The sequence below is a fragment of the Panthera leo genome, chromosome B1 (assembly GCF_018350215.1).
Source record: "Panthera leo isolate Ple1 chromosome B1, P.leo_Ple1_pat1.1, whole genome shotgun sequence".
NCBI lineage: Eukaryota > Metazoa > Chordata > Mammalia > Carnivora > Felidae > Panthera > Panthera leo.
In genome coordinates this window covers 52,051,794-52,258,201 of record NC_056682.1, presented here as the reverse complement: position 1 = coordinate 52,258,201, position 206,408 = coordinate 52,051,794, and the positions used below count along the sequence as shown (strand labels likewise).

Genomic DNA, 206,408 nt, shown 5'->3' with positions numbered 1-206,408 from the left:
AAGAGAGATATCATTCCAATGGCAATCTTCCATGATCTGTTAGCTTTACCATACTTGAATAATCATAAAACCTACATTTTTAAAACAGACATATTGTGAAATCACAGGATATCAGACCTATTTATAGTCAAGTGTAGATTTCCAGACAATTTCAATGATCTGGAAGGAACATTTACTGTGGATAATAAGTAGTGCAGTATATTAAGACTGTTTAGGGTTCATCCCAGCCAGGGGTCAGTCAGAGCAGCAAAGCTGCTAGAATCTAGATCTCATATATATACCATCAGGGTGTTTGCACGGCAAACCATGTTGACAGAGAGCAGGGTATCGTCCTCTGCAGTGAAGGGCAGGTCTGTTTGCTGCCTAATGTGAGAAAGATAATGCCTCCCCTGGAGCAATGTTCAGACATGCTTACTGTCCACCATAAAGGACAGGCTCACAGGGAAGCCTGGGTGGCTCAGTTGGTTAAGCATTTAACTTTCACTCAGGTCATGATCTCACGGTTCACGAGTTCAAGCCCCTCATCGGGTTCTCTACCATCAGCACAGAGCCTGCATGGGATCCTCTGTGCCCCTCTCTCTCTGCCCCTCCCCCCACCTCAAAAATAAATAAACATTAAAAAAAAAAAAAAAAAGACAGGCTCACAAAGCTTGAGCTTACTCCCAGTAAAGCCACCCTATGCCTCTACAGGCAGTACCTGGCCCTCATCACATGGCCCTGTGGGAACTGGGCCCTGGGAGATGAGCACAAACCCCAATACTCTGGGTACTGCTGTGGCTGTAATAGGATCCTTGGTCTCTGACCCCGAAGTCTTGTATCTTCTACCAGCAAACATGAGGCTGTGCAGGCTAACTCATAAGCTTGTGAGGAGGGTACAATCTCACGCCCTTCACAGTTGCTGGTACTCCAGCCTCCTAGGGAGGAGGAAAGGGTCTCACTCCCCCTTCTGTCACTGGTCTGTGAGGCTGTCTTTCGTAGCAATTGCTCTGTGCCTACCTCTGGAGGAACAGGCATCCGGAGGAGTCACAGCCAGCCTTCTTGTGCTGACCCAAAGAAGAGTCATTGACAATTGGGCCACAGAGGCCACACCACAAAGCCAAGTGACAGAGGGAACTCCTTTTGGGAAAGCCCCTTTATTAGTCTGCTAAGACTGCCATGACCAAGTACCACAGACTACGTGGCTTGAACAGCAGACACATTTTCTCAGTTCTAAAGACTGCAAGTCCCAGACCAAGGTGCTGGCCAATTTGGTTCATGATGAGAGTGCTCTCTCTGGCTTGCAGATGGCCACCTTCTTGCTCTATCCTCACACGACCTTTCTTCTGTGTGTGTGTGAAGAGAGAGAGTGAGCCAGTGTCTCCTCTTGTAAGGACACCAGCCCTACCGGGTCAGGGCCCCAACCTTGTGATCTCATTTAACCTTCGTTGCCTTCCTAAAGGCCCTATCGCCAAATACAGTCACACTGTGGGTTAAGGCTTTGACATATGAATTTGGTTTTGGAGGGGGGAAGACACAATTTAGTCCATAGCAGCTCCCACATGGCTGTGAGGTAGGTCGGCCACATTCACAGTCTTAAAAACATGATAAAGCATCTTAAACCATCCACCTGGGGGAGGAAGAGCAAAAGGTAATCCTCGGGAAGACAAATGGAGAGAAGGACGTAGCAAGTGCTAGTAGCCCTCTGGCTTCTGAGTTGAGCTTCCTGCAGTTTTCTTCATGTTTTTTGTCTGGTCAAGTCACAGTCTCCTGCTGTGGTGTCTCCCTGTAGAAAGCCATTGCCCACTTTGTGCCTTGGAGGAAGTGTGCTGAAGAGCAGGCCATTGAAATTCTTTCTACATCATAGCTTCGAAAAGAAACCCAGAGGAGCTGACCGATGCCCAGGAAGAGCTCAGAGCACCCAGGGGCTCTGGCCCTGCCCTCACGCTTGCTCTAAACACACCCACTGTCCTCTCTCATCTGCTGTGGTGACTCCTCGACCACCCCAAACTTCTACAGTCCTCCCCTTACTGTTCTCTCTGGCGACTCCCTGCCTCTGCCCAGCCTCTGCCCCCTGCCTGTTCACCCCTGCTCCCCTCCTTCACTTGGCTGATTTCATAAAGATTACCTCGGACAGTAGCTTTATTCATAATTGTCAAAACTTAGAAGCAACCAAGCTGTCCTTCAGCAGGTAAATGGATAAACTGTGGTGTGTCTGCAGGATAGAATAGTATTCTGTGCTAAAAAGAAATGAGCTGTCAATCCATGATAAGACAAGGAGGAACCTTAAATGCATATTACTGAGTGAAAGAAGCCAACTGGAAAAGTCTTATATTGTATGACTCCAACTATATGACTTCTGGAAAAGGCAAAACTGTGGAGACAGTAAAAAGACCAGTGGTTTCCAGGGGTTAGGGGGAAAGGAAGGGTGAGTAGGGGGAGCACAGAGGACCTTTAGGGCAGTGAAACTACTCTGTATGACATTATCAAGGTGGATATGTATCATTACAAATTTGTCGAAATCCATAGAATGTACAACACCAAGAATGAAACTTGATGTAAACTACGGACTTTGAGTGATAAGGGTGTGTCCAGGCAGGTTCATTAGTTATAACAAATGTACCCCTCTGGTGGGGGATATTGATAATGAGGGAAGCTTATGTATGTGTGGGGGCAGGGGGGTACATGGGAAATCTCTGTACCTTTTAATCAATTTTGCCGTGAACGTAAAACTGCTCTAAAAAGTAAAACCCAGTAATAAAATGGAATAAATAACTTTTAAAAGACTCACCTAGATAAAAGACATCATCCTTTCTAGACTCGATGCGCTGGAAAAATTGCAAGAGAAAATCTTTTCTGGCTCAGTGAAACATTTCTTTCTGGTGGAGGTTCTTCCTCCTTAGAAGAAACCTGATAGTTTCCAACTTACTTAGTCCTATAGGTAAGGCCAAAGGAATAGGCAAGAAGCGAATCTCAACATCCCAACCTCAATAGCTGGAATAAGTCACCTTCCTCTGTGGTTCCACAGCACCCTGTGTTTACCTAATGGACAGTAGTTATGCAGTGCTTGCTATGTGCCAAGTTGTGCCAAGAAACTGTACTATAATTCTCATCATATCCCGTGAAGTAACTATTATTACCTCCACTTGGCAGACAAGGAAACTGAGGCGTGACAAACTTGCCAAAGAGCCACCAGTTGGTAGGTGGAGGGGCCAGGAGTCAAATCAAGTCATTTTCCTCCAGTGCCCGGTCCCCCACCACTGCGCCTTATGGTCTCTGCATAGACCTTTTTGCCCTGAGATGCGACTGCCGGCCTCCTTTGCCAGCCCGTGGACCCCATGGAGGCAACACTGCATCTTCCTGTATTTTCAGCCCCTTAAGAACAGCACATATCAGTATTTCAATATGTATTTTTGAAAAAAAAAAAAAAAGCAGGTTGATTTGCACTTGGTAAGACTGGGTGAAAATGGCATAGCCATCCATGTCCCAGGGGGGGGGGGGGGGGGGCGGGGGGGGGGGACAGATGGCACAGTCAGGTTAGACTAATCGAGGAGCGTTTAATGGAGGGACTATTTGCAAAGCTATGGCCCAGGGAAGTACCCAGAGCCTAGTCCCAGCTGGCTTTCTTGCTGTCTATAGAGTTGAAGGGGGCAAGGGCAGGGAAGGGTTACCAGAACCTGGAGACGAACAGGGTGTGCAGAGAGGGCTGCCTGACCAGAGCTGGGATCTTCTGGTTGAAGGACACAGCCAGCCTGCAGTGACCCTGCAAGGGGAGGTGAGGAAAAAATACTGTGATCTTTCCCACCTGGCCTCCAGGAGACTGCTGGGACAAAATATGTCCCCAGTGAGAAGCTAGGGAAGAAGAGAAGTGCTGTTAGTGGCACATGTAAAGGATTGTGGGTTTTCAGGGAAGGCAGTGGCATTTGTGGGTAGGTTTTGAAAAGACGGAGATGTGGGGAGAGGATTCCTCCCTGAGAACACAGCAGGGCAAAGGTGCAGTGAGCCAGGAACACAAGTGTGTCCGTCCCACGATGGCCGCTTGGTTTGGTCAGAGAGCAGAGTCGTTGATGGTGGAGCTACAGGGACGGGCTGTTTACAGCCACAGTGAGGAGGTCCTTGAGTGCCAGGCCAAGGGTGCAGAAATGTTTCTGTAAGATGCTGAGCAGGAGGGCAGTGTGCTTACAACTGTGCTTGAAGAAGACTGTAGCAGGGGCAGCATGACGATGGCCACCAGCTTTGAGCCAAGGGATGGAGAAATAGGCAGCAGGCCACCACAACATCGTGTGCTATGGGCTGAATTGTGATGACCCCCAAACTCCTATGTTGAAGCCCTAACCCCCATACCTCAGAATGGGAATGTATTTGGAAATAGGGTCTTTAATGAGGTAATTAAGTTAAAATGAGGCCATGTGGGTGGGCCCTATCCAATCTGACCAGTGTCCTACCAGAAGAGGATATCAGGGGGCACCTGGGTGACTCAGCTGGTTAAGCGTCTGACTTCAGCTCAGGTCATGATCCCACAGTTCATGAGTTCAAGCCTCACATCGGGCTCTGTGCTCACAGCATGGAGCCTGCTTGGGATTCTCCCTCTCCCTCTCTCTCTGCCCCTCCCCTGCTAGCGTGTGCTCCCTCTCTGTCTCTCAAAATAAATAAACATTAAAGAAAAGAAGAAGAGGAGGACATTAGGACACAGGCACACACAAAGAGAAGACCGTGCGAGGACACAGGGAGAAGACGGCCATCCACAAGCCGAGGAGATTGGCCTCAAAAGGAACCAACGCTATGGACACCTTGATCTTGGACTTCTAGCCTCCAGAACTCCGAAGAAAGAGATTTCTGTTGTTTCAGGTGCCCAGTCTGTGGTACTTCATTACAGCAGCCTCAGGAAACTAACAAAGCCCAGGAAAGAAAATGATAAAGAGACACACTCAGAGAAGGCTGGCCAAGGACCATGTCTCATTGGACAAGAGTACTGAGGTCCAGGATGACCCAAGGCCGTAAGCCCAGTGGCGAGGGGCGTGGTGGAGCCACTGACGGAAGCAGCAAGCAGGCGATGCTCAGTGCCAGGAAAATGAAGTCTGTTTCTGATCGTGAGCTGCAGTTGCTGGCAGGATGTCTAGGCAGAGTTGGCCTTCCCATGGCATTAAAGGCTGATCTGAAGCCCAGAGGCTTGCCAGAGGTGGAGATACAGATGTGGGGAGGGGGATGCACGAGATCACTTTGGGAGGGAGGACACACAGCACGAGGGCCGGGAGACAGGCTCAGAGGGAACCCACAGCAGGCAAGGAGACAAAGGGCTGGTCAGAAACACAGAGGACAGTGTCCCAAAGGCCAGCAACAGGCTGTTGAGACCCAGGGCTCATCCTGCCAGCCCTGGGGGAGGACAAGGGCTCATGGATGACCTTTCAGGAGAGGGTCACTGCAGAGGGGTGGGCAAAAGCCTGACTGCCAAGGGATGAGGTAGCGAGGAGTTTAGGAAAGGAAACCATAAGTTTCATGTACTCCTTTTAGGAGTTTGGAAAAAGGGAGAGAAGTGGTAAATCGGGCCATGGGAATTGTACTGTACTTGTTTTCATTTTATTTTTTTTTATTATGGTTACACAGACGACTATACATGACATAAAATTTACCATTTTAATCGTTTTTAACTGTACAGGTCACTGTCATTAAGCACACTCACACTTATGATGTGTGAACATCATCACCGTCCATCACAGAACTCTTCATCTTCCCAAACTGAAACTCCATCCCCATTAAAAATAAGTGCTCCTTCCCCCACTCTGTCTAACTCCTGGCAACCCCCATCCTACTTTCCGTGTCTAGGAATCTGACCACTCCAGGAACCTCATGGAAGTGGATCATACAGTACTTGTCCTGTCGGGGACTGGCTTCTTGCACTTGGCATAATGCCCTCAAGGTTTGTTTACGTTGTAGTATCTACCAGAACATCCTTTCTTTTTGAGACTGTGGGGCTTTTCTTTCTCATAGTGGCACAGCCCTGAATATGTCACAGAGGGAAAGAAAACAGTAAGGAAAGATGGAAAAGTGGAAGGATGAAAGGCAGGGAGAAAGGCAGGACAGAGTAGACGGAGGGTCTGGTTTAGAGCCAAGCAGGCCTGGGTTCAGATCCTGGCCTTTCCACTGCATGATTTTGAGCAATTCATGTCATCTCCCCAGATCAGCTTCCTTGTGTGCAAAATACAGAGAGTGATGTCCTTTGGTGGGATCACTGTGCGTGTAAAGCGTCCCCGGAAGGGAACCCACACTTGCTGCGTGTTTGCTTTGTGTCCTCTGCAGCTGGATACTCAGAAAGGATGGTCTTATTCAGGAGGACTTTGCCCTCGTTTTCTATGGGAAGGAGCAGAAGGGTAGAGAGGACATGTGACATGCCCCCAAATCCACATGTGATGGGGGGAATGACCCACGTTTTCTTGATTCCCAGCCCCATCCTCTCTCCAAGGCACCAGGGAGTACCACATGGTATAAAGCAGGCTCTTCCTCTTCCCCTGGAGGGGTGAGGCACCATCTATCTGCTAAAAGGGGAAGGGGAAGTGGGTGGGAGTCAACTTGAGAATGAATCTAAGGATTGCCAAACAGCCACGAAGAACCACCTGGCCCCATTACTATGACCAGAGCTAAGTAGACATGGAGCCCAAGAGGTGACAGGTAACTGCCCAAAAAGCTGTATGGGAGAGGCTGGCGAGAAGGGCATCCAGGATATACAGTTCACACAAGGGAACAGGAGGCTTGCAAGACCGCCAGAGACCACGGAAGCCCAGCAGAGGTCCTCGGTTCGCTGGATTGAGTCTAGCTTGGAGGCAACCCAGTATCTGGAGTCAGTAAAGATCTTTTCAGATGCCATTGAATCGTGGACTCTGAGTAGACACCAACAAGGGCTCCATATCCCGCAGGAGGGAAGTCAGGAAGGAAAGGCACAGAGCCCTTTGATGCATGTCTGGTATATTTTCTCCAGACAGTCGCAAGGGACTGGCATGCATGTGTTTTGCAATGTACATATATGATTTTTGGTGCATCAGACATCTGTCTAATGATCTTAAGCACCTGCCAGCCGTAGAGTTTCAGATGCATTTCTCAGATAAGCAGGGTCTGTGTCCTGTGTTGTCCCCCCACCCCACCCTCCAGCCCCGTTGCAAATCGCTGAGTGACAAAAGCAGATTCTTGCTGGGACCACGGAACACTGGCAGTGTTACCCTGAGGCTGCTATCTAAGGAAAACATTCTGCCGAGGCCGTTTGGACAATATGGTTTTATGTGCTCATTTATTTCACACCCATGTTTTAAAATAATTCTTTTTGGCCGAAAATGTATTTTCACCTAAGATAATAGATGGAAGTTGTGAGCCGGTTACATTTCCGTCAAGTGACATTAGCATGTGTGCCACATTTTTTTCCTGAATCCCACCCCCTGTCTCCTTTCTGCTTTTCTGTCTTTTTCTGGTTCGAAGGAGGAAAATCTGGAAAGAAAATATTACCTGCATAATATACCTCTTTCTCACCTTCCTCTCCCCCACCTTGTCACAGAAGGTGAATAAGCTTCCAAGTCCAGTCTTACTTTATTTACCAGTAGTAGAGTCTCCCTCAGACCTGTCCCTACTTCTCCACCCCCACAGTCTTTGTCTCAGTTGAGCCCTTGCCTTCTCCCACCTGGATCCTCACCGAACCTCCTCTCCAAATTGTCCTGTGATCTTCACTTTTACCCTGTAACCCATTGTCCATGCTGCAACCAAAGCAATCTCTCTGAAGCTGCAAACTGGGTCCTGTTTCATCCTTTGGGGACTTCCCATTAGTTTCAGAATACTTCCTTCTTTCTTACCAAGCCATTCGTTTCTCATTCTCTGCCCTTCTCCTCCAACACTCCATGGGGTGTCAAGTCAATCTACTCATGTACCTGGCAGTTCTATCTCCCCAAAGTGCTTTTTCCCTCCTTGCCCACCCGGCAAACTCCTAGTCACTCTTTGGGTAACTGAAGCCCACTTGGAAGTGTCTGAGGCCCACCCAAGTGTAACCGATCACTTCATCTGAGGCTCCTGCATCAAGCATGGCATGTGCACCTGGGAGTTTCCAATGTCGGCCCTGCTTGACTGAGTCCCTGACTACCGGGACTGACCTTCCTTCCTCTCCTTTGCACCTCTAGGGCCTGTCCTGTGCTTAACTCAAAACAGACCCATTAAACATGTATGTCGGATTGAAAGGCTATGTTGAAAAGGTTAGGTCAGCTGATGGCAATGGTAGGTCTAACCCTCTATGATTATTGAAAATGTCACTCTAGTTCAACAAATATTCATGGACTATTTACTATGTGCCAGCAGCTCTTTTGAGTTCATTGCACCCAAATGAACAATGCATCATTCCTTTCATCACTGAGCTCACAGTTGATCAAGTGAAGACCAGCAAAGAATATCACTAATACAAAACGAGAGGCACTAGACTAGGGGTGGGGACAAAATATTATGTAAGACGTTTTCAACCCGTGGCTATATATCCAAACGTGAGGAGTTTTAAAAATACGCATGTTTCCACTTCTAGGAAATATCTAAAATAGTCAGACTCATAGAAGCAAAGAATGTAAAGGTGGTTGCCAAGGACTAGGGAGAGAAGAAAATGAAGAGTTGCTAAAAAACATATATGAAATTTAACTTTGCAAGGTGGATTAGTTCTAGAGGTGTGATGTACATTATGCCTATAGATAACAATACACATAACACAACACACTTAAAAATCTGTTGAAGATGGATTTCATGTTAAGTGTTCTTAGCAAAAGAAAAGAAAAAATTGTGCAGTCCAACAAGGTAGAGAAATCTTATCAAACTGTGTCAGGTAATTTATAAACAAATATATCATTTTTCTGGATTAAAAGAATATGTACATCTTGGCCTGCATTGATGATCTTTTCTGCTTAACAAATTGCTCCAAAACTGTGCAGTGTCAAACAACAATAAACCTTTATTATGTCAAACCGCTCTAGGTGAGGCTAGAATTGGGGAGAAGCTTACTGAGGTGGTAGTGGTATTGGGGTCCCTCCAGTGGTTGTAGTCAAGATGTTGGCCAGGGCTGTCATCATCTGAAGGCTTTGCCAAGGCTGAAGAATTCATCTCCAAGATGGTTCATTCACATGGCTGGCGAGTTGGTGCTGCTCTTGGCAGGGAGCCTCAGTAACTCCCCACATGGACCCTTCCACAAGCAACCCAAGTATCCTCATAATGTAGTGACTTTCCCCCAGAGAGAAAGATCCAGGAGAGAGAGCAAAGTGCAAGCTGAAATGTCATACATGATCTAGATTCAGAAGCCACATTGCATCATTCCAAAACATCCTCCTGATTACACAGGGCAGCTCTGTTCAGCGTGTGAGATGTCCACACAAGATTGCGAATTCCAGGTAGTGAGGATTGTAGAGAGGCATTCTGGGGGCTGGTTTCAACATGACCTTACTACCCCAATGGGTTTAATTCAGTATGCCCACGTAGGACCCTGGGTTCTGTTTGGGGAGGGGAGGGTTATTTGGTTGTTTTTTTATTTTATTTTATTTTTATTATCTTGTTGGCTTTTAAACTTTTTATTGAAACATAACATACATATAATACATAAATCATACACAGATCATGAGTGTTCAGCTGGATAAATCGTCATGAAAGTATACACTCATGTAACCTATACCCAGGTCAAGAAACAGAACATTAATCGCACTCCAGAAGCCCCAGCTGTGTTCTCTTCTAGTCACTAAACCCTAGAGAGCATACTCTCAAGACTTTTAACAACAGTGAATAGTTTTGCTGGTCTTTAAACTTTGCATAAGTGGAATCATACAGTGTGTACTCGTTTATATCTGGCTTCCTTTCACTCAACGTTGTTCTCCATGCTCAGCATGGATACATGTCATGAACATATATTTGTTCATTCTCATTGCTATATAGTAGTCCCTTGAGTAAAATGGCTATTCTACTGCGTTCCAGTGGTTGGCTACTATGAGTAGCACTGCTGTGAACATTCTTGTAAGTGTCTTCTGGTGACCATATGTACATTTTTCTGTGGGGTATACACTGAGGAGTGGAAATTCTGGGTCATAGAGTAAGTGTATGTTTAACTTTATAGAGACTGTGAAACAGTTTCTCAAAGTGGTTATATCAATATACACCTCTATCAATAGTCTATGGGAATTCAAGTTCTCTATCTTCTCCAATAGTTGGTATCTTCTGTCTCTTTCATTTGAACCATTCGGATTGGCATAAGGTGATATCACATGTTGGTCTTAATTTGCATTTCCTTAATGACAAATGCATTTTAACACCTTTTCACAGGTTTATTGGCCATTTGGATGTCCCTCTTTTGAAGTGATTGTTCATGCCTTTTGTCCATTTTTCTATTGAAATATATTCCTTTCTTAAAGATTTGCAGTTTTGTTTAACATATTCTGGATAAGACTTTTTGTTAGACGTATGTATTACAAATGTCCAACCATCCTATATGTCACCTTTGACTCCCTAAATGATCATGTTTGATGACCAAAAAAGCTTAACTTTAATATAATCCAAATTATCCATTTTTCCACTTTATGGTTATTACTATTGGTACCCTATTTAAAGAAAAAAAACCTTTATCTACTCCAAGGTCATGAAAATGTTCTCTCATTTTTCTCCCTAAACTCTGTGTTGCTTCACTTTTCATGCTTAGACATACAATGCATCAGGAATGGTTGTTTGTTTGGTGTGAGGTGAGGATCGTGATGCATTTTTCCCAATATGGAGATCCAATCTATCTAGCACCATCCATTCAAGAGATCAGCCTTCTCCTCTCCTCTTCAATGTCACCTTTGTTGTATTTCAGGTGACTATACACATGTGAGCCTGTTTCTGGATTCACTATTGTGTTCTAGTGGTCTGCTTGTTACCCCTGCATCAGTAACACGTTTTCTTAACTATTACAGATTTTAACAGGTGTTAATACTGGTGGCATAAGTCCTCCCGCTTTTTATAAAACTTTCCCCTACCAAATGAGGAACAAATTGAGATTATCTACTATTATTACTTCCACTCAATGTTGTCCTGGCAGTCCTAAGGCAAGGGGGCAGGGGAACACACAAGAATTGGAAAGGAAGAAAGAAAACTATTGGGGTGCCTAGCTGGCTCAGTCGGTAGAGCATGGGACCCTTGATCTCAGGGTTGTGAGTTTGGGCCCCACTTTGGGTATAGAGATTACTTTTTTAAAAATCTTAAGAAAAAAGAAAGAAAACTGTCATTATTTGCAGACAACATGATTTCATTATAAGTAAATTTAACAAGGCTACTGAAAATAGGATCAATATATAAAAATCAACTCTATTTCTATATGTTAGCAACAAACAATAAAATCAAAATATCTAAATATCACTACCAATGGTACCAAAAACTATCAACAAATAAGCGGGCCTCTACATGAACAACTACAAAAATTTATTGAGAAATTGTAAAAATACCTATATAAATGGAAGGATATACCATGTTGTTGGAAAGATTTAACATTTAATGTAGTTCCAATTAAAAATCGAGCAAGATGTGTGTGTGTGTGTGTGTGTGTGTGTGTAAAAATAAATGCATTTTTAAATTTTTATAAAAATGCAAAAGGCCAAAAATAAACAAGGCAATCTTGATGCAGAAGGGTGTGTGTGTGTGTGTGTGTGTGTGTGTGTGTGTGTGTATTTGAGTCATTCAGGGAGCTCTCTAAACAGTAGATAGAAAACTGGAAGAGCACCCTTCCCCTCCCCCTCCAACAAAGGAAAGAGAAGAGCTGGCACTGGAGAACATTCAATAAAAATGAAAGAGTCGGCATAACATCACGGAAGTTAGAAGGTGCGTAGCATATTCTAGGAGCTTAAATAACTTGAAGTGGTTGGAGTTTAGGTTGAGTACAGTAGAAAGAGAGATGAGGGGGGAAATGTAGATTGACAGCCTAAATGCTAAGGACTCTGAATATCATGAAGAATTCTAATTAAAGTAAGAGCTTTATCTAATTCCATAAATTGCCTACATGGTCTTTTTAGGCAATGGAATAAGATGCTTTGCACATGGTAATTCATACTCCTCATGACAATCCCAAAAGGTAGACACTATTAGTATCCACATTTAACAGATGGAGAATCTAAGGCAAGAGAGGTTACCCAACCCAAAGGCACAGCTCATAGAAAGGGGGATTTAGAATTTGCTCTCAGGACCCTCTTGCACTGCTGGTGGGGATGCAAATGGGGGCAACCACTGAGGAAAACAGTATAGAGGTTTCTCAGAGAGTTAGAAATAGAACTACCCTATGATCCAGCAATTGCACTACTAGGTATTTACCTAAAGAATACAAAAATATTAATTCAAAGGCATCCATGCACTCTGGTGTTTATAGCAGCATTATCTACAATAACCACATTATGGAAACAGCTCAAATGTCCATCGATTGGTGAATGGATAAAGAAGATGTGGTATATATAGACAATGGAATATTACTCAGCCATAAAAAAGAATGAAATCTTGCCATTTCCAACAATGTGGAGGGAGCTAGAGAGTATTATGCTAATCAAAATAAGTCAGTCAGAGAAAGACAAATACCATATGATCTCATTCATATGTGGAATTTAAGAAACAAAACAAAAGAGCAAAGAGAGAAAGAGAGAGACAAATCAAGAAACAGGCTCTCAACTACAGAGAACAACCTGATGGTTACCAGAGGCAGGGTAGGTTGGTGGAGGGGGATGGGTGAAATAGGTGATGGAGATTGAGGAGTGCACCTGTGATGAGCAATGGGCATGTAGGGAAGTGTTGAATCACTATATTGTACACCTGAAACTAATACAACATTATATGTTAACTGGGATTTAAATTAAAACTTTAGAAATAAAAAAGAATTAAAAAAAAGAATTTGTTCCCTATACTTTTGGTTTCCATGTTATACCAGTTCTCACCATTACCACTTCATTAGAAAGTTAACTTTGGCAGCGGTAGGAGGGCTGGCTTGATCCTGTGATAGGAGACATTTCAGACGGAGACAAGCTTGGAAATGATGAGTGGCAAAGTTCTGACATAGAGTGACAGCAGTGGGAAAGGAGATGGGATGGATTTGACCAATATCACTGAACTAAGGGGACAAGTGAATTTGGCAATTCACTCATGTAAGAGTCAGATGGAAGGAGGAGGAAGAAAGGCAAGTCAATGAACAAACCCTGAATAAAGTTCATGCCATTTACCTACATAGGTCTTTGTTGGGGAAAAGCTACAAATATACTTGCACTTAGCATGGCAGACATAGAACCATTTGCCATGGGTTAAGGAAGGCTGGGCTTTTTAAGTTGCAAGAAGGCAGATAATGTGAAATCTAAGTTTATATAGTCCAATTCCCTAGAAGTCCTGAAATTATTTCCAGACCATGGTTCCAGCCTCCCTCTCTGTTTCTCTGTAGCTCAGCCCACTCTTCTTATATTCTTTTTCTCTTGAAAAAAGTTTAAGTTTATTTACTATTGAGAGAGAGAGAGAGAGAGAGAGAGAGAGAGAGTAGGGGAGGAACAGAGAGAGAGGGAGGCACAGAATCCAAAGCAGGCTTCAGGGTCTGAGCTGTCAACACAGAGCCCGATGTGGGGCTCAAACCCGCAAACTGTGAGACCATGACCTGAGCTGAAGTCAGATGCTTAACCAACTGAGCCACCCAGGCGCCCCTATATTCTTTTTCTCTTACTCGTTTTAAATTTTAAAAAGTTCAGGAATTTCTTTTTCTGGCCTCAGCAAGGCTAACCCATGCCCAGTGTCCAGTACCAACAGACTTATCAACAACAGTTCCTTTTCCAAGAGGGATTCGGATGCCAGGTATTAAGATGACACATTTGTTACTCCATTATAGAACATATGGTCTTTCATTATATCATAAATTAGGCTCTAGAAAGGTCCACCCTGAAGTCTGAGGTCCTCAAGTATGAACTGTTCTGTTCATTCGCATGGGTTGACATTAGCATGGGTTGCCAATCACTTTGGGGGCTTATAGAAACTCAGGGTTCTAGGCTTCATGTCTCAAGATTGCTTTTTAGTAGGTTTGGAGTAGGGCCAAGAAATCCCCCTTTCTGGCCCTGTCCCAGATGGTTTGGAGGAAGGTGGTTCTGACCTCACTCTGAGAAGCAATGCTGCAGTGGGTGATGGATGTGCTATTCCACCCCACCCCCCAGGGAAGCAAGTCCTCTCCCCACCTGAGAGTAACTGGCCCCTGATACACACCTGACACACTCACTTCATTCTCCCAACAACCCTTTGTAATAGGTACTATTATTCCCATTTCACAGGTGAGAAAACTAAGGCTCAGAATGATCCACTTGCTCCAGTTTTCACAACTAATACTCAGCCATGAATTGATACACTTATTCATTTACACACCACCATATGGGAGACCTTATTCTAGGTGCCAATAGGTAGCAGAGCAAGGGTGTGAACTCACAACTTTAAGGCCATGTTCCTCACCACAATGACATAATGTCTTCCTAAAACGTTGTTAAGACAGCATCATAGACCATGAGGCTGTATAATAGGCAGAGAAGATGCAGGAAGGAAGAGGTTCCATCACGCCAGGCTGGTGCCCGCATCCCAGAGTGTGCAGGTCGGGCCTGTTGACCTACAGCGGCATCCTGCAGGTGTGGAGGCATGAGGAGGGGTCACTCCCACTAAGAACGGCATAGGCAACACCTGGAGTGGTGGGAATGACTCCAGCCAGAGTTGGGAGTGCTGGGATTGGAGGAGGGAGAGGAGCTAATGTTCAAATCCATCTACCTTCCCAACTCCTCTTTCTCTTCCCTCTTCTCTTCCTCCTTCCCAAAGCCTCTCTGCCTCCCTCCATTTCATCTCTCTTCTTCTTCAGTGCCTCTTCTCTTTCCCACTTCTCTTGGTCTTCTCTGCCTCTTTTGCTAGCTGCCATGGGAGGTCTGGGTTGTTGTGAACATAGCTGCACCCCTCTGAGGCTTCCCCTCCCCTGCGAGGGCTCTGTAGGCCCTTCACGGGGTCAGTCCCACCCCTGGGTCCTAGGACTAGTCATGACAGAATGCAGTATTGCTTGGTCTACCTTCACGTGAACTCCACTTGTGTTTGAGGGACCATGCAGGGGGCTACAAGAGTCTGGGGGGAGATGGGGTCTCTGCCCTCAAGACACTTAGGGACACAAAGCACAGCGGGAGGGGAAAAGACATAGTGGAAAGTAGGAAATTGTAATGAGAGAGGTACAAAGGGATTCCACCCACGTATCTTCTTAATCTGCTGCCTTTCTGCATTCTTACCACCACTGCCTTGGTCCGTTGTTCACCTGGATCCTTATTCACTTGGTTTACTGCAGTGGCCTCCTTTAGATCTTTAGAGTACATCAGTATTACCTGGATGGCTTGCTAAAACTTGGACGGCTGGGCTCCATCGCAGAATATCTGATTCATCAGGTCTGGGAAGTGGTATTTCTAGCAAGTTCTGTGGTGCTCTCAGTGAGTACCACACTTAGAAAATCACTGTTCTCACTGATCTTTGCTCTCACCCTTCAAGTCATTCAATTACAAGTATGAGTTGTTGTTTTTTAAGAGAAATCTGCTGCTATTTCTCTCCTGAAAATCAGTTAGCATTTTTACCTTTGTTTTGGGGGCCAGGGAAGTCCTCACATTTAGCCGATCTGCTCTCTGCTGCCTCTTAGGCTTTGCTCGTGTTGTTCTCTCTCCCTGGGATGCCCTTTCCCCTCTGTCTGGCTAGCTCCCAGGAGTCTTCAAGATGCCCTTTGGCTCCACATCCCTAGAGACACTTCCTGCTCTCCCTGTCACCCATGCACCCTGGGCAACCACTGCCTGCAGGGGTTCATTGATTACCGTGCTGGCATATCTTCCTTGCCTTTCTGTTCTGCCTCCCCCACACTAGGCTTTCAGCCCAGTATAGACAGGGAGGAGCCCAAAACCATGTCTTGAAGTGAGTGCTTCAGGCGTGTGCCTGGATTACCCCTTTCTGTCCCATTTTTTCCTCTAGGCTCCCACACCGCATGTATTCTTGGGTTAATCTGCTTATTCCTGGCTCCAGGTGTTGATAACCTACACAACTGGGTACTCTCCTCCTGAAGTATCAGCCTCGAGCCATTTGTGGTCCCGTCTCACCAAGACACTAGCATCTGAGCCCCAGCCATCGGGTGAGTTCCCCTTCTGGCCTCCTGTTTACTCTCACCTGCCTGGCACTGCAGGCCCCTTCTAGAAGGTGCCGTGGCAGATGTCTTAGAGTGTGCCCTCGTGCTTCTGATGTGGCAACATTTTTGAAAGCAGAGTGTTTGAGCCTAGTGAGGCCTCTCTCTCCATCCAGGTGATCTCAGCCCCGTGGGCCCTTTTGAGAATGAGAATTTCAGAGAAAAAGGGGGGGGGGGGAGGGGCGGTCGGAGAGGTGAGCTGCATATGTAAAAAAAAAAAAAAAAAAAAAAAAAAAGGCAAATATTTTTTCCTTACCATTTTCAGCAGCACAACAGCAGCAGGCACTATTTTAAACTCTCGGATAATTCGATCTTAATTATATGGTATGCAGAGCACTAATAAGTTTACAAAGCTGCCAGCAACACTAAACACACATGTCGTCGAAAATGGTACCCTTTTCCTTGCTTATTGTAGGACCGTGAATTCGGTAATTGTCAGCAATTAAGAGGGAGTGACCAAACGGTGATTCAGAGGAATCCTCCAGAGACACTGACATCAGTGAAAGCAATGAGTCTGGCCTGGTGGGCGAGGGGCATCTGGAGGCTGGGGAGGTGTCCTGGAACCCCAAACTGTGGGATTGATCCATCACAGCCGAATGTGATAGAGAAAAGTATGCCGGGAGTGCCAAAAAATTACTCATTCCTACCACAAATGGAGACCAAGAGGCTCAGCCATGGCTTTGCAAAGAACACTGTGGCAAATGCGAGCTTCTGCTCCCAACTCCTCGCTCCGTGTGGGATAGGTTTGGGCTTGAGATCCAAAAGTCTGTACCCTTCAAACTTGAGTCTGCCACTCACCAGCTGAATGCCATTTTGCAAGTTACGGGGGTGACCCTGGGCTTGTTCCCTGTAAAACAGCTGCCTTGTGGGAGTCATGTCAGAAAAGACACAGCACACGTGCAAACTCAAGCAGACGTGCTGGCATACAATGTATGCAGTTTATATTCATGCCTTTCCTTCCCTGCCTCCTTTCTTCAGAAAGGGATAAAACATTTTTATTAAGGTCATCTATGACTGGTACATTTCCCAGCCTCTACAAGGTATTACATCAAAATTTGGAACAAATAATCGGTAAATAGTGTTTCTTACTAAATCAAGAAACTAAAGCGCAGAGACGCCAAGTAACTTGGCAAAAGCACACAGCAAGTAGATGGTAAACTGGCCTTTAGTCCTAATAGGGAGCCCAAATTCAGTACAACTAAATTCAGTATGATAGAACCAAACTACAGCATGCAATTCTGTTCCTTGATCTTTATTCTGAAGTTGCAATATTTTACAAGAATGTTTATTTCAAAGAGGATGGGGGGGGGGGAGAGAAAACACCCAGAAAAGCTGAAGGAGTGTGAATGCCTGATTACAGACTTCTTTGGATAAAATAGAAACTTTGCCTCTGTGGTATGTGTGTTTAGGCAGATTAAATTCATGTTTGATTACAAACCCCAGGATAGAAGCAAAATAAATATGTTCACGAAGACTAGGAATTCCCAAAGGGAGGAAAAGGGAAAAAAAAATCATCAGTTAATACTCTGATGGGGACTGTCTCTAAGAGAGTCTAGATAGATGTCACCATAGCATCCCTGTGCGCAGAGATCCTCTGTGGGTGGCTCCCCATTTTCCCAGAATATCCACACTTCCAAGCATGGTGCTCATGACCCTCCTGTTCTGTCTGAATCCAACGTATTTTCCAGCCTCATCTCTCCAGACTTCCTGTCCTGCGCCCTTGCCTCAACCACACAGCAGAGGGCTTACTTGTTCTGAACACCTTCTGAGCTCTACTGGCTGAGGGCCCTCATGCAACCCCCCCATACACACCCCTCCCCATCCCATCCTTTACCTGTTAGGAAATACTTATTAATCTTTAATGTCTTTAGTCTTTAAATGAAATGGAGAAATCCCTTCCAAGTCCTTTCCCAGTGCCTCAACAGGAAATGATTGCTTCCTCTGCAGTCCCCAAGTGCTTGGTAGTTTTTGTTTTTTTGTTTTTTTGTCCCATCCATCTGAATCTGCCTCCTTTTTAAAATGACATTTATTTCTGAATGTCTCTGACCTCCTCCCTGAATCTGTAAATACCCTCTTGGTCCCCCACCCACGGTGCCGTGCACATAATAAGTACTCAAAAGATATTAATTGATGAAAACAAGTTAGAAGTCCCAGGACAGAGGCCCCCGTGAATCAGGTGTGGGACAGTCATTCGGTGGGGTTTTATGCACCATTAATAACGTGACATGTGCATTTAAAGGAAATAGAAGCATAGCTATTGACATTTACATGTCTACTACACTGGCATGACCACAGCCACTCACAGTACATTCCATCTGTTTTCGTGCGTCTCCCTGTCCCCTCGCAGCGAGTTAGATGTGGCCATGTGAGTATGTGGCCAGTGGAATGTGACCACAAGCGACTCTACTAAAGCAACGAAAAGCCGGTGCATGACGCTCCAGGCTTTCTTCTGCTGTGCTGGCCAAGACAGCCCTGGGATCCACAAAGTGCAGTCACAACACGGCAGTGCCTCCATCACCCGGGTGACCACATGGAGCGGAGGTATGATTGATATGCTTCCAAGGCGAGAGCTAAACCCTTCATGTGTTAAGCCACTGCGATTCTGGTGAGCGAGACACAAAGCAGGGATGTGACCGTCTGCTTCATAGGCTGTGGTGACAATGAAATGATATTATATTACTTGACCCAGCACTTGGCATAAAGGGGGCACTTGGAAATGCTCGTTCCTATCCCCCCTTCTATTCTGCCATGTAGTGAACCTTCAACTATCCATTAGTGAATCCATGCACTTAGCAGAGTAGACGTGACGGAGGATTCAGAAAAAGCCCAGAACATGCGGTGTTGCACTTGCTCTAAGTGTGGCCCAGATGTGTTGTCATGGGGCAGATTCTAGGAGAAGCAGTGTGAAGGCTCTGGGCCTCCAGCCTGGATGAGGAAATGGGGAGCCTTGGGGCGCCTGTGTGGTTCAGTAGGTTAAGCGACCAACTCTTGGTTTCGGCTCAGGTCAAGATCTCACGGTTCGTAGGATAGAGCCCCGTGTTGGGGATTCTGTCTCTCCCTCTCTCTGCCCCTCCCTCTCTCATGCTCTCTCTCTCTCTCAAAATAAATAAATAAACTTTTAAAAAAACAAATGGGGAGCCTAGGGATGCCCCGGGTTTGGTGCTCGGACTTCTGACTTGTTTGCACTCTCTTATAGAATGGAAGCAATTTATCCTTGCCCGGGTGGGACAGGAGGGTGAGGGAGACGGAATGGTTTCTGGATGTCTGCCACGATGGTGAGGGCAGAGATCTAGAGGGCTGTGTATGAGGATAAAAGGTTGTGGAAAGGGGTGAGGCTCAGGAGGCTGCCAGAGAAAGGGAAGTGTCACGTCTAATCCTATTTGTCCTATGGGAGTTTTCCAAAGCCAGACAAAGGACATCGTATCTAATGCCTGGTCTCACACACAGATGTCTGGGGCAGTCTTTATGTTCTTTTTAAACTCTGCACACACTTGGCTGCACAGATTTTAAGAAGGACAAAGGTTGTTTTAATAGTGTTAATGGGGGGCGATGGGCGAATCATAATCTTATAACCAAAATGGTTCACTCGTTTGTGTCAGCTATTGAAAGGAAAGACTCTTTGGTAGGTAGAGAAGAAAAGGATTTGAAATCGCTTGCCACCCACCTCCTCCACAGGAATGCTGTGTGCATTAATGAGGGAATGTATTAGTGCTGTGAACGCCCTGGAAAGAAGTCGCTTTGCCGATTCCAAATATTATTGTGACTTGCTTAAGGCAGAGCTGAAGGAACGATGGGAGTGGGAGGTTGGCTACTGCATGTGGTGTTTTTCTTTCGGGGCTCCTAAGTTGCTTCAGAGGCAGAACGGTTGCTGAGAAAGCCCCCAAGGAAAATGGAGCACAGATTCTGGATTCTTATTCCCACAAGGCACTTGCCTTTCTGAGAGACCCTGCTCTGTGTCTGGTGCTTTGCTGTGGCTTCACATGGCTTCCACTGCGAACTTTTCAACTTAGTTTTGGATGAACACATAAAGAACTTGCAAATAGCTTAAAGCTTGTTGGAAACACGGAATGAAACAAACACCATAAGAATAATGATGAAATGAGGGGCGCCTGGGTGGCTCAGTCAGTTAAGCGTCCAACTTGGGCTCAGGTCATGATCTCATGGTTCTTGAGTTTGAGCCCCATGTTGGGTTCTGTGCTGACAGCTCAGAGCCTGGAGCCTGCTTCAGATGCTGTGTCTCCCTGTCACTCTGTCCCTAACCTCCCCCCCCAAAAAAAACCCAAATAAACAAACAAACAAAAAAGAATAATGATGAAATCAAGGTAGAGCATAAACATTTTGTATCCTTCTTCCTGCAAAATGGCTTAAGATGCTTCCATGTTAAGGATTTCATTGGTATAGAGCTGTGTGCAGACCATTGCAGTGAAGTTAGTTGGCAGAAAATAATAACGGTAATAACTGTCTGGCATTTAGAAACCAGCTTAGAACCCACAGAGCACATTCCATGCACTGTATCTTCTGTGGTCCTCCAGCACTGAATTCATATAGGCAGGGAAGAGTTACAGTGATTGTCTCCATTTCATAGGTAGGAGCACTGAGGCTCCCCCAGGTGAAAGGTCTGAAAAAAATAGTGGGGCAAGTCTTCTGGTTTCATATCTCTGTTCCACTGGACAAAAAAGAAACATACCAAAATAAAAAGTAAAATACACTAAGAAAAGTAACAAGATGCATACTCAGTGACAAAAAAACAAAAACAAAAACAAAACAAAAAAAACTGGTAACAATGTTAGAAGTAGTAAGGAAGGTTTTACATAAGCTTAAGCAGTGATTTTTTTTTTTTTTTTTTTTTTTTTTTTTTTTTTTTAGTTTCCTTATTTTGAGGGGGAGGGGCACGGACAGGAGAGAGTCAGGGAGAGAGGGAGAGAGAGAATCCCAAGCAGGCTCCACACTATCAGCACAGAGCCCAATGCAGGGGCTCTACCTCATGAACCGTGAGATCGTGACCTGAGCCGAAATCAAGAGTCAGGTGCTTAACTGACTGACTGAGCCACCTAGGCGCCCCAAGCAGTGATTTTTTTTTTTTAATTTTTTTTTTAACGTTTATTTATTTTTGAGACAGGGATTGACAGAGCATGAACAGGGGAGGGTCAGAGAGAGGGAGACACAGAATATGAAGCAGGCTCCAGGCTCTGAGCTATCAGCACAGAGCCCGACGCGGGGCTATAACTCACGGACCGCAAGATCATGACCTGAGCTGAAGTCGGCCGCCCAACCGACTGAGCCACCCAGGCGCCCCCCAAGCAGTGATTTTTAAACAAATTTTGCATTTTTTTTTGTTTTGCTTAAGAAACCCATAGTGTGTCTGGAAGGTGGGGTGGGGCGGATGGGCTAAATAGGTGATGGGCATTAAGGAGGGCACTTGTGATGATCACTGTGTGTTATATGCAAGTGATGATTCACGAAATTCTACTCCTGAAACCAATACTACACTATATGTTAAGGAACTTGAATTTAAATAAAATCTTGTAAAGAAAAAAAAAAAAAGAAACCTGTGAAAGGGAAGGGAAAGCAGCCTTTTTATAGGGGAATAATGGAATATAGAGAGCTGTAGAGGCAGGAGGAAGAATGGTATTTTGCCAATTTGAAGATACAATAAGCCCCGGGGTTGTAGAAAGAGAGGGCTCCTGAATAAGTTAGTGGAAAACGTCAAAGCCCATAATTAGTTTACATTTGACTCAAGAAACAATTGGAAGCCTGTGCTAGTTTCTCAGAAGAGTATGACAGAAGCCAACACTTGCAAGAGATCATTCTTATGGCACACCCAAGCCCTGCAAATGGGGGACACGGCGTGTCATTGGGAGCCATTGCGGAGAAAGGACAGGACTTCGTGACAGAAGGAACTCCAAGGAAGACAGAAAGGAATCATAATTAGTTTTAGAATAGTAGCTGGGGTTGGGGGGGGGGTGGGTGTATTGGCGGCTGAAAATTGGGGTCACCGAAGAACTCACTGAAATGACAAAAACCTCATCCTCCACATCTATCCTGCTCTCATGCCTACCTCTCAAGATTTCAGATAGATTTTCTAGGGGTTGGGTGTGTATTGGGAGAACCTCTCCAGCTGATTCTGACAGGGCATAAAAGGATGAAAAATGACCCCAGTAAAGCTCAAGTCTAACACACGCGTAAAATAGTAAACCAGAACTGTGATACATTGTGTCATGTGGTACGATGGAGATGTATAGAGAAAGCTCTGGAAACTCATGTGAAGGAATAATTCCGTCTACATAGAGGGGAGGGTCACAAAAAGGTACAAAGGAGTTGTTCTCAACCCTGGTTGTACATTTCAAACAACCAATTAAATCAGGGTCTCCGTGAGGGTGGGACCCGGGCATTATTTTTTAAAATCTCCTCAGATGATTCTAGTGCAGCAAGGGTTGAGAATGGCTGTTGGAGATTGAATTTACCCCAGCCTTTGAAGAAAATGTAGACATTTTCCAGGCAGAAAGACAAATGGGACAGACAAGGGCATAGAGACATAGAAGTAGCATGTGTGGAAAATGGGGAAAAGTCGATTATGGCTAGGACTCTGGGACTCAGGAGGAGACACTGGAAAAGTAGGCTGGGGCTACGTTATGAAGATGACGGCAATGGTGAAGAGGAAGAAAAGGACGAGGAGGAAGGAAAGGAGGAGGGGAAGAGGAGGGAGAAGAGGAGAGGGGGCTGGAGGAGGAGCAGGAGCAGGAGGAGAAGGGGAGAGAGAATGACAGCAGCAAGCAGGAGGAGGGAATGAATGAGGAGGGGATCACCCCGAAAGCATTATGACAGGTGTTTTGCAAGAGTGAAAAGGGAGACCTATGTTTTACAACAATTCTGAAGGATGAGGATGGATAAAAAGAGATGTAAGGACGGGGCGCCTGGGTGTCTCAGTTGGTTAAGCATTTGACTCTCGATTTTGGCTCAGGTCATGATCTCACGGTTCATGAGATCGAGCCATCGAGGAGCCTGCTTAGGATTCTCCCTCCCTCCCCCGCTGCCTCTCCCTCACTCTCTCAAAATAAATAAATAAACTTTAACAAAAAAGAGAGAGATGTAAAGATATCCAACCTTTGGCTCGATTTCTTTGGGCCATGGGGCCCATTTTTGCCTATAGTTGTCGTAAAACAAAGGTCAGTGAGTCTTTGAAAGTAACATGCTTGATAGTCACAACGATGATTGTCTTAATTCTCCATGAAACACATATTTTTAAAAATGAGAACTGTCAAGGCCCATTTCCCCTCTGACGTGTGAAGTTGTTTCCCTTCTCCCCACTGAAAATTAGAAGTGATTTCAAGATTGTTTCTGCTTCCATGTTAGGAACTTAAGAGCCCAACTCTTTGTAACAATTTCACCCAATGCATACATATCTTACACATTTAAAGGCAGGCATCGTAAAAGTAGTTTTAGACATTGAGGTCCGTCCTTGCCCCATGGGGCACAGGAGCCCAACCTCAGATCCTTGTATCCTTCATTTTCCTTGTCCTGTCCTTTTCTTTCTCTGTCTCCTTTAAGTGGTCTTAATATTAAACTGAAGTTTATTTTAATGGCTCATAGCTCTTACTGAATAATTTTATTTCTGCTTTGAAGTTAAAAAGTCACCCAGGCACCCTTTAAATTAAGGAGTGCCTGGGTGGCTCAGTCAGTTGAGTGTCCAATTCTTGATTTCAGCTCAGGTCACGATCTCACAGTTCATGGGATCGAGCCCCGCATCGGACTCTGCATTGACCTTGCAGAGCCTGCTTGGGATTTTCTCTCTCCCTCTCTGCCCCTCCCCCACTCTAACTTGTGCGCTGTTTCTCAAAATAAATTAATAAACATTTAAAAATGCTTTAAATTGAGTTTACAGATATTTTTGCATATATGTTGATTTTTACATGTATGTTCTTGGGTTGTACTTTTTTCCTTGTCCTCTCTGAGTCCATAGCCTTAAAACAAAGTACACCAATACAAACACCGTTTCCAGATGACAATAAAAGCTTCATGGTAGGATAGGATCGCTGAGGACCTGAGGTTTACAGATGCCTGATCTTATTCTTAGATTCTTTGGACGGATTTCCTTCTTCAAGGCACCTGTCAAGCATTCACTGAATACCACAGAATACCCACTATAGGCCAGGTCCCTTGTGGGAGAGGGTACAGAGGTGAATAAGTAGTCCTTGATCTCACCTCATCTTCCTAAAAGCTTTAAGATACATGAAGGAGACAAGATTATATTTACCTAATGAAACTGGAGCCCAGAAGGGTTATGGGCATGGATCAGGTCTAAACAAAAGTGGATCCAAGATGATTCTATCCTTGGAGTGGTGCTCAAATTAAATTCCTACATGATATGACATGTTTCAATAGTACCTGCGTTACTTGAGGAGATGGTGGCAACTGCTAATTTACATCACTACAATGGAAAATCTCACATTTCCATTACATACTATTGTTTTGAGATTCTAAAATGTGGACTGAAAAAAAATGAGAAGCCGGTAAAGCAGTTATTTAACATACAGAATGAAATACTTCATCTTTAACTAGTTCCTGTTAGAGAAAGAACAGACTGTCTGAAGAAATCATTTTAATAGTTAACATTTTAAAAATGCTTTAATAAATGGTTTTCCTCAAGCTCCTTTCATAATTACAAACCTTTAAAAAAGTTTTAATTGAGCCTGTGACCATTAAGTTCCAAATGATTCATGCTTCTATTTTTTTTTAATTTTAAGTAAGTGTATCAACAACGGTGATAATGATTATGTATTTTCAAGTAACTGTCCTAAAACTTTGAAGTGCCTTGAAAATATTAAACAGTAAATACTAACATCCTAAACTATAAGGAATCTTTTTGGCTTGACCCAGACTAGTGTTTTACACCTTAAAAAATTATTACCGTATCCTTAAGTGATCACATAATTCTTTATATCTCAGTTGACACTGAGCTTCATTAAAAAAAACGGGGGGCGGGGGGGTTCCTGGGTGGCTCAGGCGGTTGAGCGTCTGACTTTGGCTCAGATCATGATCTCATGGTCTGTGAGTTCGAGCCCTGCATCGGGGTCTGTGCTGACAGCTCAGCTAGGAGCCTGGACCCTGCTTCAGATTCTGTGTCTCCCTCTCTCTAGGCCCCTCCCCCGCTCATGCTCTGTCTCTCTCTCTCTCTCTCTCTCTCTCTCTGTCAAAAATAAATAAACATTTAAAAAAAAAGCAACAGCAAAATTTCTGAGGTATTGAATAGATACATAAATCTACCTTTCCCTTTCTACTCACTCTACTCACTTTTCTTCCTCCATGAAATAAGCCTTCCCTTTTCCATTGGATAGTAGAGATGATTCTGGTAACTTCCTTAAATTCATCTAAGTAGCTAAAGTATACTTCATTAACTTCATATTTTACATTTTCTAAGTTGAAAGTTTACCCACAGTGGTACTAAGCACTCCGTCCCATTTCCTACCCAACTCTGACCACTTCTGTTATCTTCCTTTGCCTGCTGGGTATGCTATAAAGATCATGAACCCCTGCAGCCAATTTACAGATGAACCTGAATTAAAACCCCAGCTTCACCATTTACTGGCTGTTAAGTTGGGGGAAATTACTTAACTTCTCAGCATCTCAGTTTCCTCCTGGGCAAAATGGGGATAATTTCTTATCTTCTGGAGGGTGGTAAAAATTAAATAATAATGTATGTTAAACTCCTGGCCCAATGCCTGGTACAGAGTCAGTTCCTAATTGAAGTGAGTTTTCCTGTCCCTGCTTCTAGGAAGAAAATAAATAGAGACAAGCAAACATCTTTTTTTTTTTATTTTCTTTTTTTTTTTACTCTGGGTACTTGCCTTCCTAGGTCCTCTTTGTTTTAAGCCACAAATCACTTTCACAGGCTCTTCATCTGGAATCAAACATTTTCAAATGTACATGCCATGAGAGTCGGTTCTTATTTATATTCTCTAGAAAAAGAGCACGTATATTACCTGTCGTCTCCTTTGGGAAATGCTAGTTTCACTTCAGAAATCAGAATCCTAGGAGTTTGAAATAAACATTTTTTTTTTTATTATGACATTTATTGTCAAATTGGTTTCCATACAACACCCAGTGCTCATCCCAACAGGTGCCCTCCTCAATACCCATCACCCACCCACCCCTCCCTCCCATAGAAATAAACATTTTAAAAAACTGTCTGAGTTGCAATTTTAGGCACAATTAGAGTATATTTTATTATTTCTTTTTAATATTAAAAACAATATTAAAGAATAAAAATATTAAAGAATAAAATATTAAACAAAATAAAAATATTAAAGAATAAAAAGAATATTAAAAATGGGTGCTCATATTCATTGGATAACTAGCCATGGGTATAAAGGATAAAACTGTTTTTTCTGGACTTTTATAGGAGTTTCTGCCCAGTCTCCCCCTTCTCTTGGGAACCCAGCCTTTCCGCGACCCACCACACAATGTTCTTACCTAACTCACTGTGCCCTCCACCCAACCATGACCCATCAATTGGCTTAGGAGAGGGCACCTAGAAGCAGAGACCATGAGTTCTTTCTCTAGGGTTTTTGGCCCCAAGGCAAAAGAGGTCAATAAGCATTTCTCTGGTGGCACAAACTATGAAGCGTGAAACTTGCAAACAGGGGACACATTTCCTACTACCTAGAGAAACCCAGTGCGACAAGTAGACAGGAGAGATAGAAAGTGAGTCTTGGAAGTGTTAAGTGCCAGCCATGCACCCATTTCTGTGTGGGCTTGGAATTCTCTAGCACTTAGCAGACCCTGGGGGGCTGCTTCTCTTTATTCTCAAGATAAAGCATTTTGAGTGTGGAAGTGGGAGAGGAAAAAAAGAGGAAGGGAAACTTAAGTCCTCTCTCTTTTGAGAAAGTCCTACTGGAGACAGTTTTAAATCAATCTATTCATACTCAAGCATTTGCAGACTAGAGCCTGCAGTCAACTATTCACGGGGTTTCTTCCTCCTTTTTGCCAACGAATTGGCCCCTACCATTGATAATATAATCATTTTGGATGAGGATCAGAAGACAAAAAGCATGTGTTTGTGTGTGTGTGTGTGGGGGGGGTGGAGTTCAGAACATTTGGGGCACGGTATTTCAAAATGAAAACAAAACGATAGCTAATAGTTACTGTGTGCCTAAGATGTGCCATGCACTGTTCTTAGAGTTTACATATACCAACCCATTTAATTCTTACAACAACCAAAGTTAAGGTAGTTGTCCTCCACAGAAGATATTGTGGCACAGAGAGACTCAGTAACTTGTCTAAAGTCACACAGGTAGAGTGCAGGGGTAGAATCAGGATTCAAACCCAGGCAGCCTGGCTCCAGAGTCCTTGCTCTTACTGTCCAGCGCGCCTGTTTTTTTTATGACTGGATGCAGGGTACAATGCTTCATAGCAATGATTTTTGAGCCCCATGGGATCACTGGACTCCACTTGGGGAGGGAAGGTTTTTCCAGACCTGCTGTCATTCTCTGCCCACGGTGGGTCATGGGCTCAAGTATGGTCCAATCACTATTATCTGGGGCTTGTTGGGGCATTAACTTACTCTGTTGTAAGAAAGGCTGCATTTAGGGAGTTATCAAAAGCACAAGGATTTCCTTACATATAGTAAACGTCAATATATAACTGATGAATGAACAAGTGAGCAACAGCTATTTACAAAAACTGTTTAAGTGTATACCAGGAGTCTAAAACTTAATGGGCTTTTTGTGGGTGGTAAGATTACAGATGATTTTCCCTTTGAGTTCTTCAAGTTTTTAACCAAGGATATGTATCTTTTTTTTGGTTTTGTTTTTAAAGTTTATGTATTTATTTTGAGAGAGAGAGTGAGAGAGCACGTGCAAGCAGGGGAGGAGCAGAGAGACAGGAGAAGAGAGCGAATCCCAAGTAGGCTCCATGCTGTCAGTGTGGAGCCCGACTTGGGGCTCAGCCTCATGAATCGTGAGATCATGATCTTAGACAAAATCAAGAGTCGGATGCTTAACCAACTGAGCCATCCGGGCGCCCCATCCCTTTTTTTAAATCAGAAAAAATGGTATGCTTCAAAAGAGAGATACTCAGATGCAATGATTATCATGTGTTGGTTTTTGTTTCATTTTTGTATTTTATACCCCAAAGTCAAGAAATATTTCTTGGGTCCCCAGTGTAAAGTTTCGTGTAGATACTCAACAAATACTTGTCATATTTGTTAATAATATATTTGTTAATAATATATTCTATTTCCATAAGACCCTGTCATTTCTGACTGAAAAAAAAATCATACAATTCTAAAATATCTACTGGAACTCTTAAAACACTGGGATTAGACAAAGTACAGATCCTCATGGATACATACTAAGAATAGTGTAACTAAATAGCACTTTGAGATCCTAATTTTTTCTGCATTTTTTGTTTCTTTCAACTCAAGCAGCTGCTTCATAACCTTAGGGAAGGCAGTAGCAGTCAGGGAGTAGAAAGAGTTCACCAGATCTCCAGGCTTTTGTTTCAAAAAGTCAAATTCATCAAGGACGATAAGGTCTGAGGTAAAGGATATCTTCCCCAAACCAAAAAGAAAAATTTCCCATTTGGATGACAGGAGTAAAACCTGGGGGTATTGCAAGAGCAAAGGCCTCTCTGTCATCACCGTGGGGTGCAGGGCGATAGTGGGGGGCTCTTTCATGGTACAAAACATGCTCGGGGATCCTACCCTACAGACCCATTTTTTTAAGTTTATTTATTCATTTTGAGAGAGAGGGAGAGAGAGTGTGTGAGTATGGCAGGGGCAGAGAGAGAAAGAGAGGGAGAGAATCCCAAGCAGGCTCCACACTGTCAGCACTGAGCCTGAGGCAGGGTTTGAACCTACAAACCATGAGATCATGACCTGAGCCAAAATCAGGAGGCAGATACTTGATCAACTCAGCCACCCAGGCACCCCTGGACCCATTCTTATTCCCCAACCCAGCCTGAAAGCAGCAGAAAGCAATTGGTCTGAGTGGCTCTGGCGTCTCATGGCCAGAGATAAGGCTCTGGCTCTCTGTGTGGAAGACTGGCTGTTGGCAGAAGGAGTTACCCCTGGGTAACTCCTTGGTTGTGATGGGCTGAGTTGTGCTCTCCCGACCCCCGTAAATTCATATGTTGAAACCTAACCCTCAGGACCTCAGTATGTTACTGTATTTGGAGAAGAGGTCTTTGAAGAGGTAATTAAGATAAAATGAGGTCTTTATGGGTGGGCTTTAATCCAATCTCACTGGTGTCGCTCAAAGAAGAAATTAGAACACAGGCACACAAAGAGGGAAATCCTGGGAAGACAAAGGGGGAAGATGGCCATCTGAGAGCCAAGGAGAGAGGTCTTCAGAAGAAACCCACCTTTCTGGTGCCTTAATCTTGGACTTCTAGCCTCCAGAACTGTGAGAAATACATTTTTGTTGTTTAAGCCGCCCAGTCCGGGTCATTTTGTTGTGGAAGCCGGAACAAACCAATACATGGGCGTTGACCCTTAGTGAGACATCAGAAACTTAGTACACCCCGGAGAGGATCACTCCAAGAGGACTGAGGCTGAAAGTTTGCCAATCTTATAAGATTAGGGCTTAGAATAGAAATTCAATTGTTTAATGGAAAATAAAACAATGCTGGGGCACCTGGGTGGCTCAGTCAGTTAATCATCTGACTTCGGCTCAGGCCATGATCTCACAGCTCGTGAGTTCAATCCCTGCATCAGGCTCTGTGCTGAAGCTCAGAGTCTGGAGCCTGCTTCGGATTCTGCATCCTACCCCCCCCCCCCCACCACTCGCACTCTCTCTCTCTCATAAATAAGTAAACATTAAAAAAAAATTTTTAAACAGAAAAGAAAACAATGCCTTATTTCTTTCACATGTAAATTGGAGCTATATGATTCAAAGTTATTACCCATGCTATTTGGTTTCATGTCGATTTTGCTGCACTGCATTTTGAGGGATCTGTTTTTATTTTTACTATTTGTTATACATTCTTTTTTTAATGTATCTCTCTTAGAACTCATTATTTTATGACCCATTGTGAAGTTGCTTAAAATCACCTAGTACATTTCTCACTTCTTTATTCTTTCCAGGAAGCTTGGCTATATTGATTTGACTTTTGTGTTTAGGTGTCCAAAATTCCACTATAAAGAAGAAACTTGGAAGGAGGAATTGGAAACCAACCTCCCCCACCCCTTCCCCCCCCCCCCCCCCCCCCCCCCCCCAATTTGCAGGAAGAACTAACCAGCAATAAACAATGAAAGCAATGGAAAAAGCTTGGACACTTCTGTGATTTTATCAGCAATGGCAAGTGTAATTTAACAGACAAACTAATAATTAACCAGGGAGGAAAGAGGCCAGCCCAGTGATGTGTCTAGGCAGAAAATCATCTTCTAACACACAGATCAAGGAAAGGATTTAGGGATTATTCTTGAAAAAATCATTAGAACTATCAGTCTAGCGCAGAGTTCTGGGAACAAAAGCAAACACTGTGTTAGCAAAGAGAAAGCACAGAAACTGGAGGTGCACCTGTTAGCTTGAAAAGAACTTGTTTGATCTAGTCAGGAATATCATCATGTTAACCGTTGTTATGCAAGAAGGTAATAGAAAAATGATAAAAACCCAAGAATGAAATGTATCCACTTATCCAAGAGGGATGCAAATTCAAATGCCTTCAAGGACCAAGCAGGTAGGTAATTGCGTGAGCTGTCATAGTAAGACTTTTGGGAATGGTGGGAATGGGGTCAGAATGGAGGTGTTTAAACTTCTAGATTCACACACACACACACACACACACACACACGCACGCACGCAATGTGGCAGCCCCACAAGATCTGCCTGCCTAATTCAGCGCTTTGGTTGCCAGGACGGATCCCTGACTTAGAAAGTTTTGTTTTGTGCCTTTCTTCTGATTCCTCCCAACTCTGAGGGTCCCTGGAGGATAGGCATCCTGCCTGGCATCGAGCATAATACCTTGCCCCATGAAGACTGACTGAAATGTTGCAACAAAGAAAGAGCTCCGGGCTGTATGGAGCAGAAAAGGCTGCTGCTGATCGCTGGGCCTAGTACTCAGTGGCGGCTGTGTCTCAGGTCGCATGTCTAAAAGAGCTCTCGAGTGGGCCCAAAAGCCCACTCTGTGCTTGACTCAGCCTCCCAGTACCTAATTTCCATGCGGTGCATAAATTATTTCTGTCTCTGTTCTGCATAATGTTGCGTTTTCTCTCTTCTGCCTGCTCCTCTCCTCCCAGATCTTTGTCTTCTGCTCTTCAGCAACATAAAAAGGACTTTTTCAGCTGGTTTTTCCTTTTCTGTCCTCTCCTCCTGGTTGGTTTTGCATCTTACCTTTTCCTTTGTCTCCTCATACTTGTGCTGCAAAAGATGTGAGACCAAAACAATTTCATTGAATTACGTCCTCAGGGAGTATGACATTCTGCTTAGCAGAGTTTATGTTGAACTGACTATGTTAACTCCTTCAAAGAGCACAAGCCTTTTCTGGTAGGTAACAGAAATAGATTAATAATTAAGAAGCACATTACAGTGAGGATAGCATCATGTATACACCTGAAACTACTATAATATTTCATGTCAACTATACTCAAATTAAAAAAAATTAATAATAATAAAAAAGAAGTACTTTAGGCTAGTCTTGATGGTTATTCATACTTATAAATTGTGCGTTGATGTATACGAAAGAACCAATATAACATATATGTAAATTATAAAGCACAATAAAATGAATACCTGTGAGCCCACCTCTCAAGAACTAGAACATTAAAGGGGCGCCTGGCTGGCTCAGTCAGTGGAACATGTGACTCCTGACCTCAAGATCGTGAGTTTGAGGCCCATGTGGGGTGTAGAGATGACTTAAAAATAAAATCTAAAAACAATCAAACAATACAACACAACACAAAAAAACAAACAAACAAAAAAACTAGAACATTACAAATACTGATGGGGGCATCTGGGTGGCTCAGTTGGTTGAACATCTGACTTTTGCCCAGGTCATGATCTTGTGGTTCAAAAGTTTGAGCCCCGCATCGGGTTCTGTGCTGACAGCTCAGAGCCTGGAGTCTGCTTCAGATTCTGTGTCTCTGTCTCTCTCTGTCCCTCCCCAGCTTGCACTCTGTCTCTCTCTCTCTCTCTCTCTCTCAAAAGTAAATAAAAGCAAAAAAAAAAAAAAAAATACGGTTGAAGCTCTGTATTTTACCTGGTGTTTCTTTGATGGCTTCCAATCCTCCCCTCCCTTAAGATCATTATTATGAGCATCAGTTATGACTATATAACACTATGGATGCCCAAATATATAAAATGAGCCAATGTTTTCTCAAAATACAAAATGAAGCTCTGAGTTGTTTCTTGCTTTGGTCACCTCTTTGTTCCAGATGCCACTGCAGTGGCTCAGGCCTGAGAAACTTCACTAGACTGTGGCAATAGCCCCCTCCTGTATCTCTGTGTCTCCATTTTCATCCAAGTTTGAACCAGCAGCTGTTGGATGAAGGGGCAGGCCAGTAGGGCAACTATGGGTGAGGGAATTCCATCTTTAGGAGGCATGAAAATATTTGAATCAATTAGAAATACAGTGCCAGTTAACTGATTCTCCTTTTTAAAAACAAGACACTAGATAAAATAATGGTTCCTTTTGGCTCTATTTAAAAAAAAAAATTCAGGGACACCTGGGTGGATAAGTCAGTTGAGCGTCGGACTTTGGCTCAGGTCATGATCTTGCTCGTGGGTTCAAGACCCACGTCAGGATCTGTGCTAATGGCTCAGAGCCTGCTTCAGATTCTCTGTCTCCCTTATTCTCTGCCCCTCCCCTGCTCACGCTCTGTCTCTCTCAAAATAAATAAACATTAAAATTTTTAAAAAAATCATTACAAGAACTAAGAGAATGGAAGACAACATATAAATCAAGTTAAAATGTGTGGTAGAGATTCTAAATGCTACATGATTTTAGAGCAAGAAGGTATCATTCTCTGTAGGAGTCGTCAAGGACATTTTTGCTGAAGAAGGTGGGATTCGAAACAGGTATGAAAAGAGGAGAGTGATTTGGGGCCATGGCTAGCATGACACCTTCTTAAAAGCTTAGTGCTTTGAATTTTTCAACTGAATGATGGGCAAAGAGAGGAGAAATGACTTTGTGAATGAATAAAATGCAAGCTCAGAAGCACCAATGCAAGAATGAGCTGGATAGATGTGGACAATGCGGACATTTTCATGGTAAGGGTGTGTTCTGGCCAACAGTGAAATTAATTTTGATTATGTAGGTTAGAAGAAGATAATGGAAGATCTGAAAACTAAGGGGTGTAGTTTGGACTTGGTACAGTAGGCAATAGCAAGACCTTACATGTTCTTACAATAGTATTTGAAGTTTATTAGTCTGATAGTACTAAGCAGACTGGATGGGAAAAGAAGAAAATAAAGTCAGAAACATTAGGTAGGAGGCCTCAACTTGGATAAAAATAGTTCCATATTTTTTACACCTCCTTATGATTTAGAAAGCATCCAATAAACCCACAAAAGAAGTACTCACAACTAACCTTGGAGGAAGCTAGGGGAAATATTAATATTCTTATTCTACATGAAAACTGAGATTCAATCTAGATTTTCCCAAAGTCATAAAGCTGGTAAATGGTGTCACTGGAACTCAGATCTACTTTTTGCTTTTTTAATCTCTAAACCCAGCATTCTGGTCATTAAGAGATAGAGATGAAGGAGAAGATTTCAAATACTGAAAATGAATACTCTATGCAACTTTATAAGGTGAATGAGTCAGTATAATTCACATTATATCGTGGTAAAAATGCTGGCCTGAATATCAGGAAAGTAAATCCTAATCCCTGAGTTCATGTGACCTTAAATAAATGCCTTCTATGCTCAGCTTCCTCTTCCTAATCTGTAACATGGGAGTTGTACACAAAATTCTCTTTATTTCTTTTTTTAACATTTATTCATTGTTGAGAGACAAAGTGCAAGCAGGGGAGGGGCAGGGAGAGAGGGAGACACGGAGTCCCAAGCAGGCTCCAGGTTCTGAGTTGTCAGCACAGAGCCCGATTGTGGGGATTGAACACATGAACTCTGAGATCATGACCTGAACCGAAGTCGGATGCTTAACCCAATGAGCCACCCAGGCATCTCCAGAAAATCTCCTTAAATTCGTTCTGGCTCATCGGGCTCGGAGTTTGTGAATGAATCATCAGTTAGCCATCTGGATGACCAAGTGAGGTAGGTATCACAGCAATTAAGAAAATTGGCAAACAGAGTCAATTTGAGGGCCAGGGATGATGAACTCAGGTTTACATATCAGGAAGGAGTTCGAGGGAGTGGTAGGCAGAATAACAACTCCCTCAATATGGCCATGTCCTAATCCCTGGAATCTGTGAATGTTACTTGACATGGCTGAAGAAATTGAAGATGTAATGAAAATAAGTATGTCGCTGCGTAGATTATTCTGGATTACCTGGGTGGGTCCTTAGAAGGGAAAGAAGAAGGAAGAAGAGTCAGAAAAGATGGGCTCACAAAAGCAGAGGTGAAGCAATTGCTGGCTTTGAAGGTAGAAGAGGAACATGAGCCAAGGAATGTAGGCAGCCTCCAGATCTTGAAGAGGCAGGGGAGACGATTCTCTCCTAGAGCCTCCAGAAGGAACACAGCCCTTCGGATACGCTGACACCCACTGAGACCCATTTTGGACTTCCGACCTCCAGAACTGTAAGATAACAAATTTGTGTTGCTTTAAGCCACTAAGTTTGTGATAATTTGTTACAGCAACAAGAGGAAACAAGTACGGGGGGTGGGGGGGGGGGGGAGTAGGGAAGGACAACTGATATTTACTTAGCACTTTTTAAAAATTTTATTTATTTATTTTAAGAGAGAGGGGGTGGAGGGGCAGAGGGAGAGGGAGAGATAGAATCCCAAGAAGGCTCCCATGTCCCTGGGATCATGACCTGAGCAGAAATCCAGAGTTGATTGCTCAACTGACTAAGCCACCCAGGTGCCCCTTAGCACTTTTTCTAAATTGGGCATTGATATCACAATAGGCTTGTTGTTGGGGAACAGTAGGCTATTTTACACATTAGGAAAATAAATCTGAGACCTGAAATAACTTGCCCAGGGAAGAGCCTGAGCTGGGAATTCAGACTCAGGGCTGCATGACTGCCTGTTGTATCATACAATTTCTGGTATGAAAGGCAAAGCCTGTACAAAGCCTACACAGTTACTTAACCAGATAGTGCTAGAAAATCAGGAAAACGTATGATATGAATCAATGAACCGGGGACTTGGGAACCAGGAAGACTTTCACAAGGATCTGGGAACATGAGGCAGGGAAAGGCCAGCATTAACCACTTATTCAGAAGCAGATAGTTTTTGCACACATTATTTCATTAAACCACCACAAATCACACCATGAAATAGATTTTACTCTCCTTATTTTTGTGGTTGAGGGACTGGGGCTTAAATAAGAAAGTACCTTGCCCCACATCCATAGCTAATTAACGACAAAGCAGTGATTTAAACACAAAGCTTATTTCCTGTGAATACAAAAGTTAAAAATTTTATATATTTTTTGAAAAATAGGAAAATCTGGAGGAGGGCATGAATTAATCATCACTTGAAAATATATGATGCCCATGCCCCCAAACATGCACAGAAGATTGTAAAAGGCTTGAGGTTATGAATGTTTATAAAATTTTTTGTTCTCCAGGATCCTTAGAACAGTCTTGAGTATATTATTGGCACCCAATGTATACTCATTAAATAAAATCAGTTAGTGGGATAGAGGGACTTCTGTATAAGATTAAGTAAGAAGTCTGGAACTCCTATGTCTGGAAGGATGAAGGTTGAGAGCTGGTGGGACCCGAATGTAACAAGGTCTCCTCTTCCCACTTAAAGATTTCCCGGCCCGCCCCCGTGACTTCAACCATCCTAAATTTCCTCTTTTTCTCCTTTCTAATTGCCCATAGTGCATGCCTCAGCCCCAAGCACTTGGGTACTTGATCACTCAGTTTAGCATTTTACTTCATCCTTCTGCCTTGATGGCAAGGGCTGCCACTGCTTTGGGCATTAAGCCTAACTTTCTGGTTTCCATTTCTCCCTCTCTCATCTTTCCTCTCCAGCCTTACCACTTGTCCATGCAAACCCTTGTCTCTGTTTGACCAGATCCCATGCCTGGAGTCAGGGAATCCCTGCCTCACACCAACCACTCCCTGTTATATAGATCCTCCTTCTTCATTGCACCAATGTTTTTGATTAATTCTCCCCTCAGCCACAATGCCTTCTTTAACTCTTCTCTCCCACTTTCCTAATCCTTTTGTTATTATTGCCTGTACTGTATAATTTACACTGCAAATAAAATAAAAATTCCTTAGTGTGGTGCAAATGCTTCTTTCTTCAATCTCACTGTTAATTTTTCCCTCCATTTTTTTTTATTGTGGTAAAATACACATTGCATAAAATGTACCAACTTAACCATTTTTAAGTTCAGTGGTATGAGGTACATTCACATTTTTCTGCAACCATCACCACCATCCAGCTCCAGAGTTCATCTTGCTAAATAGAAACTATCACACAGTCTCCCTTTGGTCCACCCTCCTTGTTGGCCACTAAGTGCTTACACACTGCCCTCAATTGGCCACTCAGTTGGCCACTAAGTGCTTACACACTGCCCTCAATTTCTCCAACAGGCTACAGTGACAATTTCCCCAACAGTACCTTCCCCACTTTTTACAGAAAATGTAGCATGCTTTATTGTTTTGCAGGTCATAGTTCAGGCCCTGAAACAGGCGATTTTCTCCATCCAGAAGGCATTTCTCCAATATTATTCCCACTCCCACCCGATGGTCAACCAAGACTGGTCCATCCTCATTTTTTGCTCTCAACTTAAATGTCACTTTATCATTGGCTTCCTGATTTCTCACGTTTCTGTAGATTACCTACTTAAAAACCAACCAACCAACTAACCAACAGAACACTTCTTGGGTATTTTTTTTTAATGCTTATTTATTTTTGAAAGAGAGAGAGTGTGAGTGGGGGAGGGGCAGAGATAGAGAGAGGGAGACACAGAATCCGAAACAGGCTCCAGGCTCTGAACTGTCAGCACAGAGCCTGATGCCGGGCTTGAACTTGGGAACTGCAAGATCATGACCTGAGCTGAAGTCAGATACTCAATCGACTGAGCCACCCAGGCGCCCCTTGGGTACCTTTTAAAGCTTCTAAAATACTTTCTTGTTTTTATTTTTACAATTATTTACTTGTTCACTGTCACTTCCACTTATTTGTAAGCTTCATGGGGGTCACAGCCATGTCTCTTTTATTCTTAGTGCCTACTAGACTGCTTGGCATATAGTAGGTAGGCACTTAGATGTTTGTTGATAAATGCATATCCTATATCTTACTCTCTAATCTCTAATTGTTCTCTAAATTTTAACATCATTTCATGACGTATTTATAATGCTGTTTTGTTAACTGCTATTTGCAGGTGTCTATTTTCTTTCAATGGGACTGTAGTTTGTAGAAATTATATTTCATATTTCTTTGCAATAAAGGAAGATAGTGGATTTTCAATAAACGCTTGCTGAATTAGGTTAGATTTAATTTAATTTGGTGTCTATCACTTTCTGAAATACTACAGCAGGAAACATGTCTAAAATGTGAAGGAGATCTTGCTGTGGGATTTCATATGACTTGGGGGGCCAGTGGTATCGGCTAATGTCTGAGGTCAGCACCGAGCATAAGAGCCGTGTATGCTCAAAATTTTCTTTGCATTGGAGACATCATAGCAGTTTGCCAAAAGACCAATTCATCAAGCTTTTCCTCTAGCATCAGACCAAGTCTTATATCTTTGGTTGAAGATCAGAGAAAGGACTTACTTGACTTGGATTTGGGGGCCATATTATAGGCCAAATACAAATCTTTAAATTCTAGAATCACACTTGGCCTGGCAAGACAATCATATGAGAAACAAAGGAATGAAGGTCTACTGTGGAAATAGCATACTTTCATTACCCATCTCACACTCTATGCGAAGTCATACACCCCTTCTCTGAAGTGGCCTATATGAGTTGACTTATTATTCCTTGTTCTTCATTTTCTTTCGGTTGAGCATGAATAGTTGATTTCACATGTTAAGTGTATGTATGATGAACTTTTGCTATACTCTGCTCTTTGGGGAGTTAACTCATGGATCTCACTATCCTTAGTTAGACAATAAATGTGTAAGAATAAAAGTATAAGAAAGTTGAAGAAGGGTTTAAGTCATTTCACAGATAATCAAAGTTCTTGAGACAAACACCTTTACCAAATGATTTTCAGTGGTGTTCCTGCACAGAAGAAATACTGACATGCTTACCTCTTCGTTCCTACATATCTCTCCCAACCCACGTATGTGTGCACATTCCTCACCGTGTCCAAAAGACTCCTGTAAACATTTATTGTTTTTCTCCCATCCCACCCCTGTCATCACCCTATAGGTGTTTCTTTGCTATCTTTCTTGAACTACTTTATGCGAATACAAGAAAATAGGAATAAACTTCTGCCTTCCCCCACTTTTTACAGAAAATGTAGCATGCTTTATTCATTTTCACCTTATTCTTTTTGTACAACAACGTGTCCTGTAACTCACTCTATATCATTAAAAATAAAACCATAATATTTCAATATCACTGCATAGTATTTTGTCATGTGGATGTGCTACAATTTGTGTAACTAGTATTCCTTTGGACTGACACTTGGTTTTTTTTCCTCCTCATTTTTCTTCCTGTTATAAACAACAAACAATGCTGCATGTATAACCTTGTCCACGTGTCATTTCTGACATGTGCATATTTATCTGTAGGATAAATTCCTGTAAAAGGAATTGCTGTTGCAGAGAATGACTGCATTCGTAATTTTGATAGATCATGCCATATTCCCTTCCATAGATATTGTACCATTTTGTAACATCAGCATGAATCTATGAGAATGCTCGCTTGAATTGCAATTCTTAGAATCAAATAGAAAAAATGGAGCTTTTAGGGATAATGGGCTCCACGAGCTTACTCCTCTGTACTCAAAGAAGTCCTGCTTCTAGAGACAATAGATACAAGGAATAAAATTGATTAGGATGACATCCATCTACTGGTTTTGAGGCTTTACCCAAGCTCAAATTAGGAAAACCTGGTGAAGAATGTATGAGGAAGTCCCCACATAGTGCTTTTTTTGGGGGCAAATCCCCACGCTGTAATTCAAGTATTCTGTCTCCCTAATATGTATCAGATTATAACAGGCCCTTCTAGTGACTAGAACGTAAGACTGGCTTCATTTCAAGAGGCCAATAGCTGGTGGCCCAGGGCAATGTGAAGGTGAGAGGTTTAGGCTTTGGAATTAGGCCTCCTTTGGACTGGAGGCTGTTTTCCAGCTATTAAAATGGGGATATCCCCATGCCTTTTGGGATGGTTGTAAAATTAAATAGAATGCTGTTTGGAACGGTGGCTAATACATAATGGCACTTAACAATAAATTCCCCTTTTGCCTTTCTGAAAACAGCAGAGATTCAGGAAGAAAAATGTCAAAAGTTTGGGGGCAGTGAAACTGTGCCACAACTTCGGTGTATTAGGTCTGTCTTACTTTACTCATAGAAGACGCTCTAAAAATCGATTTACCATTGTATTGCATGTAATTCCAACATGACTTCCCAGCCTATGTCAAAGTGGAAGTAAAAGGAGCCAAAGTTGGTAACTGACTGAACTACAAATAGCAGAGATTTTTTTTAAAAAATGTTATTTAGAAACAACAAGAACGCAAGTATCCAGCAGGCCTGGGGTGGTTTCTTAGTAGGCTTGTTCAATAGACAGAACCTCTTAGCATAAGTATACCTTAAGGTCAAGTCATCAAGAAAAGGTTAACTGGTGTGCTTGTAAAAAAGCAGACCAGTGGTCAATGAATTTCTTTTTATTCCTTCCTTGTTTACGAAAGGATCAAGGTATCTCTGTAATACATCAATGGTTTTATAAAGATTTATATCATCAGATGCAAAATACCTATTTTGGGGGGGGGCTTTGAAAGGGTAAATTTCAGTTATTTCAAAAATTATTTTAATTCACTTATTTGACTAATATTTATTGAGTACTTACTATGTGTTCAGCACTGTGCTAAGCTCAGGACTTAGTTGGTATACCTAACTGCCCCAAAATTCTGGGTTAAAAAAAAGTATCATTCATAGCACAGTTCTAATTTATGTTAGCCTTTCAGTGAGTTTTCATGATAGCTTTATTATCACTGTAACTGATTTTAATTTTAGAACCTTCTGGGTTGCACACTGTATACCTTCCACAGAAGTCAGAATGATAAAATTGTTGAAACAGCAAATGTAAAGTTGAAATCACTTGACAGCCTGCAGATCTTATGCATCCACTTGAAATTTCAATTGTGATAAACCCTTTTGATTCAGTCTCATTTGTCAGCTTTATACAGTAAGTATAATTTACTTAGCTAATTTCACTAGTAGATTATGTTCTTTCAGGGCATAGAGAAATAAGAATCATAAATATGTCATTGCTGCCTGCTATTGTATCTCATTTCATTGCCTCACAGGCTTAAACAGAGAAAATATACTTAAAGATACAAATTAGTTGTACCCGTTTCCTGGAAGCAGTTAAAAATGCCTTCATTTATTAGAGATACCAAATCTATCTACTGAGTGATAAAATTTAAGTAACTATATGTTGGTACCATACAAACATATAATAGCAATAAAAATAATAGCAGTTATCATTTATTTAGTGCTGACTACCTATCAAGTATCATGTTGAGTTTTGAATGGATTACCATCTTTAATCCACCTAACAACTTTTCAGAGAACATGTCAACATTGTATGATGTTATTATCCCCATCATACAATGTAGGGAACTCAGGTTTAAGGAGGTTAATTATCTTGCTCACAGTATTCATGTTAAAGAATAAAAATTCAACCGAGTAAATGCAAAGATCTAATTGGCTTTATTAAATGATTCATGAATTGGGCAGCATCCCATCTAGCAAGTAGAGAGGAGTCCCAAGGAGTTCTACAGAATGGAAGATTTTCATAGGAAGGAAGGTGGGGCAAGAAAGTTACTAGCAAGAGGAAACAAAGAGTTGTGCCAGACAAGGTCACCTTCCCTTAGCCGCAAGGGCAGGGGTTCTTATTAGGTAAATTACCTCATCTTCCTTTGGGGGATGAAAAGGGCCCGTATGACAAATTACCTCATTGGTGCTGCTCAGAAAATTCCTGACTGGTTAAGACTACATTGAGGAAGGTAGAAACTGCAGTGAGGTATTAAGACCTGGTTTGGTGACTTGGCCAAAGTCATGCCATTTTGGGCCTATGGTTTTCTTTTTGCCATTCACATTATTATTTTAGTGGAACTGGGATTCAAACCTAGGCAGTCCTAATCTACACTTAAGCTGTTTTTCTAAAACGTTATTAATTCAAATTCAGTAAAGAAAGAGGCCATTTATATGAGGAAATGTCCTTACCTGTTGGCTATAAGTTTTGCTAGCACAGGAACAAAGAGGCTTAAATCGTGGTATGAAATCAAAGGATAGAGTTACGAGACTTGTTTCCAAAAGCAGATTTTGGAATTACTTGTCCTCTTTCCCCTCCCCCCCTCCCCAATGGCTGGGGTAAAAATTCTCTAGGAGTACTTTCTGTAAGGTCTTTATAGGATTTACCTTGGCATACTGACGAAAAGTTGTGTCCTAAAATATGGAATCCTTGTTTGCCTTGCCACCCCCAATTAACTAGGTGCTATAGTGTTAAATATCATATACCTCAAAATAATCCTGAAGATTTCATAGGCACCTTTCTTCTACAGAACTTCGGTGCAAATATTACCTAATTTGACCTCAGCATTCCAAAGAAAACTACAGTATTATTAGGTTTTACTCAAGAGAGAAGTAGACAGGGTCAGAAAAATGAGTACAAAATTCAGGGTTTAAAGAAAATTCAGAGTTTAAAACATTTTTTGCCCTCTTTTTTTAATCTCAAAATGTTTCTTTCCCTTGATCAGTAACAATTGTAACCACGTAGCTTGCTTTGTCTGGCTTCAAATGTACTTTCACTAGAAGATCATTGTAATTCAAATCCATTCAGTGCTGCTTCACTTTTGTAATTTGTTAAGATTAAGTAGTGTACCCTCCACATGTTTTAATGATATAGCACATTGATAACATTTTCACTCATTTAAAGCCGTGTTTACTGACAGAATTTTAGCACCAAAAACATTCTAAAAGGCAATCTTCACACATTCAAATAGCTTGAACAAGTAATTGATACACCTTAAACTCTGGCTAGTTCGAATTTTCCAAATTAAGGTCACATAATATAAAAATCACATACTTAAAAAAAGTTGGTAGAAATACATTTCAATGATGAAGAAAATACATTCAAGGTCACTGATGCCAATTCAATCTTCGCTCTAACATTCAAGGTGCAATAGGCTGACTTTTAATTGGACTTTGGATTTTTCTTAAGGGAATGATGGAAACTTTATTACTAAAGATGGTAAAGTTGTCAGTGACAAGAAAATCAGGGGGTCAACAGAGGGAGGTGTCCAAACATGTGAGAATCAGTCAGTTGTGTGTGGGAATCTAAACTGATTTATGCAATTTCTCAAGACCCTCAAAATAAGAAAATAAGAGAATTTTGAAAGAAGGAAAAAAAAAAAACCACCAAAGAGGTGAGACACAGCCATTTTGATGGGGGGGGGGTTGCCTAACTACTCAATGAGGTCATCCTATCTCCCGGAAGTGACACGTAATCACCTGCTTTGCACGAGCTCCGCCCCTTCCCTCAGAGGTCCCGCCCCTTTGCCAGCAGCCGGGAGGGTGTTAGGGGGCGTTTCTCCAGGAGGAAAGCTGTGAGCTGCGACGCTGAGGAAGGGGACCCCAAAACGTCTGGCACTGCCCCCTCCAGGGATCACTTTGGACCGCATCACTCGGCCCAGCGGGATTCAGAAACGCCGAGGGGTCAACCTGATGGGTTTCGGGGTCAACGGAAGAGGGGAAGGGGAGCCCTGGCGGGGAGAACCCCCCGGTCCCCCGCCCAGCAGCTGAGGCACAGGAGGGCGGCCATCTTGGCCGGGAGGGTAGGGCTGGGGAGCTGCGGGCGCCGTGCGATTGGGGGGCTCGCCCGGAAGTGACGCCAACTACCCGGAAGCGGAGGGGGTTCCCTGGCCCACTCCCCCCTCGTTCGTTTGCTCCCCCGCTTCCTCCCCGCCCCCCTTCCTCTCCATTCGTTTCCCCCCCTCCCCGTTCCCTGCCTTCTTCCCCCCCCTACCCGTCCCTCCCCCCCCAACCTCCGGAGCTGGGAAGAGAGTCAAGATGGCGGCGAAATCCGATGGCGGTGGCGTGGGGGTGGGCTTCGCCCAGCTGCACAACCTGGACGAGGCGGTGGGCAGCGGCGGCGAGGAGGACGGGGAGCCCGGGGGAGGCGGCTGCGGCGGCGGCGGCGACGGCAGCGAGCCCGGCGAGAGCAGCTCGCTGCACATCTGCCACTGCTGCAACACCTCCTCGTGCTACTGGGGCTGCCGCTCCGCCTGCCTGCGCTCCCTCCTGGGCAAGAAGCCGCGCCGCAGCGCCGCCGCCGCCGCCGCCGACGGGGGGGACCAGCCGCTGCAGCCGCCCGCGGCCGCCGACCACCACCCCCCGACGCCTGCCGCTCGGCCGCAACCGCCGCAGGTGGAGCGGCCGTGGCTCGACTGCCTGTGGATCGTGCTGGCGCTGCTGGTCTTCTTCGGGGACGTGGGCACCGACCTGTGGCTGGCCCTCGACTACTACCGCAAGGGGGACTACGGCTTCTTCGGGCTGACCCTCTTCTTCGTGCTGGTGCCGTCGCTGCTGGTGCAGAGCCTGAGCTTCCGCTGGTTCGTGCAGGACTACACGGGCGGCGGGCTGGGCGCCGTGGAGGGGCTCAGCAGCCGGGGCCCCCCCATGATGGGGGCCGGCTACGGCCGCGGCGGCCCGGGCTCGGCCACGCCGGGGGCGCAGCGCCTGTGCCGCCTCTCCGTGTGGATCTGGCAGTCGGTCATCCACCTGCTGCAGATGGGGCAGGTGTGGAGGTAAGAGCACTGCGGGGGTGGGGGCGGGGGCCCGGGCAGCCGGCCCTGCGGAGGGCCCCGCGGGCGAGGCCAGAGCCCTCCAGAGCGCGTTCTGCCCTCGAGGTGCCTCGCAGTTGGGCCCCTCGGACGGGTCTGCCCCGGGGTCTTGAAGGAGGGGTTTGCCGCTCACTTCCCCTGGCGTCTGAAAAAGACCGTCGTTTGATCTGGATCCCTGGCCACGCCTTTTGGCCCTGGGAGGCCCCAGTCCCGCTGTTTGTCTATCTTCTTCCCGGGTTCGCACTTACCGGAGACCCTGCCTCATCCTTTCCTTCCCTCACATCTCTGTAGACCTCTTATTCCCGTTGTCCCTTTCCCCTGTTTCCCAAGGTAACCAGCCGCTAGCGCTTTTTATCTGCACCCCAGCTCGCCTCCTGTTTGGGGGGGGGGGGACCTTCCTTCTTCCAAGCTGGTTTTGCATTCGGTTTTGTCCCCTGGTGAGACATCTTCCCCTCTTCCCCGTCTTCTCTCCGCAGTGGCCTGTGTGGGGCCCTGTGCAAAAAACCCCTCTCTGCCTCTCCTTTTAGCACACCTTTATTCCATGCGCCCTCCCCCCTGCAATCCTGTCCCCTGCAAATGACTCTAAACCGCTGCCCTCCTTGAAGGAAAAATGACTTTTCTTTCTTTTTTTTTTTCTTTTTCTTTTTCTTTTTTTTTTTTTTTTTTTTTTTTTTTTTTGCTGGATTAGACCCTTTTTTTGGTGACAGGTAAAATTGTGTCGTATATACTGGGTGTAAGCGTTTGTTTTTAACTCTCACCTCCAGAAAGTCAATTAGCCACCTGGACACCTATTCTGGAGGAACATTGTTTTTGATACCTAGGCCAGTGCTTAGGGGATTTATGTTTACACAAGCCCATGCTTGGCCCTGCGGCCCTTTCCTCTTTTGTAAATTTCCCCTGTGCCTGGTGAATACTTCACAAACCCCTTGCAGATGTTCTTTTTGCTACCCACCTTAACTGGCTTAACTAAGGAAATGATCCCTTTAAAATCTTGGTAAATCTTTGCCCTCCAGCTTAAAAGCTTGAGTGTATTCTGGAAACTGTGAGTTTGTAGGTAAACATTTACAAGAGAAACGAATCTTAACTGAAGCTGAATTACACAGAGCTCTTCGGGTACATTGCTTCTGTGAGAAGACATTTTGCCTAGATTGCCCTGAGTCCTGCACCTAGTAGGAGGTTTTAGGTGCTCTGTATTTCAGTTAACTGAGATGTACTTAGGTTAACTGACATAAAGTTCATTGTCTTTTGAATTGTTTGTCCAGATCTCTCTTTATAGTTTCAAATAAAGACGTTTCAGAAAGCATGGGATTGAGTTAAGTCAAATCATGAAAGTGACTGCAAGAACTTTGTCCTGTAGGGTTTATATGCAGATTCAGGATTGGGGACTTGTGAGTGGTTCTTGATTTTTCTGATACTTCTAGGCTTGTTTACTGGTGCTCCTAGATTGAATTTAGCAACCTTTTTTTCCTAGCTGTACTTGTCTGCAAATAATTGGTTTCCTGCTGATAAGTTTATAAGAAAGGGGTAGTGGGATAAAATAGGGGGGAAAATGATGATTAACTTTTAGCAATTTTGAGTGTAGCATGCGGTCAGGTAAAGTTTTGAAATACGTTTTGCATTTGAAATCTAAATCTAAAAACCTACCTGAACACCCAAATCCATATTGAATCGAAGGTAGTACGTTTGATACTGGGAATACTTTTTTTGATTTCTTGCAGGTTGGTAAGATGCAAAAGAATGAAGGGGGAGAGGGACAAGAAGGATGGGGGAGAGAGATTTTGAAATACTAGTAAAGATAAACTGCATATATTTAATAACTAGGTTTCTGAACAAGCCAAAGTTCCCTGTCGCTCCCTGTCTTTAACTCCTAAAGTGTAGACAATCAGTATCTTGGTGTCAGGTTCAAGTTCCTGAGAGAATGTTTCTAATGTAATCCATGCTAGGTATTTATTAGTAGTGAGCTTTTGGGACATGATGGAATTGGAGTTCAGCTTCACAGATTTCTTAGAACAATTTTTCCCCTAATCTTAATTGCATTTGGATAAAGAAGTCCAGATTTTGGAACAAACTAAAAAGTACATTTTAAGTGTAATTTTAGGCTTTTATACTTGTTTAAAATAGGGTAATGTATTTCTTTCCCAGATCTTCCTTGAAGTTCCAAGATGTGCAGTGGTATAGATATTTCAGAAAGATGCCTGTGATTTTACTATGTTTAAATTTTTTTTCAAGATTAGAATATGTGTCTAAATTTTTCATAAAGCTTTCAAAGTATAAAGTACTAAAAGATACGTTAATTCAGCTAAGTTATTTATTTCAACTTAGCTGTACTTCAAAAGAAATAATTGCTGATGAAGGATTTTCTTTCCTTGCTTTAAAATTTTTCAATAAGCTTGTTTTGTTTGAAATGTCCCAGGAACAGAGTCTCCTCTTTACTACCTGCTAGGCACGTGGCTTGTATGCAAATCATTCACATGAAAAGCATTACAAGAAGGTTTTCATCCTTTTTTTGTTTGAATTTCTGGGCAAACAATTACTTATTGTGTGTATAAACACACATCATCTCAGAGTTTACTGCAGATTTTTGGGGTTACAGTTGTTCCCTTAATTATATTTGCTACTTAAATTTTGCTATTTCATGTGGTCATGTGACGAGGGTAAGGCCTAGGAATTATATCACTGATTTGGGCTACATTTCTAAGAAACATGTTGGTAAAGTTGTACATTGTTAAAGCTGATTCCATTAAACCATGAATACCTGTCTCTTCACATGCTTCTTCTTTTTTTTTTTTTTAATGTAAAATCATTTGACTCATGCTTGGACAGATCTCAGTGCTAATTTAAGAGAATTTAGTTTTCCTTGATAGTAGGGTGATACACTTTAACGTGTGATGCCTTTCCTGTCGAGATGCAAAATACTTGATAGCTCTTTCACCAAATGACTTTACAGAATGTGAGAAAATATTTTTGGGTAGGCCAGAATTGGAGCGTGGAAGAATAGTTGTCTGTGGGATCATTTGGTTTCATGAACCTCCTTTTGCAGAGTTTTGGTGTGTGATTAAGGTCTACTTAATGTATGTGTTACTATCACTAATTACTTAACATGTAACTTAACGGTGTAGCTTTATGTGCTCTATTTTTCAGGTGCTTTTCCCAAGGATGGAAGGTATATGAGTCACTCATAACAAGAATGTGAGTCACGCCGGGCTTCAGTTTAGTGAAAGTGTTATTAGAAAGCGCGATCATTTTCTTAGAGGGTTAGACCTTAGGAACGGTTTGATTTAGTTTGTATATTTGCATCGTTGTAAGTTTTTTCCTTCAGTGTATCAGCCTTCCTTTGCTTTTGTGCTACTTTTAGAGGGTGTTTAGTATTTCGGCAGTTCTCTGCAGTCACAAAGCAACAGTTCTTTGACTGAAATTTCATCTAATGTCATGATATCGCAGCCAATCGTTAATCTCCCTATTTGTTTTTATGGGTGTGTTTACACCTTTCTTTTTCACAAAGTCAAAGAAGAATTTATCTAAAATCTTAATAATTTTTGCCATTTTAAAGTGAGTATCAACTGTCTTTTCTCCTGGGAGATGGTGTGGGGTGGAGGGTTGCCTTCAAGGGAGAAAAAAGAAAAAGGTGTTTGACATATCATAATAGCCCCATCCATCTATGAACAGTTAAAAGCTTTGTGTGTTTTGCAGTTTTTCCTGTTTTAAGACTGGCATAATGTAGGGACACAGCTTAATCAGCAGCAAATGTTGCTAGGCTGGTGAAGATGGTTTTTTTCATTACTGCTTCACCCCCCCCCCCCCCCCCCCCCCCCAATATATAGGGATGCTTGGCATTTTAAGGGCCTTTGTTCTTGTTGAATCTTTTAGAACGTTGGTTTCTAACTCTGGCTGAAACTAGAACCTACTACAGCTTTCAAAAAAAAAAAAGAAAGAAAATGTTTAAGGTCCCAGAGTGGGACCCAAGTAATCTTATTTTTAAAAGCTCTACAGGTGATTACATGGGCAGGCAGAGAAACAGTTGAGAAACAGTTTTAGAATTGTTTCAGCTTATTCATTTGGAGATTGTTGTTGGATTTGTGTTTTTAATAAATGATGGAACAATTGGGAATGGAATGATGTGGTACTATGAAGTTCGGTTCCTGGACCCACTGTAACAAAAAGACTTTGCCTTGGAAACAGTATCTAAAAATGTACCTGGAGCTGTTTCTAGTATATGCCCTTAAGGTACTCTTGTTTTTTGGTTTTTTTTTTTGTTTTGTTTTGAGCCCAGTATGGGTCTTCTAAAAGGATTTCTAAGTTGAAAGTACTCTTGAATAAAGGTAGACCACTTCTTTGCTTTTGTGTGATCCAGGTAGTACTTTTATGATTATGTTGCATGTAAAAGGTATATTACTTTTAACTTTGAAATGAATCTCGGGCAGGCTTAAGGTAAACATAACTGGGCTTACAAGTGGTATTGGACTAAGTGATCTATAATGTTCTTCTTGCTCTAAGATTTAGTGATTTAAGAATGGAAATGTTACCTTGCAAATAAGGAAATTTCATTCGTGTGGGGCCAGAGTACCAGTCACTGTCAAATGAAGATTGTATACACGTGTGTGTGTGTGTGTGTGTGTGTGTGTGTGTGTGTGTGTCGGGGCTTTACATATCTGCTTATTACTAGATGGGAATCTAAATATTTTAAAAATACATTATATTTTATCCATAAATTTAATGGAATTCTGTTTCAAAAGAAAGTGGGATTTTTTTTAGGGGAAACGAGAAAAATTGAGAGAAGTAAATGTTTTTGCACAATCAAAAAAAGTCTTGTTGAAAAAATGCTGAGACTTACCAGAAAACGGATGTGCTGTAAAGTGTCAATAATTAGAACAACGTGTGGCTGGCAGAGGAATTAGGCAAATAGGTAGTGAAACAGAATAAGGAGTGAGGTAAAAAGACAGGTTTATGGGAATTTAGCAGATAGTAAAGCATTTCTAATCCATGAAGGGGAAAAGGGTTATTTAACAAATGATATTGGGGCAAATGACTACCCAGTTGGGAAGAATTGATTTCTACCTTACATAAATAAAGATTCTAAAAGAATTAAAGATATAAACATAAAATAGTACATGTAAAAGAAAATATAGAATAATTTTATAATTTTGCAGTGGGCAAGACCCTTTGATACCATAAAGGAAAAAAGAAAGGTATCACAACATTAAGTAGTCTTATCTAGTTATTCCCTTCCCCCTCCCACCACCTGAAAAATCATAGAAATACATAATTAGTGGAAGTTATATATATAGATAAAGAGCTACTTCCTCAAGGAGAATGACTATGAAGAGAGTTTCCCTGAAAATTATTTCTCATTTTTCAAAGAATAGAAACAGTAAAACTTGACATTTATGGTAACTTTTCAAGGGAAGGTGATGAAAAAAATGGCATGGCGTTGAGTAACATTGCAACTAGTGATGAAGGATAGTATTTCCAGAATGATGGAGAAACAAAGCCTTAAACTCTGTTACAGAAATCTAGCGTTCTAGAAATGTAGTAGGCACATGTCAGAAATCACAGGCAGTTCATTTCTGTCTCTTAACAATACACATACTGTTTTGCAGTATGATTTGATTTTGCAAACTTTATCCAAAAGTCACTTAGGCTTATGTAACTGATAAATTCTGGACTATTGCAAAGATTCTGTGGGATTCAAAAATAATCTGTGTCTGACGTATTGCCATTTTCACCCTGGGCTGGTAGCTTTATGGTGTTACTTCTGCAAGGAAGTTTATGGTTAAAACTTTAGTTTATTCCTTCATAATGTTCTGTTTACCTACTTTCTTCTAGTTAGAATTCTGGATTTCTTGTTTCTTTCTGAACGAGTTAAATTTTTTTAAAATGTCATGAACATACAACCTCTTTTAAAAAGTTCAGTGACTTTTTACATTTGCCTGAAGACAATCCACTACTTATTGTCATTGGAGATTTTTTGTTGTTGTTGTTAAGGGACAGAACATACATAGTGTGGTATACAGGGAACACTGTATATTGGAATTAAGAAGTCTGGTTTATCATTCTACAAGTTACAAAAAAATCTCTGGCTTCAATTTTCTCATATTTATCAAATGAGAAGTTAAAGTTAGTGATCCTTAAGGTCTCTTCAGTTTTAAAAAGTTTATTATGCTGATAGGGATTAACACTCTGAAGTTTTAAAGAAGCAGTTTCATGCTTTAGTTTGAGCAGTTTAAATATTTTAAAATGTATAGGTTTCCCAGGAACTGCCTTGAAATTTTACCATGTGTTATTTTGATATACTAAACACATTCTCATTATTTTCAATAACTTTGCTGCCTGTAGAGGCATTTTTATCTCTCTGTAGTTAATGTTAGAATTCATAGCAGATTAGACTTTCTAAGAAATGTGTTAATGCTGGTTTATTAGCTAACTTTGTGAATTTGCAATTTCAGCTAAAATTCACATCTTTTAAAGTTCATTTTTTGTAGTCTTCAGTTATAAATTTTTTTTACTATTAGATTAAGCTTAAAGCAATGTATGTATCCAAGTTCTAGATTTTGGAGGTTTTCCTGGATTGTTTATTAGATTAATTTCTTTATTGGGGAGGAACCTCAAAGTCACCTACTGCAGTTTATTATTTGCTATGTGTTCTCTGACTTTGAAAAGTTAGTGTTTGTAATTATTGTTTTTTTAATGGTGGCTTCTATGTCAGTTGTGAGCTGTTCTGGGAAATAATTCTAAGTGAATTTTGGTTTTGGTATTCTTAGATTATGGTATAGGTACTTTTCTGGTTCTAGTTGTATTTCCTGATTTTGCTTGGAGGACTTAGTGAATATTGTTACAATGACATTGATAACATTTCTACACAAGATTCACCTTTAGATTTTTCTTTTCTGTATATCTGATATGTATATATCTTGGTATATTACATTGTTTTTATCCATTTTAAAACAAATCACTATATCCCTAAGGTATTTTACGTATTGCTAACAAAGTTTCTCATATATCACTTTTACCTTGAAATGCCAGTTTTTAAAATAACTTTTTTTACTGAAGAATAATTGACATACAATATTTCATTAATTTCAGGTATACAACATAGTAATTTAATAGCTCTGCTGTGTATTACGTATCTGTGTCATATGCATTTTATAACTGGAAGATTGTGCCTCTTAATCCTCCTCACCTGTTTCGTCCATCACCACACCCCACTCCTCTCTGGCAACCATCAAGTTTGTTCTCTGTATCTGAGTCTTTTTTCTGTTTTGTTTTTTAAATTCCACATATAAGTGAAATCACTGACTTATTTCACTTAGCATGGTACCTTATAGGTCCATCCATGTTGTCGCAAATGGCAAGATTTCATTTTTTAAGAAAGTTTATTTGAAGTTAGGTTTTATGTGTTTATTAATTTAATCAATCAATCTCTACACCCAGTGTAGGGCTCAAACTCATGACCCTGAGATCAAGAGTCACATGCTCTTCCAACTGAGCCAGCCAGGCACCCCAAGATTTCATTTTTTAAGGCTGGGTAATATACCACATCTTGTTTTTCCATTCGTCTATTGATGGATACTTAGGTTGCTTCCATATCTTGGCTATTGTAAACATTGCTATAATGAACGTAGGGGTACACATGTCTTTTCAAAGTGGTTTTTGTTTTCTTTGAATACATACCTGGAACTGGAATTGCTGGATTGTATGGTAGTTCTATTTTAAATTTTTTGAGGAACTTCCGTACTGTTTTCCACAGTAGCTGCACCAATTTACAACCTTAACTACTTACAGTGCACGAGATTCCCTTTTCTCCACATCCTCGCCACACTTGTTACTTCTAACAGGTGTAAGGTGATTTCTTGTGGTTTTGATTTGCATTTCCCTGATGATTACTGAAATTGATCATCTTTTCATTGCCTGTTGGCCATCTGTGTGTCTTTGGAAAAATGTCTCTTGTTTTGTCCTGTTTTTTGTTTTGTTTTTAGAGAGAGAGAGGTAGAGGGAGAGAGAGAATCTCTAGCAGGCTCCACATTCAGAGCAGAGCTTAATGGTGGGGTTTGATCTCATGACCTGAGTGAAATCAGGAGTCAGACCTCAACCAACTGAGCCACCAGGCACCCTCCTCTCCCTCCTCTGTCCATTTTTTTAATTGGAGTGTTTATTATTAGTTTTTAAATACTGAATTATGAGTTCTTTATATAGTTCACATGTTAACCCCTTATTGTATATATCATTTGTGACTGTCTTCTCCCATTGCCTTTTCCTTTTGTTGGTCATATCCATTGCTGTGTAAAAGCCTTTCAGTTCGATGTACTCCCATTTGTTTGTACAAAAGCTTTTTAGTTTGTTGTAGTCAAAAGTTTTGAGTGCGGTATTTTGGTCTTTTTTTCTTTTTCAATTGTGAGGATACCATTCCTGCTTTATTTTGGTTATCAATTTGTAGACTATGGACTGTGTACTCATTACCCATTTCTAGGAAGAAATTTGAATATTCAGTTCAGAGAAAGGTAAACAAGAATTCTTTAAAGCACTCTTGGGAGTTAGAGTTGATAATTATTGTTTACCGCGGGGAGATGCTCTCAAGGAATCATAGGTACATGAAATAGAAATCTTTTACTATTATGCCTCCTTTTTAGTCCATCTTAAATATACTGGACACATGAAGAAAGATGGCAACAGTGAGGAAGATACCAAATCCATTGCTTGGGAAGCCTGCCAATAAAATAGAGCTGGCACAGAGTTTAGAACCCAAGCTCTTCCAGATAGTGGACACACCTTACTTTCTGTCTTCAGCTGTGTTTCTTAGAGTGGTCAGAGAACATCTTGTATTTTAGGATAGGCCCCAGGGCTACTTGAATGCAGATTTATGGGCCCACCGCAGGCTTAAGGAATTAGAGTCTCATAGAGTTGGGCCAGGGAATGTGTTTTTCTTAGTCTTCATTATGGACACTTTTAAGCATACAGAGAGAAAGAGTAGTGAACACCTGTTACCATCTACCTGGTTTCAATAATTAACATAGATATCTTTGTCAGTGTATGTTTGTGTATCTAACATACTATAAGGAAGCACCTCTCTGTACTTCAAATACTAAATAATTAGAATAATTCTATATAGCTGTAATACCATTATCCCATCATTATCAATGATTCCATAATTTTACAGAATCATGTAATAACTGCTTATATTCACATTTGCCCATTTGCCCCCAACAATTTCTTCTATAGGTTTTTTCCCCTCCAAACAGGGATTTAATTATAATTCACTCATTGCTTTTGTTTCTGTTACCCTAGAACAGTTTTCTTACATTTTTTCCCCTCGTGACGTTGACTTTTGCAGACTCTAGGCCAGTTCATACATGTTCTATATTTTGGATTGCCTAATTGTTTTTTTCCAAGTATCATCCGACCTCTCTGTTTTCTGGGTCAACTTTAAGGTGCATCTAGGGGCTTGATTTTATTCAGGGTACATATGTTTGCCAAAATACTGCTTCCTACTTCCTTTTTGCATCCTGTCAACAGGCACATGGTATCTGATGTGTTGCACTGTTAGTGATGCTAAGGTTTATCTCTTGGTTAAGATTCTGACTGCCAGATTTTTCTGTATAGAGGTATGTATTTTTTCCCTTTTGCAACCAGTAAATAACTCGTGGGATAATACTTTGGCAAGATGTCTGTGTTGTTTCCTAGCAACCTTTTACCTACTGCCATTAGCAGCCAGTGAGAATCCTTCCTGTTATCAATTATGACATTGTTGGTGGGAGGTGGGATTTGTATTTTAAACAAGCTCCCCAGTAATTCTTACCTTTCTTTAAAGTTTGGGAGCCTTTGCTCTAGAGGAATCAGTACCTGAGAATAAAAAAAAAGAAATTCTGTCCTGAAGAAGTGAGTATGAATCTAGGCCCTGATGAGTTCTCAGTGGGTTGTCAGTAGACAAAGTTTAAACTGCATGTTAGTTTTGGAGGAGCAAAATTAGTGTTCTCATGTGTTTCTCATATGTAATAGCAATAAATCAAGGTAAAGACTAACAGAGGTATGTAGTAACTATTAGTATGTATGACTTACAGGAGAGTGGTATAGAAGAGGCATATAGAAATTACCAAGGAGGAAAGGCAGCTGTATTGAAAATTCTGTTTTTGCAAATATTGTCTCATTTAAATTTTCATAAGTTTTTGTGCTCATTTTATAGAGGAAGAAATGGGTTTAGAGAGGTTAAGTAATCTGATGTCACTGGTAACTAACTGGTGGAGAAAGGTTTTGAAGGCAGATCTCATTGATGGCAAAATTTGTGCAGTTTTCTTTATCAGACTTTTCTTGTAATGATCAGAAGGCTCTTCTCACTAATATCTTTGCTTTACTTTAGGACTTTGCTGTTCTGCTTATTGAAAATGGAGAAATGATATTCTTGAACCACTGGGCCCTCTTGATGTAAAGCTAGGGTCCTTTGAGACCTCTGATTTCTAGTCTAATGTATTAAACTCTGAGGAATATGGTAGGCTTATGACTCTTAGTCAGTTGTAACTGCTGTTGTGATTCAAGCAGCTGAGTGGTACTGCTGAGTGTATATCTTTAGGAAGTTATTTTCTGTACTTCACCCTAGTCTCTTTCTTGGGGTAGGTGGTCCTTCCAACCCCGTGATTTCCACATTACAGAAAGGAGTATGTAGGGTTGACCACACCCTCTTGGCCACTCTTTATCCTTGCAGGTCCCACCTAAAGGCTGCACCCGTATGTTGGTTCTTTGGTGACCTGTTGGAAACACTGAGAGCAGCAGCTTTTAAGATTCCTAAGATTATAAAGCTATTATTTCCAAACTTTGGCTGTGCATTGGAATCATCTGAGGAGTTGGATATTTGGGTACTACCATAACAGATTAGGATCCATTAGATCTGGAAGGGCCTTGGAATCTGTATGTTTTAAAAGCCTGTGTTTTTACAAAGGTCCCCCAGCAGTGCACCGAGATGAGAACCACAGTTGTATAGGTTGATTCCTGCCACTATTTGCAGTGATCGTTCTCGAGAAGCAGTTTCTGTTAGGATCACTTGGAAAGTTTTTATAAATCTGAGCACTGGGCATGCCAGATTTAGAGCGGTGGACCATACAGAGGAAGCTGTGATGATGATTTTAATGGATCACACCAGTGTTAAAGCAATCTCTGATTTGACCTTACCCTTAGTTGGAATGGGTTGGTGAAAGTGTGTATTAATCAAGTAGTAGCAAGATTTGTCATCTATTATGGCATATGGATTACCATATACTAAAGCCTTAGAATATTGTAAAGACATTTAACTTTAAAACTGTATGGTGTATAACTGAATATTCCTTTGATTCAGAAGCTTCTTTGGAAGTTTGAAGTACTTCAGGGTCATTATTAACACAAATTACCACTGTTAGTGTTCTAGAAGTGCCAAGTTAGGTGTTGGGGAGATTGCTATTCAATCCAGAGTGAATTTCACATCTTGAATTTTCAGAAATGTTGTATATGTTGAAGTCAGTACTAAGGTAGGATTCCTAAAAAGAAACCAGTGAGTGAAAGAGGAGAAGTGACCTAAAAGGTATTAAATGGGTGTCTCATTACACACAGGGATGAAGGAAGCAGAGAACAAAAATGATTTCACTACATTTTGCTTGACAGATTCATGAGCAGAGGGTAGATAACTAGGGAAGGGGATCGGAAGGGGTCATGGAGTGTTTTACTCTGTTACTCCATGTTGGTAGGATATCAGTACAGTAGATCAACAAGGAAACCTAGAATCCGCACATACCAAAATAGCGTCCCTCGGGGTTCCATGTGGGAATGTAGTGTGGCAGTGGTGAGGCAGTTCAGGCTCCTTGTAACTGGGAAGTTTGAGGTCAGAAATCCTAGTGGAGGCAATGGCTGGCAGAGATGGGGCACAGAGTATATGGGCGAGCACAGTGTAGACCAGGTTGGATCCTCTGATTTTGGATCGAAATGAGCAAAATTCCCACATCTGTCATTTTGCTTGGTTGTGAGGAATGCAGCTCTGGAGGAGTCACCTAAATAGTATAAGGAGCCTTGTATGTTCAGGATGCTGCCATTTTGCCTTCTTTAAAGCAGTTTTCATGAAAGCTGACTCCGAAGGAAAAGATTATGCTTTCTAAAAAGGAAATCATATTTTCAAAATTCAAGCAATCCCAAATGGTTTGGTTAGACCTAGTGTGTGATGGTGTGCCTTTGGACTAGGAGAACAGAGAAGCTACCTAAAGGATTTATTACTCTGTTTGCAGACTAAATGACAGTTGTAAAAGCGAAGCTGAAGTTAAAAGCAATTATATTGTAGATTTGGAAGAATAGAGAATTAGAATATGTTTGTAGCATTTATGGACTATATGGTTTCCATTGTTTGCTAGGGACTACATAATTTTTAGGTAGGTTTTCAGATGGTAGTTGTCTAGGATTAAATGAGATGGTGTTTGTCAGGCTGCTAAAGGATTTGTAATGGGGACCCATGAGGTTGGATTGTGTCATTTTGCCTGTTTGCTTGACATTTGCAGTTCACGATCTCAATTTGTGATATGCTCATACCTATTCCTGAAAAACCTCTCATTCTGCAAAATCACGCACTAAAACTAAGGCCTGTGGGGGAAAAAAAGGATTAAGGCTAGACTACTTAAAACTATGTAACTTTGTAACCATAGCATTAACAAAAACAATGAGAATCCAGATAAAAATATCACTACGGTAGTGTGGTTGACATTTGCACTCCCTGCCAAGATGATTCTAGGTCTTATTTTATTCTGGGACATGTTTTTCTTTGATATGTAGGTTCCTGTAGCTATTAGCTTCTATTGGAGGCCGTTTTCACCATAATTAAAGCTCTGATGTAAGGTGTAGCCTTCATGTGTGTCCACAGCATCACAAGATAGTGGAGAGCATAACGGACCCTAAAGCCAGTAAAGTGACCACCCCTATTTGTGCCACAGGAAGGTAAGACTTTGGTAAGATTCTCAGTTACCACTTTTCTTAAAATCTTTATTTTGCTTTTCCCTCTAAGTCTTCCTCATTATTTCGGAACAATCTTGTCCAGGATAGCTTCAAAACATTCACATGCTGGGAAGAATCACTCAAGAACCAACACTACTTTCCCATTACACTGTTGTCATTCCCATTTTGCCAGGCAGGTGTGAAGGAATCCATGGGACAGAAGCATGCATTTTGGCAGAACTGACATATTTTTGAATCTCTGACGGTTTCATGATGCAGCTCTTGAAAATACCAGGGTTCTGTTGTTTTGGGAAGTTCTAGTTTGGGAGACACTAGTGTTTCAACGTTAAGTGAAATTGGTACCCTTCTCAAGTTTTGTTTTGTTTTTTTTTTTTTGGCCCTTACATACAATAAGTAAGTGAAGAGGGGCTATTTTAATCCATTTTAAAATGTCTGCTTCTGTCACATAGTCATTGGATGGAATGCGGGGATGTCTCAGTGCCGCATCATTTGAACCACGTATGTGGAGCAGGAATGGTTTTAAATTTTGGTTCATTTGAAATGTGGTTTTAGTGAGTTTTTAAATTAAAATTCATCTGAGCATATAGTAAACAGAAAAAGGAGCAACAGTAGCCAGTTGTCAAGGAAAAGACTGATGGGTAGAATAAACAGACGGCTTTCAGCAATATAAACAATCTGTTTTCAGAGAGTGTTTTTTTTTTTTTTAAAAGGATGATTGGGAGAATTTCCAAAATAAGTAGAAGTTAGTTAAATGTGAAAGGCAGCAGATATACAACATTTATGTTAGTGACTGTTACAGTTTGTTTCCTCAGTAAGTATAATAGCAAAAATTTTGGTGACTTAACACAATAGAAATGTCTTGTCTCCTGTGGGTGGTCCTGGCTGATAGTGGCTTTTACATCCTTTAGGGACTCAACACCCTCAGCATTCAGCCAGTGAAAGGAAAGGGAAAATGGAGAAAGCATAATTGCTTCCTAAAAGCCCTACCTAGAAGTGAGACACATCACTTGTGCTGAAAATCCATTGTGAAGAACCAGCCCTGTGACTGTAACCACATCAGGTGAGGCTGGGAAATGTATTGGTGCCCAGGCGGCAGCTTTGGACCATAGAAGAGGAAGCTTAGATTTTGGTGGACGCGCTGAGAAAGGAAGAATTCTGTGCTTAGACCAGGTATCCTTCAGGTTAACGGAGGGTGTATACATGTGGGTGTGTGATGTAAATTGCTATCGACTAAAGTATCAAAGAGAATTTCCTTTTAGTTTGATTCATGTTTTAATTCAATATTTTAGGATTTGTGAGTCTTGTCAGGCCTCTGTCTCATTGTACCCTTTAAAAAATGTAAAAACTGTCCTTAGCCTGAGGGTCGTATAAAAACAGGCCACCAACCCCTGTTTTAATTGGTCAGGTAAAACAAGTAACTATTTAAATTAGCCTTTAATAAAAATAACTAAGTTCAAACATTTTAAGTGTGATCCATACTAAATATACTAAATTAAAATGTAATGGAATAATACAACTAGAGTTAAATTTTTCAGATGAAATTTAATTGAGGTAAAAATGTCCCTCATAAACTAAATAAAAAGTATTGTAGCCCTATGTCTAACCCTTGTCAGTATTTCAAGTCTTTTTTTTTTTTTAAGTTTATTTATTTTTGACAGAGACAGAGTGCAGGCATGAATGAGCTGGGGAGGGGCAGAGAGAGAGAGGGAGACACAGAATCTGAAGCAGGCTCCAGGCTCCAAGCTGTCGGCACAGAGCCTGACGCGGGTCTTGAACTCACCCACTGTGAGATCATGACCTGGGCCAAAGTCAGACGCTTAACCAACTGAGCCACCCAGGCGCCCCCAGTGTTTCAAGTCTTAAAAAATAGTTCATCTGATTCAGGACAGTTTGGGATCTTGAGACCTGAGCACAGCTGATGTGAAACAAAGCTATGTCCCATACTTGGAGACCTGGTTGGGCGCTATTCCCCTAAGTACCCCTGAAAGTTACTTCTTGTTTTTCATTTGTTAATTGTTAAGGCCATCAAATATATGACCTAAATATATGTATAAAATTCATACTTAAGTTTTGAATTTTATGCTAAACTTTACATTATTAAAATTCTAGATTCTATTTGTATGCTAATAACCACTGGGGATGGATTAAAATTATCTAAAAATTCCTTACAAAGTTGTTGAAGCATCTAAGTATTAATCATGTAAAACTCAAACTAAAATGTTTTCATCAAAACATGTCAGTGTGTTTTAGAAGTTCTTATCGAAATCCATAAAATATTTAAAAAATAGAAACTATTACTCTCATATTGAAGGTTTAACAGTCAGCTGGTTTAAGATGTTTGTTCTGTTAATTCCAAATATTATTTAGGTTACGTTTTCTGGTATTCTAAATTGGCTTTAAATATTAGCTTACTGAAACTTTAAAATAATAAATACATGTGTTATTTAGAGGCTATTTAATAAAGTTCCTCTACATAATATCACCATCAGTTGAGACTCTATGAGGGGTCTAGATGAAGATCCTTGTTTTTTCTACAAAGCCAAGATCTGTGACTTGTATGCCTAATAAGTAATTAATATTTTCTGAGACTATTATACTGTAATGATAAAACTGCAAATTAGGATAAAAATTATACACCAAAACCTTTAACAGAAGCTATATGGTGTTACAGGTCAAATACACGTTATTTGAGATAAAACTTTTGTCCCATTGATCTTATTAATATAATTTAATACTTTTAGTATATTTACTTATATTATCTGGAATTGGCTTAGTCTTTCCCTCCCACTAGTCTATCTGTTGTAGCCATGCACTATTTCCCACACTACAAACAGACCTCACTCCCCAGTATTGTATAAAGCCACAAGGTGACCCTGTCTGAGCTTGATCAAAATAAATACTGGTACATCTATGCGTTCCAATATTACTGCTTCAGATGTTATAATGGTTACGCTGTGTTTAAAAGCTTATTCATAAGCCTTTTCAGGTTTTAATTTATCAGCTCACTTTTGGGTGGACTCTTCCAAAATCATACTTAGTGGCATTATAATAATGTTAACACAGATCTTAGGGAACTCTAAGGCCAAATTAAAGGCCAAATTAAAAATAAGTAAATTAACTTCACATAATACTCTTGATTGACACAGATACAATCTTGAGTAATATTTTTTTAAAAATTGAGCAGATAACGCTTCACAGCCATTAGGATAGCTACAGTAAAACAACAACAGCAGAATAACAAGTATCGGTGAGGGTGTGGAGAAACTGGGACCCTTGTGTGTTGCTGGAAATGTAAAGTGGTGCAGCCATTATGGGAAACAGTATGGTGACTCCTCAAAAAATTAAATGTAGATTTCTATGTGATGCAACAATTCCACTTCTGGTTATAAACCCAAAAGAACTGAAAACAGGGACTTGAGATATTTGTACACCTGTGTTCATAGATGCATTATATATACTAGCCAAAAGGGGGAAACAACCCAATGTCCATGGATGGATGAATGGATAAGCAAAATGTAGCATATACATAGACTATGTATTATTCATCCCAACGAAGGAAGGTCTGACACAGGCTACAACATGGACGAACCATGAGGACGTTATCCTAAGTGACATAAGACAGTTAACGAAAGCAGGTTACTTAGAAGAGTAAACTTCATAGAGACAGAAAGTAGAGTGGCAGTTACCAGGGAGCAGGCAGGGAGGGAAGAATAGAGAAAGTCAGGTACAGTTTCAGTTTGGGAAGATGGAAAGAGTTCTGTGGGTGGATGCTGGTGATGGTTGTACCACACTGTGAATGTATTTCGTGCCACTGCACACTTAAAAATGGTAAGGATGGTAAATTTTATGTTAAGTGTATTTTACCACAGTTAAAAAAAAAATGAACAGGGGCTCCTGGGTGGCTCAGTCGGTTAAGCATCCGACTTCAGCTCAGGTCACGATCTCACGGTCCGTGAGTTCGAGCCCTGCGTCGGGCTCTGGGCTGATGGCTCAGAGCCTGGAGCCTGCTTCCGATTCTGTGTCTCCCTCTCTCTCTGCCCCTCCCCTGTTCATGCTCTGTCTCTCTCTGTCCCAAAAATAAATAAACGTTAAAAAAAAAAAATTAAAACAAAAAAAAATGAACAAACCCTTCAGATATTTTGACTTCTTTCTAGCCTTACAACTTAAAACATAAAAACATGAACAGATGAAATCTTTTTCTCTTCCTCACCCAGGACCGTTGGCCAGTTTAAAAAACAAAATACTGATATTTTGTTTTTTAATACTGATTAATACTGTCCTCATAGTCAACCCATTTAGCTTAAGGCATACCTCTTATTAGGTTGTAGTTAGACTGTCCAGCTGGTGACTGGCTGTTGTGATTCCTAAAAATGCTTAAAAAAATTTTTTTTAATGTTTATTTATTTTTGAGAGAGAGAGAGAGACATACACACACAGAGTGCAAGAGGAAGAGGGGCAGAGAGAGAGGGAGACACGGAGTCCAAAGCAGGCTCCAGGCTCTGAGCTGTCAGCACAGAGCCCAATGCGGGGCTCGAACTCACGAACTGTGAGATCATGACCTGAGTCGAAGTCGGACGCCCACCGACTGAGCCACCCAGGCACCCCAGTTTCTTAAAAATACTTTAAAATTGGTCACTTCCATAACACAGTGTGATCACTGTTGGGTAAAAAGTTAGTCCTGGTGTTATCCTCCACAATGATAACCTATAGTGTCAGATTTGAAAAAGAGAACCCCAACATTATTAAATCTGAAATTACTCTAGTGAAAAAAAGGTAGTATTTTGTATCAAAAGAATGTTCTTCCAAATTCTCCCCTCTATGGCATGACCTGTGGTCACGAGGCCCAGTGCTGCCTAATAAGGACGGCTGAGGGAGCCAGTAGAGTCTGAGCCTTCAGGGCATGCCTTCTGGAGCCTGAGTGATTGGTCTCAAGCTTGCCTCAGGCCAGTTGTTAACTTGGACAAGTTATTTAACCTGTCTGCCTCTGAGTTTCCTCATAGGTAAAATACTGCTTATTTGGAGTAGAAAGATCAGGAACAGCTTTATGGGGGAGGGTATCACTATCTTACATAGTTGTTTGAGAATTAATAGTTAATACACGTAAAGTCTGATACATAGTAAGTGCTCACTAAATAAATGTTTGGGACACCTGGGTGGCTTGGTCAGTTAAGCGTCCGACTTCAGCTCAGGTCATAATCTCGTGGTTTGTGAGTTTGAGCCCTGCATCAGGATCTGTGCTGACAGCTCAGAGCCTGGAGCCTGCTTCAGATTCTGTGTCTCATTCTCTCTTTGCCCCTCCCCCACTTGTGCTCTCTATCTCTCAAAAATAAATGTAAAAAAATAAAAAATAAAAGAATGTTCAATATTAACAGCTTTTTCTACCTGGCCCACAGTATTTAGGATTGTACCTGGCATTGATAAGGTTCTACTTGGCCAAATTTTCCTCCTTTATCTATTATCTAGATCTCTTTCTATGCATACCAAGTACCTTGCTTAGGTATTCAAAGTAAATTCTCCAAATAAAGATATGATAATGTTAAAGGAGTTATAAATATGTGTTTATTAAGTGACTGTTCTTACTGTAAGTGAAACCAAGGAGAAAACTATAGTCACTTTGTAATTCATTTACATTTGATAAATGCTTGTGTAAAAAGTGGGTTGTGTATATTTAAGAATGAAGTTAGGTGGGTATGTCTTTTGAAATAAAAGTCAAAAACATTATCTACTACCCCCAAAATCTAAAACATGAGCTTTTAATTTTGTTATTATTGATTGGTTTTTTTTTTAACGTGAACTTTTTAAAGAAAAAATGTTGGGGTGCCTGGTTGGCTCAGTTGGTGGAGCATGTGACTCTTGATCTTGGGGTTGTAGGTTTGAGCCCCATGTTGGGTATAGAGATGACTTTAAAACAAAAAAAGAAAAACGTTGCTGTAAAATATTGTCATGCATGTATAAACTTTTGATGGAAAAAGAGTTCACCACCCTATAGTTGATGAGGAAAATATTGTGTATAAAGGTTTAACTATGCAACAACCCTTTAAAATCCTTTCAGCAAGGAAGGATGTTAACTAGCCATTTTACAACCTTTCCAAACAACATTATTGACAGAACTTCTCTGGACCTGCTACTACTGGGTCAAAGATCTTCAGTGGCCCCTCTTCATTCGCAGAATATACTCCAAACTTTTAACTAGTATCTTGGAGACCTTTTGGTTGTCATAGCTGGAGAGTGCTGCTGGCATCTAGTGGGTTGAAGCAAGGGACGCTACTAAACATTCTGCAGTGAACAGGACAGTCCTCTGTGACGAAGAATTACTCAGTTTAAAAGATAGAGTGCCTGTGTTGAAAATCCCCCACATGGGTAGTCCTTTGTATTGCTCTGTTCAAATTCTAACGATCTCTTTAATGTTTATTTATTTATTTTGAGAGAGATAAAGGGAGCATGAGTGAGTGCCAGGGAGGGGCAGAGGGAGAGAGAATCCCAAGCAGGCTCTGCACTGTCAGCTCAGAGCCTGACTTGGTCTTGATCCCACCATCGCGACATCATGACTGAACTGGAATCAAGTCAGATGCTCAACTGACTGAGCCACCCAGGCGCCCCTCTAATGATTTTTTATGACCTTTTTAAATGGTTAACTCTTCCATGAAAATGGGTACTGGTCTTTCCATTCAAATCATCATTCTTGACTGTTCACTTTCTCAGGGAAAGTACTTTGGCACTTAATATTTTTATTTTATTTTTTACTTTATTTGTAATTTGTTCTCTCCTTTAAGAGTGGGCTCTGTGTCTGATTGGTATTCATTTCTTGCAAAGAAATTTGTACATAGAAGGGTGCACTGTTTGAAAGAATGAACAAACGCGGCATTAAAGCATTGCATGGTGTTGACACAGGGCAACTAAGCCACCTATCTAACTGAACGATAGATACTCAGTACTTAGAAGATGGGTGTAAATGGGAGTCTCTGAACATATAGTTTGAGTTGGGCTTCAGTGAAGGGGTAGGACTTCAACACCAGAATTTTGAGGGGGAGACACAAGACTGTGATGCAAATATAAGTATACACACACACACACACACACATATGGACACACATGGTATTTTCATTCTAATGCTGCCTTGAAAATAGCCTTCACCAATTTGGGAGGTTTGCTTCTGACAGTTTCTTAGGGTCTGGTTGGCTCAGGTGGTGGTTTTAATCTTTTGCCTTTGAAATGTTACATGAACTAAAACTGTGTAGTGGTTTATTTTAATGTTTTCCGTGTATGGTGGCTAAAGGCTAGGTGCCCAGTAGGAATTAATAAGAATAATCAGTTATTTGCTTTTAAAAAGGAGACATCTGTCAACTTGTAGTCCCAATTGTCAACTGTATCTTGGTTTTCTCCACCTAGATGTCTATTCTTTGGGCTATTGGACTCCTGTAGGCTCAGACAGAACCAAAACCAGTCAGAAAATGGAGAATTAAAGAAGGATGTGTTCATCTGTATTTTAGCAATTGTGTTTTTTTAAGGGCTTTGTCTCAATTTTATTTACAGCCCAAATTACAGTGAAACTAGAAGTTTTCTGTTTGGTCCAAGCTCTTCTCTCATATCTTTTTTTTTTTAACCTTTAAATGTTTCTACTTAAAAATTAAATTTTTTTTCTTTTCCTTTTTTTTTTTTTAGTGATTTCTTCATGGCTGGGAAATTTTGTATCCTTTCTTTTTCTCTCCGAACTTTAATGTGTATGTACACAAAGTTTCTTTTTGGTTGGAATTTAGTTGTACTCTTTGGAAACTGCTTGATGACCACCTGACATCACATGAGACTATTTAATGAAGTAATCCATTTTTAATACATTAATTTTTGGGCCCATTTGTAATTTTCCAAGTTTCATAATATTCTTGAGGTTGCTGCAGGTCAATCCCGGAGCTGATAAACTTTCAAAAGATTATACCAGAGTACACTGATTCGTTGTTGAACATGTGAAATTATTGATTTGACCAGAATCCACGTTTGTGGTCTGTTTTTAGTCATTTTGCCAGTAATAGTGTCGATTAGGTTAACCTCTTTATCCATAGGACGGTTTCCTGCCGCTGCCTGTTGATTGGAAGACCTGGCTCCCACCCAGCCTCTGTGGCCTGGTACCTTGCTGTCTGTTCTATACCCGATTTCTTGCCTCTGTTACAAAACTTAGTACAATGGGATCAGTTCTGTGTAGTTCCCAGTACAGAAGGAACTCAGGCTTCAGGCTTTCTCTGTCAGAGAAGTATCTTGGAATATACGTTAGATCATTGTTATTAGTTTCTTCCTAAAGGCTGCTTTAACAAAGGATCACAAACCGGAGAGCTTGAAACAACAGACATTTATTCTCTGACAGTCCTGGAGACAAGACTGAAACCAAGGTGTCGGAAGGACCGTGGCCCTTCTGAGACCGGCTAAAGGGCTCCTTGTCCATTCCTAGTTACTGGTGATGACAGTTAGACCTTGGCACCCCTTGCCTTGCAGCTGCATAATTTGATTACCTGATTCCATTGTCACATGGCATTCTTCCCTCTGTGTCTGTGTCCAGAGTTTTGTTTCCTTACGAGGACAACAGTCATAATTAGGTTACGGCCCAGCCTACTCTAGTATGACTCCATTTTAACGTATTACCTTTGCAACTACACTGTTTCCAAATAAGGTCATATTCTGAGATACTGGTGGTTGGGATTTGCACATATCTTTTTAAGGGACACAGTTCAGTCTGTAACACTCAAGACTTTAGCGTAGCAGGGTTTAAAATTCTCTTTCACAGCCGATGCGTCGATTTGACTAAAAATGAAGGCAGTTAGGGTATAGGTGGCTCTTCGAATAAGGAAATTATATGCCGTAATGGTTACGAAGTAGGTAAATCTACAGCTTTGCCATGTGACAGGTAGGAGTCTTTGTGGCTGTCCTGTTATGTGCATTGTCACACAACTTGTTCCACCCAACTTCGTATGTAACAAGGGGAACTCCGGTAGGGCTTCGTTACGCATTACCCTGCAGATAATGCCTTTTTCTCAGTTTCTGTATAGCGCCATTTAGGCTTTGGAACAGATGACACAGTTCTTAGTTTGCCCACTGGTGGAACGAGAACTCTACCTCCCTGGTAGGGTTATTCCGAGGTTTGGACGAGAGGATGTTGGCATCGTATCTGGCGCACATGGCGTGTTTGCTCTGTGGGAGTTGCCCTCTCCTCCTCTCCATCTTCTCTTAGCCTTGGCCACGCTGGAAGTGGCTGTCAGCGGAGCAGCTGGAGTTCGTCGCGCTGCCAGCAGTAACATCTTGCTGCCAGTGGTGCCAGACTTTGCCCAGTGTTGAACTGGCTAAAAATAGTAACCAGGAAGACGGCCAGGGGAGGTCTCTCGCTCAGATTTCGAGACTTTATGGCGGTTTTTCTTTGAGAATGGTACTCACACCTTACCAAGATGCACTGATGGCTTGTGGACCTTGGTCCCGTTGGGTGCGGTGCTGTGCGGCACCATGACACCCTGTGTACTTGGGGGTGGACCTCATCTGCCTTCTCACCGAGGTGTTTAAGTAGTCTTGGATTTGGGGATGGCGGGAAGTTTTGTGGGACAGACAGCACCTGAATATTTCAGAGAAGAGGTTGATAAGAAATTGGACTCAAGTTTTAAAAACGTATATGTGTTTATTTAATAAATAAAGGGATAATATAGTAAAATCACCAGTTTACCAGTATATTTGAGACCATTTCCTAACCCTTTAAAGTGTCAATATCATGCTCAAGTTTTCTTTGGGGGGAATTTGTTCTTGATATAGTAAATCTGTCAGATCCTTGCTTATCATCTGTTGCGTTAGGCGATTTTACTCAGCTCACCCTCAGTTTCTGATTCTGTAAATTGGAAATGATAGTACCTGTTTTATTAATCTTAAGACCATTATGAGCATCAGAACAGGATTTATACGTGTTTGTCAGTTAGGTCACTTCTCAGGTTTATTTCAATTATGAGATTTTTCAACTTTTTCAAATCAGGTAGCTGGTAAAAGTGCCTTGAAGATGCTAAGTGTGCAGAGCAGTGAAACCGGCAGTTTGGAAATACCGGCACACAAGTTGGGAACCTTGTAAAATGAGTTTTGCGAGGTTTGTTTTACACTCGTGGAGTAGTACATTATTCAGCCCGTCTCTTGGGAGTCAGAAATTAGTATTAATGTGTCAGACTTTAAATGTAAACAGCACTTGTCTGATTTTTTTGAGAGGGACACAGTTGCATACCTGTATTTTTGTAGCGGCAGTCAAAAAAGATCATGAAAAATGCTGACGGGCACCACTGGTAATGCTGACAGACAGCTGAAGATACAGTGATTATGTTGGGGTGTCATTGGTCTGGTAGGTGAGGAAAACATACTGGACAAAGTGTAAAAATCCTGTATTGCTTTCAAAGTGAAATCATTATCTTCAAGTAGATATCAAAAGTTAAAAAAAAAAAAAAATTTTAAGACCCTACTACAGAGGGACCTGAGGACTAGATCTTGCAAACAAATTCTCTTTCCTTTTTTCCCTTCTGTATTTTTGTAAGATCAGTTGTCACTCATTTAGTTTAGAAAGGAGGAAGGGGTAGGGGTACCTGGGTGGCTCGGTCGGTTAGGCATCCGACTTCAGCTCAAGTCATGATCTTGGGGTTTGTGAGTTTGAGCCCCTCCACCCCCCATCAGGCTTGCTTGCTGTCCATGCAGAGCTCACTTCGGATCCTCTGTTCCCCCTTTTCTCTTGCGCGCTCTCTCTCTCTCTCTCTCTCTCACACACACACACACAAATAAACATTAAAAAAAAAAAAAAAAGAAAGGAGGAAGGGGATCCTAATACTAAAAATTACTTTAGGGGCACCTGGATGGCTCGGTTAAGCATCTGACTTGATTTCGTCTCAGGTCATGGTCTCACAGTTGTGGGATCGTGCCCCCAGTCAAGCTCTTCGCTGAGAATGAAGCCTGCTTGGGATTCTCTCTCTCTTCCTCTCTCTCTGCCCTCCCCTCCTCAATAAATAAATAAACATTAAAAAAAAAAATAAATTACTTTAGAACTTTGGCTAAATGTCCTCAAAACTAGAATGTGGCTTCAGGTGTTTGAGGGGTGAAAAGATCCTTTGGTTGTCCTTTTTTTTCTTTTGCCTCACAGGATGGTGGGAAAGGAGCTAATGGAGAGAACTGCAGGATGTGCTCAGGAGACTAGGTGAGAGCAGGAATTGGAAGAAAGCTAAGGGCAGGGTCTCTTCCCTGTAAGTCAGTGTAACCTCTGAATGGATTAATAAGCAACCAAATGAAGGCACTTTGTGTTCTCAGCTATAGTCACAGCCACTTTGTTCCTTGAATCAAAGGAAGGAACAGAATGTCTAATTATAATAATCTCCTAATAATTACAATATTTTGCATTCATTTTCTTTTAAAAATCTATTTGAGTAACTACTAGCCTTCCGAAGATGTTGGAAAATAGTATTTAGGCAGCAGCTGGCAGCTACCAGTGTTGGAGCCTGCAGTGTATAGCTCGTAGAAGATTTCATTAGTTGGACATACACTTTGATTTCCTTCTTGCGGCACGAGTGCATTCTCTTGAGCAGCTGCTTTGGAAAGGAACATACAATAAACATTTCTACACTTGTTTTAAATATGTGGGTTTTGTTGGAGTGTCACTTGCCATCTGGTAGAGAGAGGAGTGACTTAACTGTTAGAGAGGAAGTGATTGGAATCTCAGCACGTGTTCCTAATGCAGTCTCAGGTTCCCTCTTCGTTTCTCATTCACCGAGACAAAAATTGACAGCTGTAATTATTTTGTTCTGTCAGATCCTTAGAAAGAACCACACTTAGGATAGGATTTGCAGAAATACATTTTGAGCTGTACCTGGCTTGAAATTGTTTTAATTGGAAAGCAAATGTTTTTCGTAAATGTTTATTGACACTTAGCATTTTTAAATGAAAAAGATACTGTAAACAAGTCAGACAGTTAAAAAAAGTGAAAGTCTTCTCCTCATCCCAAATCACCATCACCATGAAGGTGCTGCATTCACCACCACCCCCAATTTTTTTCTGTGTGCTATCAACTACCTAGATACCAGAGTGACTTATGAGAGGAATTTTTTCTAGTAGCGACTTGTGGTTGCATTATAATCACATTGAGTGCTTTGGATAACGGCAATCTCGCGTTGGTTCTCGGGAGGCTGCCGGGGCATTGAGGGACTGATAGGGGTGGGCTGAGTAAAGGAAAACCCTGCTTCATCTGGGAAGTGGCCAAGAAGGGTCATTGTCCTTAATTGGTACTTACATACTCCTAATTGGAAAAATGCCATCACAATGACTAACTTATACTGAGGGTCTCCTAAGTGCAAGGCATTAAGCTCTTTACATGTGTATTACTTACTGAATTCCCACAGTAACCCTGTGAGGTAAGTACTGTTATCCCCATTTTAGAGATGTGGAAACTGAAGCACAGAGAAGTGAGCAACGTGCCCCGTGTCTCAGAGCTTAGTAAGAGATTCACAGTTAACTAGTCTGGCTCCAGACTCCCGTTCTTATTCTGCCATCTCTTGGAAACATACCTGTGTTCGCTGGAAGCTGCTGTATTTTTAAAGCATACCTTTTGGCCCAGGAGTTAAGTGAATGGGAATTATAGATATGTTAATAACTTAAATACCAGAGAAGAAATTTTGTATAATTAAATATGTGTCTTGAAACAATTCCGTTGCCAGACTGCTTGCAGGAATCCTCCTTCTGGTTTTGCTTTGTTAAAGTAAACGTTTCCCCCCGTGAGTCTTCTGTAGTGTTTTATTCTGGGTATTTTTCTTTGGAGCCTACATGTATTCTGGCTTTTGCTCCTGCTGAGTAGGCAAACATATCTAGAGACAGCCATGGAGTAAAGGAAAAGAAAAGCTTTGCAATTTAAAATTGATTTATGTGGAAGCTTTTTCTGTGGTTCCAAAAAAAAAAAAAAAAGTAAAAGAAAAAAAACCCTTCTGTCCTTTCTATCTTGTCATCCCCAGCTACAGTAAATCAAACCCATTTTTGGGGGCAGGGGTAGGCAGGAGTCTGTGGAAAGCACTCAGGACAGGAAGTAAATGCCACTGTGATAATCAAGTGACTTTCATGAGAAGCTCTATTGTTAAGAAAGGGTACCTGTGTGAAAGTAAAATGTACAGGAGAGAACTCCTGGAGGTCACCAGACCCACCTAAAGTATGTGCTGTAGTGAATGGCATTTAAGGGCCACAGCTCTTAATTTCTGGTAATTCGTAGTGAAACAGGCAAAATGTCCCGGACTGATTTTTCCCCTCTCCCCACCGTCTCTTGAATTAGCTGTGTGTATGAGTATGTGCGTGTGTGTGCGTACCGTTAATTTTAGCACTAGCAGAATTCTTTTTTTTTTTAATGTTTATTTTTGAGAGAGAGAGAGAGAGAGAGAGACAGTGTGAGTGGGTGAAGGGCAGAGAGACCAAGAATCTGAAGCAGACTCCAGGCTCTGAGCTGTGTGCACAGAGCCCGACATGGGGCTCGAACTCACAAACTGCTAGATGACAAGCTGAGCTGAAGTCGGCCACCCAGGCGCCCCTAGCAGAATTCTTAATGGCAGTTTTTGTTCTGAGGTTCTCTGTGTACAGTTAATCTCTCCAGTGGCCCATACTCCAGCGAATCCTTTCTTCCTTACGCTCTTCTGTGGGCACAAGGCATGTGATACTTATAATAACATACACTTGAGGAACTCCAGAATAACGTATATATAGAGGACAAAGTATTTTCTCAATTTTTCCTTATAATTTCTAAATTAGTAAGAGTCAAGAATTCAAGGTTCCTAACCTAAATCCTTAAGTTGGAATAGCCATTGTGAAGGGTGAGAGAACAGATAATTATTCTGTTACAGCAGTGGAGGTTAATATGTAATGTTCCTCTGTTAATTTTCAAATCTAAGAATATTTTCCAACATTTCAGAGACTTAAAAAACAAACTAGAGTTTTCAGAATGCGTTGTGTATACAGATGGCATTGTTTTTATCCCACTGAGACTTTGCTTCAGCACTTGAGATATGAGGATCAGAATGTCAAAGAGCAGCATTTATTTTTAGCAGCTAAGATCTAATTGGCAACCATAAAATTTACCCACTTAAAGTGTATAATTCCGTCTTTTTAATATAGTCACAGAATTGTGCAGCCATCACCACTATCTAATTTTAGAACATTTTATCCCTCCAAAAAGAAACGCTGTGCCCATTGTTAATCACTTCTCTTTCTCCCTTTTCCCCAGCCCCTGGGAACCATTAACCTACTGTCTGTAGAGCTCTGGACATTTCATATCGAGAGAATCCTACAATACCTACAGTGTATAGCCTTTTCTGACTGGCTTCTTTTACTTCCACATAATGTTTCAAGGTTCATCTGTGGTGTAGCCTGTATCGGTGGTCCATTCCATTTATGGTTGAATGATATTCCGTTGTATGGATTTACTATATTTTCTGTATCCATTTGTCAGTTGGTGGACATTTGAGTTATCCCCACAATTTGACTGTTACTAATAGTGAAAGTTTTTGTACGGACTGTATTTTTATTTCTGTTGGGCATATACCTAAGAGCGGTCTTGCTGGGTCCAGTGATAATTCTGTGTGTAATATTTTGAGGGACACTGTGGACAGTAGTGTGATAGCATTATATTCATTCTTTGTTTAGCACAAAACATTATCTAAGGCCCAGAGCTTGTTTAAGTCACTCTTGTTTAAGACTGTCATGGGAGCACTGCTGGGGTGGCTCAGTCGGTTGAGCATCCAGCTCTTGATTTTAGCTAGGTCATGATCCCAGGGTCAAGGGATTGAGTCCTGCATTAACTCCACACTGAGCATAGAGTCTGCTTAAGATTGTCTCTGTCTGTGTCTCTCTCTATCCCTCTCCCTCTCTCCCTCTCCCTCTCTCCCTCTCCCCCTCTCCCTCACTCGTGCACTTGCTGAATCTCTCTAATTAAAAGAAAAAAGACTATCCTGGGATACTAGTCACTAACCCAGATCTAACATCAGATCCAACTAGAAATTGCAGACTATTTTCATGCCTATACAGGAGAGATTTTATTATATACCTCTGTCAAATCGTATAGATTCTGTGTCTTGCTCTGCTTTTATATTTAAAAAAAGTTATCGTGGTAAAATATTAACGTCAGATCTACTGTATTAACTATTTAAGATTTTTATCATTGTGGTAAATATGCATAATATAATATAAATTACCATTGTAGTCAGTATTTTTTTTTATTGTGGTAAAATACGTGTAACAAAATTTACCGTTTTAACCCATTTGCCAAGTGTATATAGTTCATTGGCCTTAAATACATTGACAGTGTTGTGTAATCATCACCACCATCCATCTCCAGAACTTTTTCATCATTCCAAACAGTCTCTCTACCTGTTCAGCATTAATTCCCCAATGCTCCCTTTCTCCAGCCCCTGGTTACCTCTTTCCTACTTCCTGTCTTTATGTGTTCGCCTATTCTAGGTGCCTCGTATAAGTGGAATCATAAATTTGTCCTTTTGTGTCTGGCTTCTTTCACTCAGCATATTTTTTAAGGTTCATCTATATTGCAGCATGTATCAGAATTGCATTCCTTTTGAAGACTGAATAATAATCCATTGTACAGACATATACCACATTGTATTTAGCTGTTCATCAGTTGATGGATATTTGGGTTATTTCCACCTTTTAGCTTTCATAAATAATGCTCTTGTGAACACTGGTGTACAGATATCTGAGTTCTTGCTCTCACTTTTTTTGAGTACATACCTAGGTGTAGAATTGGTTGATCATATGGTAATTCTATGTTTAAGTTTTTGAATAACTACCAAACTTGTTTTCCTCAGCAGCTGCATAATTTTACATTCCCACCAGCAATGTGCACATGTTCTGATTTCTCCACATCTTCACCAAAACTTATTTTCCTTTTTTTTTTCCCATTGTAGTCAACGTAGTAGGTATGAAGGTCTCTCACTGTGGTTTTGACTTGCATTTCCCTAATGACTGATTATGTTGAGCATGTCATGTGCTTGTTATTAGCCTTTTATATACCTTCTTTGAGGGAATTGTCTGTTCAAATCCTTTATCCATTTAATTGGCCTGTCCTTTTGTTATTTAGTTGTAGGAGTTTTTTGTATATTTTGATATCCAAATACATGATTTGGAAATATTTTTTCCCATTCTGTAGGTAGTTCTTGCACTTTCTTCATATATTGAACCATCTTTGCATTCCAGGATAAATCCCAATAGGTCATGGTAGATAAAAATTTTTTTTTTAATGCTCTGTTGGATTTGCTTTATTAATACTTTGTTGAAGGTTTTGTGTATATATTCATAGGGCTTTTGGTTTTTAATTTTCTTGTGATGTCTTTTTCTGGCTTTGGTATCTGTTGCAGCCTCATAGAATGAGTTGGGAAGTGTTCCCTTGTCTTCTGTTCTTTGGAAGAGTTTGAAAAGGATTGATGTTAATTCTTTAACAGTGTGGTAGAATTCACCAGTGAAGCCATCTGGTTATGGACTTCTTGGGGAGATTTTTGTTTTTTCTTGAGTCGGTTTATATAATATGTGTGTTTCTAGGAATCTGTCCATTTCATCTAGTTGACTAGTTTGATGTATAGTTCATATAATTCTTCTATAATTCTTTTTACTTCTGCAAGGTCAGTAGTATGTCTCTACTTTCTGATTTAGGTTATTGTGTCTCTTGTATTCTTTGTAAGTCTAGCTACAGGTTTGTCAATTTTGTTCATCTTTTTCAAGAGGCCACTTTGATTTTCATTGATTTTCTTTATTACTTTATTTCATTTATCTCCTCCCTGATAGTCATGGTTATTTTCCTTCTCTGTTTCTTACGATACAAAGTTAGGTCATTGATTTGAGATCATTCATCTTTTTTGTTTTTTGTTTTTTAACTTTATGTATTTGGGGGTGGGGAGAGGGAGTGAGGAAGGGACAGAGGGAGAGGGAGAGAGAGAATCCCAAGCAGGCTCCACACTGTCAGTGCAGAGCCCATTGTGGGGCTTGAACTCACGAATTGCTAGATCATGACCTGAGCTGAAATCAAGAGTCGGATGCTCAACTGACTGAGCCACCCAGGCGCCCCTCATTCGTCTTTTTTAATGCAGGCATCACAGCTATACGTTTCCTTTTGAGCATTGCTTTTGCTGCTTCCCATAAGTTCTGATATGTTTTGTTTTTGTTTTTGTTTTCATTTGTCTCAAGGTATTTTCAGTCTCAGGCCTTGTCAGGCACTTTTTTTCTGTCAATTTTGTTTCTTTGCATGGGCCATACCTTCCATTTTCTTTTCATGCCTTGTGATTTTTTTTTAATTGAAAAATGGACACTTGAATTTGATGTTTATAATATTTTATCTCTAGAAATGAGATTCTCCCCCTTCCTTGGTTTTTTAATTGTTGAAGGCAGTGGTATTTCTGATATGTAGTAATTTTTTGCAAATATTGTTGTAGGAATCGTATTCCTTGTTGCATATCGTCACTGAAGTCTCTATTTCTCGGCTTGTGTTCAGTCAGTGATTTCATAGAGAGTGCCTTGTATGCCAGAAGCTGGAAAACAAATAAACCTCTCCGATTCTTTGCAGGTTGGCTGTGTGCTGATGCCTGTTTTCCTAAGATAGTCAGACTTGGAACTAATTTAGCATTCAGCGTGTGGTGAAAGCTTAGGGTTTTCTCTGAGCACGCGTCCTATCCTGGGCATAGCTGCACCTTTCTAAATTTCCTTAGATACTGGTGCTTTTGACTGCCCTAATTTCCCAAAGAAACTCTCTTCTTGACTTTTCCTCCTAGATCTTGGGTAGTCTATTGTATGTTTCAACTATAATCCTTTACTTCAGGTATCTGCAGATTGTTCCTGCACCTTAGATGTTTTGAGCAGTGCCCACCACTTCTCCAGCCTGGATGAGTTTGAGTTAGGTGAGACAGAAACCGTATCTTGCCCGTCCTTCAGATGATCCCGAGATAGGTTATAACACAGTTGAACAATAATTCACAAGTCAGGTCTGGTCTGCTTTTTCTAGAACCAGGGAGCCCAGGTTCCATTTTGGGAACATAAGCTGCTGCCACACCAGAGATGGGGTAGGGCAAGGACAAATGAAAATGCCACAAATGTTTCCTACCATTTTAAGTTGACTTTTCCTTGATCCAGTATTCAGTTGGTTGCTGTGTTTTCCAGAGTCTGATGAAGTTGGTTCTGACAGTTGGTGTTTGTTTTGCGACGTCATGGTACCGTAAGGGGCTGTGGGTGGGAACATGGAGCCACTTACTCCGCCATGTTGCGGACTTCACCCTCACCCTGTCAGACCTAGGTATCTTCTGGTAGTCCAATTTCAGTGCCCACAGAAAGCATTTTATTCTACTGCATCTACAAATTCTGCAGATAAGAGGTGCTCTTTTTATATATCCCTGGCAATCACCAGTTTCTGTGACACTATTTTCAGGAGTGTTGTTGACTGAGTAGTAGCATTAATATTTTTTCTGAGTAAATATTAGATTAAGTACTAAATACTAAATCCTTTTAAAAGTTTGGTGCCCTAGGATCTTTATCTCTTACGGCCATGTTTTTGGATATCTTTTCTCCCTGTGCAAATGCACTTTTGAAATAACCCGAGGCAAGGGTAAATATGATTTGATTTATATACAATTTTATAGTTATGCATTTACTGGCAAAACTGAGGTACAGCTAAAGTGGTCTTTTATCTATGTGGTGGAGAGTATGCGTTTATAATCAGTTTGCAAATATGGAAAGGTGGCATCATTTGGCAGGACATTAGACAATGACCACTGCATGTGGCTTTTTAAGACCTTACTGCCCTCTTATGTAACATGAGGTGGTATAAGACAGAGTGTATTCAGGAGAAGACAAATTCTATCACTATACACAAACCAGAAATGACCACTTGAATAAGAATTTGAGACCTTTGGTTGTAAGAATGTATGATGGTCCTTCTGGCATTCTTTGGCTGCTTTTGATGTTGATCAATCTTTTTGATACTAGATTGGGATCACTGTTTGTTTTTCAGGACTTTGACCTAGAAGCTAACCTATCACATTCATTCTGAAGACTGAGTTGAGCCCAAAAATAGAAACACAGTTGGTAATAAATTGCTTACATGATGTGAACCTGAGGCTGCCGTGACCCTACACTGCACACCATTTTCCCAGTTGTCTCTTACTGTCTGGGTGTCAACTCAAAAACATAGTTTGGTTAAAATTCTCCATTAAGGCATAGGAGTTAGTAGATCTGTGCTTCTCTACTTAAAATAGTTATTGTCAAGGGAAAGATTGGATGATTTAGTACTGTCCTGTTGTGTCAGGGGATATTTTTGGATTGAAGGTGTATCTTAAGCCTGTTGGTACCTCTCGTTCTTTGCTGTCCTTACATATCATCTCCTTTGAACCTTAGATTATGGAGGTGAGAGGAAGTGGGATTACCTTTGTTTTATGTATCAGTAAACAAAACTTCAGTAACATCGTTTCTTAAGTAAGTGATGGTGTTTTAGGAGCCAGGTCTCAGGTGTCTAAGGCTAATGTTCTTTCTAATTTTTCACATCTGACAAGTGGATTTTGAGAAATAGTTGATTATATGGTGAGAGAAGAACAGTGTCGTTAGAAATTAGTGGATAGAAAAGGGGGATGCTAAGAATCAAAGACCCTCACTATTATGGCATATATGTTTGTGTGTATGTGTGTGTGTTTATTTCTTTATTATAGTTAGGCCATATTCATTGTAGTTTAATGCTTGGTTCTTTTGAAAGGAATGAAATTGGAAATAGGATATCTGTTAAAACAGTGACTTAATACAAGAACCTCTTGAATTTTCATTTCAGTTTTATTTTATTTTATTTTTTTACTTTCCTCCTCTCAGACCTTTCATTTTCCCCATAGGAACCCATAGGGAAGAAGACTTAGAATAACATAAACGTAGGGGCAGTAAAACCAAGGGGAAAAGGCTAACAACAGTTCTGAGCAAGTGCTGGGAAAAGAGCTTGAACACCAGGGGAGGAGAAAAGGGAAAAGTCTAGTGCCTGCAGTAATTGACCTCATTCTAGCATGGCTGCGATGACACACAATTGCAGAGTTTGATACTGTAAAGGATCAGAGAACTGTTGGCTCTGCTTGAGGCACTTTCAAACCTTACTACTCTACCTGAATTGAAGCTGAAGCCTGCAGGTGGATTGGCTACTGGCCATGAACAGGCTGACTCCATAGGAAAGTAAGTAGGAAGCAGTGCTGGCCCGGTCACGTTCATTCTTCCTCGTTCTAGACAGGGGTCTTCGTCATATAGAAAGGGAGAGAACTAGGGTAAAAGTAAGATGAGAGTGACTCTTCCAGAAACTTACCTCCACGTTCCCATTTTGAAACATATGTCTACAACTTACCAGGATGACTGGGTTGAGGAATGGTTGTCTTTTTAATGTCTGTTTATCTTTTTTTTCTTTTTTTTTTTTTTTTTCACATTAATTTTTCAATGAGGTGGGCCAGTGACAACAGAGAAGGTTTAGGACAAAGTAAAATTTAAACCCTTCATTCAGCTCTGTGATCTGGGATACCTTGGATACCTTGACAACCTCTCTTTCTCTCTCTCCCTCCCTTCCTCATCTGTGAAGTGAGGTATCAAGAGTGTACCTACCTTATAGGTACAGTAAGTGAGTTTATGGATCTTAAGTGCTGACACACTGCCTAGCACATAGAAGTGTTCTTGTCAGAAACTGAAAAACTAAGTAACAGACCATGCAGACCACAAAATGGACATGGATTCTATCCCACCTGAATTAGTGCTTTTACCAAATTCAGTATGTATTTTGTTACTCTTCATTTTTTAATTGTTACCCTTAGGTTGTATTAATGAGACTTAATTTTGTCATGGATGTGTATCTCCCGCAGATCAGGATGTGGTCAGTTACATGACCAGGGAAAGACCTAGTACATGCAGACTTAGGTGGGTTTTGCGAGCTTCATGTGAGAACCTGCAAAGTGACCCTGGCAACAAAAGGTGCCAAGTCTCTGGTGTGCGGGTCACATTTTTCCTGCAACAGTAATTATGTATTAGAATTGAGAATGTATGGAAGTAGACTTGGTAATATATTATTCTGGGTGATAAAGGCTGTGCGGTGCTCATACCTTACACAAAACTGTGTTTTTAAAACCTTCTCATGTTTGAAAGATGCCAGTTTTTAGGACTGACCCTCACAGAGTATGGTTTGATGTTTTCTAACAATTTTTTATTATCAAATTTGTTGATTTTTGATCATTTTAAATGGCCCTGATTTTATTAGAAAATAATTTTACGTTTTGACCACTTGTTTTTTTGTATGTCATTGTATTCCCTGTTTTCAGGTACAGGGGAAACAAATTCGATAAAATAAACAGTTTCTCTTTAAGGAAGAGCGGTTTTCTTTTTCCTAAAATGGTATTTTTGGAGGCTCATGGTCCAAACAGATTAGCTGGGCTGAGAATGAGATTAAGTGATGAATCCATAAAAATGTGGGGTCTGAAATGCTTATACTGGGTAGTTCGGCTAAGACTTAGCCATCAGATATGTCTTTACTGTTTATGTGTAATGATTTAAAGAGTTCCTGAACTCATTGTGGCTCCCCAGAGTTTTGTTTTGTTTTTTTTCTGGCTCCCCAGTGTCAGTCAGACAGACCGTCTTAAAACGTTGAGGTTCATTGCCTCACTGGATTAACCACTGGGCCTTTTGTAATAATGTCCTCAAAATTTTTAGAAAATCAAAAGTCACATTTTTATATAAGCCAAAACAACAAAAAAGTGAAGTTCCTCTTTTGTAATTGTGGAGAGTAAAGTATGTTCTGTAACTTCACTGCCACAGTGTCAGTATGAACCATTTTGAAATTCCAGTTTAGCTGCCTTTAATGAAATGTGAAATAAAACCACCTAGTAACTATTATAATTAAAAGTTAGGATTTTTTTTTCTCCTTCTGCAATTGATCAGTTGTGAATCTCAAGTCACAGTTTGGAAAATTAAGGCCATAAAGCTTCAGAGTTGGGGATGTCTGAGGATGGTTCCTGTGGACTAAGAGAAGGTGAAGGAGAAGGAGACTTTTTCTGAGTTTACAATGTGGTAAGCATGTTTATTCCTGTTTGATTTAATACAGTCATGTGCTCTGTCTGCTTCTCCCTCCCTTGCCTTCAGCTTCTTGGATTCCTAACTCTTGGATTCATTTCTCTGTTCATTCTTTTAAAAATTTCTGGAAGCTAGCTCCTTTAACTTCTATTTATAATTAGGTAGTTTCCTGTCTCAGAAAATAAAGAGAGAGTTTCTTTATCTCGGGTATATCACTCAGAATTGTTCTGGGTCACTGTTTTTTTAAATATAAAATATGATGGGGTCAGATTACTTTTCCAGAAATGTCATTCTATGAAGTAGGATAAGATGAGATGGATCCTCCCATAGACCTTCCTCTTGTTTTCGTTATTCCGCACTATTTATTTGCTAGGACTTGGACAGCTCAATCCAATTCTTCTTTACAAAGGCAGATTAACCCTTTATTCTTTTCCTTCTTTGCCAGTTAAGCCAACCAGAATTTGAGTTACAAGTTCCATGATATAGTTTAATAAATATTTTGCTGTTATAAAGATTTAGCATTTAAATGCTAAATTCTGACTGAGAAAGACTTGTGATAGCTTGTCTTAGCAAAGTGATAGCAAAGTGATTGATTAATCAGTAAGATTTATTAAGGGTTTAAAATGCTGCTAACATTGTGAAGAATTGTGGGTATCCCTGAACATGTTTGTATTATAGGAAAATAAAAATATCTGAAAGAAAGAACAAATCAGGTGCTAAATCTTGCTCTCTTGTGTAAGTTACAGACCCAGTATAGAGGATGATGTATGTATTGTGGTAGTTATTGGCAGTTGCTGGGAAAAGAATCGTGGATCCAACCTAATCATGGAACTGGGTATTTTGGTTGCACTTTGGAAGATTTGCAAATTCCACGTGGGCAGAAAGGGTTAATGACGTGCTAGGCGCGTATAGGAGACCTTATGAGCAAAGGCATTGGACGGGAATTAGGCTGGGGGGTGGGTAGGGAGAGAGGAGGGTCTTGGGTAGTTTTGGGATATGGACACTGAGTAGACTCCATAAGAAGTGGAAGCTGTATTAAGGTAGGTAGTGGTAGTGGAGAGAGAACTTTAAATCCCAGGCAGAAGAGTTTAGGTTAGAGTAGGTAGGTATTTAGAAGTCTTTAGACTTCTCTTCTTCTAGCCTTCAGATGTTACTGATTGTTGATTTGATGCTTAGAGCTGCTGCATCTTACAACCCTGTGAGGGTTGTGAATTCCATCCCATATCCTTGATTTCTCAAATTTAATTTCACCTAGATACTCTGCTTGGATCAGGTCCAGTTGGCAGTTGTGATTTGGTTTTGTGTTTTAATGCATCTTTTTACCTTTGCTATATTCTAATCTCATAATATTTTAGAGTCTTACAGTTGGAAGGGTGCTTGGAGGTAATCTGATCCACCTATCAACCAGTACAGGAATTATACGCTTAATGATTGAAATGATTGTTCTGTTTCTGCTGGAATGCATGAACCATCTTTTAATACAACTCTTTCCATTGGTAGGTTTCATTTCTTAAGTTAAAATATGCCTTTTCTAGCATTATCTGGAGCTATACAAAGTCTAATATTTTTTTTTCAGGTATTCCAGCCCTTCAGATATTTGAGGAAACTTATGATGATGTCTTCTTTTAAACTGTCTTTTCTCAGTCTCAATATTTTACTTTCTCTTACTTTATACTTCAAGATTCTCCACCATCACTCTTGTCCATCTTTTGTGTATTCTGGTCTTAATGAAGACCCGGAATTGAACATAATATCCTTCTTTAAAAAAATCAGTTATTGAGGCACCTGGGTGGCTCAGTTGGTTAAGCGGTTGACTTGGCTCAGGTCATGATCTCACAGTTTATGGGTTCAAGCCCCACATCGGGCTCTGGGCTGACAGCTCAGAGCCTGGAGCCTGCTTCAGATTCTCTCTCTCTTTCTCTCTCTCTCTCTCTCTCTCTCTCTCAATAATAAACATAAAAATAATTAGTTATGATTTAGCAGGCAACAGAAATCCCCTTCTCATTTGGCTTAAACAATAAGGAATTTACATTTTCTTCATAATTGAATGTTCTTGAAATTGAGACATTTTGAACCTTTATTTAAGTGAATAGAATGTTGGTTTAGTGACAGCCACCCCCCCTTGATGATTCATAAAATAATGATGCATCCAAACCATTGAAATGTCTTAACTGAGGAAACGTGATGTTATCTCAGATATCAGGAGATCTGATGGATAGAGTGGATCCATGATTGGATATTTTTTTACCTTGATTGTATCAGCAAACCAGTGTGGCAGAGAAGTTTTTGGCTTGCGTTCTTATGACTGCGAGATGGCTGCAACAGCTCTAGGCATCAAATCTCTGTAATCAAAAACATCTAAAGGCCAGAAGAGGGAAAGTCCCTTCTTTGTGTTCTTTTTTTAATAAGCAGAATTTCCGAAGTGACCCTCCTTGGTCAGAATCGTCATATATGCCTGTTCCTAAACCAGTTACTGACAAGAGATAGGGATTACCATTAATGGCTCAGTGGTTCTCAGGCTTGTGTGCACCAGAATGACCTGGAGAACTTGTTAAAACACAGATTTCTGGGCCCCACTCCCAGAGTTTCTGATTTAGTAAGTTTAGACTGGAGACTGAGATTTTGTATTTCTCCCAAGTTCCTTCTACATGATGCTGATGCTGTTGATCCAGGGAATGGAAATGACTGTCTCCAAATGTGTGCCCGACTGATACCCAAACAAAATCAGGATTTCGTTAACAAGTACGGTGGGCCAGTGGAGAGAGATAGGCAGTGTCCATTTCTGCTGTAGTCTAGATCAGTATTTCTCCTAGATGTTGTAACACACTGAGAAGTGTTATTGTTATTGTGGGTTGTACAGAATATATTACTAGTAGTAAACTAAGCTTTGAGAATGAATATAGAGTAGATCAAGTAGATTCAAGATAATGTTTGTTATTTTCTGACATGCTTTCTTGAAGGGGAGAGAAAAGGGTGGCTATTCAGTGAGGGCACAGGGAATGTACACCTTTGGAAGTATAGAGTGTGTATTAATGATAGCTGAAATGTATTAACTCGGTTAAACATCAAACTGCATCTGTGAAATAGGTAATATCCATACCTTCCAAAGGAGGAAACTGAGGCCCAGAGAGCTTTAAGTAATTTGCCCAGTGTAATACAATTAACAGATGGTAGAGTTGGGTTTCAGAGCCATGAGGTTTGGCCTCACAACCTGTACTTTTAACCATATGTTTGACTGTTGTGTAGGTCCTCTGTTGCAGGAATGTTAAAGCTAAGATGTTCATTGTATGTTTTTGACTCTGCCAGTATGGTGGGATTGGTGTTCTGGTAATTATACCCTCCCTTCCTTTCCTCCCTGGTTCATAGCTACTTATATTTAGGGTTATTGATAAATTTGAACTTAAGTGTGGAACTTAAAACATTATGTTAGCAATGTCTGCCAGCTTTTTGCCATCTATGCATTTTATAAACCTGCCTTCCTTGTCTTTTTGCACATACTAGGGCAAAGAAAACTGTGTAGATAGGATTGAACATAGAGACTATGGTTAAACATTTGTTTTTTCTGTTGCTGTTGAATGTTATGGTGTGGAGGCTAATTATCTTTGTAAGAGGGGTTGTGTTGCTCAGTATTTATGGCAAGTAACAAACTAATATGAAGGTTTCTAGTTGCTCCAGAATTATTGGGAAAGGTAAAGAAACTTTAGGCCAGGCTTCTAGGTATGACTCCACTCCCAAAAGCAGACTGAAAAATTGGGCGGCTGCATTTTTTGCCATGCCCTGCTTAGCACTTTAAGCTGTAGCCACACTGAACAACTGGCCATGGTCTCTCACTTGTAGCTCTTTGTGCAGGCCTGTTGCCTTTGCCTGGTATACTCAATCCTCTTTTCTTGGCTAATGCTTCTTAACCTTCGGATCTCATTCTAAATTTTACTTAAAAAATTTTACTGATCCTCCCATCCTAATCTCCCTCAGACAGTCCTAAGAGTCCAGAGAGCTCTTGTTTTCCTCCCGTTGCATCCTGTATCCCACTGTCCTACTACTTAACCCTTTATTACTGCTTATTGGTCTTTCCCCGATTCCACATTACATCCTAGTGCCTAGCACAGTGTGATGCTTGAATGTAGAGAGTTGAGTGGTTCAGATTTAAAAAGCCACTAATGACACATTTGAAACTTCCTTATCAAGAAATAGATGCCAGTCACTAATGTCTAAGTTGTAATTTATAATTTTCATAATTATAATTGACTGGACAGATTTTTGCTTTGGTTTGAGTATAGCATCTTTTTTTTAATGTTTGTTTATTTTTGACAAAGCACAAGCAGGGGAGGGGCAGAGAAGGGGAGACAGAGAATCTGAAGTGAGCTCTTGGCTGACAGCAGTGAGCCTGATGTGGGGCTCGAACTCACAAACCGCAAGATCATGACCTGAGCTGAAGTCAGATGTTCAGCTGACTGAGTCACCCAGGCGCCCCTGAGTATAACACCTTTTATTGCATGTCTAATGTAACTTACTGGAGATTGGACAACAAATCTGTTTGCTAATAATTCTTCAAAAGTTTGGAAGCTGGGAATCTGAAAGTTTGTAACTACATGAAAAAAGACTCAAAAAATAATAAAAAGTTTATTTTTTGAATAATTGTAAGTTTACCAAAAAACAGTAAAGACCACACAGAGTTCTTGTATACTCCCACCCAGTTTTCCCCATTTGTTTAACATCTTACATTACCATGGTACCTTTGTGCAAAGTAAGACACCCACATTGGTACACTGCCATTAACTAAACTCCAGATTTTATTTGGATTTCACCAGTTTTTCCATTTGTGTCCTCATTCTGTTCCAGGATCCATTCCAGGATACCAAAGTGCATTTTGTCATCATATCTCCTTAGTCTCTTCTGGGCTGTGACAGTTTCAGTCTTTCCTTGTTTTTCATGCCCCTGACAGTTGGGAAGTCCTGGTCAGGTATTGTGTAGAATGTCCCTCAATTTGGGTTGATCTGATTTTTTTATCCATGATTAGACAGAAGTTATAAATTTTTGGAAAGAATACTATAGGGATGAAGTGGCTTTCTTGACACATGACATCAAGGAATGCATGATACCTGCATGACCTCGTGGGTGAGGTTGACCTTCAGTTAAGTAGCTAATCCCTTGCTTAAGGTGCTGTCTTCAGGTTTCTCCACTGTAAACTTTACTATTTTCCTCTTTTCCACTCTATTCTTTTGAAGCAAGTCACTAAGTACCCACCCCCATGGACTGTGTGTTGGGGGGGGGGGGCAGAGGATTAAGCTCCGCCTCCTGGAGGGGGCAGTGTGTGCATATGTTATTTAGAATTCTGTAAAGGAGATTTGTTTTTTCCTGTCCCTGTGCAGTCACTTTGTATGTTTATATTGATGACAATTTAGTAGATGTTTAGTGGGTCTCTACTCTGTGACAGATACTGTGCTAATTTAGGGGGCAGTATTTTTAACTCTTTTGGGGTCACATGCGTCTTTGAGAGACTGATAACTGCTATAGACCTTCTCTCCAAAAAACATAAGATACACAGAATTTTGCTTCTAATTTTAGGGGTTTCACAGATCTTTGAAACTCTTAGAACTTGAATTAAGACACTGTCTACTAGTAATTTAGAACAGCTGAGGAGACAGGCAAGTTAAAAACAATAGAATAGGATGTGTTGTGTGCAGTCAGGGAAATTTGAGTAAAGTATTATGGGAAAACAGTTACGGGAGTAGCTTTACTTTGGGTGTAGGGAAAGCTACAGAGAGCAGCTACAATTTGAATTTGGCATTGAAGAATGAGAAAGAGTTAAATCAACAAGAGGTTGGAAAAGCATTCTAAGCAGAAGGAACACAACCAACAAAGACCTGTGCAAAAATGCATGCTGGAGGAGCTAGATCTTGCACGGTATAGATGAAGTGGCAGATGGCTTGGATATAAAATTGGTGGAGAGGTAGGAGAAGGTATAGAACGGAGAGAGCCTTGGATAAGTTTCTCAGCTGATAAATTTTGAAATGTTTAAATGAGTATATAATGGTTTTGTACACAGATTATTTTCATCTTTAGTTTTGTGACTCAGTAATTTACATGCATCATGCATGTATGAGCTAAGGAGTGACTAGGATGTGAAGAAACATACACCTCTTTCTCAAGAAGCATGGATATGAAGGGGCTTGGTGAAGGAGACAGCTAGAAGAGATTGTGGCATCCATAGGAGTTTGTTTTGAGTTGGGAGAGACTTGAGTGTGTTCAAATGAAAGGAAGGAGCCAGTAGAGAAGGAAAGTGATAATTGAAATGACGCTCCTGAAAGGGAGGAAGGGTTGAACTAACACAGAATAGATAGTTTGCATTAGGAATTAATCTAACTTGTACTTAATTGCTTTTGTACATTTTATTTAGAACGGTCTTACATATCATATCTGACATAACATTTGACTTATAGGTAAGTTCAGGCTGTGACCTGACCTTCCATCTTACTGTATTCAATATGCTTATTTAATCTCTTGTATTAATATATTTAAGGTCTTTGCTAAATTCTGGTGATAGAGAAAGTGTCAGAGAGTCCATACCCTTTGTGAACTTGGTTGAAATAATTAGGATACAGGACAGATATATAAAAGGATCAAAAATAAATATGTGAAATTCTCCAGTTCTTTCTCATGCTTTGGGCTTCAGCCTTTGGCCAGAGCAGTCACTCTATCTTCCTGTTTGTTTGTTTGTTTGTTTGTTTGTTTTTTTACGGTGCTGGAGAAAATGAGGTTATGATTGGCGGTAGTTTATCTTGTTCTAAATAGTGTTTCTCAATTAGGAGTGAATTCAGCTGTTTCTGCACTAGAGAATCCTTACTTGATATTTTTCTTTTCCTCTTAGATAATTTTAACTCTGAGCTATGAAGAAGACTAATTTTTATGGTGACCTCTTTTCTTCCTTTTCTTTTAACTTAGGCCACAATGTTAATCGCTGGTTTCTAATCTGATAGATTCTATTTATAAAGGAATTGAACCTCTTAGGAAGGAAATTATTCCTAAATAAAGCATTAAAATTTAGCACATGTTTGAACATAGATTTGACCCTATGCTTAACAAAAGGTTTTTGGTTGTGGTTTTAATAAAATGCCCTTTGGGCATGGTATTAATTGACTTTGGAAATTAATTTAAAATGAAACTTCATTAGGCAGCCAGTAATCTTGCATTTATATTCTTTCTGCTCTAAATCCTTAGAAAACATATGCTCTTTAAATAATTAAAAAGTGTGTACTGAAGTTTTATTGTTGAAAAACCACCTAGTATTGTAATGGTAAATAAACAACTTTCACTTTAAAGCATTTTCCTTTTGTGATGGATTTTTGAAAAGAAATTTTAATAAAATTACATTATTTGCACTAACAATTGACTTTGAAACCTTTAAAGTCAGTATCTTTTATGCTTCTGGACTCATTCGTTCATTCAGCAAAAATGTGCAAAGCATGGCTGGATGTAGCAGTGAGTAAGAAAGACTTGGATCCTGTCCTCAAGCTTCCAGTCTAGTGAGACGAATGGAATAGGTGTGCTTAGTGCTGCAGAAGGTTAGGGTGGCTGATGTGAGCCTGTGAAGGCACTTTCCTCGTTTGTGGGAAGGCATCAGCAAAGATCTCTTTGGTAACATGAAATCTGCAACCAGGGGTGAGTAGAATCTGGGAGAAGGGTGAGGGAAGGATGTATGGCGCAGAGGGAATGGTTCCGAGGGAGGGAGTAGGGTCTGGGGAGGATGGGGGTCCTGTGCAAGCTGACCCTGGAGGCTGAAGTATACACATGCAGGGGAGAGCAGCACGTGGCGGCAAGGGCCATGTCGTGAGAGTCTTATAAGGATTTTGACTCTCCTGAAGGCTCCAGAAAGCCATTGATGGGAGATCAGATTTGCATTTTGAGTAAGATCAATCTGCAGCAGAGTATAGTGGTGTGAGGCAGAGTGGGAAATGGGTGGAAGAGTTGAGCAAATGCAGGAAGGCCAGTTAGCCTTCAGTAGTAGTCTCTGCAAGGGCTGGTGATGGGTGCTTTCTGACAATTCGGTGTTAAACTCCACATTCTGAAAGACCACTGAAGGAGTGAGGTGAAAACTACGAATGTGTATTAAACAGACCGCATATGCCTGGGTGTAAAGCCTTGCAGTTTTCAAATTTCATTTAAGGATCCATATCCTGAAGATAATGCACAACTACTGTGAAATCTTAATAATTTTTTTCTTTTGGGGGGGTATCCTGTGTTTATTTTATAAAATGAAACTAATATTCAAATTATAAAGTCTTTGGTTATAGCGATACAAAAACACAGTGTTAAACATATTCGATTAGCACTCTGGAACACTTGACCCTTAATTAACTAGTAAGGCAGGGAATTCAGTGTGCCCAAATGTTAAATAATGCTGTTTAACATTTGGAAGCCTGAAGCAAGACAAGACAGTGATGACCATAACCAAGCTGAGAGGACTACTTTGTTTTTTTAATTATAAAAAATGTTTATTTATTTTGAGAGAGAGAGTGGGAGGAGGGGCAGAGAGGAGAGAAGAGCCAAGCAGGCTCCATGATGTCAGCACAGAGCCCAGTGCAGGGCTCAGTCCCTTGAACCATGAAATCATGACCTGAGCCGAAACCCAAGAGTTAGACACTTATCCAACTGAACCACCCAGGAGCCCCAAGAGTACTCTTTTTGCGTAATAAAGTAAGCTTGTAAAATGTATACAGTTCTGGAGAGTACGGCATCTCAAGACTAGAGAAGCAGGTGCCACTGGTTCGGGGCCTCAGGTTGAAACCATGGGCCTTGCCAGAAGATTCTTACTGTTTTTATCCCTAATGAAGCTCAAATAAATATGAGGCTGTGCTTGTAGAAAATCTTTTGTATTCTCTATTTGTCTTTCTTTTCCAGGGGAAGTAGAAACTTTACATCACAGACTTAAGAGAATATGATGTGAAAATCTTACAATTCAGTTTTGAGTCCATAAAGTGAGGGTGGGCTACTGAGAATATTTGAAGAGGATTGAAGCAGCGGCAGAGAGAAAAGAGAATGGAGGGAAGGGTACTTTTGTTTTCTCCTGAAGAATGAGAGGGTAGACCACCATATTTAGAGGCAGACAAGGAACCAACAGAAAAAAAAAACCAAAAGATTACAAGTATGCTAAAAACTCTATTAATTTGTAAGAAAACTATAAAAACACTCTGATATCTTCCTGGAGTTAACCAAACTGCAGGTTTGTGGGTGCAGGCCCCAGCACTGTCTTTACCCCTGATGCCAGCTGCAAGTTCAGGGGGGTTGCCCAAATCACCCTAAGGTTCAATAATTTGCAAGTACTCACAGAACTCACTGAGAGCTGTTATTCTTACAGTTCTGCTTATTACAGAAAGAGAATACAGATCAAAATTAGCCAAAGGAAGAGACTCCTAGGGCTAATCCTAGGGCAGGGCCTGGGAGAATTCTAAATGTGTAGCTTCTGTTCTCTTCTCCCTTGGAGCCAGAATGGTTACCCTCTTGGTATCAGTGTGTACATGATGTGTAACCCTTTGCATGGAGTATTACTAACCAGGGAACTCACTCAAGCTTTGGTTTCCAGAGTTTTTAATGGGGCTTCATTACATAGGCATGATTGTTTGATTGCCCATGGAGTTGAACTCACTCTCCATGTCTGTTGGTTGTGTGTGACCTGAAGCCCCCATACTAAATTGGTCTTTCTGACATGGCTAGTCCCCATCCTAAGACTGTTGGGTATGGCCATTCCTATGCTAAGATGGGGTATGACCAGCCCCTTCCCTAAACAAGGTCACTTCTGTCAGATATGACTTAGATTACCTCCCGAAAGCCTAGGCAGTGGCTAGACCTCTTTTTGGGCAAGACCAACTTTACTACACACTTATATTTTAACAGGATTGTCTTGAGTTTTATGTTGAGATTGGTCTTGAGTAGGGGCAAGGGTAGAAACAAAAAGACCAATTAAAAGGACTGTTTGCAGTAGTCCAGAGGAAATGTGCTTAAGTCAACATGATAGTGGTAAGGGTAAGGTAATAAGAAGTGGTTTCATCATTAATTCTGGGGTACCTGGTTGGCTTAGTTGGTTAAGCGTCCGATGTCGGCTCAAGTCATGATCTCATGGTTCATGAGTTCAAGCCCTGCATCTGGCTCTCCTCTGACAGTGCAGAGCCTACTTCCAATCCTCTCATTCCCCTCACTCTGCCTCTCTCCTGCGTGTGTTCGTTCTCTCTCTCTCTCTCTCTCTCTCTCAAGATAAATAAGCATTAAATAAAAGTGGTTTCAGTCTGGGAATATTTTGAAGGAAAGAAGCAATAGGATTTATTGCTCTTAAGGATGGAGTTGGCATTACTGAAAGCCAGTTGTCCATCATGAGAATTAGGTGGTTCCCACCACTACCATCAAAGAAGTCATCTCAAAAACTAGTCTGATATTGATGATATGTTGAGGTTTATTAAAAGCAAATCATTTCTTGTGTTTCAGATACTTGAAAAAAGAAATCTGTTGTACCTTATAATAATGCCATGTGAGGACTTTGAATGAACAAAAGGCCAACTTAACTGATACTAATACCTTTATATTGATTCTTCTCTCATAATATTATCAAAGTGATCCAAACTATATTTAGATGTTTTAAATTATTTCTGAATAGCAACAGTAGTAGAGTTTCTGGACCTAAAATTATTCAGCTCATTAAAACTGATAATACTTTCAGAAGTTTTTGCTGTATTATGCATGCTACATGCATGAGTTATGTCATATTTCATAGTTTCTTCATGCTATCTGCTGACCTAGTGAATTGGTTTATTTGGGTCAATTGAGAGCATTGATCTAAAGGAATAAATTAATATTGAACTCAGTTGTTCATTATCTTCATGTATCTTTCGTTAGCTTTGATGATGGTTATTTTTATACAGGTTCAGTTTCTTCATTGAGTTTAAGTGTGAATGTTGGCAGTTATAATTCAATGGATAACACAGGGTAATCTAACTGTACTCTAATTTTAATTTAAAAATTGATAATTAAAAAATTCTTCCAAATAGCAAAATTTTGTTAGTATTACTCTGTTGATGTTAAGATCAGAATAATGCCAAACCATTTGGCTATTCATCTATGTATCAGTACATAACTTATCATCTGACAAATCTGTCAGCTAGAATTTGTGCTGTTCTCAAGCCCTAGTGACCCAGTAATATCTTTGCTGCATTATGGAAAGTACAAGGTTCGCTTAAGACTGCTTAGGAAATTTCTCATCATTGGAAATTGTGACTCAATGAACTCAATTCTAATTACATTTAAATTTGTTTATAGCAGTTAAAAGGATTAACTAGAAAAGAAATACAGTTGACCCCTGGACAGCATGGGGGTTAGGGGTGCCAATTTCTGTGCAGTAGAAAATCTGTGTATAACTTTTGAGTCCCGAAAGCTTAAGTACTAATAGTCTATTGTTGACTGGAAGCCTCACTGATCACATAAACAGTTGATTAACACATCTTTTGTATGTTATATGTATGATATACTGTCTTCTTACAATAAAATAAAGCGAATGTTAAGAAAATCATGAGGGACAGAAAATACATTTACAGTTCCGTGCTGTATTTATATAAAAAAAAAATCCTGCATACAGGTGAAATTCAAAGGTCAGCTGTATTCTGTTTAAAAGCAAGTTAAGGATCAAATTGTCATTTCTTGACTTTCTGTTCTGGCTTAGTTCTTTGGGCCACTAACTTAATTCTATTCATTTGTTTTGGAAAGCAAAGATTAGTGAAATAAAACAGATTGGTGTTACTAATGTTAGAACAGAGAATGAAAACCTTTGGTCACGTGTATACTTTATTAGGAAAAAAGTTCAAATTGAAGTTCTTCAGGTGCCAGAAATCTTATCCTGGTAGTGACCAGTCATTCTTAAGTGGTAGAGTACATTGACTTTTCCTCCCTCCTTTCTTCTCTCCATCTCTCCCATCCTCCTTCCATTTCTCCATCTGTCCTTCCCACAATTTATATATCTAGATTCAAAGTTTAAAAAATTAATATTAGTCTGGCTTTAAAAAACGTGTTACACCTTGAGTGGTATAGATGAGGCCAGAATATGCCTAGGTATTTTATGGAGTCAGAGCTGAGGATATTGTCCCGAATATTTCAGAGAGGACCATTGTAGACAGTGCAGGGAACCATGCTGTTACTTAATGTCTTCAGAAAGACCCCTCCCCCCCAACTAGTATCACACCCCTGATGCCACTGATTTATTCCAGTGTTTTAACTGCCCTTACTGCTAGCAGGGACATTTTCATCAAGTATCATTTGAATTCTGTGTACTTTAGCAAAAGTTTATATGTATGCTCTTAATGTAAATTGGGAACTAAAAAAAGCCTCTTTTTAATGTAGTTTGTTAATAAGTATGTTTACCGTTGTCATTCTCCTGTGATCTTCTTGTCTCTAAGTGGCATTCAACCTTCAGTTTAATAATCTATTGAACAGGACCTATAATCTTCTTCCCAGTCAGTTATGAGAATGATGCCATTGCTTCTTGTAGAGCCAAAATCACAACATTAGTACAAGTTTATTAATTATTTCTCTTGCTGGTGGGAGTTGTTTGGAACTTTTGAAGACAGATTTATGATATTTTTAAAGTGGGAGAAAATGTGAAGCAAAAGGGAATGTGAATTGATAAGTTGAAAAAGATTGAGAAAAATGTAAATAAAATACTTGCTGAGAGATTATCAAATGGATCTTGGGTGTACATTTTCTGAAACTAGAACTCAGTTTGATCTGAAGTCATCATGCTTTCTAGCTGCTTTACTTCTTTTGCTATTAACGCTGTAGTTTTTAACATGAAATTTTAGGAAATGGTACATTGTGTTTACATGGGTGGAATTCTGTTACATTCTTCCCTTGTTATTCATGAACAAAGTTAAAGTCTTGCCATACGGATAGATGAAATAGTAAACTATGTTCATGTTCTTTGCTCTTACAGGATTACCTACTGCAGTCCTACAAAATACCTTTCAAAGATAAATATAAATATTTTGAATTGTGGCTTTTCATATATACGTTTGCCAAGTGTATTAGTGTGTGATTTTTTAAATTAGTATAAGATCACTTAGGTGTGTAAGTCCAGTAGGCATAGTGGTTTAAAATAAAATTAGGAGAGAAAATTCAAGACAATTTCAGTGTTGCTTATTTTTATTTGCTTGTTTGTTTATTTTAATTGTAAGTAGACTCCATGCCCAACATTGGGTTTAAACTCATGACCTTGAGATTGAGTCACATGCTGTATCAGACTGAGCCAGCCAGGCACTTTTCCTTACTTTTGTTTACTTTACTTTTAACAGTAGAAACTTTCACCTTGGAAGGTACCTTTTGGGACAAAAATGTTGTTTTCTGAATAGCCAATGAATATTTATATCATTTGGGGAAAAAACAGAGGAACTGGAAGAAAATCCCAGAGAGATTAAGGAATGCTTTTTCAGGGCTATTCACATAGAATTTATTTATTTATGTCTTTATGTCTCTATTTATTTACTAATTTTTAATTTTTTTAATGTTTATTTTTGAGAGAGAGAGAGAGGGTGTGTGAGTAGGTGAGGGGCAGAGAGAGAGGGAGACACAGAATCCAAAGCAGGGTTTAGGCTCTGAGCTGTCAGCACAGACCCTGACGCAGGGCTCCAATTCCCGAACCGTGAGATCATGACCTTAGCTGAAGTCGGATGCCTAACCAACTGAGCCACCCAGGCACCCCACAAAGAATTTATATGAAGCAAATTAGTTTGGGTTTCTTTTTATCTTGGGAGAAATTCTAACATAATTTTAAATTAAGGAAAGAGAAAATAAAACTCAGTGAATATAGTGGAACAGCACACATCGTTATTATGGCTAAAGGAGGTAGAAAAAAAGGGAAGGGAAAAAATAAAGGATTTCAAGATTGGAAGGAATTTTAACTGATCATTATGTTCAGCTCCTTTTTTTTCAGAGAGATAATATTGCAATTTAGGAAATGAGGTGGGAATCAGAGGGAAAGTAACCCAAACTGGAGGGTAAAGGTGGAGAAGGAAGTTTATCTATTAAAATTGCTTTCACCTTGTGTTTTCTAGAGGGTTTTGCATAAAGGATAACACAACAATAGGTTTTTAAAGGAGATTTAAAGCATAGGCATTTTTGAAATATTATCATCTCATTAATTTTTTATATAGTTTTTCAGATTATAAAAGCATGATACATGCTATTTCAAGCCAGGAAACCATTCTGAATATGAAATGTAGAGATTCCTCACAATTTCACCCTCACAGACATAACCACTATTAAAAGTTTATTGAATAAACATTATTTTTATTCACTTTTATAAAAATGGGAGTATACCATATATATTATTTTATAATTTGGCATTTTTAGTTAACATCTTGCATGCCTTTGTATATCTGTATATATAGTTCTGCTAATGTTAAATATATACATAGAAATCCACTGGGTGGCCCTTTCCATTGTGCCGTGATTTGTTAATATCGTTTCTTAGTGAAAATATTTAGTTGATTTCTAGTTTTTTAATGAATACAGAGAGTATACATAGAAGTACAAATAGTTCTTCAGTGACATTGGTGGTATGTTTATTTACCTTTTGTACTTGTGTTAGTATCTAGTAGGATAAATATTTCTGGATTTCAGAATGCAAACATAAAAAAAGACTCAAAGTGGCTACTAATTTGTATTTCCTTCAGGGAAGTATTTTCAGTTTTTTAGTCTGATAACCAAAACATGTTTATTAATTTGTAGTCCTTAGTTTGTGTCTTTTTGGTGAATTTTCGCAAAGCGAATACTCCCATGTGACCAGCACCAAGGTCAAGAAACCATATCCACAGAAATACCCTTGGTGACTGACTCTTTAGGCACTAAAACTATTCCGCCCTGCCCCCCCCCCCACTCTCCCCCCAGTGGTAAACACTAACACCATTGATGAGTTTTTACCTATGTTTGAATTTTATGAGTGGTATCATACAGAATTATGTAGATGCTTTGGTGTCTGACTTATTTTATTTTATTATTATTTTTTAATGTTTATTTTTGAGAGAGAGACTGAGTGTGAACGGGGGAGGGCAGAGAGAGAGGGAGACACAGAATCCAAAGCAGGCTCCAGGCTCTGAACTGTCAGCACAGAGCCTGATGCAGGGCTCGAACTCATGAACTGGGAGATCATGACCTGAGCCGAAGTTGGACACTCAACCGACTGAGCCACCCAGGTGCCCCTGGTGTCAGACTTCTTTAATTCAACATTGTTTTTGAGATTCAACCATGTTGTTGTGTCTGCTAGTTGTAGACTGTTCTTTTTCCTTGCTGTATGGTGTTCCATTGACCGAATATACAGTTAGTTCACTTACCTGTACTAATATTGATGGGCATTTGGGTTGTCCTACTTTTTGGATATTAAGAATAATGCTGCTGTAATATAAACATGCTTGCGTTTGTCTTCTGATGAACATGTATATACACTTCTGTTTGGAATTACATTGCTATGTTATAATTTTGTTTGTTTTAATATGTCTTTGGCCCATTTTAATATTAATGTTTGGTTTAGTTCTCTGTTATGTTATTCTTTACTGTTTTTAAAAAAAATTTTTTTTAACGTTTATTTATTTTTGAGACAGAGAGAGACAGAGCATGAACGGGGGAGGGTCAGAGAGAGGGAGACACAGAATCTGAAACAGGCTCCAGGCTCCGAGCTGTCAGCACAGAGCCTGACGTGGGGCTCGAACTCATGGGCCGTGAGGTCATGACCTGAGCCGAAGTCGGCCGCTTCACCGACTGAGCCACCCAGGCGCCCCTATTCTTTACTGTTTTTATTTGGCATTTTCTTTCTTCTTGTTCTCTCTGCATATTATGATCAGTTTTAGTAGATACTGACAAACATTTCTATAAAGTGGCTGTGTCAGTTTGCACTCCCAGTAGCTGTTTGCTTCACATCCTTGCTAATATCTGCTATTTTATTTTCCCATTCTATTGGGTGTGTAAAACTCCAAACCATATTAGTATAATCTATATGTTTCATTTGATATCTGGTCCTTTTTTTAATTCAGAATTTTCTGGTCAGTCCTGGTTATTTATTCATCCATTTGACCTTTAGGATTATTTTGAAGTTTATAAAATAAATATGCTGGGGTTTTTACTTATAATTTTATTGATTTATAAGTTACATTGATGTGAATTAGCAACTTGTATTATTTAGAGTCTTCCAATTCAGAATAAGACATGAGTTTTCAATTAATTTAGGATTTCTTTTATGTCCCCCAGTTGAGTTATATGGTTTGTTTTGTAGATCATTCACATTTCTTACTAAGTGGATACTTCATTGTTTTATGCTTGTGAAAGTGTGAGTATATATTCTTCTTTTTAATCTTCTAATTGGTATGAAAATCCTGATAAAAGTGTATTATTTCTTTTAAAGTTTTGCTGTGTTCTTTCTATTGGATATCGGGTATTCCTGTTTTCATACATGAAATTAACATGTCTTTTTCGTATGTGTGTGTTTATGCATTTCATTATTACTCTTCTTTCTAAAAGGAGTTGACAAATTTTCTTTTATCTGTTTGCAGGAACAATTTGAATAGCATCAGAACAGCCTACTCTTTGATTGTATAAAAGGTCACAAATGAAAAATCTGGACTTGATTTTTGGACTGTAGCTTTTTGCTTTCTCAGTTCCATACAAAGCATTATATTACCTATTTAGGTTTACTGTTCCATGAGTCAATTTTGCTGTTTATTCATTGGACCTTATTCTCAGATTTATGAACATTGAGTTAAGAAAATAGTCTCCTATAATTCTTTTTGCTTTCTTATTTTTTTCTAATTTCAGTTTCGATATTTATAGTTTCTCTTTAGATTTTGAGTAGCTGATTAGTGATTTATACATTATATTGAATTTTAATCAGAAATACAGTCTTTGTTCTTTTCCTATGTGGACTTCAGTTGATATTGTTATTAATTCCTCTTCTCTGATTTTGTAGATTCATGTTATTCTTTCTCTGAATTCTTTGTTTTATATGCGTATTAATTTGTTTTTATTCTTAGTAACATAGATATTTAAACTTCGAGCTTTCTCAGATTAACAGATAGGGTAATGGCCCACAGATTTTTGACATGGTTTTCATTTTAATTATAATTTCCTGGATAATCTATAATTATACCTTTGATTTCCCCTTTAGCCTAATATTTATGAGAGAGTATTTTAAATTCTCAGATTAGTGAATTTTGGGCTGTTGTTAGTGTTTTGTTGTCCTAAATCTCTGGCTTTATTGTATATGATTAGACTATGTTTTGTTAAGATGTTCTCTACTAGTCCCATGTGTGTTCACTTTTTGTGTAGTGTTGTGAATTCTTTAATAAGAGCATAATTCTCTTTTCATGATACAGAGTTGGATGCGTGAGTATGCCCTTGTATGTTCCAACTTAATATTTTCTGTATTCTTAGTTTTTTACCTCCTCCGTCAAGGCCTGAAAGAAATTTATCAGAATATTATGCCATTTTCTCCTTGGTAGTTTCAAATGTTTGCTATTTAAATTTTTTAACAGTTTTGTTGAAATACAGTTGACTTACAGAAAACTACACACATTTGAAGTGTTTAATTTGATAATGTTTTGAAATACATATCCCTACCGTGAGATCCACAATCAAGAAAACCAAAATATCCATTACCCCCCAAAGTTTTCTTGTGCATCTTTATCACTCCACATTGTTTTCCTCCCTGTCCTCAGGTAACCCCTGAATTGCTGTCTTTCACTATAGTTTACCTTTTGTAGAATTTTATTTTAATGAAATTATACGCTATTTTTTTTTCCTGTTGGTTTCTTTTACTCAGCATAATTATTTTCAGAGTCATCTATGTTGTGTGTATTCCTTTGTGTGTTGTGTTCCTTCCTTTCTATTGCCCAGAAGTATTCCATTGTATGGAAACACTATCTTATCCATTCATCTGTTAATGGATACTTGGGTTTTTTCCTGTTCGGCGCTATTATACATAAAAATGCTATAAACATTTGTGTCTAGTCTTTGTGTGGACATGCATATTTTTTTCTTTGCTTTTGGATAAATCCCTAAGAGTGGAATGGCTAGATCGTATGATAAGTATATATTTAAAGTTTTAAGACACTGTTCCTGTTTTCCAAGTTGGTTATACCATTTGGCATTTCCATCAGCAGAATGAGAATTATAGTTGCTTTATACCTTTGCTGTATCTGTTTGCTAGGACTGCCCTAACAAAATACCACAAACTGGGTGGTTTAAACAATAGGGATTTATTTATTTATAGATCCGGAGCGTGCGATCAAGGTGCTGGCAGGGTTGATTTCTCTGAGCCTTTTCTCCTTGGCTTGTAGATGGCTGTTCTCTTGCTGCCTCTTCACATGCTCTTTTCTTATGTTCAAATTTCCTCTTCTTAGAAGGACACCAGTCAGATTGAGTTAGGACTCACACTAACCTCATTTTAACTTAACCATCTCTTGAAAGGCCGTATCTCCAAATAATGGCCACATTCTGAGATACTGGGGAATTAGGGTTTCAATAATAGTTTGGGGGGGCACTTAAGCCCATAGCACTTGTTATGATCAGTTGTAGTTGTATAATTTAGCCTTTCTAATAGATGTATAATGGTGTCTCATTGCGGTTTCAATTTGTATTTCTCTGATGATGTTGAGCGTATTTTCATGTGCTTATTGCCATCCATGTATCTTCTTTGGCAAAGAAGATTTGGGGTTTGGTTTCTTACTAGTAAGTATTGAGATATCTTTATTTTGGATGCAAGGTCTTTATCGGGTACACGCTTTGAAAAATACTTTCTCCCAGTCTCTGGCTTGTATTTTCAATCTTCTAATGAGTGAAAGTTTTTCATTTTAAGTCCATTTTATTAACTTTTTCTTTAATAGATTGTACTCTTGGTATCTTATTTTACTTTTAAAGTTTATTTATTTTGAGAGAGAGGGGGAGCATGCAGGCATGGGAGGGGCAGAGAGAGCGGGAGAGAGAGAATCCCAAGCAGGCTCTGTGCTTACAGCACAGAGCCCAACGTGGACTTGAATAGTGATGGTGAGATCACCATCTGAGCCAAAATCAGGAGTTGGATGCATAATAACTGACTGGGCCACCCAGGCACCACTTGGTGTCTTTGCCAAACCCAAGAACACCAAAGATTTTCTCCTTTGTTTTCTTCTAAAAATTTTATAGCTTTTGGTTTTACGTCTAGGTCTATGGTCCATTTTTCAGTTACTTTTTGTATATGATATGAAGTATTGATCAGTTCTTTTTTTCCCCATATCTCAATATCCAGTTGTTCTAGTACCATTTGTTGAAAAAGGTTATTCTTTCTTTAGTGACTTTCTTTGCACCTTTGTTAAACATCAGTTGACCATAAAAGTATGAGTCTGTTTCTGAGCTGTGTTCTGTTCCATGGATCTTTTTGTGTATCTTCAGGCCAATACCACACTGTCTTGATTACTGTAACTTTTAAAAAAATTTTAATTCCAGTATAGTTATGATTACTATAACTTTTAAAATGAGTCCTGAAGGTCATGCATTGTAAGTCTTCAAAGGAAAAGTTCTTCCTTTTCAAAGTTGTTTTGGCTCTTCTTGGTTCTTTACATTTTCATATGCATTTTAGAGTCAGTTTGTAAATTTCTTCACAACAGTGTGTGAGGATTTTTATTGGGATTGTATTGAATTTCTAGATCAGTTTGGGAAGAATTGAAATCTTAACAGTATTGAACCTTTTGATCCATGAACATGGCATATCTCCCCTCCTTTAGGGGTCTTTAATTTCTCTCAGCATTATTTTGTAGGTTTTAGTGTAAAGTTCTTGTATCTTTTGTCAGAATTGTCTCTGAGTGTTTCATATTTTCTGACCCTATTGTTAAAGGTATTTTGTTATTAATTTCAATGCTGATTGTTCGTTGTTGCTTTACAGAAATACAGCTGATTATTTTGTATTGATATATTAGTTTTAATAACTTTTTTGGTAGATTTGATGGGACTTTCTTTGTAGATGATCATGTCCTCTACCAATAAATTTTATACCAATGTACTTTAATATGGGTCTTTTCATCCTTTGTTCTGGTTCGTGGCCTTTTCAGCAAAGAAAGTCATTTTTAGTTTTGGGACATTTTTCTAGTACTATTTTTTTTTTCTTTTTTGTTTTCCCCCATATTTCTGTTGTGAAACCTAGCTGTCCATATTCTAGTGTATGAACAAGAAAGGGCTCTGGAGATAAGGACTTTTATTTCTCTTGTGGAATCAAAATAGAACATAGGTTTTTTTTTTGCATATACTTTCCCCATTCTTCCAATTGTTTTTTTCCCTCAAGTTTTTAATAGTTGTACTGTGTCAGTATATTACAAAGCTTTAACTCTCACTTAATGTTACTTCTTCAAGTAACTATATAGTTAGCTATACTCGTATCAGTCTTTATATGTCTTTGTAATCATTTTAGTTTTCTGAAGCTTTAGTTTTGCTCTCTAATAGATTCCCCAGAAGTTGAGAACAACTTTTCTAGGGTTCTTACATAGTGTCACCTTGATACTTGAAGGTTAGTTTTGCTGGATGTAAAATTCTTGGCTTGCATTTTTGTAAGTATCTTAAATATATTTGTTTTATTCTGGTATAAAATATTGCTGGCAGTGTCCAATGATAATTAAGTCATGTGCTCTTTTGCCTAGAAGTACAAAGGACTTTTTCTTTAAAGTCTAATAATTTTGGGGGGTGCCTCAGTGACTCAGTCAGTTAAGCATCTGACTTTGGCTCAGGTCATGATCTCATGGTCCATGAGTTTGAGCCCTGCATCAGGCTCTGTGCTGATGGCTCAGAGTCTGGAGCCTGCTTCAGATTCTGTGTCTCCCTCTCTCTCTGCCCCTCCCCTGCTTGCACTCTTGTCTTTCTCTCAGCAATAAATAAACATTTTAAAAAGATTTGAAAAAAAAAAAGTAATAGTTGTTTTTTTTTTTTTAGAATATCTCTGATGCTGGTCATTCAGGGCTGGTAGTCTCAGATATGTGGTATGTTCTTTCAGTATTTAGCTTCGCATTTTTTTCAAGCAGACGTCTTTTGCATTATAGTTTTCAGTATTCGGTTCTATTTCTTTCTTGTTTTAGTCAGCAACTCCTGTTTTCTGTGTTATGTATCCTCACCCATCTTTAATATTTGTTATTTTCTATTGTATCTTAATTTTTATTTATCTCTTCATTTTCTTTTATTTAAAAAATTTCTCATCTTCCCTGTTTCTCTTAAAGCATGTTTGTGTTTATTTGCTCTTGTCTTCTAAAATAATGTTCATTTATTTTTTAAAAATTATTTATTTATTTTTAAGTGATCTCTACACCCAACATGGGGCTTGAACTCAATGACCCCAAGATCAAGAATCACATGCTCTTCCAACTGAGCCAGCCAGGTGCCCCTATAATGTTCATTTCTAAACTGGTGTTTTGTTTTTCCTTGAGTTTTATCCCCTCTTTTCTGAATTAAAAGAAAATTCTGACTTACATTCTTTCATGCCTTATATCATCTTAATATCTTTTATCTGGCTTTAATTAGTTAGGTGTGCTTTCATTGTCTGTGGAGGATTTGCTGTTTAATCTCTTTTTCTTATAATAACTTTGGGATCTGATTTTAGTGCTTTCTGTTGCTCATTTTTATGTGAAGTTATTTTTCACCAACTCTTAAAGTGAGGATTAGTTTAGGGTTTTTTTCTCCCCTCTTGCACTCCGTGTGTGTGTGTGTGTGTGTGTGTGTGTGTGTGTGTGTGTGTGTGTAATGTTTATTTACTTATTGTGAGGCACAGAGAGTGGGCCCAAGCCTCCAAGAGTATGAGTGGGGGAGGGGCAGAGAGAATGGGACAGAGAATCCCCAGCAGGCTCCCCTGTCTTAATCCTCAAGGCTTAATCCTACCAACCATAAGGTCATGACCTGAACCGAAATCCAGAGTTACATGCTTAACCAACTGAGTCAGCCAGGCACCCCTTTTGTGGTTTTTGTGCAGATAACTTGCATTTTCAACTTAGCCATATTTTTAGTTTACAGGAAGTTTATCAGGAAATAACTCCATTGTAAGCTGAGGAAGATCTGCATATTCGAATAGACTTCATAAAAGATTGTACCAATTTACATTCATACTTACAGTTAAAAGGACCATGGTATCCTCTTTTCAAAAAATATTAAAATATTCCATGTGTAAATTCTGGGTTTCGGTTCCATAAAAATCTGATAAATGAAAACACTAGCTAGGATATTATTCCACACAGTCACGCAGCACACACGAATGCCTGCCTTTGTGCCTCGGATACAGAAATGGGTCACTGGGTGTATAGTTTTTTCACTTACAATAGTTGTTGCCAAATTGTCCAGCAGTGTCTGAGGCTACCCATTTTTGTACATCCTTACTTATATTTTTAATATAGTTTCAGGTGTTTTAATTTTTGCTAATGTTGGCTAAAGATAAGACAAAAATCCTTTTTGTTAGGGCCCTTAAGGTATTGGGGGTGGGAAGGGTGCAGGACAGGGGATAATCCCAGCAAACTATGACATGCATTGTGGTAAGCTCTATGAAGGAAGCGTGGGGTGCTTTGGAGAGTCAGCCTCACTCCTCAGCACCCAAAGCACCTACTTCTCCAGGTTCCTCCAGGATGAAGAAGGAAGGACCAGCCCACATTTACCCTCCAACAAGTTGGAATAATATGTGAGTGTCTCTTAAAAGACTCTGAAGATAAAATTCAGGAATATGAGCAAATCCTCAAGACCAAACAAGCAGAACAATATGAATCTTTTGTGAAATGCACATAGGAGCAGGTTATGCGACAGTATGGGACAAGGTCAACAAGCTGTGTGTCCTGAAGCTTTCTTGCATGTCTGGGTACCAGGTTTGACCTCAAGAGATGGCTGCTGTGCACTTTTTGCAACTGGTTTGGTAACACATTTCGTCTCCAACTTTGCATCCTGAGAACACTAAACGTTTTTGCAGGTCCGTTTTATACAATTTGAAAGACCTTAAAACTTTCTGGTTGCCACAACCATATCTTTCTTTTCATCAGGATCTTTCATCCTGTTTTGAAGAGGTGGAAGTTAGGTGTACATTTATTTTTCACATGTTACTTCTTCAGGACCACATTTTTGAGAATGGCTTGTTTTCCTTTATTGTTTTTGGAAAGGAAAGTTCTATTGAAATTGCTTTAGTGTGAATAGAATAGTTTTATTAGTTAGAGTTTAGTTTGAAAATTTCTGAGTTTAATTCAAATGTATGCTGGTTCCTTCCAAAGTAAGGTAATATTCAGAGACAGTTCTGAGCAGATGGCTTGGAGAAATTTCCACCATACTCCTATTCACAGATTCCTTATCAATGAACATCTTTGACTTTTAAATCTAACCAAAAACTGCAACATTTTTTTTTGCCCATTCCATTATATATTGTTAACAAGCTTAATTGCAAACAAATAAAGTACTTCAGCTATTTGGGGAAAAAAAGTGCAGGGAGGTTGCTTGGGGACACACATGAGCCATCTTGGGGTGGTGGATGAGGAAGGCATCATAGAGGAAGAATTCCCTGGCCGGTTTGAATGTTGAGTGTACGGAGGTACAGAGGTATAAGCCTAAAGGATGCTTTTGGGGGGAAGTACAGGTGCTTTGAGGATGAAGTTTTTTTTGAAAGAAGTTCAGGGCAAAAAGGTAGGACGCCAGGTCATGAGTGGCCACATAGGGAAAGTCAGAGTAATCAGACTTTATTCCATAAGTGAAGGAAAGTCGTTACTAGATTTTAAAATAGGAGATGACATGATCTGATTAGGTATATGATGTAATAGAAGGCATAGAATTAGTTATGTTTTGAGCTTGGGAAATAACTGGTTTTAAAAGGAATCAGACTACTGAGGACAGGGAGGGTTTTGGGCAATGGGTGTCACAGCTACCTCCCTATTTGTAATGCTTTTTCTATTAAAGGCCAGACCATTCTTGTGTACATAGTTCTTCCAGAACTCAGGCCTATGCCGAGTCTTAGCCTGTAATGTATTACATTTGTTCCTCTTTAAATCTCCCTGGAGAATTTTAAGGGAAGCTCCACTCCTCTCCAGCTCAGGGTCTGTTCTCAGCCTTGTACTTTCCGAGAGAAAGTTGGAATCCTTAGTTTTTGCCCCCTCCCCAGGAAGGGAATGCTCACATTTGGCCCAAGGATCTGAGCTAAGGTCCAGAGTTCAGAGTTATGATTTGTCGCTCCAGTCCACCTCCAGCTTGCCTCACAAAGAGGTGCTCTGCATGAAGCTGGCACCATATGTTTACAGATCTGTCCAAATATGATCCTGGCTGCTTACACAGTAATGATAGTACTTCATTCTGATGCCTAAAGGCTGTAAAGATTTTAATAAATATGCATTTAAATTTCAATTCCTGGTACTCATTTGCACCCTCTCCCTTGTGTGCTTATTTTTAAAGCCAATTATATTTATGTTTGCAGTATAACTTACAGTTCAGTATTTCCCTTCATTATAACATTTGGTGTCAAATGAATTTCTTTTGCTCATTTTCCTTACAGAGGTATTTGATCTCAAAAATGTGTAAATTTACATCTAACCCTTCTTTTTAACTTGAGTCTCTTTAATCTGATTCCAGCAGACTTCTGTCCTTGGGGCATTTATTTCTGGCATTTCCATTGGAAGACCTTTATTCTCCTTGCACATCACATGACAGAGAGAAGTGTAAGTGGCAGAGACTAGTACCAACAACAAAGTCTGCCAAGCATGAAGAAAAAGTTGAATATTGGGTTATCAGCAAGTATGACAGAGGCTTGAATCAGAGGTTTAGATGAGAGGAAATTATTGTAGACTGTAGAGGAGAGTTTCTTAGTAGTTCTGGAACCACCAGCCGAGGCTGTGATACATAGACTTCGATTTCCGAGATATCTGATGTCCATAGTAGATTACTCGGTTATATTAAGATCATTTCATTCCAAAGTGTGGTCCTGGCACTAGCAGCATCCCATCACCTGGGTGCTAGTTAGAAATGCGGATTCTTGGACCTCACTTCAGACCTCCTGAACCAGAATCTCTGGAGGTGCCTGGGGCACAGCAGTTTTGAATTTTAAGGTTCACTGTTACTAGGTAGAACGTAGAGAAAATAGAGCTCATTGAATCAACAGTGTTAGGAAATAATGCTAGTTATGTAACTGAGTACTCGGTTTCAGAGATTCTTTCTCCTGGAGATTTCTTTTTTGTTGTGGTAATCCTTGTTAGTAGCTATAATTTCAATGAAAACAGAATTCCAGAGACTTGACATTATATTGAATTGAGCATTTATGTGATCTCATTTTACGGACTGTCTTTCATTTTCTATAGCTTTGAGATCTCAGCCTTTCTCTGTTTGTTACTCAAAGAGTACAACTACTCTCTCCTATTTCTTTCAAGTTCTTAATCCAGATTATACCTCTTTAGATTTCTGTGTGGAAATGTGTGTGTGGATTTAGGAATTGAAATTTACTTGAAAGATGTAAGTAAGATATAAGAAAGAGAGGTAGTTCAAATAGAAGGTACAATGGAAGACATTGAATTTTCTTTTAAATTTATGATATGGAAAGGGAAAATTCCTCAGAAACATAGTTAAATTTTATTATTTAACTAAAACTAATATTTGAAAATTAACTCCTTATTCAAGACCTCTTTGACATGGGTCTTGGCTTTAAGTTTTTGAATCTTGACACCAAAAGTAAAAACAAAAATAAACAAGTGGGACTACATCAAACTGAAAAGCTTCTGCACAGCAAAGGAAACCATCAACAAAATAAAAAGGGAACCAACTGAATGGGAAAAAGTATTTGCAAATCATATATCTGATAAGGGGCTAATATCCAAAATATATAAAGAACTCCTACAACTGAAGAGCAAAACAACAGTTCGATTTAAAAAGTGGACAAAAGATCTGAATAGACGTTTTTCCAAAGAAGACATCCAGATGGCCAACGCATACTTGAAAAGATGCTCAACATCACTAATCCCTAGAGAAATGCAAATCAAAACCACAATGAGATTTGTTATTTTACACCTGTTTGACTAGTCAAGAGAATAACAAATGCTGGCAAGGATGTGTAGAAAACAACCTTTGTGCATTGTTGATAGGAATGTAAATTGGTGCAGCCACTGTGGAAAACAATATGGAGTTTTTCCTCAAAAAATTAAATTTGGAACTTGTCATTTGCATCAAGATGGATGGAACTTGAGGCATTATGCCAAGTGAAATAAGTTAAGACAGACAAAGACAGATACCATATGATCTCTGCTATATGTGGAATCTAAAAAAAAGAAATATAAATTAAACATTACAACCAAGCTCACAGATAACAGATTGGTGGTTGCTAGAGGTGTGTGTGTTGGCGGGGTGAGGGGGTGGGTAGTAGAAATGGATACTGGGAGTCAAAAGGGATAAAACAAAACAAAACAAAAGAACTTATTGGAATGAAAATACGAAGTCTTTTAGGAAATGTTAACCTAGGTTTTTGAACTAGTATTAAAAAAAATAAGATAGGGGGCGCCTGGGTGGCTCAGTTGGTAGGGCAGCCGACTTCGGCTCAGGTCATGATCTCACGGTCTGTGAGTTCGAGCCCCGCGTCAGGCTCTGTGCTGACAGCTCAGAGCCTGGGGTCTGCTTCGGATTCTGTGTCTCCCTCTCTCTGACCCTCCCCCATTCATGCTCTGTCTCTCTCTATCTCAAAAATAAATAAACGTTAAAAAAAAAAAAAATTAAAATCACGTTTAAAAAAAAAATAATAAGATAGAAGGTATGAGAAATATTAATGTAGTAAAATTTCTTGACCTAACTAAAGCTAATATTAAGAGTATTTTTGAATGGTTTAACAGAATAAAATTTAAAAAGTAAACAAGGATATATAGTAAAAAGCTTTCCTTCATCTTTTTCCCTTTGAGGTACCCAGTGTTTGCCTGTCCTTTTATACACACACACATACATTTGTATATATTACAAATAGTATCTTACTACTATACCTTTTATAATAGACAATCACATTTCTTTTTTAAAATTTTTTTAATGTTTATTCATTTTTGAGAGAGAGAGAGACAGAGCATGAGTGGGAGAAGAGCAGAGAGAGAGGGAGACACAGAATTGGAAGCAGGCTCCAGGCTCTGCACTGTCAGCACAGAGCTCCACGCAGGGCTTGAACTCACAAAGCACAAGATCATGACCTGAGCTGAAGTCGACGCTTAACCCACTGAGCCACCCAGGCGCCCCAACAATTACATTTCTTAAACTCTTGCCATCATTGCTGTGATACCGTGCATATATGTATGCCACACATGCATACACACACATATATACATCTCGTCTTCACACATATGTAAGCAGAGCTGTAGAATAAATTTCTAGAAGTTTACTGGTTGTGTCCAAGAGTATGTATGTATGTGTGCAATTTTGATAGATATTGGCAAATAGCCCTTCATAATGGCGGTCAATTTGGACTCTCATCAGCAATGTTAGAAGGCGCCTATTTCTTACAGCTTTACCAACAAAAAGTTTTAAATTTTTGCTAGTTTGGTTGGTGAAAAATACTTTCTTGTTGTAGTTTTAATTGTGTATAGTGTTGATCTTTTTATTTGCTTGTCTTTCTTTCCCATGAAGTATGGATAGTTTCTGAATATTTTTTGAGGAATGTCTCTCCAGCGCCTGTGGGCTTTGGGGATACCAAAATTCATTGTGAGGTTAGTTTTTGTTTTTGTTTGTAATTAAGATGGAAAACACTTTGTCTTTCTTTTTTTTTTTTTAATGTTTATTTATTTTGAGAGAGAGTGTACCTATACTCACACAAGAAGGGGAAGGGCAGAGAGAGAGGGAGAGAATCCCAAGCAGGCTCCACACTGACAGAGTGGGCTCTGTCTCACAAACTAAGATCATGATCTGAGCCAAAATCAAGAGTTGAACACTTAAACCATCTGAGCCACCCAGGCACCCTAAGATGGAAGACACTTTGAAATGAGGCACATGCTGAAGAAGACAAGCCAAGAGAGAGGGTGTGCTTGAAAATAAATGAAACAAAGTATTGTAGAGGAGTTAGGGAAGCAGGAAATACCTATTTAATCAGAGACACTTACGTTGTGTGTGATATCATGACACCATTTCTTGGTCTTGTGCTCAGAATTCAGGTAGTTTGACGACAGAATTTACTATTTGAGAACACGTGTTTTTCCACAAGATTTCTGTTGACATCACTGCAGTAAAGTGCAATCTGAAGGAGGTCTGAGGTTTTGGTGTCATGACAAGTCTAGTAGGTGTGCACATATGTGGATCCAGTGTTCTTTATAAAGGCCCCCTAACTTTACTTCTCCCTTCCACATTTACTTCCAAGTTACTCCTCACATGAGGAGTCCCTTGGACTCTGATGTCCCTTGGCTTTTGATGGAAGGCCCACAATCTGTACCTTAGTCTGAAGAATGAGATATATAGTGTTACGTACAAGGTTCTCAGTGACCAACTTGTAGACAGAGTACACAGAGGAGAGTTTGGTCAGAAGCAGATCTCAGGTAGGTAGGAATGAAGACCAATTATAAAGTCACTAAAAGATTTATTTTATTTTTATTTTATTCTATTCTATTCTGTTTTACTTTTGAGAGAGCGTGAGCAGAGCAGAGGGAGAAGGAGAGAATCTTAAGCAGACTCCAGCGACGGTGAGATCATGACCTGAGCTGAAATCAAGGGTCAGATGCTGAACCAACTTGTTCTTTGGGAAACTTAAAAACTTCAAACTCAGATCTTGATAACAAAGTGAAGAGGAAATGAGTTTTAATTATTTATTGAAAAATATGTCAGTTTGGAAGCATTTTAAAAAGTTAAAACTGGAGGGAGCCAGGGTGGCTCAGTTGATTAACCAAGCTACTTTGTCTCAGGTCATGATCTCACAGTTTGTGAGTTCAAGCCCCACGTCGGGCTCTGTGTTGACAGCTCGGAGCCTGGAGCCTGTTTCAGATTCTTTGTCTCCGCCCCTCCACTGTTTACACTCTGTCTCTCGCTCTCTCTCAAAAATTAATAAATGTTAAAAAAAAATTTTTTTTTAAGTTAAATGGGAAACTGAGAGTGAACAGTTTTAACAGCAACCTGAAAATAGATAAATAAATCAGCCATCAGTAGTTTTACTTTATCTTAAATGTTAAATGCTGGTCTTGTTCTGGAACTGAAAAGGACTTCCTTGTCTTTCTAAAAGTATATGTGCTGAATATATGACAACATTGCTTCTTCTGTGGCTCTGAAGAATTAATTTTGCTACTTTATTGTCAGACCTTGTATGTAAGAAATCTGATAAGGAATATGATCAGGGATTTCCCATGCAATTTAGAACCGAGAATTCCAATTGACACTTGAGCTTTTTATCTCAAATTTCCCTTTCCTTTATCTCTTGTTATATATTAAATAGGTGAGTATTTTTAAAAGTGACAATTGAATTGTTTTCTCATTTATTGTGAACTGGCAGAAGAGTGGAAAGGATCGTCCTTTAAGACAGTTGACTTGGGTGGATAGAAAATATTCCTCTCTATGTCTCATCTTCCTGTCCTCCTTTTCACCTTGATTTAAAAAATTAGACACAAATACAAAATCCAAAACTAACAGATTTAGAATAAATTAAAATTCAGGTAAAATTAAACTATTGTAACATATCGCATTTGACTCTAAATATGTGTAACCTTTTTATTAAAAAAAAAGGTTTTTTTCAACGTGTATTTATTTTTGAGAGACAGAGCATGAGCAGGGGAGGAGCAGAGAGAGAGGGAGACACAGAATCCAAAGCAGACTCCAGGCTTTGAGCTGTCAGCACAGAGCCCGATGTGGGGCTCGAACTCACCAACCCTGAGACCATGACCTGAGCCCAAGTCGGACGCTTAACTGACTGAGCCACCCAGGCATTCCTATGTATCACCATTTTAAAAATGGTATTTTATGTTTGGCCTTGTCCCATGAATATTCTCATTAAATTCTAGAGTTAGTTATTAACTCTTAAAGAAGAGATGGTTTGAATAGCTAGTGGTTTTCCTGTGGAAAATGGAAGGCAGATCTCCTTTTAAGCCAAGGAGAAACTACTCAAGAAATGTTTGATGATAAGAGTTTGGTAAAAGTTCCATTAGCGGAATAGTGAAAAATCACTTTTTTACCTGATTTGGAAAACATGACTGCAATAATAAACCTTTCAGCTTTGAACACCAGGAGGATTTTCTACAGAAAGAAGAGTGTGCTGCCCTCCCTCCTCACCCCAATCTATTCTACTGAATTGAGGAATCACTCAGCAAATGAAAAGGAACTACTCCTTGAAGGCAGAAATTTATCTTATTCTTTTTTTTTTTTTCAATGTTTATTTGTCTATTTTTGAGAGAGAGAGAGAGAGAGAGAGACAGGGAGGGAAACTGAGAATCCCAAGCAGGCTCCACACTGTCAGCACAGAGCCCAATGTGGGGCTCGAACCCACAAAATGCGAGATCATGGCCTGGGCCGAAATCAAAGGGTCTGGTGCTCAACCAACCGAGCCACCCAGGCACCCCAGAAATGTGTCTTATTCTTGCTTTTGAATTGTGGTATCTGTTTGAAAACACATGGCACAATAGGAAATATTCATTAGGGTGGTTGTCATTAAGAAAAGGTTAGTGTGTGCACTCTGTTGTAGAGCAGGGAAATGTGTGCTACACAAAAGCTTGCTTTCAGAAGAGGTTAACAGCAAGAGTTTCTGCAGGTAGAATGATTTAATTCTGAAAGCCAGAGGAGAGGTCAGAGATAATCGAATTCAGCCCATTCTCCTAATTTTTGTAGCTGCAGAAGCTGAGACTCCGAGCAGTTCGATAGCTGAGGCACAGGACACTCAGCCTGTTAGATAGTGGCAAAACCGGCATTGCATCCAGAGCTCTCACTGTGCAGTGCTTGCTTGTAAGCCAGAGTCCCCTGACAGGTTTTCTGATGTGCATTCCACCTGATGACTCTGCATTACTACCTCACAAATCAAGGCAATGGTGGAAAGAATAGAAATTTTAGGTAATAGCAATATTTTTGAACCACTTGATGTGTACACTGTAATGTGAACTCCTAAAAGGTACCTACACGTGTCTGCAGAAGGTCTGCAGTCTTCTTTGCACTGTTTATTTCTAATCAAAAATACTAGTTTTTTAGTTTAAAATACTCCATTTTCTATCCTCTTGAATTCAGAAGAGGTGCTTTTACATTGCCAAGTAGACAGTGGTCTTTGACTAGGCCTTTGTTGTTAATTTCCAGTTCCCTTCCAGTTTGGCTAGCAAATTCGGCTTGTGTTGGTGTTTCTTGTGGAATGTGTTGAGATTTTCTTCATGGTGGTCGAGTCTGATGGCAGGCCTTCAAAGAGCCTGGGACGTGTGACAGTAGAAGGAGAAGAAGTGGCACTGAGGTCATCAAGAGACAGATTGCCCCAAAAGGGCTCAGGTGTGTGGCATGTGGGAGGAAGACAGCTTTCGCCTCTGAGAACTGCAGGAGAAGCTGTGTTGTCAGGTGACTGGATGCAGCTTTAGCACAGGAAGGTGAAGGAAATGTTCACAAGAGAAAGACTTCTGGGTATTGGACACCCAGTGATTTTTTTTGTATTTTAGGCTCTGTGTGGCCCTTAGCTTCAGATGAGCTCTTGAAAAAGAGATTTTAATGTTCTTGGGTCATACTTTGCCTCAAAACTAGATCGAGGTTTGCTCCATTGCCTTCTCCCATGGAGTGTTGCCGTAAGGAAGTCTGAGGCCAGCTTGATTTCTTTTCCTTTCGTAGGGGCTTGCCTTTTCTGCTTGCAAGTTGGAGGAAGAAAAAAAAGACAAAATGGCAGCCACATTAGATAATGGACTGGTGAGCCACATTAACTAACTCATAAAGTGACAAGAACTCTGGCGTTTCTGTATGTTTATTCCTTTACTTGTGTGAGTCTCATGGGGTCTGCAGAGATGCAAAGAATTGCTCTAGATATGGGCTCTGTTTTTGCATTCTTCAGTGATTTAGCCCTTCCGGGCTTCCCCGTGGGCAGGGTCTGATTGTGACCCTTCAAATCCAGACTAGCCCTGAACCAACAACTGCACCTCAACCAGTTACAGACAATGTGACTCCATTCTGGAATTAATCCCTTTTGTCTAATTATTGCTCCCTGATGTTTAGAATCAGATTTATCTTGAATAGTAAAATAACCAGATACCTTCCAAAGTTGTATTCAGTAGAGTTGAGAACCTTAGGAATTAGAACCTAGAGTTTTTTCTGGGGCTGGGAGACAGCAGGGTATGATGGCTGGAGCGTGGGCTTCAGAGTCAGCCCCACCCTACATCAAGTCCCGGAGTTGCCTCTGATTACTTTGGTTCAGCACAAGTTGCTTGGCAAAATGGGGATTCAAACAGCCAACATTCCTTGGTTGTTGTAAGGAATGCAGATAATATTTGTAAACTCTGTTGCACAGTACCTGTCATGGAGTTGGTTAAGTGGTAGTAGTTTTCATTAGTATTTGTAAATTTGGTAGCTGTTACATATGAAAATTTAACAACATTTAAATTTGGACACGTTAAATCTAGTTAAGGCTACTTCTACGTGGCTAGTTATATGTTGGGTAGTGTTTTTCCTTGTGTAAGACATAATCGAATTACTGTAATCAGACTGTTTTATTACCCTATGTTAATTGGGATTAAACTTTGAGATGGCATAATAGTTGACTAGCACCCTGTTTTAACTCCTGAACACTTGGAGATCTTAAACTTACGGCTTCAGGAAAGTAGCTTCTTTTCTTTCCTGCAATCTTTCTTCAGCCATTCTTACTTTATAGTAACACTATATAGTGCAATGTTAAAGCATTGACAGGGGCTGAGGACAATCTTAAGTATGACCTTTGACAAGCTAGGTCATTATAGAAGCCAACAGTGAACACTTTGCTGATGTGGCTTAACTTGGATTCTCCTCTTCTCATGCCTACAAGACTAGCTGTTCAAAATAGTTCTAGCTGCCTGCCTGAGAATACAATGCCTGTATTTACCTGTGGCCCTCCCAGTCTGAGCATATCCTCTACCTGGTACTAATAGAAATATAGTCAACTTTTTTATACACTTTACAGTGTGTTTCATTTTCATTATCTCGGTTGATCCTCACAATAGTCAAGTGTCTTCATTTTACACATGAAAAAAACTACAAAATCTGTAAAGCTGGAAAGACTTACTCCAGACTACGTACTTTAGTGAAATAACCTAAGTCACACATACGGTGGTATTGACACTGGATTTTGTGTTATTCTGAATTGCCTGACTGCTTTCTGTTTCAAAAAATAAAACATTCTGTATGGGTCTTATGTATTTATTTATTGAAGTGAAACGTATATAACATTCATGTATATATGTATGTATATAACATAACTGTTCATGGTGAACAGTTTGGTGGGATCTGTTACATTCACAGTATTAAGCAACAACTATCATCTCTGTCGAGCTCCAGAACATTTTTATCACCCTGAAAGAAAACCTGCTACCCATTAAGCAATTGCTCCCTATTTCTCCTTCCCCTCAGCATCTGGCAACCACCAATTTGCATTCTGTCTCTATGGATTTACCTATTCTGAATGTTTCATATAAGTATAATCTTTAATGTCAGATTTCTTTCACTTATCTTAATGTTTTCCAGCTTCATCCACATTGTAACATGTATTAATACTTCATTCCTTTTTATATCTGAATAAGAATCCATTGTATGGATGTACCGCATTTATTTAACCATTTATCTGTTGATGAACATTGTTTCCACCTTTTGGCGATTACGAATAGTGGCGCTCATGCATGTGCATGTTTCTATCTTATTACACCTACCTTTGCTGTAGGTACTTACCTGAGGAACCGATATGTCCACAAAAAGACTTATATAAGAATTTTATAACTGCTTTATTCATAATAGCCCAAAGTTAGAAGAATTCTGTCTTGATTGGGGTCTTGATTACATGGGTGTATGCAATTGAATCGAAACCTGACATCTGTTTAATTTCACTAGGTGTACATTTTACATTATTTTAAAAGAGAGAGGAACAATAAACCATGAACCATAATTTAAAAAATGATTCTAGCTGTTGTCCATTCAGGCTGCTATAACAAAATACCACAGACTGGGTACCTTATAAACACAAGAAATTTATTTCTCATAGTTCTGGAGTCTGAGATCAAGGTGCTAGCATGATTGCATTTTGGTGAGGGCCCTCTTCCTGGTTGAAAGCAGGCACTTTTTTGCCAGGTACTCACATGGCAGAAAGGGTGAGGAAGTTCTGTGGGGCCCTCTTTTATAAGAGCACTAATCGCATTCATGAAGGCTCCACTCCCATGACCTAATCACCCTCCAAAGGCCCCACATAATACTGTTACCTTTGGGGGTTAGGATTTCAACGTAATGAACTCTGGGGCAGAGGGGACACAAGCATTCAGGAATAGCCTGGGGGCACCTGGCTGGCTCAGTTGGTAGAGCATGGGATTCTTGCTCTCAGGGTCATGAGTTCAAGCCCTACAGTGGGCATGGGACATACTTTAAAAAAAAAAAAAAAAAGGGAAGAAATAGCATATAGTATTAAATAAACCACAGGAACAATAGTAGAAGTGGAAGCAGATTGTTGCTGTAACCTAAGTAAGAGATGATGATGGCTTGGCTCAAGATGATAACGGTGGAGACGATAAGAAGTGGTCAGATTCTGGATATATTTTGAAGGGAGAGCTAATTTGGTCTGTTGATGTGACGGTGTGGTGGATGTGAGGGAAAGAAAGTTTTCAAGGATGATACTAAGGTTTTTGATGAGATAGTGTTCCCACATACTGAGCTGAGAAAGACTTCAAGGAGCAGGTTTATAGAGAAGATCAAGAATTTGGTTTAGGATATGCAGAGATACCTGTTTGATATATAAGAGAACCTATTGGGGGAGGTAGTTGTGATATAGAAGACTGGAGACCAAGGATCTGATACAGACCGAAAATACAAAATTTGGAATTGTCAGCACAGATAGTAATTAAAGTCCTGAGACTGAATACCTTCTCAAGGGAGTGAATGTAGACGGTGAGGCCTAAGGCACTTTAACTTTTAGAGTTTAGGGAATCAAGAAGAATCCAGCAAAGGGGAGTGGGAAGGCCCGGCCGTTGGTAGAAGGAAACCCGGAATGGTATGGTGTCTTGCAAGTGAAATGTGAAAAATGCTTCATAGAAGAGAAATTGATTGTCTAGGTGAAGTAATATAAGGACCAAGCATTGACCTCTACATTCAGCCATGTAAAAATTATTGATGACCTTGATAAGTTTTTGCTGTGTGTTGAGGGTGAGCACTTGGTTTGTGGGCTTAGGAAAAGGTGTGAGGGAGGTGGTTGGAGACATTAAGTGTAATGGGAAAAATTACAGACCTGTTTGTATGCTTGTGGAAATGATCCACAAGAGAGGAAGAATTTGATGAAGCAGGAGACAGGGGAGGATTGCTAGAGCTGCAGCCTTGAGTTGGTAACAGATGAGAAGTGATCAAAGGCAGAGTGAAGCAGTTGGCAATTATCCAGACTAACAGGAGGGAAAGGAGGGTATAAGGGTGCACTTGGAGTCAGTGGGTAGATGAGTAGATGATGAGGTGGGACCTGATGGATGTTCTGTTTGCTGAGTGAAATAGGAAGAACCTGGGAGTGAGGACTGGGGAGGGAGGAGGGGAGTACAGGGTTTCAGAGAGAGGAGGCTAAATAATTATGTGCGGGGAAAAAAATCACCTGAATTAAGGAAACGTAGTTTGATTAGAGGGCAGCTGTAAAGGGCCCATTTGAGATGAGTGGTGGAGGTTTTCTCCTCCCAATGTTCAACTGTCCTTGGGCTGGCATGAAGTAGACGGAAAGTTGTACAGAGGAGTGTTGCTGGTTTTTGCTAGCCAAGTACCATGAGATGAGAGAGGGGAGTGATTATAACAACTGACTATGAGACCTAAGTTGGAGTGTGAGGGTGAGAACGGGGGAGGGAGAATGAAAGGTAGTAGGATCCCGGATTTGAAGGTTGAGGAGTTGTTGGAGCTGGCATTTGCATATTCCTTATTAGTTTAATTTGTCTCATATTAATTCATGTAGCCTTGAGGGTTTTAATGATTGCCTAACGCTTATATTTTCTTTTCCTCTCCATTGATGAATCAAACACCTGCCATTTTGTATCTGAAAACTGAAGTAAAAAAATGCAGTCTAATTTTAGTATGAACATGAAAATAGCTGTGTCCTCCCAATTAACAGTATTGAAGTTTCAAAGTAAGATGGAATTTTTTCACCAAATTTAAACTGGTTAATATAAAATCCGTGGTAGGGCTTCTGGGTGGCTCAGCCAGTTAACCATCCAATTTCTGTTCAGGTCATGATCTCATGACTCATGAGTTCGAGCCCCACATTGGGGTCTCTGCTGTCAGCCCAGAGCCCACTTTGGATTCTCTGTCCCTCCCCCACTAGCATTCTCTCTCTCTCTCTCTCTCTCTCTCTGTCTCTAAAATAGACATTAAAAACAAAACATAAAATCAGTGGTGACACTATAGTACTGCACCTCTGTAGTAGGCAGAATCATGATCTTCTAGTGATGTCACATCTTAATCCCCAGAAACTATAAATATGTTACCTCACATTCTAAAAGAGACTTTGCAGATGTGATTAAGTTAAGGATTTAGAGATGGAGTGATAATCCTGGATTATCTAGGTGGGCCCGATGTAATCACATGGGGGCCTTGTAACTGAAAGAGGGAGCCTGGAGAGTCAGAGCGTGATCTGAAGATACTGTGCTGCCGATGATGTTAGCTTTGAAGATGGAGCAAGGGGCCTTGAGCCCATGAATGCATGCGATCTTTAGAAGCTGGAAGAGGCAAAGGATCCTCCCTGAGGGTCTCCAGAAGGACGAGTGGGCTTTGAACTCAAACGTTAATGACTCCCAGGCCTTAACATAGGCTAGCCTCCAGGTCATTGGCATTTGATCAGAACTTGGTGGAGTTGCATTGCAGCTAATTAAGAAGTAGGACTGTCAAGAAGGATGTTTCTTCCTCATGTAACCAAGACATATTTTAACAGTGTTCATTCAAGTACCAGGCACAGTACCCTGTTTAGAGAATGATACATGAGACTATTTACCCTGGTATTGTTAAATATATGTTAGAAAACTGATTGTTTTGCTTTGATTTCTATGCTCAGTAAACAAACATCTGAGTATAATTTGGCTTCCTGTGTGATATGCTCACATGGAAAGAATTAGAGTTTGTTCTAATGATTTGCTCAAATGATTCAATTATCTGGTTTCTTTGGACTATATATTGATTTCCAATATGGTTTGTCTGTGGGCAGGAGTGGGCAGGTGGGAATACATTGGCCACAGAACTCTAATTTCTCTCAGTTCCTTAGCTGTTCTAATTTTCACTTAACACTTTTGGGTTGACATTCTGGTTTTAGTTAGTCCATAGAAAGTCAGTCCATCCCTGGGAAATGGCTCTTTTCAATGCACCTAACAGATTATTTTGCTCACCTTATGAGGATTAGTCTCTAGATCTTGGAAATTCAACAAGTTAATGCAATCCCAGAAGGCCTCTTGTGAGAATAAGATGTTTTCTCAAGGTGACATAGCCCTGCTTCTGCAAAGCTGAGAAGTAAACATGAGTGTGTTTTCCTTAAGTTTGAATTTCTATAATTGAAAACTAGGAAAATGGCAAACATTAGTTTTTAGAATTAAAAAAAAATTCCAACAACTGCTTAGGTTGGAAAGATAGGCCAAAAATAAGGTGAAGTATAGGATAATTAATTGTAGAGTTTTGCACTACATCATCTTTACAAATAAAGTGTAGGATATAGAACACGAAGAGGCTTATCGTTTCCAGCAAGTTTATTGGAAGTCAGGAGGGGAGTACCAGAGAAGCAACAGAGTGTATTAGATGGCACTGATAGAACATGGGAGATCATTAGTTTCATTGTACTGGTACTAAACATTTTAAGAGGGTCTGGGCATTTTTATGAGGGACATTAGTGATCAAGATGGTAAAAACATGTAGAGAGATACAAAGTCATATATGTAGAACAGTACACCAAAACGAGAGGAATAGGAATTTAGGATTGAGGATGAGAACACACAGTATTTTTTTTTGCATATATAGAGTTTGTGTGTAGTTAAGTACAAGTATAACGATTTCTCCAATTAGATCTAAAGGGTTGGGGCACCTTGGGTAGCCTCAGTTAAGCATCCAACTTCCATGACCAAACTCAGGTCATGATCTCACAGTTCCTGAGTTTGAGCCCCACATCAGGTTCCACACTGGCAGTGCAGTTTGCTTGGGATTCTCTCTCTCTCTCTTTTCTCACTTCACTTCCCCTGCTCATGCTTTCTCTCTCTCAAAATGAATAACTAAACTTAAAAAAAATTATTTTAAAAAATCTAGAGATTAGAGTAGAAATTGCCGAAGAGCAGATTTTGAGGCCATGTACCCATAAGCAAATGTTGAATCACTTTTACTTTCTCTGCCCTTTCCTCTTCCCTTCCTCCTAAGAGAATTTTTATTTTGTTTAAGTAATCTACCCTTTCTTCATAGCTTTGTCAAGAGAGGCAAACCCCAGTTCAGGGGGGCTGCGGGTGGGGGTGTGGGGCAAATGATAATCATTCTCAATCACAATGGACCTATTTTCCTTGCCAGTGATTGGCCAGGTGTAGTTCTGGCCAATAAGATGTGTGCTGGGGAACTTCAGACACAGATATTCCTCTCTGATAAAAAGTTACAGAAGGGAAGAAATAATCTTTTTATACTGGACATTATCATATCCGCATGTGAAGCCTGGAATGATGGGAGCCATCTTGAAACCATAAGGAGAGCTAAACCAGCTTGCTAATGGCAGAGTGAAAAGAGCCTAGGCCTTTGATTGTTGAACCACTGGAATAACAAACCACTGGAGATTCGTGACCTTGGAACTTCCTATTATTGAACAATAAAAAAACAAATGAGCCGGCCTTTACTTGAAGTAATTAATGTAACATTTTTTATTTTTCCTAAATTGTATAGGACCAAAATGATTTCCAACAGAGCCTCTCTGAAATGGAAAAGATTATTTCCAAAGAAACAGCCTTTTTGTCCTCTGAGATGTTTAAACAAAAGCTGTAAATAAACCACTTAATAGACTTGGGATTCTAGCACTGGTGAAAGTCTGGACTAGATGACTTTAGATTCTTTCTAACTAAAAGATTCAGGCTTTACCATTCTGAAAACAAAATACTGGAGCAATCCACAGTTGAAATTGGGTCCACTTAGCTTCTCCATTTTGTGCCCTCTTTGCTCTCTTAGGATCACTGCTTTGAGAGATGAATGTGGAACATTGTTTCTCCTATCACATAGCCCATTTTCCTTTCTCTGAATATGTTGTCTGCTGCTCATGTGGAAATACTGGGGTTCGAAGCTGATGGCCAAAAAAGAATTCTTGAGACGTCTTTGGTGCAAAAACATGGTTTTCTTATAGCACAGGGACAGGACCCTTGGAAAAAAGAGCTGCCCTAGGATTGTGAGGAGTGACTGATTATATACTTGGAAGTTGGGGGAGGTAAGGACACAGGGAAGTTTCCAAAAGGACTTTCATATGTTAAAGACAACTCACCCTGAAGGCCTAGCTATTGTCAAGCTAAGGTTGTTTTCCCCTCTAACAAAGCATTAACCTTAAGACAGTGGGGATTTCCTGGAGGAATGTCCTACTCTGCCTGCCTCAAATATCTGTCAGTGGGCTGCAGGTTTATAAGGAAATTTTAATTTTATCTACATTTCTTTCTGCCTTTGTTCCCCTACATCACTGCTATTTCATAGTTTCCAGAGGGAAGGAGATAGAACATAATTGTGCTTCAGTGTAAAAGACATTTTTGTTGTTCAGATGCACTAATTTATGGAGAGAAGAAAGTGTCTTAGAGTAGATGCCAGAAGTTTTGTTTTACTTTAGTAATTTAAAGAATCTTAATCTTTTTAGTTTTGTTTTTTTCCTGCTGGAAGATGAACCAAGTATTTCTAGTCTTACTAATAGAGGATGTTGTAGGGACATACTGAAATGATAATCCTTTTGGAAAGTAATAATAGTGGTAAGCATTTATTAGAAATATTTTGTGCTTTTCGAGTTTGTAAATTGGGAATACATTATTTGACGTCAAAATAAGTGGCTTGCTTATTAAATTGATGTCTCTACCCTTTGAATTTCAAGATGATAATGAGAAGCTAAAATAATTTAAAAAACAAAAATGGAATACAAATGAATCTACCTTTATACATGGTGGACATTATCAGAAGCATCAGGTTTAATTGTTCACAGTGTTTAATTGAGCTGTCTTATATCAGAAATAAAGGCAAAAAAGAGGGACTGTCCACATATTATTGTGAAGCTTTTTTCTTTCTTTTTAGTTTTTTTTCTTATAAAGCGTATTTCATTTAATCTATCAGGATATCAGGAAAATAAATTAACATACATGGTTTATAAAAATGACAGTCTTTTCTTACACATTACCACATTTCAGAAATTAGAAGATAAATTCCAAAGTAAACAAATTTGTCTCCTGGAATGGCAGTGTTTAACTGATAGTTTTTGAGATTCTTTTTTTCCTCTTTATTTTAGACTTTTTTTTTAAACTCTCCGAAGACCCATTCTGGTATTAAAACTTGTTTCCTGTCCAACTCCAATTCCTCCATTTCCTTGCCTAATGGGATTTTTTTTTAACCGTGGCCAACTCTGAGTATTAGTCAATAGGGGAAATAGTCTTAGGTCTTTCCTATTCTTTATGTTACATATTTCAGATATCATTTATGGGTTTCTTGTCTTCTTGCTCTCAGTCAGCCATATTGATCTTTCTTGGGTGGTAATAGAATCCAGATCTAATTCATTATGCTTCTTCACCAAAATGTATCTACTGTGTTTCCTGCTTAGTAATCTTCTATTCAACTAGGGAATTGTGTTAATAGCTGTTAATGGGTTACCACTTCCCCCCACCCTCTTAGTTAAACAAACCAACTTGGAAATGCCTGAAGAAGTATTTTGGCCTTGCTCTGCCCCTTAAATTGTACCATGAGTGCCAGTGGCTTCTGTGAATGCCTGCTGTACTTAGAGGTGGGGGTTCACTTTGGCCTTCCCCTGCTTTTGCTGCTTGGAGCAATTAGTTGTCTCATGTTAGGTCTGCAGCTCAATACTCAGGGCCAGGGTCCCGGGGAGTGCATTGGGTCCCACAACTGCTCTAATGTTTTTCTCCTGCTACCCTGAAAGTGTTTTTTGTTTTTTGTTTTTTGGGGGTTTTTTTGTTTGTTTTTAAAAACAAGGGCCTGCATTTCCCTTGTAAGCTAGGCCCTGGAAATTATGTACCCATGCCTTGCATAAGCTTTGATTATTTGTGGGCTTTCTCTCCTCCTTTTGTTTCCAGTTTTCCCTGTGGGCTTCCTGTGCTGCCTGATAACTCACCAGCTTCTGCTCACCCTACTTTGCCCCCACCCCATCCCCCTCATATTTTTAACTCTTTTTTTCCTAACTTCTCTCTTTTTAAAAGTGTATTCTTTTTAATTTTTATTTTATTTATTTATTTTTAATTATTATTTATTTATTTTTAAATTTACATTCAAATTAGCATATACTGCAACAATGATTTCAGGAGTAGATTCCTTTAGTGCCCCTTACCCATTTAGCCCATCCCCCCTCCCACAACCCCTCCAGTTCTTCTTTATTTGTTCTCCATGTTTAAGAGTCTCTTATGTTTTGCCCCCTCCCTGTTTTTATATTATTTTTGCTTCCCTTCCCTTATTTCATCCGTTTTGTATCATAAAGCCCTCATATGAGTGAAGTCATATGATATTTGTCTTTCTCTAATTTCGCTTAGCATAATACCCTCCAGTTCCATCCACATAGTTGCAAATGGCAAGATTTCATTCTTTTTGATTGCCGAGTAATACTCCATTGTGTGTGTGTGTGTGTGTGTGTGTGTGTGTGTGTGTGTGTGTGTATATATATATATATATATATATATATATATATATATATACCACCTCTTTTTTATCCATTCATCCATCAATGGACATTTGGGCTCTTTCCATACTTTGGCTATCTATCGTTGATAGTGCTGCTATAAACATGGGGGTGCCTGTGCCTCTTTGAAACAGCATACCTGTATTCCTTGGATAAATACCTAGTGGTGCAATTGCTGGGTGGTAGGGTAGTTCTATTTTTAGTTTTTTGAGGAACCTCTATGCTGTTTTCCAGAGTGGCTGCACCAGTTTGCATTCCCACTGCATTCCCATTGCAGTGCAAAAGAGATTCTCTGCATCCTTGCCAACATCTGTTGTCATCTGAGTTGTTCATGTTAGCCATTTTGACAGGTGTGAGGTGTTATCTTATTGTCGTTTTGATTTGTATTTCCCTGATGATGAGTGATGTTGAGCATCTTTTCATGTGTCTGTTAGCCATCTGGATGTCATCTTTGGAAAAGTGTTCATTCATGTCTTTTGCCCATTTCTTCAGTGGATTATTTGTTTTTTGGGTAGTGAGTTTGAGAAGTTCTTTATAGATTTTGGATACTAACCCTTTATCTGATATGTCGCTTGCAAATATCTTCTATTCCGTCGGTTGCCTTTTAGTTTTGCTGATTGTTTTCCTTTGCTGTGCAGCAGCTTTTTATTTTGATGAGGTTCCAATAGTTCATTTTTGCTTTTGTTTCCCTTGCCTCCAGAGAGGTGTTGAGTAAGAAGTTGCTGCGGCCAAGATCAAAGTGATTTTTGCCTGCTTTCACCTTGAGGATTTTGATGGCTTCCTGTCTTACATTGAGGTCTTTCGTCCACTGAGTTTATTTTCGTGTATGGTGTAAGAAAGTGGTCCAGATTCATTCTTCTGCATGTCGCTGCTCAGTTTTCCCAGCACCACTTGCTGAAGAGACTGTCTTTATTCCACTGAATATTCTTTCCTGCTTTGTCAAAGATTAGTTGGCCATACGTTTGTGGGTCCATTTCTGGATTCTCTATTCTGTTCCATTGATCTGAGTGTCTGTTTTTGTGCCAGTACCATACTGTCTTAATGATTACAGCTTTGTGATACAGCTTGCAGTCCGGGATTGTGATGCCTCCAGCTTCGTTTTTTTTTTTTCAAGATTGCTTTGGCTATTTGGGGTCTTTTCTGGTTCCAAACAAATTTTAGGATTGTTTGTTCTAGCTCTGTGATGAATGCTGGTGTTATTTTGATAGGGATTGCTTTCTTAACTTCTCTTCATCTTTACTAACCCTCAAGTACTCTTGTATTCACAGGGTTTGGCTTTTATAATTACTTGATCAACCAGTTACAGTACTGTCTGGAACTTTGACAAAAACCTTTATAAATATTCTATTGAGGAGCCCCTGTAATAATTGTTTCTCCAGCTTCTGCTTGTGGTTTCTGTACTTCAAAAAAGATAGGCAATATGTGCTTGTTTCTAGTTGGTTGTGTTGTGTGTTTAATTGAGGTGTAACTGCATTCACGTTGAGTTGTTTCAGAGATGGGTGAGTTATTGATGACCTCGGGTCCATCACAGGTTATGGGTAGAAACTTAGCCGTAACAGTATCCTGGTTTGCTATTTTGCAGATAGAGTAAAGTGGGTAAAGTATACGATCTACCCTCTAGATAATAGTAAAGCTTTTTTTCTTCCTTGAATGATTATACCATAAAATATAGTTTCAGATATAAATGCCAGGAAACTAGAATCAATTCTGGTAGGGGAGATAGAAAATAAATGAGTTAAACTATGGGATAATGTTAGCAGTACATTATTCTGGGAAGAAAATGGCAGGACACAGAAGGGGCTCTGGGTTGACTGGGAAGGGATGAGTAGGAAGGGCTGTTTGATTTTAGACAGATTGATTGGATAGGGTGCCCTCCCTGAGGAGTTAGCATTTGAGCAGATACCTTACTGAGATGAAGTGGGATGATTGTGACAATTACCGAGGAAGAGCCGCCCCTGAAGAGGCAACACAAATTCAGGTTTCTTCAGGAGATTCAGTCCCTTTGAAAATGTAAAATACAGAGGATGTATATTTTTTGATGGTAAAGTATCTTAAACTCTGGTACACTTGAATTTTTAATCGACGTGTGTATCAGCCAATGAGTATTTCTGTTCTTAGGTCCAGTTTGAGGTTGGTGATGGCATTGAAGAAACTTCAGGCTTTACAATGTAGCAGATGGTCCTAAAGGTAGGGCATATCTTCATGCAGTTTTATCTACTTTAGTTGACTGTCCAATTTGAAGTAGAAAAGCAGATTCGAGTATTTGTTTTAAAATAGAATTCCCTAATTAAATAAATCTTTTTTTGGGGGTGCCTGGGTGGTTCAGTTAGATGAGTGTCTGACTTCTGCTCAGGTCATGATCATGCCGTTCCCGAGTTCGAGCCCCGCTTTGGGCTCTGTGTTGACAGCTCAGAGACTGAACCTGCTTGGGATTCTGTGTCTCCCTCTCACTCTGCCCTTCCCCTGCTGGTGCTCTGTCTCTGTCTGTCTCAAAACTAAATAAAACGTTAACAAGAAAACAAATCTTTTTTGTAAAATATACTGAATAGGATTTTTCCAATTTAACTTTACAAGAGCATAAGTTCTGCAGTCATAAGTTCAGCAACTGAAAGCAAATTGTCATGAAAAATATTGTATTTTTATTTATATGTGGGGCATGTACTTTTAGTCATTTAAATTTTAGAGCGTTAGTGAATTTGTTTATTCTGTTACTAAACAGTAAATATAATTGGGTGTTTATTTTTCCTTCCTTAGTTTTTCCCTAGGAAAACATTGCCAACACTACAACTTTTCGGCATTACCCCAAGAGGCTGTTTGCTTATTTGAGAGAACTGTAGTAGATTGCTTGCTGCCTTATGGAATGTTTCCAGAAATTTTTCCAAAAGCTGTTATTTTAACTTTGAGTTTTAACTGGTATATTTTGTTATGGCATTTTTGTGATTTAAAAGTAGTTTGTGTTTTTCTGACTTTGGTAAGAACAACAAGAAATCTATTATTTAATAACTAGCTGGTATCTGTCAAGGCTACAGTAAGGGTAGTTTTTCTTTGGGAGCCCCAAGTAGCATTCCACTGTATTTTCATTTAGGTCTTTTAATTCCTGTACTGTTAATATTTTTAGCATTGAGTGAGCTATAAATCTAATATTGTGTAATATAGTCTGCTTAAACCAGCCTGATTAGAAGAAAACATTTAGTCAGAAATATGGAGGGACACCTGGGTGGCTCAGTCCGACTTCGGTTTAGGTCATGATCTTGCAGTTCTTGGGTTCAAGGCCCATGTCGGGCTTGTGCTGACAGTTTAAAGCCTGGAACCTGCTTCGGATTCTGGGTCTCCCTCTCTCTCTGCCCCTTCCCCACTCACACTCTGTTTCTATCTCTCAAAAATGAATAAACATTAAAAAATTAAAAAAAAAAAAAAGAAATATGTAAAGAATGGTGATAGATTATTAGGGATCTTGAAATACTTGCTAACAGATTGGGACTCCAGCCGGTCAGTTGTGTTTGAAAAAGTTATGTAACATATGTAAAATTTGTATACTCCAAATTTTTATCAAGTTTCAGTTGTCTTAAAAATAATTGTTTATCATCCTTGTACACTATTAGTGGGAATGTGCTATGGAAACAGTTTAGAGGTCCCTCAAAAACTGAAAAGTAGATGAGCCATTAGTTCTCCTTCTGAGTATATACTCAGAAGAATTGAAAGCAAGGGTCTTGAGAGTATTTGTACACTCAATGTTCATAGCAGTGTTATTCACAATAGTCAAAAGGTGGCAGCAACCCAAGCGTTCATTGATTGATAAGTAGATAAAACATGGTCTGTACATACAAATGAGTATTATTCAGCTAATTTAAAAGGAAAGGTGCAGGGGCGCCTGGATGGCTTCGTCGGTTAAGTGTTCAACTCTTGATTTTAGCTCAGGTCATGATCTCGCCTTTCATGGGATGGAACCCCGCATTGGGCTCTGTGCTGACATCACGGAGCCTGCTTGGGATTCTGTCTGCTCTCCACCCCCCACCCCCACTGCCAGCTTACTTTCTCCCGCTCAAAATGAATAAATAAACTTAAAAAAAGAAAGCATGCATTAACAAAACAAACAGATAACTGGAGGACATTATGTCAAGTGAAAGAAACTAGATACAAAAGGATGCTTTACTGTAGGATTCTTGTGTGAGGAGGGTCCTAGAGTAGTCTCATTCATAGACTGAAGGTAGAAGAAGGTGGCTGTTGGGGAAGATGGGGAGAAGCAATGGGCAGTTACTGTTGAATGGCTGCAGAGTTTCAGTTTTGCAAGATGAAACGAATTCTGGAAATGGGTGGTGGTAGTGGCGACAGTGGGTAGTGGTGAATATATTTATTACCACCAAACTGCACGATTTAAAAATGGTCAAGGTGGTTGTCCACAAAAACAAACAAACAAACAAAAAAAAAACTTAGTTGTAAATTTTACCTCCAGGGCCAAAAAAGGAAACTAACAATCCTCATTAGTTGGGGAGTAAGGAGTAGACAGAGACACTGGTGAAACAGAAAGGGCAGGATGTTGATTAGCTTAGTTGTGAAACAGAGTTGAGGGTACTTGAGGGTTCATTGCACTCGTCTGTTTACTTTTGTATACGTTTGAAATTTTCCATAATACAAAATATTTTTAAATGATGATTTGTCATTCAATTTAGGAGACTGAAGTTATTCCCCCAGGGGGTCATAGTGGCTGCTGTGGCCCTCCACCACTAAGGAGCGTTTCCAGTGTAGAGGGGCTGTGGCTGGTGAGGAAGGGAACAAATTGTGAAGAATGCTGTTAGCTTTTAACACAAAGGACGCTGGAAGGGGTGGCACTTCGTGTAGGCAGTTAAAGTCTGTGAGTCCTTCCCAGTTGCTTTCCTTTTATTAGATTAGTACAGCTACTGCCTGAGACCAGGAAGGTGCCAACAGTTTTTACTGTCCCTCAGTGTTCTTCATTCCTACGGCCTTTTTCTTCTCAGGAGCTCAGGCTGTTACGGAACCTGGTCTGGATCCCCAGGCGGAAGACCCAAGCGGCACTCGGGGATCTTGGAAGGCAGGGGTTTATTTCAAATCCGCAGGCTCAGAGGAGATCCCATTCCAGAGGTTTGATCCCCCGAGCATAAGCAGAGGGAACGATTTATAGTGTGTTACTTCCGCATTCCTCATTAATAGTAATTTGGTGCGAGCGCCAAGGGGGGTGGGAAGAAGAACCTGGAAGGGGAGTCTTGGGTCGGGGACTGGAATGCCCCTGTCAGTCCTGTCGGCCGTCTTACAACAGATTTTTCCTATCAAGACGGGGCTGTGCTTGTTGTCTGTGTTGTCGGGAACTACCACAAAATGACATGGTCATTTCACACTGTAAAGTTCCCATTTAGACCATCGTGGGCTGTACTTCATAGAGCCTGAATTTGTGACAGATGTTTCTACTTTAGGGCGGCATGCGTCTGTTTTGCCGCACTGACACTGTTTTCTGCTCCAGTACTAAATACGGACTCTTTTTCCTGTCCCGGTCAGATTGTGCCACCCGGTTGTTGGATGTTTAGTTATTAGTCTGATCATATCTTTTGGACAATGCTATCTGTCTGTTAGCGTGGCTGAAGCTTCGAAGGCCTGTAAACATCCTATCTACTGCTGTGAAAACTAGACTTCGGACCCATATCCATGTTAAATTTCAAAATGTGCAAAATCTGGTCTTTTTAACCCATTTAAAACCAAGTGTGAAGCAGATGAGAATTTTTTAAACCAATAACATTTAATCTTTCTAGAGTAATCACTCTTGGTTATAAAGACACATAATATGGGGGACTTAGTATGAGAACCATGAAAGTACATTTTTATTTGTTTTGTGTAGAAAATATCTAATTAAGTGTAATTATATGATGGCCTGATTCTGGGCACAACTCAGATCATTCTGCAGACACAAAAAGATCTGCTTTGAAAGAGCTGAAATATCTGCAACTCATGGTAGAGGAAGTGTATTCCTATTTAAAATAAACAAATCCTACATTTCTTTCTAAGTCTGTACCAATAGATCCGTGGGATGTGGGCAGAGCCGTTAAATGTTGAACCCAGCAAATTTGACATCTTGCCCTACGTACCAGAATAAGGTGAAAATACTCGGTGCTTATCTTTATTTAGAACAGAAGTATGGTAATTTCCTGCTAAAATCTCTAAGTGTGGTGGCCCTTGACTTTTAGCGTTTGTTAAAATTATCAAAAATGGAAGAAATAGCATATTCTACAGTTTCTAAATGATAAATTGCCCCTATGTAAAGCATACCTACAATAACTTGCAGAACGTGATGGCTAGTTTAATGTGAGAGGTCGTTGGCTTGTATTGTCTGTAAGAAGAACAGAGGAGTCCTGCTTTTCAGTTGAATGTACATTTTAGCTGGGTGCCGGTTATCTAGTTTTTATAGGTATACTATGGAGGAACGAGGCCACTGCCATACTTACACCCGGTGGTGAGCACAGAGAACAGCCGGGCCATCTCAGCATTGTGTTTGTGGACTAATAAAGTTATAATTGGTCATTTGTTTAAAGAAATTTCTGGAGTTCATAAATATTTCATCCCCACAAGAGAAAATCAGGCAAGTCCATAAGTTGAATTAAAGCAATTTCAAATAGACATCTAATAGAGAATCTTATTAAATATGATTGCATTTTGTACTGTCGTGATTAATTTTTCATCAGTCTGTTTTCTTCCAAGACTGATTTGTCTCTGTGCAAACTTTGAATACCTAGTACGTATAGAATGTTAAGCTAAATACTGAGAGACGTAGAAGACAGGAAAATCGGTGACAGCTTATGTTTTCAAGCTCAGGGTGGAAGCCATTTCAGAAGCTGAACGTAGGCATTCCTTGTCTTATTGTGCTTTTACTTTATTGTACTTCACAGGTACTGCATTTTTTTTTTTTTAACTCATTGAAGGTTTGTGGCAGCCCAACGTCAAGCAAGTCTTTCAGTGCCATTTTTCCAGCAGCATTTGCTCACTTCATGTCTCTGTTACATTCTGGTAATTCTCACAATATTTCAAGCTTTTTCATTGTTATTATATTTGTTATGGTGATCTGTGATCAGTGATTAGGACTCTCTGAAAGCTCAAATGATGGTTAGAATTTTTTTTAGCAATAATGTGCTTTTAAATTAAGGTATGATTATGTACATGGCCTTTTTAGACATAATGCTATTGCAGACTTAATAGACTACAGTGTAGCGTAAACATAACTTTTATATGCACGGAAACCAAAAATCATTTGACTTTGCTTCATTGTGCTAGTCTGGAACCAAACCTGCAGTGCCTCTGGGGTATGCTTGTAGTCAGTTCCTGAGAACTGAGAAGACCCTGTGTGTTAGAAGTGTATGGCTGGCTGTTAAGAGAATAGGTATGAGTAGTAATCATGCTGCAAAGAGCTAGATGGTTAAGGGTGATAAATGCAGTCCCCATTGCACTTAGATTAAAGCCCCAAATCCTCATCGTGCCATTTGAGACTGGTTAGTCTGGCTCATACCTGTTTGTTCTTCTTCCGTGTGCTCGGTCCTCATTGCCCTTCTTTCTGATCCTCCCAAGTCACCATATTCTTTCCTGTCCAAGGACTTTCACATAGTTAGTTCCCTCTATGTGGAATGCTACCTCTCTTATTCTTTGCCTAGCCATTTCCTGTTCAGCTTTTAGATCTCAGCTTAAATGCTGTTTCCAACAAGAGACCTCACCAGCACTGCTGTATGCTAAGACCACAGAGCTCTGTATGCCAGAACACCTAGCCCAGGAAGAGAAGAGCACCTGCTGAGGTTGTGCAGAGTGGCAGCCCAGTCTAAACCCCTGTTGATGCTCTGTCATATGTCATAGCCTTGGGTGTTAACTCCTTCACAGCAGTTAACATCTTGAACCCATAGATATCTATTCTCTGTGTAATGGAACTAACTTACTGGAATTCGTTGATCTTATTAGTGGTTTTTATTTTTTTAATTTTTTAATTTTTTAATTTTTGAGAGAGACTAAGCATGAGCAGGGGAGGAGCAGAGAGAGAGGGAGACACAGAATCTGAAGCAGGCTCCAGGCTCTGAGCTGTCAGCACAGAGCCTGATGCAGGGCTCGAATTTACGAACTGTGAGATCATGACCGGAGCCGAAGTCAGATGCTTAACCGACTGAGCCACCCAGGTGTCCCCATTGATTGTATTAAACGGGAGACCTCAGAGTGACATTCCTGATGTGACAAGTGGAGTTTTATGATTAGTATAACTTAAGATGGAGTATAATATTACTTGCCTCAATAAGCTGTAAATCATGTCTTCTGAGTCATAAAATCTCATGACTTCATCATGAAAGGCCTTGATCAAAGTGGCAGTAGTGAAAGTTGTAGAATTCAAGAAATAATGGTTACATCCTCTGGGCTGGGTGGATTGGTTCAGGGAAATGATAGGACTGTAACTTGTAGAACAAAACGGACTATGATTGATGCAAAAAGGAATGAAAGCTACTTAAAGGAAAGATCCAAGTTTTGGAGAGGCCAGTGAAGCCTCTGGTTGCTTTTTGTTTTTGCCAAAGAATGGTAGCAAACCTGAGTTGAGAGGAGCTGTGAGCTAAATGATAGGTTTTCTTGATGGAAGCGGGACAAATTTGGGACTTACAAATAAGTGAGAGTTCGAGGCATAGAGTAGGAGAAGTGTGTCTATCAATTAGTTATGTTTTCTCTGGAATTTACTGAAAATGAAAGGGGTAGGGAATCTGTGATGCATGTGGGAAAGGAAGAAGTAGGAACTGCTTCCAAATAAGGCCAGCATTCAGTTTTCCTTGGTTAAAATTTGAGTGCATCAAAATACAAAACGGTTAGAATCATTTTATGAACTTTCAAAAGCTTTGTTGATTAAACAAAATACATTTTCACTTAGTGCAAACCATATTCTAAAACCTAGGTATAACTCAAAACAGTTCTTTTCTTTAAATATTTACGTGGAAATGGCAAGTTATTACTTTAAAGAATGGTTCAGAAACCTATAAACTTCAGAGTCAAGCCATTTAATTTTGTAACTTTTGTCTAGATACTAAATGTACTTGGACTTCACATGAAAAACTGCAGAAGCTAAGCTAATTCAGAAATCTTTTTACTACTCTTTATTTAAGGTGAACATTGAGCTTAAATTGATTGATTTTGATGTGTTTTGGTAATGTACCGTGTTCCGCAAAATTAAAGACTTTCATTGGTATACATAGATCCAGCAGAGAAATGCAAAGCATTAAGCAGTAATGTTAGTACAGACTCTAGTGATGATGTATTAATTCTATTTAACCAAAGTATATGCATGGTGTAAAAAAAATCTCATAAGCAATTTGTCTTCATTATGTTATAGTTAAGGCCAGTTCTTAAAGTGTAACTTTGGCAACAGAATTTCTGCATTTTAAAATATGGCTTCTGTTGAATGAAGTATTCCCCTATTAAGTGACTGTTGAAGGTGCTTGGCAGATTTCACCTTACCAAATAATACGAGACATTTATATTGAGGATTGAAACTACCATGCTCTACAAATGAAGGAGAATTAATTTTCAGGATTAATGAGGATTTTGAAAATATAAGCTTCGCATTGCAGAGACCAAATACTGACTGGACGTCACTTACAGCATAAGATTTAGGCTTCTCGGTGGATTTTGTTTTAAACCCTGTAGTGTCATTCTCTTGTCATATATACTGCCCTCCTCCCTTTCGTGGAAACATAGCAATCCTTATTTTCTGTCTCCTTCGCAATATAGAGCCCAGACTTGAGACAAAAACTTAGGAGATAGAAAGCCAGGATGCCACTTGCTGAGGTCTGGAACCCGGCTTTCCTATTCAGCATTTGGTTTCCAGCACTTAGAAACATTCAATATTTGTGGAGTGAGTGAATGCCTTATTTTGATTGTAGAAACAAGTTAATTTTCATGTACCACCATTGTTGCTGTTGGAATTCAGAGTTTCTAAATACAGAAAAATAATATTTCTAGGGCCAGCCCATTGTTCTGTTTCAGCATTATGCTTTCTTTGCTCGCCTTGGTTTATTTGCATAAAAAGAGCTGAGTTGCTATCTAATGTCATTAGATTCATTAATGGTACTGTTGTAGTTAACTTTGTGAAAAAAGGAGGGGGGGATGTTTCAGAATCTCAGGAGATGAGTGTAACACTACTGTAGCTTTGTGGAACCACCTTTGGTATTAAATTGTCATTGTTACTATCAGAGCCAGCAGCTGACGGGCAAGAAGAGTACTCTTTCCTTCTAAATAGGATTGTGATGCTCTGCGTAGAAATGTGTATGTTTTCATTTTTCTGTGATAAAAATGGCTTCTGATATTTTCTATTTTAGTGTCATGTTAGAGATTTCATTCCATGCTCATTTGTTCATTCACATGTATTTTTATTTTTAGCTCTAAGCGAAAGACATGAGGCCTAAGACTGAAATGAGGTTGTTTTGAGGCCATCTGATTTCTGACTAGAAGGTGTGCGATCGCCTCGTCCTGAAACCACTTCAAACAGAATGGTAATGGCAAAACCTAAGAGAAAGAGAGGCCTTCATGTTTTTCCATGTCTGTTCTCTTATCCCAATTCCTTCCTCTTTAAGATTAAAACAAATTCTTTAAGTTACGAACAAAAAGTATTAAACAATATGCTAATATACCCTAACTAAACTGGGTCTCAGGTGAAGAGTTGTGTAAATCTACATGGTAAGCCTTGTATAGTTGTTTGAACTTTTTAGTGAGCTACTTAATTAGTGACAAAATCTGTATTCTGTGAAAACGCCTGGGCCATTAGGAATTTGCAGATTGAAATAATTTTCTTCCTTTGAAAAATGATAGGGTTTGCTCTTAGAAGGGGCTCCAGACTTGTGAGGCGTTTCAGACTAGGAAGTTAGGGTTCTTGTCACAACTTTCTTTTGCTGTCATAAAGAATTTTAATGTCTTATGTATGTGTTTTTGTTTTTCTATTTAAGATGTAAAGTCCTATTAAGAATGTTAGTAGTATCAGTTAGCTCTACTTTAATTATTACCGGTATCTTAGTTCAAAATGTATTTTATAGTTGAGAATAGCACTGTTTGCTTTTATTACAGTAAAACTTTTTTGAGAGAGTGCTACTATTTATTAAGTTTATTCCAGTGGTCCAGGTCCTGTTAAAATAATGTTGATGTGGCAATTACTAGGCTGAATCCCGCTGGGAATAGAATTCCAATAGGGTCTTTGCTCAAGTTCAGATTTTATGCAAAGCCATCTTTTCAGAATAAATGGTTACTTGTTATTTCTTGTACTACATGTAATAGTGTTAATAGCAAAAATAGTATCACAAGTTTACTTATATTTAGCCTGAATTATATGTTTGTTTAATTGATGGCATGCCAAGAAAATGAGATTGTCATCCCCTTCCAGAGGGTAATGGGGTGGGGGGGGGGGGCAAATTCTATGGAACTGTGACAGCATTAATATATTTTTTAAAGTCATGCTTCTTTCCATGTTTTCTTCTAGGGTCTCGGTTGTTGGTATAGTGCTACATTACCTCATTTCTCTACAAACAGTATTTTCTTATAAAGAGTATTACAAATAATATCTTATAAACAGTATTTTCGCAGATGTTGAGAGTGACTCAAAGTTTTAAAATGTATTTTTATTTGTATATGTGGCTTTCTGTGATGACAGACTTAATCACATGCCATGCAAATCCAGGCACCACTTAGGCTCACAACAGTGTAGTCATCTTCTATCTGTGATCTTGGTTTAGCCTTCAGTCAGTCAGTCTAGCTTTGTTCCGAAGAGAAGCAGTTTTCCTTTGTTTTCTAGATCTCCCTATGTGTTGTTTTAATTCTTCTGGAAATGTGAACTCTGACCTCTTGCTTTTCTATGGAAAAATTAAACAGGCCAATCTAAAAACATAGTTTTTAAGCCTGTAGTAGCAGAATTGTTCATATAGTTCACTTTTGTGTGTTAATGCTTTAATAAGAAACAAATAGATTGTTTTTATTTTTTTGAAATTCTTGTTTCTTATGTTTACCCAAACACTTTTTTTTTTTTTCCCTCAAATAAAGCCTATCTAGTTGACCCTGTTTGAAGTTAGAAGAACTTTGAAGGTCATCTTTTATATTTCTATTTCATGTGCTAAAAATGAATGTGATAGAAGTACAAAGACTTTAACCACTATTAATTGGCTAAAAATGTGGTTTCTAAAGGCATGTGTTATATAAGAATGAAATCAGTAATCTCATTTATACATCTGGATATCTGTCACCATAATAATAGCTTATTAACAGAAAATATAGAACTGATGCCACTTTAATTTAAAGACTGAAATTGTAAATGTGAAGATATTTGGACCCAATAAATATTAAATAGGTGATATATATGAGTATAGTTTAATATTTTTTAATAAGTAAACTGCCTTGTTTCTAACTTTAATGTTAGACTTAAGAGCTTATAACTGTAAGATGAGAAAGAAACATTAACTTTAAAATGTCATTTTGAAAATTATAAAAGTAAATATTGACCTTAGAAAGTTTTTTCCTTTTGACATTGTTTAATTTTTTTTCCTTTTTGTTTTTTAGGTTTGCAATTTTTTTTGGTGATGGCATGTTCAGAATCTTGGATCCCTAAGTTGAATATGTTGGAAATATTTAGGAACTCTGGAAATTATTGTTTTGTGTATATAATGGCTTACTAGGTGAATCAGTAGATTTAATAAAAAGTATATAAAAGACTAGGTATTATAATTTTGTGTTTCTAAGTTGACATGCATATCTCAAATTGTCATCTATCAGTATTAGTGTCATTCTCTGGAGATAGTCCTATTTTGAAGATTTGGGGGTTTTTATGGACCCCGTATTTTCCCAGGCAGTTTATGTATTCCCCCACCCCTTGGGCCAGTTTGTTCAGCTCCTTTACCTTTCTACTACTGTGCAGTGTAGCTTACTTAGATCAGTGGTAATTATTGAACAGGAAGAGATCAAGTGACAGTCCTAGAGATAGTAATTATAAAATTTCAGCCTGGAAATGACCTCAGAACGGTCTGTATTCGAATATACAGATTATATCCAAATACACTTGTGACAAAACGCTGCCGATTTTCTCCTTGGATATTATTATCTAGGAACAGAAGTGCTAATAGGGAGGAAAAAGAACTGTTCAGTTTTACCTCTTCCCTCTCTCCCTTTTGTTGGGCGAATGGGTTAGGGGGAAAGTAAAATGGCCAAGAGATAGACCATGTAAATGAAAAGGAGGAAAAACAAATTTTAATCTCCAAGAAAGAATATTTCCCCTTAAAAATTCAAAAGTTAGCTCCATTCTGTGTACCTGAACATACTGTTTTAAAACTGTGGGCTCACTTTCACATAGGCCCAGAATGTGAGCTAGGGTATGCTTATGCTTAACCATAGGAATGGCTGGAGAACTTGTTATTTGATAGGAGAGTCAGACAGTCCTTGGGTGATAGTCAGTGGTTGACTTGTTCCCTGACCTGTTCCTGCTGGGATTAACAGATTTGAGGAATTTTCTGGGGCAGTTATTTTGATGGTCAAATGATACAACAGCCTCTCTACCCCTTTGACCAAAACTGAGGAAAAAATTGATTTTTAAGACTGTATTTAGAACAGCCTGAAAAAGGATCATAGGAAAAGACTGAGGTAGTCCAGTAGAATGTTAATGTATTTGACTATTACAAGGTTTATTATTGGTAGATTATCCAATAATACGGAAGTTGGTGTATAACCCAAGTTTTCATAACGTTTCTATTAGAAGACTTCCAGAACTAAATAAAATACACCCTCCACCCCTTTGCTTTACTTTGCTTTGCTTTAAGAGGATTTGACTGATAGGTATATTTAATAGGTGGCACAATGAAGACATTAGATTTTTAAAAATCAGGTTACATTTTAATTTAAATGTGTGTTGCCTCTTTGCTGCTTTCCCATTACAACTGGCTTTTTAAAAACTCTCCTTCTGTGATACTTTTATCAATAGAGGTGTTTCCTCTTAGCCAATTCTAGCCACAGTATTGACTGGGCCTCGGCATTTGATATACCCAGAAGGAATTAGACAGACAGGAAAAAAGTTGGTCTATACTGAAATGAATATTTTAAAAACCTTCTTAGATTCTGAACACTTTGAGTACAAATGAAAGAGACCCAAGAGGGGGGAAAATTTAAGAGCCCAAGAATAAAAAAATGGTGGGGGTGGGGGTGGGGGATAACCCCTTACATAGCTAACTAAGGTATAATAAGGGAAGGAAATTAATTTCCTGGAGATTATGAGATAGAATATGAAATCCCTTGGATAGTAGGCATTCTTAGACTCATTAGGGTAGTTCACACTAGCACACTGCAGTATTGTAAGGACAGTGTTATGTGATCTGGGGAAATATTAATGGATTTCCTAACACAGAGTTTGACATTTATTGTAGTGTGTTATAAATGGGTATGCAGCTCAAAAATGAATATAATTCAAAATAAGTATTGTAGATACTAGAGAAAATATTTTAAAATCTGGATCTTTTGTCTGTATTTTGCAACGTTAGAGAGTAATGTAGACTACAGAGCATAGTAGAGAATTGATGGCATGACTATAATCAGTATTTGATGGTTGCTAGTATTACTAGAAACTTCTAAATAAAACCTGACATTTGTCTAATGTTGTCCTTAGTTGTACTGTAACAATTTTAGTGAGAAAATGTGTACCTTCTTGGGTCACTCTACTCCATAGTCTGGCACATCACTGTGAAAATGTAGAAATCTAAGGTCGTTTACCCAGAGAGGAACGGATCTTTGTAAATTTGGATACAGTAAGTGCGTAGGGACACACACAGAATGTGAGCCTAGAACAGTGGTTCTTGGTATTTCGGCACTTTTCGACCCCCTTTTGAAAACCTGAAGGTAACTATGGATCCTTTCCCCAACAAGACTGTAATTTCTGAGGGTAGAGGGACCGCCCTTGGCTGTCAGGTCAGGAAGCCCTGATCTACAAGATCATCTTCATTTTACTTCTGACCTTGTTCTTGACTTTATTGTCAACTGTCTGTCAGGGGTTCTCGAATGGAGCTTCAAATCTTGAAGGACGCTTACTGCCTTACTCATTGAACTGAAGCCCAATGTCCAGAGCTCTGTAACGTAATGGAGCAGACGTTCACAAAACGCTGCCCCACAAGTACAGTGGTAAAAAGAGAGCCTGAGGCATTTGTGTGTGGCACAGCCTCCTGGGTAGTATCTCCTTCCTACTGGCACAGGGGGGTTTATTCCATAGTAAGTTGAATCTTGATGTTCTGTTTTTAAAATGAGCATATTTCTTCTAAAACCTCAAATTATTATAAAGGTTTCTAACTGTGACTTTTTCCTCGTGTCATAGGATGTCACATTAATGGTGTAAAATGTGCACTTCAAATTAACATAGTTACTGGGAACCTGGGATTGTTATTTTGTGACTCTGAAATCTATAACACGTTTTCAGGGGAATTGTTGAGATGACCGGATAATTCATTCTTTATTCCTTTCAAGTTCCTGAATGTATGATTGTTTCTGAATCTTATTAAGCCATTTATAAGATGAGACAAAACTGTCTTCAGTTCATATTTTGACACAGAATGCATACATTGAATTGATCTTATTAGAAATGTGTTTTTGACAAAAAATTCTATTTGAGTGGCTCTAATCTTCATTTTGGAATCTCAGATCCCCTGCTCGTTATGTCGTTCACTGGGACTTTGCTGCAAAATACAGCTTCGCTGAGAAGGTCATCCTTGAAAAATCAAGAAATCTGAAGAAACTTACTTTGGGACTTGAGTAAAGAGACGGAAGAGCATCGTCAGAGTGACAACGCAGCACACTCTGGAAACATCTTCGACTGCACTGCTTTTGTACATGAAACAATTTGACTGTTTTATGAACTGGACCTATAGAGAGAGAAAACAGCCTCATAAAATGTATCTTTAATATAAGAAAACAGGACTCTGGCCTTTGAAACATTTCTGTCAGGACAGTTTGTTCTGACTACTCACTGAGGGAGGGAGGAGCTTGGGTCATTGAACTCGACTGAAAGTTAGTTGCCATGTATTCTGGATTTGAAGGTGTTTTTTTAATTTCCTCTCAGAATATAGTGTTTTGGGCTTTTGCACCATCTGCCTTCCATGTGCCTTTCCTGTCCCCTGAGAGAGGAGCTGGAGTTCACCTGTGCCCTGATACTTGTTCTCTGTCCTTTCTTTTCTGTACTGTTGACTTAAATGTGGGGAAACGTGGAGCAGGTAGAGAGGATTCCAGGATCCTGTTAAATCTATCCCGCTCTCCCTCCCAGGTAGTTGTATTGCATTTCCTTTTCAGCTCCTCTCAGTGTTGCCCAATTTTAGCCCCTCGGTTAGGTCGAGGCGGCATCAAAATCACACCTTTTGAGGCTCCCTTCCCATCGTCCTTTTTGTTCTGCCTGCAGTGGGCGGTTTTCAGTTGTGCTACTGGGCCACATGTGCTCTCTCATTTCCCTCCCCCTTCCTGCGTGTTCTGCTGGAGAGAGAAAACAGATCTAGACTTGGGGATTTGAGTTGCGTGAGGTTTGCCCCCACAGATGCACAGCACGGTGTTTAAAATACAGCCTCTTAGCTGTGCTGTCCACAGTAGTCTCCTTCATACCTCTGCTCTGTGCTGGGCACTGTCCCCTCGTCCTCTCCACCGCTCGATTCTCCTGAGGCCGGGAATGGACCGCATGGCACCATCCACACAGGGGGAACCGTAGTTGGCCTCTGTGTAAGCTTGCTAGTTCCTGAGGTCATGAGTTAACGAGGGAGCTGAAGAGTTCCCCGGGTCCTCCACCGGACTCTGGTAAAGGCAGATCATGTGCAGAGAAAGTCCTCATGCCGGAATGATTTTGAAAACAAGATTTGTCCAAAGAAATAGGCCAAATTCCAGGTTAACCGTGAACCCACATTGACTCTCCTGGTGTGCCTTACTTTCCACAAAATAAAAACCTTACCAAATGAACCCTGACGTAAGTCAAATGTGGTATTACTCAAAAAGAGTTTTTACAAGTAGTTTTCAGAAACATGTGCAAATAAATATGTTTTGTATAAAAGAGTATATACTATGTACAATAATTTTCTGATTCTTGCTCTAATAAATATTAAACTTAAGTGGTCTCCGCATTTGAGCCCTAATAGTTTGAAATTATTTTTTTGAAATTACTTTCTTGAGTAACATTTTAAGGTACACAATCTTTTTACTTTTCATGTAACGTTCAAGTGTTCTTAGAAGCTGTTGACACGTGTTTGTTTTCCACATGTGAACCTACTGTGTCTTCAGTAAGAGTTTCTGAACCTTTGGCTGTAATTACCAAGCGTTGGGGGTTGGGCTGGCTGGAAACGCGTGTCGAGCTTTTCTGTGTATGCAGCAAACTGTGTGCAAATAAAATAGCTTTGTACCCTGAAGGAGCTTTTAGTAATTAAATTTTTATGAAACATGAGCAAGTTAGACGAGAGGAAGTGAACAAAAGGAGCTGTAAACGATGGTCTAAATTAGAGGTTTGGGAACCTTTATGGAAGGTGGCAGTGGTAGTGAGTCGGTGGGAATGGGGTGGGGTGGGCTGTGAAGTTTGGAGAGGAGCGCAAGACCCCCATCTGGAGTCAGTAGTGGTGTGGGTCGGTGCGCGTAAGCTGTGCTCCGTGGACGTGGATCCAAGGTCAAGGAAGCTTGGTAGCAGAAGTCTATCCCCACCGTTCCTGACTGATCAGCAGATGGGTGCCATGAGGCAAAATAGGAAAAAGAATTTCAAGGGTGGGGTGGGGACTTCAAAAGTTTTTTTCACTTTAAAAAATTGACCTTTTAAACTTCTGTGTCATTCTCTGTACTGTGTACCCCTGGTAAAATAAAACTCTTGCCATCTCAAATCAGTTCTCTACAGATACCCAAACCATTTTTTTTATTGACCTGTGAAATCAAAAGGCTGGGTGCTGCTGTTTCTTGGAAATGTGCAGGATTAGCATAGTCAGGTCTTAGTTGTCCATCCTACAACCCATAGATCATGGGACGCTGTTTAACGCGCCAAAGAACAGGCAGGTTTACATACTTCCTTCAGCTTTGCTGTAGAGTGGGAGACCCTGTCTCAAAAAAATTAAGGTAGCTGTTAAGGGGCGCCTAGCTGGCTCGGTCACTGGTAGAGCACGCGACTCTTGATCTCGGGGTCGTGAGTTCAAGCCCCACGTCAGGTGTAGAGCTTACTTTTTAAAAAGTAGTAATTAAAAGAACAGCTGTTATCATCCTGTTTCAACCAACAGTTGGCCGAGGACTCATTCTGGAAATCTCTTGAACAGATTTCCAGTATTTTACATGGGGATGAACTGAGACCTCCAATAATGCAAAGATCCACTACAACACAAACTGAAGAAATCATTTCACACTCCCTTGCAGATAATTTTTCAACCTGCAAAGTAGTCACAAACCTCCAAAAAATTTTACGCTGATAAGTGAGTGGCCAGAAACAATGCAATGGTTAGAACTTGTCTTATGTCTGCCTGTCTCCAACTTTTAAGATTTACTCTACGTACCATCGTCTTGCATGACTAGACTGCTTTTTAATATCCACTTACATGCTAGCCCCTGCAATAAGGTAAATGTATAAAATGTGTCGAGGAGTGAATTTTCAAGAAAGATGTGGAGATTTCTTCCTTTGGCATCTAAAGATGAAGGTTGGTATCTTTCCTAAACGGGTGCTTGTAGGCAAATTCAGAGGAAGTCACTGATCTCTAGTCATGGTTCACAGCACTCCAAAGTACGTCCCTTTATCTCAGGGATATTGCAAAATTCGGAACCGTATTGCTCTATTAGTATTCCACGTTGTGTTCCTTAGAGACTTTTTCTTAGGAGTCCCAACTTTGAATTATTCAACCCAGGGCTAAGATTAGTGAGGCAGACACCTGCTTTCTGTATTCCCTGGGACTCGAAAGTAAGAATGAAATTACTAAATAAACTGAGATTGAGGGATATTTTGAACTTCGTTAGCTGTGTGCTATGCATCCATTCCTGCGGGCAAGGCACTCAGAGGGCTGGTAAATTTCTCAGTACTGGAGGGCATCACTTTGCCGTGAAAATTTTGGATTAAATATTTTTGAACGTCCTCAATTTTGTAGCATAGCAGACAAAAGATTATAAATAGATACGTACTGATTGAAATCATTTTACCTAAAGTATGACATGACCAAACTGTAGATTTGCAATTTTGTATTTGGAAGAAAAGACACAAGTGACTTGCTAGGGGTCTTTGATGACAGTTACAAGCAGGAAATTTAGTTCTGCCTCTAATACCAAGTTACGTGTTTAGTCAAAATAATACCTCAGAACTTTTCCGTTAGGATTTTCTTTAGCCCTTGAGTGGCTCTTGTGGCCTATCCAGGCCCCCTTTTTACCTAAGAAAGCCGCATCAGAGAATGAGTTACACAATTTTAAAAGCCCCATTTGTGGGATCTTCTGGAAAACACTAAAATACATCACTGTAGGATAGTTTCCCTCTTTGAGAAACGGGGAATTATCCTTAAGTGAGAGGCCAAACCAAGGCGAAACAGGTGGTTCACAGATGGCTTGGTCTGTGTCTGTGGCTGCCTTCAGCACACTTCCGGTGTGGGGGCTGAGTGGCAGTGGGGGGGGGGGGTGGGTGGAAATGTGGCAGGTGTTGGGAGAATGGCTTTTCACATCTACTAGCGTAAGCAATTCCTGTTTGCCTACTTTTTATGTAACATCTTTCTAAGGAGTCATTGTAGCAAACCGTAGTTTCTCCCTTCCCCCAGATTAGAATTTTGTGATTTATGTTTAAATTAAGAAGTAAGGTTAACTCCATAGCTGCCATTTCCTCAAACGAAAGCAAAAAACCCAGCAGCAGCTGACCTAGACTTCCATCTTGTACTCACTATTATGTAAGTCCTAAATTCTGATTTAAAAAATGATAAATTCGGGGCGCCTGGGTGGCTCAGTCGGTTGAGCGACTGACTTCGGCTCAGGTCATGATCTCGCAGTTTGTGGGTTTGAGCCCCATGTCAGGCTCTGGGCTGACAGCTTGGAGCCTGGGGCCAGCTTTGGATTCTGTGTCTCCTTCTCTCTCTGTTCCTCCCCTGCTCACGCTCTGTCTCTCTCTCTCTCTCAAAAATAAAGATTAAAAAAAAAGTTTTTTAAGTGATAAATTTGGTCTGAAGCAGAAAGAGTGTAATAAGCCTTTTCTCTAGTCTCTCACCCTTCAGATCCTCTGGCCCCCCATGGTAGTGAGGCCGGTGACCACCTGAAAGGTTTGAAATTGAGAGCAAGAATTAGAAAAAGATAACAGCAGGGGGCCTGGGTGGCTCAGTCGGTTAAGTGTCCAACTCGATATTGGCTCAGGTCATGATCTCATGGTTCGTGGGATCTTTAATAAGGGGTCTTAGGAGGAAAGGCCGGGCAGAAGCAGTGCCAGGAGCTGAAGCCCCAGACTGAGCAAGGTCCAACTTACTGGTGATTAAAATGAAAGAGATCGTGGAGGCCCCCTAAGTTCGTGCTGAAGAGTAGGGGTTCAGTTCTACAGGCAGGAGGGGACCTGTCCTCTGTGGCTTTGCTCATGTGGGACTTTCATCTGAGTATGGTCCAGAATTGTTGGCCCCTGTGGGTTCTCAGTTTATCATCTCAGGCAAGGGAGGAAAGAGAGAGAAGTTGATTAGTGATCATTCCCTCTCTCCTGTCTCTCAATACTTTTCCAAAATGCACATAACTTTTTCCTCATAAAAAGGAGATGATTTATAAAAATTCACACTGTGCAGAAAAGTAAGAGTAAAGTTCGCTATCTTACTGCTAATATTCTGATCATCAGCAGTTTCGACTTCTACATCATCTGTGCTAACAGCCTCCTTGGTAAGGGCTGCTGTGTGTGGATGCAACCATCTCACTCCCTAGTGCTGGAAGTTAGGTGGTCTACAATTTTCATTATTCATGTTCTTTTCATTTTCTCACTCTTGCAAACTTGGTTTCCCGTGAACGTCCTTATGCATAAGATCTGCATTTACCCAGTTATCTCCTTGGTATAAACAGAAGGACACCTCAAAAACTTGGGATGCCTAGAGTCACCTGGGTGGCTCGGTTAAGTGTCCAGTCCCTGATTTCAGCTCAGATCATGATCCATGATCTTGGGTTCTTGGGATCAAGTCCCGCGTCAGGCTCTGTGCTGGCAGTATGGAGCCTGCTTGGGATTCTGTCTCTCTCCCTCTCTCTGCTCCTCCCCTGCTCATGCTCTCTCTCTCTCTCTCTCTCTCTCTCTCTCTCAATAAATAAACAACAAAAAAGTTTGAAACCTAGAACTGAGGTCCACAATACCAGAATTTAGTACAGACATTACCATTGAGCAGTTTGTGTGCGTGTGTATGCCCACATGTGCACTTTTCAGAGCACTTTAGTGGCAACTTCCGTCTTGAGATCTGCATAAAACGTTGCGAGGTGGGTTAGTGGAGATGATGGTCGTTCCTTCGGGTGGGTGTGGGGGGCTCCCATCTCTCCTCAGCACTGCTGTCACATGGCAAGTGCCTGCTGCTCACAAAGCACATTTGCAATCAGCTTTCAGAACATCAACTCCAAGGCCAATGCCAACAGAAGCTTTTGGAATACACGATGATTAGCACACATGATAGCCAAACTAAAAATGGAACTTTCCGGCTTCCACGCATGAAACTGCTTTGATTCCAAGTTTTCCTATTTTAATTAGGCAGATCAAAGAGACAACACGTTTTTCTGAGAAGTTGAAAATCATATGGCAAACCGCTCTATTTTTCAATGTAGGAAGTCTTTACAAGGGTTAAGTGTGAGCGATGTTCATTTTGGTTCTTTCAGGGGAAAGTACCTTCTGGAAGTGGTCTAATTGGATCCCTCGGTGGTGGTCTTCTACCCAGGCCCCCCTCCCCAGCCATTTCTCGTCCATAAGATCTCTGGATGGTTCCTGGATTAAACCACTGTGTACTAAACGTAATGAGAACTCAGAGCTAAAGACTCCTTGTCCTGTTATGTAGAAGGCTTGGTTTAGGTTGAAGTCATACATTCCATTCTTTCTTCTTAAAAATGAGCCCTACTTGGGGTGCCTGGGTGACTCAGTCGGTTGAGTATCTGACTCTCAATTTTGACTCAGGTCACGATCTCATGTTTCGAGGGATTGAGCCCCGAATCAGGTTCTATGCTGGCAGCGCAGAGCCTCCTTGGGATTCTCTCTCTCCCTCTGCTGCTCCCTCTCTCTCTCTCTCAAAATAAATATATAAACATAAAAAAGAGAGACAGAGAGCCCTACTTAACAAATTGTAGCTCTAGCACTCCTGTACTCAGCAACCAGGCTCCTTAGCATACTCCCACTCTTTTGTCTCAGGGCCTTTGCACTTGCTGTTCCCTTGGCCTGGTCTGCTCCTCCCCAGATGCTCACATGGCTCTCTCCCTTGCTTCTGTTAGCTCTCTGCTCAAACGTCTCCTCATCAGAGAGCCCTTCTGACCCACCTGTCTATCTAAAATAGCATCTCTTTCCCTCCCTCCCTTATTTCCTCACAGCAGTTACCCCACGCTGACAGCAAAGATTTGTCTCCTCCACAAAGCATAAGCTCAGAGAGGGCAGGGCTTTTGTTTTGTTCCTGGCTGTTCCTTCAAAACCGAGAACAATACCTGACCTATGTTAGAAACTCAGTAAATGTATACTTTTTGAATGAGTGAACAAATCCCCCCATGTTCCTACCTAGGGACGTGTGAAGACACTTGGAGCTTTCAAACACCAGAGGAAAGTCAAGGACTTGGGGAAAAGGAGCAGTGATCTCAGGGCAGGATCTCTGTGTCGGGCTGACCTGGCCCAGTGGCGCCATTTCTGCATCCAGCTCCTTCTCTAACTGCATGTTCACGTGGAGCCATGGCTTCTTTCTTTCTTTCTTTCTTTCTTTCTTTCTTTCTTTCTTTCTTTCTTTCTTCTTTTTCTTTCTTTTTATGGAACGCTTCACGAATTTGTGTGTCATCCTTGTGCAGGGGCCATGCTAATCTTCTCTGCATCATTCCAATTTTAGTATCTGTGCTGCCGAAGCGAGCACGAGCCATGATTTCTAACATTCCCCACCCCCCCAAGTGGAGGGTGACTTGTGCTAACAGTAGGCACTGCCTTTAAAAAGCATTTCAGTGGGGGAGTCTGGGTGGCTCAGTTGGTTAAGCGTCTGGCTGGATTTCGGCTCAGATCGTGATCTCACAACTTGTGATTTTGAGCCCTGCATCAGGCTCTGTGCTGACAACATGGAGCCTGCTTGGGATTCTCTCTCTCTCTCTCTCTCTCTCTCTCTCTCTCCCTCTCTTTCTGCCCCTCCCCTGCTTGTTCTCTCTCTTTCAAAATGAATACACTTTTAAAACTTAAAAAAAAAGCATTTTAATGGATTAATACATGCAATAGATATTTACAGAGCAACAACTACGGTCCCAGGCATTGTGCTAGAGGCCAGGGTTATAAGAGGCCACAAGACACTCAGTGAGCTGACAGTTTTTCAGTATGAGTTTGGTTGGACAAGATCGCCCTCCTGCCACCTCAAGCTAAGAGAAGAGCCCTGAAAGAGGGGAAGCTTTGCCCAGTGGGCAGAAGGGCTGTGTGGGGCGGAGCCCAGGTGTCGGCGGGCAGGTGGGCTTACTGTGTGGTGTCAGGGTTTGGCTTTAGCTCCCCCAGGGCTCAAGAGGGAGGAAGCTCTCTGTATGCTTGTTTTCTACTAGACCACATCAATAAAAAAAATTCGTAAAACTACCACGTTTTTTGGTTTTGGTTAGACTTCTGTGGACTAAATTCAGAAGCTAGCAATAATTTTAAATATTTCCATGGGTGACTCTTCGAGAAAGTTCCAAAGCCAGAAAGTCTATTTAAAAACAACTTTGGAAACAACAAATTTGTGTTTCTCCCCGCACTTAAGATTCAAAAGAAAGAAGAAGAGCAACAACAAAAACTTTCTCCACCAATGCAAATAGACTAAAATATAAGGAAACAGGAACTCCAGGTGATTTTTCTCACTTATTGAAAGCAATAAATAATGAGTCCTTTAAATACTCTACGAGAGGTATCTTGAACTTCTCTGTAAGGAATATTTCACTGAAAAGGAGTGTAATGCAAACATGAATGACCATGTAACCCTACCCTGTATGTAACTCAGGGATTTGCGCAGAGGCATAGTTTTTGGCCTCTAGTTATGTAATTACTGAAATACAGTTCTATGGTGCTTTTACAGTGTTTTAAGGGGGAGACGTACACGGCACTCAGATCATCAGGTGAAACCAAAGACTGGTAAGAATAGGGCCTCCTTTTCATTTCACTTTGTTGTATCCTGTCCACTGGGTCCTGTAGCTCACATTCTGGCTCCCTCTTTCTCGCTCTCTCTCTTTTTAAGTGTTTTATTTTATTTTTGAGAGAGAGCGAGAAAGAGAGAGAACACATGCGTGCACATGTGGGAGAGGAGCAGAGAGAGAGGGAGACAGAGGATCCGAAGCGGGCTCCAAGCTGACAGCAGAGAGCCTGAGATGGGGCTCGAACTTACGAGCCACAAGATCCTGACCTGAGCCAAAGTCGAATGCTCAACTGCCTGAGCCACCCAGGCACCGCTTGGCTCCCTTTTTCTCAAAGAGTGTGTGTGTGTGTGTCAGAGACAGAGATGGAGACAGAGACAGACAATAACGTGGGGACAAAATTCAATTGCAGATTCAGACTCAACTATTTCTGAAGTGAGACTTGGGAATGATTCTGCTTTTCTAACAAGCCAGCTGGTTAAGCCAGTACAACTGGTTCACAAACTCCATGGAATAGTAAGCCTCTTAGCCTACCAGGAACTTTCACATGCATTTTTTTTTTTCATGGAACTTTGTAACTATCCTGTGAGTTGAGCACTGCTGGTGGCACCTGCTTTTATACATAATAGGGCAGGTCCCAAGAGGCAGATTGCCTAAACAGAGCTTGATGCTAGAACCCAAGCTTCCTAACGTCCCATGGAGTGTTTTTATTAAGGGAGCTCTAGCTTGGTGGTTGAGTCATGAATACGTGGGGAGTGGTGAGGTAAAATTAAAATTTTTGGAAACCCAAAAGAGAAAATGCACCCTTTTGTTATTACTGTTGTTATGATGTCCCCTGAGGTCTTAGAGCCAGCGCTAATAGACTGGGAGATGGTCACATGAGAGTTCTTACACTTGCCATTTTTAGGCAACAGGAAGACAGCAGGTGGCGAGTGTCCTTCTGGTGACAAACTTAACTATCTTTGGGAAAATGGGATTTAACTTGACTGTAGGCTGCCTTCCATCTACCGGATGGAGCTAGAACTTGAGAGCTGGGTGGCTTTGATTTATGGAACACCATTCCTGTCAGATGGTACAAAGGATGTGCAAATCATATGCAAGTGGGCTAAATCTCACTCAGAATTTGCCAACCGGAAACACAACGTCTTGATTCCAGCTGGATTTTAATGTGATCTTGGGGTAACTTTCAGTGAAGTCTCCACTAGGCTTACTTTTAGCTGAGAAATAGCTAAATCCTGTCAAATGCAAGAAAGGTCCGAACATGGAAGTCCAGAGTGGCATTTGTGACCGTGGGTCCTGTACCCCGTCTGGGGAGAGGAGCCCCAGCTGGCCTTGGGGTAAAGTGAGTCTCCTATGGTCTTTCACTTTCACAAGTTCTTTCTTTCTTTCTTTCTTTCTTTCTTTCTTTCTTTCTTTCTTTCTTTCTTAGAGGTTACTTTCTTATCTGTGTTGGTCCAACCTTCTTCCTTTTCCAAACTGTCCCTCTCAGGCATTTGCTGCTAAGCAATGCAATGGTATAGAACAATTGGATTCATGTGGGATCTTGATTCAGTTCAAAGACATGATCACCTTGATTTTCGTGTTCTAAGAGTGTCTTGTTATGCACATAATACCTGTTCACTGCAAAAATTTTGGAAATTAACAGAAAGTGTAAAGGAAAACATTGCTATACTCCCACCACTCAGTGATAACTATTGTTATCATTTTGGTAAGTATCATTCAGGAACATATTTTACCAAGTTGAGATGATGACGCTATTAAAGTTTTGTTTTGTTTTACTACTTAAGTCTTGTAACTTCCTCTTTCCTATGAGTATTAGAGTGAATGTTTTCCCAAGTTCTGAAATATTATTGAAGAGGTTTTCATTGGCTTGTTAGTTTGTTTTGCGGGTTGGTGTACCATCAGATGGATGCGTTCTAGTTTATGCAGTTCTCCCTTATTGATGAACGTGTAGTTTGTTGCCTGTTGTTTAATATGTTATGCTCCGAGAGAGAATCCTTGCAACGAATCTTTGTGCACATCTCTAATTATTCTTTTAGGATAAATATGGAGAAGTGGAATTACCAGCTCTAAAGATATATGTAAAATCGTTGTTGGATAAATGATGCCTTTTGATAAATGCTACCGAGGGTGTTCCAGAGTGGTTGATCCAATTTATATCCTCAACCAACAGTGCGCTCTGGCTGTTTTGGGGTATTGTGTTTAAACTGCCTCTTTGACAGTTCAAAATGATATCCCTTTGTTTTAATTTGCATATATTTGATCTCCCGGAGACTGAACTGTTTACAATTTCTTTCTTTTCCTTTGACAAATGCCTCTTAGGTCCGTGGCTCCTTTTTTTTTTTTTTTGGAGTTTTATTTTGTTGCTGATGTTGTTTTTCAATGATCCTTAAAAGCTCTGTCATGTACACATATTTTCCCTCATTTGTTTTTTTTTTCACTTTGATTATAGTTGTTGGTTGACATTCAGCAAGTGTTAATGCTTTCACCTAGTTGGATTTTTCAATCTTTTATTTTAGGCTTTCTTTCCGCTTGAAAATGTCTTCCCAGTCCTGAACTAAAATAGGCTAGTGAAGGTAGCTTTACCTGTACACTTCATTGGAAGACGGTGGAATTAGAGATTGGCAGAGTGTTGAGGAAAACACAACCACTAATGAAATGTGATCTAGTCTTAACCAGATGTGTACCTCAGAATCCTGTTAGAGCTTTAAAAAATTACCAGTTCCTGGGACACAGTCCAGTACCACTGAATCGGAAACTTTAAAAAAAAGGGGGCACCTTGGTGGCTCAGTCAGTTAAGGGTCTGACTTCGGCTCAGGTCATGATCTCATGGTCTGTGACACAGTTTGAGCCCCACATCAGGCTCTGTGCTGACAGCTCAGAGCCTGGAGCCTGCTTCAGATTCTGTGTCTCCCTCTCTCTCTGCCCCTCTCCCACTTGCGCGCGCGCTCTCTCTCTCTCAGATAAATAAATATTAAAAAAAAATCAAAAAAAGAAACTTAAAAAAAGAACCTTACACAAATCCACAGAGTTAGAAAGGATCAGAGCCAAGTTGCATGTGATTTTTTTTTTTTTTTTTTTTTTTTTGCTTTCTTTGAGCATTACATTTTATTAGCGTACCGGGTGTATCTTGTCTTATGCGTTATCTGTTAACAATGAAGATCAAAATGCTTTTGTGAGGAGGGGAATTCAGAACAGTATGCTGTGTGGAGTGTTCTGCAAAATTATAGCGGTTCTCTGAAAGCATCAGTCTCATGAGTTCCGTGGCTGATTCTGCCTTCCGTGTCTCTACACTATGGCAAGTAGACTTTTTTCAAATTCGAAGTGACAGTATATTTACAAATGTAATGTATTTTGAAGAATATCTGGAATACGTAAACTATATTAGAAGATATATTTACAAATTGCAAATGTTAACACCTTGTATTTGTGTATATATATATATATATATATATTTAAACCAGCATTCGTTATTCTTTGATTTACAGTAGTATCTCATTTGAAAATGGGGTATGAGCCTGCAAATTAGCATTTACAACTTGGGAAAAGAAAGTCAAACCAAAAATGGCCAATTTGACATCTCTGTACAAACTTGAACTATGTTCATTGGTTAACATTGAAAATACACTCTTATTTCTGTAGCCTGGAACTGCTTCATTAAAAGGTTTTAGTTTATAAGGGGGCTGGTTCCTGGGTGGCTCAATAGGTTGAGTGTCCAACTTCGGCTCTGGTCAGGATCTCACAGTTCGTGGGTTCTAACCCCGTGTGCCTGGAGCCTGCTTTGGATTCTGTATCTCCCTCTCTCTCTGCCCCTACCCTGCTCGCACTCTGTCTCTTAAAAAGTAAGTTTTAAAAAAAGGTTTTATAAGGGAATTTTCCTATGAATCAACCTATTTGTTTTAGTGTCCACCCCATAAGCAGCATTTTGGGTGTAAAAAAAAAATTTTTAACATTTATTTTTATTTTTGAGAGACAGAGCACAGCAAGGGGGCAGGCAGAAAGAGAGGGAGACACAGAATCTGAAGCAAGCTCCAGGCTCTGAGCTATCAGCACAGCCCGACACAGGGCTTGAACCCACAAACTGTGAGATCATGACCTGAGCTAAAGTCAGACGCTTAACTGACTGAGCCACCCAGGTTCCCCTTAGCATCTTGGATTTGAAGGAGAAGGCAGTCAGCCTGTATGAGGTGAGAGGGAGGGCATGGAAGGACCTTGGCTTTGGGCAAGGAACTTAGTATCTCAGAGCCTCAGAAATGGTGGTGGTGGTGATGACGATGGTGATGACAATGATTGTGGTGGTGTCACTTCATTGGGGAGCAAGCACGGTAACATAAGTCTAGCATGTGGTGGCTAGCAACAACTTTGTTACTATTGGTCCCCCCATCCCTCACTCTGTTCACTGCACTGGATCAGTTAAAGGAAGATGTTTGGGGGTAAGGGGCAGGAAGCAGAGGGTTCTAAGGAGGTTTCTATATTTGAGGTCCCCTGATCAGTTTGAGAAATTATATATGCTCCAAACAAAAAGTAGTATAAAGTGCTAAAGTTAGTGCTACAGTTAATACATTTATTTTTTAACTAGATTTACTTATTTATTATTTTTGAGAGAGAGAGAGAGAGAGAGAGAGCACGAGCAGAGGAGGGGCAGACAGAGGATCTGAAGTGAGCTCTGTGCTCACAGCAGAGAGCCTGATGCAGGACTCGAACTCACAAACCGTGAGATCATGACCTGGGTTGAAGTCAGATGCTTAACTGACTGAGGCACCCCGGCGCCCCAATAGATTTATTATTTATAAGAAATCAAAAACAGGAGAGACAGGTGTGGCCTAAAGAGTTACTATGCTCTTTTGTATATCATTTTCATGTAAAAAATGCTTGAACCAGATTTGAATGCATCTTAGGTAATTTCAAGAAGGAGGAGGAGAAGGAGGAGGAGGAGGAAAGGTCATGTTGCTAAAAGTCTATTATAACTAAGAAGCTAAGAGTATGTGAAAGGGTCTTAAGTGCTGGCAGGACAAAACCCAGTCCGTGGTCTGGCATAGGGGACAAGGGACGCACCAAACTTGATGCCAGACGAGTTTTTCTTGCATAAGCATCTTTGTGCCATGGTTGAAGTTATGACTTGAGATAAACAACGGATGAGAACTCTGAGGTGGCAGACGGTGCTGCAGGATGGGCCACCGTAGCCATTGCAGGGCTATGGGGTGCTCAGACAAGCAGCCAGGTCAGGTCTCCCCACATGGTGAGCCCCAGGGCCGCCCATCCAAGGTCTCCTCGTAGCACACAGCCTCCTATAAGACGAGGGAAACGACTGGCTGGATTGTGTGGTCTTCAGGTCCATTTCAGCTCTGACATTCCAGGATGAAAAACCAATTTATTGATTATTGCGGGCCAGAAAAATTGAAAGAGGTTGAAAGGGATTCTGAGTTCTTTTCTGGCTGAGGTTCATCCAGAGGCAGAGCAAAATGAGCTTCTTGATCACCATCCAAGAGGAAGAGTTTATCTCTGGACCTCTTTCCAGTCTTCTTGCTGATTTCTGCAGGGCAGAAACATGGCCAGCTCTTGGCAAACTTGTGAACTAAGAAATTTCTCCCCCTAATCTGTTATCCCCTTTGATGTCCCTGACCCCCAAGCACAGCGCCCCTCATATCACACCTGGGGTCCCCGCCAGCCACCCCAAATTTAGAGGGGGTCTCAAAGTAAAAAACGTTCCACGTACAAAGTCCATAGTGCTGTTTGTACACTTAACGCTCTTCATTTTGCTCGACAGATATTTAGCCAGCATCTATTGTGTACAAAGCACTCTGCTCGATTCTTGGGCAGTAGTTTTCCAACTACACGTTATCGCCCATTAGTGGGCTTTAGTCTCAATTTAATTGGCTCCAACCAGAATTCCAAACATAAGTAGAAAACACATCAAAGTGTCTCACACATAGTAAGGCTAAGCACTCGTTAATAAAACATTTGCTTCAGTTTTACATTTGTAGATGTGTGTGTGTGTGTGTGTGTGTGATGAATGTCCATGGAAAATGTATTTCTCACTGCAATATAGTTAGAAAAGTTTAAAAACCAATGCTGTGGGCTCTCAATCCCTTAACTGCAACTCCATATTCCAAAACATGAAAATCTTTTCTTAAGTTTGGCACAAGTTCATTTGGCAGCAAAATATGACCCAAAGTGATTTGAAGGTATTTATAGTCTTTCTCTCACTTACTGCAAATATTTGTACGCTTAATTGCAGAATGGAGTCATACCTTTGACCCCACTGGGCATGTTGCACTCAATTACTTTCCTAAGGGCCAAAAACTTATGAACCATAGCACTTTCCACAAGACACAGTGGATCTATATAAGGGATATAGCAGTTTTCATCCATTGGGCAAATATTTATCGAATGCTTACTATGAGCTTGGTATTGTGCTGGGTGTTAGATATGGAAGGAAGAAAACTAGTATGAGATGAACTCCTGCAAAATTTCACAATCCCATAGGCGAGATAGATTTGGGGCCACCAGAGCTGAACTTCAGTACTCTCCTTATACCTTTCTTCTCGCTGCTAGTTCACTCAGATCCTTGGCTGCAGAGATTTCTCTGCTGATGGCTTCTAAGTCTCCTACATCACATTTCTAACCTGACTTCATAAGGGCACTTCAGCACATTTAAAACCAGACTCCAAACTACTTCCTCCTATATTTCTATATCCTTAGAAGTACCACTGTCCACCTCACTTGGACACAGCCTTACTCTTGTCCTTGACTCTGTCATCCAGTTATTGTTCACTTCTGTTGATTTTTTTCTGTTGGTACAGATGCGAATTACTACTTCTACCTGAACGAATGGTCTGGAAGAGTAGTTGGGAAGAGCTTGCAAGTGTCATAGGATCATAAAGACCTGGGCTCAAGTTGTATCTCTTCCCCATTCTGGCTGAGGGACCTTAGGCAAGTCACATAGGATCAGTTTTCACATCTAGAAAATGGAATTGGTGATATATATTTTATGACTCTTATAATTAAGAATAAAAATATATTCACTAAAAACAATATTAAAAGATAAGTCACAAGCTGTGTGCAGATATTTGTAGGGCATGTAACTAACATAGGGTTAGTATTCAGAATTTGCAAAGAACCTTCTTCAAATCAGTGAGGGAAAAAAGATCAATATTTTTAAATGGGCAAAATATACGAACAGGCAGTTTCTAAGGTGAAAATCAAAAGACCAGTAAATATATAAAAAGATGTTTAATCCCATTAGCAATCAAAATTTTAAAACAATGAAATACCGTTTCACATCTATAATATAGCCCAAAATGTAAGCAAGCACATCAAGCAATAATAACTCATATTGCTGGTGAATGTGTAAATTGTTCCACCCTCTATAGAGGGCAAGTTAGCAATATCTAATAAAGTTGATGATATGTATACCCACCACTCAGCAATTCCTTTGCCAAGTATGTCCTTTACAGCTTTGTTTTTAATGACAAGAACATTAGAAATAACAAAAGCATACGTTAAAAGGAGTCTGGATATTCATTCAATGAAATACCATACAGCAATTAAAGTGAATAAATTTGAACTACATTTGTATCACCATGGATAAAGCTAAAAAGAAAGTTGAGTGAAAGAAGCAAGCCACAGAATATCGACAGTATGCAAACATTCATGTAAAAAACATTAAAGTATGCCAAACAATATTATTTATATATAGTAGGTATATGTGGGTGCATGTACCTGCATATGTATAGGTGAATATATACCTAGCTTATGAATAAGTGTATATCTAGCAAAAAATACTAAACTGTGCATGAGAATTCAGTGCAATAGTTATCTTGGGAAGGAGAATGGAATGGAGAAGAGTACAGAGAGGGTTGCAATTGTTAAGTGATTTACTTCTCAGAAAGAAAATGAAGCAATGAATGCAAAGTGTTAAATTTTGACAAAGCTGAGTGGGTATATTATTGTTCCTTGTATTGTGCCCTTTACTTATATGCTTGAAATATTTTATTTTGAAAAAGCATTCAATCCCAGTCTGACACTCAGTGAGAGTATAATAAATATTCCTTCCACCCCATTCAGAAGGTTTCTAAGGCTTCCTTTCACCTGAGTAGTTGAGTACCATTCCCTCCAACTGGCCCTCTAGATCAGATGAGGTCTAAACTGCCTGGGGAGGCAGTCTTGACCCTCCGGTCCAGTCTGTATTTCCAGCTTTATGCTCTAGCACTTTCCTCAATGGACCTGATGTTTCAGCCATGGGATCCTAGGTCATGCTTGATGATTTACTGCCCCTTTGTCTTGGTTTGTGTGGTTTTCTTGGCTGGAATTCCCTTATCCCTTTTTTTCTGGTTATACAAACCCAATCTTTTTTGCACCCATCTGTCCACCCATCCATCCATCCTTCCATCCATCCATCCATCCATCCATTCATCCATCTATTCATCCATCCATCCACTGATTCATCCGTTTATTGATCATCTTTTATGTGCAAGGTACATACAGCGTAGCCTAATCATAAAGTAATCACAACTTTCAGAAAACCTCCAAAATCCCATATACCTCTAATATGGTATTTATCATATTAAAATTTACTTTATCTTGCTAGACTAGGCACTGAAGGGCAGATACCATTCTCTTCATTTTTAATGCCTTGCATTTATAGAAACTCATTAAACACTGGTTGAAGAAATAAATGAATTTCAGATTATATGTCCAAAACACTGAAATCAGTATTAAGATTGTGGTTTAATCCTCATTACTTGAATTTAAATATTTAGTGTCTTTAGCTCACTGATTTTCATACTACTACCATTCATGCACTCCCTTCCATCTTTGTCACCTGAAGGAAGGGAGGACGTTCTACCTCAGCCATTCTGTCTTCACGTTTTCTGAAAACCCAGACTCCAGTGCACCAGGCATGATCTCACCTCTCTAGGGACTTTGCATTTAGTTAGAGAGGAAGACAGTGCCACAATAAATTAGTTAACATGACAAGACAGTATGGGGTGTGGGTCAAATAATTGGTGTTGACATCATGATCTGAAATCGTCTTTAATGAAACAGCTTGTTTCATGCTTGGCTGTGTAAGTCTGGTTTTGAGATTCATTCTTTTGCAAAGGGATCTGGGTCAGATTTATCATTTTGTGTCAGATTGGGTTTCTGTAAAGTCCCCCCGCTCCCATGCTTTTGGCTCAAGTAGATATTTAACAACATCTCTATTATATGTAAACTGATACACAGGTGTGGATTTTAAGATGTCTTCTGATATCATTTCAGAGATGGGAGCCCGAAATATCTTTCTGACCTGACATTGAATGGAATTTTCTTTGCACTTTTTCAAGACAGGTGTCTGTGAATTCTTAAAGCTACTAGCCTTCCTCACACCTCTTCCTTTCCAGTACACTCCTGGAAAACAATTTTCAATCTGACAGCAGCTATACTTTATGTTTCCAAAAAACAGATCTCAGGCTGTTTGCTTGTTTTCATGGTTATTCCTTATCCAGGCAGGCTGTGTGAAAACTTTCATTGGAGAGTCATTATATGGACTTCACTCTTTCCCGGACAGAAGCCGCTTCTCTGCCTTATGCCTCTGCTTGAATATTTCTAGTGGTGGGAAACTCAGAATTTCTCATTGTTAATGACCTTTACATGTGGAATTAGAGACTCATGGGTTGTCTGAATATAATGGGAGAGTTGGCCTCCAGCAGTGGGGCTCACAGAGCATTCAAGGAAGACCTCATCCTCCTCTGAAGGTTCAGGATATGCTGGCAGATCCCAATTTTTTGGGACAGTGGATCTATCGCGTCTTCTTTTGAGTCAAGAATTATTGGAGTCCTGGCTTCAAGAATGCTGGTCATATTCCTCTAAGATTATTGTGAATGAATGTTGTCTTCTGAGGGGCAAGAATGGAATCTAATTCTGGCTGTCTGATTGGGGGTGGGGCAAGAAGAATGAGCATAGAGGTAGAGGAAGAATTTGGGCGCCTGTATACATCTTGGACAGGAGACCAAGTAACCAGGTAGAAGCTGCAGGGGCCCTGACAAAGTCCTCTTAGCAGGGATAGGCTGGTCAGTGTTGCGGGTATGACCCTGGAACCTCCAGACATCAGTCAGTCAGCACGTCTGATTGGCTGAGACGTAATCGTGTACTTGAGCAACACTCCAGTTGTGTTCCCAGCAAAGGAGGGTCTGGATGGAGCTTTCCACCTCCAGGGTGGACAACTGCAGTACTGGGGGCTGGGGACCCAGTGGATGGGTAGGTGGCTGCTAGACTGCCAAAATAGCAACAAGGATTCCTTTTCAGTAACAAACTATGAAGAAGTCTTCAAGGCACCATATTGAATATGACACTGTATGAAAAATAAAAAGTATATAAATTGGTTTACTTTTTCTGATTCTTTGCTTTGAGCTTTGGCATGTCTGTTTTATTGGCTAGGGAGGTAAATGTGAGTTACTAACAAAACCAGTGCCAGTTTGGCCCTGCCTGATAGGATCCAGTGACCGTCTGCCAAGAGGAGATTGGAGCTGGCATTAGGTTGTATGACACAAAGGATAATCAAGTTCCTCCATGACTGTAGTTTTCTCACTTGTACAGCACAGTCCTTCTCTTCTTGAGTAATCAATCCCAAAGCATGGTCAACGTTGTTGGGACTGAAGTGTTGATATGCTCTTTGTATCACAGAAAAGTCTGTTTTCTCTTTCTTTGGGCGATGTGTGGTGTGATGGAGACCCTGGAGACCCATAATGCCCGTCCCTCACTACTGTGGAGCCCTCTCCACTTGGCTGGGCCATGTCCTGTCCTGGGATCCCTGCCTGCATGCCTCCCTCTGGCATCATCTTGGCACACTTTCTACCTTGGTTTCCCCTGTCTGCCCACCTTGCTCCTGTGCTTTCTGCCACACTTCCCTTTCTGCTCTGGTTCTCCCAGCTCTTTGACTTGGATTCTAGAAGCCAGTTTCCCAGCATCAACTCTCTAAGGAATGTGAATATAAAGAGAAGGTGCACTTTTCATGATTTTTTTTCTTAAGGCCTCCACTATAAACACAACGGGGACTTAAAAGCTGAAAGCAAGTAATGGATTCACAGCCAGCTTAAGTTGAGTTAGTGGGAGCTGCTTGCTGGATAATTAATAGCTGCAGGTGACTGAATGGAAGGATCTTATAAGCAGGAGTCATATTCAGACCACTGGAAACACTTGTCAAGCAGATGCCCCTGAATCAAAATGAATGCCCCCTTTGGCTCCTGGGCTAGGAGAACTGCCTGGCTACTGCACTGTGATGAGTTTGGGGGGTCCTGACCAGGGGGCAGGGGGACAGGAGGACCACTTGGGGTGGTGGTTTACCATGCAGGATAAAACTGACCAAGATGCAGTGTATATTTCCAATGCTTCTTTTTCAGAGGACGGGATTTTTTTTTTTTTTAATTTGGTTTGCTTTTTCTGTTTGGATTGTAGTTGGATGTACACCAGCCTCTACATTACAAATCTTCTCTCTTATGCCAGTCTGAGCCTTCTCATTACAGTTGAGAGGGACATAGACTCCAGAGTGAGAAAACTGGAACTCACCCCATCTACTCCACACGGTGGCTGTGTGACATCTCGCAAACCACTACCCTCCTCTGTAAAGTGGCCCTGATGGTACTTCCCTTTTAGGGACATTATGAGGACTCAATAGGGTGATGTAGGTTAAGCATCTGGCACTGTGCCAACCACTTCAGTTATATCCTGGAAAAGGCACAACCTTTTAAGAAAGGCAAGGCTTGTTTTGAATCCTGGCTCTACCATTTACTATCTATGTAATTTCAGGCAAGTTAACTTCTCTGAGCCTCAGTTTCTTCATCTTGCAAATGGAATTCATACCTCACAGAGTCAGAAAGATTAATGGAGATAACATATGAAATTGTCTAGCCCAAAGCTAGGGCCATGGAAGATCAATGAATAGCAATGTTTTGTTCATATCTTCCCTTCTCTCAGCCATTAAGATCTACTGTCATGGTGGTAGTGGGTCTTGCAGGGACAGTATTTTAAAGAGCCACTTGATGGGGTATAGGTTGGGGGTTGGCTGATCATACTAGTTCCAAGCAAAGCAGGCTGCAGCTCTCACGTCCTCTCCACCCCTCACCCCCCAGGAATTCCTTCTGAACTTGGAAGCACGGTTGGTGGCAAGGCTTGGAAAGCAACCAGACAACACTTTCAGATTTATGGATGGATCCTACCTTTTTTCTTAAGATTTTCAAAAATGTTTTTTATTTATTTTGGGAGAGAGAGAGGAAGAGAGAGAATCCCAAGCAGGCTGCTCCATGCCGTCAGTGCAGAGCCTGACACGGGGCTTGATCTCATGAAGTGTGAGAGCATGACCCGAGTGGAAATCCAGAGTCGGATGTGCAACCGACTGAGCCACCCGGGAACCCCACCTCTGGGTCTTGTTTTTCTGATTACAAGGTGTTGATATAGAAGATCTCATCCCAAGAAGGCACCACTCTAACTTCAAAGCAAAAGAAAAATATATATGAATCTGATTTTTAAAAAACTTATGTGTCATATAAAATGCATACTCAAGGGTTAAAATTGAAAAGATTATAGCCAATGTCTGCATCTGGCAATAGTTTAATGATAAAATAATCAAGTGACTTTTGTGCCACTCTCATGCAAGGGGAGGCGTTCATAACTGGCATCTTTGTCTTTGTCTTGCACTCCGTCTTAGTATGGCAGTCCTTGCGAAAGGACCCTGTGTGCCACTGAAGAGGGGAAGTGTAGCGGGTTGGGAGGTACAAGGTATCGGAATAGTCCTCACTCTTCCACCAAGTAGCAGTGAGGAGACTTAGTGAGCTGACCCCCAATAGCTTGTCTGGGGCCAGGGTTCTGATCTGAAGAACAGTTTGCTCCGACTGTAATTGTCACCTTCTTCCTTGATAGAGGACACAAGAAGCCAACCCCACTGGGTGCCTCTGTTCCCTGATCTAGAGCAACAGAGAAACAGAAGGCTTCTCTTGGTTGGCCACGTTCAGACACGTGTGTGGCGCCTAGGTCTGCACTGTAAATACTGCCCTCTGAGCCTCTTACGCAGTGGATGTGCCACCATTCCTTCGCACTTTCAGATAGGGTTGGACAGCCTGCACCCTTTCCCCCGTCTGATTCCCAGTCCCCTTTAGCTGGGCATGACTTCATCTGGGAGGCCTTTCCTGACCCCTCCAGCCTGGCTGTTTTCTCCTCCCACTGCCTTGGTTTTACACATCTCCCACTGGGCTATTAGCATCTAGAGGGCAGGAACTGTCTCATTTCCCACCATACCTTGTAGTGGCCAGTACTGAGTGAGCTCTCACAGTAATAGCATCTGTTGAATGAATGGCCAATGAGAATACGGCCAAGAGAAAAAAATTATCATGGAGATGTTGAACTGGAGCAGGATTTAAAGCCTCCATTAGCAGTACAGATATGCAAGGTGGTTCTATGGATGGGGGTGGTTTTCTTTCAGGGTGGGCAGAGCTGAGGCTGGAATCCGGTCTGAGATTCTCAGGACTCTCAGCACCATTGCGGCCCATTGCCCTCCCCTTGGTCTCAAGCTCACCCTGTGATTCGGCAGCCCCTAGGCCCGTTGATCTTCAGCCCTCTGTACTGTCCTTGTTTGTACCTCTCTCTCAACACAGAAGGGACTCGATAATGTGTTTTGCAATAAATGAATGAACAAATGAAGCCTCAGACAGAAGTCCCTGAGTAAGACAAGAAAAACAGTCAAAGGGCCCAGATAAAGATCCTCCCCTTTCTCAGAGGTTTTACTGCAATTAGAACACTCCAGACTTCTAATCATGGGATATCTGAAACCAGTCTAGCCTCTAGAGAAGGAAAATGGGAAGGACTATTTTAATGAATTTACTTTTGCCTCATGCCTACGAGTGTCACAAGCCCCCTCACAGCCATCTCCTCCGAGCCTCTCAACAGCTGGGGGAGGTAGCATAATTTATCTGTGTGCAGCACTTAGATATTGCCTGGCCCGTGGAAGGTGTGACGCAAGTGTTAGCTATCATTATACATCAATATTCCCACTTCACAGATTAGAAAAGAAAGGCTGATGGAAGCAATAGCAATGATCTGTAGAAGGTCATTCGCTGGAAAGTGGCAGAGGTGAGATCTGAACCCTGGTCATCTGACTCCACAGTCTGTCCCTGTCTCCTCCTTATGCAGAGCCCTTCTATATCTATAGGTCATTTCCAACCTCGAGCTGTATCTCATCCCTTCAGCAGGATGGACACCTCTTAGGTTTTTGAGATTTCACGTAAAACCCTCTTAGGAGGCCGTAGCAGACCCGACATTCTTCTGGGCCTTTCTCCCACCAAGCAGAACCCAGACGTTAACCATCTGGCTCATGAGAGCATCTCATATATCCATGCCCCAATATGCCACAGAGTCACTGGCTATTTCATTTCTCTCCTAGATGCACATATGACTTGGACAGCTGGTGGAAATGCTCTGTTTCTGCTATCCAGGTGCTCCAAAAAGACCAGGGAGAGAGGCTTATGGTGGAACCACTTAGGTTGGCCTCCTCTGCTCTTGAGAGTGGACCTGTTGATGTGTGTCAGGGTCAGGGAGCTCAGATGAAACCTCAGAGTCATTAGCCCTATTTTCCTAAATCCTGATTACACTAGTTAATGCTTACAACCTAAACACCAAAAAAAAAAAAAAAAAAAAAATGCCTGTAGACTGAAGTCATGGTGTGATTCTTAGTACAGAAAGGATGGTCTAAACACACGATCTCTCCTCCTACTGGTGGATGATGAAATTGGCCTTACTCACCCAAATACTCCAATGATATCACTTGTTATTGATATTTGATTCGGTGCCTGTGGCGAGCAGGATACTGGCCATACTCTACTCACTAATGAAATGCATCCATGTCTTCCACAGAGTTCATAACTATAGCATCGGTCGATTGTCATTTATTTATTATGTCTGTTTATACAGACTTTCCCCAAGAAAGGACGGAGGAACGGAAGAAATATAAGCTATGGCTCGTGCTCCCCCATCTTAGACTCTGGAAGAAAGAGAAGGCATGAATGTTGAAGGTGTGAAAAGTGCAGTGCAGAGCTATATTTGGTAAGAGGTCTGTGTGAGCCCCAGGTAATGGATGCTGCGTGAGTTCAGAAGCAATACAGAGCTCTCGAGGCTGGGGCTGTCAGAAACGGCTTCCTCTCAGTAGCCTGGTGGCAGTCCCCAAGGATGAGTCTGGGACGCTCCCTTCCCCCATCCTGCAAACTTGGGCTTCCTTTTCTGCTTTGAGGGACTTTCTACTGGGTCACAGTTTCTTTGGCTAGAAGGACAAGTCAATTTCCATCTCCTCCATTACCAGGAAACTCAGATATAAGGAGGTTGAAAGCAAATTCCAGGTCCAGAAATGTTAACAATCCCACATTAATCCATGTAGCTTTCTCTGAATCCCTGCTTACATCAGAACCTACAGAGGCATTGATTACTTGTGTTTATTTTGTTTTGAAGTCATGATTTGACCTCCAGACTGTCCAACTTCAAGAAAAAATGATTTATCTTCTCCTGGATTTAAACAATCCCACAGTAAAAGGAGCATGGCCTTTGGTTAATATTCAGGTTCTCCCAGTGCTGGGGAGCCTGCTGGCTTATGCTGGCAAACAAAGTGACACTACATGATTGTAGTGATTCTGCATGATTCTACCTGATTGTCTGGTTGCCCCCAGAGCCAGAAAACATCATTCAAGTCCTATTTGCCAGGGGGGCCGTTTATTGTGGTCTAAACGTAAAAGGCTCCACCAGGGACTTAGGTTTTTAGAAATTGAGGGAGTTTAATTTACATTCCAGTCACATAAAAGTAATCTCTAAATCGCTAAACATTTACACTAATATGTAATATGTTGGTCCTATGTGTAGTTTGGAAATTGGTGTTGGTTCTATTCTGTCTCATCAACTAAACGCCAAGAGTAGAGAGATTGCTAATCAGTTTGGCAGCTTTTGGCTACAGGTGCAGAGAACATGCTTCAAAGTAGCCTATATAATAAGGAAAATGTATCATGTCATTTAATAAGAGGTCACTAGGGAATGTGATGCTAGGATTGGTCAGTTCGGTAGCTCGGTGATGACATCATAGACCCAGGTCCTTCAATCTTTTTGCCCTGCTGTCCTTATAACGTCCAGAGGGCTCCCTTTGTGCTCGCTTAGGGTCCTCCTACTTGGCTACCTTCCCTAGAAGTCCTTCCTTTTGTGATTGCAAAATGACTTTCACTGCCCCCAGTATACTTTTGAGATATGACAGTGTCCAGAGGAAGAAGAGAAGGTCGCTTTCCATGTGTCTCTTTTTTGGGAAACCTTTCCATAAGTTCCCCCCAGTTCACTTCCACCATATCTCACTGGCCAGAATCCATCATGTTGCTGTGCTTCAAGTTAGTCTCTGGAAAGAGGAACAGGGTTGTTGAGCTTGACAGGGGCAAATTAGAATTCACCCTGAACCCGAGATCCACACGAGGGGAGCAAAATCAAGATCAGAGTTATGTTATCAAGGAAGGAGGGGAGGAACGGATGTGGGTGGTTAACCAATAATAGCAGCCAAAAATGTTCTTCACTGAGACAGTCATTGAATGCCTCCTCGAAGGGTAAAATTAGCAGTATTGAAACACTGAGTTCCCACACTGTGGTGTTATAGGATTTGGTAGGAGGAAAGGAGGCACGTTATAGACAAAGACTTCTCAAATGTACTGGATTTCAGACCTTAGGGTGAGGCGAGTGTGGCGAGGGCAGGACAGAGGAGAATGAGTGAGTGTATGGGGCTGCGTGAGGCAGGGGGGAGTTTGGGGTTGATGGGTTCCACTTGTTCACACCCCCAGCCCTCGAATGTGGGCAGATCCCTGTGGGAGGCAGTCTCAGCCTCGGAGCAATGCCTTGGAGATCTCTAGGGACAGGACTGATCTCTGTGGGACAGGTCTGGCCCGGTGACCTCCAACGTCTCTGTTCTCTTTCAGATATTTCTAGCATTCAGCCTTTTCATAGGATGCAGGAGACAGCCACACCACTGCCTCTCTTCACAGCAGACCAAACTACTGGGCTGACTTTTTATTTGAAGTCTCCCCTTTCACTGAGGAGGCAGCAGGATCTAGAAAAGAGATACTATCAGAGCGGGACACCGGAGACCTGGGTTATATTCCTGCCGCCACTGGGGATTTACTTTGTAGCTGAGGTCAGTCACTTAACCTCACCATGCTGCTTTCTGGAGTATGCAACTGGACTCAATGCCGTTGAAAGCTTTTTACTCTTTCTGACATTTTAGATGTTTCAGTCTAGGGTTGCCTAACTGGGTTGGGCAGGATACAGTGTCTTCATCGTTAGGGTCCTTTTCAGGGACGGTGCTAATAAAATGACGACATACAGTTCTTTTTTTTTTAATGTTTATTTTTGAAAGAGAGAGAGAGAGAAGAGACAGAGCGTGAGCAGGGGAGGGGCAGAGAGAGAGGGAGACACAGAATCTGAACAGGCCCTGAGCTGTCAGCACGGAGCCCGACCTGGGGCTCAAACTTGTGAACTGTGAGATCATGACCTGAGCTGAAGTTGGACGCTTAACTGACTGAGCCGTCCAGGCGCCGCTGACGACACACAGCTCTGATGAGGACCTCCACGTTTCATGTCCACCTCGGTGGAAGGCTGTCATTTATGGGCAACAGCAATGACAACTTGTCCTGCTTGGGCACCTACTATGCACTAATGGCCCTGGCTCATTAGTCCTTAGATTTTCAGAATATTCCCTGGGTCGGCCAAGTTGTACCCTTGTGTTGACCTGTAGTGTGATCTTCTTTCTCAAAGTGATTACTTGTATTTAAGCAACCATTCATAAGCCACCGAGTGAGTGCATTAGCAAGAGTCTGGGGGAAGAACATGCACTCTACTTTTTTTTTTTTTAAGTTTATTTATTTATTTTGAGAGAGCGAGTGAGCACAAGAGGGGGAGGGGCAGAGAGAGAGGGGGAGAGAGAAAATCCCAAGCAGGCTCCATGCTGTCAGCACAGAGCCCGACTTGGGAATCGATCCCACCAACTGTGAGGTTATGACCTGGACTGAAATCAAGTGTCAGACGTTCAACTGACTGAGCCACCCAGGCACTCTTCTACTTGTGTTTTCAAAACACATTTGGTTTCGCTCTTAATTCTTCAGCTGAGGGGATGTGGACAGCGGGCAATGCTGTGGGCACGTACAGAGAATGTCCTGCAGGCAACTCCGGCCCGCTCACTGAAGAGGGGACCTCGTTCCTTCCATCGGTGCTGCTCAGACTTTAGTGAGCGTCAGAATTCCCTGGGGAGTTTGTGACACCCTGGGTCCCACCTGAAGATACTCCTCAGTCCCCATCTGTAGGCACTCCTAGCCTCTCCCCCACCTGCATACTTTCCTGGGTCCCACCTGCCGACAATCTGACCCAGTAGATTTGGGGTGAGGCTCATGTGCCTTCTCACAGCTCCCCAAGTGATTCTGGTGCAGAACATCTGTGGGCCCCAGGTTGGGAAACACCAGTCTCGCTGAAGTGTAGAAGGCTGGCCCATGGAAGCAAAGTAAAAGATCTTTGAAGGACAACGGAACTGGGACACAGTGACTCACTCAGTGCTCTGGAGAGGCAGGCACTGATGCCAACAGCAAAGGGAACAGAGCCCAGTCAACTTGCTCCCACTAAGCTTTTTTGGGAAGAGATAATTTGAGCTGAGGTGTGAAGAAGGTGGGGTAAAGATGGCAGGATGGAGACCTCTGCTGTCCCAGATCCACACTGGTGGTCCAGGGATAAGAGTCTTTGAGGAGAGGTCTGTGGGTGGCAGCTTGAGTCCATGGCCAACCAAGCCTGGGCCAGAAAGCAAAAGTTACCAGCTGCCTGACCTCTGGTAGGCTTTCTTTCCTGGGTACCACGCTGGGTTCACCTTGCCCCCTCCGCATCATTCTAGCACGGTCCACTCTCCACTCTTCTGTCCCTGGTCAATGTCATTTAACCCTTTGGAAATTTTGGTGATCTCATCTATAAAATGAGGAAAACTACCTTTTCTCATGAGATTGGTGTGAGGATTAATGCAGTCATCTCTCTCTCTCTCTCACACACACACACACACACACACACACACACACAGGAATCCCTTTCACATCTAATGAACATGTCCTTAGCACTCTCCCTGGGCCAGCTCCCTGCACAGGGCTGTGGACTCCCTGAGAGCAGGAACAGTGCCACATGGCACCTGGTACACAGAACAGGCAAGCCATGAATACCTGTTGAATCAAAGAAGTCTCATTGCCAGGGACATAGAGTTGATGAAGACATGCAGTGCCCTAAAATAGCTCCCCATCTAACACAGGGGAGCATGGAGGTAAATTTGTAAGGATAATAGGGTAAGGTAAGTACTCATGCTGATAGAGCTTTAGGCAGACCATTCTGGGGTGATGGGAAGGACGGGGCCGGGCCTGGAGGGGTCAGGAAAGCCTGCAAGGAGAGCCTGGAAGAGAAGGAGGTGACCACAGGCACAGAGAAGGGCTGGGGAAAGGCCGTGCCAAGCAGAGGGAGAGCTGGGAGATGAGAAACAGAGTAGGGGTGCACCTGGAATACTGGGGGCACCAGGTCCCAAAGGCTTGTTTTGAAGTGAAGGAGTCTGGGATTTCCCTCATAGATCGATGATGAGTATCCCTTGAATTCCATTATTCAGAAAATACTGTATTTCATAGACATAAGCCAGTGTTTCCTTGGGAGCTGACCGACTGCAAATTTGTGAGGAAGACAAAGGGCGTTAGAGTTCTCTTCCATCTTGTGTGTGAGTAGTTTCCCCCTTCCCTTGAAGCTGGCAGCAGGCCCAGCACTGCCACAGAGGAGCACGGAGAACCTTCCCTGAGCCTTGGGAAATAGCTAAACCGTTACTGGCCAAGTGCCTCTTTGAAAAAGGGAAAATATAGATCCCACACATTAACTCTGAAAGCTGGTGAAGTCTGGTAACTTACTTCAAACAGATTTGGACTGAATCAGAAATACATCAGGCTGGTGGGTGGAGCTCTAAATTTACCCCTTCATCTCATCATTAAGACCGGGTAGAGGTTTCATTAGCGTGAGGTGCTATGTAAATACGAAATGCTTTCTGAGTAACTATGTTCTGCACACCACCCCCCCCACCCCCAATTAGGATATGCTCAGTGGTAAATAGTGTGATTCTTAGAGACAGGAGAGCTTTATTTATAAATGACAGTATAAATCATACCTAAATTCTGGGAAGTGCTAAGTTATCTAGCCTTGAAGCAATATAGTAGTTTCCGTTTGTGCACAGGAAAGTCAGGCACGGCTGAAATCGTATGTGGGAAATTGCTCTAAGCAGATTTCCAGCTCCCTGGGTTTGGTAAATATGGATGGTGGAAGTCATGGGCTAATTAGGTCAGTTCACACTGTTTGTGGGTGGACACCGGATCTGGAAGATACTCTGGCAGTTAACACTGTGGAATTTACTTAGTGTATCGTTGTGGAAACTGGGGTCCCAAGAGGTGTGTCCAAGGCTACGTGGTTAGATAGACCAGAGACAGGACGAGGAGCCGAGACTTAGGGACCTCCGTTTAGGACCCCTTTTGTTGCCGGCTTTATTTTTTTCATTCAGTGTTATTTATTGTAAAAACAATAATGAGTTAACAAAATTTATATCTCCCTAACTCAAGAGCTTTAAATAAATCAAGCAAATTTAGATTTATTTAAATTAATCAAGTAAATTTAGATTTATTTAAATAAATCACATTATTTAGATTTATTTAAATAAATTAACATTTGCAAGAAAACTTATATATTTGCAAATTATATATTTATAAATTTATATATTATATATTAAAAATATATTTCTGCATTTTCTTGCAAAATCTAAAACACACAGTTATAATCATTATGGCATACGATTCCATTTTCCTTCTTAATGTAATATTCAAATCGCTTCCCCTCATAGTTATGTGTTTTTCATAATTGCTTTTATGACAGATTACCAGATTTCTCATTGATACTAAGCATTCCCTTCATCTGGGGCATTTAGGTGGATTGCAAATTTTTAACTTTCACAGGGGCGCCTGGGAGGCTCAGTCGGTTGAACGTCTGACTTCAGCTCAGTTCTGGGTTCCAGCCCGGCATGGGGCTCTGTGCTGACAGTTCCCAGCTTGGAGCCTGGAGCCTGCTTGGGATTTTGTCTCTGCCCCTCCCCTGCTTGCGCACTCGCACACGCGCACTCTCTCTCTTTAATATAAATAAACGTTTAAAAAATTAAAAAGATAATAAAATGTTTTCACTTTGACACATAATGCTGGCGTTAACATTGTTATGCAGTCGGCTTTTTCACGTTGAACTAGTCCCTTGCCCTCTTCCCCCGTGAGGCATTCCCAGGCTGGAAAGGGGAAACCCAGCCCGGCACCAGTATTTTGTACTCTGGCCCAGCAGGTGGCTAAGGAAAGCTTTGACCCCAGCTGGGAGTAGCCCACCAATGTAATAAAAATCCAGCCAGACCCCAGTGAGGATGCCACAGCCTGTAATCCTCTGTGGGATCCGGGCATAAAAGAGGGGTGAAGACGTTTCAGGAAGGTGCACTCCCTGCTGATGGTGGGGCCTTTGTGGGAAGGGAAGGAGCCAGTTTTCGGGAGGAGGGGGTAGAGGAGGAGCGAGTTTAAGGAGGGCACTGGCTTGCCTCCCCAGCTCTGCCCCAGTGCTTGATGGGGGTGTCACTAGCAGAGTGCAGGGTAGCCCATTGGCTCTGGGAGGCGGCTGGGCTCCTTCTGTCTCCACAGGGAGGTCCTGAGAGTGGCCTCCTTCTGCAGTGACAGCCCAGGAGTTCTAGGGGAGACTCAAAGGATCAGGAACAACAGGGTGGGGAATGCTAAAGAGCATGGCTCCAGCCCACTGGCTTTGTAGAAAGGACCAAGGTGGGCAAGCCTTGCTCCCCTTCCTCTGACCCTCTTTTGTGGAAGGAAGCTAGAAGCATACCAAAGACCAGAGCAACAGTAGGGCCCAATCCTTGTTCAGGAAAGCCTGGTGTGTCCACTGAATATGTGCACTGTGTCAAGCCTCTGCAGAGTCTCCTAATCTGCAGGAATTGCAGAAAGCTGGGTGCCAAGCAAGGGCCGAAAGGAGGCTTTGGGGGTCACTTTTTCATGATCTTCTTCCAGGCTGCAAGTTGAATCGCACTTTATTTCAGCTCAGATTTGATATTTGCCGGCGATCTTAACTGAGTGCCTTCTAACCTTGCCTGACTCTTGCTCCTGCTGTTATAACACGGTACCAAGTGATCGCACATTATTATTTGAGTCCCACCTCGGCTATGTGAGATGTTCTGGATCTTGTCAGCAAGACCTTACAAAGAGTGAAGCTAGACTTCACAGACACCATCCCCTCAAGCAAGGGCGGACCAGCTTTCTAAGTTCAGAGGAAACCATCTCCTCAAATTTCCTATACCCAGCTCACTGCTCCTGGCCACACAGCAGAACATTCTGGCTGTGGAAGGGGCTGTCTCTGTTCGTAAAGCCAGAACTGCGCCGGTCTGACTTCTGGCTCCCCTCCACCTGGGGTCTTTGGACATTCGTTCCCTCCCGGGTCTTAGCAGAGGGGGCAGGCAGGCAGGAACATCCTCAGTTGGGTTCAATGAACAGTGACTCTCTGGCCAGCTGGCTCCTTCCTCATCCTGCTGCAGAGGGCAAGGAGCACGTGCTTCTGCCGACTTTGACCGAGGCAATGAGGCTGCAGACTGAGTAGCACCGGGGGAAACAGTGGAACTCACATGGACTCCTAATGAACTATTACAGAGTAAGCCCCCGACTAATTAATGCACATTAAAGCTTCTCTATCTCCCCATTAAGCCGACAGGGCTTATTCTTGTTTACATCTTCTTTGATTGTAAGATTCCCTTTGAACTTGATGGTCAGAACTCAGGGTGGGGAGCTGTAGGGAAAGGAGAGAGAGAATCCAGGCTGAGCAAAGTTGCCACCAAGGGCTCACCGGAGCCTGCTGACTCGGGAATTCCTGGGATGGAACAGCCCCGGGAGAGGAAGCAAGGCAAGATGCATTTAATTTCTTGATTAAAACGAGTTAAATGACCACAATTTTGATGTGTAATCAAATCATATTTGAAATACACTGGGCCAAATATATTTGTGATGAACTGCTGTGCAGATAATGGAAATCATTTCAATAAAACCCTCATCCATACTAAGACCTTAATCAAGGGATAACCTATTTGACATTGGATCACAGAGGACTGTGTAATTCTGCCCCTGCAGGAATAGATTTATTCCATTTGTGTGATTAATGCATTAGGAAGCTGAGGTCATGGTGAAGTTAAAGTCCACCTTCTGGATTTCTGTGCACTTTCCAGTTTTTTAGTTTCCTTGGGAGCAATGGTCTTTAATTTTTGTTTTTTAATTTTTTAAGTTTATTTATTTCTGAGAGAGAAAGGAAGTGAGGACGGGACAGAGAGAGAGGGAGGGAGGGAGAGAGAATCGCAAACAGGCCCCACACTGTCAGCACAGAGCCTGACATGGGGATCCATCTCACAAACCATAAGATCATGACCTGAGTCGAAATCAAGAGTCCAACACTTAACTGAGCCACCCAGGCACCCCGGGAGCAATGGTTTTTAAAGTGTGATTCTCATGCTTTTCTCAGTAATTTTTACTTTTCCCAGAATCTGGTCTTCTGTTCATCAAACCTATGCCAATTTTGAGGTCATTGTAGCCTAGAAAGTGGGGGCTACTCCACTCCCTACTCCTAGAGGTTCCCTGTGGTACTGTTACCTAGACTTATTGGTTTCGAGCTTACCCAAAGTTTTGCCCTGGATGGGCTTTTTCCCGAGTAACCACAGACCGCTGTTTTTCCTTCATGATTCTTTACCAATGGTAAATAGACATTTTGTTGGTTTCGTATACATCTCTTATTCTACCACCCTCAGGCTCCTCACATGAGAGATGGGGATCATATTGGCTCCATTCTCCTTCCCAAAGAGGTTGGCAGTTCCAGTGGGCAAACGGTGCCCGAAGAGGCTTGTGTAAACCGCAAAGTACTGCCAGATAACCGTGACCTCTGGTATTATGGCGTCCCTTCCAGGGGTCTTCTCTTTCTGACTAGGTTATATACTTTTTGTGGACAGGGGCTCTCTGTCTCCTCCCCCAAACCATTTCCTGGCACAGACCAAGGCTCAACAAAGACTTCTTGACCGACTAGCTGGATAGACTGGAAGTGGGTTGTACAGATGGGTCTGGAGACCAGCCAGGGTGCCCGCCCATCTTGTCACCGGGACGAGGAACGTGGGCAGACTCAAACCGGTGGCGGCCACTCACTTTACGTCTTCAGGGTTCTGATTACTCCATTCCGCAGAGAGAAATAGATAGTTAAACTGTTAAAATGAGCCCAATAATCAGGTCAGTGGCATTGTAAAAGATATCTCTTTTGACATGTTCTGATTTCTTTTTTCCTCTCTTTTTACCCTCCTCTTAAAATCTGTCCTTTCTTATAAAGAGACAGATCCCTGATTTGGCATATGCTGTAGCTTGGACAAATTACATGAGAAGAGATCTCTTTTTGTTAGTTTGCTTGGAAGCTGTCTTATTATGGGGACTGAGATGACTGGAGAGGCCCAAGCTCGTGTAATTAGGCAGAGAACAAAAATTACATGTCAATTAAAATACGCAAGTGGGCATTTTTCTTGCTTTTTGAGGTGGGTCTCTGCAAACATTTCAGGATGTTGCTCATTCATGGACGGACACAGGTCTCAAGCACGCACTCTCTAGGGGTATTCCTGTCCCCGAGGTGACTGCTATTAACTCTCGGTGTGATGGCAACTTCCAGACGATTTTATATGTATGCTTAGTCAAACTCATATGCAGATACACAGATTTTATTGAACCAAAATGAGATAGCAGGAGGCATAGTTTTCTGCAGCTTTTTTCACCGTGGACATTTCTCAAGTCAGAAATAGAGATCTATTTCATTATTTTTAATAGCTGCGTTTACTCAATGGCTTGATATAACCGTAATCAAACACTCTGGTGCTGCACCAGGCTATATTCATTTACTGATAGACATTTAGGTCAGACCCCACCCCCACCTCCAACACACACACTTCCTTCTGCCGTTACAGGCCGGCTCAGAGATGCCCACGCTCGGCTGTGTGTACTGGGTATCTCTTGCTCAGAAGTTACTTTTCTGATGGGGAGGAGGTGTTTGCGCCCTGTAAGTAGGTGGCTGGAAATCAGTCTTGGGTCTTCATGTCCTTTTCCCTGATCCCAGAGGAGCAGAGCTCCGATGGCAAAATGGTGTTTTTAAGGCCCACGAGTGCCCTGTTTCTCTGGCCTTGTTCGCTCTCCTTCCACCAGAGTCATCCTGCTGTGGCCCCTGTGCTCCTTTGCCTTGGCCATCAGAAGGTATGCTTGGCCATTAGCCTAGGTTGGTTGGACAACTCATGGGGACAGGGCCCTGATGGGAAGGTCTCTTTGCCTTGGGGATTGGATAAGAAGGCTGGGTGTCCACTCTGTGGTCCCGCAGCTATATGGCTGGAGGCCTGCAGGGCTGGCTGGGTGGATATCCCCTTCCCTTCTCACCATCCCTGGCATTCCAAGAACCCCCAGACGGGCTCTTGGTGGCCAACTGCTAGGATCCTCCTGGATCGCCATTGAGACTAGCCTTTACCCCTATCCTGAGGTTGTCCTCTGTCAGGCAGGGACTGAGTGGCCCTGCACCAATCAGCCATGAGGTGGAGGAAAAGAAACAGGTGTTGTATCAGAAGACACTGAGGTGGTGACCCTTGTTAGACAAGGCAGTGGTCGGAGAAAGCACATGTCAGCTGAGGGAAGAGAAGAAGCCAACGCGAGATGTGCTCCGCAAAGCATGTTCTGGGAACGGTCATGCAGGGCCTACAGCGGAGAGATGGCCAGGGACATGCAGCAGCTCTGGGACCCGGTGGCAGGGCGGCACTGGACAGTGAGAGAGGGGACAGTGGCAGGAGAAGAGTTGCAAAGGGGGCTGGACAGACACCGGGGAGAGCCAACGCACCCACATCCGTGCCTTAACACATTGTCAGGTACTGAACTTCTCGTAGGGCAAAACTACCTCATTTGGGGGACCTCGGGGATGGAGGCAGAAAAACATACTTGTGTTCACTCGGAGGCAAGAGTGCTATGGCAAGACTGGTCAGAGCACCATCAAGGGCTGGTGTCACCCGTGTGGTGGGAGTAGGGCAGGCAGCACAGGGCTGGCCCGTGAGGGAGGCCGCTGGGACCTGCAGACACACTGGGGGGACATTTCTGGCAGAGGGAGCTCTGCACTAATGTTCAGAGGCTTGGAGCAGGGACAGGTGTGGGGAACAGCAGAGAAAGGCATTTGGAACAGAGACATGTGAAAGTGGAAGCGTCAGGCCAGGCCTAGAGCAGGGAGCCTTGAAGGCTGAGATGTGCACTCATTTCCATAGGAAAGGGGATGGGGCAAGCTGTTTGTTTCTGAGCTGGTTTGGGAGAGAATAGAGGCCTGTGCCTTGTTTGGTGTGCTTGTGGCCGTGTGATTTGGTAGCTTATTTCACTCCATCAGGATTTAGGGTGTGGCACTCTAGCCAGGACCCTGTCTTGAACTGCAAATGGGCAGGCCTGGGAGGTCACCAGGGCACCACCTGTCGCCAGCTTCAGGCCCTCACAGAATGGAGGCTTAGTAGGGATGGCCAGAGTGGGGCCTGCCAGCCAAGGTCACACAGAGAACCTGGGGTGGGAGGGCCTTCAGCACGACCCTCCCTGTAGCCAGATAACATTCTCTGAGCAAAGAGGTAGAAGAAAAAAAAAAAACAAAACTGGCAATCTGATCAGTGTTCCGTGTTGGGCACTCTAGAGTCCCAGGACTCACAGGAAGGGAGTTGTGACGTCTGGGTCCTGTGAAGACTGCCCCATCCTACCCACTGGTTGAGGCACATGCACTTCCTTCCTCCAACCGCTCCTTAGAACTGCAAGTTACCTCAGGGAGCCTGGTGACAGGAAATAGCCTGCCCTCACATGTGGTCAGCAGCATGGTGGCATAGTGGAGAAAGCGCAGGTAGAAAAGGCAGACCTCATCGTGGTCTGGATTCTGACATCAGGATTCCAAAGCTGCGTGGCCTTGGAGAAGTAGCTAGAGCTCTCTGGGCCTCATTTCCTCATTTAAAACAGTGGCAATAAGCCCCAGGCTGGCAATGCTGATTAAAGTTGGCGACGTCAATAAAGTCTCAGGGTGCACAGTAAGATATTCGATAAGAGTCAGTTCTCTTTTCCCTCTGGAATTCCTTCCCCGACTTTATCCTTCCAAATGAAATTTTTAAAATAGGCCTGTCTTCCCAGTAGACTCGGTGAGACTCAATAAATCCTAGAGTGAGGTACCAAGAGGATTGCAGAATACGTTTCCCCAGCGAGCCTTAAGAATGCAGGTGTCTGGACTGGCTTGGGGTCAAGCTCAAGGTCAGTGGTGAGGCCTGTCCACCTGAGGGTAAGTGCTGTCCTCGCACCTGCCCCTCGCGCCCCAGGGCAGCGTGGTGGCCAGTGCAGTTGAACACTGCGAGACTGTTCCCAAATTCAGCTTCTCGCCTTTGAATCCCTGGGGTCCTGATTCTGAGAACACGCTAAGCGTGTGAGGGTTCCCCCTCCTTTAATTTTAGCAGCAGCAGACTACTTTGTGCTGACACAGATTGCAGCGGTTGCCATGGGGACCAGAATCTGTGCCCAGATTCTTTCTGGAACTGGGAAGGCAGAGTGGGGCTCCCCCAGAGAGGTTGGAGGGTTTCTACTTTATAGAGGGAGCTGGAGGGAAGGAGAGCCACAAGCCTCTTCCTTGGCTGTTCCAGCTGCTTCAGTCAAAGGTGACCCAAATGAGACTGAATGTGGAAGGTTACCGCCTCCTGGAGATTTGCCCCTCAGTGCCTTGGGGCCCTTCCTCAGGTACCCAGGGAAGCATTGACCCTCACCCATCGCCTGGAGCCACCCAGCTTCCTCCCACACTCTCCTCCCGGAGCTTGGTGAGAAAGAAGATGAACTGCTCACATGGGTCCATGGTCCTTTATCCAGAACACCTGGCGCCAGTTGTGTTTTGGAGTTCAGAGTTTTGGGGGTTTCAAAAGGGGATGTGGCACGTATGTGTAGATTGCGCGACTCCGTCAGTGGGATTCCGGGCAGCACCTCGTAATCAAATGCACGAATGTTTCTGGGGCAAAGCACAGGAATGTGCACACACATAAAGATTATAAATAACCTCCTGTCGGTTCAGGGCAGATCTCCCTGCCAGGAGTTATGAAAAAGCTTCTGGCATCTCGAGCTTTTTGGATTTGGGAGTTGTGGATAAGGGGTTGTACTTCACAGCTATTTCTACTTTGTCGGCAGTTTTACATTTGTCATCGTGTTTTATTCTCCAGCAACCCTGGGCATTACTACATCTATGTAACAGATGGGAAAAGTGGGTCTTAGGGTAAGGGACTTCTAGGGTGACAGCAAGCAAGTGCCAGTGCGGACTGGATGCATACACCCAAGTTCCAGTTTCTTTCAGGCACACTGGGTTTTACGGAATTTGGAAAAGAAATGGTTTGCCTCCAAATAATGATGATGATGGAAACAACAACAATACTAGTAGGTGGCATTGCTGGAGCACTTAGGGCAAGCTGGTGGTCATGCTAAGTCCTTCTGCGTGAAGCCCTCAAGTAGCCCCACTACTCCCCTGCACCATGGTCAGGCCCATTTCACAGATGATGTAGCAGCACGTGCAGATGAGGTGATTTGTATAAGGGGTACAACTGGTCCATGGCAGGGTTGGGACGTGAACTGGGGCCTGGGTGATGCCAGAGCCTCTGGGCCCACCCTGTGTTTACTGCCAGAAGCTAATGATTTTTGAGAGCAGATGGTCTCACAATCTAGTATAAACTTCTGGTCGCCATGAGGGGCATATGTAGTTGCTCTGGCTGGACCAACAGAAGAACCCAAGCCTGGTTTTGAGGTTTTGAGAAATCACAGTGCTGTGTGCACCCTCCCACCCCTAAAATCTGTATGTTGAAGCCCTAACCCCCAATGTGATTTGTGTATTTGGAGATGGAGCCTTTGGGAGGTAATTAGGATTAGATGAGTGCATGAAGGTAAGGGGACTGTGTTGGGGCTGGTGCCCACAGAGAAGAGGTCATGTGAACACACACTGAGATGGTGGGCATTTACAAGCTGGGAGAAGAAACCTTTCTTCCCAGCTCCCTGACCTTGGACTTACAACCTCCAGGACTGAGAGATGAATGTCTGTTTAAGCCACCCAGTCTGTGGCACTTTGTTACGCAGCCTGAGCTAAGACACACAGAGATAGTTTCCCATCCTGAGTTCTTCCTCTGCATCCATACTGGGCTGTGGTAGGTTCTGCTGTGGGAGGATGCCACCAAGATGGGGATGGGGGTGTGTGAGAACAAACCTATCCATTTCTCCATTTTTATATTGGGCACTGGTCCTTATCCTGGAGTATCAGGCTTATCCTGGACGGTCTCCTCCACCCTCCGCATGGGGGACCCCAGAGGCCCAGCAGCAGCCTAGGTCTGGCCCATTGCTGGCGTTAGTCAATCATCAAATCTTAATGTGGGGATAATACACCCTTTATATCCAAATGAGGAGCCTAGGGTCAAGGGTTGGGTTACTCACTTGAAGGAGGCACAGCCAAGAGGGGCTTGAGTTCTATCTCACCAATACTAGTGGGTCCTGAATGATGCCTCACCCACCTCTCCCATCTCTTTCTTCCCTCCCAGTCTCATGGCCAACACATGGTGCAGGCCCTGTGCTCTGAGCCCCTTGCTTGGTGTCCCTACCCTGTGCTCCCATCCCCCTACAACTGCCAGAGCAAACTTCTCATTTGGTGTTCATGCTATTCCCTTGACCTATGCTATGGATTGAATTGTGTGTGTCTTTCCCAAATTCATACGTTGAAGTCCTAATTCCCGATGTGGCTGTGTCAGAGAGGAGGCCTTTGAGGAGGTAATTGAGGTTAAATGAGGTCATAAGGGTGGAGCCCTGATCTGGTGTCCTCATATGAGAGGAATAGACACCAGAGGTCTCTCCCCCCTCTCTCTGCCACGTGAGGACACAGGGAGAAGGCAGCCATCTGCAAGTCAGGAAAAGGGCTCGTACCAGAGCCTTGTTCCTGCAGGAAGCTTCACTTTGGACTTTCCAGCTTCCAGAACTATGAGAAAATTAATGTTTGTTTTTAAGCCACCCAGGGTATGGGCTTTTGTTATGGCAGCCCGAGCTGACTACCACCACCTGAATTCCTTTCCCCCAAACCTGTGTGTAAGCACCTCTTCTGAGACCCAGGTCAAGCCATCCCCCAGTAGGAATGCTCTTACTTCTGAGCTCTTGTCCACTTGTGTTAAAAAGAACACTGACATAGTAGCCAAAAGGTGGAAGTAACCCAAGTGTCCATTAACAATGAATGGATAAACTGAACGTATTTGATTCATACTATGGAATATTATTCAGCTTTTAGAAGCAAGGAAATTCTGACACACCCTACAACGTGGATGATCCTTGAAAACATTATGCTACATGAAATAAGCCAGTCACAAAGGACAAATACTATTTGGTTCCACTTTATATGAGGTACATAGAGCAGTCAAACTCATAGACACAGAAAGTGAAATGGAGGTTGCCAGGGACTGGGGGAGGGGGAATGAGAAGGTTTTTTTCCCTCCCTTAAGTGTTTATTTATTTATTTATTTATTTTATTTTTTTTTTTAAGTGTTTATTTATTTTAAAGAGAGAGGGACAGAGACAGAGAGAGAGGGAGAGAGAGAGAGACAAAACACGAGCAGGGGAGGGGCAAAGAGAGAAGGAGGGAAACATAGAATTTGAAGCAGGCTCCAGGCCCTGAGCTGTCAGTACAGAGCCCGATGCAGGGTTCAAACCCACAAACCATGAGATCATGACCTGATCCAAAGTCGGACACTTAACCACCTGAGGCACCCAGGTGCCCTGGAGTTTTGTTTTGTTTTTTTAAGTTTATTTATTTATTTTGAGAGAGGGAGAGAGAGAGAGAAAAAGAAAGACAGAGCAGAGGAGGAGCAGAGAAAGAGAGAGGGAACACAGAGCCGGAAGCAGGGCTCAATTTCATGAACTGTGAGAAAATCAAAAGAGTGGGGCACTTAACCGACTGAGCCACCCAGGTGCCCCGAGAAGTTGTTTTTTTAATGAACGATACAGAGTTTCAGTGTTGGAAGATGGAAAAGTTCTGGAGATGGATGGTGGTGATGGTTGCACAATAATGCAGATGTTCTTACGGCCACTGAAACTACCTAAGAACGGTGAAAATCAGTTTTTTGTATGTATTGTTGCCACAATAAAAAAAAAACAAAAAACCAAAACACTTATCAAGCTTAGGAAACCTTGTAGGCCGGGAATTCAGGCTATTAAAATGGATGAAATTAGTTTAGCTAAACAAAACAAACAAAAAGAACACCGGGCACAGAATCACAGTCTTGGTCTGGTTCCTTCTAGCTGTCAGGCTTGCACACGCCCCCACCTTTCTGGGCGTGAAGGGACGTAGCGCCCAGCAGTTCATGGCTGTCGGGCAAGAGCGCCTGTTGAACATTATGGCGCACGCATGCGCATTCATCGATGCAGCGGTACATACGGAGCACCCGCTGTGCGCCAGCGCTATTCCTGGCCTGCAGGATACCTCAGTGAACAGATACAGGCAAAGATCCTGCCCTCGTGGAGCTTACACTCTCGTGGAGGGAGAAAGACGACAAACAGTGGATAAGAACCATACACGGTGTTTTAGAAGGTAGTAAATGCTAAGGACTGTGAAGCAAGGGAGGTGGGTTAGGAGCATGTGTGTATGTGGAGGGTGCTATGAACTGGGTGTTTGCTTGCTCCCCAAATGTATATGTTGAAATCCTAACCCCCAAGGTGGTGGTATTAGGAGGTGATTAGGTCATGAGGGTAGAGTCCCCCATTAATGGGAGTTGAGACCCCCGAGAAATCCTTGGCCACTTTCACCATGTAAGGACATGGCGAGAAGACTGTGAACTAGGAGGAGGGTCCTCAGCAGACACTGAATCTTCCAGCACCTTCATCTTGGACTTCCCAGCCTCTAGGACTGTGAGAAATAATTTTCCGTTGTATATAAGCTACCCAGTCTGTGATATTTTGTGATAGCAGCCCGAATGGACTAAGACAGAAGGGGTTTGTTCAATAGGGGTTTGTTCAATGGTCAGTGTGGGGCTCACAAGAAGGTGACATTTGAAGTTAGTGGTGGAGTGCTTTGCAACATGGTAGCCACTGGCCACGTGTGGCTATTTGAGCTCTTGGAATGTGGCTGGTCCACACCGAGATATGCTGTGAGCGTAAAGCACACATCAGACTTCAAAGACAGGTTGCAAGACAAAAAATATAAAATATGTCATGAATAACTTTTTATTGGTTACATGTTGAAATGATCATTGGATATAATTGGGTTAAATATATTATTAGCATTAATTTCAACTTTCTTAGATTTTTTATTGTGGCTACTAGAAAGTTTAAATTTATATATGTGAAATATAAATTTGAATGATATACGTGAAAAAGCACTTCCATAGATGGTGCACATTTGTGGCTGTCATTATGTTTTAGTGGATGGTGTTCTAGGTGGGGGTTGCTAAGCTGAGAGCAGGCCTGGCATGGTCTGGGATGGAGAGAAGGCCAGAGTGGGGAGGACGCAGTGAGGGAGGGCCTGAGAGGTGCAGAGACTCAGGATTTTTTTTTAAAGCTTATTTATTTATTTTGAGAGAGAGAGAGCAGCAGCATAAGCAGAGGAGGGGCAGAGGGAGAGGGAGAAAGAGAATCCCAAGCAGGCTCTGCACTGTCAGCGCAGAGCCCAAGGTGGGGCTCAACCTCATGGACCTCGAGACCATGACCTAAGCCGAAATCAAGAGCCAGACACTTAAGCTTAACTGACTGAGCCACCAGGTGCCCGCAGAGACCTGGGATTTTGAGTGGAGGTGTAACTTGGGGCTGGTGATGTCCTGCCTCGGTCAGCTTGAGCTGCCATATCAGAGTAGCACAGACTGAGTGGCTTAAACAATAGTCGTTTATTTTCTCGCAGCTCTGGAGGCTAGGAGTCCAAGACTAAGGTAGTACAGATTTAGTTTCTCCCAAAGCCTCTCCTTGACTTGCAGATGGCCTCCTTCGTGCTATGTCCTCACATGGCCTTTGCTGTTGGCACGCATCCCTCGTGTCTCTCTGTAAGGACACCAGTCGTACTAGATTAGGGCCCCCCTTATCACCTGATTTAACCTTAATTACCTCTTAACAGTCCTATCTCCAAATAGAGTGATTTTGAGGGTTAGAACTTCAATAAATTTTTTGTGGGGGCACACAGTTCAATCCATAACGTAGCCTTAACAGCCATAGTGTGTTTTGTTTTGTTTTGTTTTTTGTTTTTTTTTTCTGCCGGCTAGCGTGAGGGAAGGTTGCTTTGGGGTAGGACTCTTCCTGACTCTTCTTCCTGTCCCCAGCTTGAGCACACGGTCAGTAGTGGGTGGTCCCAAACTCCTTGCTGTGGGCCCTGGACATCTCCTCCCCTCACCCCCACCCCAGAACCTTCTAGGAAGCTTTCCGTGGTCTTACTGAGACCCCCTGTATGCTGGTCCCCGAAGTCCAGGACCCCATATAATTCTCTCAGCCACCTTGAGGATGGGCCATGGTTCCCCACACTTTCCAGTGGTGCTTGAAGAAATGCAGGAATATGCCCAGGGTCCCACAGTGATTGGAGGCCATGCTAAGCCCATCAGACCCTGAGCCTCTCTTCTGACCTCTGTGTGGTGCTGCTTAGGCTTCCTGACAGTTGGACACAGCTTTCCAGTTTTTGAAGGATCAAGTAAGTCAGACTATTACTTGTAAAGGACTGGACTTTCTTGTCCCTATGGCCTGAGAGTCAAGGTTGCAGTGGGTAAGTGGACATTCCTGTGCCCATCCATTCATGGGCGGCGAACACCTGTGCTGACCGAGTCCTGGGTCCTGTCTGGACTTAGCCGAACCCTTTCTAACTGACGCTGAGGCTCTCACCTAAGTGCCCTGGGGGCACTTTACTGTCATTATTGTGTTTTGGCTTCAATTTATAGCTTAGAATTGAATCTCAGCGAGGTGAGGGAGCACAGTCACATGGCTAGTGAGACTCACCCAGTCGCTGGCCTACGTCCAGCCTGTGTGCTCTCTTGAGTGTCCCGTGATGATGGGGTAAAGGTCAGGCCGGTGGCCTGATGGTCAGGACGTGTGGGTTCAAGTCATTTTTTACAAAAAAACTAAACATTAAAACAATTTTTGATAAAATACAAGTAACATAAAATTTACCATCTTAATCATTTTTTAATGTTTATTTATTTTTGTGGGGGGAAGGGGCAGAGAGAGAGGGAGACACAGAATCTGAAGCAGGATCCAGGCTCCAAGCTGTTAGCACAGAGCCCAACATGGGGCTCGAACTCACGAATCGCGAAATCATGACCTGAGCCAAAGTCGGACACTTAACCGACTTGAGCCACCCAGGCTCCCCATCTTTAAAAAGAACTTTTTAATGTTTATTTATTTACCATCTCAATCATTTTTAAGTGTACAGTTCAGTGGTGTTAAGTGGATTCACACTGTGCTGCAATGAACACCATCCAGCTCCAGAACTCTTTCACCTTGCAAAACTGAAACTCTGTACCCATTAAACACTAGCTCCCCATTTCCTCTTTCCCAGCCCCTAGCAACCCACATTCTGCATTCTGTCTCTATGAACTGATTACTCTAGGTCCCTCATGTTAAGTGGAGTCATAGAGTCCTCATCTTTTTGTAACTGGCTTCTTTCACTTGGGTTCATCCGCTTTGCAGCATGTGTCAGGATTGCCTTCCTTTTTAAGACATTTGAATGACAGTCTGTTGTATGGATATGCAACATTTTGTTTATCTATCTGTCTGACAGTGGATGTCTAGTTTGCTTCCACCATTTGGTTATTGTGAACAGTGCTGCCGCGAACACGAGTGTGCAGATATCTCTTGGGTGTCAAGTCACCTTGTTAATCGATGCACTGGGAACAATAATACCTGCTCTGCCTCCCTCCCGGGACTTTCTCAAGGATAAAGCTGTGAATATGTGTGGAATGTCTTGTGAAGTGTGAAGTGCTGTCTGATGTGGGGAGCGGGGTCATTAGAGTCCTTCCTGTCCCCCACCTTGATGGGAAGAGTTAGCTTTCACCACGGAAGTACAAACTGGGAATATTTTTCTTAAATCCCAACCCTAGAGGGAATTTATTTGGCAGAAGAAGACACTGACCTAAGGCCCTAGTTAAAGGGGCCGGCTTAGGGGCGCCTGGGTGGCTCAGTCGGTTAAGCGGCCGACTTCAGCTCAAGTCATGATCTCGCAGTCCGTGAGTTCGAGCCCCGCGTCGGGCTCTGTGCTGACAGCTCAGAGCCTGGAGCCTGTTTCAGATTCTGTGTCTCCCTCTCTCTGACCCTCCCCTGTTTATGCTCTGTCTCTCTCTGTCTCAAAGATAAATAAACATTAAAAAAAAAATTTAAAGGGGCCGGCCTAGAGAGCTGCTTCAAGGCCAGGCTCTTCATCTGTGCCCAGTCTCTGTTTACTTCCCAAGTAGGGTCGAGCAAGGAGAACTTGGCTGAAATCTTCAGTCAAGGGACCCTTGGATGGTGGATGGAACTACCATCTTCTTTCCAGAGCTCAAGTCTTAGCAGGCTTCTTTCACTTCCACTCCCAGACATGACGGGCCACCTTGTAGGAGCCTTTGCAGGGCTGGGGCAGCATTGAAGTGGTCCTCCTCTCCCATCTCTGCCTTTCTCAATGCCTCAGCTCCCCAGGATGGTGCCACCGGCCATGTCCTGTGGCCATTTGGAAACTCTCCTGTTCCCAGGCTCTACTCTGAGTCCAGGACTGGCCTGTCACCCAGTGGGAACACTACTGTGGTTTCTACTGAGCCTCCAGTGGTTTTTCCCAGTCCTTTGTCACCTTCCTGCCCTCATCCTGGGTCTCAGCACCGCTTGTTCTCATCCTACTGCCAAAAGACTGCTGCCTACAGAGGCTCTGCTGGTTAAAACTTCATTATGGAACATTCCTTATCTCCTTGCTGGGGCCTGGCATGCAGCTTCGACTTGACAATTTCTCCTTGGCACCCAGGGCCCCGAGGCTGTCCTGGCTCACCGCCTGTGTAGCATGTATCACTCCACCATACTTCTGCCCATCTCCCACACTGGACTGTGAGCTTCCTGGGGCAGGGATGCTGTCCCCAATGCCTAGCATTGCTCTGGTACAGAGCAAGTGCTCAGAGCATGTTTGCTGATGGAATATGTAGGGCTCTCCTGCTAGACTGTCCTCTCCACAGCAGGGCCTGTGACTCAGTAATCACCTGCATCTCTTTCTCCATCCCCCACATCTGGAAGAATGCCAAGACCCAAGAAATGATTGACTGAATAAATGAATGAATCATGAGGCAGGAGGCTCCATCAACCCAGGGCAGGGCTGGGCAGTGCAGCTGGGTGGACCTTGTTGTCACATCATCAGCGTCACTAGATTGAACAATTACTCTGTTATATGTGACTGTGGGCCATGGGGCCATGGGGCGCTGCCAACATGGGGAGACCTGTGGTGGGAGAAAGGGCATATGAGACACAGGGCCCAGCTCAAGCAAGACTTCTGCTAACCATAGCTCTGGGTCCCCTGGCTTCTTACTTTCCGCTTGGCTGGAGCTGACAGAGCATGCCTGTTGCTGCGGCCATGTGGGTGCCTCAGGGATAGGACATTTGAAAAGCTATCCAGGCTCTTGTTGTCCCAAGAATAGACAACACTGCTTTTTTGAAGAGTCTTGTCTTCAGCAACAAAAAGTCTCTAATTCCTAACTTGCCGTGATATCATTTATCTCTCTTCTTTTTATCTCTCTTCTTTAAACTAGCCAAACAGACTGCTAGGTATTTTCTGCGTGTCTGGTTTGTTTTCTGGTGGCGTTCTGGAACCTGTCGCCTGGGCTCCTGGCCTATCGAATGGGCAATAGAGCCCCAGGTCACCCGTCTTGGAGCAGCTCACCAGTGGGCGCCTGGATTGGACAGTTCCCTCAGGGCTGTTAGCTTTCCTCTGGAGCTTTAGTTTCCCTGGAACTCCTTGCTCCACCCTGGTCCCTTTCCATCTGCCAGAGGCCAACAGAACAGCCTCTTGGCAAGGGTTTCTACTTCTTAATCCATTTTCACAACCTGTGATTGAACTATGTGCAATGCAGGCATCAGAATTCAGTAGCATCTTTTAATTCTCTATTATTGATGAAAATTTTTGGACTGGAAAGAAAAACTGGTTTGGGGATTGATTTTTGTCAGTTTAACTCATCTTCGGTATCGATCCGTGCATATGTTAGAGTGAAAGACTAAATCTGGGCTGTTTCAGGTGAATGGGGAATGTTATTGCAGAGCATCTAAATTCAGGGTACACTTACAGCATAGGATCACTGTCACCATAGGATGCCTTTTACAACAGTCCTCCATGTACTGGGATGCTTGCCCCAGGTTTGAGGTCTCTGAATTACCCTTCTAATCCTCTCCCACCCCAACCCAATAGACTACCTGACACACAGTTGGCTCTTAGCCAACATTTGTTAAGCACGTTTGTTTAAACACAGTCTCCAGAGTTCATAACAGCCCTTAATTATTATTCATCAGAAGGGAATCGCAATACTCAAATTGTGCACGTACGTATGAATTCCATAGGGACAAGGATTCTGGGAAATGTACTGGATATTAATCATACAAGATGATGAACAATTACTCTTCTCAGGAAAATACAGATAGGACCCTAATTTCAGAATATGTTAATCGAAGTTTCCTTTAGCATGTGGCAGCAACTTTAGCAGACAGCTCCTGGCACAATCCAAATATATTGTGGCCACAGCTGTCCTGACCTCTGATCACCAATGTCCTCCTACCCCTACCCTGACCACACAGGTTGTTGCCTGGTGGGTATGTCCCACTCTCCCTCTGCCCAGAGTCCCAGGGCAGGCTTGGGGGTGCACAGAGTTTCTTCCCTGTTTCTCCACTCAACATGAAACCTAGGGACAGAAATTCTGATTTGACTCTTGGCCCCACCAGTGCAAGACTCACCTTGAGCAAGTCCCAGAACCTCTCTCTGGGCCTCCAGGCCCCCTTGTGAATGTGGTTATTGAGAGTTGTCCTCCTGATTCTCTGGTGGACATTTCTAGAATGCAAAGAGGTGGGGTATGTGAGGGACACCTGGGTGGCTCAGTCAGTTAAGCGTCTGACTCTTGATTTCTGCTCAGGTCATGATCTCACAGTTCATGGTTCTGAGCCCCACATCAGGCTCTGTGCTGACAGCACGGAGCCTGCTTGGGATTCTTTCTCTCTCTCTCTCTCTCTCTCTCTCTCTCAAAATATGTAAATAAGCATTAAAAAAAAGAGGTGGGATATGTGAAAGGACAGTGTTGGCTGTAAAGGTCATTTATTGTCATTGATGTCATCAGCTGGCTGGATGTTGCAGACTTATGTGGGGGCAGAGCCACCCAAAGAGTTTACTGCTTCTGAAGAAACATTCTGGGTTAACTCACAAAGTGGCTTTCAGACACACTGTGTTAAAAAGCAGAGTGCTTTCTCTGTATTCACAATCCATATTTTTATCTTACTCTTCTGCATTTTAAGGTTTTCAGAGGGAGGGAACAGATGCCACATCTGGTCTGATTTTCTTGGCATAGTGCATATATTCAGCAGACACTTAATATTAGGAAAGGAGTCATGAATGCCCTGTGATGTTAACAGAGGGTATTTACATGGACTGTTGCCCACTGGAGAGAGGGGGCTGGGCCACCTTATACTTCCTTCTTGAGTCCCAGCCTGATCTTGGGCCTGTTAGTCAGCCAGAGCATTTTTAACAAAGTACCACAGATTGGGTGGCTTCAATGGCAGAAACTGCTTTTCTCAGTTTTGGAGTCTAGGAGTCCAATATCAAAGTGGTTTCTCCTGAGACCTCCTTCTTTGGCTTGTAGATGGCCCTTCCTGAGTCCTCACATGGCCTTCCCTCTGTGTGTGTCTGTGTCCTAATTTCTGCTTCTTATAAGGACACCAGTCATATTGAATCAAGGCCCATCCCAATGACCTCATATTAACTTAATTTCTTCTTTAAAGGTTCTATCTCTAGGGGTGCCTAGGAGGCTTAGTTGGGTAAGCATCTGACTTTGGCTCAGGTCATGATCTCAGGGTCTGTGGGTTCGAGCTCGACGTCGGGCTCTGTGCTGATAGCTCGGAGCCTGGAGCCTGCTCCAGATTCTGTGTGTGTGTCTCTCTCTCTGCCCCTCCCCTGCTTGTACTCTGTTTCTCTCTCTCTCTCTCAAAAATAAATAAACATTAAAAAAATTTAAAGGTTCTGTCTCCGAATACATTCTGAGATGCTGGGGGTTAGAACTTCAACTTAAATTTGGGGGTGGGGGGGACACAATTTATCCCATAGCAGAGCTTATCTTGTCTCTTTCAGTACCTCTGTGTCCCTAACTGCTGAACCATGAACACATGCCTGGAAAGCAGCTGGACGGACCTCCCCTCTGAAAACTTGCACCCATTTCTCTGTACTGTCCCAACCTGGGCCCAGCTATGAGAATGTGGACACGGTTCCCACAACAAACTTCTGCTTTTACCATGATCCTGTTCCAGTGTATGAGGTGAACTTGCCAGGAAGAGATGGTCACTCAAGCAGGTCACCAAAATTGTGGTGCTGTGCTCCTTGTCACAGCCAGGCCTCTGTGTGCCGGTGATTATCGAGCCTCTTGGGATGGCACTCCAGTGAATGGTTGATTAATTCATCTATTTCTTGGCATCCTTGCCCTCCAGATGCTCTAAGTCTAGTGACTTCAGCAGGAGAGACGAGAGGCAATGGGCAGAAAGGCACTAAGCTGGGAGATCTTAAGCAAGCCACTTAATAACTGATTGCCAATCCATAAAATGGGGGACTCTTGCTTCCTTGCCCAGTATGTGAGGATGTTATGAGGATTAAATAGAATCATGTCCATGAATGTGTTTTGTAAGCTGAAAGTGCTACCTAAATGTAAGGAACCCTTATAGTCACCTTTTATCCTGTTTGAGTTCCTGTTGGGGTCTAGTAGTTAGGTGCTGCCATGTTTGGGGATGGGATTAGCTGTGTCCACTAGCCTGCTCACTCATTACCTGTTTGTTTTTTTTACTGCTGTCACCACTAGCACCCCAACTTGCCTCTCTCTGATCCTCTTATCCCACCCAGAGGTAGGTCCTAAATCCTCAGAGTGATTGATTATATGTATGTGAAATCTAGCAAGCACATTCCTTTAGAATTATTGAGGAAATATGCTCTCTCCCCTTCTTGGAAATTCATGGTGCACATTGATGTGTTAAAGCTTTGGGGGGTTCTGCAGTAAAGAAACCTTGACCCCAAAATTCTACCCACTCCCCTTTGTTTTGTTTTCTTATTACTACTCTCTGGAACACTGGGAAATGTCAATGAACTGATGGCACTTTAGGGAAATTTGCCTCTACATTCAGGTTTAGGGTTAGGGAAGGTGGTGATTGGGGTTTGAGGCCCTGGCTCATAAAAGTACCCATCAGGGGAGTCATTGGAGGAAGTGGAGGAGAAAGAATTATAAGTTCAGCCATCCAATCTGAGCCCCATGTGACCCTGAAGTTCTGTCTGGCAACATCAGCCCCAGGCAGGGCTCCAGGGAGGGCCTTGCAGGAGAGGTGCTTCAGGTAGAGTCTGGGACAGATGGAAGAGTTGGCTTCCTCCAGTGGGAGTTGAGGCTAGTGGAGCTGCTTATTCTGCTTCAGACAGAGAAGGAACCACAGAGCACCTGTTAAGGCTGAAGGACTGGGCAGGGTTCTCCCAAATGTAGATTTCTCAGCCAGATCTTTCAGGGGAGAAGAATATGCTTATCTCATGAAGGACAGTGGTCCTTTACTATTTATTCCATTAAGGAGGAACCCTAGAGCTATTTTTTTTTAAAGTTTTATTTATTTATTTTGAGCGAGTGAGTGAGAGAGAGAGCATGCATGAGAGCAGGGGAGGGGCAGAGAGAGAGGGAAGAGAGAATCCTAAGCGGGCTCCACTCTGTCAGTGCAGAGACTGACGCGGGGCTCGATCCCATGAACCATGAGATCATGACCTGAGCCAAAATCAAGAGTTGAATGATTAACCAACTGAGCCACCCAAGTGCCCCAAGCCAAAGACTGTGAGGTGAATGTGACAACCACTACACTCCAGAAACTAGCCGGTGGCAAAGACTGTGGTGTTGGTTCCAGCCCTGCTGATGGAGAAGAGGAGGTGACCGACATGCAAGGCCAGGTGGTTGCTCTTGGAAGTTAGCCACAGTTAGGGACACCAAGTTAGATTAAACTTGGAGCACTGGGTAACTGCTTGGCTGAGAAGTGGTAGTCTGGGGTGGGGTGATGGATGACAGAATATAGGCGTGGGAGGGAGGGAGGGTGAAAGTAGGAGTTAACTGCCTATCAGATGCCTTTTGAAGGACAAAATCAATTATGATCAGTGTGGTGGGCAGTCAGGGATACAATGCACATAACTGTGCTTTTTGGTGGCCCATGAATGTGTGTGTGTGGGTGTGTGTGTGGAGGGGGGATGACAAAGGGAGTAAGGTCCCATATCAGCCAGTGTGGGTTGTTTACCAATGGGAGCCCATCTGGGGGTTAGTGTAGGCTCCTGTAGGGTTCCAGCTGACCTCTTTGCTAGGAATGGGGAGCTGTTTTGTGGTCCTTCTCTGGGGGAAAGGCCTGCTGGGCAGTCTGTGTTCAGACAAGAAGCCCATGCTACCCCATGTCAACCCACGTGTGTAGGACCTCGGCCCAGCCACCAAGTCAGGGCTGCTGGAAGCAGTCAGCTCCTCTCAGAGGCTACTGGAGAGAAGGAGGAAGAAAGCGCTGTGCAGACGAGGAGTAGGCAGGGAAAAGAGAGAAAGCTTTCAGCAGATGGGAAGGCAAGGAGGGCAAGAAACCACGGGAAATGTCACAGGAAGTGTCAACATCATAAGCATCAACATCAGGCTAGTAATGGCATTTGAACAGGACATTTTATTGCAGCTACTGTTGTCCCCTGAAGAATGTTTAACCTTCCCAGCCCACACCTACTGTGTGCCAGGAATGCCCCTCACTCAGTCATCAGGGCAACCAAGGCCACTCCACTCATCTTCCAATGCCCCCATGCTGCCTCTGCTTGGGAATGTTCACCAAGGCCCCTGTTATCACCAATAGTTTGAGCTGATGGAGCTGTAAGTGTCCCCCCACTCCCCACCCAGAACAGTCACAAAGGCCATAAAGAGGAGATGGGCTAGAAGAGGCTGTTCGAATGGTGACATTTTTTCCAAATAAACAAGCCGCTATTGAGTCAGGCACTGACACAGACCCTGGAGACTCGAGGAGAAGTAAAACCTGACTCTGGAGCTTAAAGAGCTCAGGGTCCAGCAGGGTGGGCAGGCAGACAGACATCAGACATATGACACTCAGTCAAAAATACAGGGTTAGAAGTGCAATAATGTATCAGTTAGTGCAGGTGCAGCTTCAGTAACAAATAGACCCCACAAGCCTGGTGACTTAAGTTAATTTCTTGACTGTGGTGTGGTTGGAGGTGAATATTCCTGCTTGGTGGGTGATGCTCCTCTGTAACTGGAGAACCCAAACTTGCTTCATATCTGCCATCCTTGTCACCTGCATCCAGGTGGCATATGGAGAGGCTCACCACTTAAGTCTTGTCTTGGAAGTGACATATACCACTTCTACTCCTATTGTATGCTCTAGATCTAGCCATGTGGCCACATCCAGCTACAAGGAAAGCTGGAGATTGGGGTCCAATCTCCATGTTGGCAAATGGCAAGCTGGTTCTACCCCAACAAGCACAGGCCAGGGGGAGAGGCAGCCTAGTGGAGGGCAGTTTTTTCATCTTGGGAAACTTTACCTTTACAGAAACATCTATTGTTGCTTGGTTCATATCTAAGACAAATAATCCTTCACTTCATGGGGCAGAGTAGCCCCGCAAAATATTGTAAATGTTTATAATCATGTAACGTTAATACTAGAAGGGACATCAGGGATCGTTAAGTTTAACTCTTTATTTTTCATTTTTATTTTTTAGCTTATTTATTTATCTTTGAGAGAGAGAGAGAGAGAGAGAGAGAGAGAGAGAGAGAACGAGTTGGGGAGGGGCAGAGAGAGGCAGAGAGAAGCCCAAGCAGGCTCTGCACTGTCAGCACAGAGCTGAACGCGGGGCTCAATCTCACAAACCATGAGATTGTGACCTGAGCTGAAATCAAGAGTCAGACTCTTAACCGACTGAAACACCCAGGAGTCCTATCAACTCTTTAGATTTTAGAAGGGAATGCTCATGTTCAGAGAGGAAGTGACTTGGTCAAGATCACCCAGGTTGGGGAGTTCTGCCCAGGCCACCACAGTGGCTGGTCCAAGTGTCTGGAATTTGAGGGAACGCAGGAAAAAGATGCAAGTAAAACTACATGTGCAGGTTTATTCTAGAACCTCAAGCCACCCCCACACTCTCTTGCCCTTGCCTCTGCTGGGAGAGTCAGAGCCACATCCTCCTCAGCCAAATGAACTGAGTGCTTGTGTCATGCTTCCCACGCAGACAGCTGCTTCTCTTATCCCCTGCCAGCCTCCGGCAGCGCCCTAGGCCATCCATGGCTTACATGAGCCACCTCTTCTGCTAGAAGAAGCACCACCAAGCAACTCTGTCCCCACATTCATCCCGACCTGAGGTCTTGTCCTTTCTTTGCAACTTCTACATGCACCCGTGCAGCCCCATCCCATTCCACTGACTCAGGGCTCTAAGCAGCGGGAGGTAAGGTTGGGAAGCTCTTAGCTCCTGCCTCTGGAAGCTGAGGGTCTATGGAGAAGAGGCCTGCAGGGAAGAGGCAATGGCAGAACAGAGTGACCAACCTCAGACCAGAAGCAGGCTCAGTGGGACCCAGAAGAGGGCAATTTAATTCCATGTGGGAGACCCGGGAAGGCTCCCTGAGAGGGACCAGCTAAACTGAGTCCTGTAGAAGGAACACAGGGCAAGGTGGGTGGGAGAGCAGAGCAGGAAGAGGGAGCACCTGTTCACACATCACAAGGTGGGAGAAATGTAGCTTCTGTGGACAACTGTATTCACCCCAGTCCGCCCACGTGGCAATGGCCAGACATCCACAGAGTGTGAAGATGTTGCAGGCGAGAGATGCAGGTGAGAGCCAGGTGGAGGGGAGCGAACTTGGTCTTGGGGGCAAAGGACAGCAGTGCCTGAGGGTCTGTAAGGCCAGGGCCACAGGCTTCCTGTGCTGTGGCGGAAGGGCCTGGGGCTCCTTCGCTGGGCCCTGAGGGGCTGCTGTGTGCTGACACCTGTGGCTCATGCTTTCCTCCAGGGCACTGGGAATGGGGAACCTGAGGTCAGGATGTTGAAGACCCGGATGCATGTCCTAGGTGAGCCTATCCGAGTCCTAGCGCCCTTATCTGGAAAACGGCCACAGTGATTATAATACTTTGTTTTAAAAAATGGTAATAGTTGGATATCTTTAAAAAATTTTTTTCAATTGTGCTACAATACACGTGACATAACATTTGCCATCTCAGGCATTTTTAAGTGTACATTCAGTAGTGTTACATATACTCACATAGTTGTGCAATAGCTCCAGAACTTTTTCATCCTGCAAAACAGAGCTTTGTTCCTATTCAATGACAATTTCCCATTCCTTTCTCCCTCAGCCCCAGTAACCACTATTCTACTTTCTCTTCCTATGAGTTTGACTACTTTAGATACCTCATGTAAGTGGAAGTATGTATCTTTTTGTGACTGGCTTATCTCACTTAATGTCCTCAAGGCCCATCCATGTTACAGCATGTGTCTAGATTTCCTTCTCTCAAAGGCTGATGAGAAATCGTACCTCAACTTGTGTGTGTGTGCGAGGATCAGAGGACAGTATATGAGACAATGATGTGTAAACTCTCAAGTGCTGTGCACATGCTTCAGAGGAAAACCCCTTCACAGGAGTGGCCTCCTTAGTTGGTAGAGTAGATCGTGGGACAGGGGGCTGACTTGAGCTGGGCCATGAAGAACAGAAGGAGGAGGTGCTAACGACCACACTTGGAACACCATGGTCTCAGTTGGTAACTATGAGACAGTCTGGGCCATGTCATCCCTACTGGGTACAAGTGGAAACTGAGGCTCAGAAAGTTTAAGCCACATTCTCAAAGCTATGGAGCCAGTAAGTAGTAGAACTGTGGCTAGTACAGAATGCTCTGATACCCTGTGGCTTATGTGCAAAAACAAGTCTTTTTATATAGGACAAACATGTCTTCTATTTCTGAGGGTGCCATAGAAAAGGTGGGAAGCAGAGAAACTGAGCAGAAGAAAATGGAGGCTGAAAATAGGCTGTGTAGAACCAGCAGCTACCAACCAGTTTAAGGCAGGGATCAGGAACATAAGGCTGTCCAAGGTGCTGGGACATGTCTGCCATGAGCATAAGGTGGGAAGTAGAGGGAGTTGTTTTACAGACAAAAATGTCTACTGACTGCTAAAGAATTCACTGGTAGGACACTGGATGGAAATCGCAAGACACCTTTGCAGCAGAAAAAGCCAATGTCAGGGTGCACACAGGGGAATTTATGGAGAAGGCAGTGGGTACCAAAGGAAGCAGGAGTTTAACATGGTGGAGGGGCAAGATGACAGAGACCTACGTAGTTCATAAGGGAACATTTGGCACAAAAGAGAGCCAGTGATGTCAGAATTGCGCTAACAGACTCTCAAGAATGGTATTGTATTTACAGGCATTTATTTAATGTGTATTAGGGAAAACATCCTGCAACTGACATGCCAAAACAATGACCTCCTGAATGACACAAAATTTATTAAGTAAAAATGTGACTAAAGAAAAAAATATGTCGGGACGCCTGGGTGGCTCAGTCGGTTAAGCATCCGACTTCGGCTCAGGTCATATCTCATGGTCCATGAGTTCGAGCCCCGTGTCAGGCTCTGTGCTGACAGCTTGGAGCCTGGAGCCTGCTTCGGATTCTGTGTCTCCCTCCCTCTCTGCCCCTCCCCTGTTCATGCTGTGTCTCTCTCTGTCTCAAAAATAAATAAACATTAAAAAATTTTTTTAAAAAAAGAAAAAATATGTAGACAAGACTACAGTTGGTATGGCTGATAATGGGCACATATCAAGGTCATGGTACCCAGATGAGTGGGAAACACTGAGTCAAAGGATAAGGGGAAGTCACATTGGAGGGAGAGAGCTGATAACAGGATGAAACCATTGGACAGTGGAGTATGCCAGGCATTTGAGAATTATGTGATAAGAATCCTTGGAAAGTTCTTTCTAAAGATTAAGGGAAATGACAAGACCCATATGACAATTTCCTCTCATAGTTCTTAGGAGGCAATCACATCTCTGCAGCTGTGGTTAGGAAAAATTCAGTAATCTTCCCACATTTCCATTTTTGCTGTGGGTACTCAGAAGCTCAGAGCTAAGTTCTGTACTCAATTGTGTTCATTCCCTTGAGTCTAGCTTTTAAAAGAAAGTTACAATTATTTCTGCTTCCACACATATATTCCCATTTAGCATGTCTCTTGTCCTTATTTTTATGGTAATGATTTTTTTAATGTTATGCTGTGTCGTATCCTTTTAGCAAACAGGCAGGAAGTAGAGAAATATTTTAGAAGCATTTCCAGGACTTTATTACAAGAGTAACAAAGAAGTCAATCATGTACAGTATGCTTTCTAATATTAACCATTGGGATCTTTGTCCCATTCCCTTCCTGCTTTGTCATTAACTCTACTTCAATTGAAGTTTAGGGCTCAATTTTATGCTCAATGACAGTAACTATCCTTAGTCTAAGATGCACAGATCCATTGACGTTGCCCCTTCCTTAATTGGCTCACAGCCTTTTGTAAGTTATTTTAGTATTTCTGTGCCTTCTGTTGTGAGCTGTTATAATTCTATTTGGTAGTGGAAGGGGTATAAATACCCAGAGGTAAAAAGGAAAGGCTGGAGTCTGCAAGTATTTGAAATGTATAAAAAGATTTGATAAAAGTTGATGTGTATTTATTACAATGGCAGAAAATTGAGTGTTTAAGGAGGTGAAACTGGAGAAGAAATCCTGACAATTCTTGTAATATACTTTTGGCTCAGCTATTTATTTCCTTTACAAACTGTTCTGCTTCTTTTCCTGAAAAACAGTGGGGCTTTTATCTCCTCCTTAGCATGAGGGAATTTAGGACATGGGAGATCAGAAGACAAGGGGTTCCCACCACAGGAGGCAGGGGAGTAAGAATGGCAATGACCAACTAACTTTTAATTAGTTTTCCACATGGCTCGACTTAACTAAGGCAGAAGCTAACAAGCATCGGAAGGGAAGTTTTAACTTCTCTTTCCTAGTTGAAAGCAGGACATGTGTCTTGGAGAATAAGTGGGGTTGAGATTGGGGTACTGGGAAGGGAGGAAATGCCCGGAAGATGAGGGAAAGCATTTCTTGGGAAAGAAATGGCAGCAGGGCAGGGCGGAGAATGAGGCGGGAGGACCTGAAGAGGCCGCGTGGAGAAGTGATGCGTGAAAGGGACAGAGCCCAAAACACAGTATAAATGGAAGGGTTGATGCGCCTTGCTATAAAAGGCAACTTTAGAAGGTTGAGTGAAATAGAAGGTTAGAGCAAGGCACTCAGTAAGCTTTTTGTCAGACCCGACGGCAAGTTCAGAAGATTTTAAGGAAAATTATTAGCTTAAGGAAAAAATCTGGACAGAAAGAGATGCATTCACTCTGTCTCTAATTGAAAAAAAAGGCGGGGGGTATGTGCTCAGTTAGGTCCAAATGTCTGGCAGAACAGTCACTAAGGGGGAGCGTTTAGGAGAAGTGATCAGTGAGTGTCCATGGCCAGGTCCAAGTTGCAGCTGGGGATGGTGGGGGGTGGGAAAAATTCGCACTGAGACAGATGTCTCTGTGGGTGTTCCCAAGCATGGGCCCCCTCCCTGCATCTTCATACTTGACTCTTACCTGTACATGCCCTACCCTGGCCTGGCTTGCCATGTGCTGTGCACATAGTAAGTGCTTTTTTAGTTAGGCTAAGGTTGGATACTGTGATCCATAAATGCCAAAATGTTGGTAGCTTTACAGGATTTAAATTTATTTCCTGTCCATATAAGAGTACATTGGGGTCACTCATGGGCAGCCTTCCATGTGGTGGTTCAAGAACCCAGGCTTCTCCATCTTCCATCTCTAGCCAGCGCATGGGGAGAGAATATGGTTGGTTACCCGTGGGAGAGTTTTGCGGGCCAGGCCAGGAAGGGATGCTCACTTCTGCTCACTTCCCATTGGCTAGAATTTTGTCACGCTGATTGCTACGGAGGCTCGGAAATGTGGCTGTGTGCTCAGGAGGAGGGAAGGATCCTCCTTATTTTTGGTAAATACATACTTGCTGATGTCACAGTATTTAAAAGAAAGTTTGTTCCATAAAATAAGCGGAACTCAAACTTTAAGACCAGATCTCATGAGAGGGCAATTGTGTTTATTACTGTGGGATTCTTTGCTCTTTTGAAGGATTTAGCAAAATTGCTTTAAATAGAAGCTTTCTGCCTTTAGTGCATTTAATTAGTCTTCAATCCCCATTTTGTCTGGATCCTATGTTGTACCAGGTACGGACCAGAGAGGCAGTGAGGATGACGTGACTCTTGACCTCCCAAAGCCAGAGTCTTGGTGCCTGCACATGGATTTCTGACTGGGGGGTTGTGGGGGAGTGGGGCTAAGTGAAGGAACATACAAATCCAGGCATCAGCCTAGCTGGAAATGTGATTCTGCCCACAAACATGTGGCTTGTAGATCACATGTTCACCGCCTGGGTCTCCTGAGAAACCCTGAAGCTTCTCCCCACTCTTTGGCCTGGACTCCCCTGATTTCCTGGGTACATGAGTGAGCATTTCTCCAGATAACCCATACCTCAGCACAGAGAAAGCACCTCGTACACACCACGCAGAGTGCCTTTCCAGGGAGAAGATCCTGGCCAGGTGAGCCTGGGCACGAGTTATGGAGGACGCAGGACGGTCCAGGTGTAAGCAGCTTCTTCTGCCCTGTCACCCTTCCAGATTGGATCTGACTTGCTGGCCACTGTCAGGTCTGTTTTCTCTCAGCATGCTGGTTATCCCGGCCTGTCTGTCCTGTGGAATTCTGGGTTTTCAGATTGCTTTCCCCTGTGTGTGTTAGCTTGCTGCTGTCCTGGTTTCACCCCGTTACAATTCCTGCCTGCTCCTCAGAAGGGGGGAGCACGGCCAAGGGATGCGGGCCGGGGAGCTAAGAGCAGCAGCATCTAATCCTGGCGGTGTCCTTGCCTGACCCATGCACACCGACTCAGACTTGTTTTAATGGGCCTCAAGTGAAGTCCTTGCTCTCCCAGCCAGCAAGTCTCCTCTGTCTTCTCTCTTCTGCCCAGCCTCCCTCCCCCTCCTCCGCCTTTGGGTCAAGAAAGTTGAATGGGCTCAACCTGCCCTTGGGCCACCTGCTCCCTGATTTTAATGCTTCTTCCTCCTCTGTGTTCCCATAGCACCCTGGACAGGGCCCTTCCAGCTCTAACCTTGTGTGGGATGTGTGTTTCCATCTCCCTGATTGGGGTTTGGAGGTCTTCAGGCACAGTTTCTCACTGTGCATTGAATGAGCAAATGAATATGTGGGCTGGCATCGGGGGAGAATGGGGGGAGGCTTCTGTGCATCTACGCAGACTTGGGGGTGGGCCCGATGGCCCTGTGCTTCTGCCAAATGGAATTGTCAGATGGTGGCTCCTAGTCCAAGTGTCTGTTCACATTTTTACTGGCTCAGAATTTTAAAAACAGGGCTCTCCAAGTATAGCCCTAGTCCACGTTAGCCTCAGCAGAGTCTTTGCCATTCTCGGTTTGAACGTGGGACTATATAGCCCCACTGTTTCCATCGGGAACTGGGAGTTGGGCCATTTCCAACCCCTCCCCTCGGTGGCCATTTGCAATCAGGACACCGGCTTTGGTCCTGCCTCCAAACCTTGGCTCAGAGATCTTGGTCCAGTTGTTTCTTCTCTTTGAGCCTTTATTTCTGTATCTGTAAAATGGGAGATAATCATGTTTACCATTCAGGGTCATAAACAGGGTAGGTGTCAAGACTGAAAGAGGTATTTCCCGTATGGCTCATGGATTGTCATTGAGATTACAGTGGGCTCTTGAACAACGTGGGTTTGAACTTCACGGGCCCACTTATACATGGATTTTTTTCGATAAATACAGTAAGGTACTATAAGTGTATTTGCTCTTCCTTATGATTTTCTTAATAACATTTTATTTTCTTTAGCTTACTTTACTGTGAGAATACAGTATGTAATACATATGACCTATAAAAATGTGTTAATTGGCTATTAACGTTATCAGTAAGGCTTCTGGTCAGCAGTAGTTTATTAGTAGTTGAGTTTCTGGGGAGTCAAAAGTTGTACGTGGATTTTTGACAGCGTGGGGGATTGGTGCCCTAACCCATGTGTTTATTCAATAACTGACTCTATTTTTAATTGCTTCTCCTTGACTACAAGACTTGCGCTCTGCTCCATGCTCAGGGTCCAGTTCATGGTGCAAAAAGTATTTACTGAATAGATTGCCAGAGAAGCACCAACTTAGTCCTTGGCACAGAGCAGGCAGGTGTAGTTCCTGCGATTTGTCTCCCTCGCCTCCTAGAATAGGAGTTCCTTTGTGGACAGAAACGGTGACCCACTCTTTGTCATCACTTTGTAACCTCTTCAATGCTTACACCTGGGGGAAAAAAATCCAAACAAACCAATTGTACAGAAGCAAGCCCCTGGGCACTGAAAACCCAGGACAGGCACTTCCCACCACCATCCCTTGGAGAGTGTAGGGGGAGCAGCTCCATCTCATGCGGGAGCTCTGGCACCATCAAGGCTCCACAGGCTTCCAGAAGAAGCAGGAGATCCAGACACAGGTGCCGGCTAGGGGAGGTCTGCAGTAGAGGCAGGGAGGAAAGGCTGCCAGCTCGCCTCTGTCCCCCAGTTGGTGTCCCTCCACTAGCCCAAAGCTCTTGTGAGCCTGAGTGACCGCCCTTTACCTTTGGGATGGCAGCCGGTTCCCTGGAGACCTGCGCTTAGGGGTGGAGTTTGCACGACGTGATTCAGCGTTGTCTGTACCCGCTCCCGCCAAGCTCTGAGCCTGCCCTGGGGCTTGCGGCTGCATGAAACGCACTCGCATCAGAATGATTTTTTCAAAATGATTTTTTCCCCCCTTAATGAATTTTAATCCAGGCCTCATCGTCTGTATCTGGGACTGTCTGAAAGGGGATTCCTGAGTTGGGTGGGAAACTGGACTAGAGAGACATTTTGTAAAATGCTCATCCAATCACCCACGGCGATACGACGATAGCTTCTGTGTAGTAAGTGCCGCCGCGTGCGTTACCCCCTGTAATCCTTAATAACACAGATACTAGGGTTCCCGCGGCCTGCCTTCCAGATGGGGTCGTAGGTGCCGCTGGTTGGGGCGGAAGCCGAACTGCAGGGCGAGCCTTCGCGGGCGGGTTTGGGGTGAGCGCAGGCGTGGGGGTGTGGGCGGGCGGACGGGCCGGAGACGTGCTGGCCGCGCCCCCCGCGCGGGTCCGGGACGCGGCGCCCACCCCGGTCCCTGGCGCCCCTCCTCCCGGGCTGGCAGCGGCCGCGGCGCGCCTGGAAGCCGAGCGCTGTTTCTCTCTCGCGCGCAGTCTGGTTTGTAAACAAACACTGGGGCGGGCGCCGCCGCCTGCGCAGCAGATGGCTCCGCAGCTGCCCGCCCGGCGGTCCCTCCCTCTCCGCTGCGACGCGGACGCGCGGGGCCGATGGCGCCTCCCAGTGCCCGAGGCCCAAGGGACACCGTCCCACCTCCTCCTGCAATCTGGAGGCTGGAGACTGGGAGCGTGAGCCCGGCGGGCCCTGGGGTGCTCATTCTGTTTATTTCACTCGTCGTTCGTTCATTCGTTCATTCAACGAAGATCTCTAGTGTGGCAAGGACCGGGTGATCCCTCCCTTCACGACATGGAAGGGAGACGAGCAAGTAAACGGGTCACTGTGGTTTCATTTAATGGATCAAGGAAGGCTGCCTGGAGGAGGTGCTGTGGGGGCTGACAGAATGGGCAGCAATTAGGCAAAGTTTGGAGGAGGATAGGAAAGAACTGCCCCAGGTGGAGGTAAGGGCATTTTCTGAATATTTGGAACAGGGGAGGAATTAGCTCTGAGAGTAGTAGAGGGCAATTAAGGGTTCAATGCACAGGGTGAGCCCCTTCGGGGTTTGTATTCCCACCTTCATAAAATGAGAGGGCGGAACTAGATGATCCCCAAGGTAGTTCCCAAACTGAGATGACCCTGGAGTGTCCAATAAAATACAAATTCCAGGCCACACCCCAGACCCGTTGTATCAGAAGGGGATAAACTCTTGAGTCTGTATTTTTAGCAGTCTCTCCAGATGACTCCTGGTTAAGGCTTGAGATCCAGTGGTCCGAGGAGATGGCAGAAAGGAGGCGAGTAATCATACCGTTGGTGAGGGCGATCTGTCTTCATGATTGTTGGATGAGGCTGATTCTCGGCATGGTGAGCGCCTGAAGCAGGTCACAAGTGCATGGTGTCTGTCCCCGGAGAGTGTCACAGATGTGTCAGAGCTGTGGACATACAGGAGAGAAGGTGCAAGTTGGGGCCCCAGCTCCCTGTCTGAGTCTCTGCTTCATCAAGTGTAACATGAGGAGGATACCAGCCTCACAGGAGTATGAGAGGGACCAGGGAGTAGCCAGAGGAGCCCCGCCACTGAGTGCTCTGAGCATGTGGGCAAACTTCGGCTGATCTTTGGCTTTGTCAAGTGTTTCAGACTCTGGTCCCACACTTGACCACCTGTGGGAGCTTTGCAACATGTCCCCTCCTTGCCCCTGCCGCGAGCTTCTGAGCTGGCAGAAGGACAGGTCTTCATGGTTTCAGTAGGCTCTATAGATGATTCTGATACCCACCAAAGTTGAGGAGAGTAAGCTGTCGTTGGTAAAAGGAGTTGGCTAAACTCTTGCTTAAGTGCCTGCGACTTAGTTCCACCCACCGAAAGCGCTAGCCGGGGGTGTGCAGTAGCATCAAGGAGAACAAAAGCTTTAATGAAGGACTGACACACGCCACAGCGTGGGTATCTATCTTGAAAACGTTATCCTCAGTGAAAGAGGCCAGGCATAAAACTTCATTTATTTATTTTGAGAGAGAGAGAGAGAGAGAGAGAGAGAAAGAGAGAATCCCAAGCAGGCTTCATGCTGTCAGCACAGAGCCCAACACAGGGCTCAATCTCAAGAACTGTGACATTGTGACCTGAGCTGAAACCAAGAGTCGGATGCCTAACTGACTGAACCACCCAGGCGCCCCAAAAGACCATGAACTGTATGATCCCATTTACAGGAAATACCCAGAACAGGTAAATCCATAGAGATAGAGAGCAGATTAGTGATTGTCAGGGGCTGGGGGGAAGGCATGGGGAGTGAGTGCTAACGGATACAGGGTTTCTTTTGGGAGCGATAAAAATATTCTTTTTTTAAAAATGTTTATTTATTTATTTTTGAGGAGTGGATGGGCAGAGAGAGAGAGAGGGAGACACAGAATCCCAAGCAGGCTCTGCACTCTGTTCAAAGCCTGACGCGGGGCTCGAACCCATGAACTGTGAGATCATGACCTGAGCTGGGCATTTAAGTGATTGAGCCACCCAGGTGCCCCAGCGATAAAAATATTCTTAAATTTGATGGTGGTGATGGCTGCACAATTTTGTGAATATGTTAAAAGCCACTAAATTGTACACTTGCATTTTTTAATTTAAAAAATAAATTAAAAAAAAAAAGAAGCCATCCTATCAAGACAAAGGCTAATGGGTCAGTTTTGCCTTTCTCAACCATGGTCCTCAAGGGTGCTGCCCTGCTGCCTTCCCCAGCCAGTGGGGAGAAGCGGGAAGCTGTGTGTTTTTCCCACTTTGGTGCATGTGTAACTGCTGCTCCATATCGAGGGGAGGTTTGGTCACATGGCCAAGAGAGGCTGGGAAATGTGGTCTAGCTGGGCAGCCGTGTGCCTAGAAGGAAGGAAGAAAGGATGGATTGGGGTGGAGGGCTGGGCAAGAGAAGAATCTTTGCCAAAAACAGTAAATTACACAACAATCAATTTCCATTTGGGTATTTTTTCTTGCAGATATTAGTAATAACAGCTAGTGCTGTAGTATAGTGCCAGGCCTTCATTTTAGCTCCTAATGCACATCATGTCATTTAATTACATCAAAATGTATTACATGTGTTATCATACCGACTTAAAGATGGAGGAGTTGAGGCACAGAGCATTCAATGTTATCTAGGGCTATGCATCTGGTCTATGTCTGGCTTCTTTCACTGAGCATGTTTTCAAGGTATAGATCCATGGTGTAGCATGTGTCAGTCCTTCATTCATTCTTATGGTTCAATAACATTTCAGTATGTGTGTATACTGTATTTTGTTTATCCGTTCATCGACTCGGTTGTTTCCATTTCTGGCTATTGTGAATAATGCTGCTCCGAAGAGTCATGTACAAGCTGCTGTGTGGACATGTGTTTTCGGTTCTCTTGGGTGTAGAACTAAGAGCAAGCTGCTGGGCCACATGCAGGTTTAATGTTTTGAGAAGTTGCCAGATTGTTTTGCAAGGAAGCCACACCATTTTACATTCTGAACAGAGCTGTCTACACACCTGGACTATGACATGCAAGAGAAACGAAATCATATTCTGTTTGAGCCATTGCCTTTAGGGGTGTCTTTGATACAGCAGGTCAGCTGTCACCCCAGTATATTATTCCACCAAGTCTTCTAACTGGTCATGAGAATAAAAGGAACACCCACAACCCATGCATCCGGTCCTATGTTTGTTTATTCATCCGTCAAAAAGATTTGAGGGGCGCCTGGGTGGCTCAGTCGGGTGAGCATCTGACTTCAGCTCAGGTCATGATCTCACGGTTTGTGGGTTCAAGCCCCACATCCAGCCCTGAGCTGACAGCGTGGAGCCTGCTTTGGATTCTTGTCTGGTCTCTCTCTTCTCCTCTCACACTCTTTTAAAATTAAACATTTTAAAAAATTTAAAAAAATAAAAAAAAGATTTGAGCTCTGAGGATTTGCCAACCATAATTAGCCAGCGTCTCTGCCTTCAGAAATCTTACGGTTTAGCTGGAAAGCCAGGCAGCCACCAGGATAGACCTTAGGCATGGAATCCATGCAAAACTGGTAGGGTCCAGATTCCACCTCATTTGCTGGACGAAGGGCTCTGGGGGAATTGCTTCAGCTCTCTGAGCCTCACTTTCCTCGTCTGTAAAGTGGGGATACTAACATCTACCTTGCAGGGAACTTGTGTTGATTAAAAACAGTGTGTACTGGGGCACCTGGGTGTCTCAGTCGGTTAAGCATTTATCTTCAGTTCAGGTCATGATCTCGTGGTGTGGTTCCTGGGTTTGAGCCCCATGTCGGGCTGTGCGCTGACAGCTCAGCACATGGAAGTTCATGGCCTGGTTGGAGAACAGTTCTGAGCCTTCAGTGGGTAAAAATCTGAATCTGTGCTCCCCCTACTCTGTCCCTGTCCCCCGCGCCCAGAGCCAGTCTGGCCCTCACCTGGCCCCTGGGGCTTCTGTGGCCTCTGCTCAGGAGGGCTGGGTTTCCACACGCCTTTGAGCTCACTTCTTTCCTCCTTCTCTGACGTGAAGCTCTGCTCATTCAGATGCGGGCTTTAATCAGATCTTAAGACCAGTTGAACCCCCAAGGATCTTGGTTGCCTGCCCTGGTTTTTTAAAAAATCCAGTCTCCATCTGGGGTTGGGGTTGTAAGTATTTCCTTATTGCATTAGGGACAAAGGAGTTCGGTTTTTCCATTCAAATGAAAATCAGGGAGATGATGATGGAGACGACTATGATAAGGGCTATACTGGGATTAATAAAATAATAAGCTTCTGTTGAATAACTCAGGGGGTGGGGTGGGAAGAGGACAGCATGGGTTAGCAGGGGATCTAGACTTTGATCCGGATCCTGTGAATCATTCTCAGCCCTTTCCTCTTCCGAAAAGCAAGGGACTTGGGCTGGATACACTTCCAGGGTTTCCCACCCAACAGTCTGAGATTCCACAAAGGGACTCTAGACTGTGCCATCCAGTTTACCATCTCTAGGAGCACTAGTCTTGTGTTAGAACCCAGCCTTGCCTTCCACCAGGGGACTCGGGTGAGTCCATCCACCTCCCTGAGCCTCTGTTTCTTCCCACAGGTTGCCTGGGGGTTGCAGACAGCTATGTGAACTATCAGGGTCTCGTCCTGAAATGGAGGTGTGGGGGACCATTTTCGGGAGGAGGATGAGCCCCAGACCTGGTGTAACAAGAAGTTTGAAGGCCCAGGTCTAATGAACCAGCTCCTTGAATCAGAGGGCGTAGCCTCCCTCAGCTGGGCTGTGTTGACTGTGTCATTTATTGTGTGTAGTCTCATGCTTTGACATCTGAGGCCTTGCTGACCTTGGAGGGGCCGCCCCTCCCAGAGCTGGACAATTCCTAGAGAGAGCAAACAACTCACCAGCTAGTGTACTTTTCAGACGTAGCCACCTCCTTTATTGGCTTCAGAGACTTGCCAGGTCCAGGATAGTCACCCAAGGGCCAGGTACCAGACAACTAGGGACACTTCCTATGTGCCAGGACCCACCCAAATTATTCGGGCTAGCCAGCCCTAAGCCTGCTTACCCTGCCTTGCTGTTCCTTGCTGCAGAAACGACAATAAAAACTCTTGCTCACAGATTCCCCCTCTCCTTCTGCGTCTGACTGACCCCAGAGCTTCGAGTGGCCCTCTGTGGCTTGGTTTACCCCCTTTTATTGGGATCTGTGAGTAGCAAACTCTCTTTTCAATGTCTCCGGTCTATTGGTAAGTCAAACTTTCTATTAATACACTATGCATGAATACATAATATACTAATATATATTACATATACTATATAGATAACATTATATATAGAATATATTAAGAGATACCTAAATTAAGCTTGAGAGAAATATCTGGATGTTGAAAAGGAAGGTTAGGGTTAAAATACATAGATGTTGAAAAGGAAGGTTAGTGTCATGCATGGCAGTATTTACAAACAAGAGTATAAGTATTTTTAAGAGCTTATTTAGTAACATTTCAACAGTGGAGTGAATTTGAATATATGAAAATCTGAAAAAGTATTAGGTATATTTATGAAATATTCTCTCTATATTTTATCCATTCATCTATATCTGTTTCTGCCTTCAAAATCTATTAGGCACTGCCTGCATTATGGTTCAATCAGCTCAGACAAAGCAATTTTAAAGCTATTTTCTTTCCCTTCATTCATTTAACAAGTGTTTATTGCAGTTCATTATTTGTGAGATGCTGCATGTGTTCTGGGCTGTGATTCAGATCCATGCATTGTGCCTTCAAAAACTCACCATTTAGTTGTAGAAGATAGATGTGCATATCATAAAAGATTTTTTTAATGTGATTAAAAAGCCAAGGCCCAGCAGTAGGGATTAGGAACAACTTCATGGAGGAAGTGGTGTAGACAGGAAGACGTTGAAGGTGGGGAAGGTTAGGACTGAGGATTAGAGGGGGATGGAAAGCTCGGGAGGCAGCCTATGGGGTGCAGGGCTCTGGAGCAGAGAGTGACATCTATGAGTTTGGGCGCTGGGGTCAGTGAGGCCTGGGTCCTTCATCACCCCACCATGCACAGGGACTGTCTAGCCAAATAAAACTACCATGTGCTCCCGCTTTACCGCATCCAGACTGTGTGACCTTGGGAATTCATGGAACTTTCTTGCACAGGTAAAGAGAATAAAAGTACCTACCTTTAGGTGCTATGGCAAAGATGAACCAAGATAATGCAGGTGTAGGGAGAACACTGGACACATGGAACTTCTCATTGTTCATTCATTCAGTGCCTGATGTTTAAGCCCCTGTTGTGTGCCCGGCCCTTTGTGTTTCATAGCACTGAGCAAAACAGACAAAGATCCCTCCCTTGGAGGCTCCTGGGTGGCTCAGTTGGTTAAGTGTCCGACTTCAGCTCAGGTCATGGTCTTGCGGTTGGTGAATTAGAGCCCCACATCAGGCTCTGTGCTGTCAGTGGACAGCAGTAGGATCCTCTGTCTTCCCCTCTCTCTACCCCTCCCCCACTTGTGCATGTATGCTCTCTCTCTCAAAAATAAAAAATAAACATTAAAAAAATCCCTCCCTTGTAGAGCTCACATTGCAGGGAGATGGAGACTATGAGAAGTCAATAAAACATATACTGAGTTAGACAGTGACAGTGAGATAAAGACAGTTGTAACAGGGGATGGAAAATACTGGGGGTGCCATATAGGATAACTGACATGATCATTGTTTGTTGCTTAGTTTGGGTGGAAAACAGGTTCTGTGAAGTGGGGAGAGTAGCAGGAAAATGTTTTTGTGAGTAGGGTGGGACCAGGGGCACCAAGAAAAGCTTCCGAGCAGTGGTGTGACCTGAGCTGTGCTTCCAGAAGGTAGGGTGGTTGCTTCTTGTTCTGGGATTGAAGGGGCCTGGGTGCAGCCAGCAGGGACACTCTGGCAGGGAAGGGAGGGGAGGAGAGGGGAATCAGACAGTCTGGGATGAGGCATGGGCTGGTGGGCACTAAAGTGGGCAGGGTCCCTCTGGCCAGTAGGTTCCTCGGCACAATGGGAGCCAGCCTGGCTAGGGAGAAGTGAGGCCAGGGCTGCTTAGTTAAGAGACGTGATGAGATGTGTAGAAAGCTTCATCCTCCCAGCTGATCACCTGCCTGGAGCCTGGGAAGGTGAGAGGGGCAAGAAGGTAGATACACAGGAGGCTGTTGGGCGTGGGGAAGGAGTTAATGTCTTTGGGTCACAAAGAGTACAAGTAACCTTCGGTTTCAGATCAACTGAGATTTTACTTATTTCACTGATGTGGCTGTTTCTGTGAACTCCATGGCCCGGATGCCCTGTCACAGGAAAGCTGGGGTCTGGCAGAGAGGGGTGCTGTTATGACGATGGTTCTCTTGGCGGAATTGCCTTTGGGCTAACCGTACATCTCTCAACCAAGTGTCAAGGGACTAGTTATGTTTTTTAATGTTTATTTATTTTTTGAGAGACAGCGTGTGAGTGAGCACACAGACGTGCAAGCACACAAGGGAGGGGCAGAGAGAGAGGGAGAGAGAAATCCCAAGCAGGCTCCCTGCTGACAACAGAGTCAGATGCGGGGCTCGGACTCACGAACTGTGAGATCATGACCTGAGCCGAAACCAAGAGTCCGATGCTTAACTGACTGAGCCCCCCGGGCATCCCCAGAGCCTAGTTATTTGTAAAGAAACTCCAGCCTGCTCTTCAGCCATTTTCCCGTGAACTTGGGGGAATATTTACTCAGTAGTTCTCAGAAGAGCCTTGTGAGCTGCTGGCAGTCTGAAGCAGCTCTGTAGTTTAGCAACAAGGAGAACAGAGAGGATCCGGGGACCCGGGAACTGGTGGGAAGTGTAAATTACAGCAATGTCAATAGAGAACTTCTCAGTAAACGCGTAAATAAGCAGGCCGAAGTCTCCTGGGAATAGTAATCAGGCCGCGCTGCCTTCACCCTGTTTGAGAACAGCCAGTGACAGGGCGCCTCCACCTATTTAACAGAGGACTCACCTCCACTCGAGGGTACTCCAGGCCACAGGGTGGAGCTCAGTGGGGCAGGACAGCTGCACATGGGGCATCCAGCAGGGGCAGCGGAGAAAGAAATGAAGGGGTACAATGAGTAACGTTTAGAGAGTGACAAGGGCTAGAGAGAAAAATTGAGCAAGGAAGGGGGTGGGCAGTTCAGATAAGTTTGTCGTGGCGGTAGTTGCTGTCTAATGTGGCCCGGCTGGAACGCAGGGTCTGAAGGGGATATGCGAGGGAAATAAGGTTCCAGCGGTAGGTGCTACCACCAGAACTGTGATCCGAGGTCCCCAAGCTGGGCCCGAGGCCCTAGAGAGCCCCTCCCCTGCCCTCGCCTTGGCCTTCCTCTCTGTACAGTGGGACCTCTGGGCCTTCTGTGCTGACCGGTCCTGGGAAGGTCACCGCAAGGCCGTGCAGGTCACTTCAGAAAGTCCTAGGTGAGTCCAAGATGTCCCACTCATGCTCTTGCCTTTCAGGGCCAATGTGGGGGAAGTAGAAGCTGACTAGGGCTGAGAATAAGGGGTGTTGTTTGTCAGAGCTCTCCTGGAATGTGGAATTTAGGGGCAATGGGCCAGAACCTCCAGTGGAGCTGAGCTTCAAGGTGGAGGGGCTGGAACCAGAACCTCCTTCCCTGCTGTTACTAAGGGAGGCCTTCCCGGACCCATGAACTGTCTGCCCACAAACGTCCGGGCAAGACCCGTGGATGTGGCCATCTGCCTTTGCAGCCCCCTTAAGCCACCCTTTGGAATTCCTATTTACTTATTTAGAGAGCACGCACAAGCTGGAGAGGAGCAGAGAGAGAAGGAGAGAGAGAGAGAGAGAGAGAGAATCCCAAGCAGGCTCCGTGTTGTCAGTACAGAGCCTCATGTGGGGCTTAAACTCAGGAACTGTGAAATCATGACCTGAACTGAAACCAAGAGTCCGACGCTTAAACCACTGAGCCACCCACGCGCTCCCTGGCATTCCCCTTTTATAGAGGAGAACGCATGACCTACCCCCAAACCAGGCCTTGGCGAGCCTATGAGGTCTTTGCATGAATTAGAAAAGAGGCCCCTATGCTTTAAATAAGTACAATTTTTATTGAAAGAAAGAAAGAAAGAGAGAGAGAGAAAGAGAGAAAGAAAGAAAAGAAAGAAAAAAGAAAAGGGGCCCTTCCTTGAGTAATTCCTTGAGTAAGATAGTACCACCTGA

At 42.0% G+C, this 206,408-nt stretch overlaps 1 protein-coding gene, 1 long non-coding RNA gene and 1 other non-coding gene across 19 annotated transcripts; 2 read left to right on the top strand and 1 right to left on the bottom strand.

Moving 5' to 3' along the window:
* Positions 1 to 15,982: 15,982 nt before the first annotated feature.
* Positions 15,983 to 30,379, top strand: LOC122217681. Its single transcript, XR_006201627.1, has 3 exons — positions 15,983 to 16,135; positions 18,534 to 18,727; positions 30,303 to 30,379. It is a non-coding gene; the product is annotated as an uncharacterized LOC122217681 (long non-coding RNA).
* Positions 30,380 to 43,288: 12,909 nt separating this feature from the next.
* Positions 43,289 to 139,001, top strand: XKR6 (XK related 6). 17 transcript variants are annotated; one of them, XM_042935014.1, is made up of 6 exons: positions 43,412 to 44,241; positions 47,419 to 47,466; positions 57,137 to 57,210; positions 123,425 to 123,493; positions 131,702 to 131,814; positions 133,862 to 139,001. In XM_042935014.1, the coding sequence occupies exons 1-3, from the start codon at positions 43,505 to 43,507 to the stop codon at positions 57,147 to 57,149; spliced, it is 798 nt and encodes a 265-aa protein (XP_042790948.1). In that variant the 5' UTR covers positions 43,412 to 43,504; the 3' UTR covers positions 57,150 to 57,210; positions 123,425 to 123,493; positions 131,702 to 131,814; positions 133,862 to 139,001. The 17 variants fall into 17 exon arrangements, 13 of the variants coding, with proteins under 13 accessions (XP_042790954.1, XP_042790948.1, XP_042790947.1 ...); XM_042935013.1 differs by lacking the exon at positions 123,425 to 123,493 and adding an exon at positions 115,488 to 115,564; XM_042935010.1 differs by lacking the exon at positions 123,425 to 123,493 and adding an exon at positions 58,137 to 58,288.
* A 5,234-nt stretch (positions 139,002 to 144,235) lies between these two features.
* Positions 144,236 to 144,342, bottom strand: LOC122218752. Its single transcript, XR_006202084.1, has one exon. It is a non-coding gene; the product is annotated as a U6 spliceosomal RNA (small nuclear RNA).
* Between the last annotated feature and the right edge of the window lie 62,066 nt (positions 144,343 to 206,408).

What these genes read in the sequence shown, in the direction of transcription:
- XKR6 (XM_042935020.1), top strand. Translation starts at nt 43,505, where the DNA reads ATGGCGGCGAAATCCGATGGCGGTGGCGTGGGGGTGGGCTTCGCCCAG. An exon ending in CAGATGGGGCAGGTGTGGAG is followed by an intron (nt 44,242 to 79,185) that starts GTAAGAGCACTG and finishes GCAATTGATCAG; the next exon opens with TTGTGAATCTCAAGTCACAG.